Source organism: Opisthocomus hoazin, chromosome 7, assembly GCF_030867145.1.
Source record: "Opisthocomus hoazin isolate bOpiHoa1 chromosome 7, bOpiHoa1.hap1, whole genome shotgun sequence".
Classification (NCBI taxonomy): Eukaryota; Metazoa; Chordata; class Aves; order Opisthocomiformes; family Opisthocomidae; genus Opisthocomus; species Opisthocomus hoazin.
In genome coordinates, this window is record NC_134420.1 from 5,062,342 (window position 1) to 5,350,699 (window position 288,358).

At 42.7% G+C, this 288,358-nt stretch overlaps 2 protein-coding genes across 5 annotated transcripts; one reads left to right on the plus strand and one right to left on the minus strand.

The window, feature by feature from the left end:
• Positions 1–4,987: 4,987 nt before the first annotated feature.
• Positions 4,988–240,812, plus strand: NAV2 (neuron navigator 2). 4 transcript variants are annotated; one of them, XM_075427329.1, is made up of 39 exons: positions 4,988–6,106; positions 72,598–72,715; positions 76,766–76,818; positions 92,896–92,968; positions 100,321–100,588; positions 102,114–102,182; positions 105,360–105,517; positions 123,762–124,860; positions 127,956–128,068; positions 131,189–131,297; positions 133,277–133,666; positions 149,245–149,367; positions 184,461–184,599; positions 189,873–190,164; positions 191,058–191,760; positions 195,592–196,059; positions 197,026–197,091; positions 198,329–198,373; positions 200,610–200,770; positions 202,897–203,085; positions 208,371–208,423; positions 210,489–210,512; positions 210,632–210,706; positions 215,370–215,453; positions 216,117–216,228; positions 216,713–216,858; positions 219,494–219,666; positions 222,413–222,566; positions 223,087–223,246; positions 223,742–223,842; positions 225,514–225,609; positions 225,767–225,935; positions 227,919–228,154; positions 229,356–229,510; positions 230,008–230,079; positions 230,558–230,754; positions 231,206–231,324; positions 235,781–235,984; positions 237,091–240,812. In XM_075427329.1, the coding sequence occupies exons 1-39, from the start codon at positions 5,849–5,851 to the stop codon at positions 237,214–237,216; spliced, it is 7,350 nt and encodes a 2,449-aa protein (XP_075283444.1). In that variant the 5' UTR covers positions 4,988–5,848; the 3' UTR covers positions 237,217–240,812. The 4 variants fall into 4 exon arrangements, with proteins under 4 accessions (XP_075283444.1, XP_075283445.1, XP_075283446.1 ...); XM_075427330.1 differs by lacking the exon at positions 102,114–102,182; XM_075427331.1 differs by lacking the exons at positions 102,114–102,182; positions 197,026–197,091; positions 198,329–198,373.
• A 10,191-nt stretch (positions 240,813–251,003) lies between these two features.
• Positions 251,004–254,250, minus strand: DBX1 (developing brain homeobox 1). The gene is made up of 4 exons (XM_075427494.1): positions 253,896–254,250; positions 253,434–253,535; positions 251,727–251,929; positions 251,004–251,378 (listed from the first exon to the last, which is right to left on the minus strand). Exons 1-4 carry the CDS (start codon positions 254,248–254,250, stop codon positions 251,004–251,006), a joined length of 1,035 nt encoding a protein of 344 aa, XP_075283609.1.
• Positions 254,251–288,358: the final 34,108 nt, after the last annotated feature.

Sequence of the window (288,358 nt, forward strand, 5' to 3'; positions counted from 1 at the left end):
GAGTGAAGCACTACCAGAGTTAGATTTGTGTAAAATGTCCATGTAGTCCAATGACAAATGCATTAGGAAATAAAAGAACACCAGCCTGGAACGAGGTGGGAGAAGTCTTTCAGTGCAGTCGTGATGCCAGCTCCTATTGCTCGTGCTTACATTACAAAACCATGAAGTGTCCTGGGACAGAAACGGGATTAAATACGAGCGTTGCTCAGAAGATGCACATTTAAAATGGTGCCATTTTGTGTCACCGTGCGAAAGTGCCTGCGTGCATCACTCGTGTGGCTAGCGAATGTTTCTGTGTGTCTGCTGAAAAGGAGTGCAACGGGTGTTCTGGTCCAGGTGGAACTTAGCTTGTGCATTTGTTAAAACATGGCACTGTTATAAATTGAGGTGGAATTAAACTCAGTGTGAATTAGAAATGTGTCAGGGGATTACAAAAGGGATTTTAGATCAGAATTAGTGTAATGCAGACAAGGTTTCTGTGAAAAGAACTGGGAACTGAACCAAGGTTTCCTCCTTTTCTCTCCACTCTATATAAAGAACTCACATGTACAGATTATGATTGCTGTGGCGAGAGGATGCCAAATTATATAATGCTTCTACTGGCATTCCTCTCTGCTAACCTCTACCATTCCTCTTGTGGGAACACAGCAAAGGAATCAGGAGCTTGATCCCATTGACACCTCTGGGTTCTTTCACGAAATGGTAATGTAAATCTGTAGACGGGATCAGGCTTTTCAATATTCAATACTCTGATGAGGGACGGAAGATGGATGTGAATGAGCAAAATGTCTGCAGTATCAAAAATAGGTCCATATTTATTCCTGTCATAACTTCTCCTAAGTTGATGGAGATGTGCCAAGGCTGAATCTGCCCACGTTCTATAGGACAGCCGGCCTGGCAGCAGTCAGGTTTGACGAGAAGACTTTAGTAAGAACCATGAAGCCTGCTGATATTGGCAGTACACAGTGACATTTTAGGAATATTCACCTCGGCTTGAAACGATTTTCTGGGAGATTTCAGATGCATCTGTAGTGCCTAAAAGACGAGGATAGAATTGATCAAGGGATTTTCAAGCCTTGAGTTTAGTTCCATCAGCAGTTCTGATTCACCAGATCAGTTAATGAGGTGTCCTAATTGATATAGTAATTCTGCATAGTTTTTCCACTTACACTAATGTAACATTTGGCTTCACTGAGGATGAGTATTAACCATAAGTTGAAAGGAAGATCTGATTCTCTGATCCTTTGCTACGTTTCATAAAGCTTTTAATTTTACTTGCAGTCCCCCCATGCAATCCATATAGGCATTTTCTTTCCACTTGGGTCTAGAGGCCCCGTTTAGTTGTTAATTAATAGTGTATGAGCAACAAAGGCGACTTCAATAGTTGTACTGTTCCAGAAACACTCATCTCGTGCATAAAGCTCATCTGTTCAAGAGCAGTCAACCCTGGTTTTTGTTCTGTTTACTGGCTTTGTTTTGGGCAATGTGCTGACTTGCCTACAAGCTCTTCAGCTGCAGAGTATTCAAATAGTTTCCACTGATATGTTAAGGCCTCTGGTTCACATCAGTCTGCTCGCTAAAATTTTGAGAATATGAAGCCAGTTCTCGATACCGGAGTCTTGGCAGTTGAGATGATGCTACGTGGTGCTACGTAGCCACAGCTTGAATCCTGAGCAGTGGCGTTTCTTGAGCTTAAACATCAGTCCTATAAGCCAAGTCACCGGGGTTTTTTGCGTGTTTGTTTTTTTCCTAACAGGGAAGTAAAGTGTGTGTTTACAGTGCTTTTCCCTCCGTATTCCCCCAGTGGGCGGATGATCGCTGAGCTCCAGGCAGATGAGGGGGGGATGTTGGGGTTATTCAGGCAAAGATACTCATCAAATGTAAAGCTGCAAGGGGGTGTTCTGCGGGTTAGTAGCTTATCTGACATTTGTGGCAGGAAGGGATGAAGCTCTTGCTTTTTGTTTGGATAATTTGCCTGCTTTTTGGTAATACTTACTCATAGCTTAGGTCCAGAAACTGGGTGGATTCAAAACAGGGAAAGGGAAAACCGATTGGGCTTTTCAAGGAAGATAGGGAAGACAGGTTCCCAGATCCCATTGCCTGTCCAAGAGAAGTAGTTTCTTTTAAAAATCCTAGCCTTAAAAACAGGTGAAATCAGCTATTTAAAAAAAAACAAAACAAAACAAAAAAAACCCAACACCAACACTAGTCACTTCCAAAGACAGGCCAAAATTAGTGTTGCCCATCTTCACAGATACAGCCTGTAATGTGGCGTGGTAACAAGTTATGACCTTGTGGTATGGCTGCACTGCCACTGGGTATGGTGTGTTGCATTTTAGTGGCATTACGCTGTAGTGTTTGGGTCTATAAAGCAAAATTATGCATGACATTAAAAAACTCCAGGTATTAGACGACAATGGATGATTGTTAATGCCAACTTTTCTCTTAAATAGCTGGTTTTTACTGCGGTAGTTCTAGGCCACTCTTCACGTGTTATCAGGAATTCACATTAAGCTTTAGTAAAGAAGGGGGTCCATGTTGTTGATATGGCAAAATGACAGTCGGGAGCATAGACTGAGTGTGTCGAGGAGGGACCATCTTCACTTCAGCAGGCAGGGCTGCACACCGAGAAATGAAGTTGTTTTCTCTCGCTGTGGAGTACTCAATCCACCATCGTCAAAGGATCAGATTCACTACTTGTTAAAGGAGCAATGAAAGGAATCCTTTTCTTTTGCTCAAATTAACTTTGTGTCTGTTTTGGTGTCCTGTAACCTAGCCAGTTTTCCAAGATGAAAACAGAACAACAAAAACTGGCAAGTTCTGAGCGTCTGGGATTGGCGGCCTGGACCTCATAAAACGTGTAAGTGAAGAACAGGACATAAAGCTGTCAATTAGATCTTCTAATAGCTTTTAAACATCACTATATTTTATTACAGACCTAAAATTAGCCCTGTTTTCAGACTTGGATCTTTTTCAAGTTTTTCATACTGCAGCCCAACCTTCTTTTAGCGAGCGAGGCTGAGAGCAGCACTGAACAGTGGAAATGGGATGGGAGCGTTGGACACGTTTCTGCTCCCGTAACTGCCGGTCCTTTTATATGGCAAATCTGACTTCCTTCATCAGGTGGTTGGGCTTTAAAATGTTCTCGATAGTTGTGTTTAAGCTGACGCTGTGCGTGGTGTTCTGACAGGGGGGTGTCTTAGTGAGATGTGCAGTTTCCAGTCTGAGATTAGTGGATAAAGAGACTAGGGTGAAAGCGGTTACTCGTAAAAACGACGACAACAAAAAAATTTCCCGCTTCCAGTTAATACAGAGAGGCCTGCACAGCTGGTGTGTGTGAAAGCAGCTGTGCTGAAAAATCCCAGCAACAACCAGAGCTCCCGTTAGCAACGTGAGCTTCACGTGTGCTGTGGGAACTCGAATTACGCCATCAGGGGTCAGTGCTAAGCGCAAGAGGTGGCAGACTGCAGTGACAGAGTGTCCAGGCTTTGCTTTTGGGTTTAAATGATCCAGTTAATGTGAGATATCTCAACAAACAAAACAAAATAAAAACTAGCAACAACACCCCCACACACACAGTACAGCTAATATCTTGTGGCACTGTGTTCTGTTCATGGACAGAGACCTTTCCACGTTGCAATGCTGACAAAGGGTTGATGATGAACGGCAAACACATTCTGACTTTAATTTCCAGTTCTGCCATTTACTCACTACGTAACCTTGGATAAGTCATTTAAGATGCTATCCTAAGCCTGCTGCCTAACCCTGGAGGCACCTACAATCCAGAAAGGCCTCATTTTCCTATCGGGAAGAGCCTCATTTGTAAAATCCTGGGTTTTGCACGTTCAAAACTTTCCAGAGAGTCGGGGTGTCAAAGAGGCAGGACCCAGCTCTGCTTGGAGTGGGTCGCGGAGCCATGCTTCAGCCTTCCTCCTCAGAGCACTCCTCACAGCCTAGATGGGGCAGGGCGGTGGGGCTGCGTGTCCTCTGTCCTGCCGAGGAGCTCCGTGGGCTGGACGCTCACCCAGCCTGGATTTCAGATGTTTCAAGGGTACGTTCATTGCTTCTCCCTGCTTGCTGGGAGCGCTCCTGTCCCTGCCACCCGGGCGGTGATGGAGGGATTCGGTCTTTGGGCGCTGGGCAAGGTGAGAACAAGGAGCTGAAAGAAGTGCCCCTGTGTGGGAAATAATGTGATACCTGGGGCTGTGATTTTAAAACGCACCGTGTCTCGTGTTGGCTTTGTGAATATTATTCTGAGGCACCCTCCCCTCCCTGTATATACTGTAAGGAGCCTATGTGGTAACTCAAAGCCTTTGGCCATGTGAAAAGTAGGTGCCGTGGCACCGTATGTTCTGGTGCCAAGACCCCCTTCCGAGTCCGAAGGTGTCCCTCGGTGCCTGGAATTTCCACGCCGTGGGAAGGGCGGCCAGGACGGTGCTGTGCGGCAGCAGGGAATGAGGGGTCTGGGGGCTGTCAGGGCCCGAGACACCCGCGCCCCTGGCAGGAGGGCTCCCGGCAGCCGAGCGCGGCGGGACGGGGCGGGATCGCTCCCGGCGCTGACTCAGGTTCCTGGCGGCGCGGGCAGCGGCCGTTTTCCCGAGCGGCAACGACCAGTGAGTCATCTCCAGGTGGTTTGAGCTGAAAGCGCTTTTTTTTTTGTTGTTTGGTTTCGTTCGGGTTTTTTTTTGAATTTCACAAAGCACCTACCTCCTCGCAGCATCTCGCCGCCGCCCGGGGCCGAGCAGCGGGGTCCCCGGCCCCCGCGGGAGCTGGAGCCGCCCCCCCCCCCCCCGCGGAGGGAGGGCTTTTCTGAATTCATTTTTTAAAAATTTTTAATTTTTTTTTCCCGTTCGTGCCCCGAGCGGGCAGGGCCAATCCCGGGGCCGCCCCGCCCCGCCCGGGCCGAGCCGGTCCCACCCCCCCGCGCAGGCTGCGCGGGGGATGCGCGGGGCGCGCGGGATGCGCGGAGCAGCAGCGGCAGCGCCGGGCGCGAACCCGGTGGGCTGCGGGAGGGGAGAGTGAGGTGGCGGCTGCTTTCCCTGCCGTCTGACAGCGGAGTGATCGCTTATTTATTCCCCACCCCCCCTCCAGATTTTGATGCTCGGCACTGGGGCAGCCGGGAAATTTCGTGGCCACTGGCGGGTTTTGATCATTTCAGCTTGCCGGCAGTGGACGTTTCTCCTCCTGCTCCAGCATCGTAGTCCTGCTCACAGCTATTAAGGCTTAAGAAGCTTGATTCTCTAAGGCTGGTATCCAAGGGCATCAGTCATTAACACACTGAGCTGCATCTGCTTCTTGGCTAAGACTGGAGAAAGACCTCTTAAGCTGGAAATCCTGCTCGCTCTCTGCTGCGTACGGGAGGGGAAGCGTACGCAGCAGCAGGTTCCTTTTTTATTTTATTCCGAAAGGCTGCCGCGCTTCGGAGATGCAGTGACAAGAGAAGGGAGTGAAAGTCTCTCGTTTCCAGGGAAGAAAATTACAGGAGTGAGCCAGAGAAAGGAAGAAGCTTGTTAAATAACAGCAGAAACAGGAAGGAGGACACTGGTGAAGAACTGAATATAAAATCAGAGGAAACAGGTGGAAGGCTGGCAGAAAGCTGGGAGATATTTTAGGCTCAAAGTGGTTTAGGTTTTTTTTTTTCCTTTTTTTTCCTCCCTTTTTTTTTGTTGGTTCATTAGTTTTATTGTTGGTTTTAAATTCTAAGCTGGTTTTGGAGATCCCTGCAGTAAACCGGTCTGCTTTAGTGTAGAGCAGCTTCCCCAGCGTGTCCTTTTCTCTCTCCCTGCCTGCTGTCTCTGCTCTTGCTGCTGCTGCTGACAGAAACGTGTTAGGAAAGCAGAAAGAGAAAATGCCAGCCATCCTGGTAGCCTCCAAAATGAAATCAGGACTACCTAAACCCGTACACAGCGCTGCTCCAATCCTGCATGTCCCGACGGCCAGGACCATCCCACAGCCCTGTTACCTGAAGTTTGGGAGCAAGGTGGAGGTGACAAAGCCATTGTATTCCAGCCAGATTCCTCTCAAATCTCCTAATGGACAAGAAAACGCAGGAGACGGACTGCCACCAAGGAAGAGTAGCTCGGTAGAAAATGGATTTGACACACAGGTTAGAAAGCACCAAATGCTGGGGAGGTGTATCTGAGAACGTATTTCTGTACTGAATGTGTGCAGCAGGTTTTCTGAGGTGGAGAGCAGTGGTGCAAACAGCCCTGAGAGAAGGGATGTGTGTGTGTGTGTGTAGTAACATCTGCCTGCAGTGGTGGGATGTTTTATATTCCGCATAGTGGCATGCCTTACCCACGGCTGGCTTTGTAATTTTGTCGGCGTGGGGGAGCTGCTGGGGTGGGGTGGTGAGGGATGGAGCCGTGCATGCTCTTTGCCTGCGTTGCCTTCTCTGTTGCTTTTGCTTCAACTTGTGGGATTTGTGGAAGGGAGATGGTGGAGATGGTGTTTGCGGGGTGTGTTCTTTGTGTGCTCTCTGTAGGTGCGGGTTGCAACGGCTGAGTTGCGTGCCTGGGCTGGGGAATGACTGCTGGGTGTCAGGAGGGTGTTTGGTGCCCTGTGTTGGAGCAGCAGTGGTGTGAACGTGCCGTGTTTGTAGGTGTGTGGGGAGTGAATGGGAGGCAGTGCTTGGTGTGAAATTGCGATGTGCATGTCAGTCTCGGTGCTGCTACGTTAAACAGAAGATGTGGGAAATGAATACTCAGGTGGAATTGTCTGTTTTAGCGCTATATGTGCATGATATCATAGATGCAGCACATTATGAATATGCATTTTTTTAGATTTCCCTTTACTGTGTATCAGTTTTCCAACGTATTTTTTTTACATACTGCTTCCTGTGTAGGGAGGAGAAGGGTACGTTCTTCAGCTACCTGAATTCTTGTCAGCAGAGTAGTGTTTTCAGCACGGCTCAGCTTGCCTTGTACTGTGATGCCCCAGTGTGCTCAGCAGCAGTGGAAGCAGATAGTAGGTGTTAGCGTACTACGGTGTGAGCGAAGCAGATGGTCTGCTGCAGCGAGCAGAATTGATTAACGTTGTACAGAGATTGCTGCACAGCAGCGTGATGTATTTCAGCAACAGCCATAGACGTTACAAGCTGCTTCTACTGATATCTGAGCCCAGTAGAAGGTGATGCCATTATACTGCGATAGCGAAATGATGACAGATACTTATCTTTGGGGTTTTTTTTTTCCTTTTCCTTCCTCTGGGAATAATGGGTCACCCCTACCATCTGCATTTTGAAATCTGTGGCCTCGAAACCCTATTCTCTGAAGACAAGCGCGACTACTGACGGGGCGTGTTTGGCCCCGTGCCCTGCATTTTAGGATATGCTGCACTCTCGTTGCTGGTAGACAGGGTGACGTATCGGGCTGCTCAGGCCAGACGAATGTGACTGTAGCAGTTCCTGAGGGACTGCGAGCAGGAAAAGGAGGCAGACAAGTGCTGGTGGCAGGGTGGTGGCAGCAGGCAGACCGACCTGTGCATCACTTCTGCTTCTTCAGAGAGAAACAAGTACTCTTCCCCTCCCCTCCTTGTGCTAGACTCTGTCCTTGTGATTATGAAACGTCAGCAAAATCTCATTATGTGCCGCTCTTTCTCTCAGACATGCCTTGGTTTCTGCATAGAAATTTACATTCCTGCAAAAGTGATCGTTATTCATAAATACTTTCTCATCTTATAATAGATTATAGTCAGAGAGGTCCTGCCAGTGGTAGCCGTTTGAAGCAGAAAGGGGAATGCTATGGTGGCTTTAACCCTTAGACAGATGTGAAACAAACTCCATTTTTTTTTAATATCCTGATGGTGAAAGGGTCTTCATGCTAATTTGTTATGTTTAAACAGGGAGGGATTTTGGCCAATGGAATTTCAGAGATTTCTGAGTTTTGAGTAGCTTTGTCATTCTCAGTAACCTCGTTTGGGTACCAGTCGTAGCAGATGACCAGCACCTTTTAAGGTGTGAACCAGTGAGGTCGGTTTTACTGCCCATTATCTTGAATAAACACAGCTCTTTCTTTTTTGTTATTCTTATTGATCCAACTCTGATCCCTCTGCCCACAGTAGCATGCGGGTTTTTGCCATTCAGGGTAGTAATTTGGAACGTTGGGCTGTACCTAAAGGGAGATTTTTCCAGATGGGTTGCGTCAAGGGCAGTGTTCTTTTCTTTTCTCCCGTCCCTCCCTCCCAAGAGGATGGACGGAGGGAGGGAGGAAGGGAGGGAGGGATGGATGGATGGACAGCTGCCAGATGGGGTGTCAGCAGCTGAAGCATTTTTATATTGGGAAACCCTCAGCTACATTCAGGTGTAGAAGTGCTTTCTGATAGTAAGCCCAGTAAGGTTTGGTCTTAAACACCGCCGTAGGACTAAATATCTCGAGTCATAGACATGTCCTGTGAGGGTGATCACTTGCTTCTCTGCAAATTTTATCTTAAGCACCAGTGTGGCCCTCACCATTTTACTGTGCAGGTACCTGGCATCCCCTGTGAGGGAGAGATTCTTATCATGGCATTTTGAGTGTAGATCCACAAGTTGGACTGATACCAAATGTTCTGACACCTATCTTTTATAGATTACAGTGCCCGCATGGAGTTTGCAGCCCACGAGGAAGGACAGAATATCCTCCTGTGTGGGTACAGAGAGAACTAAAAAGAGATCGTGACACTTGGATCAAAAAAAAAAAACAGAGAAGAAACAAAACTGACCAAAATCTATTTCACTTGTGCTGTATTCCTTGCTGAGGCTGAACTTGGAATTTGCAGCCCCAAACTCTCTCTTGGACTTAGGGACATAAGCTATTTCCATCAAAACCGAAGGTGATTTTAGGCCACTTCCAACACCGGTGGCAGGGAAGCATTGCTTTTGTGCAGCTGCTGAACGGTTGGAGCCTTTGCTCAGAGAGTGGGATGCCCGAGTTCAGTTTCTGTTTCAACACAAGGGAATTCAAACTCCTATTGCATCTCTGGAGGTTTTTGTAATCAACAAGCCACAGGATGTTCTGAGAGTATTTTAGGGAGTTTCTGTTAATCCTGTATGAAGTTGGTCCTCTTTGCACTATGCAATACAAAATTCAGTTGCATGTACAGGATAAGGACAGAGAGCAACTTGACTTCACAGAATCACAGAATGTTTGGGGTTGGAAGGGGCCTCTGGGGTCATCTAGTCCAACCCCCCTGCCGAAGCAGGGTCACCTACAGCAGGCTGCACAGGACCTTGTCCAGGCGGGTCTTGAATATCTCCAGAGAAGGAGACTCCACAACCTCCCTGGGCAGCCTGTTCCAGGGCTCCGTCACCCTCAGAGGGAAGAAGTTCTTCCTCATGTTCAGCTGGAACTTCCTCTGCTTCAGTTTGTGCCCATTGCCCCTTGTCCTGTCGCTGGGCACCACTGAAAAGAGTCTGGCCTCATCCTCCTGACACCCACCCTTCAGATATTTATAAGCATTTCTAAGGTTCCCTCTCAGCCTTCTCTTCTTCAGGCTGAACAAGCCCAGCTCCCTCAGCCTCTCCTCATAGGCGAGATGCTCCAACCCTCTCACCACCCTCGTAGCCCTCCGCTGGACTCTCTCCAGTAGCTCCTCATCTTTCTTGAAGTGGGGAGCCCAGAACTGGACACAGTACTCTAGATGGGGCCTCACCAGGGCAGAGCAGAGGGGGAGGAGAACCTCCCTCGATCTGCTGGCCTTCATGTTTAGGACATCTGCTTACAGGGAAAGAGGTGATGGGCGGGGTGAAACAGATAGATGGGCTACCTTTAGTTATTTGTATATGTGAATTTTTCTCTTCCATCATGGTGTATATATACTTCCACTTTGAATTTGTATCTGCCTTTTCCCCTGCACTTAGTTTACTGATTATTCTGGAGTAGAGGCTGTGTCTAGTGCAGAGACCAGAAGTCACGATGTGAAGCGACTAGACCATGCTTTAATGCTGGTTTAGCATGTTTCAAGCCACTTGCACACCAGTGGTAGGTTCGTGAGCTTTTTTTGGTGCTGGGTGGTATTTATCTTGAGCCTGGTTCTTCAGAGAACAAGGGCACTGCAGGTGGTATTCATTAAAGTACTTATTAAAAAAAAAATGCTGAAAATGAAGGTGTCCCACTTGAGAAACATGGTATCAGTGAAAACTTCTCAGTATTTTGATTTTTTTTGTTGTTGTTGTTCTTCTTGATATGGTTTCACATGTGTAAGCTGGATTTTATAGTGACTGGAAGTTTTGTGCTTTAAGGCCATATAAGGGCAATGTGTTATTTAAAATGCTGTGCAATTTATAAAAAGCATTCTTCAGAGTATTTCAGAGGCACTTTCTGCAGAAAGGTCTGAAGGTTTTAGCATCAGGCCCATTGTAAATGCGAGTCGAAAATCTTCAGTCGATGAATCATGGCAGTATCATTCCTGTTTTATTGTTACTGATATACACACTCCATTCAGTTTTCCGTATTAAATTCCCCGTGTTGTGCACAACAGTATCCTGCTCTTGCACTGCTGCTTATTTTGTCTAATTTGAACACACCGCCAGTAAACTGTACCCATATTGAGAGAGCATTGTTTTGGAAATATTTAACTTTGTTACCAGAGAAACTTCCGTCAAGTAGATAGCAAGATAGTGATCTCTTGTATACAAAATGGTATTTATTAGTTATTCTGAAAAAGTCATGTGTATTTGGCTACTAATTTTGCATTAGTTATTGAAGACAGAAGTCACTGCCAAGTAGAAGTCCAGGGGCACGGTAAAATTGTTCATGGAGGGTGCAAGAGGGAAGATGCTGTTCCAGGAATACAGTCTGTTGCCATGATGTTGTGAAAGCCACCAGAGGAGATCGTGGATTTAATTACTGTGTTGGTTGCTGCTATGTTGTGTGCTCTAGCTTCTTGATTTTCATTCTCTGGAGAACCTAAAAAAAAAGACTTGCTGTTTGTATCTAAAGTAACTGCAGCAGTCCTAAAAGCACTGGGACCTTACTAAGTCACTGGTCCCACCCTTCCACTAAAACGCTTCAGGCTGACAGGCATCTGTTTAACCTGGTATTGAAGTCTGTGTGTTCAGCAGTTACCTACACCTGCCCTTCACCTTGGGCAGGGAGGGCTGGGGTGGGGTTTGTGATTTCTTTGCAAAATTCATGTCCTGGAAGTTAGGCAGTTGTCCTCTCTCGGTGGATGCAGAAGGCAGATGCTCGCTAGGTGTTACCGAGTTCTCCCTCACTTGTCCTCCACACTAGGCAAACCTAATTCTTTTAACCTTTTCCCTCAGGAGTTCTAGAACTCTTACAGCTCTTCGTGCTAGCTGCTGAATTCTTTTCGGTTTTCTTAGACCTTTTTTTAAGAATTCAGGTCAAAACTGGACAGATATTGCATGCAATAAAACTACCTTGCTCAGCTAGATTTGTTTTCACGTTGCTTTCCCAACTTGTGAAGATCATGGTGGTGGTGGTGGTGGATGTCTTAGATGTGGGGTGTCCTAGATCTCTCCGTTCCTAGTCTTACACTAGATTTTTCTTTTAGTGATATAGTTCTTCTTCCCCAGTTTGTGAAGGTCATCTAGATCTGGGACATTCTAGATCTGAGGTGTTCTCCAAAAACATTTGCAATACCCATCGAGATTAGAAACATCCCTGTATTTTTCTCATTAGCCCTTCTGTAGCCCAAATCAATGACAGTGGTACGGAATGGAATTGGTAGAGAAGCTTCATTACAGGTCCCTGCAAAAATCTAGTGGATAGCCGTTCCCAGGTTGATAGCACACTACTGAAAAAACCTTAGGGAGTTTTTCAGTTTGTTGTGCTCTGCCTTGGAGTACTCTAGCTGCTCATAAATTTATTATTTAATAGGTCGCTCCAGTATTTTTCCACACTTCTAATTTAGGCTCGCATCAACTGTTTCATGAGCCACGTGTGACTTGGAATCTGTTGGCTGTGGTTAGCCTGCTCTGCCTCACTATCCCCATTCCCATGTCATTAGCAATCCAAATGAATCCATATAGTTCAGATATTAGTAATTACTTTTCTATATTTTAATTAACTTTATCAGAAGCTGTTTATACCTCCGTATCACTGTCTTGCTAATGTGAAGCTTCATAGGGAGAAAGATTAAATGAAGCATATTGCAGAGAAATTATGCCTTCCTTTCTCGCCTGCATTAGCCATTTTTATGCGTGATACTGGGCTTCGCAGTTTCACTACAGAGCCATCTTGCAGAGGGGATAGGAATCAAGCAAACGTTTATCTGGACCCAGTTTAAAGTCACATGTACGCCGACTGGTTTCTGTGCCATTAGGTGAGCTGCCCAGTGGTGTCAGATTTGGTCTTGCTACCACTGCTGAGCTAATTATGAAAGAAATTAGAAGAAAAGTGGTCAGTAATACTGATAACCATGAAAAACAGCTTTTTGCAATGTCTGAAGAAACCAAAGAAGGTCACGTTTAGGATGCGTACGAAGAAATTTTACTGAAGAGTTAGGAACTCAGGAAGACTATAGATTCAGGCTATCAAAATATATAATCACAAAAATAATTTAAAATTAGTATCAGTGAGCTTGCTTATATAATTATAGTTATGTACTTAAGTAAAATCCTATGGAAAAAAAACCTTGCTATATCTTGCTTTGTGATGGATTTTTTTCAGCACACTGTAAGCAATCTGAGGCTATTAAATAGCCAAATTCTTGTTCTATTTATGATTACAATGGTTTTGATAATAAGTTTATAGATACATACGGCCAAATATTAAATTGTTGTTCCAAATGAAATGTCACCTGATAAAAACCAATTCATTAATTGTTTTATTGTGATTATTAACATGGAGTTTTCAGTGATCTTTCTTCTGATATAAAGAGCTGCCCTGTTTTAATGCCCTGCGTTTGAAGGAAAGATGTAAGATTACACCATAAATTCAGGAGGCTCTTTCGTCCTTGGGTTTTCATTTAGAATATGCGAAGGTTCACTTGGCATTCAAACGTCCATTCAGTTTTTAATTGTAGTGGACAATGAGTGAAAATGGTTTTTTGCTCTGGTTTCAGTTTAATTGTGATGGTTCTTGAGTAAAAGAGCGTTTGGCCATCATGTAGTGTTCCTTTCCAAATTCAGTACCTTCCCTGTCAAATTGCCTGCGATGGGATTTCCAGAGATCTTTATTGCTGAGCTAAGAATGCTGCTGTTGAATTCACTCACGTTTTTATGGTCCATTGTAGTGTTTTTGAAACACTCATTTCATATGACCTTTTTTCCCTGCTTCCGATTTATTTATTTTTTTAATGCTATTTCTCTGAGCTCTGCTGATAGGCTGTATCTAAGGGGCTTCTGAATTTTAATATACTTGACCTAAGAGCACTCCTTAGAGGTAGGGGTATTGTTCTTATTTTTTAAATGAATGGCTAAGGCACAATGAAACTTACCCAAGGTCATGAAGTCTGCAGTGCTTCAGAAAATTACTGGCTAGTCCCCTGACTATTACATTATCTTTCTCCCTTGCTGCTACTTGTTAATCAGTTCAAAATGCTTACGCATATGGTGTCCATGTGGTCTCCCGCTGTCCTTGAAACTGTTAGCGTACTCCCTAAAAATATATTTCTTCAGTGAACGCTCTCTCTTTCTTTGTCCCTGTTTTAGCAAGTCATTTTTTTCACCTTCAGCTCTGACACTTGATGTATGGCAGCAACCAAGCAGGAGACTTTGGTCCAGCTGTCCTCTAACAAGAAATGGGTTAATTAATTTTTAATTATTTTTTTTCTTGCTTTCTTTCTCCCTGCCTGCCTTTGCGCCCCGGCTGCACTGGTGAATTTCTCGGAGAACTTTTGGAGTTTTGCTTCTTACTTTTCCTAGATTGTTTGTCCACCGCGTGTTCCACGAACTTCTCTTCCTTGATGTATGTGTTGTGTTTCGGTTCTGTTAGCCACTCAGCCTCTGCTGGAGGCTTGTTTGACCTGAAATTGGCTTCAACATTAAGTCCTTCTACCTATCCAACTGCTAGCTGATAAGTCTAATTTGTGAATGTTCAAATATGGATAAAGTAATTTTAATTTGAGAAGCAAATGTAACGTGAGGAAACGGAAAGACGGAAGCACCCAGGCACCACTTGAACTGTGCAAGCGTTCTTGGTGGTTGAAAACCATGCTGGCGCGCTGTATGGAGTTCATCATAAAGCAACATTCTCTAGTCTGCTGCAAAATACTCTCGTCAATAATCAGGCGGTATGAAATACCAAACCTACCCTAAAGGAATCTCCTGGAGATGCAGAGAGGTACAAGGACATTAGTAGAGGAGAACAACAGATACTGATTTTTAAAACTCCTGGCACTAAACCAGAGCTTTGCTTCTCAGAAAGAAAAAAGAAGGAAAAAAATCAAATTGTAAAGAAGGGGTCTGGTAAGCAAAACATGAACCTGTCCCAAGTTTCAAGTATGTGAGGAGTACCAAAAAGAAAGTAAAGTATGACACCACCACCACCAGTGCTCTTTTTTCTTATCCAGAGGCTATCAAAAAATGAAGCCTTTATTTTGTTGAGATAGGAAGGGTGGATTCAGTTCTTGGTTTTGGAAATTCAGGGCTGGTTTTGGCTATCTTTTATTTCCTTTGAAGAGTCCTTTGAGAAACATTGTCTAGTCTGTAATTTCAGCTTCCAGATTATCTCACTACTAGATTTAAATATCTGTTTAATTTGTATTTTAGTGCTTTTAGCCTACAAGTCCATTTTTCCTACCAATGTGGAAGAAGTTAAGGAGGGATTTAAGTCAGTAATTATTTTGTTTGAGCTTCCCAAACTTGCAACATAGAATAAATATTATAACTGCTGTGTAAGGAGACAGAGTTTTGAATCAATCATAGCTGGGCCTTTAATAGAAGGATGTGTTTTCTGTTTTTCCCTTTTTTTTTTTTTCCCATTTGCTTTCTGCTTATTTAAGCTTTAGGGCTAAACTTTCTACTTTTATTCTGGTATAAATCAAGAGATGCCCTTAAAATTTAACCCATTCATTTATTTTTTCCTTGCAGCAAACTGTAGGATCTCCTTCTCCTGAGAAGTTCACCTGGCTAAAAATACCCGGCTTGAATATTATTTTTAGAAACATCTATATTTGAAGTAAATAAATGGTCAGATTTTATGTGTATTATTAGACATGAACTGTTGGTACATTTTGTAACAGGAAGCTGCTGGTTTTCCATTCACCAAGAACTGGAATTCAGTCAGACACTTGGCAATTGCTTGTATGCCTCTAATTTTATCTGTAAATTGTTCTTTCTGAAATAGTTTGTGGAAACAGTCTCAATTTCTTCAGTTTTGCAAAGCATAGGCATGGAAATAACTGCTAAAACGTAAAACAAATAAACCATTTATTAAAATAAATAATTGAGAAAACAGGTCACTCCTTGTTTTGAAACAGGCTGAGATCTGAAGCTTTACTTCGATTCCACCTTTTTTTTTCCCCTCTTGAAAGTATTTTTAGGTGTGTTATCCTTGGATTATTTTTCATTTTATTTTTTGGGTTATTTTAGAATTGGAAGCAATGTGTGGGAAAACAATACATGTAAGGAAAAAATATCTAACTTCTGGAGTTCAAAATACGCTTTTACCAGGACTTTTGCCCCTGTGCCTGTTCAGTTTTGGACTGTAATATCATTGTATTTTGATCATGTCTTGTTTACTCCCATGGCCTCTTCTTAAATTTTACCCTGTGTCCATCCCTTCTCTTGAATGTTGCCATAAGTTCTCTTCCTATTCTCAGCTTGTGTGGGTTTTTTCTCTACAGCTATGGCTCCAAGTTGCCATATCCTCTCTCTCATAGTTGGAAGGGGTCCCTTAATTGCCTTATTTTACCTGTCCTGTCACTAATATTGGTCCATTTCTTCTGTCTTGTCCTTCTGTCTTGTTCATGTCTGTAATGACCACCATGGTGTAATCCAAAGGTGCGTGGTGGTGAGTTCCTGTTTATGGTGCAGACTTCAGAATTGCCTGTAGGTAGCAGACAGTAGCAAGGCTGTACTGGAGGAACTAGCAGTTGTAAAGAGAGTCCGTGGGCTACTTTCCAGTAGTTGTTGCTGAGGTTTTATTGTATACAAGCAAGAAGGAAAAGTTATGGACTGTAGAGAGTAAGGAACTAGGGGTTGGCAGGTGTTGGTTTGGTAACAACAGTGCTATGCTTGACAAGAAAACATGGTCAGGTCTCTGAAACATGAATTCTTGGACAATAAGTTGATGGATTCATCGGCATTTTCTTTGAAAGTAGAAACTGGTCTATTCGTAAAATTATTAAATACTGTTAGTCCTTCCTTCAAGCCCTGGGAGCTCCCAGGAGTGGCGGCCAAGGTACTTTCTGCTCCCTCCATGTCCTGGGTGGAGGGAGGGCGGGTTCTTAGACGTGGTCCCAGTGGCGTGGGGGCCTCGGCTGTAAAACCTTCTAGGAGAAACCCAGAGATGTTTGTCTCACCTGCCTGATGACAGAGTGATCTAGTTATACACAACCAGGCTTTCTCATGTTACATAAATAAACAAAACACCCAAAACAGCCCTGCAGAGGCTGGCTGACTTACACGGCTGCAGAAGTAGCTGTTCTCAGTGCTGGGATCTGGTTGGTTTGGTTCTGTTTTCTCCAACCAGAAGGACTCAACTAACTTCCTCCACATTTCCGTGTTCCTCCTCCTCTCCCTAACAACACTGTAGAAGCTGACAAGGCCTTTTTGCTAACAGGCAACCACATTTTTCAGAGTTGTATAGGAAGAAAATGTTCTAGGATGGCTGTCTGAAGACACCTGTATTTGGTTTTGGGGAGAAGTGGAAGGCACATATGACAGACTGGAATAACTTTACATATTTTTTGTCTGTCATAGAGCTCTTTAGAGGCTGTTCTTCAAACTAAAGGGATGTTGAGTGTGGTGGTCTTATTGACCCAACATACAAGGATCTGTAATCTTTCCTAGTGTCTCAGCCTCTTTGTAATCCATTTGGTGGATCTGCCATTTGGACAACTGAGAGACATTCTCAGTTGTAAAGATTTTAGTAGTAATACCTTTTTGTTTCACATATGAGGTCAATCTTCCCTGATAGGATCACCAATCTTCTACTAATAGTGCTGGCCAGAAATTACTTTTATATTGTATTTTTCTGCCATCTACTAATTCTGTGTACTTGGTAAAACGTTGGTAGAACAAAATGAACACCCTGGTGGGATTTCATGTTGTTGATCTAGCTTATGTGCCAACATTTAATGGTGAACATGGGTACTGAGACTTTGTTACATGCGTATGTCTTGAAACAAATATTTAGGAGCAGATTACTTTTTCTTTAGCCATGACCACTTGAACCATGTCCACTGTTGGAAACTACAGGTAATTTTCATACTGAGAAGCTAAATACTGGTTTTGTACAAGTATTTTTAGAAGACTTTAACAGCTGCCTTTCCATGTCATATCTATTTTGGCTCTTTCGCGGATTATGACATTAATTGCAAGGAAGTCATTTCTAATCAACTTGTACAAGGGGTCTAGCAAATTTGCTTTCTCTGGCAGGCAGACAGCTATCGGGCACAGCGTTGTAAGATCAAGCAGATACAAAGATTCATGTCATGTCTTCTGGAGTCAGAAGTCCTCCTTAGCCAATGTAGCATGATGCAAAGTTATATTTTATTACAGAAATGTAATGCGAGAGCAGTATCTGTGTGTGTGTGTAGGAGGTTAAAGGCCTGGAACAGATGTAGAGGACACATTTGCACCCTCAAAGATCAGTGTGCAATCTTTGAATATAGCTGGTGGAAACGGTAATTAATGGATTAGTCTGGTAAGGCAAATTTGATTCAGTGACAAATTGTTCTTCATTTCAAAGAGTCTTACGGATATTTAAGTCTTCAGAACAGTTTCAAGATCAAACGGCCAATGACCATTTGAAGCAATACCTTAGAAACGGGTTTCTCTTTTCTTGCTGGATAACCAGGGGTCAGTCTGCTTCTCAGGACAGCCATACGTATTCCAGACTTGCTGTGGCTTAACTGGGACGGATTATTTTGGGAAGGAGTATTTTCAGCATTGCTACGTCTTACTCCTCGGAGATGGGCTCTGGAGCACACAGGGGCCTGATCCCCCGGGGTAATGTGCCAAGCGAGCGCTGCCAAGGAAAGCTGGCAAAAAGGTGCCTGTCCTCCAGCGTGGAGCTGGAAAGGGGAGGCAGCAGCGTCCCGTTTATCCCAACACAACCTCGCCAGGGGAATTCTAATGAATTTGCTGTAATTTACAAAACAAAACCACTTTCTGCTTTTCAAGAGGAAAGAGCAGCGGTTGCCTAGGATCCCGTTTCCAAGCAGTCAGATACAAACTTCCCTCGCTGCAGCAACGGAGATTTTCCTTTTGGCTGCCTCCAAGAGTTAGTCCTTCAGCCTTTTACCTGGTAGGGTTTGGACCACATGGAGTGATCTGTGGTGCATACGCACTATTGAGCGATGGGATATAACGCCTGTGGGTCATACCCGCCGGTGGTTTGCTGTATCAGGTTGGAGAAAAGGCAGCGATACTTTATTTTTAACACAAGAATCAATTCCATCTTCCCCTTGTTCAGCAGGTTGCTTGCTGCAGTAGGCACTTGAAAAAGGATTAAAAATGAAGGGGGAGAGGGGGCAAAAAAAGAACCTGGAATCAGAAAGCCAGTCTACGAAGCTCATAGACTGCTCAACAGCAGATCCTTCACTCTCCTATACACAGTTTCAGATTTGTGCTGGGACGTAATCTCTTGGCCACAACAATGTGAACTAGATAAGATTTAGTCCTCTTTATTGCCTCCTGAGCTCTCTGAGATTCAGCAGAAAAGGAGTTTGCATTGAACAAACACAAATTTTTATCTGTTACTTTTTCATAGCCTGAGAAATGTCCGTCGGCGTGAGACGTTATGGTGGGGACCGATGCCACCTCGGCTCCCCGGGGGCTGCTGTGTCAGCATTTCTGAGCCGATGGCCCGTCAGATCCACTCAGTGTTTATTATGCAGCATTAAGCAAAGGGAGACTCGAAAGTTCAGTGTTCTACTGGCAAATCATTTCATTTTAGATAATTTTTGAGAAGTTCTTAGCAGCTGACATAGATGGATTTTCAACAAATAAAAGCCTCGGGCTTTCCGTGCACGTGTGCACATTTTGGTCGTGTGAACAATACCTGTGGCAGAAGGAGTCTCTTGTAAACCATCTTGTGAATAGCTGCAGCATCACTCAGTGCCATTACCCTCCCTCCTCCTTTCTTCTCTGACAGCAGCTGAAATGGCAGGGCTCGGTTTGGCCGGTACTTTGCATCATTTATAGCAATGCTGTTAAACGCTGGGCTGAAATGGATGGTAGTTTGGATAATTTGCATGATTTAAAATGCCAGCTCGGTTTAATGTAGAGCAGCTGGTATATACTTAACTCCTTCAGGAGAAAACTTAATACCAGCAGATCGCATTATCCAGGGCTGCACTGCATTTATTTATTTATTTAGTCCATCTCTTCGCTGCTTCCCAGAACATTCGTAGAGATCATTTAGACATCGCTGGGGAAGGGCTTTGCTCTCTCTCGATATTTCTGTATCTCGCAGAGTTCACAAAGGAAGAAATTGGTCCTGCTGTGTGACATACACTTGTTTCGACTCCCTCAGCATCCACTCACACTGACCTTAGCAGATAGGACTCTAAATTAAGATGTGACATGATGAAGGGTGGCGAGATTAGTTGTAAGAGGGACAGGTGTAGAGGCCTGGATTACGTGGATTACTGCATACTCAATTTCTTAGGGTTGAATTTCAAGGTTGAAAATGGCTAATTCCACAATTATGGAATTAGGACATGCCATGCTGCTCCTCTGGGTGCTGTGCTGGCAGCCGGAGTCACCTTGTGAGGGAAGGAAGAGTTGGAGGATCAATGAATTCCTCTGCTCCCCTGAAATAATTAGCACAGCCTCAGAGAGAGGATGGAGGGAGCATAATCTTTTAATGCCAACCCTTCTCAAAATTGACCTTGTCACAGGCAGATTCAGCTTCTCGCAGAGGAACAGATGTGTGATAGAGTCACTCTTACTGCATCAGAAATGCTGGCACGGGGTTTCATCCTCTGCCCAAACTCTCTCGCCTTGCCACAGGCGATGGGCCTCTCGTGCTAAAGAGCGTTCAATGTGCCTTTGGCCAGACAGCGAGGTGTTGTGCGCTGAAGATGGGCTGTACAAAGTCAGGGCTTTCTTAAGGCAGTTATGATGGAGCTTTCTCTTCCTCTGGAAATTTTTTATTCTCTGGAGTCACGACTTGAGCCGAGGCTCCTCATGGAACAGCAGTTTCAAATGGTCAGTTCTGAAGACCCTGCTTAGTTTGAAGGACAAGTCTTTATGCTAGAGAGAAAACATACCTGTTAGGTTCTTTTGACATGCGTAAAATCTTCAGTGTCGCATCTGAAGTTTAAGCATTTCTATTGCCCTTTATAAACCTTTGTGTTAAAAGATACCACGTAGTTACTCAGTTGACACCAGTGCTGTGTTTGGTGCATGGGACGTGAAAGTCGCGTTGGTACAACAGAAAAGGACAAGTCTTCCCTAATGAACACTGATTATTGCCTTTTTTGTTGTGAAAGGGAAACCACTAAGAAGATGATGTCCTATAATCTTCTTCCGTGAGTGCAGACAAGATAAATTGCCCTCATGATGAAATATTTCATTATTTCATCTCATGTTGTCCATGCGTAAGGTCATTAGCATGCCTGCATGATGTGGAAGATTATAGCCCTGTATTACATAGTCAAATTATTTATGTTGTAGTGTATTTATACCATATCTCGGTTGAATATATGAATGTTTTTGTTTTATATATGATAATATGCATATAATGTCAGCCATTTGAGGAAAAGGCTTGTTAATGCTTACTCTTAAAGGCAGTGAATTTAGTTAAGCAACATGTATCCGTCCTTTAAATAGAACAAAACCATTTTGAGAGACAGTTTAGAAGGTGCTGTTGTAGCTGAGGTAGAATAGTGTGGAATAGTAATTGGCTGTCAGACACCAGGCCAAAACTTCAAACAAATAGTGCTGTTTGTGTTTGTCAAGTCTGACTCTGGGCTTCTGGAACGGGAGAAAATTAGCCAAGTTTTCATTTACACTGTGTGAGAGAGCTGACTGCGAGTTCGTAAATCCTCCTCAGCCATGTTGTCTGGGTGTTTTAAAGTATTGCTTGTTTTCTTTTTATAACTAAGGGATAAGCTTGTTTCTTTTATTGCTTTTCCATCGATTAATACAGACTTTTCAGGGATCCAGGCTTGACTGCTAATGCTGACTGTTTCATTCCTTACTATGTTTCACCACAGATATTTTTAACTCACTGTTCTTAGGACTTTTCCAACCGGTCAAAAGGTTAGGAAAGCCAGTTCCACCAGACTGGACATGCTGTGAAAAAGCTTGATAAGACTGGTTTCTATGGCACTTTCATTTCAAGGTGTTCCTTTCTGCGGGGCAGGGAGGATGCAGTGGTGAGCGGGTGAGCCCTGCAGACCCCCAGGCCATAAGTGTAGCTTCAGAGGAGTCCCCTCCTTGCTGCCTGCTGCGGTTTGCCAGCAGCAACTCCCTTATCTCACAGGTGTTCTGCAGAGATAAATCCATTATAACTCCAAGCAGCTCAGGTGAAGTGATACCTGGAGCCATGAAACTGCCTTCAGTAGCTAACTGTGTGGCTCTTAAGCCTTCATGCTTCAGTGTGATCTGTTTTTTCCCTGTTGTTTTTTTTTTTTCTTAAGGTAATACGTGAATCAAAGCAAGAGATACTTGATTTAAAATCCTTTCCGCTAATGATTTATGGATTTTAATAAAACATTTGAAGATAGAAGGCACATCGTTACCTGTTTGTTAAGAGAAGGTTCACAACTGTAAACAGATACCATTACTTTTGGCTGTGCCTTCTGAAAACAGCAGTTTGTCCTTTAAGGCTGAAAATGTTTTAAAGAGAAGAGAAGAACTGAAGAGCTGCATGTGCTATTTCAAATTCTAATGAGGAGTTTGTGGGCTGTGGGTTACCATCTGCACTCCACTTCGATGCCATCTGCCCACAAGGAGAAAATCACCAGCGGAGAAAATAGTCGGATGTCCTGCAATTACGAAGCCACATAACCACCAGTTACACACGAAGACCTTGTGAGATTTGTAATGAAACCCAAGCCTTTGATAGTACTGCTCTGAAAGGGAAAAGAGGAGCGGAAAAAAGGCCGCCGAGATTTTGGAGGACTGGCAAAGGGGATTTTAAGCCCCGTGAATTGCATGATTGACCGCGTCAGTAGAAGCGAGGAATCTGCAGAGTGTTAATTCGTAGCGTGTAACACAGTCGACGGAGAACTATCTGTGAAGGCTGAAATTATGCTAATTTATGCAGTTCACATTGCTACTGCAGTTTAAAAATAGCTTCGTTTCTAGAGAACCAGAGCTACCGTACTGCTGCGTGCGGCAGGCTGACTTTGTGTTTAGCTCTACAGATTTTACCAGTTTGAACACAGAGCAAAACCCTACTTATGGGATCTTTGTATGTGGACGTCCGGCCAGTCGTACCGCATTGCATCGCGTCCAGTCAAGAGACTGAAAGGCAAATGTTAGTCCTCTGGCTAGAAGTATTGGAGGATGCTGTGAGTAGCTGCAGTGTTCGGCCTGAGGCTGAATGCCCAGCAGAATAGTTCAGATTAAAGTGTGTTTTGGATTTCTTGGTATCTGGTTTGGTTTTGCAGAGCTGGACACCTGTCGCTCAGGTGTGTGGTGCTTTGGCGTGCGCCTTCCGGAGGTATTGGACGCTCCTTCTGCCGCTCTACACATCATTGTTTTCGGTGCTTATGGGATGTAAGGAACAAAAAGAGAGGGGGGGAAAAAACCTTCCGTGTATTAGTTGCGATTAAAACCAATTTTCAAGTTGTCGTACTGGAACTGAATTCCCAATGAGTGTGGGTGACAGTGTGAAATAACAAGCGTATCGCAGCTGGAGTCAGTGGGTAATTTCATATTCTGCTTTCTTATTTTAAATGCTGAAGGAGCTAGAATGTATTTTGCAGTTCAAGTCATAATTTAGCTCTATGAATAAAACTGAACTGGTTTTGAAGACCAAAGCAACTTATGACAAAAAGTCCTGGTGTGTAACTTGCATTTGAACAGCTGTTCCTCTGACAAGAAGGTGGCAATGGGTTTTGCTTACCAGAGGATAAATCCTTTGCATCCTAAGGATGAATGCGCTCAGCTTGAGAAGTCTACAGTGGTGGGTGGAAGCCAAGAAAATGTAATTCTCTTTCCTCCTTGTCTTCCACCACCTTCCGTTGTCTTCAGTCACATTTCCCTTCCTAGTCTTGGGATAAGACTTTTGATAAAGTGTTAATGCTTCGAGCCCTCCCCCAGTTAGTGAACATGCCGTAACAGTTTGCAGCTGGTTGCTTCTCCTTCCCTCCCAGTCAGCTAACTCAGCTCTTCCTGATTACACTGGGTGGGACTGGCTGCTGTTGCTTATCAGCCTTAAGAAGCTGCACATGGGAACTGGGTGCCTTCCTTCTGCTTCCCAGTGCATCTCCCTAGCAGGGAAGGTCAGTGTAGAGTATGGGCTTGTGCTGGAAGAAGTGGGAGGCTTCGGGCAGGCATTCCTTCCAGAGCAGGACCGAGGTCTGGTTTCTCTTCTACCTCATTGCATTGTATAGAACTGGTAGGGTTTTGTGGTTGACCATGTGCGTCTAAATTGGTTATTATCTTGTAAGTGAAACAGCACTCAGGAGAGAGATTGTCTGTGTCAGGTAGATGGTTTAAAATAATTAGTTGTTCATGTTTTGTTAAAACCCTTTCTCTAATTCAGCTCGGGGATGACTGCTGACCTCTAATGGGGACCAATAGCTGGTGTGGAAAGAGATGTGTGTGTTAATCCAGCTCATTTAACAGGCGTGGTGGTGTTGGGCTGACGGCTGGACTTGATGGTCTTGGAGGTCTTTTCCAACCTTAATGATTCTATGAAAAATCGTAGTGGAGAACTGTGGTTACAACGTAAGTTATTCAGGGTCTGCTTTAGGGTTGTATAAAAAGTTTTCTGACTTGGTGGGTGAGTTGGTCCATGCAGGCCAGAAGCGGGGCTGCTAGGGAGAGAGTGCGCTGCTGGTTTTTGGGGGCTGCAGTTGGGAGTTGCTGGCAGCCTGCAGTCACTCGGCACTCGGGAACAGCCTGTAGGTAAGTCTGAAAAGCAGATGTAGAACGTAGATCAGCGACTGTGATTTTTACCTGCCTTACTGTAATTCCAAATGGGGTACTGGTGAGGTCGGATCAGAGATGTAGCTTTATATGTGAATTTACCTAGGAATAGCTTCTTCCTACATCTTAGTTTAAAAAACCTGACAGATTTGTTTACTAAACTGCCCAAGAAGTTTCGAAACTGCAGTACTGGGATACAGGCTGAGGAGAGATTGCTTTTTGATTTACAGCGTCACAATCCAGTGTGATGCCTGCAACTAAACTTGTGTTTGTGGTGGGAATTATTTTCCACACGCCAAACCACTTCTGCCTCTTGATCAGACTTGAACAAAATAATTGGTGAAATAAGACCTTCAAGTCCTAACTCAGTTATAGAGAAAACTAATTAAAAGCTGGGGAATATAAGCACCATTTTTGATCTAGCTTTCTGTCCAGGTACAGGCCTGGTGTGTTTCTGTCGCTCTCAGGTCATCCGAAAGCATCTTCTTTTTCGCTTTTCCAGATGTCATGTGGTTTGGGGCATATACGTGGTGTTTGGATAGCAAGTTAGCAGTGTGCTGTGTGGGTGGTGAGGGTGTATAACGTCGTTTCATAAGGAAGTTCCACAAAGTTGCAAAATCGAAGTAGTGGTGTCCTATTGTAGAAGAAAATGAAGTGGCTTAAAGGTAATGGGAGATTCAGGGCCGCATTGCTCCCCCTCGGAATCCAAATACACTGAAGGGGGCTCGGTTTGCAGAAGTAAGGGAATGTAAAGGATAGCCTGCATGAGGCAGCTGTGCCTCAGGTGCAGAAAGAGCGGGGTTTGCAAGGTTGGAAGCGATCAGTGGTGGATTCTTGGGAGCTACCTAGGTTTGAGCAGATCTTTGGACTCTCTCATTAAACAGTAATAGCTGTGAGGGTTCTTTTTATTATATCTGTTTAGTCTGACACTCAATTTAACTGCCAGCAAATTAAAAAAAACTCGGGATAGGGCCGAGTGAAAGGAACAAGGGTAATGAGCAGTTCTTCCAGCTGGCTGGCGTTGGGCGGGTTGGGTGGGCTGCTATTGCCACCTGGTGGTGGCCAGCAAAGCCCAGCAAGACCGTGGTTTTCTTCAGCGTCCTCAGGTGAGTGGCATGGGATTAGGTAGCTATTGGATTATAGCTACACACAGATAATTCTGTCAGTGAATAAAAAAAAAAATCCCATTGTATTTTATAGCCGACATTTATTTTTGGCATAGACAATTCTGTAAAAAAAAAAAATTGAGCCTTTCTTTGAGCATCATCAGATTCTGAATTAGCAGCAAGCTTTGAGGGAGCTGGCTGCAGTGTGTGAGAGGCAGTTGGTGCAGGCAGCCCTCCACAGCCCTGTGGAGAAGGAGAAAAAATAGCAGCCAGGATCCGAGGGGGGAGAGTGTCTGCTCCTGGTAGGACCTGAGCTGCCCAAGCGGCGGTTTGATGGGGGAAGCTCTGTCTGGTTTGGGTGGAGATGCTCTGCTCCGAGCAGGGTGGGCAGTAGCTGCAAGTCCGTAGGTTTTCCGTGTGGGTTGGGTAACGTATGGTGTGTGGAGCTGTGTGGAGCTGAGGCAGCGGTAGCCTGGTGGTGAGCATTTTAATTTCTCTTAACTGATCCTCAAACTGAATTGTATCGGGTTCAGTACCGGTGATTAGCTTCAGCAAGCACCCCATTTCCGTTGGGTTGCCAGACACAAGTACTTGCCTGGCTGGAAACCCATAAAGTAAGTATGATTTGTGAATGCAGAATCCGCCTTCCCTGGCACAGAAATGGAACAGGAGGTAACGTGATGTTCTCCCGGCCTCAGCGCGTCTCGTCGGAATCACGCTGGGCTTTGGTGGAATATGGAAGCGGAGTTAATGAGTACCTCTGAATTGCTGCAGCATGGTCCAGTCTCTGCATTACCAGTGCAAATGTGATTTCCCTAAGTGAATAGTGTCTTACCTTGCTGAAATTAGTGGATCATTATCAAATTATGACTTTTTGCACTTAATGGAAATTACTTAATTGTCCTTTCATTATATAGAGTTTTACTGTGATCCTTTTAGTAGGGGAATACAGATTAAGTTGTAGTTCCCAAGAAAAAAGGAGATCCCTGTTCAGTCCCTCCTGTTCGGTGACAAAGCCATGCTCTGTAGCTTAATCTGTAGATTCTGTGTTTCTACAAAACATCTGCGTCTGCTGGAGCATTTCAGAGCTGCATAGCATTTTCCAGTAAAGTGCTGGCATAAGTTAGTTGCTGTGAAGCTTTCGGGCAGCACTTAGGAGTTAAGGTCATCTTTGTCATGTATGGAAATTTGTTCTGACCTGTGGTAGGGGTCTGACCTAAATCTCTTTCCCTCTGTTGTAGCTGCCATGTACTATGCTCCAAAAATCTTTATTTCAGGGAAAAATGTAAATCCATTAAAGTCGCAAGCACTTCCTCAGGATTTTGGCTGAGAAAGTCAATGCATTGTTAGATCTCTCAGAACGAAAGAAAATCATTTTAATGGGCGGAAAAAACGCATTTGAAGCAGCTGTACTGTCCTAGTATCGTCTTTGGGCTTCCAAAGAAGCATCCCAGGACTCTCCATGTTTTAGAGGCATCGGGTCCCCTGACGCTGTCAGAATTGAGAGCTCCAGCCGCACAGCCCATGGCACCCCAGCAGCGATGGAGCGACTCTCCTCTGGCAGCAGAGCAGATATAAGGACTTGGACTTGATGTAGAGACTCCTAAGACAGTTGCATGGGCCACTTGTAGTAATTTTGACTTTTCTTCTCCCGTTAGCCAAGTGCTTTCCCCGTTTGTTTTTACCAGTACAGTTAATAAGGCGGAGGGAGCTGAGTTTACAGAGCTGGAACATGTCTAAATGGTTCGCCTCGTGTGCAGAGCCACTTCCCTCACAAACAGCCGATGCGGATTTCACTCGGCCCTTTCAAGCGCCCTTCCCGCTGGATTTTCGGCTGCAGGAGACCATTCTGACTAGAAAGCGTGGTTATTTTGTAACTTGCTGTTCTGTATTGTTACTAAGGCTTATTTGATTTCTAGGCTTATTAGCAGTGATCATGTTTCGCCCAGAAGCAGTTAAACCAGCAGGAAGCAGAGCGGTCTTTTTGTCCGTCAGTTGTTCACAATTTCATTTATTAATATTCCCTGAAATGGAAGTCAGACGTTATTACTCGTGTGTGATGATTCGTTTGTGTGGTGTGTGTTTTTTATTTCTGGTTCATATGTACCTAATCCCTGCAATATTTGGAAAATGAATTGGATCACAGCAGTACAACGCACGCTGCTGACAGCGAAACTAGAAACGTACAGTAATAATGGACAAAAGCGAATAAATTGAATATGAGGCATCTTTTCTTGAACAAAGGTTTGTGCTGGTGACTGAACAACTGTAGTTTTTTAGGTGTAACACTTCTAGTGCTTCATATGGTTCGGAGAGCTCACCAGAGGCCCTTTGAGGGGCATCGTCCTTCCCGTGAACACCTTCTCACTCTCCTTCATCCCACGTTCTGCTCCCGCTGGATGCAGCAGGTGAAAGGTGGTGGCACGAAGGTGGCCGCTGGAGCTGGGTGCAGCGTGGGTTTGTGGGTGGCTGTTCCTGGCTCCTCAGCTGAAAGTTGGGCAGCGGGTGGAGTACAGGCACCCCCAGGGCAAGTAAGAGTTGTCCTGGTGCTCTGAGGCCATGCTTGGAGGATGCTGAGAGCCCAAGATGAAGTGTTTAGCTGAGCCATCTGTTAGTAACAGGTAGCAGCAGATTGAAATGAACTTATTTAAAGGATCCTTTTGTTGTGCTTGCCCTTTAGATTTAAAACTACTCAACGAAACCTTCTTAAGAGAGCACTGTCTGGCCAAAGTGATTCAGACGTAGACTGGAGGTAGCATGATGACAAAGCCTTGATTCCCTAACCTGTGTTTTGGTAGAGGGGTTGAAGTAGCTGACCCACAGAGGTCCCTTCCAACCCCCAACATTGTGTGATTCTGTGTAATCTTACCTGCATGTTTCAGTTTAGCCAGAGAGGACCCTCACTATTTATTGTCCAGGAATGCTCTGTGTCTATGAGAGAAGAACAACGCATTTTCAAACCGTATGAGTAGAACGCTTAATTTTTGGAAGGCATCCTGAGGCAGATGGCCCTTTTTTGCTAGCTCTCTTTACTCCTCTCCTGCCATTTCTTGGACTTTGATGAACCAGAACTGGAGGTTTCTAAATCCTTGGCAGTGCTGCGGTGCAGTTTGCAAGAACAGTTCCCGCGTAGCTGTGGGTTTGGGAGAGCTGTGCTGTATCCTGCCGGAGAAGGTCTCTACGCTGGTGGTTTGTGATGCGGAGTAAGGGACAGTGGAATGCTGCTTCTTTTGGGCTAAGTACTTGGAGAGTAAACCAAGCAACACTAATAATATTTATCTGCAGAGGAAAACTAATAATAGCTTGTTCTCAGGTTTGTTTGTTTTTACTAGTCACCCTAGTGAAGTGCTGTAACAGTAGCAGTAGCAAATCTTCCTGTTTTTTCTTGGTCCGTAATTTGAACTCTGTGTAGCTAGACTAAGGGTTGGAAACTAATCTTGTTTTCAGAGGCTGGTTGCCTGCTACTAGCGTGTGTAAAGGAGGCATGCTAACTTCCAGCACGATGAGAGGTACGTGTGCATGTGGTTTGTCTTAGAGATGTTAACACACAAATGGGAAATACTTCTGCCCAGTTTGCGAACGAACTTGCTGGGTCTTGGGAGTGGGCCACTTGGCATCTTCCCACCAGAATTTTCAGGGTGAAAAGTCTGCTGTCTCTCCAACCTCTAGCCTTCGTCCCAAGCACAGAAGGTGTTCCTGTAGCTTTGATGGGAAGAAAGACAGAGGAAAAGCCTTTTCTCGAGCATGAGTGGGATAAAGGATGAGGGATAAAGCAGGTACAAAAAAAGTATTTCAAACCTCACTCCTAAAATCAGACTCATGACTAGCTTAGTATTGTCTAATATTTTAGGTGCTGTTGTACAGCAGTGGAAAACTCCAGAGCTTCAGTTTATTGCTGCCTTGTTACACGGTCACTTAGGACAGTCTGGTCCCTGTGAATCACAGGCTCAAGGTCACAAGCGCACAGTGCTTTGGGAGGCTCTTTCTGGCCAGGTTAATACTCCCCTCTGAAGTCAACCTGAAAGGAAAATATGTTTCCAGCCCTTCTGGTAATAAAGACAGCTTGTAGTGCCAACTCCTGGAGTCATATTTTTACTGGAATGAGGAATGTGCAATTCAGGACATATCCTACAGGACTGGGTAAAATATTTGCTTTGTTTTATTTCTGTAGATGATATTTTCAAAGAGAGAGGTACGGAATGTGAGTGCTGGCTTGGGCGTTGTGGTGGGCTTTTGTTAAAAAGCAAACAAAACGGACAAATCGTGAGCCTGGTTTGTACCTCATGAGCAGCCTGATTCTGTACCATCACTTCGAATGGGTTTATTGACAAGAGGTGCAGCAGAGAAGAGGAACGTGTCTGAGCGCTTTATGAAGGTAGATTTTTATCAGCAACATTCAGTAAATGATGAGCAGCACTGTAATGTAATGTACAGTGTAAACCCTGTCTTATAGTCAGACTCGGGCAACTGATTTCAGTGGGAATATTCCTGTTAAGCCGTCAGATTTCATCGGGGTTATTTGCATTTAGACAGTTGTGTTGAAACCCCTCAAAGTTATCATGTTTGATGTCAACAGAAAAAAAGAAAACTTGGAGCCCAAAGATAATGTTGAGATCTCTTCAAAAAGCTATGTTTCCTTCAGTTTGGGAGCTAGAGTTTTTTTTATTTTTAATATTGTAACAGGGAGCTAGCCTATTGGCTCAGTCACAGGAAGCCACCTCCTGTTGGAAATACAAAACACTGCCGATGAGGCATTGGGTTTTTGTCTTGGCAGGAACAAATTTCATGCCATAATTTGTAGTGTGCTTACTGGGTTCCTTGCGTACCATTCCATCCTTGTGATGATCTGTTCAAGAGGGCCCAGCAGTAAAAGCAGGCTTGAGGCGTGGAGAACCTGAGCTCATCTCGTGATTTCTACAGAGCGTTTATACATATCTCTGCTTAGTCCCTTGGGAAGGTGAAAGATTCAAGTCGTATGGAAAACAGCTTGGCTGGCTGAAAAATTTTGGAAAAAGAACCCCACGGAGTCAGAGAAACACCTTCTAACTGAGGCAGAGGTCACTACGGCAATTGGCTCCAACTTGGCGTTGGAGTCTGCAGGCACTGCGCTTGTTTTGCCAAGTCTTTCGCTGGCGTAACACAGTGTGTTTTGGACAGATGCATTTGCTCAGTGTCTACCTTGAGATCTGTTTCTTGCTTCCTCTCACAATAAATACCGCTGTAGCATACAAGGCCTACCAGGGAATGAGCCTAAGGTTTATTATGTATCTAACTTCTAAAATAACTTTGAAAAAATAACATTGTGGTCAGCCTGTTTTAGGGTATTCAAAGCATAGTCTGAATCTGGCTTAAAATCTGTTAAATAGCTGAAAAGTAGCATTAGAATCTCCTCCTTAGGGCATGGCCTGACATCAGTGAAAGAAAGTTTAATAAAAATATGAAATGGTTGATTTTATGTAAAAAAACAGGTCTGAATCTTTTCTGCCTTGCAACTTATATTATTTCTAGTTACACAAGCTGAATATGAAGATGAAATGCTAAGTTACGTGGTCAAACTTCAAGACAAAGAAGAGTCAGATCCAATATATCTTGTCTTTTTTTCTTTTTTTATCATCATATTAAGGTACATTCTGAACAGACCAGTAATTTATTACTAAGGTATTATAACTAAGTAGACACCCAAGCAATTTAAAATGGTGCAATTAGGGGGGAAATTTGCTATATATTTTAATATAACTTTGTAAATACAAACCTATTTAACTGGTTAAATGAAACCCAGACAAAAAGCTGATGTTCCTGGAGAGGCATCTCAGATTGGTGTTGATAAATAAGTTATCTTAGTAAATGCTAATTACTTTGTTCAAATCAGACTAGGCTGCCAGTCGTATTCAAGATTTGGCCAATTTGGGGAGGGAATCAAAGCAATTAGTGCTTTCTTTGCCACTGTCATGTAAATATAGTCTGACTCCTTTTAGAGTGATTTGAGGTAGGCTGAAAACAGTAATAAAACTCCTTTTGACGTTGCTGGGGTCAGGATGTGCTCTGTTCACTGGTGCAATGCAAAGTGAACTCAGCAAAGTGCTTCTGGTTGCTTACAGTAGGGCGTGCTGTAGCTTCTTTCTATTTATTCACTGTATCATATTTTGAGATACAGAAAAATAACAATGCCAGGAAGATGTGGGAGTAATCCTTAATAATGATAGTATATGGGAAAATTAGATTAAATTTAAACCTATATTCATAGCTCTGTGCTATTTTAATAATCCACCAAAAACATAAACCAAGTTGATTAACTTTTGCAGTAGAATTTTTGTGTTTATTTTCAAGCAAGCGATGATAGCTTTAGAAGACTGGAAGCATTAATTCAGCATCAGCTTCAGTGGGTAGAAAAGCCTTGCTTAGATATCAGTTGTTTTCAGGACCCCCGCCTAGGCAGCTCGTCATTTGTGTACCCATTAGAGAAATCTCCCTCTGTTAAAGCAGTAGGAATGTGTTGAGATGTGGATGTATGTATCCAGCGTCGTGAATTACAATTTGCATTTCTATTTGATATAGCCTAGAGCACTCTTTTGTGATAATAAGAATCATCTTCATTTCTTTCTTTGTCATTAGCATTTCTGCTTCTGTCCTCAATGCCGTTCCTCCAATGGATGCCTTTCAGCCTATGGAGACAGAGCAGCTAACCAATGGCTTGAGTTGATTTGTAGTCAGCTGCAAACCCTCTTGAGCTGGCAGCTATCTTGATGTTTTCTTATTTGACAAGATTGATGATATGGCGGGATGAAGATTGAGACAGAAGTTGAAAGCAAGTGGCAAGGATGAATTTCAAATATTCTCAAAAAAAGAGAGAAGTGTGGCACTTGTTAAGAAAAACTTGTATTCCTGTCATTGGACTTAATCTATGACATATAAAAAAATAATCTCAAAAAATGAACTTGAGGAGTAGGTGGAAAACGTCTGGTAAGTACTAATCCCTTGTTACTTCTGCTGTTGTCAAGCTGCCCCTCCGCGTGAGCAGTACTACAGCAAGGAAGGTTCCAGCTACCCAGAAGTGCAGTGAGCCACGGGGAGGCTGGCAGAGGTGGCGAGAGGAGAGCACCTGGAAGGGAGATGTGAAAGAGCAGAAGTAGCCCGGACAACTAGAGAGACGTTTTTGCTTGAACAGCCTAATCTTTTAAGATGCTGACATGCTATGGAACTGTAATGTGTTTCACTACGCTTTGAAGCTTTCAGTTGCTGCACATCTTGTATGCAGGTTTCAACACCACTTTTATCTTCAGAGTTCAAGAGATTATCAAAGATGACATGCATTGTGCTGTGTCGTTAAGGCTCTAATTATTCTTTGTATCTTTGTTTTGTAATGTCAAATTAGTCCTCTTCTGACTGCAGCCTGCCATACCACCATGGCGTGCACAGCTAGTATTTCTCTGTGTAAAGAGAAAGAATTAGTGCACTCAACTCTGAATGCTCTGGATACGCAGAGGAAGAAGAAATCATTCCTGCTATGTATGATTATATCAAGTAATTGTGTGTTTCGCAACAGTAGTCCTTGTATTCAAAAAACCGACGGTTTCTGAGTTTCTGACTACGGTCTAATTTCTTGGTTCATGTAAAAGGTTCACTGAGGGTACAGAAAGCTTGTGTGAACTTCTTAGAATCCTTTTTGGTTGGGAAGTGTAGAAGTGTAAATTTATTGAGGAGAGGGAGGAGGACCTTAGCATCCTTGTTTCCAATTTAAGCACCATAGCACAGGACCAGGGTTCTTCCTGGATTTCCGTGTGTCCAGTTATTTATGATGTGTGGGCTTTCAAAACCAGATGTTGCTGTGCAGCAGCTGGGAATGTGACTTTTTCCAGTTACAGACCTGCAATGAGAGCTTTCCCTCGTGATACAACTCAATATTTCAGGTAAAGGGATGAGATCTACCCAACTCTGCTGTCCTTGGCAGTGTTGGTCCTTGACCAGCACTCTTCCAGAGTAAGAAGTATTTTTCATGAAAAGTATCTCGAAATGGTCATCTTCAGGGGACTGTCTATGGCTAATGACTGAAATGGAGATGATGCATCCCTGAAGAAGTCATCTGTGCCTTAGAGACTGGGGAAGGGGACAAACAGAGGGCAATTTTGTGGGGCTGACAGCGGCTCTGCCCCATCTCTCGGTGAGTGGGGGAGGCAAGGGGATCTGTCCAAGGCTGCCTATGCTCATGGCAGCCACTGACATCGAGTCACACAGTGAGGAAAGCAGCGCGTCGCTGAATGCTTTCAAAGATGATGCTCAAATAAACAGCCAAAAATTAATGAGATGGCCCTGTTGATCCATTAACGATGTTCTGTGCCATCGTCAGCAAGCCTGGGCGTTGTGCGTTCTTGTTTAGTGTTGAAGATGCAGGTTCAGAAGGCAGAGATGGAAGCTTAAGCGTGAGGCGTACAGCCCCACCCAGCAACTTCTGTGGACATCAGGAATACTTCTTTGGGATCAAATTATTTGGAAAGACTGTGATTATGGCACTTCCATCAATAGTAAACTGGCTGCAATATTTACAGGCAGACAACTCTGTGGATTCAAGTCTAAATGCAGCCCTTTAGTTAGTACAAGGTTCTGAGTCCCTATGTATCTATTTAAATACGTATGCATGCATAATTCAGAATATACATTTCTGCTCAAATCTACCATATAAGTCATTTAGTTCACAGATTTTTCTTCTCTTGAGTTAGCAACTGCTTCATTTAAGTTAGTGAAGAGTATGAAGGGAAAGATTTTGGCAAGAGGAACTGGTAGATGTCAGTTATTATCAAGTGTTCCAGGTAGCTAATCAAGGTTTGGAGTAACACCTATTTTTAAATTAAATCTTGGTGTGTGTTCTCTCATGGGGCAGGTTTCAGAAGTTTTGGTGAGGTATCCTTTGTTAATTCTGAGCAGTTTTATCTACAGACTGTAATTTAAACACTTGTTCGTACTGTTCTGCATCCGCTCGAGCAGGATTGCTTAGTTAATTTGAATTATTGTTTGCGTTAAGGACACTTGGCAAAAACTCAGCAGAAACAGAGCAAATAACCTTTTTTTGGCTGTATTTTAATCCTTTTATTAAAATAGCTTGACTCAAGAATTAGTCTCAAATATAGTAAGTCGATCTATTTTTGTTTGATATCATTATTAAGGTTTTTTTTTTTACTACCAATAGTTTTTTAGACTTTAAAAGAGGATGCCTTAGTGCAAGTTTTACTGAGTGTTAACTCCTGGGGAAAAAAAGCTGGATTGAAGGAAGTGCTTAGTCACTAAATGACTCTGTGCACTGTAGCGCTTTATGGTATGTGTAGCTTTTGATTGTATATAGAATGAGCTCTTATGGATGTGACTGCATAAGCAGATGGTAGCTCTGTTTTATGCAGCTGGGCAAGCTTCTCTTCACAAATGCTGTCAGTATCTTTAAGAATATCTTCTTGTCCTCTGTCTTGACTGATGTGAGAAGCAGAGGTTTCATTGCACTTGTGAAATGACAAAAAGTTTAATAAGCACTATGCTTCACTAGTACTCTGATTTCCCACTCGTATTTTTTAGAGTAGATGATAGTTATGTCTTTCCGTCTTCTTTCATAAATAGGTTCGCTGATGATTTTTAGTTCTGTGTCTCAGTTAGTTCAGGTGGCCACACAAAATACTTGTATTTTTTTAATCCTGTGTAACTAACCCATCCTTTTACAGCCACGTTTCTTGGGAGGCAACTACAGAGAGTTGCCAGAGGAGGAGGAAGAGGAGAGCTCCTTGGCCTCTTTCTTTTGGCCAGTGGAATAGGGCTGTATGCACGGCTGTGTGGTGCATACGGCTCAGGAAAAGTCGTGAGAAATTAGGAGATCTAAGCATCTTTGGTGCATTATATCGCCAGTAGAATAATGTCTTTGGGAGGAGCTGCCTGTTGCTACCATTCCTCAGCATCCTATTCTTCGATTGTTGAAACCTCACTAAATCTGTACAACTTGCTAATTGTTCTGTGCTTTTACATGTTGGGAAACTGGGTACAGGGCATACTGGGTCACAGAGCTGGGAGCGTGAGCTGGGATTACATGCCAAAAGTCATGATCCAAAGATAACACTGCCCGAAGGATTTTTTTGGAGTAGGATCTGTAGAAAGTTTCTTTGGCAAAGCTGACCCCTGGATTATTGTCCTCTTCAAACCCTTATCATAGCGATTTCTAATGATTTTATTTTTCGGTTGCTATGCTTCTCGAGCAGTGTTGTGTTATGGCAAAAGCTAGCAAGAAAGCTACCCTTTTTCATTTCTCACTTTTTTTAACTTTGACTGTAGTGAGGAAACAAATACCTGCCTCGATTAAAGGGAATAACCTGTATAGGATGGATAGTGAGTGGTCTTAACTTTTGTAGAACCCCATAACGTGTTTGGTGATACTAGTGCGCAAGTAAGAGGCTTTCTCCTTTGCTCTCATGTACCTGACCACAGTGAGCAAAACCGAATTGCTTATTTATCTCACCAGTTCAATGGCTGGGCCCCGCGGGATGCTCACCAGGACAGAACTGCACGAGTGATATTGCAGACAGTGAGTGTATCCTGTGAGCAGAATATCCTGCCTGGAAACTCCTACAAGTAGTCAAATACTGTTGTAAACCATTTGTTCACTTGTGCCTTTGGGTAGTGGGCGGAAGAGAAGGGAATGTGGAGAGGCAGGGCTGGAAGAGGCTTCTTTTGGTCCTTGACCCCTTTGTGGTGGCTGCAGCACGCAGCTCCCTCAGACCGCACTGGGAATTGACTGCTCTCCATCACTGGGCAGCCGAGTTAATGTCGTCAGCATTGCTTCACCAGTGGCTATTCAGTGTACTGTTGTTTTTGTTACTTTATTTAGCAGCTTTCTCCATCGCACCGTCTACTGGATCAAGAAATTAATATTAAAAAAAACCCCAACCCACACAAACCCCACATGTTTCTTGGTGCACTGATGAGCTGTTGAGTACAATCTGGCTGGAGCTTGGGATGGAGCACGAGAAGCTTTCCACTACTTTTGCGTTCTTTGTAATCCGTGAAGGCTGCTGGATGTCACACTGGGTTGCTGGCAGGAACCAGGCAATAGTAGAGATTCTAGCAGTGTTTGTTTATGCTGCTTTAACTGGTGTTGGCACGTGCATGGGAGGAAGACAGGCCAAAGTGCATTAAAAACATACAGTGATCTGGCCCTAATAGTGTAGAATTATCAAGCAGATGTCAAAAGATGACTAAATTGGTGGTGCCTAATTTTAAAAATACTTTTCTTTGTATGGAGGGTGGTTCTGATTTATTCCCAAGTTTGTTCAAAGAGTACAGAGGAGTGCGTCCTTTTGTCCAGCTTCCCTTCTTTCTTCCCAAGAGTTCCAGCTGTAGCAGTGCTTGCTTTATGAACCTCCTATTCCTTAAGAGGCTTAAAAATTACGTTGAAACATATTCTTATAATGGAGATTGGGCTCCAAGGTAGGTGACTGCATTGTGTGCTCCCTCTTGGGAGAGATCTCAGTCTGAATGAATTGTGGGGTCAGTGGTTGATTTTGCCAGTAAGACTTATTGCTGTATTGCCATTTTTGCTTAGACCTCCTTGGGTCTTTCTGAAACTGGTGAGTTACAAATATGTGTAAAGGTTGGCAGGAACTGATCTGTCGCTAGCTGATTCACGGGGAATTTAGGAATAGCCTTTGATGATAAAGTGAGATGACAAGAAGTGATAATTCACTCTTGACTTCCTCCATAAAACAGTCCACATGACTTCTCCTGAATTATTTTCGTTTTTTAATTAATTCATGTTATGATCTCATATTTGCCTTTCCTCTTTTCTGATAAATGAAATAGAGCTTTTGGAATCTTGTCCTGTGATGTGCATTTTCCAGTCCTGGAGTCATTCTTGCGGGTCTTCTCTGAAGACTCTCCAAAGGTTAATAAATCTGTTGAACTATTGCACACAAGCCAGCATTAAAACCAACAGGTGATAAAGCCTGTTCTTATGTGATAACCACCCGTTCTGATGCACAAGAGTTGCATTACCCCTATAACCACGGTACAAACCCCAGCATCGCGATGGCGCATCAAGTCCGTGATGCTCTGTCGAGATCCCCAAGTCTTTCAGATTCGCCAAATCCGTGGCGTCCTTTGCTCTGTGACGTTCTTAGGTTCTCCTTGTTACAAGATTATGTTTGCTGTATTGAAACACCATGTGGTGCCTCTGGTCAGCATATATGAGCTGCTTTAACTTTGATCTTACTCTTTTTTGTATCATTTACTACTCACATTACTTATGTGCCACCTGCAAGCTTCACAACTGTTTCATGCCCCCTTCTAGGGCTTGCTCAGAAAAGTATGGCTGAAAGTGATTCCAGTGAAGCTTCTTATTTTCTTAATGATAATTTCTTGTTAGCTCGTTTTTAGTCCAGCTGACGCATGCCAGGTTGAGTTGTTATTTTTCTGGTTTTTGATGTGTCAGGAGACACAAAGGCGAGAGCCTCCTTGCAGAGTCACATCTGCATTATCGCTTTTGTAAGCTTCTGTGAACTCAGCAGAAAATACCGGTTTAACAAGACACGTTTCCCAGAGAGAGGGATGATCCTTTGCCAGTAAGAATACTATCTGCTTTAGCTGTTGATTAATTGAGTTTCTAGCCTTGGTTTTATACTTCTGTCTGGGACCTGTGGGAGGCTGATAGGCCTGTGACTATCAAGGCCATCTCATTCTCGCTCTTTGAACGCTGGTGCGCAGCACGAGCTGTCTCTCCGTCCTCCAGAACCTCCCACCAACTGCTGAAAATCAAGATTAACTATTTGGGTAGCTCCTTTGTTGGGTCCCCTAACACCACTCAATACGAGGTATCTTATCTGCTGGCTTGAAAATGTTGAATTCGGAGGCTGCTGTTCAACAGAACTTTTTTCGAATAAAAATTATTGTGTATTATCTGTATGATTCTGTGATCTAGTCTCCCCTTCTCTCCCACATCATGCACAGCAAAATATTTCACAAGGGTGTGTAGTGACAGGACAAGGGGGAATGGCTGTACACTAGAAGAGGGCAGATTTAGATTAGATATTAGGAAGAAATTCTTCACCATGAGGGTGGTGACACGCTGGCACAGGTTGCCCAGAGAAGCTGTGGCTGCCCCCTCCCTGGCAGTGTTCAAGGCCAGGCTGGATGGAGCTCTGAGCAACCTGGTCTGGTGGAAGGTGTCCCTGCTCATGGCAGGGGGATTGGAACCAGATGATCTTTAAGGTCCCTTCCAACCCAAACCATTCTATGACTCTATGATTGTTATTGACAACTTCAAGATTTTTAACCAGTATTTTAATTCTGTAGCTATTTCCATTTTGTAAAGCATGAAAAGAAAACCTAAGTAGTTCTTGCCATTTCATAAAAAGAAATAAAAATCCAGCTTTCGGTGGATAGAAAATTTTCATATTTTTGACCAAAATGTGTTGAAGAGCAGTAAGAAGAAATTCTGATAGTATGCTCTCTTTTCTAAGTAACGCCCATGACCAAGTGTTATGTGATTAAAAAGCAAAAGTAAAGGTAAGCACATGAGTGTGACCTTAATGACTGCTGTTAGCACACATATTTTTCATAGGCAAACAATGGATTATTAGTGAACGGATTTCCCCGAGCTTTCTTTATAGTAAATGCTGCACAGGCAATGACTGTGTGCACGGAGATCATTCATAATGTCTCCAACACCTGTTTCCTCCTGTTTTTCCAACGGTTTTATTTGGAAGGTGTTGGGAACTGGAATGATGTCTCATTAGTGAGGGGTATGCTGGGGACACGCGTGTTTCTCTGTCATTGAAGACTCGTTAGTGAATAGCAAGCGTATTGTTTAGCACTTAAATAGGGATGTTTAGATACCCATTAGAGCTGTAAATAATGTTTTTTTCTGAAGGTTCAACTTAATAGCGTCTCCACGTACAGGTTGTCAAAGTTCACAATAAAGCTTTCTGGAGACCCCTAATGCTTTTTGCTTAGAGAATTCAAGTGGAAGGAAATATCCCCTCGTTGTTCTCTAGAAACTGGGCATTGTACGTGAAAGGCATCTCCCAGGTCTGTCAGCAAAGCCCGGGGTGCAGCAATCGGGGAAGAACTCCCGCTGCGGCACTGCCAGGGGGCAAGAGGTCATGCACGGATTTTACCAACTTCAATCCCAATCTTATCTCTTTCAGTCTGTCAGGGGAGCCTAAAAGAGAGATAGGAGGATGAAAGGCAGCTCCAAAGTCTTGCTTTTTCATGGAAGAAATAAATTCCGGTTACACCTGGCAACCCTATCAGAACTCTGGGGATCTTCATCCCAAATCAAGGCTGGCTTAGGAAAATCTATTAAATAAAAGCTTCTAAAAGCAACACAGATTTTAATTAAGGATAGTAATTAATTTGAAAAGTGATTGGGAGGCACAGATCTTACACTTTAACCTCAGGAGCTTTGCTTCATTAATATTTCAGACTGATTACGTGCGAGCATCGCTGTCCGTGTTCAGCACGCTCAGTTGGCCCGTGAGGGACAAGAGGAGAAAATACTCCAAACCCGAGCCACGCTTCAGCTAACGTAAAAACAGACGGCAAACTGGATTCAAAGAAACAAAACTGGTCGGCTGAAGAGTAATTAAAGCCTATGTCCTTCCATCCATATCTGGCCTTTTAATCTGCCTGTTTGTAGCTGGGCCCGTCTTTGAGGGGCAGATTTGGCTCTGCCCTGTTCCCTGGGCAGCGTGAAAAGTTCCCAAAGAAGGAGTTTTCCCCAGCGATGGTAGACAAGAACGTGCCATTTTCTGAGACCTCTCCTTTGCTTCTTGCAGTCCCTGTTTTCGGCGCCAGGTTCGGGGTTGAATGAAAGCATTTGGCTGCTCAAGCTGGCAGAGCAGATTGTCAGCAACCTTGTAAGAGGCTGAGGAGATGTCTGAGGCTACCCTGACTTGTGCTGTGGGTTGTCTTGGCCTTTTGTATGGGCCGTAATCCTGCAAGTGTGAAGTTCCTTGTGTCTCAGCCCCCTTGTTTGTTTTTGTCTGAAGTTGGTGTGTTTTTTGGAAGCGGAGTGCAATCCTTGACTCGTGGTATTTAGCCAGGTGCCAGCACGGCGATGGGAAGGCCTTGGGATGTTTCCACTGTGTCAGCAGCGGGGAAGGGACAAATTGAAGCTCGGTGAGGAGCATGTGCTGCAGGCACCGGCAGCTCCTCCGAGGTGCTGGTGAGATGCTCTCACAAACTCCTTTTGGTGTCACACGCAGGCTTCTCCCTCCAAGGGCATTCATTCATTCGTGCGTGGGCCTGTCAGCAGGTTATTGTGTCTGGCTGTGACCCTCCTGAAGACCGTACATCTGAAGTTCAAGCCCTCAAATGGGCAATGACCTTCTCTCTTGAACGTTGTCGGAATGACCTTTCAGCAGGGTGCTTGCTTACGTGGAGGGCGGGCTGGGAAGATTTGGCTGTGCTAGGGCTTTGGTCCACGTTGGCGTGAAGTGAAAGAACGAGAGTTCTTTATTCTCAGGAAGGGATTCAAATTTTACTTCTATGGTTCCAATGTAAGCTGTATAAAGTCTTAAATGCTTTCAACGTGCAGCTCTTCCTCTGTGCATAGCTACTTAAGCTACCAGAATTGGTAGGGGAATTCTTTTTACAGTGAAGGAAAATTATTATTATTTGTTTCAATAATTATACCTTTTTCCTTATCACTTAATAATAATAAATTAGAACAGGATAACAATTACAGACTTAAGGACTGAAATCTAGGTCATAGAAGCGTAACTGTTAGGGAAAAGATTTATGGAGATGCAAGCATTTTTTTCTTACGGATATGTGTATATGCAGAATTTCAAGTGCTTATTTATTGTATTATTTCTTCAGCAATATACTAATGCGTGCATGAAACAGCCTAGCCAGTACAATCATACAGCAGGGGAATTTTTAGCTGAGAAAGTAACCAGTTTGGGTACAATTTGGTCCTTTTTCTTTTCATGTCTTAGCTGTACAGTGAGAACCAGTTTGTTATATTGAGTCCTGTTGGCTCCTGAAGCTGGCTGTGGGCCCGAAGAAGGGCCGTTACGAGTACCGGAGCATGGATTCAAGTTTTGCAGGCGTAAGCCACATCCTGAAAAAGACACTCAGCGCTTTAGCGAAGAAGCAGCCACTTAAGGCTGAAACCTCCGATGCTTCAGTGGCAGGAAGAGTGCTGGGTGCTTTGTGTAAGGACTGTGTCTTTTTGCAGGACTATTGAAGCTGTTAACGCTTAGCAGATGACAGCAGGCTGGCGGAAGCCGCTCGTGGGCTCCCAGTCCGTTAGCCACGGGTTATGGCGGTGGTCATTTCTTGCCTCCGCTCCTGCGGCCAGCAGTTATCTCGTGTGACTCACAACTTATATTTGTGGAGAGGGTGGGAAAAGAGGCAGCCTGGGGAGTTGTTTCAAAGGCTTTTTTTTTCCCCCCATATTTCCCTCTCATTCTATTTGTGGCCTGATAAAACCACAACCACCAAAAAAAAACACCTCCCAACCCTGGCTTGGAGAGCGCTGGACAGGGACGCAGCCGTGGTGGGAGCTGCTGGGTGCATGGAGCTGTGGTGGGAGCTGCTGTGGTCTCCTGTCCCACCATGGGCCCCTCTTTACCGGATACAGCACCTTCTCCAGAGCAGAAGGGTGAGGAGCAACAGCCGAGTGCGTGGTGTGAGGCTCCTTTCCCACTGGTGAGTTCATAGGACCTTGGGCAAGACCAGACATGAAGTGGAGTGTCTGGTCTGGACTGCTGCGCAGGGCAGGGTGCTGCAGGGGAACGGGCGAGAGATTGCACAAGGCTGCAGGAGAGCGGCTGTGGAACAGTCTGGCGTTTACGTCGATTTTAATAGCTGTATCTTCAATACATATCACAGAATCACAGAATGTTCGGGGTTGGAAGGGACCTCTGTGGGTCATCTAGTCCAACCCTTCTGCCGAAGCAGGGTCACCTACAGTAGGTTGTAGAGGACCTTGTCCAGGCGGGTCTTTAATATCTCCAGAGATAATGTGGTAAGCTGTGATATTTATTGCCATTAAATACAGTTATTCTGGATATTCTAAATACTCTTACTAATCTGTAAAAATACCAAGTCTGTGTTCCTGAAGCTGCTCTGTGCTGTCCCACGTGTGGAATCGGTTCTGAGGCAGTAGAGTCTGCTCTGTTTTCCCCTTGGACTCAGGGAGAGTTTCATCCTTTCCCGTCCAGCACCTTGCAGTCCGAGTGGAAGGAGCCTCGGCGGCCCTTGCAGCTGGCCTGTTTCACCCTCAGAAGCCGAGCTCCGAGCAGCGCCGGGTTGTCAGGCGGGGGAGAAATGCACCGCTTGGCTGCGAACCGCGCCCGGGACCCCCGGTGTCTCCCCGAGCCGCTGGGCGCTCTGGTGGGGGCTGTTCCCCAGTGCTTCCTCGCAAAGCATCCCCTGCCCCTGCGCTCCTGGGTGCCTGCTGGCTGGGCTCCCCGAAGGGGTTAAGGGCGGTGGAGCTCCCGGGGGCGGGGACGGACCGCCCGGCCGCTGCCTCCCGGCTCCCGGGGCCGCCGGGCCGCCCCCCGCCCGGCCGCTCCGCCCGGGGATGGGGTGAGCGGCGGGGACGGCGGGCGCGGTGCTGCGGCGCTGGGAGCAGCACCCCCCGCCGCCGGCCGGCTGGTAAGGACCGCGGCACCGGCGCCTTGCAGAGCCCGCCCGCATGGGGGGCCGGGGGGGGTCCCCCTCGTCTCTGGGTGAGGTAAATACATCCCTAGTAAATAGCGAAGTGGGGGGATGCTGAAACGGGGCGCGCTCCCAGCTGGAATGCCGGCTGGCGATCGAGCTGCAGCCGGGTTGTTGCTCCTCAGCTCATCCTTTGGGTTGGTTTCCGTGCGGTTTCAGCTCCGTAGTGAAGCTCGTTTACAAAGTAGGAGTAGGAACGAAGGGTATGGGAGTCGCTCTCCCCTTACCCGCCTTTACTGATTGCCTCGCTGTTTCTGCTTGGGAGCGGTTTTCTCTCAGCCTTGCTGGAATAATTGTGTCAGCTGGGAGCTTTTGGGGGTTTGGTTTGCTCTGCAGTTGGTTTTAAATCCCCTTTCGATTTGCCTTCCCATGAAAGTAAAAAAAAAAAACAAACCCCACTGTTCCTCGTAAGTAGAAAGTGTGTGGCTGCTTCGTTCCTGCAGCAGAAGGGAGCTCGGGAGAGCCCTGTGTCTGCCTGTCTGCCTGCATTACTGTCCCTGCCGAGGCACGGACTCTGGGCAAAACTCGGAGAGACTTCGCCTGAGCAGCTTTTTTATTTTAAAGCTGTTTGATGTAAAGAATAGGAAGGCAGTGGCTGGCAGAGATAGCTTTAAATTTGTTTTCTCTGTCTCTCTGGCAGATTATTTGAACAAAGAAAACTACATTTCTATGCAGTTTTTGTATGAAAGATTTATTTTCCTGAGAAATTTATAATCAAACCCAAGGATTGCTACAGGTCTAATCCTTTAGCCTTTATATGTGAAAACTCTGTTGAAATCCGTGTGGGAGTCAGGCACCCAGCACCTCTGCGTATCGGGCTCTGTGATCACAGGAATTGAGAAGGTGTCCGGTAACTGAACAGTCCCTGGTTTTACGCGCTTTCCTCGCGAGGAATGAGGGGATGAACGCGTGCTGTTGAAGGAGTGTTCTGTTCGGGACAGAAAAGCAGCTCTGCAGGTGGGATCGGATCCTTTGGGGTATTTCACGCGTGAATAGCCCCTGGAATGATGAATTTGGGAGCTGGCAGTGAGAAGGTGCCGCTTGGCGTGGGGGCTGCCCGAGCTTGGTTCCAGCTGAAGCCGAGGATTGTGGAAAGGGGGGTTAAAGCGAGCCCTCTCTCTCCCTTTTCATATGCAGAGATCTCTTTGGGAAGCAGAAAGAGCTGTGTACACAGGTGTGTTAACAAGTCTTTGCATATACATTGGCTTTTAAACTAGCTGGGAATGGACTTTACAAACAGGATAAGCACCTGTAAGGACTGAGCACATTAAATCAAGCAGAGAAAAGCAGATGGGAGCTGAGAAATACCCCCCAGTATTCAAGGCGCACCGAAATCTAACCAAGTAATGCCCAAACTGCTAGAAAAAGGCTGGGTTTACCAACGCCTTTGGCAGGAGGGGGAAGAGTGCAGAAACTTTCACCCCGTGCCTTACTCCCAACTCTCTCTGCCCATAAACCGGCAGAAATTAATTGCCCCTGTAAGTAGGGAATGGCAGAGATTGCCGCTGTGGGGCTGACTCCGGCGTGGCGGTGGTTTGCGGGGTGCTGGGGCAGGGAGAGCTGTGGGTGCTCCGCAGTCCCGGGAGGCCTGGCAAGGCTCAGCCGAAGGCGCTCGGAGGAGCGCAGCTTTGTGCCGAGCTCTTCGATAGGCCTTTCCTGGGCTGTAGTGACAGACTGGAGCGAAGAACATTGGCTGTATGATAATAATAATTAACAAAAAGAATCCTCAGCCAAGTGAGTATGAGAGTAAATAGACTAGACGATGCCCAGTGAAAATGTCTTAGGCATGTGAAAATACAAAAAAAAGGGTTTTCATTTGCAACAACTAAAAAGAGGAATGGAAGACCAGAATAAAAACTTTAAAATAAATAAAACATAAAATAAATAACTGCATATCTTTAGTGGGCATGGTGGTGATGGGTTGACAGTTGGACTTGATGATCTTGGAGGTCTTCCAACCTTAATGATCCTATGATCTTGCAGGAAATAAGATGGAATGAGATGTCCTCAGCTGTTTGTCGTGGTACTTAGCTGCAAATGAAAATTCACCTTTTATAACAAGCAGTGAAGCTGTTCGTTTCTGCTCCTTCTCTAGCCGTGAAAGTTTACGTGACATAAATTTGTTGAATACGAAATTTCTTACAGTTGTCCCTGTTTCTTTGGCGTCACTCTTCCAAGGATTTCAAAGCACTTCACCAGCAGTTCAGACTTTTTAAAAAATAATTTTCACTGGATCCCTTGACTCCTTACCTTACTACAGAAAGGCAGGCACGGCCTCTGGCAACACTGAGGAGCGGGCAGCAGGGCTTTTGCAATAGCTGAGGGCAGGAACTAAATCAACAATGTGCTGGGTTGGAGTCAGAGATGGAGGGTGCTGGTGTTACCGGAGGAGCTGGTGAGGACTTAAAGGGCCCGAAGGATGCTCGCAGAGCACCGTGCCCTACAGATTCCCTCGCTCTTCTCCCCAGTGCTTTCTCTCCCTCCTCCTCCCTTTGGTCCAGTGAAGTTTCTGTGGAAGAAAGAAAGAGAAGATGCTGGTCAGCGTTTGCTTAGGGTGAGCTGATTGTGGCTAGTGTATCAAAAACAACCACGTACGTAATGCTGAGAGATTTGGGTGGTGTTAGCAAGAATCACTTTGTGGTTGGAAGCGTAAGATTGAGTGTGGAGGCTTACGTTTTTTCTAGTTTGTAATATAGGGCTTTTTAGGTGGCCAGGGATAAATCCCTTTGCCTGCTGTCATCACAGACTCCCCAAATATCAGATCCTGCAAGACTTACTCCGATAAGTTTGTAAAAATTGGGATGTTGCCGTAAGAGTGCAATGCAAAGTAAATGTCTAACGTTGCGTGCAATTCAGTGTTGGTATCTCCTCCAAAATATTGCCTTTGAGGAATTTTGAGGGCTGGTAGCCTAATTTCTGTTATGTACCACCGTGTGACCCATTTAGCATCCATTTCACTTGGGGGTTTGCTTTCCTTTATGAAAAATATGTTAGGGGGATTCTGACATTTAAGGCACATCTTTATTACGTGAAGTCAAGAGGACTTAAGCTACTTGGAAATACAGTTTTAGAGGACTAGCAAGTCCACTGCAGGTCGAACTCTGATTAGGTGGTTAAAAAATGGGGCTTGCTACTTCTGTGGATGTAGAAATAGATTATAAATACAGTGGCTAAAAAATAGAGTGAAGAGGGTATGGACGACTTCTTGAAGAGTCCTTTGTCGAGCTACTGACACAAGTCTTTGACCCTTTTTATTTCTGGGGGCTTGGTTTGCATAATACAACACTGTACTGCAGCTTGTGTAGGCGTGCTTTTCAGTTTTGTTCCAGAGCAATGCCATTTGTTTCGTATACTTGTCTTGAGAGTTGGCAGTTTGGTTGTTTATGGCTGTGTTAGACTTTCCACCACTTCACTGCTTTTCTGTTGGATATTTAGCATGCCACTTTTTAACATTTGAGAAAATAATTTTAAATATTTGGAAACAATTTGTTTCAGGAATATCTGAAAATCACCGCTATTTTGGATATACTGCTGTACACTACTGAGTTGAGAGTACCAACCAGACATAAGCTGTATGTGAGTAGTGTCACTTTCACAGCCAGCATTTCATTTTAGACAGTGTATGTGTTAATTTAGCTTGGAAACCAAGTTGATGTCATCTTCTGAAAAGTCAGACATAGATGGCAAATAGTGTTTTTGTGAAGGAAAAGAAGTGTAACCAAGATCTGGAGATTACTGTCTGATCCTCACATAGTCCTTAAGAGTAACTATCCCAACTATTTTTACAAATAGCACCACAGAGTAATTTAGGTTGGAAAGGATCTCTGGATGTGACCTAGGCCAACCCCTTGCTCAGAGTAGACCTCACTTCAAAGAAACATCATGTTGCTGTGGGCCAGTTGATTTTGCCAAGCTCCAAAAACGCACAGCTTCTGTCCCAGTGTTTCACCACTTCCATTGGGAGTGTTTTTTTTGCCTTAAATCTACCCAGGATTTCCCTTGGTACAACCTGTGATGCTTGCTTGTCCCTTGCTGTGCAACTGTCTTCTCTGAGCAGAGGTCCTCACCTTGGCCTCCTGTGTTTCGGAGGCGGATCAGCCCCGGCTCCCTCTCCTTCTGGAGGTTTCCCTCGCTTGCCTGCATTACAGAATCACAGAATGTTCGGGGTTGGAAGGGCCCTCTGTGGGTCATCTAGTCCAACCCCCCTGCCAAAGCAGGATCACCTACAGCAGGCTGCTCAGGACCTTGTCCAGGAGGGTCTTGAATATCTCCAGAGAAGGAGACTCCACAACCTCCCTGGGCAGCCTGTTCCAGGGCTCTGTCACCCTCAGAGGGAAGAAGTTCTTCCTCATGTTCAGACAGAGCTTCCTGTGCCTCAGTTTGTGCCCATTGCCCCTTGTCCTGTCACTGGGCACCACTGAAAAGAGTCTGGCCCCATCCTCCTGACACCCACCCTTCAGATATTTGTAGGCATTTATAAGGTCTCCTCTCAGCCTTCTCTTCTTCAGGCTGAACAAGCCCAGCTCCCTCAGCCTTTCCTCATAGGAGAGATGCTCCAGTCCCCTCATCATTCTCGTAGCCCTACGCTCACCGGAACTGGCATCTAGTTTCTGAAAGGTTCCAGGCTTGATTGTGGAAGACTTCAAAAAATCTTGGGGTTTTTTGTTAAGGGTCTGTTTGGGAGGGTGGGAAGAACCCTGACAAAATGTTTGTACCGACCTGTTTGTCATCTGGCATTACCTGCATAATCCCAGGGTTGCATTTATTGCTGGATGTGTTTCCTCGGCAACCGTGGCAGGCGTAGTGAGGTTATTCCTGGGCATGCAGAGGAGTGGCCAGACAGTAACCAAGATACCTTTTCTTTTTTCTGAATAGACTGTGTCTGCTTTCTAAGGTACCCTCAGGAGGCAGAGACTGGTTTGGGGTAGCTTGCTCCTTTTCGTGGCGAGTGACTTGTGCAAGGCTGTTAACCTACCTAGTTCAACACCAGAGTTCCTTATTCCTGGGCTTTTAAAAACAAATGTTTAATTCTGTTTTTCTTTCTGTTTTCCATCTGAGAGCAGAAGAACAAAATTTCAACATGTAGTGTAAAATTCTCCTCAGTTTTTGTTTAACTGTTATGAGTCAGCTACACACCTTACGCAAACACCTTTTCTAGCGCAGTCAAAACAAGGAGTTTTCCCACTCACTGTTTTATGGCTTTGAGAATTTGCAAGGGGCAATATATTGTTTTTGTGATGATTGAAGGTTGTTGTGAAAAGCATGTGATCCTCTTTCTTTATGCAAGATTTCAGTTGTCCTGGTTTTAAGCAGCCCTCAGCCTTGTAGCATGTGTATACAACTGTGAAATCTGAGGAAGTTCCAGCCTTTTACAAGATTTCCCCTGCTATTAGATCAGTAGCAACATGGTAACTAACCTATCGGGGTATAACTAGCAGTAGGTAACCTTTTCAGGGTTTGTTGGGGGTTGTTTGAACCTACAAACAACTAATGAATGAAAAGGGTGTGTACGCCTTGTCTAGTGACAAGAACTATTCTGGGCTTGATGTGGAATAATAAATGACCCCAGGATAAGCCCTTGCAAAAAGTTCTGTGTCTTTAGATGGAATAGAATAAACTTGAGCGAAGAGCCACATGAGTGTCAGCAGGAACTTGCATTTTATTGTGAAATGAATGTACCATGAACAACAGCGTTTCAAAAACCGGTTTCAGGTGCACAAACATTTGAGCTCGTGAGGATTTTATTTCATATAGGAGAAGGGAGTAGATTTGTTTTTTCTTGGTTGGGATTAGGCTGATGGAGAGAAAACAGCAGGAGAAAACTGAGCAGAAGGCTGCTCAGCTTCCCCTGTTCACCTCTGTTCTTTCTGTTTTCACTTTATAAAACTTGAATGGAACTCACTATTAAGCCGGCTTCTGTTTTGATTTTTCTCTACTCATAATTCTTTCTGTTTAGATTTTAACATAGTGAATAACAAGAGGAAAGAAACGTGCGTGTCTTCACATAAACGCTTTATATATAGACATCTGTAACTTATGAAGAGGACCAGGTTCTCATTTTCACAGCAGCGAACAGACTCTTGGTGTGGACAAACCTTAGCGTACACCCAGCCAGAATCTCATCCTTATTACGCCGGTAACGATGCGAGGACTATTTGCTCTTGCATTTGTCCAAGCACAAAGGCTGAGGGAGAGGGAGGTGTCAGGCAAGGGTGGTTTTCCCATGGAGTGGGAAGAGTTGCTCCTGCTGAGATCACTGCTGAGGGTCGGGAGGTGCAGGAAGGACTTGGGCCGTCTCTTCGTCCCATTATCCCATGGCTGGTGGAAAATGCTGCTCCATATGGGCTAGGTGAGAAGGAATGATGTGTCCTGCTCATACGATGTAGCTCAGCACCATTCTGGATGTGTGCCAGGAGGTGAATGGTGCCAGCTAGACCAGTACTTGAGTTTTGCCGAAGTTAATTGGCCTTAAGTTAGGTAAACCACTAGATTACAAAAAAAAAATTTAAAAAAAAGTTTTAAAAAAAAAAGTTTCTGTAAAATTGTGAGTTAATTCAAAATTTTCCCTGTGAAGAGAGTGTTAAAAGATTTATCACTATGTATAAAATTTCTGTCCTGGTTTACCCATGGCTTCCCCTTCTATTAAATATTTCCTTTTAATGCTCTTATCTCAATGTGCCTTCTGGACTGACGTGTTGCATACAGCAAAGAAAACATACTTATTTGGAAGAAACACTTCATTCTGGAGGAGATTTTCAAGTGCTTAACTTAAAAACTGCAACAGATAAGAGGTTTGGAAAGTTGTGGTTTGATAGACCTATTTTTGCTAGCTGACTTAGCTGTACTTTTCATTAAGTGAGGGAGAGAATCACTGCAGTTCCCTAAGCTTTTGCTGTCTATATTAGTGTCTATATTAGACTTATAAGCAGTTTATTTGAATCGCCATAGCATTATCTTGCAGCTGATAATTGACTTGATGTTGGAATCGGATCACAGCCTATTACAGAGCTTTTCCAAGCTGAAAAGTTTGGAAACTCAGCCAGCTGAGAGATCTCTAGATCGAAGGCTTAGTCGCTGGCACTCTGCGAAGATTAAAGAGCAAAGTACGGTTCTGTGCTTCATAGGTCAGGATTTTTCTGAAAGGTGCTATTGCATCTAATCATACATTTCTCACCCTTCTATTTAATCACCGTTAAGGAAATGTTCTTTTGATGTAGAAGCCTGTGAGCGTACAGTGTGGTAAAAGGACACGTGCATCTTTTTTCTGAGGAGGATCAGTCAAGGAACGACAAAACAACTGTGAACTGCAGCATCATAAGACTGGGAAAAAGGCAGATTTGTTCCTAAAAGGCATCAGGAAAAGTACTTTTGGTAGAGATAGGGAAGCATGAATGCAGTGAAGCTATCAGAAAGTAGGAGAAACCTCGTACAGAATATTGTACACAGTTGTGGTATCGTTCATGAAGGATCAGCTCAAAGGAAACGAGCGCTGTTGGGCTGACCAAGAGAAAGAAAAATCTGTTTCCCTGACACTCATAACCAGGAAAACAAGGGTAATGGGGGTGTATGAGTAGTCTCTGTACAGACACCAAGCGCAGCAGAGCGTTTCTAATCACCGCGGGCAGGTACTGGAACAGGCTCCCTTCCAGAGAGGTAGACTTCAGCGTAGCTCTTAGGAGAGACTTTGATCGATCTGTGAGGGCAGGTGTATCCTATAGTTAGGTAAACTGCTGGAGACAGGTACTTTCCAGCCTGGGTTCCTCTTTAACTCCAGGAGCTCTGGATGCGGTAACTGGAGTGTGTGTGTGTACTGGGACTGGCTGGGATAGAGGTAACATTCTTCATAGCAACCCATGTGCTTAGCTGCTGGCCAGGGTCAGCCCACCTCAGTGTGTATTTGTTCTATGCAATGCATAGATATTTAAATATTATAAAAATATTAAATATCTACAATTGTATTAAGCAGAGTTCTTTAAGTAAGAACTTGACGTCATTACAGAAATGAAAGAAGCTAGAAAACATTTTTAATAACATGTAAATACTTTAATGTGTGTACTCAATTTATATCTCAATGTAAGTACATATTGTATTATAATTGTTTTGTTACTAGCTGTATGTGTCACATTTCAGTGCAGAAGTCAGTGAAAAAATATTTAGGGAGCTTCAGAAGTGCAAATCTAAAAATGTATGTAGGTGCTATATGTTGCTTGGTTTAGGCTTTCTGAAATGTTCCAGATTAATCTGTTTGTCTGCCTTAATTCAGAATTCAGGTGCAGAGATTTGGACCTCATTTACTTCGGTTCTATGATTATGGCAATAAACAGACTGGAAAGGGATTTGAGATCGACTGTCCTTCAAAAAACATTGCTGGTCTGGTACAGGCTGCCTTTTGGGAGTGTAACTTTAGTTTATTTACTTCTGTTCCTCACAGGACACTGAGGGAAGATTCAAAATTATATACACCGTTCTAAAACCCTTATTTTTTTTTTTTTATTTTCTTCTCAATGACGTGGTTTTGTGCTAACTCTCTGTGGAAGGCTGCTCCAAATTTCTCCTCCAGCCTCCTCTGCTTGGACATACACATTTAGGAGGTTTTTGCCAGCCTGTGTTGGCTGTTCTGCTCCTCTTCCCTCAAGTTCCCGGGCAAAGATGATCTTACGCTGTGAAGCTGCAATAAACCAAATGCTTAGAGTTTTCTTTCACAAGACAGCTTCTTAATTTCCCAAGTCCTTTTCTGTATCTTTTCTAATTTGAATTTGTGCTCCTTGAACACGGGTGATGAGAACTGCACGAGATTTTTCAGGTGAAGTCTTACGAAGGCATTATACAAGGTCTTTAATATGCCTTAATTTCATAAAAATGTTACATGTGAGTAAGCGTTGAGTCTCTCAGCCAACCAGTACTTGCATTTTTTATTAGCAGGTAGTTGGGTCACAAATGAGGATCATTATGGTGAGGCTGTGACTGCTCAGATACTTTCTGTCTGAGAAGTATTTACTTCAGATATTCACCATTCACTTTCGATATGCTTGTTTATTGTCATAATGGATCCGCTTTTTCATTTTGAAATGTGCACAGTTTTATTTTACAATCATGAATTCCTTGTAGATTATCTGGGCAGTTACTGGATGTCATTATAATGATCCTAATCTTCCTGTCCAAGGAAAATGACCCTATATAGCTTCTGTTAAATACTTCTTCAGGGTGATTACTGTGAAGGTGAAGGAGGGGAGATAATTTTGGTGCGGAAGGGCATTGTACTTCAAAGAGGCTTCTGAACTGAGAAGTACTTGTGTATCTTTTTAATATCAGTATCATTTTAAAGGAAGTACTGGAGAACTTCAAGAGCACTCCAGAGTATCTGATTTCAGCTAGTTGGGTGAGTATGGTTGTTGTAGCATCTTATACCATCATGCCGACGTTGTCGTGTGTTTGCCAGTGAGCTGTGAAATATTGGGCATTATAAAGCAAGTTGGATTTCTGCTCTGTGCTTCGCATGGCAGCTGTTCAGAGATCTGCCAAACTCTTTTTAAGGGCTGTTTCTGTTCATTAAAAAAATAATAAAAAAAAAATCTTTAGAAGTCTCTTTTTAACACCCAAAGTGCACATAAATAATCTGTGCTCCGAATTAGACTACGACTGAATTCAACACGGGGTATAAGAAAAGATGAGCGCTTTCAAAGAATTACGCAAAGTCTGGGTGGGTTCTGGCAGAGGCTTCCGAAACCACGCAGGGTCTTACCCTGTTCTCCTGAGCTCTGCGATACACGTGTTAGAATTTAGAAGGTAGAAATCTTTGTTGTTTGATTTTGGTTTAAGATGTTCTAGTGGAAAACTTGCATTAGGAGAGGATCCGCGATATAGGAGACCAGGCCTTCTAAGAGTGAGATGTCTGGGGAAGAACTAGTCTGTTCCGCCCTTCTGTAAAAACACTTTATTTTCATGACTAAGTGTGGGTTTAGGAGGTAAATTTTTGACCTTTTGAAAAACATTATTTAAATCTTGAGATTGCCTAGATTTATTTACTGAGATTGCAACTGTCTTGTATGAGGTGCTACTGAAACACCAAGTGGCAGCTGTTGTCCCGGAGGCGTGTGGTATAAATATGTCTAAGAAGTACTATCGAAATAAGACAGACAAGCAGTGGGAGGGGTGACAGGCGTATAGAGAAGTGAGGAGATTTACTCAGGGCTGAAAACTTTATTTTCAAGGAATAAGAAGAGGAAATAGACCCTCCATTCTGGGCACCTTAGTCTCAGGTTCTTCTCCTGTCACTTCAACAACTTATGTTTAAAATATTGAAAATATTGCTTGGTTGGATTTTTGCTCTGTTGAGAGAGAATGAACGTATGTAATGAGGTACCCTGCCCCCACATCAACATGCAACTGTATCTCTCTGTCCCCAGATAACCTCTCGTTAACCGATTAACAGCTACAGCACTGAATGGCCTTTGCTGCCAGGAGAGAAAGCCATGAGGCTTCTTGGTTTCTTTAATGCATTGGTATTGCATGGTACTTGATTTTTCTGCTCTGGAGTCATCAGTTGCTGGGCCCAGTCCTGTTTCCACTGAGGTCCACGGCAAGGCTGAAAAATGCTTGTGCCCTTGAGGGAGGTGTATGTTGACATGGGTATTGATGGGACAATCTGAAACTTTTGATTTGGAAGAAGCAAGCTTAGAGATGCTTTTAAGCCTGGCGTCATTTAGTCATTTTGGGACCCACCTGTACTGTAAGCCCAGCTAACGTTCACACGAGAGTGGTGGGATCTCGGGAGAGTTGTTGTTATCTTGCACCGGAGATCTCATCTTCCCTTGGGCTCTCCAAGGTGTACGGGCAAGGTGTGTGCTGTGGCTCTCAGCCATTTGCTGCTTTTGAACTCTAGCTCTTCAGGTGAGGAACAATGGCCACTTCAAGGTTAGGAGATCTGTTGAAGATATTGCCTTCAATCTTTGTTCATTAGACACGTATACAAATAATCTATTTTGAAGACTGGAATTAATGAGCGGATAACACTGTACCCCTGTAAACAGAAGGTATTTTCTCATTGAGGGAACCAACCTGACTCTACAAAGCAAGCAGGAGATTTAACACAGATTGGAGTGGGTGCTTGGGAGGCCTTCCTGTAAGACTATACATCTTGTGCACAAATAGAAGCATGTAGAAATGTATTCAAGGTCACTTTGAGCTAAAGAGAAAATGCTTAATATTTTTAGTTTGTACTCAGAGGTAAAACAGCATCTTGAATCCAAACGCATAAGAGCCATAGCTTATTTTTTTTGTTGGTACTTAATATTAGGCTTACTATTAATTCGTAAACAAATTTTTAGTTTTATAAAATAAAGATCCTTTAATGTCATTTTGAAGATGGAGCAGTTGGAGGATTGGCTATGTCTGTTTAACAATAATGTGAATGGGGCCATGTGCTGGGTTCAGTTTGGTGTCAGCTGTTCATTGCTGATCTTCGACTGGTTAATTTAATGTTCTCTGACATTTGCTCAACAGGCTTTGTTGTTGTGTGGTTTTTTTGCTGACAAGTGATTGCTGATGAATTGACTGATTAGAGAAGAAGGGAGTCTCCAGGCAGCATAAAGCAATATGAAGTGCTTTTCAGGGCCCATGGATCCTTTGCTAAATACTAGAAAGAAGAGGGAAATTTTTAACCCCACGTAAAAATTATAGGTTTATTACTTTGTTAGACATCTGCTTTACTGGTTAGACACAACTGATGCTAATTGTGTTTAATCCTTCTGTGGGGGTGGAGGCTGGTCCCAGGGCTAGTAAGGACTGTTATCAGGCCTGCCAGTCTTAGCTGTGCCCGTGGAAATGTCAGTCTGCTAATCTGATCTTTGGGTTATTTGCTTTTTGAGACAAGCATCTGCAGAGGGTTGGGAAAATAAAATGTTAGCAGCGTGAAGCAGGTGTCCCTGAAACATTTGCAAAGCCCTCCCTTATACTTATGCTGTACTTAGCGTCATCACGTCGTAGTTTATAAAGTGTAAAGAACCATACGAAGTAGACATGAGTGCTAAAAACGCTGCAAAGGCTAACTCAGAGATTGTCAGAATGCTTTAATGTGCTATCTACTAGTAGTTACACTAAGAAAGGAAAAATTGATAACATAGCAATACAGAAACAGATGTGCTAAATGCAATTATATCATACGTAAAAGTTTAATTCACAATTGTATTGCTAATTTTCTGCTTTATTGGTTTGCAGAACACTGGGCTTGTCAGCATTGAGAACTGCACAGACTTTGCCCCCTGTACGGCAGGCGAGCGCTAACAACTTCTGCTTCAGACTGTGGCTTGGCTCCGCTAGCTAATGAGTTGCTGGGGAGCAGTTAATTACCATTTAGGACACCAAGCATCAGCTTTGTTCCATGCTGTGTTTTATACCACGTGCACTCCTGGATGTTTTTATTTTCTGGCTACAATCTCAATATTGCTTGATTTTAAAGTAGTCCCATTTCTTACCAGTTACTGCCTAAGATAGTTCACGTTCAATAATTATTTCTTAGGTCAACTGTGTTGTAGCAGTAGTCAATTTTTTGCCTTATGCAGTACTAAAATGAGGTTTGAGGACTTATGCCGTATGCCCAAACATTCATCCATCCTTCCAAACTTCTGGGAACTTCTGACCAGTGCCTTTACAACCACAGTAGAGAGATCTGTTTCTTCTGTAGGCACTGCTGTACCAGCTGACCAGTATTCCTTACTGTGTGCATCGGGAAATGTTAGCTTCTGCTCTTTCTGCTTGCTCTTCCGAACTATCTCGGCATGACTCTTCTGCACATGTCTATAGACTGAAACGTGAACATACTGAAGTGCAATAAAATAGTCCTTCAGGGGTAGCATTTGGCACGGTCATCACCACGGCAAATGAGCTGTTGAGTGTACCTTTTAAATGGGAATGGCAGGGGCTGATTTTCCTGGTCAGCCTGTAGAAGACAACAGTTTCACCAGGGTTCTAGAACATCTCGTGAGCTTGAAGTTGCGCTTCAGCTGCTCCTGGTGTTAGGACATTAAACTGAAAGGTTGGCGGTTTCATGAAATTTTGAGAGCACTTCACATGAAACATGTATTGATTTGCTGCTTCATATCTTAAATGGAATTATCACTAAAGCTGATAAGATGCTCATGAGTTTTGAGTGGCTTTCATACTGAAATCTGATTTTTTAAAAATTTTTTTCCCCATGGCCATGGTCACTTCATGATGACCTCGTGGTGTGAAGAGTCCTTACAACGTAACTTTAAAAAAAAAAATTGGCCAATGTATTTTTCAGGGCATATAATAGAAATTGGTGAGAATGCTGTTGAATTTAGATGCTTCTCGTGTTTTGAAAATGAGATTGTGCTCTGATTTCCTTAGTTTCTTCTGGAATCTTTGGGTCTCCTACATAACTTTGGGGCCAGAGTGGATGAACTGAAACTAATTTCTGCAAGGATCCATTTTTCCCAACTTCTGCTCTAAATAGAAATTTGCCCTGTGGAGCAGAGCAGCTGCTGCCTTTGTCAGCTCTTATACAGTTCAGTAGGAATTTTTTTCTTTATTGGTCTTTGTGTCAGAATGGCTCTGATGGGGACAAGCGTGTGCTCCTTTAATGCATCTCCATAAGTGTCACTCACCTCTGTGAGGTCCTTAAAATGATGTCCATGCCGGAGCTGCGATGGAGCTGGCCCAGAACCACGCACCAATTGTCAGCTGCCTGGATTGATCCTTCTGACTCTCACCGGGTGTCACCAGCTTACCTTCTCTGAGATGTTTGTCGTTTTGCTGAGGCTGCCGTACGTGGTACAGTGGTAAACACAATCACCAGTCAAAATCTGATGCCGAGCAGTCTTGCTCTTGGAGAATCCAACGGCGGTGATTCAGGAGAAATCCTGGAGGAGATACCTGCGAGGTTGTTTGCAGGGATGAACATGGCTCAGCCGTAGCATCCCGGTGATTAAGAGACTGCACAAACAAAACTCGCAACAAAAGCGTTGCCAAAGGTGTTAAACACAACGCTGTAAAAATGATAGGACTGGGGAGATCTGCCCTAGAATTGTCACGGGTTTTAAAACCAACAAACAAAAAAAACCACAACAAAACCAAACCAAAAAACCCCTGACAATAACCTGCCCTTTTCTTTTAGGTTGTTTGAATAGTAATTGTACATTTCATTCACGACTCGGCTATCTGCCTGGTTTAATTCATTTGCTACAATTCCAAGTTTTAGACACTGCTCTCAGCCTGCCTTTTTCAAAAAAAGTGGCTTCTAAGCTAAAATCTCCACGTTGCGCTACAACAGCTATTGCAACTCCTTGTTTCTCTTTTTTTTTTTTTTTTTGGCTTATTTCTAAAGCTTGAAGGTTATGCAGATCGAACTGTAGTTGACCAAGAACTGGAGAAAGTAATTCTATAACTATCAGTCATGTTTGGACAGGAAAATAGACAACCAGTCCTGATAGCTCTTTTTTTTATTTCCCCCTCCTAATCTTGGTATCTCTCTAGTTAACTTCTGAATTAAGATTTTAGGTTATATGTATGCATATGCCTTTTTTTTTTTTTTTTTAATTAGCAGCATGCTTTTTGTTCTGCATTCCTCCAACCCTTGCTTCAGGCAAAAAAGCAGAACTGATTTTGCTGCTGTCCAGAAGCCTTGTTTCTATGCCCGTAGGCTCTGTCCTCCCAGAGGATGACCGGTAAATTGCTCTGATTTTATCTGCAGCTAAGCCAGTATTCTGGTCTGATGTTACTTTAAACCTTACTCGGTTTCATACGTAGATGTGCTTTCACCTACAGGCTCTGGTGAAAATTTGAGCACATCTATAGCAAGAACCAAAGCGAATGTTCTTGTCTGAAGGAAAATGAAGAGTTTGCAAAGTTTGTTGTTTTGTTTTTTTTTAACGTCAAATGTTTACTAACTATGGACCCCAGTAAAATGACTGTAATGGATTACAGGGGTTTATTCCCTGTAAATTCCTTATTATTTTTCTTCTCATTAAACCTGTTACTCAGCTAATTTTAAGAACATGAGTTTGCTGGAGTAACACTTTCCTAGGTGTAGGTGTTGGGGCAGAAGCAGGACTTGCTGTGGGAGACTAAACGCAGGATCTCACCCCAAGAAGGGGATTAGGTAGGTGTGCAGAAACTCCCCAGGACCTGGAGTGCTGGAGGCCCCTGTGAGCAGAGTCCGCTGCCGTCCTGCTGTGCTTCCGGAATTTGCCAGAGCTTGCAGGACTTTTTACTCAAGCTGCTTGCTGCCATAGAATTGTTAGAATAGTGTTAATAATAATAGAAGAATTTCAGCCACCCACGTTTTGAAAAGGTGTGTATCAGCAGAGGTCGTAAGGAACTAAAATCATAAAGCCTGAGCCTAGAAGGTGATGCTGTTCAAGACTTAGCAATTCCCATTACTTATCTTTATGTAAAAACCCCTTGTGCTGGAAATAGATGAAATCTGCCATTGATCTGCCTCGTGACAGTACCATTAGAGGACTGTTCTATATATATTTCTGAATAAAGCTTCCGGAGCGGTGCAGAAATTTATTTCCTTTGCTTGAATGATTTTTTCAGGAAGGTGCAGAAGGCCTTTAAGTGGCCGCTAGCGATGCAAGGAAGCGCTCAAGAGATCCCTGAACCTCCTCTGCTTGTGGGAATTGTGCCTGTACTTTCATTTCTTCATCAACCGTAAAATATTGTTTTAAATTATTCATCACTAGCCTGCAATAGATTTTAATTTACTGGAGATTTTTTTTTTCTGTTGTAGAAGGCCATGTTAGAGGTTGGGTATCAGAAATGTTAGCAAAACCCTGCAGCACTGATTTTAATCGCCAGATCAATGAAAGCATAGGCTGGTGCCACTTCGGTGAACCTGTCTAATTAGGAGCGTAGGATCTGCCAGTGCAGATGAGGCCGATGGTCTACTGAGTGCAGGAGTCCAGCACCCTGCCTCCAGCAGCGCCCGTGCTGGCTGGCTGGGATGGAAGCGAGCCTCCCCCCTCCCTCCTTCCCCAGCAGTGCCTAAGGTCAGCGGGGAATGAAGGAGCAGAATTTTCCTCTTATCATGCAGAGGATCGTTCTTCACCCCAAACGCAGTGAATTGGTAACTGGGGTCCTGGCCAGCATGTCTGTAAATGGCCTTTAGGGATAGAAATACTCATCCTGTTATATAGCCATAAACTCTAATTACTTACAGAGGCTAGCTGTTTCCTGTTAGGAGGGATGTTTCTTAAATTCTTCATAAATATATGAATACATCTGTCTGAAAAGGTCTCTTTTTATGACACAGACCATAGTGGAGAAGGGGGAACTAAGTTGTTTTTGCTGTAATCTGAGTTTCAGAACTTCTTTTTCCTGTATTCTCTTAATCTGTGTTATAGATGGGGACGCTGCCCTCCTCTGCGCTTTGGAGTTTGAGCTGGTGCCAAAAGCGCGGCTTTAACCCTTACCAGTTCTCTTCTAACTATATAATTGGCATATAGATCATTGCACAGAAGACACTCCAAACCCTTTCAATGGGAGCAGGAGGAGCTAAGCTGAAAGCAGGGTCATCACAGGCAATTTAATTTCGAAAGTTACCGGTCAGTAGAAGCTTCAGATAGATTCGTATCTGTGAAGCAGATGGCCAACTGCAAGGTGATTAGATTAGGTTGGTTATGTTTGTGGAAATTAATTCAGCACTTTATTTTTTTTGTTTTGGAAAAAAACCAAGCAACTTGTATGATTTGGTAACTGCTTAGCAGGAACAATTTATGAAGAACACCTTATTCTTTTGTGTAAAATGTGGCAAAACCCTGGTGATCCCTGGGTGTGCAGAAAGCTTTTTGCCTGATTTCTAGGATGTGCAGCAAAATAGTAAATAACAGAACTAAACCATAAATGCTGCCACCTGTAGATAAACGGTTGTTAGTATTTTCAAAGGCAAGAGTTTTATCTCAAGATCTCATTAGCAAAACATTTCGGCCTTGACACCTGTGTGGGCTATGCGTCCCCCCCATCTGTCCATCGATGCAAATATATACCTGTATATATTCCTTTTTCCCTCTTCCTCATCGAAAAGTGAAGGTCAGATTTTAAAGTGCTGGAAATGTGCTGTTTGAGGTTTTGGAGAAATGTCTGAAAATGTGTCTCTTTATTTTGATGGCTACGTGGAAGTTGAGCTCTGGTGATAATCTGGCTCTGACTGGGATGCTGAACCCTGCTGAGATTCTTAGTCTTTTTCTGCAGCTTTGGGATCGAGTCTTTGCCACACAAATGAATGCTCAGCTGTCGCAAAGTATTTTTCACTATCTTAGAAATGCAGCTTAAAATAAAAATAGATCTTAAAAAGTAGGTCACACCTAGGATTTGTCTAGCCAACTGTCCCACTTCTGACAGTGCCCAAGAGCAGGAGGGGCAATAGAAATAGAAGTGTGGTTGGAATATACAAAAAGTTTTTAGAAAGATCATTGGCCCTTTCTCATTCTTACTCTTGCCGCCAATAATCTTTAGAAACGATGGAATTACAATGCAATTCTCCAACAACCAACTACAGTACATCATTCTGTTCAGAAGAGTTAATGTGTGCTAAGTAATCAAGACTTGAGTACATGCTTGAAGCAAGCGTGTGGTCAAGTGCTTCCTAGAGTCGTTTCCTCCTCTTGTTCCTCCTGTCCCCAGATTTTGCATTCATCTTGCTTGGCAGATGAAACGATGAATAGGTTGTTGGCCGTGGTAACGCACTGATTTTTCATCTGTGTCTTGGTAACTTCTTGCTTGATGTCCTTCCAAGTGTTAACACTACCTCTCGCCAGCTTTTGGCAACTTCAGAAGCATTGCCTGTCATGAAAAATGTTGGACACTGAACTAAATTACATTTTACAGAGTGAGAAAGGCAGTGCAGATGATTCATTGCTTTTTGAGTGGCATTAGACATCCCATTCACGGGAGCGGAGGATAGTTTGCTGGTGACTTCAGAGTGTTGGTATGGGCTGAACCTACCCAGCCCTTGGTTTTAAAGACTTGATTTTTTTCAATCGAGCACTAAGCAGACCCGAAAAATAATGCTGTCTTGTTCTTGTTGGCTGGAAGAGGGCTAGTATTTGGTCTCTCGGGTGAGACCAAGGCCAATTTCTGTAATTCCTTAATCCCCACGGCAAATTGCTTTTGTTAAAAATTAAGAAAAGCCTTTGTAATGTTTCTGGCCTCGCTGTTTGGATCAGATAACTTCCATCTTCGCACATCACTAGAAGCTGAAATGTTTGAGAGTCATGTGCCTTTGAGACCAATTTTACTTTTGTTTGGAGCTGCCTCAAAACTGTGAAAGCTGTTTCGGTGAATTAATCTTCTAAGCAATCAAGGAAAAAATTGAATAGAGGAATGAGTTTGTGCATTAAGATGCTACGTGGCAAGTCAGGTTTTGTTTCCAGACCTCTTCAGATTGTTGTTGTCTCTTGGAGTGTTTTCCTTACCCTTTCTTTCTCAGAGTCCAATACCGCAGTGATCGTTCGGCTGTTTTGATCCTGCTCGTGGCCATCTGCCCAGAGGAGATGATACTGAAGCCGTACAAATTTGTGACCCCAGGTGAAAAATACCGATGGAATTACAGCAGCTGTTTGGAACAGTCTGGTACACCTTTCCCAAATAGAGAAGAGTCTGTCTCAATTGGAGAAGTTCAGAAGACTTCTTTGTCGTCACAGGCCAAGTGTGCCAAAATTACATTGGGTTTTGGGAACTGCCCGCGTTGAGTGCTGGACGCTTGTAGCAGAAAGCTATATTTAAGCCTGTAGCTGCCTGACATTGATCTCTCCCTTCCTTAAGGGTCAGGGTTTTTAGGGGGGAACAAGTGCAAACCTCCCCCCTTCTCCCACTCATTGGTGCCTGCCTTTGCTTTAGCAGAGTTGCTGCTCCTAGCACAGTCGAGCATTCCATTTTTTTCTGTTGACATGCAAATTCGTGAAGCTTTCCATATTTTTGAGGCAGTGGCCTCAAGTTGCATCAGGGGAGGTTTAGATTGGGTATTAGGAAGAATTTCTTTACTGAAAGAGCGGTCGGGCATTGGAACAGGCTGCCCAGGGGAGTGGTGGAGTCCCCAGCCTTGGAGGGGTTCAAAAGACGTGTGGATGTGGCGCTTCGGGACATGGTTTAGCAGGCATAGTGGTGTTGGGTTGACGTTTGAACTGGAAGATCTTAGACATCTTTTCCAGCCTTAATGATTCTATGATTCTGTGATGCCTGGGCACGCCAGAGGTGCAGCAGCCAGGGCTGTGTAGGTGAAGCAGCTGCTTCATGGCTTTGATAGTCACGGTGCGTTATCTTCTCTCCAAACTCTGCCAAAGCCCTGTTCGTCCCCCGCCTCCCCAAAACAAACACACACCTCGGCCGGCAGCGAGTGGGCTTTGCTGGAGGCGAGAGCTGGTGTGGAGACAGTGTGGCTACCAAGTTATTTACTTTTCACTGAAAAGACCCGTATAGGTTCTACTCTGGCAGAAGCGCGCCTTTTGAAAAATAAACAGTTAAAATGTCAGACATCTGTCCTTCAGCTTGGCAAGAGGGGAGGTGAAGCAGTCATCACTTCTCCCCTTGTCAATGTTTGCAATGTAGGTTTTTGGGGTTTTTTTTAAATATAAAAAGATTCAAGCAAAGCACGGGTCAATTCTCTGTGTTTTGAAGGAATCTCAGCAGTGTGGGCAGAACGTGGGATTTGGGGTGACTTGCATGTGGTGGGGTCCCACCAGCAGGCAGGCAGCCCTTGCCGCCTGTACCAGGCTCTGCTCAGGAAGACAGGCAGGTTGTGCAGGTGTCTGCTTGAGGACGAATTCAGCCTGATGCTTTTTAACTTGCATTTGTGATGGATACAACCTGCAAATGCGTGATTGATATTGTCAATACTCCAAATTTCAAAAAAAGGATATTTCTGGATTTTTGTGGCATGCACAGTTTTGGATTTCTCTTCAGACCATAAATCTCTGTGGATATTGGGAGCATTTAGATGAAGGGGGGCTGTCTTTACAGTGGGTAGAAAGTCTTCTGATTGTGGGAAAAAAAACCCAAATACACACAAAACCAAAAAACAAACCAACAGCAACAAAACAACAAACAAAAAATGGCAACAATTTTGTAGTAATTGTCTTTTAACGCCTACAGTGCCTGACACAAAAGACCTGCCAGACTTGATGCTTGCCGTGAATAGCTTCATTATTGAAGAGTGTGTGTATAAAATATATCGATCCTGTTTGACATTGATGTCAAACACTGAAACTCTGTGTTAGAGACAGGAGTATGAGAAGGGAGCAGTGGGGGCGTGAGGGAAGAGCTGCAGAGGAGGAGTGGGAGTTGTAAAATGTGACAGCGTAAGAAACCTGAGCGCTGTGCATGCGTGACTTCAGCTAAAATTAACCGTCCAAGCTTCACATGCCAGCATACGTATCGTCATTTAGCTGTGGGTGCCTCGAGAAGGAAGAGCAAGCTGGGCTGGAGCAGCGTACGTTCGTGTTAAATATGCCAATAAGCAGCACGACCTTCCAGGTCCCTGCTCGTGGGAGAAGTAAACTTTCCTGTGACCAGTATAAAGCAGTAAGCGGCTCTTGGCTCCTTGATGGTGGCAGCGGTGCTGTTGAACAGTAACTAACCTCAGCTTCAGTAGTGATTATTTGGGTTTGATTTCTGTTCCCCACCCCCCCCCCCCCCTTTTCCGCAGCTTGCAGCTTCTTAAGATTTTCGGTGGCTCCTCGTCAGAGTAGAAATGTGTCACCTTTTCAGATAAGCCCTTTTCTGTTGCTATTTGTGTGTGATAGTAGATGTAAATAGGTTTATTTTGTGGATGAGAACTGTGATATTTGGAAATAATTTGGTGTGTGCTTTTAGGTGACTTTTTAGAAAGCGCTGAAAAAAATGGTTCATTTGCTTCTCTTGTTTCCTGAGGTCAGCGATATTTTGCTGGCGTGAAATCAAATCAGTTGATTGACTGTGGCCAGATATGACTTGGAATGGGCTTTGCTGCTCAGCTCAGCACACTAAACGCTATTCTGCTTTGGGATATGCAAAGGAATTGATGCAGGTGTGCAAGTAATCTCATTTCTATTCAGGACTGAAAACGTTTTGCAAGGGGGAAGAAGAGGGTGGCCACCTGCTTGGCTCAGTGCGTGGTTCCCGCTTGAAGGGGATTTGGATATGGGGAATGTGTCTGATGGGAGCATTGAGCGCAGAGCTTGCCGGATGCCAGAGCGGTTGTCGGCCTTGCTTCACTTTCTAGCTGGCACATAGAAAAATGTTGCTTTGGTATAAAATATTTATCCCTCTGTACACGTGATGCCTGTCAGTAATGGGGTTCAGAAACTGTGCAATTGGGGGGGAGGGGGAAGAAAACAACTTTTTTCTCCTCTTTTGTATTAAATGTAGTAAAACATTCAGTAGGGTAAGAGTAAGGTGCCAGCTAGGCAATTTAAAGCGTGTGACTTGTTTAGCATCCACCAAAGATTTGCTTTACACAGACTCGGAGGCAGCAGTGCCTGCTCTGAAGCGTGGACAGTCGGAGGCTCTCTTACTGGAAAGGCTTGTGAGCGTGCTAAAATTTACACGCGTGCTTGGCCTTGGCTCTGCGTGCTGTGAGTCAGCCCGTTGCTTTTGAATGGTAGTCATATGCATGAGAATAGCTCTCCCCAGTCGGGAATAAGGCTTTAAAGAGAGAGAAATATAGTCCCGGTGGTGTTTGTTTGAATTACCCTTTTCTTTATTTAGCTTCCAAAGTGCAGTTAATGTATGTAAGTGTCCAGTAAAATGTAATATTCAGCAGAATACCTCCCACCGACTGAGTAATAACTTAAAGCTGTTCCAACAAACACTTGCACGTGTGAGTAGAATAAATCATTTAGTTTCGTTCCACTTAATAAATGAAAAAAAGAAGCGGAGTTACCTCTGTCTCCCCAGAGAAGCAGGAACCAAGACCTCTGTTTGTTACAGCTACATTCCCATTCCCAGTAGTTGACAATAACTGGCAAGTTCCAGCACTTTAGATAATTGATAGCATTTTACTGGCATCATAGTAGATCCTAATTATTGGGACAACTATTTTTAGGGAATTGCAAATGTGTGCATTCCTTTTAGGAAGGTCATTTGATCACCTGATGAAATGCAACACGGGCAAGTGCAGGATCCTGCACCTGAGGAGGAACAACCCCATGCATCAGTACAGGCTGGGGCTGACCTGCTGGAGAGCAGATCTGTGGAGAGGGACCTGGGAGTGCTAGTGGATAACAGGTTAACCATGAGCCAGCAGTGTGCCCTGGCTGCCAAGAAGGCCGGTGGGATCTTGGGGTACATCAAGAGGAGTGTAGCCAGCAGGTCGAGGGAGGTTCTCCTCCCCCTCTACTCAGCCCTCGTGAGGCCCCATCTGGAGTACTGTGTCCAGTTCTGGGCTCCCCACTTTAAGAAAGATGAAGAGCTACGGGAGAGAGTCCAGCGGAGGGCTGCGAGGATGATGAGGAGACTGGAGCATCTCTCCTATGAGGAAAGGCTGAGGGAGCTGGGCTTGTTTAGCCTGGAGAAGGCTGAGAGGGGACCTTATGCTTATTATATTTTAAGTGTGGGTGTCAGGAGGATGGGGTCAGACTCTTTTCAGTGGTGCCCAGCGACAGGCCAAGGGGCAATGGGCACAAACTTAAGCAGAGGAAGTTCCGTCTGAACATGAGGAAGAACTTCTTCCCTCTGAGGGTGACGGAGCCCTGGAACAGGCTGCCCAGGGAGGTTGTGGAGTCTCCTTCTCTGGAGATATTCAAGACCTGCCTGGATGCGGTCCTGTGCAGCCTGCTCTGTGTGACCCTGCTTTGGCAGGGGGGTTGGACTAGATGACCCACAGAGGTCCCTTCCAACCCTGAACATTCTGTGATGCTGTGATTTTACCGTCTCACCTGCCTATCAGAAGAGGTCCACCTGCAATCCAGCCCATCATCACCTCCGACTTGGAGTTTCTGGTGGTTTCCTCCGTTTTTGCTAGCAGTGGTGCCACGGTGCTGGTAGGACAGAGTAAACACGTCCCCAGGCTCCTGTCCTGACTTTCAGGGGGGTTCCAGTGTCTCCGTCCTGACTTTCAGGGGGGTTCCAGTGTCTCCGAGCAGAGAGGAGACAGATGGAGCCTAAGGCTGATGTGTCCATGCCAACTTAACCATTTGCTTATGTCCACGTCTCCCTCTGAGCTGGGCATCGCTGGGGTCTCATGGGCATCCCTAAGGGCAGTGGATTTTTATTTTTGCTTCCTATTCTGCTCTCTGTATAGCTTTAGCGGTATTCTTAAAGAAAGGGAGCAGACAGAGCTCTTTCCTCAAAGCCCACTAATACCTTTTATTTAATATGGAGAAATACAAGCATGCATGAGATGGTGTTCTGTACCCTGCTTTTCCAGCTTTTTTCCTCTTGCAAGAGCTTACATTGGGGGGAAAACCCCCAAATATTAATTTGGATAGCAGCACAAAGCGTTACTCATTCTAGAAGAGCCAGTACTGTCTTTTTCGTGGGGTTTGTGTCGTGGTACAGATGTACGGACACAGACTATGGGATTTAAGAAGCTCGTGGGGGCAAGGAAGGCCACAAATTGTAAGAAATCTTTGATAAAAAGTCTGTGACAAATGCTGTTAGACTTCTTTTGGGTTTTGGGGTGGTTTTTTTGTTTACCATGTGCTGCTTAGTTGTCCTTTTGCCAGTAACTCAGCAAAATATCAGTCATGTTATTGTCAGGGCCATAATCTCTATGCTCCTTCAAAATAGCTGTTAACCTCGGGTGCTCCCTTGGGGCCAGAGATGCTTCCGAGGGCGGAGTTTTTCAGCTAAGCCTTTGGCTTTAGCGCTTTACCTCTGGGCTTTGCAGTGTGGTATCTATGAATGAGATCATTGTATTGGGATGTAGCATGGATCAGCACGAGTCTGCAAGTACCGGTACCAAACGCTGTGATTTCATGACTCTGCGTGTGTTAAACCCTGTTACGCTGGGCAGCAAGGAGGGGGTGATGGGCTTCCCTCCCCCTGTATAGCATTGTAACAACTGCAGGCGGTCCCATTGGGATCATCTCAATATCTTGTGTCTATTTTTAGGTTTTGGGGTTGTTTGTTGTTTTTTTTTCTTCCCTGTGAACTTTAGCAGGCTGTGTGGTTTGGTCAGCAGCAACACAGGCATTGCGTTGTCACGGGTGTTCTGAGGGAGTTCATCTGCGTGACTAACCCTGCTGTTCTGTTCAATCATGAGAAGAGCCTTGCTCCGCTCCAATTATGCTACGTGATGTCAAAAAGATAACTCTTCAGCTGTTACCAAATTCATGAGATCCTGATTCATGATAATTCTTGGAAGAAAACAATCGGAGTCTGATTAGTTGGGAACTGAGATGGTGAGGGAGGGGAAAGAAAGGTTTGAAAATGTACTTGGGCATTTATTCTAATTAGATTTTTTGTGGAAGTGAGTAATAAGGGAGAGGTTCAGGCACATTTTCTGCTTACTTGCATAAAATTGGGAAATTCTTTTCAAGTAGTTTTGTGTGAACCCTTTTCCTGCCATAATGAGCGTATTTCAGAATATCAATGGGGAGGCAAAAAAAAACATTGGGTAGTTCTTGGGTTCCCATTTGGGACTGAATTCCATTTAAAGGAGACCTTGGAGTACGTGATACTACCTGGCACCTTAATCTAATTGCAGCTCCATGGATATAGTGGGTCTCTTATGATCTCTAAAGGGTCTTCCTGGAGTCATTGCTCTCATGGCTTTATTCACACTGTGTTCCCTGGATTCGACTGACGATGGGACCAGAGGAATATGATCCTATGGATGCTGGGTTTGGCCCTGCATCCCAGCTGATCAAGAGGAACCTGCCTGTGAGCGTGTCTGAGCACCCAGGTATCGGCCTATTGCCTCCAAAATGGTATCTGCAGAAGGGAATGCTGTGGTTTGAGATGCCAACTTCAGACTGTTATGGCTAGCTAGGCAAGCTGGAGTTTATTTGGCTTTTTGGTTGATTTTTCCACGGCTGAAAAGACTGTAAGAATGACTGTTAAGTGGACAGAAGCGTTGGGGATTTTTTTTTTTTTTTTTTTTTTTTACAGGTCAGTATGTTTCCCAGCCCTCCCCAAGTGCATGTTGGTGTGGTCCCAAAGTAACAACCTGTTCTGCAAATGGCATCTTTTCTGCAGATTCAGTATTGAAGCGTGGTGCAGGGGGTCTGAGGTGTGCTCTGGGCGCGATAGGTGTAGTCTCCTACTATGGTCAGAAATCTTACTCGAGACTTGAAGTGGCGAGAAGGCATAGAGGTCTCCTGGCTGGAAACCAAGACTTCTCTGCCCTGCAGACCCCTCTCTCTCATCTGAAACATGCTTTAAGCAAGCAGGTATAATGTAAAGGAACGCGGAGGGGGAAGAAACCGCACGAAATTGCAAAATGCAGTCTTCTCACTGATCGAAGACTTATGGATCTTCGGGACTTTTTCTTTACAGATAGCTTTCAAATGTTTTAGAATTTGGGGTTTTTGGTCAAAACCTTGCTACTTTGTGCAATAGTGTTTTAGCTATGACTCATAATGTACTGAGTATTTCCAAAATCAATATTTACCTATAGCACTCTTAATTTTCAAACCTGATGGATTGAAGGGAGGGGGGAGAGAAGAAAAATGTTTCACATTTGTTTTTCAGTTGTTTCCAGATAATTGGATTCCTAAGGAGGAAAAAAACTACCAAACAGCTGAGTCCACCTTTAAAAAAAAGCCAGCACTTAGACCCGGGTTAAACATTACCCTGAGTGGTCTCCGGCACAAAGACCTGCTTATGGTGATAACACCCAAATCACGTTGTTTGCTGGGTTTTGATAACTAAGATAATGAAGCTGTCTCCAATGCTTTTCATACTGTGTGAAATACTAAGAAGTTTTAAAAGCCCAAGCGGGTTTGTATAATAAGGCAGTACCTGGTTGGTTGTAGTGGGTCAAATATTTCATATCGCAAGATTTTGTATTTTTGAATTAGACGACTGTACAGGTAGTTTTCATGTGAGTGTTCAAACATGTGGCTTTGTAACCAGTTTGCTGGAAATACCTGAGGAACACTCAAAACTCGTGTGGAGATGGGCATATATGAATGGAAAGTTTCTCAGCAGGGTTTTCCTCGTTCTTTTATTATTGTTTTCCCAATTATTTGCCTGGTTTTGAACATTTGAAAACACTATGTGCTTTGAATCATTTTTTCATGTGTCTAGAAATAGCAGCCATTGTACACTTATATTTTTTTCACTTGTTTGTATGGAAAAGGAAAAGAAACATTAGGAATCGTGTTTGTGCAGTACATTACAAAGACTTGCAACAAACAGGTTTTGAAAACATCCTGGAAAGTTTCCATAATGAGCTTAATATATGCCATAAAAATGAGCTGTGAGCATGAAGAGCTAGTACAATAAGCCTGGATAATACTCCAGCCATAAGAATGCTTCAGAGCTCGTAAACATACAGCCCAGTCAGTTTAAAAACAATTCTTTGCGTGTTATGCATATTGCAAAATAATGTGGTGTAAGAAAGTGTTTAAGAGAAGCACAGATTTATTATATCTGTGTTTTCTGGCAAAAGGCTCTCCTAATCAACTAGTTGAATGAAATGATTTTCCACACCCCGAAATACCCCAGAAACAAGCATTTTCTCTGTACTGGTGTGCATTATTGATGCATTTAATGGAACATTTTGTAGTGAGCAGAAAAGCTCGGCTTGCAGTTCAGATACCAAACCCAGACACTGACTTCAGCACACGAAGCAGGAGTTACAAGAATAATTTGCCAACAGAGGGAGTTTCCTTACGTGTTCTTGGAGGCAGGGAATCGGACAGCAGGTATTTGGGGGTGTTTCGAGTTGTCTCCTTTTCCAGGAGGATATTTAAGGGAGTCAGGGATTTCTTTGGTGCAGTTGCGTTGATTTCCAGGGTATGAATACAAGGTCTGGGGTTCCTGGATGCAGCAGGAATTAGGGCAGCAGGAAACAGCTGCGAAATAGCAGTTTTGCAATGCCAGCCATGCGTTCCTACGCTGTTATTTGACTTAAAAATCAACCCTAACTAGCTCTCAAGGTCTTGCTAATGCTGTAATTTCAGGCTCTGCCAAGAGGGGTCTGTTCCTGTGCTGTCTTAGCTCTAGGGCTGATCCGAGCGTTTCTTTGATTCGACATCGTGGAAATGATCCGAACTGGAACTGATGTGTCAAAATATAACCATATATTTACTGAAAGTCCTTCTGTGATTAACTAGGACATTCATCACAGCCCTCCCATTAAAAGAAACTTAGCTCTCATGTTTGGCAAGTGGCTTGTCAGCTCAGTCGCAGTAAGGGTGGAGGGGGATATGTGGATGTGTGCTTGTGGAGCGAGTAGCTTTCAGCCTGTGTCCCGATATGTCTTTGCTTGTAGATAAGCAAGCTGGAGCCGTGTGGCAGAACAAGGAACTAGGATTGACTTCACCTCTTCAAGTCATTGGATCTTTAAAAATATCTTCCTGTTATGGAAAATGTTTCCTTGGAAAACGAGGCTGCACAATGTCTGGTTTGTGCAAAGTGTGGGGTTTTATTTTCCCTTTCCTTTTTTTGGTCAGCTAAGGAAATTGCTCGTGTACTCTGCTTTTATTTTTGTTGGGATGTTTTTCATAGAGATGTTTTTCAGCTCTGTGTTTTTTCATGGAGGTGTTCCAGCGGGTTTTTCTGGTCAAGTCCACGACCCTGTTGGCAGAGCAAATGCACATCCCACTGCTCTGAAGGTGGAAGTAGAGGATAAATGGTAGAAATATGGACATATGTTTCAGATTTTGAGCGATTTGTTCGTTGCTGCTACCAGCAGTGTTTTACAGGTTAAAAAAAAAAAAAAGTGAAGACTTTATAACCATAATAACTCCACTTAGAGTATCTGTTCTTCATTTTATGGCATTAACATTGAATCAGCAAGTGCAAGAGGAGTGTGAAATTACAGTCCTTGTATTATTTCCAGATTGCTGTCCCATGTAGGAAATACTTGACTCAGACTTGGGAGTTGGCTTTTGACTCCTGTGATGGAGGACATAAACCTTGCGTTTTCAATGCAATGCTGAAGATGTTTCTGAAATTAGTAGCCATGGCAATGCTTGGTGATAGTAGTCAGTAATGTAAAGGATCTGCGCTGATATGCAATGATACGGGGGGCTGCATAGCTCAGAGAGCATTAGCTCGGAGTGCGTAGCATTTCTCTGCAGGTCTGTGGCTCAGCCGCTCGCGTGAGGCGTTGGTCACCACCGCAGTGCTTGAATTTAAAAAGCAACAACAAAAAACCTCCCCAGTACGTGGTGGTTTAGGAACTACGGAGGGCTGGCATGGGTCGTGCTCTGGAAAGCGCATGGACTATACTCCTGCTGAACTGGGATAACTGTATTTCAAATATGCTGCACACTCCTGAGAGCAGGGGTGAATCTTAGTATTTATCAAGGTATTATCTGGTTATTATCTGGTATTTCATAAAATCATGGAATTATAGAATGGTAAGGGTTGGAAGGGACCTTAACGATCACAGAATCACACCATCACAGAATGTTCAGGGTTGGAAGGGACCTCTGTGGGTCATCTAGTCCAACCACCTGCCAAAGCAGGGTCGCCTACAGCAGGCTGCACAGCACCTTGTCCAGGTGGGTCTTGAATATCTCCAGAGAAGGAGACTCCACAGCCTCCCTGGGCAGCCTGTTCCAGGGCTCCGTCACCCTCAGAGTGAAAAGGATCATCTGGTTCCAGCCCCTCTGCCATGAGCAAATATGACATCTTCCACTAATCCTGATATTTTGTTGGTTTTACTTTATTTCTTTGGAATACAAATAGATCGTATAAGAAAAGTCTTCCTCTAAATGTTGTCCTATACAAAGAACAAGAAATGTCATTTAATTCATAAGCAGAAATTCCTAATCAAGTGTTTTACCTTCTTTTTCATAACCTAGCATGAAAAGATTTTACAAGTTTTCTGATATCTTGCAGAAGTTGTACTAGCATGTGGTGAGCAGTACTTAATGCAAATTGAGGAGGGATTTTGACTGCTTTGCTTAGTTTTCAGATAATATGTTTTAAAGTAAATCCCACAGCTAGAAGTTTGCATGAGAGATTAAAATCAACTTAATGGGCCTATTTAACCTGTGAGATGGAATTTGTTAGAATTGGTATATTTAAGATATTTAAAGGGTTATTGGGTAATATAACAAAGGAGTTTCCTCAAAATGAAATCGCTATATAGTGAATACCTACCAGAAGTGGTTCTTGGAAAAGAATCTGCAAAATTTCTCGATAACAGATGTAAAGAAGAAATGTTAAAGGGAAAAAAGGAAAAAATACTTGGGTGGAAATGGACATCTCTTCTACACGCCTGTTAGTGCCGTAGAGCATGGAGTTTGCTGCCTGATGATCCGTTCAAGCTGTAACATGTTCAGGAGCTTACTATCGCCTGCTGTAAGCTTTGATGTCAAATTTCTGAATGGGAGAAGCCGTACTGTAGTGAGCTGATGACTTGATCTGCACAGTGCCTTGAATTTCAGCGTTGTTGGCTTTGTTTCAAAGAGCAAAAAAGCAGTGATCTTTTTGCTCTTGGATACTCAGAAGGACAAAGGACTCTCGTTTTTAAGGTTAATGTTATGAGTAACAATTTATTTTTGTTTATCTTTCTCCAAACAGATTTATACGGATTGGGCCAATCACTATCTAGCAAAATCTGGTCACAAGAGATTGATAAAGGATCTACAGCAAGATGTGACTGATGGAGTCTTATTAGCTGAAATCATCCAAGTTGTAGGTGAGTGACTTTCTCTTTTTGTACCAGGTATCCACCAACTTGCTTAGAAATTCACTGTCTTTGTCTTCTACATAAATACAGATGGGGAAATCCATCAAACTGCGTGGAATTATATAGATAATTTTCCTTAGGAGACTCTGCTAATTAATTCCGTAAAGCCTTGCCCTAAAGCATAGTGGAAAAATATTTGACGCTGCTGTTTGCCTGCACTGTCTCGATTTCTCATACCTTTTGGGGACTGGCCTGAACATAACTCACAGTGATGGTGGCCTGCTGTGTCGCACCTCCTGCCTCCAGCTGGATGTGGAAAATCCATGTATGCAGCTGGGAAAGGAGAAGGGGTACGATTTTTGTGTGGCGGAAGAAATAAGTTTATAGTGAGTTTTCAAATGAGGAAAATCATTTATCGTTAGCACAAATCTCAAATATAGGCTGAGTTCTACAAAGACTTTAGCTCCCTTAGTTTGCACTAATATTCATGGATAATGAAGATTCTAAACAATTTTTTGTTGACCCCATGTAAAGCTACACATTCTCCCTCTTGCCTTGGGCCTGGAGCCTTCATTAGTTCCTTCAGAGGCTCATCCATCTGGTACTTGGGATGACACAAAACACAGGCATGGGCTGATGGAGCTTGATGGAATCGGAAAGCCTGCTAATGGAAATTAGGACAACTGCTGTTCGAAGCAAACTGACAGATTTGAGATGCAAATTAAGAAGACAGCAGTGAAGTAACAAGACATCAGCGCATGCATACTTATGTGTTTGAGATGCTGCAAATGAGCTAGTTCCTTGATTTAAGGTACAAAGCTGCAAGCCCTGTTGTCAGATGAAATTGCGAGGCATCGTTCCAAAGCCTCTGCTAGAGCTGCGCTGGAATACATCAAAAAAGATTCTGTGTCTGTGTTGTAGAGCAACGTTATATCTCAGCAGCTTTCTACAGACCTGCCGTGCAGCTACAGAGGTACAAAAACAGGCCAAGAACTGATTCTGTGTGTTCACTATGAGCAACGCTTCATCCCATGCCTGTTTTGTTTAATAGGGAAAATTTTTGGAAACCGAGGAACAGTTAGGTGTTGATTCCTTTCACACATACCTAGCTACCCTACATTAACTCTCTTGTAGAAAACTTCTGTGTGAGAACACGTGTGTGAGAATACCACCAGCAAAATGTGAACCCGGTTGTACCAAATATTTAAATGTAGCTGTTTGAGTATTGACTTGTGAAAACTCTTATGAAATTTAAATTACTCTGTCTAGAATCCACAGAAATAATACTGCTTACTGTATTTTGCTTTGAGTCACCGTTGCATTTTTTGCAGCCGTTCTTAGAGCTGCCTTTTGGCCAATATTTAAGATTAGGTCTGCGAGCTTTCGAGAGTTAAAGTACAAGGTGAAGGATTTCCTTTTCAGAGAATGTTTTCAGTGTGAAAGGAAGTTCATGTTTAAACATTCTCAGTTCAATCCTCGAAATTAGCAGTGAAGAGCAAGTCGTTTTTATCTGCTGTGTGTGGCCTTAGGCACGCTGCATCTCATTGTCACAACAACGGTGATAACTTTCACGCCGAGAAGCAGCTTCAACTGCAGCCTGACAAGTGCAAGCTTGGTTTCTAACAAGCAAGACTGCGTACCAAGGAGGTTTCTATGTGCAGTGCAGGAGAGGTTTTTCTTTTTTATGTTACCGTGTGCTATGTGTGAAAGCAGCCACGAAGATCCTTCCTTTTCTTTGTCACGTGCCTGGAGTATCTGGAGATTATCCAAAGTCATCAAAATTTATTTGGGTTTAATTATTAGCAATACAATTTTTTTTGTATTCACTGTCTGAGATTTACATCACGGGTGTTGAATCTTGAAGTACAACTTAATATCCAAAGCTGGAAGAAGAATGAATGTGATTTTTAAATTTTTTTTTTTTTTTTACAGTCTCCCATAAGAGTTATGGAAGAGACAGTGATTGCAATCCTTTCTTAAGTTAAATAGCTGCATATTTAGGAAATAAAATTTTAAAATTGGTAATAACTAGGTAGTTCTTCTACCCTAGCAGCCAAACAAGAACAAAATCTGATAAGACATGACACCAAACATCACTGCATTTGACTTCAGAGGAGATAATCTTCAGACTTCGACACTGCTAATGATAATACAGAAGTGTGACGTGATGACAGTTTTGTTTTCTATTTGCAAGTCAATTAAAATGCATCGATAGCATGCTGGTTTATTTCGGTTCAAATTTTATGAGTCTGTAAAAGAATACGTAAGTAATATATGCCTTAGTGATGCCATCTAAACATAGTAGCTCTGCTTGAAGTCATGAATGTAGATATACTGCGTCTGTGCACGCTCTGAAATTGGTAGTGTATCAAATTGTCAGTTGGTTCCCTATGACAACCTTCAGTTTTTAAGACTTAAAATTGATGCTGAAATTAAACTTTATCCCAGGCCAACAGGATTTTTCCTACTGATGCCTAGGATATTTTGTGGATTATTTCAATTGATCAAGTACAACCAAAGTCGGATTAGATACAAAAGCTGTGGCTATATAAATAGGGATGCAGATGTTGCGTTAGTGTTAAATACTTATTTAGCTAACTAAAAGTAGTTACAATAAGAAGTAGAATGTGCACATCGGTGTTGTGCTGGGCAATCAGTACGCCGTTGTAGGAGGCGATGGGCACATTGTTTAGGCGCTTTGGACATGCCAAGATAGCCTGTCTTACAGGTATATCGAAATATTCTGGGTAATGTGTGTTCTGACTGAGATTAATTGCATTGACTTAAATGGAATAGATCTTTGCTCTAATTTTAGAAGGCATTTGCAATTATGCCAGATAACTGTTCCAGTTCAAATTCGTACCGTGACTTATCTCAGTATAGTTTTTGTCTGCTGTCATGAAAATTCCTTGCAGGGCAAGGTTACAGGTTTATATCTCAAACCAGAATCTTGGGATCAAGCCTAGCAGTACTGTCTAGTGATAACTTTTTATTGTATTTTGGGTGGGACATTACACAAAGGTTCTTTTTACTTACATGTGAGTGGCTTTCAGTTAAAAGCTGCAGGTGACAGTTTCTGCGCAGGTGAAGCGATCCTCTGCAGATCTGTTTGACTCATCAGATGGGTTGTGAATGCCTGCCTGGCTTTAAACTAAGAGGACAGATTTAGATTAGATATGAGGAAGAAATTCTTCACCATGAGGGTGGTGACACACTGGCATAGGTTGCCCAGAGAAGCTGTGGCTGCCCCCTCCCTGGCAGTGTTCAAGGCCAGGTTGGATGGAGCTCTGGGCAACCTGGTCTGGTGGAAGGTGTCCCTGCTCATGGCAGGGGGGCTGGAACCAGATGATCTTTAAGGTCCCTTCCAACCCAAACCATTCTATGATTCTATGAAACCAAACTTCGATTATAGCTGGTCTAGCACACAAGTCATTTCAGGGTCCAAGACCGAAACATGAAACTGAGTAAACTAAGACTCTAAAGCAAATGTTTAACCACCTTAACAACTGAAGTGTGTCACTTGGGACTTTAAAGACTGAAGCTATGTATCTTTTTCTGCAAGTTGTGTTGCGTGTAAGCCATGGACAAGAAGCTTGGAAAGTAGTCTTCTGTTTTGTGCTTTAAGAAAAAAAGGAATAAAATCATATTAGAGTTATTGATCGTAAATTCCTCATCTAGGTTTAAAACATATATTCACTCTACAAGCGAATCAATTGGCATGCAACCATCTACATGTGTGAGCATTCACTTTTCCACCCAGGAGCAATTCAATTTCCAGAGTTGAAATCTTTGTTGTAGCTTAAAGGAGTTCCCGTCACTGTACAAGACGTGGTCAGACCAGTTGTTTTCTGCCCCAGCTGTCTCTGGAGGCATGACCCGCTAGAGAACTCCAGCTGCTTGTTGCTGATGGGTCTCAGCGTTTCCCACATTCACTTTGACTGGACAACTACAATCTGCAACCCCTTTATTTAGCCAGCAGCAAGTGCTTTGGAAATAATTGGAATAAACATCCTTGGTATCATTTTTTTTTTGCTTTATCGCCTCTTTTTTGCTTTTCAGCAAATGAAAAGATTGAAGACATCAATGGCTGCCCAAAAAATAGATCTCAAATGGTAAGTGGTAAAGTGACTTGTTGGTGTGTCCGCGGTTGGGTATTGAGTGAGCATGTGTCACTTCAATGTCTGAGACTTTCAATAAGGATTTAAAAAATAGTTTTTTACAGTAGTGAGGAGGTATAACCTGAAGAACACTAATATTACAGTTCTTGCCCCGTTATACTCCACAGTAATTGAATTAGGCCGTATCATTTATCACATACTTGCAATCAATATTATTCTTACATTGGTATTTTACATTTCTGAAATTGTTACAGGAATGTATAAAAATAAAATTTTGTTCCTCTGTGTAGATAGTAGTATTGTAAAAGCAGAATTAGTTATTTTAAAGTTGGATGAAAAGTTCTATATCCTTTGAAAATAAACAAATGAGTATAAGGCACTAAATGCAAAAATATCAAATTGCAAACTTCAAGATGTTTTATGCGTGCAACTTGTTTTTGACTGACAAGTTTTCATTTGTAAAAGAAGGTGGGGTTTTTTTGTATCTTGCTTGTACATAGTATTTAAAACTGAAGAACCAGAAATTAGTGCAGTAAAACTAAAAGCATATAGTACCTCAAGAGGATGTCTGCTGTGAGTATTGGTGAAACTAAAATTATAGGCAGAACCGTACTGAGAGCGCAGATAATAAGAAACTGATTTTTAAAATGCATCCTAGGAGTATTTGAAATTTATGATCTTTAGGAAGGTTATTTCCTTCTGTATTTTGAGAAAGAACTCATTTTATAGTGTAAATTCTAAAATCTCTGCTTTGCATTGCAAACGCTGACTTTGGGATACGTGAATATCTGTTCTGTCTGTGAAGCCATTTTCATGTTTTTCATTTTTATGACTTGGTTCCCAGCTGCCCCTACCTCCACAACTGCAACTTGAGCACCACCCCTCACGTGTTTAAAGGAAAGATTAAAGATTTGATGAGAGTTTGCCATCTCGAGTCGGAAACCACACTGCGTTCTGCTCTTCTGTTTTGGCTTTTTGTTGTTGGTTGGAAGTCAGCAATCTTGCTTAAGCCCGTGGAGTAAGCGCTCCGTGGAAAGCAAGCCAGCTACAAGATTTATCATTGCTACTTTTGACTGCTTTGAAGAGGTCGGTTGCTGTTCTTGCTGTAACCACAGCAGCTGTCAAGAGTATAAATAATTGAGGAGATTATGACAATTACTATAATTTAATGTTCCGCGAGTGTATCCTAAGAACTGAATTTCATTCAGGACTGGAGTCTAAAACAAATTCCAGGACTTTGTAGCTAGAAGTCACGTTAAGTCATTATTCTCCATGAAGGAACAGCGTTGTGCTGGGGGATAGTCGGATGCACGCTGTAGGCTGCTGTTAGAAGCCAGATCTGGTTATAACGGAGGCAAGCAGAGGGCACGTGCTGCGTCAGGACCTGTGAAGAGTGCTGGGGAGAAGCGTTTGCTCAGCGCTTCACCCTCCGAAGCTCTGATGTGAATCCAGTTGCTCATTCAGGAGGGTGGAGTGAGCGGGACTGTGTCCCCTGCTCAGGAGACATTGTGCGTCAGTCATAGCTGGGCGTCCCCAGGGGTTTTCCTCGCATGAGAAGGGGGAGGATTATGCTTACAACTCGCTTTTATTAAGCGTGCATGCTTACAGAGCGCTTTGTCATCTTACAGTAGAGATACTAAGGCGAGAACACAAGTATCTTCATAGAGGTGGTGTTCACACAGTTGCTTGCAGGTTTTAAGGAGATGACCCTTCGCCAGATCTCCTGTGTTCTAGGAAAAATGCGTATGTTGCAGTGTTTTCGTTTGTGGAAGTTTTTTCTTTCTATTTTTTTTTTTTTTAAATACGTCAGTCTTCATCCTTTGCATTTTAATGCACTTTCCTCTTAATATAGCTTACAGCCGTTCTCCAGAGTGTGGGAACTGGTGTTTGTGTTGGGTACCTCTGGTTCAGAGAGGTGGCAGAGGCAAGGCTGTCCAGTCAGTTCAAACACTCAGCCAGGTGACATCTAGTCATTTTTCCAAATGAATCTTTCAGTTACAGGTGCCCATATCAATATGGTAGTGCCTGTAAGGTGAGCATCACAGATGAGTAGATTTGAAAAAGGAGGAAAAAAAAAAACCAAGAGGCCCCATAAATGAAGATTTAACTTTGCTCATTAAATGGAAATACAGCAGAGCTTAGAGGGAAGCCTTCTACCATCATCTTTCCCCCTGTGGGTAGTTACCTCATTTGTAGACTCACGATGCCACGAGCAGAGACACGTGTGAGCTGAACTGTGAAGAGCCAGATCGCATCCAGCCAGATGTATCAGCTCAGAAAGCTGGAGCAAGTCTGTCTGCCAAGCCTATTAAAGTGGGTGTGAAAGCAAGTGTGCTTGCTTCCATGTGGCACAGTCCTAAGGCAGTAAAGCCCGCCAAAGCTTGGAGAGCTCAACGCAGAGCCAGATCAGGTCTCTTGGCATTGTTGTTCCCATTGCTACGGTGTTGGAGAGCATCACACAAATTTGCCCGAATCGAACAGGAGACACAGCTTGGGTCTGTCAGGCTCAAAGCCAGTGTTAATAAGCCTTGTCAAATCAAATTTAGTACCGCAGAACCATTTGGGACCATGAGTGCTTATCAAACGAGTCCCAGTGCCAGAAATGACATCTTGGGGAACCCCACTGGCTCCATGAAAAATGACCTAGGTGAGAACCTATCCCTGCTCGTCATCTTGTCTGGGTTTCTGTGCTGTGGGGAGTATCCCTGTCTTCCTTTGCTCCAGAGAAGAGTTGGCTGGCTTTCACATAACCTATCATAGACTATTTTATATCTTGCCCTCTACATAAAAACACCCTGAAACAGTTCTTTTTCCCAAACCTCTATGTTTTTGTTCTGTAGATATACCTCTATCAAAAGCCCGTAATTGTGATGGTTAGTTCCAGCTCGCATGCAGAAAATCCCCTGGTTAGTAGAGGAGGTAGTGGAGTGGAGCATAGGCTCTGGGACCAAGAAGATTTGGAGACTGTCACCGCAACTGCATTTGGGTTTTTAGAATGAAGCACAAGAAAATATTGGCATGGTTCTGGAGAACAGGGCAAAGCAGGGTGAAAGAAGACCATTTTCCTTACCTGCACACTTCTGAAAAAAAAAAACTGGGGTCAGTAAACCCAAGTAGGGTGCTCTCTGCTATTATTGTTTGATTACAGAAAAACAGAGATCTCTGTCTGTCTTGTTTTCTTGCAATTTGCCTGTTGTTTTGAGGATGATATTAGAGCTCAGCATTTGGCATCCTTCAGAACCTGGGCTGTGTAGGAGGTGCTGTGGTCCCGTCCCTTCTAAGCAGAGTAGATTATTCTTGCTGATGCGAGTGCCTTTGAGTGCTGAATGTTACCTATTGTAAAAGGGTCCCTATCACTTATATTTATAAAATGATAAAGTAAACAAACAAAAAATAGAATACATGAGTGAGCTGTGATGTGCAGCTATCGAGTCTGGCTGTGGTGGCAGCCCGCAGAAGTCTTGTTCTGTCTGTGAGGAAATACCTTGTGTAGAACGGTTGCAGTTTTTGAAGGAAGTTTCACAGCAACATTTTAGCACAGTGTAGCAGCCGAGCTTTTTATTGTCTTGTGTATTAATATATCCTTCTTGCATAGCGTGGCAAGGAGAGAGAGGGGTAGATTGTTGTGTTGCCTATTACACGCAAGCGATAAATCGTAACAGATGAGACAGTGGTAGCGATCAGATGATATAAGGAAAAGGCAAAGGACAAGACGTTTGACAAATTAAAGCATTAATGTGAAGAGCAAAGTGAAGGAGAGAGAAGATTCATGTCAGCTAGAACAGGGGAGAGAGACGAGTAAAGAAAGTTAAGTTTGAAAGCATGAACTTGAAGACAAAGAAGAGAGGGAGATACTTGCCGGTGAAGGGATGCATTAGCAGACAGACGACTGTTGAAACACAACTGAAGATGGGACTGGAAGAAGGGACAGAAATGCAGCAAAGTGTCTTATAGGAGAGGTGGAAGGGTTTTGCCACCTTAAAGAGGTGGTAAAGGTAAGAAATACTGAATGTTGCAGTTGGAAAGAGATGTCTCTCTGTATGTATCTAAGGAAAAGGTATGAGAAGAGACTAATGAGAAAAAAATGGGGTTTGTTCCAAGGTTCAAAATAAATAAAAAAAATAAATCACAGATTGATACTCTAGAAAGAACGAAAATGTGAGGTGTGAAATTCTGAGAAGCGATAGTGTGTTACCCCTGTTACTGGAGCCTGAAGGAGCGGAGCGGTAGCAAAGCTGTCAGTGCTGGGGGGAGGCGGGGGGAAGCTGTAGGTGGGTAAAGCAGACGCTCATCTGCCCGTGCTAAGCCCGGGGAAGTTGTGGGACACCCAAGACAAGAATTTGGAGCAACAGAAAGGAATGTAGGCTGAACCAACCCCACAGTTCCCTCCTATAAATAGAGCAGGAAATAACTGTGGTTCTCATGTGGGCCTGTGGTTGGTGTTGATTATTTTTAAGGAAGATCACTTTGTGTGTACAAGTGTTATCAAATAACAAAGCGGAGATGTATCTTTTTTTATGTGTTGACCAGAAGTTTTTCAAGAATGGTCCCCTTCTGATGCAAATATCAAGCTGTACTGGTAAAATGATGCTGTTCAGTCCTCCTACTACTGTTTGTCTTGCAGATGTAAAGAATCTTGTAGTGCAGCGTGGGTCAGAGCTTGCAGTTCTTCCCAAGGGCTTTATGAAAGTCGAGCTGAAGGCTGTGTTTTCAAAGTGATGACTTCACTTGCAGGGAAACCTTACTCCAGGGATGGCAATTTGACTATTATTTTAATATTCGACTGATTTCTTGTATTCTGAAAACAAGCTGTTCTGTAATGTGTACAACACCCAAAGTCGAAGAACAGTTTGTACAGAAATTCTCCAGCCTGGTAAGGAGCCTAGTTTTGAAGCGAGCAGCACTGGGAGTTGTAATTCAGTTGTTGGAGCCAGGTGTCCACTTTCCTCCTCAGCGTGACCCTTGCCAGCTCCATCTCCTGCTCTATGAATCTGATTTTATTGGAGAAAAGAGCATGAGGTGTTAAAATCTTCATCGTTCTTTGTGCGTGTGGCACATGCTGTACGTATTTCTGTGTTCTTTTTCTCGAAGAATTGAGATAATAAATGTGAAGGCTGGTGTGATAAGGCCTGTAATGAAAGAGTATAGCTGGGTACACATCAAAGACTTGGTTGGCAGGAATAGCATGACCTGAAACCATCTGCATCACCTGAGCAGCTAACTGTGTGGGTGTAATACCCACAAAGTGGATGAGCTGATGTGTTTTGTGCAAATAACTGAAAATGACTGGTGGAAAAAAAAGAAATTCCTAGTCGCTTGTGTTTTTCTCACGGGAAATAATTCTACCTTTGCTCTTCAAGAGCAGGCATCTGCTTTATCCTGCTCCTTTCGACATTTTGAGCATTTTTATACAGCTGGCGTTGCCTAAGCGTTGCCATAGGTAGCTGCAATGTATCTGCAGGGCTGGGGCTCCAAAGCCCTCAGGGTTGGTGGGGCTGCAGGCTGGTCGGTCGCCCGGCTGTTTCCCAAAGCCGAGAGGACTCTGCTGCCTGGGCATGTGCTGCTAATTCAGGAGAGCAGCTCCGCCGGGAAGATCAAAAGCATCACAAGCATGTTTTTCCTCTGCAAATTCCTAGCGTAGGATTTTTGGAAGCATGTCCCAGTGGTTAAATATAGGCATATATTTTCAAGTAATCCTACTCTGAGGTTGTTTTGAGCGGTATAGTAAAGGGGACTTTTCTGTCTTCTGGTAAGCCTTCATCCTGCGTTGTTTGGGGAGTTCTTACTGTCCGAATACGTTTAGAAATTGAATCTGTTTTAATGTTAGTACAGTAACAAATGGGTATCTTTTGGCCTTGACCCGTGGGATGTTTCCTCACAGCTGAAGGTTGGCTGGGGGGGACGATGTTACCCGGAGCCGTGCCAGGCTCTGGGCAGTGGCAGACACCAGCTTCGCTCCTCCACCTGCCTGTGGAGGCACTTGGCCAAATACTGAGTTTAGGAATGTTTAAAGCGGTTTCTCTAAGCATCTTGTGTTTGATGATCATGTATGAGCCCGTGTTGTCATGTAGACAAGAATGATTTACTACAGAGGTGGTCTACTAGGTTGCTTGTACATGGATGGCCTTCTTCCTCACCGTATAACGACTGTTGCTCCTAGATGAGATTCATTTTACTGCCTCTATTTTTTTCCAGAGATCCAGACCGTTGTTATGCTATTGTGTTTACCACTTGTGTGTTGCTGGCAGTGAGACATGCGTGGTTGGATCATAGGTTTCTGTGTTGCAGAGCTTGCAGTCTAAATGAAACCACAAGCCGCCCCCTCACCCCCAGCATCACCCTCCATAGAAAACAACGTAATAAACAGAGCTAGACTGGACTGGGAGAGGCCAATGTCTCCCTGCCATAAGGCATGATAAAGTGTCGCTAAACAGGTATTTGTTTAATTTTGGGAGTGAAAGGCTTCCAAAGCTCTTCTGCGTGTGGAGGTGAGAGATAAGGCCGTGTACACATGGGTCTGTCTGTGGGGTGGATGTATGTGGCACCTCTGGAGACATTGCTGATGACGGTCTGTCACTCCCATACGGGATTGATCCTCTTCGTGGTCCCCGATGGTGTGCTCTAATTCTTTGCCCTGTACAGTGACAGGGTTCAGAAAAACAATTAATTTCCCAGAAAGGAGAAAAATAACTGAATATACTTCCACCTGTCCTCAGCTCAACTTAACCTTTCTTCCTTAGTTAGGAAAAGGCTCAGGGAGAGGTGGGAGGTGGGAGATAAGACAGTAAGTACACATGGTTCTGTGCGTTGGGTGGATGTATGTGGCACCTCTGGAGACACTGCTGATGACGGTCTGTCATTCCCATAAGGGATCGATCTCTTCGTGGTCCCCGATCGTGTGCTCTAATTCTTTGCCCTGTACAGTGGTGCAAGAGCTTGGATATCGTCTGTCTCTGAAACAGTGTGAGGCTCAATAAAGAGCAACAGAGAAAAAGTCATTTTTGTGGAAAAAATAGAAGGCGTGAGCTTAATTACAAAGACAGAATTCGATTCTATTTGATCATTTATTTCACTGTTAAATGGAATTATCACTTTTTGAATATGTATGGTTCTACCCCCTGTGTGGACTAAATGCATGAAACAGCAAATGCACTAAGGGGCTGGGGTCATTCCACGTGCATGTGTGGAGATCTCTCTATCCTTCACTTATGTATTTACACCTGCACCAAAGTCTAGGGAAACAATTCTTTTTGACCATGCCTATTACTGATGTAAATTTATTACAGAAGTGTGCTTTTTGTGTGGTACTCTGCAAACACACAGCTTCTTGCTGTGTTTAGCATAAATGGGGAAAAATGGGGAATTATAGATGACAGTCTTTAACTTCCCACGCCTGTGCCTTGGGACACGTGCGACGTATGAAACTGCGGTCTTGGTGAGACGGCATTAGACGCAGAGGATTTTAGTAACATCACCCTGACTCTGGTACCATGAGCAAAAACTGTGCGCAGACTAAATTTGGTGTGGAGTCTGCCAGGGATAAATTATGGTTTTTCTTCAGGATTAACTTCATCTGAGCCTTTTCCTAACTAAGGAAAAAAAGGTTGAGTTGAGGACAGGTGGAAGTAAATTCAGTTATTTTTCTCCTTCCTGGGAAATTAATTAATTGTTTTCCTGAACCCTGGCTGTGAAGCAAACTTCGTAGTCTTCCAAAACGGCAGCAAAATCATAGCAGCCCGAGTTTAAAGCTTAGGTGGATAACAAAAGGTATCTGCTTATGTTTCCATTAGTTCAATTCTGGTTTCCAAGTTGTGTGTCGTTTCTCAGCAGAAGCCCCGTTGTCTGCCGCACTGTTTAAAAGCAGTAGAGTGAAACTGTCGATGAAACAAGAATGTGATGGATTTCTCTGTCAGGTTTATGCTGTAAGAATTGAAGCTGTTGGTATGGCAGTTTCTTCTGGTGCCTAGGGCTTTGCTGCTGCTTAGAGGATATGTAGAACCAAGCTCTTCGCTCTTGAATGTTGGGAGCAGATCATAGCTTTTACAAAGTGTTATACATCCCAGAGACATAAAGTTTTTGTCCATGTGTCTTGTCATAAGTCTTTGATTTCCAGCTATTGCTTATACACTGTGTGATAATGGTTATTTTAATTGATTAGTCTGTGAAGGTAAAACATATCCAGAAAAGTTCATTCTTTTACTTCTTATGTGGAATTATTTTTATGTATTCAATGTCTGAGCTAAACAGTACTACTGCGCTTGTTCTAAGCAATTACGCAGGAGAATTTCAGTAGGAGATGTTATCCAGGATCCAGGTGCAAGGAAGGAGGGGGCACATATGTGCCGGTGCCCCTCCAGCCACCAGAATAAACCAGTTGGGAACAGGTGAAGCTGTGACCCTCGAGCCACGAGACCGAAGTATGTACGTGGGCCGAGAAGGAGAGAGTGCCTGCGCCTGGGAGCGGGCTGCGGCGGTGGCTCCCTGCCCGTGGGCCTTTTTTAGAAAGGAACAACTGTCGCCGACTGCATCGCAAGAGCTGCTGCTCGGGACGCAGCCGGGAGATGAGCGTTACCGCTGCTTTAGCTGCGTGTGTTGGACTAAACGAAACCAGGTCGTCTGCTGGCGTACTGTCGTCCTGCTCGCCGTAATGCAGACTCTGTGATTTACTTGCATTGCTGAAAATTAATTTTTGATGGGTAGGTTATTTTATTTTTGTAATTAATCATTTCATACCGCAGTATTAATACAAAACTTTTTTCCTGAGGTATAAGCTCTGTGATAAAACGTTCCGTGTAGATCTTTCTACATGAGTTTTGTTAAATTCTGGATTACTGCTTCAGATTCAAGTTAATGATCTACAGAGCCTTCAACACTTGAGCCAGTATTTGAGCAAATACAACCGTGTGCAAGAGCCAGCGCTTACTGCACGGAGTGGTTTTAGTGCCAGTCCTTCCTTTTAAGCACTTCTGCTCTTTTAACGAGATTGTTTTATGTAGAATTCAACGATGTTTTAGGAAGAAGTCCAGGTTCACTAGATATTGACCATATTTTACATTTAATCCCGAAAGCACAGCACTAGAAACAGAACTTCCAGTCTGGAAGCCCCAGGTAGAAGGAGGTTTCCTGCAGGCAGCTAGGGAGGGTGGAAACGAAGCGTTCATGGGACCTGCTGCCACCCTCGTTATGTATTTACTGAGCACAGCCATGGCTTGTCCCCGTCTGTTCCTGTCTTTAGTTATACATGAGCAGAGATTTAGTGCCAATGATGTACAGTTAGTTGGTATGTGCTAAAATCTAGTCAAGTATGTGTTGAGACCAGCAAAGAGTTTCATCTGTGTCCTAAATTAAGGATTCTCCAGAGGCAGGATACTCTGTGCATATTTGTTTTGCAAAGTTGAACTTGTTGCTGAACAAACTGTTGTTCAGGACGTCTCAAGATTTCAGATTATGCACAAATTATCCACTTGAACTTTTCAAATGTATTTAAGGCCTGATCATGAAAAGCTGATCCAAAAATAACATTTCCAGGAATATTTTTCAAAGAAATTACCCTTTACTTTTTTTTTCCCCTCGCAGGAAAGTTTCAATTTAGAATAAACAAACCTGAAAAAAAACCAACCTGAAAAGCTGAATTTCAAAATAAGCTAGGCAAATTTCTGCAGCCCTTCCATCTGCCTCTCCCAGACCAGTTTAGCTTTGTCAAGCCTTGTGGGTCCCACAGGATTCCCCGAAACCATTCGAAATGCAAGAATGCCCTTTGGATGCTCTGTGATGTGATGAGGAATCTTGGCCATTGTGAACGGCATCTTTCTCTGTGGTGCTTACTGCCCCCATTTCTATTTATATTAGGCATGTTGTGAGTGAATTTTGAATATTAACAGCATCTTTTGAAGTAGAGGAATGCTATTTGTCCCATTATTTCCAGAGGAAGAGCTAAGGCGCAGGAAAGCTAAGGTTTTACCCAGGGTCACCAAGAAGGGGATGCAAGAGATGAGGCTTAGGCTAGTTCTGTTGCCTGAGGTTAGTGCCCAAACTGTCCTTTGCTTTAAAACCCCAAAATAGTGCAATTATAGCAAAGAGAGTCAAGTCTTCACATGCATGTGAAAGCAGTGGACCCACGAGAACAGATTTTTATTTCTCTGGCTGGCTCTGTTACAACCTGGCTTTAAAATGTGGATTAGCTTCATCTGCCCTTATGTCACATCTGGTATTTTGTTTCTAAGACATCCACCAAATTCTGTCAAAATCCTGAAACTTTACTTAGAGAGGCATTTTCATCCAAACCATCACGAGCAGCATATGAACACTTGGAACAACATATTATTTTCTTTAAAAAAGAATAGATGTTGATTGGGATGACTACAAATGAAGATGTATTTTAAACAAAGCAGTAATGCTTAGTATTTATATCCTTCTGGGGAAAATGGAATTTGCAATTTTGCCTTGGTCTTTCTTATGTATGTAATTATGTTTAGGAAATAGTACAAATGAGACATTATTTGAGGGGAGAACCCTCCCTCCCCCCAGACTCTAGGGTTTTAAGGATCGTCAGTGTAATGACTGAAGATTTTAAGGCTTTTTCTACACCTCAGTATAAAAATAATGAGCGAAAAGCTTGGTCTGAAAATACAAACAAGGAATACACCTTGCCTTAAACGGCTTGCTGCAAACAGCTTGTGTTAGGCTTTTTCCTTGTTTCTACACTGTATGTGAAGTCTGCTGGAATATTGCAGAAGGGTTCTTGAAACTGCAAAAATTTTCACATGAAATCCATCTTCTTTTTCCTCCTTTGAAAACAAATATACTGGACATAACATGAAACCTCAAGTTAAATGGAAAGCACTGGTTTCAATATAAGCAGTGGTTTTTCTGGATAAGCTCATGAAACGCCACATCTATCACTGTAAAAGTTGGGAGCAGAGGTCTGGCCTCATAACAGGAGAAGCTTCCCATGGTTTCTAAGTGAAGGAACCTACAGTAAGTTTAATTTTGACTTTCGTTTGAGAAAAGCATCTGTATTTGCCACAAGGGCAGCGCTAGTTATAATTTACCCTGTGTTTTTGACTTGACAGAACTGGATGGACAGCTTTGGCTGTGGACAGCTTCCTTATTCAAATCTTGGTCTATTATAGTCAATGTTCAACATACATTGGTGCCCTCAGATGGGTTTCCATTTACAGGCGGGAGGCTGAGGATGTTTGTTTTGATGATGTTTTTTTTTTCCTGACATGCCCTACAGGCCAGTGCATGTTTCCTAGCTCCTCTTCTTTCTCACACTGACAAGAATAGAAATTGAAATTGCTATTATGACAAGCATGAAAACTCGTGTGGGTCTGGTGGCCAGTGTTGTCGGAAATGCGTAATTACTGTAAGGTATGTTTGAGAACAGAGGGAAATCTGAGTAATATACCTGGGAAAGTAATCATGGAATAAGAATTAAATAAACGTATTCTGGTCGACATACAGGAATTCAGTGAAGATGTTCAATTTGTTTGTACTTGAGCTTCGTATGTGTAGGAGCTGGGAAGGAACAAGGAGCGTGCAGGTCTGATGGGAAGGAGATGATGATGTACAGTGATGCCCTGTGCCCTTTTAATCCTGCTTTTCCAGCAAGATGCTGATGGCTTTACTGGTGTAACAAGGCAACTGCTGCTGGTCTGGTGCTTGGAAGTTATTCACGTGCGATGCTTCTTAGCCGTGATGCCTTCTGCTCCTGTTTTGCCAGGTTGCAAGTGCCACCCGGAGGGTCATGTTGAGGGGAAGTTTTCAGGTAGCTGAGTGAAGAAAGACGCATTTTGCTTCTGCAAATATGAGAATGGGAGCTGTGGCACTTGATATGTTATGTCTGAGCAGAAGTTTAATTCTATGGGGTTTTATTTTTTTGTATTATCTTCTAATTGGGAGAAACGAGGAGGGGCCCCTGGAGAGGCAGGCAGCCCCTCGGGTGAGGGCTCAGCCATCCTCGGCTGGCGTTTGGGACCATTTCAGAATAAATACCTGTTGTGTAGGGTGGGGGACTGACAGCGTGCTGTGATAGCTGCCTATACCTGAACAGTTCATATGTAATGATTCAAAACTGCAAACTCATCTGATGCTCTTGGCCAGGAAGAGTAACAAGGCAAGGCTTGGTGTTGGACGCTCCCAGTAATGTGTTCGAGTGAGATAATCACTGTGGACGTCTGTCTTTGGTTTTTCTTCTCCTTTTGCAGAGCTTTCCCCTATTTTGGGCAGGTGGGAAATGAGAGCATCCAACTGCCATCATTCCTGCTTTGCTTCTACTGTGTTAAATGTTGCTGGCAAAGCAAATGGGAGATCAGAATTGTTCGCCCAAGAAACAATTGTAGTTCACAGTGAAAATGAAAAATACACACTCCCCTTTGGCAAATCCCGTCTTTTCACCTTTGCTTAAAGGGTAGAAGCAGTGTGTGGACTCGGCCAAGAAAGGGCCCGCAGAGTCTCGGTGACGATTTGCTGCTGAACACGGTCATTTCAGGGAGGCAGCTGTACTTTGTGTCAGACGTCACGACACGGGGTCGTTAGGTCTTTCCTTAGTGGAGATCAATTCAGGGACTCCACTTCTAGCCTAGGTACACACATCTAAATAGTCCAACTACTATGCTGCTATCTTCAGCCCTTTAAGCGCTGGGGCATCTTTCTCCATAAAACAGTATTTGCAGGTTATTAGTAGTTCTTCTGTTAATGCAGCAGGGATAGAGGCAGAATCCTTCCTTAGAGCTTTTATAGGTGAAATTCATTAAATGCTGCGTTGTTGGAAATACTGCTCTTGAAACAAGTGACGTGATTGCTGATGCATTAGACTATTTCATAAGATAAAGGGGAAAAACAAGCTTAGGGTTCCTCACTCAGGCCACTGGCCACAAAATGGTGTTCACACCTGAAGCTGTTTGACATAGGAAGATTTCAGTAGCTTTCTTGTCTTCGGTTTTTAAGATAGGAAAAATCAATGATTGCATCCCTCGCACATCCCAACATCCCTGTTCTCATTCTCAGCCCCTCAGGGGAGGGTCAAAGATGGCTCCCTGGTCCAGCACTCAGGGCTTTTGCCTCTTGGGAGCCCCCAGAGTCCCCAGAGTGTGAGCCCTTTGCTGCTGGGGCTGGCTGACACTCACAAATCGCTTTTGTGTGGGCCACCAGCCAGTCGCTGTGTGGGAAGCACCCTGAATTCCTGCCAAGGCTGAATTTTAGTCATTCCAGCTATAGACCTGCATTCTGCATTTCACTTTCTTCGTGAATTTCCCCAAATTTCTTTTTTTCTGTTTCATTTTTGGGGCTCGATCTTTTCTTCAAAATCGCTCCCATTCCTGTCATTCTGCAGTGCAGCGTTGTTGTATCGCAGCTCATACTGCGTAAATGTTAACAGAATCAGTGATGGTTTTGTCTTTAAGTTGCATTTTTTATTTAATTCCTTGTACATGCAACGCTGTACATCCCCATGGGAACTTATCATAGTACTTTATTTTCTGAATATAAGAGGTTTGCTTTTCCAAGCCTCTTACTACCATTTTATTTCATCGTGCCTGGTTTTAAGTACTGAAACAGGATATTTTCCTATTTCTATGATGTTTTGATTCTGATGAGTCCTTGACTATAATGCACCTTAGATTTTGAACAGTCTATGTCCTGTAATCTTTTTTTCTGTGTTTTGTATTACTCTATATTTTTTTTCTTCATTCTTTTTCCATATCAATGTTGCACCAAAAAGCCCCTGTCTCTCACTGCCTTTAGCCAGGCGTGACAACCTGTGTGGCAAAGTAGCCTGTCTGTCCTGTTATATGGCACTGAGGTCCAGGTCACTCGGCCTCAAGTATTAGTGCTTCGATGAGGATCAGCTGTCCGGGGACGGGAGCCGTATATCTTAATGAAGTGGCTACAATGCTCAGTGGTAACTGTGCAGTTGGAGCTGCAGTGCTCGCTGATAACTGTGCAGTTGGAGCTGCAGTGAGCATGGGATCAGGAATGCAGCAAGGACTACTCTGTAGCACCAAGAACAAGGGCACGGATGAGGAACTTGCTACCCAGAAGTAAATCTTAATCCTGTGGTCACTCTGTCCCGAAGGACAGTTTGGATAAAGATGAAGGACCTGGAAAGAGAAGAAAAGCAGGACTGAAAGCTGTTTTGAATTTCTACAACTGCAAATCTGGAGTGGAGAAGAGATACTGCTTATCTTTACTCACTAACCTAAGGAATCCCTCCTATTAAGAGAGGAGAAATCTACCCACAGCTGTAAAGGCTGGAAATGTTCTTGAAATGATAAAGACTTGTTCAGTGCAGGTGGTAGAAATGGGTTGATGCTGTTGTGTGGTGTTTATTCTGGCAAAGGTGAACTTTGGCTTTCCGGCAAAGTTCCAGATCACCTCGATAAAAGAGCAGTGCTGGAAACTTGAAAGGGTTGTGGAGCACGGAGGAAGCAGAGAGGTAGAGGCTGACTCTCGTGTCGTACTGAACTGTGGGTAAATGAACCTTTGAACTGCTCTCTGCTACAAGCTTGAAGGTCAGCACATTGCAGGAAATGTATTCTTTGGTACCTATCTGGGATTGGAATGATATCGTATACTCAAAGTATACTGTATACCTCCCTATAGTATGTCTGAAAGGGTAAGGAGGTGGATACAAGTTATGAGTAAGTCAATGTTTAGAATTGCTGACATCACAGTGAGGCAATGCCAATAATTCCCCTCCCCCCCCCGATAGAAGAGAGTGTTTTTATTGTTGTTTTTATACATAATAAATGAAAGTACCTGGAGAGAAATCTATGCTAGAGGTTTTCTGGCAGCTTCCCTTGTACGTTTTTATTACTTTGAGAAGGACGGGAAGCGCAGGTCAGGTGCTGGGAGCTCAGCCTCCGGAATGACATACAGCCCTCACTTGGATGTTTTTTCAAGGGCAGGCAGGAACTGACAGGGAAGCTGGATCTTTCACGTTCCTTTTTGACGTCTCCAAACTTCACAGAAGAAAGGTAGTTCCTTGAGGGCAAATGTGGGGATTGGTGTCTGTCTACTTGGATTGTCTATGAAATGGAAGCAGGGGTTGGTTGCAATGTTGTGGGACCCTGTTTTATCACTTACTGATTACCATGATCGAATAAAAAATTGCTCAATGGTATGATCCGAAAGTCTTCTGTGTAACCACACATGAAAGGTGCTATTTTCATAAATTTCCAGCTTCTCGGGGTGTCCAAGCTTAGGCTTCTGCATAGGAGTGCTGTAGTCTAGGGGGGGGGCTGGCATCTCTCTGCATCTTCTGAGTATGGCTGCAGAGCTTTGATGGGAAACCAGGTGTGAAGCTACTGCAAGATCTCTGTTGTGGTGTTGAGATACAGGGGACAAAATGCCCAACTCGTCCAACCCTTCTGGAGTTCGCTTTGTTAGGTAGTATTTGAGACCAGTCTGCATATAGCAGCTGTAGTCGCTAACAGTCAGACCTGTGCAGAAGACCTTACGTTGTCAAAATGAGGTTTATCCCGTGCGATTTAGCACTGTTGTGCCATCTCTCTGAAGGGCAGGGTTTGCCCCACAGTGAGCGACCGGTCGCCTGTCATTTCTGACACACGGAGGATGTCGCGAGTGAGCATTTTTTGGATTCCGACTCAGGTTTCCTGTTACAGTTTTTATATTTGACTGCTGTTGTGGCTGGAAACTTTTGCCAGCTGTCAACCGAAGAGCAAGTGGCAATCTGCCTTCTCAAGCAAATGTGGCCTCCGTGTTTATTTTTGGTTTCATGTTTGTTATACTTACTGTAGGTTAAAAATCCTGGCATAACATCCTTGACCCTTTAGTAAGCTATGTCGTGGTCCTCTTTCATGGTTAGAGTATTAAATAACTTGCTTTATGCAAGAACAAATAACACAAAGTCCTGACCCACGTAATACTCGGTCAGTTTAGGACCTTAGTAACTGTGGAAGTTTCGTCTTACGGTTTCCACATAATGAGCGAAGGGGCTTTGTATGCAATACAAAGACTGAGTGCGATAAAGAGTGGTGGAAGATGAAAGTAAACAATTATTACAATGCATTTTCTTTTTGTGTGTCTCTCTTGTTTGCCCTTGAACAGATTGAAAACATAGACGCATGCCTGAGCTTCTTGGCTGCTAAGGGAATTAACATACAGGGGCTGTCAGCAGAAGGTGAGTCAGTCGGTTGTTTAAAATGTCATTTTCAATGAGGAACCTGAATTACTGTTTGCGATTGTAACCAGCACGTGGAGTGTAATGGGCAATTAATAGGGATGATTTCAACTTTTGACTGTATTTACTTTTTTTTTCCCATCTCAGTATGAAAGGTAAGTGAAATATATATCTAATCTCCACACAGCTGACTTGTAAAAACAATCAATGAGACCAAATTAGAATTCAATTACTTCTTTGTGTCCTGTTAAAAACCAGGGATTGCTCATCTAAGTTCTATAACTGGCACATTGATCAGAGTGTGGGTTTTACAGATATTTCAAGTGAACTGCTGGCTGTTGTTTGCCTTTTGAGAAAGAAATATATTTTCTCATTTTTCAATTATTCTCTTACCTGAAGAAGTATCCTGCTTTCTTTTCTTTTTAAAAAGAAAGATTTTTTTTTAAAGTTTGTTTCCAAATTCACGGAACAATAAAATCCAAATGTTTTGAATGGGGAAAAAAAGGACATTTTAAGCTCTAATTAATCACTCTACTTTTGAAGAGCACCAGAATTTTTCTGAAACCCAAACGTGACTCAGCATGCTTTATGCCAGTGCATGGTATGTGTCGGGATGTATGGTACCTTTTGGCTCAGAAGCTGTTTAGCTGCTGTCTTACGAAGTGATCAGACAGATTTCTGTCATCCTCAGCACCAACTTTCACTTTTAGTTTTGTTTAAATACGCCAGGAAAGCAATTGGGTTCAGTAGCTGCTATGGCAAACTTTGTGTTAGATGGCATCTCCTTCAGTGCTTCACAGGACAAATTGGAGAAGTGGCATCAGGTGAGACTTTGAGTTAGATTTGGTGATGAAGCCTCTTTGCAAATGTAGTTTTGAGGAGGAGGTTGTATCATCGAATCACGCTTTGTACATTTACTTCTGTGTGAATAACTTAATTCCCTCTGTGTTTAAAGCTGTGTTTCCTTCCGCTGGAATAATCCTATGGCTCAAACAAGGAAGGCAAGAACGGGTGTGTAGGTGTGGTGGGCTGCCCCCGGCCGGCAGCTAAGCACTGGAGAGAATAGGAAGAGCGAAAGTTAGAAAACACGTAGGTCAAGATACAGATAGTCTAACGAGCGAAGGACAGAGAAAATTAAAACCAAACCAAGAGATTCAAAGGCAATCACTCGCCACCTCCCACAAGCAGGCAGATGCCCAGCCGGTTTCTGAGCAATGGCTGCCTCCCCAACAGCCTCCCGCCACCCACCTCGGGTTTTATTACTGAGCACGACGTCATATGGCACGGGATGTTGTGTAGGTTGGTTGGGGTCAGCTGTCCCGGCCGTGTCCCCTCCCAGCTGCTTGCCCACTCACAAGCTGCACACTGGGAGAAGGCAGGGTGGGGAAAAAGAGAGAGCCTTGATGCCATGCAAGTATTGCTCAGCAGTAGCCAAAAGACTGGCACCTTGTGGGTACTGTTTCAGTCACAAATCCCAAACCCAGCACCATAGACTACATCACGATTTGAAGTCTTAGCTGAAACACACTTTCCCTTATGGGGATGGTAAGTGATGTTTGTGAAATGTATTCCATATAACCACTGTGGATGAACTTTGTGGTGAAACCATCATGTACGCAAGTGTTCTATATGTATATTACATTAAAAAACCCTACAAAAATATAAAAGCTTTCGTACAATTACAATAAAATTGAAGCTATTGTTTTTTAAAACCTGTTATTAAAAATTACAATTTAAATTTACATTTTGACAGTTTGGAAAATCGCTTAAAGAATTCCTTGCGCTCCTCAAAAGGAAGCCCTCTACCTCATCCTAGTCTGTGGCATCTTGGAAGCCAGCTGAAAATGTGTATTTGAAATGTCATTTCACCAAGTTTGAGGTGGTTTGTAAGTGTGGGAAGCAAAGCAGCAGATGTTGAGTACATGTTTTTCTAACCTGCTGTTACCACAGCTGGTAGGAGAAGGGGCTGAAGGTGAGCTGTCTTTTTCTGTGGGGTATCCTTTAGCTAGATTAGAACACCAGTAAGAGAGATTTTCCTCCAAAGAGAAGCTTGAATATGGTCAGCTGAAGTACTGCCTGCATTACGTGCCTCGATAGCTCGGTTATAATCAGGAGGATGCTCATGTCAAGAAAAGAAAAGTGTGAACTACAACATCTAACAGCAGAAAGTTTGTTTGCCAGGAAATGGTTAAAAAAAAATGCAACTGAGTCCCCTGTTGTAAAAGCCAATTTTGACCTTGACGTGATATGTAAATATTGTAAAAATATAATGAATTTCACATTCTTTACCTGTCTTGATACAATGCAGAGTCTAAGGAAAACAGCAGATCAGTTGATGAGAAAACTGGCTGGGTGCGCAAAGCTGGCAGCGTAGTGTTGTTCACCCTTGGGAAGGGTCAACGTGATTAGTGGTCGTTGCTCTCCTGCCAAATCACAAGGCAGACTCAGCAGGATATAGGTTATCCTGTGCCTGATTTTGTATTTTTTCCTTTCTCTTACACTGTCGAGGAATTAACGTATTATACGGAGGCTAAGAAGAGACCAGTAATGTTTGTTGGCAACATGAATCAGAACATTTTCTGGCTCCACCACTAATATTGAAGGAGAAGCATGAGAGCTAGAGAAGGGGAGGGCAGGAACATTTTTTACAAAATGAAGTTGCAAGACTTGAATTCAACAGTAAATTCAATTTCTGTTCTGAGTCACTCCTTAGCTCTGCTGAGGAAGGAGGGGGAAACTGAACAAGAGAGAACACAGAATCACTTAAAACGAAGAGTGCCGTAAACAGACACGCCAGTGTTTCTGCGCGAGTTGCCAAGACCTGCTGGGTCAACTGCAAATAACTTTGTTGACTTCACTGGCAGGTCCTCATCTAGGAGGAAGTAGATTGTGATTGCTTTCAAATGGGATAAACATTGAAGTCTCTCCTGGGTTGCCTGGGAACGTATATTTTTCAATAGTGCAATTTCAGTGCGGAGGGAAGTTAATGATTCAAAACTGGAATTTGGGTGACTCCTAAATGTTGAAGTAATGTGGGACTCCGTGTGTTGTATACTTCCAGTATTAAAAAATCCTGCTTTGATATGCACGTGCCACTTAGGCATAGTCTTTTTTCTATGGATTTATGCAGTGAAGATGCTAAGGATCTGCAGTCACTGATGATGACCACGCTATGCTAGAGGCAGGGCTTCCCCAGCAATGTGGAGCCAAAAAGGCATTCCCTCCTCAAAGATTCGTGAATCTGAAAATCTCCATTCATAGTTACTAAAGAAAATTATGGGGGATGCTCTCCCATGCTCTTAAGCTTGTTTCCACACTGATCTGCATTTTAGACTCCTGGAATTGCAGCTGCCCAGTTAAGCTTGCTCTCCTTCAGGCAATACGTACTCGCTGCCAAGATTTTGAAGATCATGGAGAACATAAATGTGCAGTAGAAACTCAAATTGATGTCATAGGTAGCAGCTGCACCCCTTCTGGATGACAGATGGGCTGGGTAACAATCAGCTGAGCAAATCATAACACCATAAAGTGACGAAAGAAAAGGTCTTGCTAGACTTTGGAACAACCATGGTTTAGCTTAGACTTTTGCCTCCGAAATGACGTTCCCGCTTCTGTAGGTAAATGAATCTCAGTGTGCACACGGCAGTACTGCAGTTCACCCATTTTAGGTCCTCTCCAGTGTCAAGGTGGATTTTTTAATTTCTGCAGCATAAATACCCTGCAGCACTACTTTAAGCATACCTGCGTAGGGCACTTACTATGCTGCCAGACTTTGATGGTACCACAGTGAGTACAGTTATGTACGCTTGACAAAATCACTCTTTAATTATCAAAAAGTGCCTGCAGATCTAGTGTGTGTGGTGGGACTCAATTCCTTCTTGCATTTCCCTGCATCATTTCTAGGAAATTCCAAGGTATTGTTCCTACTCAGATCCCATTCTTCGGCAGAGCCTACAGAGTTCATCCCAGAGCTGTTTGGGTAGCTTTGGATCCCGAAAGTCAGCTCGGAGGCCAGCCAGCCTAGCGCATGCGCTGGCTGAGGTGGAGTCTGTCTGTACTTCGGGATGTGTCCTGGATTGACCGTGAAGCATATCTAAAGCTCAACATTTTGTCTTAAATTCAAACCTGCTTGTAGTTACCTTGGCCCTTTCTCTCCTCTCCCATCATTCGCTGTGGACAGACTTTCTTGCCTCTTTTTTTTTTTTTTTCTCCATTTTGTTCTGTTGAGCAGACCGTCTTGTCTCGCCTCTTAAACCGAACGAAGAAGGGTTGCTGGGGACTGCCTGCAGAACCCCTCGGTGCCCGTCCCGTAGGAGGCTATGCGAGGCGACAGAGGCAGACACCCGCTGCCTTTAGGGGTGAATAGTCAGGAACACAACAGCCCAATTTTCTGGCAGGATTGATGCAGGCTAAGAAGTGTGCAGTGATTCTCAGTTTGTACTCCTGCTAGCCAGTCTGACTGACCAGTCTAGGCCATGGAAGCTAGTTCTGTTTTTTCTAATCCCACGCACTTTACAGAATCAGATACAAAAGAAGCTTTACAGAAGCAGATGCAAGCAGGCTGGACTAAACAGCGATAGCCATTTTTCTTCTTCTTCGTTGGTTGGCTTTGATCTGTATTCTGTACACAGTGAGTAGTTTATGATGTGCAGAAACTTCATTTTAGGTGTTAGAGGAATCGCATAATGACATTTCCTTAGTAATCTGTCCAGCAGTCATTTCTTTACCTTTTCTTTGTCCTGAACAGATCTTTTTTTTTGTTTTCTGCAAAGCCTAGCGTATTTTTCTTTTTGAAGACAGAGAAAGACGATTGGCAAGCTGCAGTGGTGAAAATTCCAGCTGTAGGTGAAACAAGCAGCAACAGAGATACTCCAGGGTGGAAATTTCCAAAGGATAGATTTGTGTGGATTCTGTAAAAGCCACATTCCAGTTTCCTCTCAAATGTCTACAGTGTTTGCTTCAAATATACAAGACGAGTCACTTTGAGCTCCAAATTGAAAATGGGTGGGTGATGTGCCTGTCCTTATTGAAGTTAATATGCGTATTTAAGCGTGGACTGGAGGGCACTCGAAGCAGGAAGCAGCTGAGACTGCGCCGATGGGCAGAGCGCAGCGAGGTTGAAGTACTCTCTGAAATACTCTTTTTGTACAAAGTGCAGGGGCAAACTGCCAGGTGAATTCCCTCGGTCTATCTTTAAGATAAGAGAAACAGAACTATCTCTGAAAGTCCGGTTTGAAATATTTTGCGTAAAATCTAGAGGGAGAGAGACTGCTTCTTTTGAAACTAATTGAAGGTGTTTCTCTTTTGATTATCGTTTTTTGGTCACCTTAGAAAAATGTCGAGAGCAGGTTGTTCTGATAAATCCAGCAGAAGACAGCCAGCCAGAGAAATCAGCAGGTTTTAGGTGGGGTTATTCTAGTCGCCTCTGACTTCACATTGAAGTCAAGTCCTCGTTTCCGACTGCGTCTAGCTTGGCTAAGTTTCAGCATGCAGACCTCTGGTCATTTCTTTGATCATCTGGCCCGTATTTGTGCAGTTAAGCTTCCCAGTGCCTCTGGCTCTGTTTAGTTATGCTTCAGCCTGTGATTAAGTGCTACTTTCCTTATGATTCCCATGAGTAATTCGAGTTCTTTACTGAAGATCAGGAGATCCTTTTTGCTGTCTTTTGTGTCCGCTTTACTTTATTGTCTCCTTCCATCCGTGTCCTCCCTAGCTAAACACAGGCATTTGGGAGAAGGAACCTGCCTGCTGGAGATGCTGGTGGCAGTGGGAGGAGGCTGGGTCTGTGGCATGACACCGCATGGGAGCAGCAGTGGTCTGGGAAAAGGGGGAAGAGGCAGGATTCAGTGGGACCCAGCTGTCTGGGGAGAGACTAAAATTGGCTAAGAAAACAAAGGAAGACAGAATGTGGCTGCTCAAGGTCCTTGGGATTGATAATCATTTAATCAAGGGAACAGGGGCAGTGATGAGACGGAGCACTGGTGGAGGGACCAGACTACAGGGAGGAAACAATGGGGGAGGAAATTTGTCAAGAAATAGGAGAGAAAAGGACTATTGTGGGTCTGGGTGATGACCAGGACTGCTTAGATAAGGTCTAGGAGTCGCTGAGGAGATGGGCATGTGCCAAAACAAGATCAAGAAAGAAAGTAAATTAAAGGAGTGGCAAGGAAGAACAGATAGGTTGAGGCACAGGTAGACAAGGAGACCAAAGCTGGAAGCTGGTGTAGAAAGGGGAGAAAATTTTTAAGCTGTGAGCCTGAGATTTGCTGAGTAAAGGTTTTGGGGTTAAAAACAAGAAGCTTGTTACCAGCAAAGGTGAGCAACGTGAGCAAAAATGTGGCTGGGAGAGGGAATAAAGGATAGAGCAGGGCGCACTGCAAACTTGGAGCAACCTTTCAGCCAGAACTGGGATCAGAAATTTGAATTCTGATTCTCACTTTTGTGCTAGGCCACTGGGATTTAAAAGCATAGGGCAACAGCAAGTTTTATTAGTTCAAGTGGTCTATGTTGTGCATGCAAAAGCTCAGCTGTTTGATGTAGCTTTGTAAATTCACTTTTTTTAATTTAGGAAATTAAATAATATGCTAAATAATTAAGTTGCAGCACATTATTAAGGTTGCCTGCAAGACTGAATCAGCCTTCTTGTATATTAATCATGATACAGTTGTTAACTGCATGTTTTGGTACATGTCTTCATCTTTGTATTTCTATTTGTTTTTACGTTGTCACGTTTCATATCGCATAGAACAACAGGGCAGCTTTTAGGAATTGAAATGGTTTTTTCATTCGCTGTCAAGCTGTCTTTAGGTATCTTGGGTATCCGTTCTTAATCTGTTTGTGGTAGTGTCAAACTGGTAATTATCTGTTTTAATACAACTATTTCACCCAGTAATCTTATTTTCTAGTGCAAAACTTGCATCAGATTTTCTTAGTGGAAACAATTAGTCTGATATTCTAGAAGTTCTATAATACTGTGTGATAGCTGAGTAGTTTCTCTTCCTCATGCAAATTTAGGACTGAGAAATCCTTTACAGCGTGCTGCTGTTAATACACTTCTTGTTGTGGGGTTTTTGTTTTGGTGACTTCAGCTTAAAGGGACTAATTAAAGGAACTGTCCTTCTAAGTACATTGGTGTTAAGATATGGATTGCAGCAGAAATGCAGGACATGGTGCAGTCACCGCAGGGGAGAAATGAGTTACTTGTTTGTAGTTGGTGCTCACCGGTAATGAGCTGTAATGCCGGCGAGATGTGCCGAAAGCCTGTCGTGTCCTGGAGGAGCCGAGTTCAGACGGCGTTAGGAGAGAAACCAGGGCTGGTGGCTGATGAGTGACTTCTGAATGTTGCCTTACAGAAATCAGGAATGGGAATCTAAAGGCCATCTTGGGCCTTTTCTTCAGTTTGTCTCGATACAAGCAGCAGCAACAGCAGCCACAGAAACAGCAACCACAACACCATCCGTCCCAGCAACCCATTCCAGCATCCCAGCAAGCAGGGCCTCCATCCCAGTGCCAGGTCGGGGTACCGCAGCAGCAGGTGCCGGCTTCGCTCCAGACTCCGTGCCAACAGCCCCCGCAAGCTGCGCAGCATCAGTTCAAAGCACAACCAGAAATGCAATCAAGGTGGGGAAATTTCCTTTACGTTGTTTTTTCATTGTTTATTTCTTTTTTTCTTCTTGTTAAAGGTCTTCAAAAGCCAAAGGAACTTCTTTCTCTAGTTCTGCTCCAGCATAGAGAGTGTGTTGGAAATTGAATGCTGGGTGGCAGCTGACTTGACACCTTTGGAAATCAAAACAGATGTGCTTAAATATGTTCTCAGTGCTGAAAATGTGCAGTCTAATGGGTGTAAAATACCTGCTAGACCAAGTAACCATAGTATTTTATAAGGATGTTTTTCTTGGTATTCCTTTTGCTTCTTTCTACTTGCAGAGCATGTGTATTGTTGCCATTATAGACCATATACTTTGGACATGTGAAAACCAACTTCAGTTCTCAGTTCGCAAGAACTTCAGTCCTAAGAAGTGGAAGGCTCTTACAGTGGTAAAGAAATAGAGCTCAGCACGGCTGGTGGCAGTCAAAATCAAATCTAGGCTTACTGGTGAAAAATAATAAAGTGCTGGTTTACATGAAAAATAATTTTCACAACTGGTGTTTGTTGGCACTCCTAGATGAGAGTACAGATAAACGAGGGTGTCTTTGTCCCTTGAGTGTCTTCAACCCTATGGATGCTCTTCCCAGGTTAGAATAAAAGCACTTTATGAAGACCGTACCACCGTGAATACGTGTACAGCTTTCTGCTTGTCTGACCTTAACACTACGAGGAGTGTGAGGGGTTTAGTGGGGGTAAGTGGGCAGGGTTCAAGGCTGAAGCCATATTTGCGCAATTACTAAAGTATCAAGGCTTTTTAATATCTCAAATGAAGTTAAGGCATATTTGTGTTAAAGTAACACATATTAAGGTGAACACTAGCTTAAGTGCTACTTTATGAGGGATATAAACAGTTCAGCTGAGGCCTTTGAAGAGAGACTTCTCAGAGCTTATTTGGTTTTTGCCTATGTCTTTCTTCATGAACCATGCTCATTTTTGGTGTGAACAATATTTTCGTATATTGAAAAACATAGTGTTGCTACAGCATGTATAAACCTGTACAGGAAATAATTACTGTAAAGCAAAGATATATTTAAATGTATTTCTGTGGCTTTTCTGTCAAAAATATGCAGATACGCGTGAGACCATTTGAATATTGCTTTGATATTTCCAGTCCATTGTGCGGCTTGTGCTGGGTTTCAAATAATTTAAAAATATCTGATCTGAAAGTCTTAAATGTCATGTTGTTTTAGTGTATACTAAAGTGAAATTGCTCAGATTCTGCGGAATGATACATATAGTAAAAGTTGAGTAAAGAGAAGAGTACTAAAGTTGAGTTTGCATGCAGAATTGCATGTTCATTACTCAAGAAAAATGAATTCATTTCTGAATTAAGGAGTTTTGTCATGAAGTTATATTTAGATGAGAAGCTTTTTTTCCCTGTGAAATTCATAAAACTCTCTTTCCTCCCTAAAACTAGTTACTAAGTTCAGTGGCATAAAATAAAAAAAAAAGTTGGTGTTCAATGTTGTCTTCCGCTTTCTCTTTCCTGTCATGCAGTGCATCTCCCAGGGACTCATCTCAAAGCAAAATCATCCGATTCACTCTTGGTCAGAAAAAGTCTTCTAGGTTAGCATTTCTTCATCTTCTGCAAAGCATGAGTAATCCTTTTGCAATATTTCTGGGTGCATGTTTAGGGTTCCGGTTGAAAATAGTTTGTAACTAGGCATTTTGCAAACAAATGAAACCTGGAAGTGTTAGATGGGATTTTTTTTTTTTTCTTTTTTTGCAAGGTGTGGAATGCATTCTGGCCAGCAAGAAAATAATGTGGGTTTCTTGTCCTTATGAGCTTTTGCTTTTGAGAACAGAACATGGTTCTGGGAGTTCTCTCCCCGCTGTACGCACCTGTATGAGCTGTGTTTAGGTCTGCACTATTGAAACGACTAGCATCAGGCTGTTGCCTTAAGGCTAGCAAATGGGGCATCACGTCAACCTCGCGAGCCCAAACGGCACTGTGTGGGTCTGTCTCATCAGAGCTCCTGCACTCCCCAGTGCTCTGAAACTGAGTACATCTGATCTCCCTAAAAATGATGAATAGGTATTTCAGTCTACTTTTTTTCTGAATCCCAGCAGGACTTGCATGCCAGCTCGTATGATTATCTCATCTCAGTCGTCAATAGGGTTGCTGTGTTATTAGTGTGGTTATTAGTCACATTTACTTTCACTGCTATTATATATTAAAATATTTTACTGGGAGTTTTTGTATAGTTATACATTAGTAAACTATACTGCACCATTTTTGCTAAGCTTGTGAACTATTACTTACGATTTTTATTCAGCTTGGCAGGTTTCTATAAATTGTTAGTTCTGCTGTATAGCCTGCATTTATTTCCCCCATCTTATTTCTTTTCTGACAACAGTGAAGGTCTGCAGTATAACCCCTGTTAAAATGTCCCATGTTTCCTTTTCATGTTCTCTCTTGATAATTATTATGGCTTGACAGTTCATGTTTGTCCAGAAGAGGTGCTGAAGTGCAGTGATGGTGAGCATTCTCCCAGCTCAGCACCTTGTCTCTAATAGTAAGAAGCTGGAAACATCTCCCTAAACCTATTTTTTTTTCCCCTAGATTTCACAGGCACTGCTGTGAAATAGCTTGGCCTGATACCAAAAGCAGAGGCTTAAAATCAGTCAGTTAAATTAAAAGGGGGGGGAAAGTCTAAGAGAAATGATGTCTTCATGAGTGGTTTTAGCATATATGTATTTTTATTCTGGGTATGTTTTCATTGGCAGTGACAACACTGACTTGAAAACTTGTCACTTCTTGAGTGGTCACATGGTTTGAGTAGCTTTATTTACTTCAAAATGTGACAGATTTGCAAAACCTGTGTGGGTGTGTGGGCAGCCTTTTCTTACCCATCGGTACAAGGACATTATTCCTTCCCTCCTGCCAAGCCCTGCTAGAAGACTCCTCTCCCAGTACTGGGGGCTCTGGTAGCCTACCTTCAGAGGCTGACCCATGCTCACAACGTTTTATCACTGGGTCAAAACTTCCAGCTGACATATCTTGTGTGTCCTTCCTACCTGTAGGAAAGCTAGCTCATTTCCTATTAAGCAAAACAGACTCTTAATGAATGTTCTTGTCTCGGTGACTTCCAAGTTCTTAAGAACAGCGTTTGTCCCTGGTTTGCCTCTGCTTCTTCCCCTGTAGTTTTCTGTACAGTAGATGAAGCATTTCTGGGATGTTCCTATTTACACCTTGCTGCAATGATGAGTATGTACAACTTTCTAGCACCCCCAAGCGTTGAAAAAGGCTGGATAAATTGAGGGGCTCGTCTAAAAGGCTTCAGCAAAGTCAACCTCAGAACCATGATGTGCTGTGCCAGATCTGTGGTGGTTTGAGTTTGTCAATTGATTTTTGGTTTTGTATTGGAATGATGCCCTTAAGTCTTACCGTCTTTTGAGCTTTGAAAGCATGTGCATGCAGCTGCTGACATTTTTGCTCTTTTCCTTCATGTTTCTTTTCATATTTCCTGCTTTTTCACTGGTCTTGGAGAAGTCAATTTATTTAGGAAGCAGTGCCAGACTCCTGCCTGGCTTCTCTTCCTTCCCATAGCCATGGTGGTGATTTGGTTGGTTGCATCCCGGGTGACAACTGGGACTTCTTCATTTTAGCCTACTGTAAGCAAAAGTTATTTAAGACAATTAGGTTTTTGTCTTTTCTGTAGAGCAGTTTCAAAGAGATTCTATCACACAGTAAATACAAAGGCGGCAAAGAGTGGTGGATGTGACATGAACTGGTTCTCTCTTTTAGTCTATAGTATGATGTCCTTGCTTTTCAGAAGAGCTGTTTCACTAACTCTTTGGTATGCATTTTGAGCAACTACCAAATCTTACAATTTTTACTATTTCATCTGTTTGGAGTGTAGAAATTTATACTTGTTAGTGCATAAAATACAGTACAAATGTGGAAACTTTATGTGTAAACTTTGGCTTTGAAGGACTCAGACACACATATTGTTCTGAGATGAGATGCCAGTGGCTTTCCTGATTCTGTGAGGCATTGTGGAAAAGTCTTCCCCCTGCGCTTTTGCCTGAAAAGCATGAAAGTAGTATCCCTCCCTGCCTGCTTACTCCAGAATCCTAACTACGTTTTTTTTCCTAGGTAAACAGCTAAATCTTGTAAATACGGGCTACGATAAGGAAATGCTGGTGGAGGTTGACCCAGTTTAAACCAGAGGCTTATGTGAGCTCGCTGATGATGTGGTTGCCCTAAGAGAAGCACTTTGTGTGATTTTTGTAGGTGCAAATTAAACCAAGTTAAAGTTCTGCTGGGTTTGGCTGCTAGGCTTTGTAGCGTTCAGAGCAGAGGTGTGATGCCCTTCTCTGCAAGGGGACAGGCAGCCATGTTCTGTCTCACTGTTATTTCGGAAAGAAGGGTAGCCCTGACTTGTCAGCAATGTGGTTTAAGAACAGTAGTGTCTCACTTAGTCTTAACCTTGTGCTGGTGGTATTGCTCCGCTGAATTTACTTCTATTTCTGGTTCACCAGATTTAAGGCAAGTGACCATTAATTTTGGTTCAGGGTTTTGGTTCTTTTATTCTGATGTAAAACAATTCAGACTGTAGCTTGTTTGCCATATAATTTTCATCTAGGGTGACTTTTTGATCTGGTAGAAGAACAAGGACCCTTAAGAGTATATATTTGTGGTACTGATTGTTTTCATTTCAGCTTAAGCATGGTATTCCATAGTTTCTTTCCCAGAGTGATTTTAAATATGTTTAATCCTATTGTAATTTTTTTCATCAGGCTTCCAGGCCCCACCACGAGGGTGTCCGCTGCAGGCAGTGAGGCCAAGGCTCGTGGTTCTATCAGTGCCAACAATCGACGCAGCCAGAGCTTTAACAATTACGACAAAACGAAGCCTGGACTTCCCCCTCCAACACCAGCAAGTAGCAATGACAGAGGTAAGCACCGGAGATTTTGGCATCATCCGATTTGTCATAATAGTGGCTTCATTCGGGGGAAGTTGAATTTTTCGTTAAGCTCCAGAAGTTGTAAGACTATCTTAAAGCTGTATGTTGTAAACGGGACATTTGCAATCCCAAAACCAGCTGGCTTTTCTTGAAAAATGTATAGCCTTGCTTTACTGTAACTGAAGTTGAGACTTGCTGTCCTGAAGGTACATACGAGAAATAGCTTCAAGAAAAACTGGCACTGGTGAAACACGTTTTTTTTTTCGTTTTGCTTCAAACACAGATAAGGGGGAGTGAATTAATCAAAAAATAAGATATTTTGATTAGTAGTTTGACAGGAATGAGAAACGACCATTAAGATTTCTGCAATATTTTTATATGACAAACAGTACCATTTGCTTTCCTTTCTCCACTGTTCTGGAAGGCTCTTTAAGCTACGAAAGTGTGAGATTTAAATCTAACTTTGAAAATCACATAGCGTAGGGTTTGAAGGCAGGAACATGTTATGGTTTTATAAACCTTGCAGTGAAACCATGTCTGTGGCAGTGCGTCAGAAGCACGAAGTACCCTGAGCCGTCAGGAAGAGCTGCTTTTTTGAATGACGTTTGCTGACTTTGTGTCCACTCACTAAGCTAGTAATCCGACAGCATTCGTTAGCTGGAGGCTGTAGCTCTGAGCTCTGTGACACAGCGTTTACCAGCAGAGCGTTGGGGGATGTGGCTGGTGGGAAATGAGCAAGTCACTCTAGTCTGATGCGGTAAAATTGGCGTAGACTGGCAGCTAATTCTGTATCCTTAACGAAGTCATTGCGCTTACAAAGATAGGTCAGCGTTGGATTTGGGTATGATCTTCTTGCAGTGACTTGGCAGTCACGCCCTTTAGACTCAAATCTCCTTGTTGTATGTGCCTAACTTCTGTTAACGATAATGAGGATTTTGCTTGAGGGAAAAATACTGGTCTGGTTCAGTGTCCTGTGGTTCTCATGCATGTTTCACAGAATCACACAATGGTAGGGGTTGGAAGGGACCTCTGTGGGTCAAGTAGTCCAACCCCCCTGCCAAACCAGGGTCACCCAGAGCAGGCTGCAGAGGACCTTGTCCAGGTGGGTCTTGAATATCTCCAGAGAAGGAGACTCCACAGCCTCCCTGGGCAGCCTGTTCCAGTGCTCCATCACCCTCAGAGTGAAGAAGTTCTTTTCAGGAACTTGTATTTTTCCTTCTCTAAAAACTGTTGTCCTATGACTGCATATCATTAGATTTTGGAGTATTGCCCCACCTAGCCATTACAGCCCCAAACCTCATCTTGGGTTGGTGGGAATGGAGGGTCCTCAGCATCCTCCAGTGACATTCTGAATCAGAATCACAGAATGGTGGTAGGGGGGTTTGGAAGGGACCTCTGTGGGTCATCCAGTCCAACCCTCCTGCAGAAGCAGGGTCACCTACAGCAGGCTGCACAGGACCTTGTCCAGGTGGGTCTTGAATATCTCCAGAGAAGGAGAATCCACAGTCACCCTGGGCAGACCTTGTGCAAGAAGAAAATTACATTCACAGCTGAATAATATAATAATTATAATTATATTATAATGTAACAGCATAATATACTAATAAATTGGTAACATACTACCTTGGTAAATCCATGCTTACTATTTTAGAAGGTTCGCTGTGTAAACAGTAATGATTTAACTGTAACATCAGCACGTAATAGTCATCTCTCAATCTGAATTAGAGCTGGCTTTCAGTTAAAACAAAAAGCTGACGAGTTACAGCATGAGTAGTAGAACTGATGAAACCTTGTTTTCCTGTGTAATATCTCCCCAGCCTCCCTCTGTCTCCTCCTTGTCAGTACTCTCCTCTTCTGCTCATGTCCCCGAGCTACTGGGCTGGGGAGACGCAGTCTGGGCTGTGTCTCATCCTGATGTGTGGTCGTTGGCTAGATGTTTCCTACCTGCGTCTGGGTGGTGTGCTGTTTGGCTGCATTGAAGAGAGAATTTGAAATATCCTGGCTTTTTCTCAATTTACCAAGATTACTAAATAAGGAAAGTAAAGTACTGGCTTCAGTCTTAAAAACAAAAAAAAAGAAAGGAAAAAAAAGTCCTCACGCATACAAGAAATAATAATTTGTCAACTGAGTAACTTAAATATCAGCTGCTTTTAGGCAGACAGTTCTGTGAACCCTCATTCCTCATTGTAATCCGTCTCTTCAGAAAGATAAACTGGTTGCTGAAGAAGCATACAAGGTCATCTGCTTGTTATGAATATTACAAATGACTGAAAGAAACAAAGTGGGTTTTTAGGTTGACAGCCTACAGAAGTTGCATTAAACACTCAGAATTTTGCTCTGGTCAAAATTTCCAGTCATAAATTGTGGTCTTAAAAAAAAAAAAAAGGGAGAGGGGGGCTTATGCAAGTTGAACTTAACTGAAAAATAAAATCATGACACAAAATTGGTCTGCATCCATGAGAAACAAGCGCAGTTGGTCTGACAAATTTTTGGCTTATTTTAAATTAATTGTAACGTTGCCAGGCAAAGTTCATTGTTAACGTGCTAAGACAATTCAAGTTGTCTGACCCATATCCTGTGTTTTGGCTAAGGAAATGAGACTTACATGACCATGTTGTGTGCCAGTCTTGGTCAATTTTCATCTCTTTACCGAGTGCTAGCTCCGCTCCATTGCGTGGTTTTGGAGAAGGAAATGGGAGGAAGAGAAATCTGCCTGTTTTGGCATGAGTGGTCACTTTGTGATAGAAGGTGGCTTTTGGTGTGTTACATTTGAATCGCTCCTTACAAATTAGGTTGTAATTTTTAGCTTGTATTAATCTGTGGCCTTTCCCTACACATGTGAGTTGTCTTGTTAGTCAATGGTCTGTGTCTTGTGGCAATTAAGTGCATTAACTGAAAGAGAATACATCAGAAATGAAAAGGATAGGAAATGGAGCATGGAGGAATAGCGAGCTACTGGAAAATAAATAACCTAGATTTTTTGAAAGATTCCATTAATCAGTTAATGGTGAGACCACTGGTTTTCTAGAAATTTTGGGGAAAGGATTTAGGTAACATTGAAAACAATTACACCGTTGCATAAAAAGAAGAGATTCTTGGAAGCATGCAGATGTTTGTGAGATACATATGTACTCCTAGTGAAGGAGCATGCGTAAAGAGATGCCAGTCTCACTTCCCCACAGCTGGCGTTGTGTCTTCAGTATTTTGTTTTGCTTTCTCAGTCTTCACATGGTGTCTGAAACCAGTTTCGAGATGTGGAGAAGAGAGAAGTTATGGATGCTCCTTCTCTGGAAGTGTTCTATGATGCGACTTCTCTAGTAGGTATTACTTGGACACCTAGTTCAGTCCCATGGACACCTTCTTTATGGTTAGGGCATGATAGGTTTAACTTGCTTTTTGGAGTTAGCCCCACAGTTTATATGTGAAACTCCCTTTGAACTTAAAGGGATTTATTTCAAGTGTTTTGCTTAGCTGCACGCAATGGAGAGTCTTTTGAGACATACTTTGAAAGCAGTCTGCAGTTCTGCAAAACCGGGGGGTATTTTTGACTAGCTCTGAACACCCTGATATATCCACTGCCTCCACTGACCCGCAGGCACTCAGTTTTCCTTTTGTACTCTCAGAAGTCTGCTAACGTTGTGCGGTAACGTTCTGCTTATCACTTCCTGATTTGATCCACAGTCTAGAAAATCCCTGAACTTATGAAGCTGTAGGAAACATCAACTTAAAATGCCATCCTCAGTATGTTTGTGGAGTGATACAGTAATAGGACAGACTTAGGTGCTTTTCTTTTAATTTTTTCTTCTACTTTGTTCCTAATATTTTATTTAAAATAATCCTACAGAGGGCAGTAGCAGTCTGTGGGAAAAAGGACACTGGACTGAATGTTAGGTAAAATGTCAGTAGAAAAAAGCACTACCAGACTTTGAGCATTGCTGCATGAGATCAAAGGAAATGTTTGTTTTTCAGATTTATTGAGAAGGCAGTGCTAATAATGTCAGGTTTCTCTTAAATCATATTAGAAAAAAAGAAGAAAAAAGAATACGTGCATGCAGATTCATGCACTCAGATTAAATAAATGACTTTTAATAGCAGTGTTCTCGTGAATTTATTGATAAAAGTCTCACCAGAGGGTTCTGAAACCAGATCCTGCTGACTCAGCTATAATCTGAGTTCTGCATGTCTCGATTTTCAGGTGTGGATTTACTGTATGGGCAGAACAGCAAAAGAAGCGTGCGCTCCTCTGGTTGATGCTCCTTTTATTTCTTTCAGATTGTGGGTAGTCCCTTTCGAATGCAGTACGTGTTTAATCACTGTCTTTTCTTCTGTAAAGGTTTGTCACTGTACTCACAAGGATGCATCGTGACAGGACAAGAGGCAATGGGCACGTTTCTTAAGGGGAAATTCTGTCTAGCGATAGGAATAAAATTCTTCCCTGTGAGAAGAATTAAACATTGGAGAAGTTTGTCCAGACAAGTTGTGGGATCTGCCGTGCTGGAGATGTTCAGGACTGGCCTTGACGGAGCCCTGGATAACCTTGTCTAAGGCCCTGCTTTCAGCTGAAGGTTGGAAGGAATGATCTCCAGAGGTTTCTTCCAGCCTAGACTGTTCTGTGATATCTACAATTTAAATGTACAGTTAGTTTCTTATGAGTGTTAGAAGTATTAAATACTGGACATTGACTAAACAGTTAGCAGGGATTCGTTTAAGGGTCTCTGGGCAGGGGGTGGAAGAGGCAAAGCAAAACTGAAGTGTGCTTCAGGACTGATAGTTCTACCTGTTAAGGAAAGTCTCTGATGTTTTGTAAGTGTCCTACATGCCTGCCTTATTTAAATGTTCCATGTTTTCCCTCCTTCCGTGCTCAGTTCTGATCTGTTGTTGCACAAAGCTGTGTGTATTGCGATGTGATGCAGGGACACTCAAACCAGTCCGCGTTGTACCTGTCACCCTGCTGGCACAGCTGAAACGCTTCAGTGCCGAGGGTGGCACAGAGACTGAGGGAAGTACAGGGACCTGCAGATCCCGAAGAGACAGGGTCTCGTTGCAGTGGCATTGCATGGATCAGACCTGTGTGGAGCCAGCAGTAAGGGGCGAGTATTACCTGAGTCCAGCTCTGAGCTCTGGCACATACAAAATTACCGTGTTTTTATGCCTTTAAATACTATTTCCTTTTAAATTTTTTATGAAGTATAAACTAGTTAAATAGGAAGAGATATTAAGGTATTTCAAAAGACAGTTAAGGATTTTTTCCTATGACTTTCAAACTTTGTGTTATCAAAACAGGACTGACTACCAAGGTAGTAAAATGTTAGCAAGGAAATGTAACCTCCACTCCAGTGAGCAAATCGGTCTTACTGGTGTGTGGTTACATATGCCAAATGTGTGCTATAAATGTGTGTGCTTTATATGTAGGCAGTTATATTTATCGGTACAGTTCCAGAGGACATGGCATGTCTCGTCATAGCTTTAGTAGGAACGACTCTTCAAAGTTAAATCTGTGTAGCTGCAATGCGAGTTTCACAGCTGGACGTATGAGAATCCGCGTGGTACTGAACTCCTGGCGCTGCACTGCTCAGGCAGCCACCGAGAGATGCTCTAGGGTGCCTGTATGTTCCTGTTCTCTGAATTAGCAGGCATCGATTTAAAATAAAAAAGAGTTTATTTACAAGGTAATCTTTTATTTTTATTTTATTTTTATTTTTATTGATGTTCATGCAAACCATGGTTTTTCATGTCGACTTTACTGTGAAATCCATATTTATTTATTAAGTCTTCTCTTGTATAAACAGTAGAAAATCCTAAATCTGGAACTGAACCACTTGAAATTTCTCCTCCTAATGTATTGTTTCATATTAAATCCGGCTTTGACACAAAAAGTGGGAATGCACTCTTAAGGCTTAGTTCTGTGTGATACTGAGCTTGTCTTGAACTCAGCGTTGCTTAAGGTCATTAAAAGTGGCAGATTTGGATTATGTCAAACTCTCAAATTCACTTTGAAAGTGCTGCTTTAGAAACAGAGAGAAAAACTCTCGTCCTTATGAGGTGCAGGGTGAGAAATGAGCATAATGAAATCAGAACTCTGAGTTCTTGTGGGAAATATCTTGAAGGCAAAAATTTTCGGTAGTATTCGAATGGGCTTTGAAAAAGAGGAATGCTGATAAAACAGAGTAGAACACTGCAGAATTAGGGGTTTGGAAAAGATCCTTTGCAGTTCGGTATTGAAAAGGTTAATTTATGTTCTTTGTCTGAAAGAAAGGTTAATTCCTGGTTATCTACAAGATACCTGTAGATAGTGATAGTTGTAGTAATAAGGATTCTTTATTACCCCTATAGATAGCGTATGAGTACCCATTTGTTTGGAATTTGAAATTAGCTCAAATCAGACCACAAACTGGATCAAAATGTTAAGAATGAGGATGATTAGCCATGGAAAGAGATTAAATCAGACATAATGAGTCAATATTTAATATTTGCCCAGAGCTGATGTTCAGACAGAGGTTGCATTTTTGGCTCAGAAATTACCCAGTGAAGTTCTTTGAACCCTATTATCTTTAAGATCAACTCAGATGATCCTAGTAGTTTTCTTCAATGAAAAATCTTTCATTTAAGCGCATAAAAATGGAGGACAAGCCGTCTTCTGTAGCTGCACATAAAATCAGATGAAATATTTGATGTTCTGAATGACTGGGTTTGGCTCCTGTACGAAGTGCAGGGATGGTCAAGTGATGTTGCACAAGCTTCCTCACTGGAACCCTTATGTTCTGGTTAACCTCATGCAGTTTTTCCACTCCAGTTAAATTAATAATGATGAACAGAGACAAAATCCAGGCTTTTGCCTTTGTGCCAAATAATAGTATAAGAATTTTTAAAAAAAAGCGGTGAAGAAATTGCTCTGAGACTTGTAAAGCGTGGTAGAAATTCCTTTTAGAGAGTTAACGTTTTATTTCTTTTTACCCATTTATAGTAGCATCCTTGTAGAAGCTTGAATGTGAAAGCGGAGGCTTTTTCTGGCCCCAGGTCCAGGGGTAGTTATCACCACAGCTACGGCAGAGGAGCTGGCGGCTTCAGCCCCTGTGGCGTTGAGCCAGCTTGACTCAGGGCTGGCAGAAGGCTGCGGGGACGGCTGAACAGTCAGTCTCTTGCGAGCGGAAGCTGTGGATGTGGCCAGCTTGTTCCAGTGCTGCCTCATCTCCCCCTTCTCCTCGCCGAAGGAAAAGCCATTCCTTTTGATATTTAATGCTTGAGACGATCAGGATAACAAGCATTACATTTAAAGCAAACAAACCTACTGGCTGTTTTCTATTCGGTGGTGGTCAAGATGTCAGCTACGGTGTGAACGTTTGGGTGCTGGGCATGTTAATGACCAGCCTGGACTGATGTGAACTCATTGCAAAGGACAGTTGTCCTCTGGAAGAAAAAACTTTAAATAAATTTTATTGTCCCTAATTCATACCAGCTCTATTTGTAGCTACCTTATAAAATTTTTCTTCCTGTAGGAGAAAATGATAACATTCCACTGTTGGTAAATCAATCTTTTTGTGCCTGAAATAGCAGTTGTCCTCTATGGTTTTGTCCATTTTAGTAATCAGGCAAGAGGAGTTATTAGGCAGGATTGTTTGGCTGAATAAGAAGAGTTAAAATAAAAGCAGGACCTCTAGCTGTGGTCTTGCAGGTGGCTTACTGCAGAGCCTGTGCTCTTCAACTGCTTGGTTTTTAAGCATTGCGGGAAGTTCTTTTACTAGCGTCGCACTGAGTAACTCCAGTTTTTGAGGTTCATCAGGGTCTGTGGTGGATCACTCTCATGTTCAGAAACTATCTTGAAGCAACAAAGGGCGCTTTTCGGAGAGCCCAGTGGGTGCTCTTTCTGGAAACCAATCTGAAAACCACTTGTGATGTCATTCCGATCCATTTAAAATGTCATTGTAATGTTGGTAGCTCACAGAAGCTACCAACAACATAATATAACAGTTGTTATAGTATATAATAATTAATATATATAACTGTGTATCTATAACAGTCGTTATAATCAGTCTTAGCATTTTCAGTGACTGACATCTTTTACTAATCGAAGACTGAATAGTCCTGAAGCAGACAGGTACGTGGTATCTTACAGAAGAGAATTAATGCAAACCCACAAAGCACTCCCGTTTTTTTACAGTGCTCCCAGTGGAGTTGGTCACTGCAACAGCTGGTGGCACGCAGGCGTGTTGCTAAGCAAGACAGAAATGTGAAATAAGGCCTGGTATCTCCAGCTGTGTCCTTCATAGGCAGTGTGCTGCTCTGGCTTCCGAGTGAGGATGCTGACAAACTTCAGTTGATGGTGAAAAGGCATTGACTCTCTTGGTACAGACTGCCAGATCATCACTGAAATCGGCTTTAACCGTGCCACTGGACTAGCGCTGAGCCCAGCTCTGCAGGGAGAGGGTGGGGGAGAGGTGGAGTGAGGAAGGCTTTTGAAATCAGGAGCAGCAGAAAGATTTAACAGTTCTCTAGCGACTAGAGGAAAAAAAGCAGAGCTCTTGAGATGGAAAGATTCCTCTCCCTATCGATGGACAGTGTATGGATGTCAGAAAGCTGGGAAGTGACTTTATAGAATGAAACAGTTGGCTCATGCAACACATGGAAGTAAGCTAAAGATTTTTTTTTTTTAATTTTTTTTGGCAGTTATAACTTTATTCGTGACTGAAAATTGTGCCCATATAGATTTAGAAAAAATTCCTTTGTCTGACTTCTTGGAGCGGTTCATTTTACTCCTGTTCTGTATCTATCTCGTCTTTAGTTTTCTATTTAGATTTCTCTTTCTTTAGAAAATTAAATTAATCTAATGTTTACTTTTGAAGTGTTGACTTGGTAAGACTCTGCTAAAGTCACTAAGATTAAAAGGAATGAAAAAATGGAAAAGGTGTGGTTTTTTTTTTATTTTGAAGAGGCGTAAGTCCATAAAGTTTGAAACCAGTTTACCCACACCTTCATATTTTCCCTGGGAAATAGATGTGATTGGCTTCACAAAGTGAGAATATGATAATTTAACAAATCTCAGGCATTCCACTCTTTAAAAATGTCCAAATGTTTCATCTAGGTCAGGTATGAAGCAAACAGCAAATTCTGCTTAGTGCTTAGGATGCTGCCTCTGTGCTCGTCTGTGCTGGCAGTCGAGAGATGCTCTCTGTTTTTACAGACTGGGGTTTTCCCTGTAAGTCAGACTGATGATAAAACAAGTTTACATAATTTATCTCCACAACTTCATAATGAGAGTATTTGGTATTTTCTATCATTCTGCTGTATGCACTACCAAAAAGTGAATGCTGGAATAACCCAGTCCATTTTCTAAATCTGGTTTACATTGAAGGCATTTACCAAATGTTCAGTACGATTTATTTTGCCTTGGCTATAGTACAGTGATCGTGAATTTGATGTGGCAAGAGAAAAAACAGAGAGAGAAATGAAGGAGTTGGGGATAATCTGAAAGATACCTGGTGGTTTGGTTTCTGTTTTCTTCCTGGGAGAACCTCTAGGTTTTTGGTTGTTCCTTAGTCTAAAACTACTATATCCGTACACAAATTTGAGTCATAACTTTGCCATGTGCATATGCCTTCTGACTTTAACTCCGTTTGAAGAACTGTGTTTAAAATTGCGACGTTTGCAGCATACATTATATATTTATAGAATTGCATCTGTAAGTAACCAGGGGAGTCTGTGCTCCAACTCTGAAGCAAAATCAACTGTACCTGTACCCAAAAGGTGTTTGCTAGTCTGTTCTGAAATGTCTCATGACAGGGACTTGATGATTGCCTTAAGTGTATCCCTTCCAGTGTCCATTTGGTCTTAAAGCTAGCTTTTTTTAAAAAATATATAAAACTTGAATTCTGCTTAGCTAAAAATTAAGCATATGGTTGCTCTTCCTGGATCTCTGTCCTGTTTATAACGGTCTTCATAGATCTGAAGGCTTGAAATGTCTTCTCCCCTCGGTCTTCTCTCTTCTAGACTAAACAGTCTCCGCTATTTCAGCCTTCTTCTCATAGGTTCTTTGTGATAGATCTTTTATATGTCTTGATGGTCTCTTCTGGCCTCTTTCCAGTCTGTCAGTCTCTTTTAGGGGGGTGCTGGAGCTGGACACAGCACTTTGCCTGATGCATTACTCTAGTGCTGATTAGGATGGAATAATTATGTTCTGTCTTATATATGATACTCGTAATGTGTTCCTGAATGATGTTTGTTTTTTCCTAAGTGTCACATTATAGAGGCGTGTGGCTACGCTCTACTGTGACTCCTATTTCTTTTCTGTAGTACAGTTGCATATCTGATTATTTGACCTTTTGTATTTGAGCATTCAATTTCTCCTTTCTAAGCACAGAACTTTTCAGTCAACTTCAGTGAATGTAATCTTACTGACTCAGTCTACTTCTCCAATTTACCAAATGTATTAATGCCTCTACATTCCCCAAACATAAGGTTTACTGGCTTATGTCGTAAGGTGACCCTCATGGGAGTCGTCAGTGTCAAACAAAATACTCATCTTCAGGCAATTGATTGAGATATATAGATATATAGATATATATATATATATATCTCCTGGGATATTGCTTGCATCCTTTCACTTTTTTAATCAAATAAGTTTTATTGAAAGTTGGCTCGTCTTAGTGAATCTTTAGTGACATATTTATGTTGGGTGCGTGCCCATAAAACAGCTTAAAGACTGTCAGAATATAACAAGTAGTATGGCACGTTTATGGGACGAGATACGAGTATGCAGTAAATCATATTCGTGCTTAATTTTACAGCTGCTCAGCTGGCTGAATTGGGCATTAAAGAATATGTCCTCTGTTGCCTAAACAAAAGCTGGCTGAAGGCTTAATCACAGCTGAAGTGGAGCTTTGCAAGACTGCAGAACTTTGCCATAGTTGGTATAAGCTTTAGGAGTATCTAAAACAAGCCAAAAATTTATGTAAATAAAAAAAACCCTAAAAAAATTAGCCAGTGACTTGTTCTTAACTGTATAGTTCATGAGGATCAAAATCTTGAGCTTTGAAGTAAAATGTAACCTTGAGAAGCTTGCCCAGTGTACATCTGCATAGCTATATTGGAGATAATGGAACCACGTTAATTTATGCCAGCTGAAGAGCTGGCCTAGCATTTCATGCCCTTTACAGTTCCTTGATGTTTCCTTTTAAAATAAATATTTGTAGTTTCTAGTAAATTTATTGCTGAGTGAATTGTGCCAGGAGAACAGCCATGGAAATAAAAGTTCGCTGTTAAATCATAGGAAAACAAAGAGCAGTGGTGCGATGTCCCAGACTTCTGTAAGTGCCAGCATGTTTCTGCCACACCTGTAGAAGCCTCCTCTCCCTGGGTAAGAGCATCGTTCAGCCTCTCTGGTCCCTTCCATTTGTGGCTTCTCTGCTGAGCCTTTTGCCTGTTCCTTGTCCATAACCAAATACACCTAAAGAATCCGTGACTGGTGCCAGAGAACTGCCACCAATTCTGAAGTGGCTGATGAGCAGAAAGCCATGGCCCAACCCTTAATTACTGTCATGAGTAGTAGATCGTTACCTGCGTGTTGGCTTGGTTTGAAAGATCTGGTGCTACCAATTGTAACGTAGTTTCAATGACTGGAGAGGAAGTGAAGACGACCCCAGTATAAATAGTACTATGTGTCTGTCATCTGGTTCTGGTATAAAAATGTAATGATTTCTGCATATTTATGTATTTACACATGTAAGTGTAAATGTAGATGATGGTAAGGCACTGGTATTTCTGTACGGTTTGGTTCAACTCCTCTGTTTAAACACAGAGTATCCATGTTTTGGAGTGCGTTGGTATCCGCCAGTTTGCTGCGTACAGCTGGGCAGTTGTATGACTTCTCACTGAGTAGAATAAGGCATTTCTGAGTTTAGAAAGTACTTTAGCTTGGCGTATTGACTGATCAATGGGAGCTTTCTTAAATACTTTTTTCTATTGCCTTTCCATTCTCTGTTAAAAATCTGCTTCCAGTTCTGCCTCCGAGGTCATTCCAAGCCCCGGCTGGAGCCGCTACTAATAGTCAGAATAGACCAGTGGGCAGTATGTTCCCTAAGTGCAATTCTCAGACCGCTGATGTGTCGATGGCCCATTTCATATTACCTGCCCATAGGAGAGATGTGTCAAGTCAAGGCTGCTAAGTGTACATATCGTCCACGCCAGCTATGTATAAAATCTAACGAAAGACTCTGTAACAGCTCCCTGCCTGGAATTCATTAATGCTTTTGAATAACTCTGTTACGAGAAGTCTTGGGGGGTTTGATTGTAGAAATAACGAGAAGAAAATGGAGAGTAATGAACAAGAATGCTATTTGTCTAGTTTTGAATGGAGAGCGTGACTTGTTTTGAATGGCACGGCAAACTTGGTTTCATTATTTTTATGATCATTAACTGGTATGTGGTCGATAGAGGTCCCTCCAACCTCTTTCTTATGGAAATGTGGACAGCATTTTGAATTTTACAGTAACTAAACAAAAACAACAAGGAATTCAAGTGTCTTAGTCGGTTATGTCAAGACAATGAGGAAAGCATCGCCTGTGCTCCAGTTTTATTTCCCTTCACCTCAGCACATACACTGAGTCTCGACGATGTAAACCAGTAAACAGCAGAACTGTTGTTTCAGCTACTGGAGCTCCATGTGAATGAAGGGGACTTTACAGAAATGTGACAGTTTAGTTACTGACCAATCCGTGGTTTTCAGTAAGGGGTTTCAGAGGTGCAACACATTTCTGTGAATACACGGAATTGCTATTGAAGATACAGAGGTTACAACACTGAGCTTGAAGAAGTAGATATGATGGAAGGAAAGAAAAATATCAAGGAGTAAAGGTAACTTTTGTCTCGTGTTACAGTAATTTAAAACACCCCAAAACGGAAAGCCAGTAGACAGAAGCTGCAGGAACCAATTCTGCTCAGCTTGGTGAAGTTTTTGTCCTCAGCACAGCAAAACGTTTCCTATCCGGGCTTCTCTCAAGTTATGCAGAACTTCCCAATCTGGCAATCTCCGCTTGAAGAAAATGTTTTTGTTGCTATTTGTTGTGGTCCAGAGTAGAAGAGACAGCACAAAGCTTCAGTCACCTTGTGGGTGGAGGCCATGCCTCTTGCCCACTCAGAGCTGGTAAATCAGGCAGTCCCTTCCACCCAGCTGTAGTTCTCTCCAGCCAACAGCGCTACAATCGAAATAGAAACTTCTGTGGGCCAGAAGAGTTGTACTTCTGTTGAGGAAGGGCTGCGTGCCAGGTTGCTCTTGTTGGGAACGTTCTGCTCTACCTGCTTGTGGTTTGGATTATGGAAAAATTGTGATTTTTATAGTCAGCTCCTGGCAGAAGTGCAGGCATTTCCATCCTGCAGGGGTTTGCTGAGCATGATAAATTATTGCTGAAGAGAATAGCTCAGCTAAAAAGCTTTTCTCTGTAGGACTCTTTTTTGTAGTACTTTGAAGGAGAGTCTTCTGGTCGGTGGATGGGGAAGGGTCAAGACTTGCCAGTTATTCCTCTAGATGGAAAATTATGAAACTACCACAGTGGTTTCTGCAGTTCTGACACTATAAAGTCATAGAGCAGATCTGCTTTTACTTCCTAAATGAGAATTTAGTTGTGGATTTGCTTTTAAACTCGGTTATCTAATCTGTGGGCTGGACTAAAAGATGTTTCTCTTCATGAGAACTTCTTGTTTTTCCCATAGCTGTGAAATAAAAAATGACAGCTCATTCCTTCTAAAATGGATAAAAACACTGTTAAGTTCTTGACCCTCCTAAGGAGAAGTAATGTAAGAGTATCCTTTGTCTTTGTGTTGCCTTTCATGCTTAGAATGATTGGGTTTGAAAGTTTTCAGCTATAGTGAACAAAATCCACTTGCTTAGAGTGAACATGACAAATGATGGGAAATTGCATATATTTTGACCTTATTATAACGTAAGCTCTCAAAGACTTCAGTGGAAGAATGAAATTATAAGCCTTCAGACTCTTGTTTTGTTTTGGTTTTTTTCCATGACAAATGGGTAGGTTTGCAGACACAGTGAAGACTTTGCAGGAGCAGCTGAAATCAGATTTACCCATGCTACAGTGCGTATTGGCATTGGAACTAGACCACCAACATCTTTTTTAACGGGAACGTTAGGAACAAAATAGATTTCAGGCCAAGATTTGACTTTGAAAAGAGGAAGGCGATCGTTATTTATTGTAGACTGTAGCTTGGGTTTGAAAACATTTCTTTTATGGTCAGTTTTAGTTAATGCAGGTTGCTGAAAAAAGAAAATATCTCCCTCACAAAGGAACACATGGGAAATAATAAGCTTATTAATCGAAGGCATGAAACCTGCTCTCCTTTTCATGAAAGAAGGGCCTATGCGACGCTGAATAAAACTTTCCCCTTTGCATGCTGATGTGTTACCCACGTATTGATGTTACTGCTTCATTAGGAAACCTAGCGTTTGAATCCACAGTCTGGCAGCAGAGCCCTTTTCGTTTACCAAGACTGGTCTGAGGAGTAGAAGAGCCAGCAGACCTGTTTGTAAGAAAGAAACAGAGAATCTTAAAAAGACAGTTGTTTTCTGAAGCTGAGGCCATTTTTCAGGAGTGTGTTTTATGATGACCTTTTTATTTCTTGCATTAACTTTGCATGGTGCAATGTAACAAAAACTTGAGGACTTTGAATTTCAAGTTTCACTGTGTGTGGACCTGAGTATGAATCAAAATCCACTGTACTTGTGTAAGAAAATATCTTCTTTCCTTTCCCAAAGCTTAACGTGTATGTTTAAGGGTTTCTGAATGTTTTTCATTGGTATCGGATGTGTAGCATCCAATATTCACAGAATTCACTTCCTGGAAAATCTTAGGTAGAAACTCTGTAAATTCCATTAACATCCCCACATATTCATTTTTTTAAATGTTACAGTCATGGCATTGTTGTCCTAATTCTGATTTCTCTGACATGTCTGTAAATGAGGAGCAACTGCGTAAATGGCGTTGCATTGTACTCATCCTACGCCGCTGGCAACGGAAGCACAATGAAGTTCCAAACAGGAGGGTGTATGTGGGCGAGCTGGGGACAAAGCGAGCGCTGTGTTTAAAAACAAACAAACAAACAAAAGTGTAGTTTGGTCAGTGGCCAAACAGAATGTAAAAAAAAAAAAAAAAAAAACAAAAAAAAAACCAAACTGAAAACGTTCAGAGAAAGCAGAAATGAAAAGATTCTGGATTTTTGCGGGGAAATAAATTTTGAGAAATACTTTTGGATTTGGAAAAAAATCCATTTCACTTGATCCAAGCAAAGCCTTTTCCCAATAACTCCGTGGGCTGGAGCACTCACCTGGGCTGTTAGGATGAAGTTGATGCCCCAGATGACCCGACACCTTCCATTCACTTCCAGGAAAACGCTGTAGAGCTCATCGGAGGCCTGTTTGGAGGTGGGTTGTCTCCAGTTTCCGCTCCCACAGCTGATCTGGAGTGTGTTAGCAGCGAGCTCGGGTTTTGAGGTGGAGCTGGACTTTACGGCTGGGTTATGGACCACAGCCTGTACTCGGGTGACTCTTACCTCGGGGGTGAGCCTCTGCCCACGGGTCCCAGCTCACGCCAGGGCTCTGTGTAGGCTCAGAGTTCTGCTGAATGCAGGATGGCTTTGTTCATACCGATACACGCCTTGCCTGTATTTTCCTCAAACTGTTGTTGAGGATCTTTTTGAGAATGCAGTTTTCTTTTCCAAGCCTGTTCCGTTGGCTGCGTGCTCAGACTGAACGCCGGGTCACCCCGAGCTGGGTCTGTGTTGCTGCATATGTTGTACTACCCGAGGGGGCAACCAGCGCTTCCCCCACTTTGTGCTGCTTTCTCTATATGTACGTAAAGCAATAAGCACTACTCTGTAGATGTGGGTCCCTTACCTTATATTGTCCCCGTCCCATTACACCTTGTGACTCAGTTTTTTTGTGAAAATAAAAGGTTCCCTGCCCATATGGATTAGTGCATTAGGTTCATCCCTGGACCCAGTTGTAAATTCGTCCTAGGCGTGTTCGTGAATCGCAGACAGCTCTGATGATTTATGAGCATGGGTATGCTTTGTGCTGAGATTTTTTTTTTTTTTTAGCGTGATTAGGCCAGAGTGCATTTGGTTTAGGAATTTAGTGTTGGAAGTGCTGTGAATCTCCAGTTGCTGTAGAAGTATCCCGATACTGAGATAGGTAATGATTAGTTTTTTAAAAGAAGCTAAACAAAATAATTATAAATGATGCACAGTTGGGAGTTTTTTGAAGCTTGGGCATCTTCTGTGGAAGGCAGGCTGAGACAAAGGCTCGCCTGTTCTGAGCTTACAAAAGGAGCGTGGTGCAGCGTGGCAATGGGAAGTTGGTTTTGATGGGTAGGAGGACTTCAGGAAATAAAAATAACAACAAAGCAGCGGTGTATGGTAAGAGGCGTGAAGGCAAAAGCAATGGTGCAAAGCTTTTGGAAGCAGAGGGAGTAATGTTTCAAACAGCTTCTGAAGCTGTTGTGACCTTCCTTGCGCTCGCCAGTCACGGGCATTGCGCTGGGATGGCGAGTCCCTGCTTCCCCGTGTCCTGGGAGTCACTGTGGCTCCTCCGCCGTCGCTTCTTCAGTCCTCCTTAACCCAGCAGATGGAACCTAGCGGGCTTGAGCACAGCACTAGAGGACCAGGAGGCGTTGCTGCTCGGGATGTTCAGTGGCTTGGTTTTCCTCCTGTGCTGGAGTAAAGCAGGAGTAATGCCCTGGAAGTCAGCAGGCTGGCACCAGTTGAAAAGAAGTACGGTTCCTTTCTGTGGCTGTAATCCGGCTCTTGCTTCCTTCCAGCTCCGCGTGGGTATTTTGCCACAGGAAAAGGACTAGCAAAGCCAGCCAATATAATAGTTATTGGTTAATAACAGAGTTCTGAAGATCTTCTGACTTCAGTAATATTTTTTAAAGTATTATTCATTCCTGCTATCCCACTTTGTCCGTAACCGCGTGAAATGAGTGAGTTTATTATTAAGGAGTCTCTAATACTCTTAGAAACCCGATTCTGCGCGAAGTCAGGAAGATTTATGTGCTTTAAATCTTCCATAGATCTGGTCTGGATCAGAGGAGGGAGGGTGACAGAGCCGTATCTTCACTGAGCAGCTGAAAGTGAAGTAAAACAGCCCCTGTGTGGTTGCAGCGGCTCGTGATTTACAGGGCTGAATTCAGAGGGCTGCTTCTGCTGCCGAAAACGCACGCTCTCAACCGCTGTTGATTTTTGAATTAAAAAAATGCAGCTCTGTACACAGTTTACTTTATTGCTGGAGGGCAGGGAAATATAGGTAAGAGCCGTTAATCCCCAGCAGGCTGCTGGGCAGGCGAACAGACACAGATGACAAAAGTTAATTGGAAACATGAGCAGTTTAACAGAAAACATATTTGTGATAATTGAGAGAGTAACGTCTCCAGAAAGGAAACTGCAAAGAGAAACTTCAGAGGAGAAGTGGCCACTGGTAGGTGAGTGTGATTTTTCAAGCTCTCTCTAAGCTCCGAACTAATTTCTTAACAAGAACAAATAACACTAAAAGGAACTAAATAAAGAAAAGATTTGCTTTCGCTGAGGGAGGAGGGCTGCACAGTTACTGCCATTAGTTTCTCTTACAGCTGGATTAAGATATGTGGGAATACTTAATTGCAGGTTTGTTGCATGAGGACACAATTGGTTTTATTTTTGCATATGGAGGTTTTTTTCTGCCTTTTGCATATGAAGATCTCACACACACCCCCCAATAACTGAAAGGACTTCAGTATTAATTTTTCCCTTACTGTTGCATTTTTTTTTAATATGCTTGAGGCTTTTCTAAGAATCGAACTTGGACAGCAAATGTTTTGCCAAAAGCAGAGGGAACCCTTTAGTTAAAAATAAGTGTTGTGTTTTTGCTAATGAAAAACTATTATGAATTTAATAAGGAAGAACACATTGCAAAACACGTTTTGGTTTGAATTGGAGGAGATTTTTTTTTTTTCTACTTGAAACAACAAGTAAATGTAAATTACAGAGTAGGAGCTCGTTGCTGTTCAGCTGAGTAGGAAAAGAAAACTGGCTTTTATTTTCTGTGAGTGATACTGATGTTGAAAATAGGGATACGTGTCTATCTTTTTAATGGTGTTAGTGTAAAGTTCCTACTGTTTCATAACAGAAAGAATCTCAGACTAGCTATAACATCAGGTACTACTGTGTTATTTTTTGGGGTTGTTTTTTGGTTTTTTTCCAGAGCCTGCAGACAGTGCAGCCTCCCAGCCCACAGGAATGAATGAAAATGTCTCATCCTCCGTTCAAAGCTGCAGCAGTACTGTTAGCTGCAATAACTCATCAGCCATCCCTCAGCCCAGCTCTGCTATTAAGCCTTGGCGCAGCAAGTCCCTTAGTGCTAAGCACACAGCTACGTCTTCCATGTTATCCGTGAAGCAGCCCGTATCGGAGCCTCCAAAGCCACCCTCGGAAATCGCCAAAACAACTCCCAACGGTCAAAAATCCATGCTTGAAAAATTAAAACTCTTCAATAGCAAGGGAGGCTCCAAAGCAGGAGGGACAACACTGGAGTGTCCGGGGTCTCGGGACAACAGTTGTGAAAAGTTAGAGATGCTGCTCAGCTTTGAGGAAAGCGAAGAAATTGATGCCGCGAACCAGAACGGGAACAATCCGGGATCGGTGTCCAGTAGTCCCAAAATTGCACTCAAGGGAATTGCACAAAGGACTTTTAGCCGGGCACTGACTAATAAGAAAAGTTCTCCAAAGGGTAATGAGAAGGATAAAGAGAAACAGAAAGAGAAAGAAAAGGATAAAAGTAAAGACATTGCAAAGAGAACATCTATCACGGAAAAGCTGGACGTGAAAGAGGAACCAAAAGAAGAACAGACAGCACTAGCAACAGCAGAGATGCCAAAAAAGTCCTCCAAGATTGCAAGCTTTATCCCTAAAGGAGGAAAGCTGAATAGTGCCAAGAAGGAGGCCAGTGCCCCTTCGCACAGTGGAATACCAAAACCAGGAATGAAAAACACCACAGGGAAATCCTCAAGTGCCCCCGTTGCTGCAAAGGAAGGCGAGAGAAGCCGCAGCGGGAAAGCCAGCTCGGGGCTCTCTCATCAGAAGTCTCAGCTGGACAGCAGGCATTCCAGCTCCTCGTCCAGCCTAGCCTCTTCTGAAGGAAAAGGCGTAGGAGGCCTCAACAGCAGCAGCAGCAGCCAAGCTGTCAACGGACCCGCCGCCACGACACACACCACAGGGAGCAACACTGTGAGTGTTCAGCTACCTCATCCCCAACAGCAATACAGCCACCCGAACACTGCCACGGTAGCTCCCTTCATGTACAGGTACGGTGAACTTCTCCAGCCGACTGGTTTGAACGTGATGCTCAGATAGGAAGATTCATTTTGGGTACGCTTTCGGGGGGTGAGGCAGCAAGGTGAATGCCACATCATGTAGAACTTTCTTGCTTTAAGAGAGTAGACAGTATATACATTTACACAAAAACTGTTGGTGAAGGCCATCAGACTAAGAGGTATAAGAAGGTGTGATAGATAAGAGCATGAATAATTGTTATATCACAGAATGTTTGGGGTTGGAAGGGACCTCTGTGTGTCATCTAGTCCAACCCCCTGCTGAAGCAGGGTCACCTACAGCAGGCTGCACAGGACCACGTCCAGGCAGGTCTTGAACATCTCCAGAGAAGGAGACTCCACAGCCTCCCTGGGCAGCCTGTTCCAGGGCTCCGTCACCCTCAGAGGGAAGAAGTTCTTCCTCATGTTCAGCTGGAACTTCCTCTGCTTCAGGTTGTGCCCGTTGCCCCTTGTCCTGTCACTGGGCACCACTGAAAAGAGTCTGACCCCATCCTCCTGACACCCACCCTGCAGATATTTATAGGCATTTATAAGGGCCCTGTTGTATCCGACACTACTAACAGTTAAGATGAGAATGTTAATACCTTTTTGACCAGGTACTGCTCTCACCTGTTTTTGTGCTGTGTGGATTAGGTTTGGTTTATGCATCATAGCTTTAAAAGTTGTAGCAACACCAATTTGTGATGTAGATACACACATTCTCTTTGGTGTGGCTGGCAGTGGTGGTGCAGCCTCACTATAAGGAATAACAGGAAAACTTAAAAAGTAAAATAAAAATAAAAAACCCTTAGTATAGGTAAGGCCAGACACAAAGTCTGCTGTTCTGTGCATCAACCCTGAACGCGGTAAGCAAAAGAGCAGCCATACGGGGTCACAACTAACCTCCGCCTAGTCCAGCATCTTCTGTCTGACAATGGCAGTAGAGGATGCATGGAGAAGAGTAACAAGAGAGAAATCAATAACAAAGCTTCCTAAGGATACATTCCCCAGCCTGACCATGATGCAAGAAATTCCTCGGTCGGATGGTGGGATTTTTGGCTTTGACAGCCATCTCCTAGTTTTCTTTGATACTGTTGAATGCTTTCATAGGAAGAGAACACAAGCGGTTGTTCTGGCTTCATCATCTTCCTGCTGCTCATGATTTGAGAGATCTCTGTCATATCCTTCCCTCCCTTAAGATACGATGTTTCTAGGCTAAGGTGTCCTAGCCTGTTTAGGTTTCACTTGTAGAGATGCTGTTCATCACCTTTGGTCATCTTTATTGCCCTTTCCTATCATTTTTTCAGTTCTACTGTACGCATTTTTGCCTTTGATCACTTGGCAGAAGTAGAGTAAGAAATGGTTGGCCTCGTTTTTTAAATAAAAGTGAATGTAAGTGGAATGAACCTGAAGGAGAGAGATCCCAGAGGCCTATGCAGGAATACAAAATGCGAAGAGCGACCCTTGAGTCTTCAGACCCCTTGAGTGTTGTCCCTGCGTGTATGGAATAAAATGCCAGGTGTCCTTCTGGGAGGCAGTCACGTGAAAAGGAACCGGTTGGGGAAGTTCAGCTGTCTAAAACTTACGTTAATAGTACATGCTCTTGATTTTCCTTGCTCTTGCGTTCGTCTAGGTACATCAGCGTTATTGCTGCATCTTTGGATGAAGGTGGGATCTACTACTAGTAATTTTTGGAGATTTTTTTATGGTTAAAAATTGCCAGTGTAGTTTGCATTGTTTTAATCCATAATTAAATAGTAAATTGTGACAGCAAACAGATTGCTTTATTGTTTATCCCTCATAACCTCCAAAAATGTGTTCATGATGGTTTGGGTGGTTAAGTTTATCCCTACAATGTCCTATCACAAGAGAGGTATAAAGCACTCTCCTTGGTGTTCGTCTTAGTTTGGACACCGGTATCATCATCTAAAGTGTAAAAGCAGATGCAATGCATATATTTTCTATGATCTAAACATACTGATAAACTCTAGGCAGTATTTGTTTGAGTTTTTACAAAAAGCAGTAATGAAACTACCTACTGGCAGCTGGAGAAAATGCTGAGAAATTGAAAAAATTATGTTTGCTTTCAGCATTGAAGGAAAAAAGGCCAAACTGTCTAATCTTGCTGGCTTTAAAAGAAAACAGAAAAGCTGAATTGTATTGATTTGCAAGGCAAACATACAGCATTGTTACAAATTTGCTATCCAGACACTTCTTAAATCTGCAAAATGCACTTATTAATGCATTGCAGTAGTAGTCTCAGGATTTTTCTGCTATCAGTTAATGTTACTTTAATCTAAAGCTTTTATCTGCCTGTCAACTTTTTGTTTGTTTGGGGTTGGTTTTGGTTTTAGTTTTTGTGGGTTTTTAAGTAAAAGACATGAGAAATTGTTCTACATTTCATGTAGGGTCAACCGAAATGAAGAACATTGCAATAGTAATTCCCAGCTGCGTCTTCACTTTTGTACAGCACTTTACGCTTTGGACAGGAGAACATTCAGCCGCTTGTTGATGTGGCTCTGAGCAAAACACAGTACAATTAGTAAAATAAAGTGGGTCAAGGTATCTTACTCAAATCTGACAAGAGATTCTTATGAGATCACCTTTCATTATCTGACAGCCACAATGTCAGGCAATAAATTTGAGTTTGGTTTTCACCTAGTCACTTACTTTAGAATACGTGACACTGCTAGTTATTGAAGGGAAACGAGTAGGAGTGTAACGTGCCATCATGCACTACCTGCTTTATGTTCATGCAGTACAGACTTTGTAAGAGGATCAGATTAGCTGCAACAACTGATGTTATTGATAATGAAAATCTAGCTGGAAACCCAAGTGTCGTCAGACCCTGTCTGACGAGCTCTGAAGCTTTTCTTTGACTATGAATTTTTTATTTTTCACAGCTGAGTGCTTGTTTCCATTTCTAGGACATAATTCAACATGGGACTAATGAATTATGTAAAATCAGTCTGCTGGTCTGTTCTGGAGAGGGGGACGGAGCGGCTGATGGCGGATGCAGTTGTCTTGTTAGACGTGAGATACTTCTGATGGAGAGCGACTGCTCATCTCTATTTTGTTTTACCTTCCAGATCGCAGACAGACAATGAAGGGAACGTAACAGCCGAGGCCAGCACAGGAGGGGTCAGCATGGATTCTGCTCTTTATGTCAAAACTGGACAGCCTGCTCTCGAAGACCTCTCAGGTACGTCTTGCAGCATGACTTGCTGACTGTGGTCTGGTTGAATAAGAATAGGCTAAAGCAAGTTTGAAGTCAGGAGCTCCCTCTTTAGGAGGGATTTAATCTGGTTTTATTCCTAATGTTATAGTAGTTAAAGTACTTCTTTCAGCTCTTTGGCAGTGGAATCCAGGTGTCAATAATCTGGGCACTACATGCTCAAGTCCTACATGATTGTCTGCCCCCCAGATTTCTTGAAATCATTAGGAATTCTGAGTACTTGATCTTTTTCTAGATGTGCAGTACCTTTTAGGATTAAGCTGTTATAAGAATCCTAAGTATTCCCAAACATTTGATATTTATTTTTCACTTTTTAAAACTGTGCTTCAGAACTTACAGAAGAGATTAATTTCCTTGATGTTTTGGTTTGTTTATAGGTTTAGAGGAATCTCAGTATTCACTCGCATGAATCTGATCGATTTGAGAAGTGATCTTTGCAGCAGTAGCAGACCAAAATCCAACTATAGTTTACCATGTCCAGCATACAGCAGCTGAAACTGATTGTGATTAGAATACTAGCAGTCTAAATTAGAAAGTACTTTCTATGTTTATCTAGAATTCCTACTACTATAAGAAAAATAGGATAAGTAGCAATAATTTTTAAGCTTATCAATATAACAAAGCAATTTTTAGCAACCATATTCTTCTAAAGATCTCAAATGTGTTTTTCATGTCACAGTCAAATCTCCTCCTATTCCAATTCCAGTAATGACTATGGCTCTGCTTATTGCATACTATTGCAGTATATCTCACCAGTAGAATATCTAAGTTTTTTTCATCTATTTAGTCTTGGTATCCTGAAGTTTAATCTGAGTTTTGAAGCTGATGTCCTGCTTGGTAAAATCATGTGGCCTGTAAACTGAGAAGTGTTAATTGATCACAAAAAGTCTGCAATGAGAGGTGTTGTGTAAATACAAACTTATTATTCAAGTAGAATACGTAAGTTTGGGGATCCAAAAATGGAAGGCAGCTGACAACCTCAAACAATGGACATGCAAAGCCCAGCTGTGTGCAGCCAGACCCCACAGACAGCAGCAGTCCGTAAAGGAGTCTTAGGGGAAAAGGAGCAAACAAAACAATATGGTCCCTCAAGCCAAATAAATTAGAAGAAATATGGGACAGATTTCTGCTCTCCCTACATAGCAGCTGTTAATGTTTTTAATTTAAAAGCACATATAAAACACAAGAGAGTATAGGTAGAGAAAACTGGAAGCTGAATAGTTTAATGATACTGCCTGTTTATGAAGAGCTAAGTGATTTAATAATTGAGTTCTTGTGGCACTATCCAATGTCTTTCTTATAATTTAAGCAGTGGAAGGTCATTTAAATAAAAATTTTATATCAGTTTAGGTGTAGGAGTGATCTCAGTAGAAATTGGTTTACGTAGTCTCATGTTCTCTTAAGTAGTTCTCTACTGTTTGCCTTCACATCTATGAGAAATGGTCTGTAAAAGAGCACTGTGACCTTTGTTAGCCTAAAGGCCTATAAATATTTTATGTTCTTTACTGCAAAAATTTGTAGATCCATGAGTGCAGAAAATGTTTAATGTCCCAGAGACCCATTGGCTAAAGGAATCGGTCTTGTTAGGCAGCCATTTCCAGTCCAGCCGTATCATCGTTGTTTGACCGTTTGGCCTAAGCGAATTGTGTCTCAGGGAGATTATTTCCTAGGGAGCAGAGACCCATTAAAAACAAATTGCTACTGTGGAAACTACCTGAGCCATTGTTGTTTGTCTTGGAAAGGCTGAGGATTGTAGAAACATTGAAGTCCATCTTCCCCTCCCTAGATAGTTCCCCATAGTCGGGGCTCCAGCACTTTGCTAAGTAGTTTCTGCTACTGCTGCTTTGCAGGCAAGAGTGTGGGACTTGGTTTTTCTGTGCCACCAACCTGGCATCTTTCAGAAACACGATGTTTAAAACAAAGAATGTGGAAAGTTCCAGCAGTAGCTTATTTATCTGGTCCTTAACACTTGATAGCCATCTAAACCAGGAACCGCTTGGATGACCGGTATCCTGGCAGCTTAAGAATGCATCACTTGTGTGGAGAGGGCGGATACAGAATTTGAAAAGTTTGGAGTTTGCTGCAGTATTTTCTTTAGTCATGAGCTGTAAACCCTCTAGAATGAAATCATTTCCTTCTGTGCCCAACAGGAGTTTTGTGACGGCTTTTCGGAGGTTTTCTGTTTCAGCATTGAGCTTCCAAAGAACATGTTGGCACTGCTAGAAGTGCACTTCAACCCCTTAGAAGTTTTAACTATATAAAGCTCAGCTGAGTTAGCAATCAAGGCATTTCTTAATTGACAGCTGAAAGCAAGTAAATAAATTATGCTGAGGCACTAATTAAATTATTAATTTTATAAAAGCTAATTATGCTGAGGCATTAGGAGGATTTCTTTTTTGTGTATATAAACTCTACTTTTAGACTTCAAGAACAGGACATAAATGTGTTTTAGAACAGAGCATTTAAAGAACAGGATTTCTAAATGCCAGGGAAACTAGAAGTCATCCCTCAACTTTGTGTCATGTAGCACGTTTTGAGTAATGATAACTGTATTGTGCTGTGGATGAGCAAAAACTTTAGCTGTTTTACCCAAAGCATCACTCACCGTGGAGCACCCAGTCGACACAATTCAGTTTACTGGAAAGCTGCTGTTGTAGAATGAGATTATTTAAAATGGGAAAAAGAAGGTCGAGTGAAAATACGGCGCTGGAGAAATTGGCTGTGTCGGGTTGATGTTAATTGTGTCAATATACGAGATGGAAAGGGCGGTATTGATGGAGTATATCTTCTAATGAGGTTGAAAGTTAACCAGGATTTAAATTGGGTCATATGGGGAAATGACAATACAGAAACATCTGGTGCAAAGGCAGCCTGTGAAATAACATTAACAGTACGGAGCTCGTTCTCAGTCCGGCTGCGGCAGCGGCAGGTGCCTGCCGTAGGGGAGTGGTATCTCCGTTGTAAGCAGTTTAGAGTGTGAAGTCAGGAAAAAAGAAAAAGTGTTAGAGTCAGATTCAGGCTGAGGTAACGGCTCAGTTCTGTGCTGTTTCCTGCCTGATCCTTTCTCGTGGTTGATTTTCCCTGTAGGAGAGGATCCAGAAACTCGGCGGTTACGAACTGTGAAAAACATTGCCGATCTTCGACAGAACTTAGAGGAAACCATGTCCAGTTTACGGGGAACCCAGGTCACTCACAGGTAATGGCATGGCTTTGTTTATAAGAAAATGAAAATCATTGTGCTCTTTACATCTCTTACATCTGACTGGGATGCATCCTTGAAAAATAATTAATGCTCACAGTGGAAGATACTGATCTTGTACTTTTTGTCTTTAAAACACAGATTCTGGATAATGTTCAGAGCTTATTGAGATGTATGATGAGTAGTTGATGGTGGCAGGTTGTATATAGAATCAAAGGTGGAGAACAATCAGTGCCTGTTAGATTAATTGGGTGGTGTTTGAATATAGGTTACAGTTCAAAATGTTTCTTCATCTTACGCTTGAACAGCTTCAGTGCATTACACCCCTATCCCTCTGTGTGTAATATTTTGTTTAAATGAGCAGGTGAATTGTGCTTGACCCACTTTATCAAGTGCATAACTTGAATTCCTGACCAATCTTTGGGCAAGCAAATTTTTGTAATATTGTTAGTCATCCATGTATATAACTGCTTTTTCTTTGTAAAGCAGTGTTTGGAAATCTTCAGCAATATTTAAAATATGCTCTAAATAAACAAAGACTGTTATTACATTTAAACATTCTGCAGCTTGGATCTTTTCAGTGTCGAACAGGAGGCTTGGGAGAAGAAGCTGTTTGGCCCCTAATGAGGTTGGGGTCCTGCTTAGAGCTCAGAGCCCTGTGGACTCCAGCCCTAAATGAGTTCGCTGGGAGAAGAACACTTTGTGTTTTGGCTTTGTATCTAAAACTGAGGCAGAGGTTGCAAAGATGAACTCCCAGTGCGGGTTTTCTTTTCAAATTTCAATTCATGTGACAGCTCAGTTGATTTAATTACTGTAACTGGAGAATACGTAGGTTTTTGCAGCTTATATGTGGAACATTATACTGCAGATAGTTATATTGCATAAAATAAATGCTGTTTATTTTAAAAAATGTCCACAACAAAAAACAAATTAACACTGTGTTGAGCAGGAAAGGAAAAGAGCAGTTCATGTGGGTAAGAAAAGTTGCAGCTATGGATTAGCTGCAAATAAATTAGCTGCAATTAAGTTGTGAGTGGTGAGGATGTAGTCTTGTGGTCTGTACACATCGCCTGAAATCTCACGGTGCAGCGGTCCCATCTTTAAGGTTCCGTGTAGTAGTCTGTGTTTAATGGAATGCATTTATTTTTAAGCACATCAGAGACTACTTTTAACGCTAACATCACTGCTGAGAGAAGTGGTTGCAGCATTCTCAGACTATATACAGTCCGTTCTAGCGTTAGTGTCGGAAGGGATGCGACATATTCACCTACTCAGATGCGGAGAAGTAAAGATTTCAGATAGCTGACGCTTGTTAAAAGCTGTATTTACAGGCTGTGACCTAAAATGCATTTTTAACCAGGGCTTTGTATAAATGTTACCAATATTTTGAAAAATATATTCAATTCATGAATATATAAAATATATTTTGAAATATAAATTTGTTTTGCCTTTCTTCTTAATTTATTTAATCCTTTCCTCAGTGCAGAAATAGCTACCATCTTGGTGCTGGACACATCTCCAGAGTATTAGGACTTTGATGTATGCAACCAAAAAAAAAGAAAATATATCAGAAAAATAGTACTTCAGCTGGTTTTCCTTTAGTCACCTTAATATCCCACTCCCTTGCCTAGAGTGGCAAAACAATGGTATAATAGAGTTATAGATGATTGAAGATGAAAAAGTTATGCTGTGATACTGTGGATAATCCCTTTAAAAGTTCCATCTTAGGTCTTGTTACATATAGATACGTTATATATCTATGTTATATGGTATATATTTAAGAACAGTGTTGGAGGAATGGACCTAACTCTATCAAGGCGTTGTAGCAGGTAACTTCTGTGATGCTGTTACTTAAATCTGTAACTTGGTGAGTGTTCAGGGTGTAGGGTCTTGGAATCACCCGGAATCTCACGGCGCTCTGCGTAGCAGGCCACATTTAATCAAATGTCTGTCTGTTTGTTTTTTTTTTTTTTAAGCACATTGGAAACTACATTTGACACTAACGTCACTACTGAGATAAGTGGCCGCAGTATCCTCAGCTTGACGGGACGGCCGACCCCCTTATCGTGGAGACTGGGGCAGTCCAGCCCTCGCCTGCAGGCAGGCGACGCGCCGTCGATGGGAAATGGGTATCCTCCGCGGGGGAACGCCAGCCGCTTCATCAACACCGAGTCGGGCCGTTACATGTATTCGGCACCTCTGCGGAGGCAGCTGGCGTCTCGTGGTAGCAGTGTCTGCCACGTGGACATCTCGGACAAGGGAGGTGACGAAATCGATCTGGAAGGCATCTCCATGGATGCCACCGGCTACATGAGCGATGGGGACGTGCTGGGCAAGAATATCAGAGCTGATGACATCACGAGTGGGTAAGTGCCTTTACTTTTCTTCTTCAATATCATATGTGATTCTTGCATTGTGTTTGAAAATGACATATTCCTGTGATTATTTGGAGAAAAAAAAAAAAAAAACCCAAGGATATTCTACTAGTTTTAATAAACGTTTGAAGGGACAGCTCACTATCACAGTTAATTTATTCAGTGGGATTTAAGCACGTTATTTAAGTGCATATTAAGAAAATATTCCTATAGACGAACATAGTCATGCACACGATTAAATGTTTTCCTGAATCAGGGTTCGTTGTGGTCGCCGAACACATGCTGCAACATTCCTTTATACCCACCAGATGGAGAGGGTGAGACACGCTCTGTGCCTTCCCTGGTCCCTTCAGCTGGCTGAGCTGCTAGGGGACAGGTCACTGCAAGGAAAGGAGTTTACCTCTCTCTGTAGGGGAAAACAGTTGTACACACAAAAAGCTGGAGGACAAGTTAGTGTGCAGAAATATGAACTGATGGACAGTTATTAACAAGGTTTTACATCAACATTTTACCTCTGCCTTGACTGGAACAAGCATCTGAAGTCAGTATTGAATTCAGGATGTCTGTTTTCAGTTCCTTCTCGAAAGTACAGTTGTTTTTTCTTAGCTCAAGTACATCGGGGTTAGACTGATGTTAGAACTGATCTTTGAGCTGTAAATGGCATATTTATCTTTGTGGCAGCCTTTTCCCTGTCTGGCCATCTTACATCCTTTGGTTTTCTGTAATTTCTTTATAAGTGACATTTCTTGTAGCATTGGTTTGTTTGGAAGATTTAGTGTCTCCTACCGAAATAGAAAGCTGCAATCCAGCTGCTGCTGCTTCGTCACCAACTTAACTGGTGAAGTTACGCAGTCTCGAAGCCTCCCTTAACTCTGTCCGTGGTGAATATTTGGATGTTTTCACACTGTCCTTTTTGAAAAGCCACACACTTTATTTTTAATTCTTTGTTAGGGAAGCATATAGATAGAAGCTGATGGAAAAAACAGTATAAAATTCTATTTCGCATAAAGCACCAGTAGCTGTCGCTGCATGAATAATGCGTCGTATTGCTGAAGCGCCTTGTGTTTTCCTTGAATAAATCAACTTACACCTGAGTTTTGCAATGTTTATTTTAGTAACAGTTATTGCTTTTCCTCTGAACTATGACTTTTATTCAAGCTTGTGGCTATAACTTTGGTTTAGAGGTAAGGAAAATAAATTCTGAGTAGCACCGTGGTTTCTATAAAACACCTAGAGTGTGAGCTGAGAAGTGTCCCTGGCAGAATTGCGTCAGTTCAGGCTCCTAGAGGAGCCCCAGTCTTTGCAGATCTTTATTTACTGTATAAAGTTCAGATTCCAGGTTGAGGAACAGGAAATAATAAGAAATCTGTTGAGTTTGAGTGATATTTCCAGAGAAATCTGTGCCTTCAGTCATTTCTGTGTGTCATTTTCTGTGTCTATCTGGTCGTCCTGTAGGGTAAAAAATGGAAGTCATCTTGGTCTGAAAATAAAAGAGCAGTCTTTAGGTTCTGAGTCGGAGGTAGTAAAATATTTTTGCCTCTTGGTATCTTTGTCACCAAAGCAGTGAGTTATATACCAAGAATGGTGAATATAACATTTAGCACAGGAGTCACATGCTCCACAACAGCTCACTGCTAGCCTTGAGCGTTGGAACATCTTGAAGTGAGTACCTCATTCTTGTTTCCCACTAGTTTTTACAGGAGCAAGAGAACTTTCCATTTCTGCTCATATAACCAGCCACAGATTGATAAGTGAGATCTCATCTTAAAGTTCTTAGGACAAGAAGAGTTATGTGTACCAATGTCTTTTTCCACATCTTTTGCCTTTAGCTACAAAAGCCTATTTCGCTAAATAATGTGGGTTGGTTTATTGATTTACGTAGCACTGTTGTGTTCGTTGACTGAGTTCCAAGGACGGAACCTGTACTGTAGGTCAGTCCATCATCAGGAAGATCCAGCTCCATTTCCAGGTTGTGGGCAGGGTTTGGAGATCGGGCAGTTTGGAGGTCCTCTCGTTGCTGCAGCGGTGGCCACTTGAAGTGAACGTTCCTGAAAGCAGCCCCACAGTGTTGGGGTTACGTAGTCTGTGGAGAATAATCATGTCTGCGGATTCCCCAAGATGGGAGTATTGCGGTATTGAATTGCAAGAACAGCATTGGATAAAATCCCAGTATCAATGGAGAGAGATTAAAAAAAATGAGGGTGTTACCTTTGGTGAATCTCACTGACACCTGATGATGCTGGATTGTCATCTCCAGTATGAACAGATGTTCTGGTAGCCTGGTTCATGAGTTATCTTCCCCAATGTCGGTTTATTCCCAATTAAAAAAAAAAGGTAGGATAGCGTTGTGTGTTTGTGGGAGAGGAATGATACACCGCTTAGGAATCAGAGAGGGTGCTTGTAAAGAAAGCGTCCGTGTGACTTGCTGCAGAACAAATCTCCGAGATCAATGTTAGGACGAACAGGCCCAGTATTTCCAGAAGCTGAGTTAACAGTCAGCACAAGAGGGCATTTATAGCATGAATAGCTCTTTATTAGCTGGTATGTGTTTCACTTTGTCATTTTTCAGAATTGCTACAGTCCTGCAGTCTGAAAACCTTGGATCTGTGTTTTCATTGGCAAACTGATAGGGAAGGAAGCCAAAATATTTGTTACAGCCAAAATAAATCCAATAGCCAAGATAAACTATTTCAGCCTTGTGATCCTGATGCTTTCTCTGAAATGTACTGGGTCATGGGAAGTTTCGTTTGGCCTCCTGTATGAAGTCTGCTCCAGCAGAGCTCTGCCAGACACCAGGATTGCTTTCATAGGGTTAGAAAGAGCATCTTTTCCAAATGGGCACAAAATATCTCTTAAACTAAGAAGGTCTCCAGGGGGTGGATCAAAGGTAAGAAGTGGTCCTACTCTGGGAGCTAAAACATAACCGAATGACAAAGCAACTTGGGCAGTGAGGTGGGTAAGCTCGGGGTTTCAGAGCCTGAGCAGAAATCGGCACCTCAAAGCCCAGGATTCTGTCACCTGCCCACTCCCAAGGTTGTTCCAGGTCAGGACATTAACTCTCATGGCTTTTTGGGGTTTGTTCAGAAAGTTTTGTGTGCTTCAGTCTCCCTTTAGCTACTAACATGCACGTTGCTACGTCTTGGTGTCATTTTTTTCCCAGTTCTCTCTAATGAGATGTACAGTTAATTTCCTTTTTATCTGTCCTTGGAATGGAGCAACAGAGCTGTTGCTCAGAAAGGACTTTTGAAATTATTTTCTTTTAATTATTTCTCTGCCCCTGTTTTCATTACCCTAGTGTGCTGCTTTCTGTGCAGAGTTAACAGCATGGATATGCTGCTTACTGCTGGTCACAGGTTTTCTCAGGAAATTGCTTGGCGTCCACAAACGCAGCCCATCAAAATAATTTTTTTCAGAAACATGGCAGTTCCAGCTACGTTCCAACAAAATGTAGATTTGATGATTTGACAGCTCGGCCGCCCTAGAACCTGAACTTGGAGGCAGGGCAGATGTGAGCAGCCCCGTGCGTGGACCGTGGATCTCCTGCGTGCCCGGCTGGGCTTTGGGGCATGCGCAGCTCCCTCTTCTGAGCATACCTCATTCCGAAACGTTGCCTAGTGACTCTCTGCTACCTCACCCAGCCTAGCAGTCAGCTGCTACCTCAGCTATTAGATGAGGACAGAAGGGCTCAGCCTGCGTACAACGTTCAGGCGCCCTATGCTGAAGTTCTCCCTGCAGCGACCTCCTGCGAGCACTGGAACAGGCTGCCCAGGGAGGTTGTGGAGTCTCCTTCTCTGGAGATATTCAAGACCCGCCTGGACAAGGTCCTGTGCAGCCTGCTGTAGGTGACCCTGCTTCGGCAGGGGGGTTGGACTAGATGACCCACAGAGGTCCCTTCCAACCCCGAACATTCTGTGATTCTGTGAGTGCAGTGGCTGTTGGGGGGGAGGAGGGGGACTTTTTACCATTGTATTAACGTTCCCCTTTTTTTGATGCTTTGGGGCTGACACATTCCCATTCCAGATCTCTATTTTCACAACCTCTTAATGCGTATGTGCGTGATGCTCATGGGGTTATGGTTCCTTCTTGTTTATTCACGCCTTCATGCTCCCTGGGGATCTTTCTACGAGCAAGGGAATTGGGAACATCAATGAAAGGATGCTAAAAGGGAGAGCAGGGCACTCTGGGCTGGGGAATCAGGCTTTATTCCTTGCTTTTCTGCTCAGGTCAGTCACACCCTCGCAGAAGTGTTGTGCCCCAGGTAGAAATCACATTTGTGGTGCAGAGGCCTGTCTGCCCTGGAGTAACACGAACCAAAACCACCACTGAAAAGAGTTCTGTTGCAGGCTGAAATTTAGGCATTATATCTATTAGGAGGCAAAGAGGAGCTCGATATGATGAGCTGAAAAGGAGGTCTGATTTCATTGAATGTTGAAGTGTGATTGATATTTGTAAGGTTCTTGCAGCTCAGTTGCTTGATTTTGTACTTTTTATCAGTCAGACAGAAATACATCTTTTTCAGATGTCCGGCTCATATGTGGCGTAACAGCCCTTTGCTTGGCGAAGGTTTTAGAGAAAGAAAATGAGAATCTGTTGTTGATAACAGCAGTTAAGAGAAACCATTTCCTTCTAAGCTGCCTGCAACAGGAATGGTTGCTGGTGCAGGTAGCGTGTGGCTGGCTGGGAGTCGAGAGTGGCTGAGCTAATCATGGTCTGAACGAGAACTTGTTCCCGTGTACATCAATTCAATGTTAGCTATAGTCTTTTCTGATCCATTTTTTGCCATGGTGATTACCACTGTATTTTTTCTGTATGCTTCCAGTTACAGTGGGTTAGTTGTTTTACTGGACATTGCACTTTAAATGGTATGAAATTAGTGATAAGATTTTGTCTAAATACAGTCGATGGGTAAAACTGCATTCCTTACATGGCTATAACACTTCAACACGACTAAGAATCAGTAGGAGGTTTATTTTATTTTTCTTCTCTGTTTGAGCAGAGTGTTTATTTGAACTGCCTTCTGTCTTGCTAGGACTGGCTTCTTACAATTAGATCTTCTCAACATTGCAGAACAGTAGCTATATATGGTAAATAGATAATTAACACAAATAATGAAGGGCTTGGGCAAACAAACTCAAAATTTTTACTTTTATGAAATGGTATGAGGAAACCTTCATTTCTAACTTGGTACACTATGGTGAAACTAGTTCAGAATTATGTTTTGGATTTAAAGTCATAGATCATAGAATCATAGAATCATAGAAAGTTTTGGGTTGGAAGGGACCCCTAGAGGTCATCTAGTCCAACCCCCCGCAGCGAGCAGGGACACCACTAACTAGATCAGGTTGCTCAGAGCCCTGTCCAACCTGGTCTTGAATGTTTCCAGGGATGGGGCCTCCACCACCTCTCTGGGCAACCCGTTCCAGTGTTTCACAACCCTCATTGTAATGAATTTCTTCCTTATATCCAGCCTAAACCTACCCTGTTTTAGTTTAAAACCATTACCCCTCGTCCTGTCACTGCTGTCTCTACTAAAAAGATTGTCCCCGTCTTTCCTATAGGCTCCCTTTAAGTACTGAAATGCTGCAATCAGGTCTCCCCGCAGCCTTCTCTTCTCCAGGCTGAACAAGCCCAACTCTCTCAGCCTGTCCTCATAGGAGAGGTGCTCCAGCCCTCGGATCGTTTTTGTAGCCCTCCTTTGGACCCGCTCCAACAGTTCTATGTCCTTCTTGTGCTGAGGGCTCCAGAGCTGAACGCAGTACTCCGGGTGAGGTCTCACCAGAGCAGAGTAGAGGGCCAGAATCACCTCTCTCGACCTGCTGGCCACGCTTCTCCCGATGCAGCCCAGGACACGGTTGGCCCTCTGGGCTGCCAGCGCACTTTGCTGGCTCATGTCCAGCCTTTCGTCTATCAGTACCCCCAAGTCCCTCTCAGCAGGGCTGCTCTCGATCCTTTCATCCCCCAGCCTGTATTGATACCGGGGATTACCCCGACCCAGGTGTAGGACCTTGCACTCGGCCGTGTTGAACCTCATGAGGTTCACACAGGCCCACCTCTCCAGCTTGTCCAGGTCCCTCTGGATGGCATCCCGTCCTTCTGGTGTCTCGACCGTACCACTCAGCTTCGTGTCATCTGCAAACTTACTGAGGGTACACTCGATGTCGCTGTCCATGTCATTGATGAATATATTGAACAGCACCGGTCCCAGTACGGACCCCTGAGGGACTCCACTCGTCACTGGTCTCCATCTGGACATTGAGCCGTTACATTGAGATGTCCTGGTGCTGTGAGAATGAAAAGAAAAAAATTATAGCAGTGTTTAAATCAAAATAATATTTCTATTTCAAGAACTGTACTTAAAGATCTTTATAGGAGATATGGCTAGAATATTTTGTAAGCATTTTCAATATCATTAGTGTATATTATTTTAAATATTCTGAAATATCGCACTCAGTTCAGAAATAGTTCTGGTGTCTACTTCATCAATAAACCAGTCTTTCATCGTTTATCACAAACTGTCTCCCTGATAACAGGGTCTCATAGAACTTTTCTTGCAGTGTAGGGTTCAGCTTAGGAGTACATCACATGCCTAGAAGTCATAAACTTAGAGATGATCTGGAATCAAGCTTTTTATTCAGTATGCTGCTAAAAAGGGCCGTGTTAGGTCATACGTGGTGTTTGTCAGTAAAACGGACTCACAAGTTGTGGTGAGTTGTATTTTTTGCTAACTTGCACGTGCTGTCTTATTGTCAATGACTATCAAAATAGCTGTTATTAGCCACTGTCCCACTCGGGGCTTGTTTCTCTAGCAGATACCTCAGCAGTGTTTGAAACGCTGCTTCAGTCCCAACAGGTTTTTGTAATTTGAGCGAAAGCACAGCTTCTGAAGGACAGAATACGGTCCCACTCTGGGGCTAGCCAGCAGAGGGAGATGCAGCCATACACACTCTGTGGACATGGATCATCTGCAGCGAAGGAGTAGGCACCACAGAGTCGAAAGTCTCTGTGGAGTAACTCTTCCTCTGCTGCTGTCCCTACCGAGAACCTGCAGAGAAGGAGCACTCCCCCGTTACTTCTCTTTGGTCACACATCGTTCCTGTCCCTAGCAAAATTGAAGAGGACAGTGCAAAATGGATCGCTTATTTAATAGCTTTTTTCTAGGATTTCCATGGAAATGAATTCTGAGAAAGGATATAGGCATTTAAGTTAAAACTGGCGTATGGAAAACCCCATTGAACAGCTGCCTGATTCTGGTGGTTCTTCGGCATGCTCCAGGCTAGCAGCCTATGCTTTGTGGGTGTGATTGTTGTCCTCTCTGAAGTAATGGGTTTCCAGCTATGTTTCACTGGGGTCCAGAGTGGCGTTTGCTCACCTGAAAGGATTTGACCGCATGGGTGTTTTCTAGTCTTGTCCACCTCATTTTGACAAGTTACCATCACTGGACTCCGCTCCCAGGGTGGGGTCATTCATTTTATGCTAGCGAATGACTGGGTGAGTCTCAGAAACCATGTAGGAACTGGAACCCCAGGGCTTAGTCCTTCCTCTTTCTAAATGCCGTAATGGCTGTCCTGTGATTTACTCTCCTTCGTAGTGGTGAACCTTCCAGTGCAGTGAACCATTTGGGCTTCACTGGCCCAGCTCCAGTAAGGTGGATGGCTGACGCACTGTTCCATCCTCCGGAGAGCAGTTAGTTGGGTGTTAGTGTCAGGTTAGTCTGGTTGTCAGATGAATTCTTCTGTGAGATGAGTAATGTGGATTTTAATCCCCTCAGACAGGGAAGGAAGCAATTTTTTTTTAATTACCCTTTTGTGCTGCTCACCTTTAATCAGGGTATGCTGGGCGTAGATTTGGGCTGGAGAGGCTTTGCTGTAGACCCAGTGGACCTGCTGCAGAGCAGATCTGCGGAGAGAGACCTGGGTGTCCTGGTGGACGACAAGTTGACCATGAGCCAGCAGTGTGCCCTGGCTGCCAAGAAGGCCAATGGGATCCTGGGGTGCATCAAGAGGAGTGTGGCCAGCAGGTCTAGGGAGGTTCTCCTTCCCCTCTACTCAGCCTTCGTGAGGCCCCATCTGGAGTACTCTGTCCAGTTCTGGGCTCCCCAGTTCAAGAAAGATGAAGATCTACGGGAGAGAGTCCAGCGGAGGGCTACGAGGATGATGAGGAGACTGGAGCATCTCTCCTAGGAGGAGAGGCTGAGGGAGCTGGGCTCGTTCAGCCTGAAGAAGAGAAGGCTGCAAGGGGACCTAATATATACTTACAAATATCTGAAGGGTGGGTGTCAGGAGGATGGGGCCAGACTCTTTTCAGTAGTGCCCAGCAACAGGACAAGGGGCAATGGGCACAAACTGAGGCACAGGAAGTTCCATCTGAGCATCTTCCCTCTGAGGGTGATGGAGCCCTGGAACAGGCTGCCCAGGGAGGTTTTGGAGTCTCCTTCTCTGGAGATATTCAAGACCTGCCTGGACGCAGTCCTGGGCAGCCTGCTGTAGGTGACCCTGCTTCAGCAGGGGGGTTGGACTAGATGACCCACAGAGGTCCCTTCCAACCCCTACCATTCTGTGATCTGCTGTGGCCTAGCCCCTGTATACAGGCAGCACTTGCAGCTCGGAGCCAAGGCCTCAAAGTGGCAGAATTTAAGATTAACTCAATGTTCTCACTGGATTGAATTAATCCTGCTCAGAATTAAAGACATATTTTGGGAAAAATGTGGTAAACAGTAATAAATATGTTTAAGCAAGACTGCATCTTAATAATAATTAGGCTTTTAGTGGTCATTTGATTACAAGGGGAAAAATTCTTCTAATTCGTGTGAAGTTCTAATGCTCTAATGAACCCCTCATGTCTCCTAGCAAAGTCATTGCAGAGTCACTGCCCAAATTCCTCTGTGCAACCTGGGGAGGAGCTGTCCTAGTCTCTTCCCAGGCGTTTTCTCAGCTCTTGCTATCTTCGTGTACATATTTTAATCACCTGGCTTCTTTGAAGCCTGCTTTGGCAGCAGTTAATAGTTAATATTGACATGTGAAGCTTCTCATTGCCACAGCCAGAGTTCTCCTTCAAGATACAGTGTTCCATTCATTTCTGAAGAGCCATTCAACTCCAAGGTGGACAAAGAGGAATAAGTAAAACTTTAACCAGTCCTTTCTTTTCATCAACAGCCTAAAGAAAGGGGGAGAAATTGATGCAAGCAAGGAGAGCATAAAATACAGTAAATAGAATATTTATAGTTAATATAAAAATATATGTCAGTAATCCTATTCTACTATAGCTTTTGAAAGTCCAGTTACCTTAAATGGATGCTTTTTAGTGCCTAATCCCTGTTGTCATCTTGAATGGGCTGACTAGATTTGTAAAAGGATTTTACAAATGGCAGTGGAGCAAGTCTCTTCCTTGAGGGGAAGGTGAGTTTAAGCTTAAGGTGCGTTGGGCAGACAGGTTGTGAGTGAGTGTTGGAAAGAGGATCATATTCTAGAAGAGTCTCCTCTGAAACAGGAACGGATGCAGTGATGTAAGATGCTTTCTTTCAGTCTAAAATTCTTCTTCTATATACTGACAGTTTCTCTTAAACTATATCTATCAAAGACTCCTAATTCCCCAGGAAACTGGTTTCTTCAGAAGCTCAATGAGAAGTCAGTGCCCTGGAGGGAACAGATGTGGGGGCATATATGAGATTTGACCCGTAGCAACAGCCAGCAGCCACCGAAGTCCTCAGAGGCTATACTCTCCTTGGAATTCCTTCCCTTAGCAAATGCAGGTTTTGTAGTAACAAGCCTGCAGGCTTCTTTAAAGGGAGACCCAGCTGAGAAGACATGTAGAAATAAATTTAACCCTGAGCAGCAGTGCCCAAAAATTGTTATCTGATGGTTGCTGAATGGCACATGTACCAGGCAGTCTCAATACCTCTCCAAACAGGAAAGTATTGATTTCACAAAGCCACTCTTTCTGTAGATTTTTTCTTTTTTTTTCCCCAGAAAAAGGTCTGAGGATTAAGTAGTTAACAGGGGTGAACTTTTTTTGCTACTAGACTGCTTTAGACAGTGTGAATGAGCAGCTACAGTTCCTATTATGAGTGATTTACAGGTGAGAGTTTTCGCCAAGTAAACTATGAAACTAAAATAGACTTCCTAAGTTTTTGCATAATCTCATTTTTCCTGCCTTACCAATTAGTGGAATAGGTCTCTCCTGCTTCCCAGAAGGATTTTTGAGACTGCAAGTCATTTATTGTTTTTGCTGGGTTTACTCCATATATAGGTTTGAGCATCTTCAAAACAATTCGTAGTTCATTCATTGGTTTGTTAATTGCAAATAATACAGATCATTTGTAAAAGTCTGTTTATTTGCAAATTATAGGTTGCCTTAAATGTAAAATTAATATTTTAGCTTAAATGAGCAATAGGTTTGTGCTTCTAGGAACCTGAAAGGTAATATTTGAGTCTAAAGTTGGGGATTTGGGCGTTGCATTAGCAATCCCAACCTGAAAGATATGCTGCACCCTTTGGTCAGAGAGATGAAGCACCGTGCCGATGTGGTGGGCATTGTAACGGAGAGTCGTCAGGCCAGAAGAATGGATGGAAAGACTTTTGGGGCAAACATGGGGAAAGATCATGTGGGATAATTCCAATGTTTCGGTGGAAAACGCAGACCAAATTCGTGCTAACCTGAGAAGTTTTGGGTTGTCCCCATCCTGCTGTTGGGCTAACACTGCTTTTTTAAGTCAGGTTGGTTGCAATAACAGAGCCGTTGTGGTCACATTTATCATATTTCAGAAACGGCAGGGGAGAATTTTCTGCTGTTGGCACTTTTTAGCGATTGGCAAGGTTAGACGCCTTCTTTGATACTCAAAGCTTGTTAAGCCTCTTGATCTTGTTTAATTGCCTGTAATGATGAGACAGGTGAAGCCTGGTGAAAGTAAACATACAGAGGAAAACATGAAGGGGAACAGTGTTATTGCTGTGGCTAAAAGAGAAGACTTTTGAGTGTCAAAGCGGATGTTGATCCATGGGATAATCCAAAAGCTGTGATTCCTACAAGCTTTTTGTTTCTTCACGTTTCAAGCATTGGGTTGCTGGGCAAGTCTTCTGCCAGGAGGCACCTGGGCAGCTATTTTCAAAGTAACCTTGAGTCAAAAGCAGCAAGAGGAAGGCAGGAGCACCTGGGCTGCCAGAATCAGCTCCAGTTTCAGGGCACGTTGCTGCTTTTCTGCTTGTGGGTTTGGGATTACGGAGCCACATGCTGAGGAGATCTGGGTGGGCTTGCCCAGTCTGTTGTGTGCTGCTGACTTATCTGCGACTCCTTCTTCTCCTAATACTTGAGTAGAGAATGCTTGTTGTTTGGTTATCTATTTTCAAAATTGGAAAATTCATATTCTTACATCAAGGAGTGAAATGAATATATATGAAGTGGTAGAGTTGTCAGACCATGAAAGTGGGTGTGCTGTTGGCTGTATCCGTGGTAAGTAGGGAGTGCGGACAGAAGTCAAGTGACTCGGGCCGCTGTGTTTTACTGATCCCTGGCATAACCCATTCCTGTTTCCTCAGCGTGCCTTTCAGGAAAGGGAAATAAATCACTTCGGCATCAGAAGTACCCTAAAAATATTGCACTTGGAAGGACTTATTACAGCATGCAATATTTCAGAGGCTCAGAAAGGGTGTATTTGGCTAAAGAAAAGAGAAGTTTAAAGGTCCAGGTTGTCCAGGGAACTCCAAAGCAAATTACTTTATGCCTGTAATACAGGGCAGGGAGCCACTTTCTTATAGGAAAAAAGCGTCACCTGGAAAGTGGGCTGTAAATTCCAATTGTGTGCGAGAAGGGCATAATACCGCTCTTGTTTAACCTGAGTCTTTTCATATTCAGAGAAGTTTGGTTAATTTTGTTTCTTTTCTGATGAAGAGTGAAACTATGGAGATGAGTATTAAGCATGAATTCCTGAAAAGATTAGTACCTTCTTTTAACCAGCATCGTCACCATCTCGTTGTCTGTTCGTTAACTATTGTTGTATTCATCTTCATTAAAGGCAGTCATTCCCCAGAGGCTGTTGGTACCATCCCTAAAGCATCTGGGCTATTAATTTTTTTGAACATGTAGAATTTACCTGTCAGTATAAAAGCCGCAGAGTCTGGATACTACGCTTTTTCCCAGATCATATGTTTAAACTTTTTCTTATTTTGGGGCAGGTAGAAAGATACTTTGAAGCGCTTATTTTTGCACTGAATGTGCTTGCAGAGTCCTTACGATTCATGAATCTAGCAAGGCACCTGGTACAAATTTGTCATGTTTTTGAATAATGAAAGTCAAAGAAATGGCACTTAACCGCTGACTGGCCGAATACAATTGTTTGGACTTGCAAGGGGGTGGTTGTAGAGGAGGGGATGGTATCCTGGCATTCCGTATTGCATAGGACAGGGCAAGAAATTCAGATACCACTGAGTACTGTTAGAATTACATGCGTGCAGGATAATATTTCGTGGTTTTATTTCTCCCCGAGTAAAACCTTGTAAGATTGCCTTTAGAAAAGTATACCTGCATTATAGTCTTCTTTCTCATAAAGCAAAAATCTGCAGCAATACTAACATAGTATTCATAAAGGCAAGATGGTTTCTGAGAGCCAAGAGAGTTTTAAGTTTGGAAGGATGGAGAGGAAGGAAAAGAAAGCAATGGCTGGGTGTTTGTGGCACCAGTAACTTTTAATCTCCTCTGTGCTAACCAACGGACAGTAGAATTTTTTTTTTCATGTATTTTAAAGTGTATTTATTGTAAATGCGTTTTTCACAGAATTTAGAAACTAGTACCTTCCTTCTTTCACCTCACTGTTGCATGCAGGACTTTCGGCATCATTGGTTTTGGCATCTTTTTGGAATTAAACATTCCGGGGTAGAGGACATTGTGTGTAATAAAAAGATCTAAAACTTTCAATCTGTGATTACACAAACCTGTTGCAAAATACAAAAAATCCATCTTGTGTTGTTCTGGCGTGTAAGAAACTTGTTCCATTGGTATAGTGGGTAGAAGTTGTCATCTACGTCTGTGCTTTTTACAGGGTCTTGGTTAGAAGAACTCGCAATCTGGTTGTCAAAGATGCCAAAGGCATCCAGCTTCCGTTGACTTATGTAAGATTTACGAGTGCTTAAAACCAGTGGGAATCTGACTGTTAGTTTTCAGTTTGATGCAACTGCAGAATTATTCTAATCTATCCGCTTGCTGAGCTTCTACATAGAGGATGAAATCTGTTGATGCTGGTGAAAAGGCTTTCCATTGATTTCAGCATGGCTAACCCTTTTAAGAGTGATACATTTCATTTCACGTATTCTGAGTAAGAAGTACGGAGAAGAACCTGTTTCAGCTGTGGTTGATCGTTTTTATCAGAGGACTAATCATATGCCAGAAATCTGACAGCAAAGCCAAAAGCTGCTTTTTCCAGTACGTGTACAACAGATATTCATACAGAAACAGGTTTCGTGTGCAGACAAGTATCTGCAATAAACCAATTAGCGTATGTATGTTAGAAGTTTTTCTAAAATGCTGTTTGTGTGTTTGTATAATACGGTCTTAAGCTCCACTGTGCTTTTCTTTCCCTTTCTTTTATTTTACTAGCTTAAGGAAAAAAATATTCTTCCATGATAAAATATTTATAAACTATGTCAAACACAAGTTAGAATGCAAGACCTAAGGCGAATTCCACATGGGTTACAGTGCAACTGCTCCGCTTGCTTTTTAATGTCTTTGTTTATGAGTTTGGAGAATCGTGTCCCTGCAGATGTGCTGAACGGAGAATACTCTTGGGTCTGGCGTCACGGGCTTAGCAACCTCTTAGTTAGATGCCCTGCAGAGACTCCTCTGTTGTTCCCAGGAAGGCCCCGTACAGATTTATACATCTAACTGAAACGCTAACCAGCAGAGCCTGTGCAAGGCTTCTTGACTCTTTACCACCCCATTTTTATAAATGTAATAATTGAGTTTGACTTGGGTGAAGTACCTCTGTTGCAGTAAGATCTCACCAGCAGAGGCATGGCTGGCTGCAGCTAGGAGCATCTGTTCTTTCTTGCTGCGTGTGAGGGTGTCTCACAGCAAGAAGCTCTGTGCCTTGTTAAGGAGAGGAAGGTGTCCTGTGTATCTGGATATTATTCTGTGGACTGCGGTCAATTTGCTAAGAGTAGCTAAAGGATTAAGAAGATACAATCCCAACTCAGTAAGGTATGTTACGTGTCCAGTGGAATGTCGGAGACAGTGGCCATGTTACTGGAGTCGTTAGAGTTATTTCAGTCTCAGGTGTGTGAAAATCTTCACGGTGTGTTTACACAACTGTCGGTGCTGCTCACGTAGGTGTAACCGGGCTGATGAACCGATGGTGGTAGCACAGAGCTCACTTCATGCCAGGTTCTTGAGAGGCAAATGGGACTTGGCTTGCTAGTTTAAAGCTAGCTTGTATGTATCTGTAGTCAGAAATATTTTAAGAAATAAAGCTAAACCAAGAGAAAAATCCTCCTGTTTTATTTTGACACTTGGAACTTGTTTACTGACTACTGTCGTGAAACGCCACGGCATGGTTTAAAACATTACTGAGATACTGATGTAGGGCAGCTCCACTGAGAAGCTATTCAAGAAGGGAAGACTGGGGTAACTTCTTAATTTCTGTATTAATGTATTAAAATATTCATAAGCTAAACTGCTGGGTAGTTGTACAGTTTTTAAAACTTTCTTTTCTTGTTTGCCACCACATCCTGAGGTTACATTACGTGATGGCTATTGCCGTCCGCGTCGGTACAGATTTCATCAAAAATGCTGGATGACAGAGCCTGCATTATTGTGAGGAACTGTGCTTGGTGGTCAGCAACACCTAGCTATTCTTGTCCACTGTGTGTCATCTCTGTTCAATTGAAGATTCGTTTTTCATTAGCCTAAACTAGAACGTGAGAAATGTGCTATCTTAGCAGTTTGTAAAGTACCTGGCACTGCTTAATATATAAGAATAGTAACGCTGAAGTGTGTATGTCTTTAGGTCACATTGCAGACAGAGTACAAAGTAGGAGCCAAAATAAAGTTGAAAAAAACTTTTCGTTCATGCTGCTACTTTGATTTCTCACAATAAATCTTGGGATACTCATTGTTCATGGATCATTGACAAAATCTAGAATGAGTTCAATGTGATTTTTGCAGTTAATTTGTAAAAGGGTTGAGATTTCCATCGTGTTCTTTTAGCTCACACAAAATAGTTCAGGACCGTACAAACCGTGCATTATTTGGACAGGAAAGGATCATTAGTGATAGCATTCACAAATATTAAATTGCTTCCATCTAGGCATCCTTGATAAAAGTTAAGTATTCCTCCTTTGTCACAGTTCTGTTGAAATTCAATTCTTATTGATGAGAGAGTGTGCAAGATGTAACGGAGGACGATTAGATCTCTCTGATCTAATCAAGAATAGTTTTCCTTGCTTCATCTTCCAAGTAACACTCTTAACTTAAAAGTGGGGAAATTGCAATGTACAGATAAAAGTATGCAGAAGACAGGAGCTACAACAGTATCTAGAAGTTTTACTTTTTTACTAAACCTGATGTTTTGTTTTGCTGTTTTAAAGGTATATGACCGATGGTGGTCTCGGCCTCTATACTCGACGGCTAAACCGGCTGCCTGATGGCATGGCTGCGGTGCGGGAGACGATGCAGCGTAATACTTCCCTGGGACTTGGAGATGCTGACAGGTAAGGTCTCATCCAGCAAATGCTCGCCTGTAATGGCGCATTTGATTTACGCTCTGTCTAATGCATATCAGATCTCCAAAATTAAATGGCTTTGGGAATGCAGATACTGAACATGTGGATATAAGCTTCTCCAGAGTATTTTAGGCTATATGTTCACAGAGGTGTCAGGATAAATACTGACTTTATGTCTTCTGGTTGCTTTGCTGAAATCTCATCTGGGTTTTTGTGGATGGGACACAACACAAGAAAATGTAAAATTTCTATTTCAATAGTGTTTGAAATAAAAAAGACCTGATTCTCTTCTCATTTCCACTGATTCTTACAAGTCCAGTGATTCAGTGTGAACAGTCAAGGCCAAAGATCAAGAATTAGGAGACTAAAAATCCATAATTTATGGGAGTGTGGCGATAAAGGAAGCGGGATGGACAGTAATTAGACCTATATTCTGTTAGCGTTGAGATAAATGGGTTAAATACTTTTGCTTTTAATGGCATCAGCCTATAGCTGCCTCTTTCCCTTCCAAACCCAAAGCCTGATGAGTGTTACTGTTGATGTAGGAAGTGAACCATATCCTTTTTCTTCCATGAGGGGCTTCTAAGTGCAAAACATGGATTTTGAGTTACAAGTTTGAACCAATTTCTGAACTAAAAGTTTCTTCTTAATTTGTTTTGTTATCGACAAGTCTTTCCTGTGACAGAATGTAGTTGAGTTTGATGTGACTGATACTTTTTTGAGAGTGATGTCTGGGTTACTCAGGAAATGCAAGCGATGGAGAATCTAGCCTTGTTTCCAAAGAAAGCCATGCTAAATTTGCTTTAGTGGTCTCTTGATATTGGTAAAAAGCAGGATGGTAAATCTCAACAAAAGAACCAAAACCTGTTAGATAATCTCAGCTCAGTTTCAATTACTAAGTCAACATGTGCTTTCCAGTTGTAAAATATGCCTGAATTTTTCAGGAGCTCGTATCTGTTTCTGACATTTGCAGCTTGAAACCCATACTCAGCCAACAGCACTCGCTCCTGGTTGACCGTGGGTGAAGGCGTTGCCACCTGGTGATGCAACTGAAGACTAATCAAGTATCATCTTCGTCTGTGGCTTCTGAACATTGCCACATTAAGAGAAGCTGTCTGTTTACAACACAGAATTGGTCTAATATAAATTATATTATTGTTGAAGTAACAGTCAGCCTTCAGGAGAGCTAGTCATACGTTCCTCCTCGTCAGCTCCTTCCCCCGTCCAATATTTTCCGTGCTTACAACACTTTTTCTTGGCATGTGACTTACTCTCACATTTTATTTGCTAAACTCCTTCCGTGAAGACACCGCACTTGAGGACCGATTACATGCGCTCAACAAGAGAGATTATTGGTGTGTTTAAATATATTCCACTTAGAATGGGATTGTGACACAATGAAATGCAATCCCTGGTTGATGTCAGTTGTTTCAAGCTTTGATAATCCTTCTTTCAGTTCACATGGAGGGGACGGACTTTGCACACAGTAGTGACTCTGGCTGTCAATTTAGCTGCAACATGGGATCTCAGAATAAATACCCTTGGTCCCAGGGTTGGTGACATTATAATGTGTTGTTTTTGTTTAGTCTTTTCTGTTAATAATGCAAGCCTACTCACCTTATGGAGGAGATCTGAATTTTCTTACAATATGGCAGCAGTTTTGAAATAGCTCCTCTGGTTGCTGGGTGATCGTGATGGGCAGTTTAAATAAAAAATTCATCTTGGTTTGAGCAGCAGTTTTCCAGGGTGAGAACTGGCATAAGGGAAAGCAGTTGAATGGAATGGTGCAGTAATGAATCACCTTCTTCGTTCCGTGGATGGAGGCAGCAAGCAGGAGTGCTGAGTTGCTTTATTGGTACACCTAGAAAACGTATGAAGATTAAATTTAACTTGTTCAAAGCAGATGTTAATTGAATGCATGGGAGAATGAGTGTGAAAGGCTGTGAACCTTTGAGTATAAGGTTAATCATTAAAAAGTTATCAGAGGAATTTTTGCAATTTGCTTACTTGTTTAGTTTCTCGTGTTATTGATTGTAGAAGTTTAGTTGTGAAGCTTTTACTCGTTGGCTCTGGTAACATAAAGCACAGACTTTAGAAGGTACATTTTCCCCTGCCGCAGGGATATCCAAACAAGGCAATTTAATTTAATGCTTGATTGCAAGGTTAATGGAATCATTGCACAACACAGCTGAGCTTATTTATTCACTTCAACACAATTTGTGTTTGCATAGAACAAAGGTATTTTTAATGAAAAAAGGCATTAAAAATCCCTTTTTATTTAGTTTGTGATTATTTTTTTTTTAAGGTTGCAAATTAGCCACCTATGGTTTTGTCTGTCTTATGTATGTGAACATGGTGTGTACCATCTGGTTATTTAAATTGATTTCACATTGTCAGGTGCAGCTGCTTCGTCTGAGACTTAATTCTGCCCGTACTTTCATAGATGTAACTTGCGTTTATGAATACATATAGATAAGAGGGGAGATACTTGAAACTTAGATTTGAGTAAATCTTTCTGTAAGTGCTTACTTCTAAACCTGTTATTTAGATAATTGACCTGTGCTGACTTATCATATGCTTGTGAAAAGGAATCACACAGAATGTTAGGGCTTGGAAGGGACCTCTGTGGGTCATCTAGTCCAACCCCCCAAGGACGGGAGACCGTGTTAATGAATGTGAGCTTATCAAGAGTGACTTTGATGCTGTTATTGGGGAAATATCAGTAGGACTTTTTTTAAATCATCAGTGATGAAGTACTTAAATAACTACTTCCTAGCATGATTAACTTGGATTGTTTCACTTTTACAATTTATTTTGAGGTGGCATGAATTACAGGTCTTTGCATAAAAAGGCATAAAAAGGTCTTTCCAGCTTCCAACTGTAAGGACCTATCTCATCAGATAGATTACATTGTCTTGGTACTTCCAACAGCTACAACATTGGTGGACTGTAGGTAAAACACAGCTCCAGCATTGAACCTGTTGTTCAGGAGTGTTTCTGTATCGTGGTTTGGATCTATGATTACTACAATGACAGTCTTGTCACACTCTAGTTAAAAACAAGACCGTATTCAGTTTAACTCTCAGAAGGACTTGGAACTGAAGCTGGCTTCTGGCAGTTGGTAGCATTTCAGAAGCGTTTTCTGCTTTTGGCAAGATTTGTGGCTAATCCCAGAGGAGAATGTGGAACCAGGAGAGGAGATAGACAGGAAGAAAGAATTGGAAATGAAGGAGAAACTGAGCAGAAAGCCAGAGTATGTTCTGTGGAGAGCACGGATATATCACTATTAATAAGAATGTCATTGAGAGCAGATTTTTTCAGATGCTATGCTTTATAGTGATTCTACAAATGGTGAAAATTATGGCTTTCAAAAATAGCTGAAGAGTAGCATTTTGCTGTTATTTTGCATTTTATAAAAAGTGATTAAGGTTATTTGTATGTCTCTTGGCTCAAGTAGTAGACAATGCTTCACATTCATTTGTGGAGTAAAAGTCTTAGACTGGAGTATGTTTAAATTCACTAACTGCAATTTAGTTTCTTGAATCCTGCTACGGTGATGAGATTACTAAAAAGACAGGTTAGTGTTCCATGCTGCAGGGGGATTGTTGGTCTGCCCTCATGACCATGGGAACCTGGATTGCACTTCAGATGAGCTGAAAAGCAAGTTGAAGCAAGTGTTCAAGTTGGGGACAATATTGGCCTGTTCTGAAAAGCGGGGAGAGGAGGACATGTCACTGCTTTTGGAAGGAGGCAAATTCCACTGAAAACAGAATTATAGCCATGGTCCTGATGGGTATCGCATAAGAAGCTGCATCAGATTTTCTTCTTTTTAGGTGCTACCTTATTGTAGACAAAGGAAAAACGTTACAATATGGGGGGGGGGGGGTGTGTGTGAAATTTTTGTTAAGATATTCTTTTATATAGTTTTGTAGTAGCATAAAACAGCTTTAGGTCCTGAGCATGTATTTTCAGTTTTTCCTCTTAACTGAGACAGTGCAGCTAAAATTAAATGAAGATATCTGCAATTCCTGGCTTTGCAGATGAGAAGTTAAGTCCTCCATTCACAGAAACTATGCGTTGCAACACTACCCCGTTACTACCCAGCTCATCATTACTGTAGTTTTGCTACTCTAGCATTGGTAGCATGATGCATAAGAAAAGGAGAAAACCGGAGAAAATTTATCTAGAGTAGACACGTAGAGAAACATAGACTACTGGATAGTCTTTGTCTTAGAATGTTAAAACATGACTGGGTTATATCTTAAACTTCAGATGAACCCAACTGTTGTAAAAATACGTAGAAGTAGATTCTCCTATATTGTAATGGCAGTGGAATTCCCATCATCTCCTTTCCTGACAGCATCTTCTGCTTCCGGAAACGCTCCCTCGGGAGTGTTGACATAAGTGTTTGTGGAGTTTCACAGTAAATGAACTTGCAGGGAGATTCATCTGGTATTTTATGTGAATAGTTTTGTGGAGGGAGGATGTCCTTTCTGTCAGGAGAAAGAGTGACTATATCCATTGAAGTCATCCGCAGACCTCAGGAGATCTCAGCTGAGGAAGAGCCAAGCACTCTACCAGGAAGATTTCATGCTGTCAGTTCACAGTTCCTTCACTTCCAGAAAGCCCTGGCAATTGTACTTGCATTCAGCTGTTGCAATTAAAATAACTTATAAGTTCTACTTCTCCCGTTTTTTTTCTTTGCTAGGATGGTGAACCACTACTATGTAAGGATCCTATATACTAACTAAGCATAATTTTCTAGCAAATAATTTAAAAGTCTCTAAATTGTTTAAAGATAAAGTAGATGATAAAGTAAATAAAGTGCCATCATGGGAGCATTCATTGCTGTCTGTAATCTGTGCTGTGAGTCACTGCAGTTTGTAAATATAAGCCCATGGGTAGTTGCTTAACAGCAAAGTCCCAGGACTGATGAGGTTATTCATGCCTAACAGATCTTCTCCTCTGCTTGACCATCTGTTTGGATTTTATGATGAAGTGATTAAAAATACTGCTGCTTCGAAGTATGCAAGTTGTACCTTGGTACCCTGAGATACCTATCTCTGCCTTTGAAAGATCCCACATTTATCTTGAAAATGGAGTCACAGAAACAGGGAAATTCACATTGCAAAGATTCTTTCAAGTTTATGGCCTTGGGATCTGCTGATTAAAATCACAATACCATATACTTTTATTTTCCAAGGAATCTTTGTACAAGCTGTAATCCAAAGTGGTTTTAGGTTACATAAAGCAATTGTAAAGTTAAGCAACAAATAGTAGTTGAAAGCAAAGGTATAGCAGCTACACCTGAGGGCTGAAATTAGCAGTACCAAAAGGAAAAAACAAGATATTCTACTTTCAAACAAGCAAGGTTAGTCAAGGGAAGCCATGTCTTTTAGCAGATCTGTTTTGGTGGGCTAAAAATGACAAACTTCTGGACATGTAAGCTGTTCTTCAGGTCTAAAACAGAAGCAGGAATTTTCATTACTAAATACAAGCTGAAGAACAGTTGCTCTAAATTTACCAGGCTGTATTAGTAGTTTAGACTGTTAGAGACAGACAACGCCTACAAAGCAGAGGAAGGTTTAGCAAGGAATGGCGTGATGTGATGTTTGTGTGCTGCAGAAGAGAGGGAGATGGGTGATTTATCACCCACGTAATGTGGAGGGGTTAACTGGGGAGGGGGAGCGAACTATTACAGGCTGTAAAGTCTGGCTCTTTGTTGAATCTATGTTTTTTAATATCCACCAGAGTTATAATTTTAATACACTGGTTTATTCTTTGAAGATCCTGTATAGAACTCCCTTGAAGATGAGGAGGAGGAGGTCAGAGGTGGAGTGGAGGTGTGAGAATTGCCCCCTTGGGTGACCAGGTTCTTCTCAACTTTTTGTGGCGTGCATGTGAAATCCTTTAGTGGGCACAGTAATACTTTTTTTTTTTTTTTTACTTTATTCCACGCACATACTTGGTCTAATTCTACTTAGTGCATGATGGTCAGCTAAGTGTTTGCTTACAACAGTCAATTTAGTGAGGCTGGGGGTCGTTTGAGGGCTAGAAAGAGTTTTGAGGAGGGGGTGACTTAAGGAAGTAGATAATTTTTCAGCAGAGATTGTGTTTGTGTAAAAATTTCTGTCCAGGCCCTAGATTATCACGTCATGTGGCAATGGCAGATGTATGGTTGATGGAGGGGTGTTTGGTGCTGAAGCAGTTTTGTGCCTATAATTTAACTGACTTGTAAAAATTTAGTTTGCTTTCCTATGGGATAACATTTTTTCCATGTATCCATGGCAAAAAAGAATAAAAGAAGGGCAGATTTTACTGCAGTTAGGACCTAGCCAAGAAGCCAAGAGTTATCCTGTTCTTCCCTTTTAACTAATCCTTGTTTTAGTAGCCCCACAGGCTGACAAGACAGTTAAGAGCAGTTCTTTTGCCTTTTCAAGAACTTTCTTCCTGTGAGGAGGTAGAGCTCTACCACTTCACACTGAAAGTAAGCCAACCAACAGACCAAAACACCCTGCAAACGCAAGCTGTTCCTTCCAAAATGCATAGATTAGGTAGTCTTTATGTGCTTGACTGTGGCTGTAGTAGGAACCAGATGACCTTTAAGGTCTCTTCCAACCGAAACCATTCTATAAGTCTATGATTCCTTTATATTTTGGGGAGTATTTCCACCTCTACTCCAGCAACTAATTAAAATGCTGAAGTCAGGAGCTGAAGTTCACTACAAAGCTAATGGAAGGTGGCAGGTGCCTGAAGGGAGCAACTTACCATGACTAGGTTAGGACCTTCTTTTTGCCCATGTGTTCCGCTGTGGGCAGCTTGTCATGTCCCCGAGAAGGTTGCACTGCACTGTGTGTACAGGTGAAGGGACCTTACCTACTACTAACTCTGTGGCAGTAGGAAAAACTGCCTAATATAAGCAGCTGGGTGATTTGCATCTAGGGATGGCAAAATCATGATCTGATCCTACACCACTAGAACTAGATTGTCCTGAAGTGACGTTTCCTTTCATACACCCCCACTTTATGTGTATAAGTACAAAGTTGATCTTGCTCCCGGTTTGGAGGCTCTTCTGAAACCCTCGATATTTCTGGTTCCCTTGCCAGAGATTAGCACTGTCTTTTCTGTTGTATGAAGCGGCTTTTAAAACACTTTAGGCATGTGGGAGATGAAGCTTGTATTCCAAGGGTAAACAAGATTGTAGATACAAAGACCATTTTGAACTGTATCAGGGTCTTTGTGCTTTGCATGACAAACGGAAGAATGTGAAATGCTTGCTGACATAGTGCAGACTTTGTTATTTGGTTTTCCATGTCGAATGGCAAGAGAGTCAACACAGTCTCACAACTGACCTACACCAGTAACCTCTGAGTTTGGGATTTGGAGATTGAATAGATAAACCTAATAGCAGACAGCTGTCAGACTCCAAAAGAAGAATCCCAGTTTTGAGCTGTTTGACGAGCGTGGAAGCTCATTGTGGCTGTAAAGCAAATTTTAAGACAGATGTTTTTTTCAAAAAATCATCTGTTTTTCTGAACGTTTCACTACTCAAAAAACCTAAAAATTCTCCCTTTGTTTTTTTCTTTGCCCTTAGATAGTTTGTTGGGGCTTTGGAGTTGCCCATAATTGTACATTTCATTAGAATTTTTCATTAGTTTTCTTTGCTTCTGTTTTACAGCTGTGTATTCTCTTGTGATTATAATAATATTCTATTAGTATTAGCTTACATGTTAACAGAAATATTAATGTTAATAGCCAGGATCTAAGCTTTCTGTTTCATGGCTCAATGTTTCCTGTAATTTAATTGTTTGGAAAATGATATCAAAATTCTGAGTCCAAATGTCAGATGCACGTGTCTTCCTGCATGCTCTTCTGAGCTTTGCTAGGGTTTTTTGTGTCTTTTTCTTTACTCTCTTGATTATGTTTATTGAATATTCAGTCATTTATTCCTAGTCTTCCCCCCTCTGGTGAAGAGCTTTCAAACATGGTACTGCAGATGGGGTGAGGGTCCACCCTCAGTATCATCAGTGAGAAGCCTCCCAAGGAGTTCAGGATATCCAGATGCTTCGAAGGATCCATTGCCTGTACAGGGAAATGAGACTCCTGATTTGAACAGCTAACTAACATGTTTAAAGTTGATGGTACTTGTAGGCCTGTATGGCCAATACACATCCACATCTGCAGCGTAGCGAGAGAACTTGTAAGGTATGCACAACTTTGACTCATATTTAAAATGCTGCATATTTCATAAGCAATCATCTCCTTCAGCTGTCCTGAATGGCAGCTCCTGTGTTAAACAGGTAATGAAGTAAGAGGAATACTTTTGGCTGACGTCAAAAGAAACGGCAGTGTCCCTGACCTAGTACTCATCGAGGCAGAAGATATCTTCAGATAAAATTAAGATTCGCTCCCTATTTCCATGGCACCTCAGCAAGAGGTGCACTCACTTTCCTCCTCTCACAGACCTTATCTGCCAGCTATACCTGGGTTTTCATAAGGAAAGGAATCTCTCGTTTCCCATGTATGTCTACACAGACGAAAGTGCAGAAATCAGGGTGTATGGACCATGTAGCATGAACGTCTGTCCTCACTGGAAGGACTTCCCAGCTCTGGAGAGCAGCTCTTCTGCAGTTTGCAGTAGGGGTGCTGAGGGAGTGGGTGGCAGGGACAAAAGTGCCTAACTATATTTTTGGTGTCCCAGGATTCTTGGAGCTACTGCATTTATATCAGGCTATTCCTTGGTGTCATGATAACTTCATTGGTGGCCAGCAAGCCATTCCATACAGGGGGTTCCTACCCTTCTTATCTGTAAGTCCTCTTCTGGTCTTCTCCATTCCTCAGCTTCCTCCTGGTATAGGAAGTTTCCAGCAGTATGATAAGGTGACTTTGTGACCTTTTTATGACAGTTAGTAGAATTCATGGTGAAGTTGAGGCTCTGCAGAACAAGTAGTCACTTTGCTCCTGATCTGAGTTGAGCCCCAACATCCTGAGGCTTAAATGGCCCAGTGTTAACACAGCTCCATGGGGCTTAAAAACACTTTGCTATTATATAAATGGGCATTAAGGCTTTCACGTGATAGTCTTATGTTGCTTAAGTATATACAGTTAAATATACATTTGGTCAGGATAAATAATTGCATACTCTACAGTTGAAACTCTTGGAGCTAGATTGTGCTGTTACAGCAGTATTATAAGAATGTGTGTAATTTGTTTTCATTAGTAAAAGTTTTTTATATTCTCACTAAAAATAAAACATCTAATTTTATGAATGCTGATTGCTGCAATTTGAGACTAATTAATTTGACGTAAGTGGCATTGGAACAGTGTGAAACCTGTGTGCAGAGTTAGCATAGGAGCCTGAGTAACTACCGCATTGCTAGAGGCTGTGTTTATGTGTGTCCAGGTATATGTGGTCAATAAGTAGCCAGAGGATCAGCGCTAAATGTTGTAAGTCTGATTAGTGCCTGAGCAAAGTCCAAGGGCTGAGGTCAGCTCTTTTTAACTATATGATATTTTTTCGTGTTGTTTCTTAACTGACAAAGGCTCAGCTCAGCAGCTACTGTGGAGTTACCATGTGCTCTCATCAGCCCCAAGTAATATTTTTATCTTTGTAATCTAATTTTAACTTTAAAGTTTATCTTCTCTGATTATGTTGTTAGTTTAAGTTAATTTTCATATATATCAATTAATTCATTCGTTTTGGTTGGGGGGAATGAGCAAACCACCTTGAGTGTTCAAAAAGGTTTTACTCCCTCTTTCCTGTTCGTTATCAAGACTGATTTATTCTTGTTATGAAACTTGCAGCCAGAAATACTCTTCGTAACATACCTTAATGCTTTAAACATCTCTTTGAAACTACTGATGTTACTTGATACTATCTGATATGCACATGCATAGTTTTGTGTTTCATTTGTATTTTTCTGCACAGATTTACTTTTTGTTTTCTGAGATGGCTGAAAGAGTGTTGCGTTTGCAAGACTGGAACTGTTTTGAATGCAGAAGGGATGAACGCAGTATGATCAGGAAATAGCTAGAGATGTATTTGTAGACAATTGTATATCTCTATGGAAAAACAGGAGAGGGAAAAGGAGAAGGAAGAATCACCACCATGAGCTGTGGGAAAGAAATATGAGTATCCTGTGCCAACTGAAGTTCACAGAGGTTATGTTCATCCAGGAAAGCCTTTTACTCCACTTAATCCATATTTTGGGACTGTGTGGATTCTCTGTCTACTAGATAGAGAATTTATACATCTGTTTGTGCTTTGAGAGCATTTCTGAACCAAAGGGCTCATGAGATTGATCAGGTGGTGGCAAGAAAGCTGCATTTATATGCATCTAATGTCTTAGATGTGCATGCAAAAGACACATTTTTCTGAAATCAGAAGATTGTGATTTCAAGCTGAAGGCAGAATATGTGTTCTGTGCTATAATTGCTGTTGAAATTCTTTGTTGGCTTCTGACGATAACCACTGAGCCATTTTTTTGTTAATAGAGACTAAAAGTAAGTGTGCCATATGGCAACGTGAAGTTGCTTGTGACTGCTTTTGGTCAAAGCATGCCGGTGGTATGGCCTCCAACACCAACATCCAGAAGGTAGAAACAGAGGTGTCTTCCGCGCTCTGTCTTAGAGTTTGGGTCTCTTTCTGCAATAGCTTCTGACCATTTCTCAATTTAGTGACAGTCTGCTTCTCTCTCTTACCGTGTTTTGATGGGCTGACCTTGTTAGCTGTAATGATCTAAACATGTGACTGATAATCATTCTTTCCTGTGAGTCATAGCATATGTTTTCCCTATCTCCACCACCACAATTCCAGTCATACTTGACCCAGTTATTTTACCTTGCCTACATCATCCCCTCTATGCTACCAAATTGTTTTCTCTTGCAGCCGTTTATCTCTTTCCAAGCAATGCGTTATGCTTTCAACAGTGGGTGTTCATCATGTCTACCTTTGTCCTCAGTGAGTTACTGAAACCCAACTTTGTCCATGAAACATGTTTGAATCTTAAAGTCGCTCTCCACCTTGGATACATTCTCTTCTTAATGGCATTAGTCTCTGATTTCACTTTTAGATTTTAACACCATTGGAATGAGGGAGCTTGCAATACATGGTGATGTGGTGAAGTTTGTTATGGCAATGTATATGTTTTCAAATCATTTAGGAACAAGGGATTATTTTAGAAACAAAAAAATGAGAGCCAAAGGTAAATTACAACTTGGCTAAGCAAGACTGGGTGAGATCATGGGAGGAGAACAAAACTTTCTCTGGACATTTTCAGGAATAGTAGTGAATTGTAGCTATAATTTAAGTAGAATGGATTCAAGGGAGACAAGGAAAACATAGAGTGATTATAAGCAAAACCTCTCTGGCACTTACTGACTTGTAAACTAGTCTCTGGGAAGTCTGTCCTTTGGGGCTTTAAAAATCTGTACGAACCAAGCACAATCACACATTACAGGGAAAGTGGTGTGAATAACCAAAGAGAGGTTTTCCGGATGAATCTTTGTTTCGTTCTTAACACTGAAGGCAAGGACTTTCCTTGTAGTTTGTTAGGTGTCCCTGTTACAATGCAAAATACGAATGCTTGCATTAACCTAACTAGTAATCTGTTGGGGTTTTTTTCTCTTTTTTGCATGCATGTGTGATTTTTATCCTTGCATTCTGTCATCCCTTGCGCGGTTCACTTTGTTAAAGTCTCTAAACAAAGATATCCAGTGACTGCTGCTTAATTCTAGAGGAATTCACTGAACTGGAGCTGCCTGTATCAATACTAGTTTACGTGGCGTCTCTGATAGCAAAGTGAGACACCATTTCACAGCTCAGCCTTAACAAGATGGCCACAGTCTGCTAATGCTGAAATAGGACAGATTGATGAGAGGCTGGTTTAAAATTATTTTCATTTTATTATTGCACTGGGATAAAACAGAAAATAAGAGTTTGGGTTTTGTTCTTGTTTTCCCCATAGACAGAGTAGTGATGCATTGATTAAGGTTCTAATGTAAAAAGTCAAGTTGAGGTCTCTGCTGTGCCTGGCTAGAGCAGGGATCTCAGTTTGGCCTCCTCTGAGTTGTTTCTTTAAGAATATTTCCCTCTGTCTCTCCTGCCAAATTATTTGCTGGAAATAGTATCAACACAAGATACTGAAAGGTGTTAACTGGACTCTTGGCTAGTGTAGAGCTATCAGGTCACTGAAGTGGGATGGAAAGAATTAAGGTTGAAGTCCTTGAACTCCCACATCCCCCTTAGATGATTTAAGTATGAAAATTAACAAAGGGTCCAAGGGAGTCGTCTTAGTGTTGTGAAGAGTTACATTTTTTAATAAACCAACAGGATATTTAAGGACATTTAATCTAAAAATTCCAAACCATCTCTAAAATATTGCTGTAGCAGTAGCAGAACCGGTGGTTTGAGAGTTTTGTTTAAAGCTTGCCAAAGTAGAGGAGGGGAGAGAGTGCATTTTCCCAGGGAGGTGGTTGAGTCACCATCCATGGAGGTGTTTAAAAAATGTGTGTAGATGTGGCAGTCCAGGATATGGTTTAGTAGGAATGGTGGTGTTGGGTGGGTGGTTGCAGTTGATGATCCTAGAGGTCTTTTCCAGCCTATGATTCTAAAACCTGTTTTTAACAAACTAAATTCCCCACTGGATTCCAGTTACTGCTTCTGAGCTGCTTTTGTGTCATCACTGTGGTGTGAAGGTGTTGTGTTTGGTTAGAAGATAGGCCAGACCTACAGTTCTCAGGATTTCGAAGAAAGGAGGAGTGGTAGGGAATGATTTGGGCCTACATATGTACTGCATGTGAAAAATTGCATTAGCAGCAAATTGAGGCTGTGCATAGACCGTCTGCGGCAACAAGCAGCCGGGGTTCCCCAGATAACAGCCGTCGTCACGGCAGAGCGGTGATGCACCTCTGCAGCTGATCCGTCTCCTGCAGTCAAACAGGAATCGTTAAAAAAAAAAAAAAAAAAAAAATGCATCCCATCATGAAAGGGGATATCAAAACGTGTGTTTACAGGCAATTTCAGTTCTGATATTTCCCTTCCAATTTGTCCCACAGCTATTCTTTCCTTCTCCAGGTCCACCTGAGGCTTCTTGCCTCAGTTCTGTTGCTTTTGTGCAGCAGATCCCAGCCTTCCACTTGGGAGTTCCCATCTAAATTTGTTTTCCCTTTCCTTTTCCTTTTTCCACGTGTTCTCCACATACAGTCTCAGCTTCACTTCTGGACTTACTGTCCCTGTTCTCCGGGGCCCTCCAGAACCAAATAAAAAATTTATATCACAAGACAAAGTTTCTCAGGGAAGATCAGTATAACTTAATAGTAAAATCATATATACCATCTAACGATACTCCGAAATTGTGCTATTTTTAACTGAGACTAAAGTCTACCCTTAGGTTGACATGCAGTTTGGAAAACTTCAGGCCAAACAGCTCAATTTTGGCAAAAGGATAAAGAATTGCAATCATTCCCCCCCGGTAATTATTTCATTACTGTAACATGGCCATCTCTGAAGCAGAGGGCGTAGCCTCAGAGAGAACAAACATGCGATGCAAAACCCTGCAGGGCTGGGGCTGGGGAAGGAATTACTGGGCAGGGAACAGTTTTGCAAGCTTTTGCTCTTGGAGAAATGCTAGGGAAGGTTAAAGGGTCCTGCGGAGACCCTGGGACCTCGGGACCTGGGCAAGGAGTGGAGGGAGCGGACGGTGCCAGCATCAGGGACACAGACCTCTCGGCAGGCAGGGCCTGGTGCGGCGAGAAAGCTTTGCTCAGACCTATGAGAAAAAACGTAAAATTGTGCTTTTCTGGTACATTTCATGGCTGGAATGGTTAAAAGGTTCAATTCACCTGAAGTAAGGTATGAGAAGGGTGGCACAACATAAAAAGGGTTGAGTTTGCATGGTTGAGCTTTCGTTTTCTCCCACTTCCCCATTTTGTCCCTTTTTTAAAAGAAAATAAGGAAAAGAAACCGAACTGCTTTTAACTTTTTATCAGTGAAGAATTGGAGATAATGTAGGTGAAGTTGCCTATATGAACGGATTGCTGAAAGAGCCTGCAGCCCGGTGATGATGGGGGCGGGAGGGGAATGCAGCACCAGAGGAGAGGCTCCGCTGAGCTTTGAACTGGATCAGATGCTCGAGGGCAATTAAAGACACAAGATTTCCCCCTTTAAACAAAGGCACAGAAGGGAGCCGCCCTGTTTTCTGTGCTGCTAATCTCAGGAGGAGAGAAGAATGTGTAAACGAAGGAAGAAAAGATGGTGCTGTTTAAAGGAAGGATGTTAGACCCCAGCAGGATGCCTGCTGGAGTTGCATCTCAATAAATAATAAGCACTTGTTATGCTAATAGTCGCTATTTTCAATAAGATGATTTGCATACAGATCATCTGCATGTTAATTACACTGTGCACATAGCCAATAATGAACATCTTAGGTTTTGTCCTCCCCATTTTCATTTGTAAAATGCTGCATCCCGTTAATGAATATTGCAAAGTCTGCGAGTGCAGATGAGTAGCTGCTACACTGCAGCCTTGTACTGAGCTAGATACACCCTGGAGATAACCATGCATACCAGAGACGTTTATGGGCGAAGCCCAGGATTAGTGGCACCTCTGGCACTGACAACATCTGTCCTTGCACCTGATGATAATGAAAATAAAATGAAAGAAAAGGGTGTGTGAATGCATGATAATGCAATGGTGCATGATAATGATTAACCCCATGCTGGCTAATTACTGGGTGCATGCTTGGGTATATTGCTGTGCCTTTTTACCAGAGCACAAAGTTTAGTAGTTTTATACTGACTTTATGCTACCTGGGGGAGGACAGGTGAGACCTGGCTCTGTGGAGAATCATAGAATCATTAAGGTTGGAAAAGACCTCGAAGACTATCAAGTCCAACCATCAACCCAACACCACCATACCAGCTAAACCATGTCCTGAAGTGCCATATCTACATGTTTTTTGAACACCTCCAGGGATGGTGACTCAACCACATCCCTGGGCAGCCTGTTACAATGTCTGAGCCCTCTTTTGGTAAAGAAATTTTTCATAATATCCAATCTAAACCTCCCCTGACACAACTTGAAGCCATTGCCTCTCGTCCTGTCGCTAGTTACTTGGGAGAAGAGAGAGAGATAGAATAGCGTGGACAGACCTACCCCTTGAAAAATTTTTGAACGTGTGAATCAGAGCCATGTTTATATTCGATCAGTGCTTTGCATCTTGTGACCGTAGTATTTCTGACCATTAGGAAGACCGGACTTTTGGTGAGCTGTGTCTGAAGGGCAGCTCCATGTATTCTTTCTTCTCTTCCCTCCTTTCTCCCACATCTTCCGGATGCCTAGTATTTCTCATTTCATCATCTCTAATTGAAAGTTCCCACGTGTCCTACTGACTGGAATGAATAAGATGCGTAGAAATTGGCTCGTAGGTCGAGAGTGCCTAGCGGTAGAAATGAATGACACTATAAAACGTGATGATGTGTCAGCTGAGGTCGAGTGGCATGCTGAACCTGCATTGCATCCAGACCCGCTTCAGCATCTTCAGATGTGCTTCTGTAGAGCACAATGCAGCACCAGTTCAGGAATGTCTGAACCGTGTTTCATAACACCATGTAGCTATGCCTTCTGTTTCTGTAGCTGTACTCTTTTATTCTGACAGTATTTTGACACCACCGAGCTCTCCTTTCAGCTTATTGCTTGCAGTGAAATAAATAAAAAAAAAAACCAACCCAAATCTGTAGTATCTTCGGAAAAGATCAAAGAGCTATCATCTGTCGTTCCACACTAAATATTTAACATAGTTCATAAGGTATATAATAGAAATATTTACCTGTTAGGAAACGGTAAGAGTATAATTTACAAGTTATTACCAGATTAATTTTTCAGCTATCAGATAACTTTATTGGGTACCAGATAATCTGGGCCCTGTAAGGCACAGAAGTTTGGAATTAGTAGTTCAGTTTCAAGAGAAAATAATTGTTAAATGCAATAGCTCACCACATCGATATCCCATTGTCACTGCCGTTGGTGTTCCCACATCCCATTGCAGCTCACTCTGCGTGTTTTATAGTTATCGTAGTATCTATAGCAATGAAAAGGATTTACTCTTCCAGAGAAAAATTAATGGGTGTAGTAATTTCGAAGGAAGAGGTGCAACACTCTCAAGTTCCCTCAGCATAGCCAGCGTATGCTGGGAGAGCGTGTGAGGCCACGCTCCCTTTCTGAAGCCTGGCAGCACGAGCTGGAGCTGCTCTGCAGGGAGCAATGAGGGGGTGATGCCCCCATCCATCCGCAGAAGCTCGTGGGAAGTTGCGTGCCAGAGGCCTGTGGCTGGTTCCACACTCGCTCTGTTGCGTGCAGTCCTTACGCCGAGCTGTCACCGCCGCAGCTGAGCACTCAGGTGGGATCTGAAGGAAGTGTTGTTACACCAGCCCGGTTATGCACCCGTTAAACTTTGCTGTTCCTGCTGCAGATCCTCTGCTTCCCAAGCCCCACACTTTTCTGCACTGCTGTTGCGGTAGCCCACTGTGTCTGCATTGACCTTCATCCCTGGAATGGAAACCACGAACTGAATTTGCCTGGTTGAGTACTAGTTGTACTCTCTGCTCCGAGCAGCTCGCCGTGGGGAGGTAACCTTATGTCCCTCAGCAGTAGGCGCGTGGTCACTACCATTATGCTGAGGTAGCTCCCGTTGAGCATCTGTGGAAGGAGGGAGATTTAGGTAGCATTGAGCTGGCGGAGCTGTCACTGTTCAGGATCACAGGCAAGCATGGCAAAGCCAATTGGTACACCGCAGAGTCTAGATGACATGTCAACTGTCATCTTGTCCTGTTGGTGCAATAAAAGGCAGAACATGTCACCCTCAGGGGCTTTCTGCGTTTGCAAGGAGAAGAGTGTTTTCTAAGTGAATAATTTTTGAGCAATGGAAAAGAAGTTTTCGCTTTGCTTACACTGCAGCTACATGTTGACCTTTTGGTAAGAGCAAGTCTACCAGCTGAAATTTCCTCCAGTCAAGCTTCCATGAAACTGATATGTATAGCTAACCTGAAATACATGCTGCAATACTCGAATCTGTAGGACCCTCAGTCTTCTCAGGTGATCTGCAGCTATGATTTTATTAGGGGTTAGTGAAGGTCAGAAGTTCAGGTGGGCACGTTGTGATTGCCACAGGTGTTTATGAGATAATGAAGGAGTTTCATGGAGGACTTCTCAGCAGCTGTTATTTTCAAACACTAGTTTAAATTCAGTGTTTTATCTGACAGGCTTGGGGTTTTCTTACTGCTTAATTAAAAATATCCATCTCTGAGTGAGCAAAAATATTGAGTCCATGAGAGTTGATGGTACTATTCACAAAACCATAAAACGTAGAGCTAGAAAAGGCTTTTGTTTAAAAGTGTACACTAGTTAGAGCTGCTGTCTTGTAGTTAAGTGGTTTGATTCAGTTACCTTTTGCATTAGGAATATTATAAATTTAAAGAAAATCTAATGGCTTTCTTAACCAGGCATAGATAACAGTGGTGGGGGGGAAATAACTGAAATTCTACATTACATTAATAGTCTGTTCTGAATTTGGAAATGTCGAGTTAGTCTGTTAGACAGATAGTACTGGTAAGAATAAGAAAAAAGCAATTCACATGGGAAACCATGTTCAAAAATGAGTGAAAAGCTTTTGCAGGGTAATCTGAAAGAGGCATGTCTTTTGGCTCAGATACAGTCTTTGGAACATCCTCGTGTTGTATGGGTGAAATAGATCCCTTTGTTTTATTAGAAAAATTTAGTTGGACTCTCAAAGGAAAAATAATTTTTGTTGAAGTAAAGAGTGTATCTTTGTTCTTTGCTCATTACTCAGTCAAAGCGTTTATGTGGTTTGAATGTTTATGGACTCAGTAATACAGAGGATTTGCGAACATTTAAGATCAAGCTATAATGATGTTAACTTGATTTAATAGTTCTACTTTAATTAGGATAAATGAGTTTACTTTTCTAGTGGGATGTATTAGCTTTTTAACAGCCACAGCAGCAATAAACAACTGTAAATGCAGAGATATATCCAATTAGGGGGAGGCCGAAGGAATTAAGATGGGCAGACTCTATTGATCGTGCCTGATCTGGTTTTGACTGAGACACGTACAGTTGGCAGCAGTGCTCTTAGTGGATGGCATGAGGTGGTTAAGGACTGCTATTGATTAAGCAGTAATGATTTTAGTATTTTGTTGGGGGTGTGTGAGAGGGAGGGTAAATAAAATTTTACAGGATATTTCAAAACCCTGCGACAAGTACTTGGAGAGCTGCTTATTGAATCGGAAGTATCCAAGTTCTCTAGATATTACGCCCGGCATATTTTTCTTGGGCCTGAACGATCCTCTGATGTAGTCACCTGGTCCTGCTGGCTGAAACAGAACCTGTCATTCAAATTTTACTTCCCTCAGAGCTGTTTTCTACTTCACTGGCCATAAAAAATATTGCTCCTAAATTACGGAGTTGTATAGCTCCTTGCATATCTGGTATTTCTGCTCTCTACTATGTTGCTTGTTGACAAAGACATTATGTTAGAAAGCTCAGAAAACAATCCGAAAATCTTATGTGGACATCTGTCATATATTCATCCCAAAGCATTTTTTTTCAGAGTTGTGAGAAGAAAGTACTCGTGCCAACTGCACTATTTTTATAACTTCATGTGTTAGGGATCAAGATGAATATCTTCATGGTTGCAGAGGGCAATGAAATCTTATAACAGTGTAGAAGTAAACTTACTCTGTTCAGCAAACTAGATTGGAAAAACTGGGGTTTTTTTCTCCTTGGTCAATGGCTTGTATGTTAAAATCTGTGATTGGCAGTGTTATGCTCTTTGGAAAGAGGACTGATTTTTTATGGTTTGGAGAAGGACGCAAAGAAAACTGCATTTTAAAACAATTGGAATGATACTTGATTATTGAGTTTCACTACATCAGCTGTTTGCATTTTAAGATGAAATTTTTTTCCATTTTATATGGACTGTTGTTACTAATGAGCTGTTTGCCCTGTTGTATATTTTTTGTTTGCTCTGATTATTTGTTGTATCTGAAAAAAATTAGATAGCACTGAAAACATAGATAGAAAAGCATATACTTGTGTATGTAGTAAATATGTTAATGACATTTCTTGCTCAAGGAGTTTGAGACTTGGTAATGTCTTTAAATTTAGAAAGAAACATTTGGATCATCTGAGTATAACCGTTGGATTCAGCGTTCATTTGGAATTCCTCTTGGATAATAGCATGCAAGCTGCATCGCGGCTCAGCATCCTCCGGTTTTATTGGATTATCTCCAGTTGCCTGCCTTTTTCTTTCTCTGCTGCCACTAGAAAGTAGCCATTTGTGTTTGTTCACTCTGGTGTGCTTCTTCGTTTGAAGGGTGGGCATAGTGAAAAGCATGCCTCACACTTGTGTCAGCACAGGTGCTCCGTGTAGGCTACTGGCATTTTTTAAACAAGCTTTTAAGCAAATATTATATAAACCCATTTTTTATCATGTATTACATTACAGAACTAGTCTTTTCTTCTCCATCAGGCATGCATATCACCTTGTCAGAGGAAGCTGTGGTTTTCTTAACAGTTGGTCAGTGAAAAGAGATTCCTAGGAGTTAGATGCTGAGTCTGTCTTACGCTATTTTCATGGTGCGTTATCAATGTAGTAATCATTGATCTTATTCCAAATCATTAATCTTACTCTGTATTTGGCTTTTCTGTGTATGCAGTGTCTTTTCAGGGCTGAAATCCCTACTCTTGAAGTCAAATGAAGTTTTGCCATTGACTTCGGTGGCAAGGGACTTGTTTTAGGACTAGAAAAATCTCACCATCTTTCCCTAAATACGTGACTGGCCGGTTCCTATGCATTGCATACGTACCCATGCAGAAGCGGACACTGATGATTCGATTCCTTTTTACTCTTCTGTATGATGCTACCTATATGAGTCATTTTAACAAGATCCTAAAATATGCTACGCTTCGTGTGTTCAATTAGATATAAATAAATACATCCAGTCAGTACCACCTTAGTATAATTGTCTGCTCTCAGGAAAGTCTCTAAGGCAAGAGAGGACTCTTACTGGTGGAGTTTAAGAATGTGAAGTAGAGTGTTTCATAGCATATATCCTTCATCAGTCTGCAAACTTAGTGCCTCCTTCATTCAGCAGAATGAGAGGAAATAAAAAATGGGTCTTCATTTTTCCAGACCTGCTTCTCCTGGCTCCCAAGCTCCCTTTGGAACCACAATGAAAAGCCACCATTTCACAGGGCTGTGGCAGCTAGGATCTCTTTGCTCCCGTTTCTCGTACTGTGCGTTTATGGTTATTGCAGTGTTCCTCTGGATTTAACTAGAAACACCTTCCCAGGACCGACAATTGCATAGGAGTACAACAAGTTGGGTTTTTTTTTAAATTTGCTTTAACACAAAACATAGTTTAAGCTGATACATTGAATTTTAGCCCTATATTGAGATGCATAATAGTTTTAATGGTGCAACAGTGTTGCTGTGTTCCTGCTTTTATTTCCTCATGCCTATATTTAATGCATGAAAGTACTCCAAAAATGTGTATGTTTGTTTAATTTGCTCAAGTTAAAAGGATAGAAGTGTGTTCTAAAGCATGTTTGAGTCTGTTCAGTATGTTTTGGCTTTACAGATACATTTTTTCCTCATTTAACTAATCTGAATGTTCTTTAGGAAGAAAGAAAGAAAAAGCAGGCTTTAAAAGTTACTGTTGAGGGTATTTTAAGTCCTGAGTTTACCCAGTTGCAGTGGAGTCTCTTCCAGGCTGAAATGTGAGAGACACGTCGTACCATGCGTTACAAAACAGCTTACAAAGACTGTGAAGTGCAAGGTCTTTACGGTCTATGCTGCTGGCATTACTTTTATAATCATTGCAGTCGTCAAATGCAGACATTTTATAAGCTCCTAACTGGTACATCTCAGCTAACGAGAAAACAATATAAAGGAAATTAACACATTGCAGTACACCCCCAACTTGCAGGCATGATGGAGTTCTCTAAGGGAGAGTTTGAAATGCAGCAAGATTCGTGCTGCTTCAACCTAGAAAGCAAACCTGTAATTATGGTTTTGGGCCTTTTCAAATAAGAATCAAATCATACATTTCTTTGATAAGTCTTTTTTTTTGTTGGCTGCAGTTTTAGCTCAGTTCAGACCACGAGCTGTGATTCTGACTAAGGTTAATGGGAATAGCACATGGGTGTGGGGAGAAAGAACAAGCAATTGGAGGTGCAATGATTTTATTACACTGAGTATTAGGACGCTTTGCAGCCTTTTCTAAGCAGCTGTTCTTTAGGTAAATTAATACCTGGGGTCTTTTTACTTCTCTCCGACTTTGACTACTATAAAGGAACTTAATGTAAAGCTGTTTGCAGTTTATCTCACCCGATCGCTATGTGAAACTTCTAACACAAACGCTTTTATAAACTGCAGCCATAACACACTAATCTTCTGAACTTCCTGACCCATAAAACTATGATTATTGCTACATGTAAAATTCATCTGGAAATATCCCTCTGTATTTAGGGTTATGGCTATTACGTTGCAAAATCCTTCCTCCTTTGCAGCACAAGGGCTGCCAGGAAGGCGAAGGACAATGGGGCTGTCGATCGGTGTAGAGAGTAACGCTCTACCTTAGTCTTGTGATTTGGGTTTTATTTGGAGCTGGTGATTCAACAGATGGGATGTTCTGATTCTTTTTTTTTTTTTCCCTAGGTTACGATTTCAGATTTGATTATTTTTGGAATTAGAATATTTCTGGCTGTTCTCATTTGTTGTTAGCTACAGGTCAGTTATTAATTTCCTGTGCAACTCTGTGAGCAGATAATTAAGAAATATCACATTTGTGGGAGCTGTTTTGGTGAAGACAGGAAGGATGTCAGAGATGAGAAGAAAGCTTTTCTATTCCAGTTGTGATTCTTTTAAGTATCTGTAATATCTGAGAGTTATCTCTAGTAACTATTCTGTGATTATAGTAATGAATGAGGAACAGTTTATGGGATTTGTTAGTAAAGGATGCCAGTTAAACTCAGCAGAGGCAAGAAATTATTAATAATATTTCATGAGTATCTTGACACTTTCATTATGGAGAATACATACTTTTAAAAAGCTACGTGATTCTTGTCTAATCTTCAGCAAAGATAATGACATCTGCAGCTTTGCATTTATACGCGTATGCATTGCGAAGAGGGTGGGTTGACTGCACCCTAGGGTGCAAGCATACCACAAAGCGGAAGAGTTGTGTTTCTGTCTTGTATTTACCATCAGACTAACTTAATATAGATTGAAAAAAAAAAAAAAAAACCAAACAACAAAAAAACCCCAACCTTTTTTCATTTTAAAACACAAACATTTGTGTTAAAATGATGGTTTTCCAAAGCTGCTTTTATTAGTAGTATTGTTCTAAATTGCAAGTTGTCACATCCACCAGCCTCTAAATTACCGGTCCTCTGTGTTGCTATAGTAACACCGTGGCCACTAAAATATAGACTCCGACGCAGAAAGGCAAGCTCAGACTGCGACTCACTTATTTGAAGGTTTTGGCAGCAGAATATCTCCACAAAGTCTTTATATTATAACCTATTTGAATACTTGCATTTTAACTCTTTCAACCAGAAGTACAGCTCTGTGCTAAAAGATGCATTTTATTTAAGATAGGGTGCCCAAGCTGAACAGAGTTAGTAAGTGCATGTGTCTAGTTGACTTCTGACTACTCTTTCCCTCTCCTCTTCTTGATTTCGGGCTGTATGATTGATGGTTTTCTTGAGGTGAGGCTAAGAGGACAGCGCGGTATCGTCTTCTCCACTTCCTCCATGTGAAAGGCTGCCCACCTCCTTTTCATGAACACGATCCCTCATCGGTAACCTGGACAACGGAAATCTACCCTGGTTGGCTTAGAAATGGAGTTTCTCATTTAGTGAACAAGTCTTTCTGTAAGAAATGGAATGGACTTGTGTATTCCTATTTGGCTGAAAGTCAAGGTGTTGGTTGGTGCTAGTAACTGTAAGAGTCAGTGTTTTGTGTGTGTCCCCATTTAAATAACAAAATATGATAAAAGCTGTAGGCTCTATCTTGAATTTAAGCCCTTCTCCTTGCACATACTACTGTAATACACTCTTAATTTACTGAGCTCAGACCTTCTTTCCCTAATCTGTTCTCTCCATTTTGCAATTCCCTGACTATCAGCTGTTTGTCGAGTTCATCTTACCTCCTCACCGTGGCTTTACATCTGATAGAGGTCTCTTTCCAGCCTCAGACCACCTTCCCAGACCTCACCCCTAACCTCAGTTTCCCTATTCCAACTCCTTATCCCCAGACTCCTCACGCATCTACTTGTAGCCTTTTTCTTGCTGATTCCATTCTGCTTGCAGTGACCTTGAACCTGTCCCTTGGTTCTTCATCCACCTGTGGGCTCTCTGGCCCCTCACAATAGTCTCCTACTCCAGGCTCCAGTGCTGCCTTCTGTGCCCAACTCTAGTCGTGGTTATCCAACACCACTGCGTTTTACATCATCTATGTTGTTATCACCATTCCTCTTGTGTTTCTAGTATTTCTCTTTTTTGGGGGATGTATATCATTTCCTGCTCTGTGCCCATTAGCACGTGGGAGCCTCCATGAGTGATGAGTCCACATGGGCTATAAGTGACCAGATTTCCAGTTCTCACTGGCTTACAGTGTTATGTTTAAAGGTTACGTTCATCCAGCATTAGTGTAAGGGTAATTAGTGCTTCTGAGCATGACTACCCACTGTAAATAGAGCTGCTGTAATTTCCCATATTAGAATTAAAAACTCCCACGTGTGTGGCAGAAGGCAGAGATCTGGGAAGAATCCTGTCAGAAAGTATTTATGTTAGGCTAAAGTCAGAGTTTTGGATGCTAACCGCCATAAATTTTTATCAACCAGATACATATAAATACCCGTCTCTATTCTACTCAAAATAAAGGGAAGTAATAAGCCCCTTACTTTACAACTGTAAATAAGGATTAGTTTGTTTAATCCCTACTCGGATAAATCTTACATATCTTGTCCCAGTTTCATTAAGGTCTTTGCTAGGGATTCCAGTGGAGAAGTTGGTATTTTCAGTACCATTGGTATTGAAAATGTTTTTTCTACCTCCCCCCCCAAAAAAAATTTGTGTTTTACCAGTATTCCAAATATTTTATGTTAAAACATTTAGGATGTATTTTCAGTCACATTGTTGAATCCCTCTATAAAAGCAGAGTAGGAAAATATGCTTTTAGAGATAGTTGTCTTTTAGCTGAGATCAAATGCTGTCATTTAGTACCTTCAAGGACAGGGTTGCTGACACAATCTTTTACCTCATCCGATCCGGTCCGTGATCTGGAGGCCCCCAGTCTGCCGGCTTCGCTGCCGTCAGGTTACAGCTCCTCACAGATGACCTAGTCCCAGCAGAACGTCCTGACCTCTCGCTTTTTCAGCACTTCAGAGGTTAATTTTGTTGAGGGATCAGATTTCTTTCTGGGGGAAGTTTCTGATGATCACCTTCCAGCCAGGCTTTACTTTCCAGTGTCTTTCGGAGCTGCTGAATGTTGAGGGCTCTGTTGGAAAACAACGTTGCTTCCAACTTTTTTCCAAGTCTCTTCCTAGACAGTGAAGTTAGAAGCTGTTTTATTTAGGGGGGTGCTGGATGGTAGCCTAATGAAGGTATCAACCTGCAAAATAAATCTAAGCCCATTTCCTGGAATTCTTCATGGGCAGCAAGGTGGAGAAGTGCTTTGGCCTGGGCATATTGCAAGGTAAGAGATTTTCTGCACTTTTGAAAGCGTGCAAGTGCGTTGTGGTACACTTTTGTGTAAGCGGGTTTAGCTTTCTAAATGCTGGCAGCAGTGGAAACGTGTTAGATGATGGACTGAATCTGAGCTGGGTTCTCCCTGCACTGTCTGTTTCACTTGACTCGCTGTATGCTACCTGAAATCAATGCATTTTTAGTAGATTAGAAATATTTGAATAACCTAATAGGAAATTCCCCGTGTGAGAACTGACAGCTGTTACTGTGTTTGGGGTGTTTTTCTGGCTTGACTTTTTCAGGCTTCTGTGAGGTTTCCCGACTAATCGTGAGCGTCTCGCAGGTTGCAATCTAACCGGCTGTCTTTCCACCAGCGTTACAGGCTTTTAGCCTCCGACAACTGTGGGGCTTTGTTAGATCTCAGCACTGTGAGTTTGCTTTCTGTGCAGAGGAGGAACTTCTGTGGGAATGAGCTCACTGCAGGGAGACAAAGGCGTGTGTGAGGCTCTTTCAGGCCAGATCACAGCCCAGAGTGCACTTGCCTTTTAGGACCTAATATGCAGTTTTTATTGTCACTCCTGTGGAAATTTCTGTCGGCTTCCTGATGAAACTGTTGGTCTGAGTAAGGTTAGAAAATCGTCTTTCTTTTTGCAGTTTCCTTCAAATAAATCTAGTTTTAAAGGCTGACATACACCAGGATTTATTGGTACTACTTAGGAAAAAACACCCTGCTTTCAGAATTGGTAGTAGCTGACATCTTCCACATATCTCCATATGACCAAGAAGAAACTATTTCACTTGATTATGTGTGTGTCTGTTCTATGTAAATCACTGGCGCGATAACGGTGGTTGTTTTTCAGTGGTTTGGCTTCCTGAGGGACGGTGCTGTGCCCTGTGATCAAATTATCACCTTTTATTGCCAAGTTCAGCTTTATTTTAAGACAGATGTCAGCAGGCTGTAATGCGTTCAGAAAGGCAAATTTTGTCTCTCTTGCTTTTTTCCCTGATGGGAGGCGAGTGTGCAAACGTACGCGTTATCTTTGTCTCCGTGTGCTGAGCTGCAGCTGATGCTGCTGTGTGAGGGAGGAGCGGTGCTCATGTGTGAAATCTGTGTCTTGCTGTGTGCAGGTTTTTGCCTTGATCAAGTTATGTAGAAGCTTTACGGTGTATTCTGAGTAAGGAAGAACTTTAGCAGCGACTGGGAATTGCTGCAAGTCTTCATGCATATATATTGCTTCTTCATTTCATGCCTGCGTGTTTCTTGCTCGGGATTACAGCCTGCAGACTTTAAGAGATTGGTGTTGGTGTCATGAGTGGAGTTACAGCATCAGGAGGGATTAAAACAAGACTGGGAAGCGAAGGAACCGTATTCTGCCTGCCAGCTGCTGGAGCTTTTGGCTCTGTGGGTGTGTTTAGGAGCCGCCTTTCCCTCGGTGAGGCTGCCTGGTGGTCCCAGTTGGCCATTTGTGCTGGGAGAGCAGGTGGGCGAACAGCCCTGGCCAGGGGATAAGTGGGTCCAGCCCCGTGAGTCTCTCTAGAGCACGCTCAGCAGCAGGGAATTTAAATGCCCGTTGCGTATTTTTTCCATACTACCCTTCATTCCTTTCCTTCCACGTTTTAGTTATGTCAGTCCTGTAAGAATTTAACTAATCTATTCTTTTTCTGCTTGGTGTTTAAGCCCGTTTTTGTTGTGTTTTGGAGCCTTTGACAAAGCAGGTTGCCAGGGACCAGTAACTGCTGGTGAGCTGCTGAGCTCTCACCAGCTCGGTGCAGTGCTGAGGGACCGTGCAGGTGGGAGATGGGTGTCAGAAACCGTGTCAGTGTTTTCATTAAGTGCCGCCCCTCCTTTAGTCGTAACTTAAATAGTACCTTTGTACGAGGAGGTGATGTGATCCTGCAGGTACCTGCTTTTGGGGGAGAAGAAAGTATAAACCATGAAGTAAGGCAGGGGAAAGAAACAGGCACAATCCGGGGTTTGGTTATCAGGACCCTCCAGCCCCCGCGCAGGGCACCTTCTCTGCCTGCCTGGAGGAGGGAGGTGTTGGGGCTGGGGCCTCGCCGAGAGCCAGGGGAAGGCACAGTGCAGCCGTGATCCACAGCCAGGTCTTTGCTGGGGAACTCCTCTCCATTCCCTCACTGCAGGAGTGCAGGGAGCTGGGGCGGTCCATCTCTCCACATCCCCATGGTGGCATCCCCATCGCAGCATCACCAGCTGCTTTGGCTTGGGCTTGTGGATTTGTTCAGGCCGTCGCTGTCGCGTGCAGGCTGTATGCTTCACTGGGATTTATTTTCTGGAGAGCACCAGGAGCTTTATATGTAAACAAGGATTTCTGACTTTGCTTAGAAGGCTTTTCTCAGCACTTCTTACTGTCTTGGAAACAAAGGCATAACAAAGAAAATGTATTTTTGTATGTAAAACCAACTAAAATTTAGCACTGATTTTATTGTGATACAAAGACAATGATTTTTCTTTCCAGCTTTCACTGGTGCAAATCAGTTGGAGTCACTGGAGTCATCCAGGAATGACCAGGGGATGAGTATCAGTCACGGGGGTGCTTGGGGCACCCAGTGTAGGGCTGGTCTATAAACTGCTTTGTAAAGGCGGTAAGTACTCAGACAAAACACTATAACAGGGACACACCAAAAATGTAGTTTATAGGTGCAGCAGCAAAGGAATTAGTAGCTGGTTGACGCTTTTTACATTGAATGTTTCAGATCTAGCAGGGATTTGTGTTCCTCCAGCAGCTGGGTGAAAGGCAGTGCTTTGCTTTGGCTTCTCACCTTCCCCCCAGGCCGTGTAGTGCCAGAGGAACCATTGTTGGGAGCAGTGGCCAAAAAAAACAAGTTCCACCAGTCAAGTATTTTACAACTGAATACAGTTGTGCTGGCGGCTGCCTTTAGTGACTCTAGACAGTGAACAAAGCGACGGCTGAAGGGTCTCCCAGCAAAATGTGTGCAGGTGAAGTTGCCATTGGAATTTCTGCTTTAGAGCAGGAGATGGTGGGCTTGGGTGGAGAGTCAGATTGCTTTCATGAATCACAGGACCACAGAATGTTAGGGGTTGGAAGGGCCCTCTGTGGGTCATCTAGTCCAACCCCCTGCCGAAGCAGGGTCACCTACAGCAGGCTGCACAGGACCTTGTCCAGGCAGGTCTTGAATATCTCCAGAGAAGGAGACTCCACAATCTCCCTGGGCAGCCTGTTCCAGGGCTCCGTCACCCTCAGAGGGAAGAAGTTCTTCCTCATGTTCAGACGGAACTTCCTCTGCTCCAGTTTGTGCCCATTGCCCCTTGAACTGTCGCTGGGCACCACTGAAAAGAGTCTGGCCCCATCCTCCTGAAGCTTTAGGGTGTTTCAGATGGTGGACTCCCTGAGATCAGATGGGTTTAGCAGCTCCTGTGTCTGTGTGCTCAGCTGTGTTCACTTGAAGTTTGACGATGGTTTGGTCAAGTTCCTGGTCAGACTTGTAAGGGACAGAATTAAAATCCTGTGTAATTTTTATAAGGTTATTAACACTAATATAAAAGGATTAAATGAGAAGAGCACATGCAGTTTAGAATTCTAGCTTCTACAAATCTTTTCTTACCCAATCTTTTTTGACACCAATTGATAATTTTGTGAGTTATTCTCTTTTACAAATAGATATTTTAAATGTGAATCCTGAAACGTAATCTTGGATGAATTCTGAACAGAGGTTGACAGAGAGCTGAATTTCAGCTTGTTGGCGGTAAACCGAACAGGCACTAAACATGAAAATGGTTAGAGTAGCTCACAGCACCCTCACGGCAGTTTAACATTGCACCAAAAAATGTCGTTAAAAGGATTAGATTCTGCTCCAGAAATAACAGCTGGAAATGGTCTGTATTCATTTTGCCTGGTTTACTTTTCATGGCATGGCTTTACGACATGTTTCAAGGTCACGCTGCTGTCCCTGGGCTCTCCCTTTGGTTAGAAACAAAGTGGTTTATTTAAAATACCTGTAATGAGATGGAACAAGAAGAGAGTAACTGGAGACGTGGAGGAGGTGGGTGATTAATATCTATGTAAGACACATTGATTAAATTCACTTCTCTTGAAGTAGATGTCCACCCATTCTTTTGCAGTTATTTGTCACCTTTTATAACATCTTGAGAGGAAATCCATGCAAGGGTCTGTATATGGTTTTTGTATTTCTGACACAGTGATGTCAGTATTGTGGGAAATCCCAGAAGAAAACAGTGGGAATTGCAGTATTTAGTATCTCACTTAATAGCACATTTACATTTTTCTCTTTTTTTTATTTTTCCGTTTAATTCTTTGAAGATGCTGCAAAGTTTCAATCATTTTACACCTTGACCTTTTTTTCTTGTTGTTTGTTTTTTTTTTTTGTTCTCTTACCAACTCATAAATAGTTAAATTTTTAGGTAGAAGAGGATAATTACCATGTTTCCATTTGAAATATTGTAGAGCCCCAAGGCCCCATCTTGGACAAATGTATTTTTCAGCAGCTCATTGTAATTTTGGTTTTGACTGAAGATCCAACAAAGTTAAAATCCACACCCATCCGTGGAGAAGGGTGCATTTTCAGCCTTGAACAATAGCTTTATTTAGTAGGATTTTAATGACTCCTTTGCTTTGGACTTGCAAATAGCGAAGGTTTCTGCAGTGATAGGGGCTGTCCTGAGGATTGCAGGATGGTTTCGTGTGCCGTCCAAGTTGACAAAGAAGAGCCAATTCCATGGATGATGATTATGCAAGATGGAAAAGTGCTGATAGACTGTGGAAAAATACAAGTCTGAGCCTAACTGCTTTGCAAACCTGCTTCAAAAAGCAGCTTTGAGTTGACCTGGTGCCGTAGGTGGGCGACCTATAGCAGCAATGTTGTTACTCGCACTACGAAGAGCCGGCTGAGATGGGGAGGGAGAGGAGGGTGCTTGGTTTCATAGAGAGCAGGAGGCAGCTTTGTGGGAGTTTTTAAGTGGTGATGGTGATGGTTTTTAAGTGGGTGGTTGTATAATTTTCATATGTAACACACTTTTAAGATTTTTTCAGTAATTTTCAGTAATCAAAGTAAAGTTTCAGGTGATTGATCAAATAGAGAAAGGAAAGCCCAAACATTTCAGCTTCAGGTTATGGCTGAGTAGACTTTTGCTGACATCAGAAATTATTAATTGCACCAGCTAAATTACAAAGATGTTATCATAGCTCTGGGAGCCAAGAACACCATAATTAGGAGGGCTGTTAGATTCCCCATGCTGCTTTTGACTTTAACCATCAAGGCACTGATCGAGGTAAAAGTGAACAAATTTATGTGGCGGGCTTGGGGTAGTTTCAAGAACAATATGAAGTAGAGCTATGTCAGTTTGTTACCAGATGCTGTCCTCTCAGGAAGCTGCACTCTTCACCCACGTTCAGATACGGACATGGAGCGGCGTGTCCTATACTGTTGTATAATAAACCAAGTACAGCGTGATGGGCTTCTTGGGGTGAAGAGCTTTTAGTGTAATGGATTGCTGACAGCGGGTTAAACAGTACATGCGCTTTAATTGCATTACTTTTTAACAGTCTATGTTGTATGCTCATAAACTTTCTTGCACTGGCATCTAATTTACAGAGTTCAGTGAATTCTGCATGCTTCTCACTTGCATTAAAACTGTCTACAGTGTTCCTTGAAAGGACAGCATCAATAGGTGCAGCATTCAGGTGACCCACCCAGTGAATGAGGGAAAGGCTGTGGGTGTTGTCTACCTGGACTTTAGTAAGGCCTTTGACACTGTTCCCCACAGCATCTTCCTGGAGGAACTAGCTGCCCGTGGTTTGGATGGGTGTACTTATCGCTGGATAAAGAACTGGCTGAATGGCTGAGCACATAGAGTGGTGGTGAATAGAGTTAAATCCAGCTGGTGGCCGGTCACAAGTGGTGTTCCCCAGGACTCCGTTTTAGGTCCAGTCTTCTTTAACATCTTTATCAATGATTCGGATGAGGGGACTGAGTGCTCCCTCAGTAAGCTTGCAGTTGACATGAGCTGGGTGGGAGTGTCGATCTGGTTGAGGGTAGGAAGGCTCTGCAGAGGGATCAGGACAGGCTGGATCAGTGGGCCAAGGTCAATTGTATGAGGTTCAACAAGGCCAAATGCCGGGTCATGCACTTGGGTCACAACAACCCCATGCAACGCTACAGGCTTGGGGAGGAGTGGCTGGAAAGCTGCCTGGCAGAAAAGGATTTTAGGGTGTTGGTCAACAGCCAGCTGAACATGAGCCAGCAGTGTGCCCAGGTGGCCAAGAAGGCCAACAGCATTCTGGCTTGTATCAGGAATAGTGTGGCCAGCAGAAGTACGGGGGTGATCGCCCCCCTGTACTCGGCACTGGTGAGGCCGCACCTCAAATACTGTGTTCAGTTTTGGGCCCCTCGCTACAAGAAGGACATTGAGGTGCTGTAGCGTATCCAGAGAAGGACAATGACACTGATGTTGGGTCTGGAGAACGACTCTTATGAGGAGCAGTTGAGGGAGCTGGGGCTGTTTATCCTGGAGGAGACTGAGGGGGGGACCTTATTGCTCTCTACAGCTACCTGAAAGGAGGTTGTAGTGAGGCAGGTATTGGTCTCTTCTCCCAGGTAACTAGCGATAGGATGAGAGGCAATGGCCTCAAGTTGCGCCAGGAGAGATTTAGATTGGATATTAGGAAAAATTTCTTTACTGAAAGAGTGGTCAGGCATTGGAACAGGCTGCCCAGGGAGGTGGTTGAGTCACCATCCCTGGAGGTGTTTAAAAAACATGTAGATGTGGCACTTCGGGATATGGTTTAGTAGGCATGGTGGTGTTGGGCAGATGGTTGGACCTGATGATCTTAGAGGTCCATTCTATGATTCTATGATAATAATTTCTTATATAGGCTTTAAAAATTATTTCAAGTTTTTTAAGATGCTGTATTTTTCATCTTGTTTCATATCCTGTTGTTGTTCTAGCTAGAGACTGACCTCTCCCACCCCCCTGCTGAAGTGGTTTATTTTTTTAAAATGAACCTAAACCTGAGATTTCTGGGTTTAGCTGACACAGCATCTTCCCTTGTCAGAGCAGCCGTGTGCATCGGTATAATTTCTTGATGTCATCAGCATGCCTGCAAGAGCTGTGTTGCTTAGCTTCTGGCAGTCAAAGTACTAGACATCTACCTTTGGACCTCAGAATGGCTAATCAATTTTAATTTATTAAACTTGAAAATATAGAGTTTGAGTTGTTCGTAGTTTCCATCAGAACGTAAAAAACTTCAAGCCCAAGATGTGCTTCAGGGGAAGCCAGAACCATCGATGCGTTCAAGTACATGTTTCTACCTTTGTCCTTAGGCACATGTCCCTGTTCAGAAGGGCACTGAAGTATTTCCATAATGCCTTAGGTTGCCCAACTGAAGTCAGCAGGACTGGTTGATGCCAGTAAAACAACTTATGATTAACATGAGACACGTTCTTGGGATGCTGATGAACTGGGGCCTGTGATAGTTTAAGAATGGCGAATGATTGGAAATGTGATGTTTCTGTACGTTCAGGATGGAACTATGAGTCATGCAGAAGGACATTTTTTTATTTTGCCGTTGCCCTTATCTCCATTAGAAGGAAATTAAACATGGAAAATATTGGCATTGCGGATGTTGTTATTAGTAGGATTTTATTATGCCTTTAGAAATAAAAAAGAAAATGTTAGCTGCTGCACAGAACTTTGGAAAATAAGGAGCCTATTCTTTTAGGCGGTTATTTTAGTAACTGTTTTGTAACCTTATTTGTTGACTTACGAAATCTAGGAATTTTAAATGCTTTGTGTTATAGGCTTTGAAATAGAACTAAATATCAGCTAAGTGGCCTGTTGTTAAAAACTGAAATTTAGAAGTAATATCATATAATTTTCAGTATTCTGCATTACAATATTTGATTGTCTACTCTAAAAAAAAGGTGCTGTAGAGAAGTCTTTCATTTCTTTTCCAAGTTTTCTATTTTTCCATACTAGGCACTGGGGAGGGGGGGCGGGGAATTAATTTCCTCTCCCCCTCCCCCCTCCCCTTCACATTCTATGGATTTCTTTGTATGATCATCACATCTTTCATTCGGTTGTGATAATGAAGATTTTGGAAGATAACAACAGCAAATAAAACTGTTGTGCAGAATCTGGCTGGCTGGCTTTCTCAGGCTGAGCAGGTCTTACATTTTGTATGGAGTTTTATTTTAACGTGTACTTCTATTTTGCATTACAGTGGATTCCTGTTTAAAAATACTCAGGTGAAGGCAAATCTAGAAAAAAAAAATGTATCTTTCCTTCAAATTGTAGCATCACCAACACTGTAAATTACAGCGTTTCTTTCCGAATGGGAGGGCTGGAGTGTCTGCGGATTTATCAGATGATAGTGTTTGGAAAATCTTTCTGCAAAGCCAGGACCTTGTCTGTAAGTGGGGTGCTTTAGAAGTCAAGCAGAACTGGCAGGAGCGTGTTTCTAGAAGTTGAAGGACACCAGATGAAGGGCCACCTCAAGGCTCCATGAAATGGAGCCTATAGCAGGGGTTGGCAATTGGTCCCAGGGCCTGTCCCCGTCCGTCCCTGTCCCTCCCTGTCCTCGGCCAGCAGAACAGCCTGGCTGACACTCCCAGATTTCCTGAAGGCAAAAATCAGTGCGGCTTGCTGCAACTGTTGATCGGAGCTTCCCAGCTGGCCTTGTCCGCAGTGATACAGGGAGAACTGGCAGGGAGGAGGGTGCTGGCAGATTGACAGGGATGGTAACTGGGAACAAAGCAGCAGCAAAGAGCAGCTGCGAGCAGTAACCCTTTCAGCAGGCACCCAGAGGAGCGGGTCCCCGAGGCCACTGCTGTTCAGCAAATTGTGCTGCTGGTTAAGCTGTGCTCGGGTCCCTGAGAAGGTCTTACATAGATGTGGGTGAACAAAATACTCCCAAGTAAAGAGCAATTAAAAATTATTAAAACATCATTAATACCCATACAGATAGCTGTTTTGTAGCACTGAGAAGAATGAAATGCCTTTCATTTCAAGGTTGCCAAAGGTTATATAGTAAGGCTATAGAATAAATCGCTGGTGAAGCAGTGAATGAAATTCAAGAAACCAGACCTAGATTGCCTTTCTTTATGTAGTTCAATTGCACAACACACAATTCAATTTTAAATGCATATATTAAATGTCCAGTATGTCAATGTGTGAATGAGTTTCAGTCTATGGTCAAAAACCTCCCTGCACTCTCTTTGTTACAAGTTTGTAAAGCAAACAGAAATGCAATAGGGATGAGAGTCTGGAGCTCCCAAAAACCTGAGGCTGTGGTGATAAATAGCTGGAGATCTGCCAGGAGATGAGCTCTTACTGCTAGATTTCGCAAATGTTCTATGAAATATGTATTTATGCATTTCCAGCAGTAGTTACCCATCAGTGGACTGAAATGTCTTCGCAGAGCTACTTACAGGAGAGTGTTTCAATCCCAGCTTTATTGTTCTTGGGAGTGGACCGCTTCTAAGCCAGTTTAGAAATCTCTTCTTAAGCAGCTTGTTTCTAAGGGCTTTTTAGGAGTGGAGCATCTGGCTTGACTTTTAAGATCATTTGGATTCTGTCTGTTCTAACTCTCAGATCACTTCAGACATGGATGTTTTTTGTTGGTGCTTTCTGTGTCCTAACCTTCCAGTTGCACATTTCTCATTTACTAGAAAATATGGAAGCTGTTGCACGCTGGAAGAAGGTAGTCCTGAAGAGTAAGCTGTTAATTGATCTCCTTGAAAAGGACGTGTGGTAGAGCTCAGGAGGGTTCTGTGCCATCTGAACAACTAAACTTTCAATTACTAAAATTTTCTGATACCGGTGACGCTGTCAATGGTAGATCCAGGTTGTTGTTCAGGTCTATGTAATAACCAGATACAAAAGATTGCTTCAGGATGAATTTTTTCCTTGCAATTTAAGTTCCATCTCTGCATAAAGGCTTAGCAAGTCAGTGCTATGCCTGCCTGGAGATGCCTTGTTACCACCACCTTCCCCTGCTCTGGGACTGCAGGCATAAATTTCGAGAGTCCCTGTAAAGTCTATTTACTCATACAAACTTTCAGCTGAGTCAGTAAGAGATGCATCGCTGGTGCTACCAGCTTAATGATGGGATACGTTAGGCTTTGTGGCAACCATATAGTCAATGAGCTGCAGGAATTTAGACTTCAAGTGCAAAGAAGGCAACTTAGGAAAATGAACAGTCCGTTTTCTTTTGGCAGCCGCAAGTAGGATAAGGTTTGCAGAAATAATACCTTTCCTTTTCAATGATGTTTTGTCTTTTGACTCTCGTTTTCTACCTTTGTTGTGCTTTTTTTCCAGCTGGGATGACAGCAGCTCTGTCAGCAGTGGGATCAGTGACACCATAGATAATCTCAGTACTGATGACATTAACACTAGCTCCTCTATCAGCTCCTATGCCAACACACCTGCCTCCTCCCGCAAAAACCTAGATGCACAGGTAAGGTTTCTGGTTTAGACAAGTAACATTGATATTTCTTATATTCTCTGTGCAGTAGGTGTAATGGTTTTAAGGTGGGTGAACTTGGAACACACAGCCAGCCTTCGCTACGGATGGTATCACTGGCAAGGCAATGTCAAGCAATAGTAATTGCCTTATCATACATGGCATTTATGAATATTTCCTCTGTGCATGGAATCCGTGGCATCTCTGCTGTGGTGGTGTGGCCACACATGGATTCTGCTTTCCTAGTGACGCTGCTGTACAGAAAACATGCATCTGTAGGTAGGATTTTTTTATTTTTTTTTTAGCTCTAGAAAAGGTATTACCTTTTTGTCTTGAAGAATAGAATTTAATTAAGTCAACATGAAGGTTTAAAGACTATTTGCACTTCCGTCGGAAACGTAAGCATGCTAGGCAAATGAATTAGATTATTTTAAACTTCCAGGGCTGTGTGTTACTGCAGGCTTTCTATTTTTGGCAGCATTTCATAGGTGGATAAGTTTACATCCATCAGCAGCATACAGGTACATTCTGTGCTCAGACACCATACATCCAAAGAGAGCAAAACAAGTGAAGGTATCCAGCAGGTTTTCATTCATCAATTAGATGCATAGTACAGAGATATGCGGTAATATAAACCACTTTTTTTCCCTAATTGAATAGAATTTTGTCTGGAAAAGCACAGGACTAAGAAGTCCAGCTTTGGTCTTTGTACACCCCCCTGCTCGAGGGACTCAGGAGTCGTGTGTCGGAGCAGCCGGGGTGCAGTGACCTGGCACTGCAGCAGGTAGAGGAGAGGGATGTTTCTGTTTCTTTCCTCTTTTATTCTTCTCCAATCCTTTTCATGACTGGACCCTAAATCTGTTTTTAAGATGAGTTTTAAAGTAGACATGTGGCTGCTGTGAAGTGTTACTCTGCCTACAGGACTGTGGTGCAAGCATGTATTAGTCTTTGTTCCCTTGCCACAAAGTGCATATTTGAGCCTACATTAAAGATTTCCAGGTAGCCTCCGGTTGTGTATCAGCGATTGCATGTGTGCTGGAAAGTGCTAATACAAGTCCCATACAGGCTGAGAGGAGTTAAGGTCTATGAAGTGTGTTTTTCGGTACATAGCAGAGAGAGTAGCGTAGACAACTAGAAGTACTTTTTGACAATTGTTACTGTCTCAACATAGTAATGCTGTTGGGGGAAGAAAAAGGAAGGAAAAGGGAGACGTGACTAAACATTCACCTAAGGGAAAAAAATAGAAGCTCATTTGACTTCTATCTTCTGATGGATCAGATTCTTGGAATCACATCTAAGAGATCAAAATCTGTGTTGACAAACTCCTCTTCCTCCTCCACAACTATGACAGCATCCAAGCGACTACAGACACACACCAGGAGAAAAGCAGCTGAAGCTTGTACAGGCAGTAGAGCGCGGTCGTTAGGAGAGGAAGCTGGGAGCTAAGACGTACAAGTTGTGTTGGCAGATTTTTAATCTGTGTCTGTGACCTGCTTCCCTCCTCATTTTCATGGCTGACAATATTTATTCTAGGTATTACCGTTTTCTGCAAATTATTATGCATAGAATACTTTGTATTCATTTGAGCAGAATATCCTAACCTTGTCAACCAAGGGAATGAAAAGAGCTTGGACTGATGGAACCATGCATAGCTTGCAGGGTTGATGTTTTGCTGCCTGAAATAGCCCTCACAGCTCAGGACTTGGCAAATGCTGCATATGTGCCTTTTCTGCCTTACCTGGAGCACTGCATGGTGACCAGTGCCCGGGTTTGCCTTCCCCGGGTAGTGAGCTGCGAAGGGCCGGCAGGCGTCTGCAGAGGGATGTGGAGTTTTCTTCTCAGTGTATCCATTGCTTTGGTTCTCCTAAATAGTAGCGCTTCACTTTTAAGCTGCTGTGATTCTGCCACGTCTTTTTGAGGTGTTTCAGAGTTGGATTTCAGGTAAAGAGGGAACTTGAAGCTAATACGTGTGCAACTGGGAGTCCAGAACAACGTCAAAGGGAGAGAGCTCTGACGTGTCAGTGTCTGCTGATAGAATCAGTAACTTATGCAGAATCATCTCTGCAAAGGAGGGAGACATGCTTGCAGTGGAGAAAAAAAGTCTGTGAGAAGAAATTGATTTTCAGAGCCGCTGAGTACCTGTACTCCAGAAGCTGTAGTTTCTCCATCTTTGAGAAGCAGGACTTAAATATGATATGAACTCCATCTTCATAGATATTCACAATTGTAGCCCCATTTTGTAACAACACTGTGAAGATGTTCACAAGTTGGTTCTGAAGAGGCTGGTGATTGGAACCAGAATCTGCCTTACTGAGTTCCCTTGTCTTGCTCCCATTATGCCAAGTACCAAACCACTTGGAGTAGCTACACCGCTTTGGGGCCCTAATATTTTTCCCTTATGTTGCACAGACTTAGAGAAGTCACATTTTAACACAGCAGTGCATGTAATATGCCTTTAAAGTCATGTCGTGCACATATTTTAAGGAGAAATTAAGACATGGTGGGCATTTGAAAATATTTAATGGACATAAGATGAAAGAGAGGAAGAGATGAACCAATAGTCTTGTTCAATAATGCTAAAAAGGTCAGAAAATGGAAAGGAAAGGGAACAATTCCTTTAAATAGAAAACAGCAGCATCTTTAAGATGCTGGATCGAGATGACTTTTCGGTTTCATTGGAGCAAGGGTGGGTTTGGGCTGTTCGCAGCTGCGTGAATAAATTTGCAAAGCTGTGGGAGTAAATGGAGAAACCCTGGTGGTTACTGCTACTCCCAGCTCGATCGGATGGCGGGCTTTGCTCCCCGCTCACGCTCGCTCTGTCTTGCCATGACCTCCAGCAGACAGTATTTCCACTTTCACCCACTCCACCCCTTTCAGGCAGGTGGAGTTTCAGCTGCAGTCCCGAAGCTGGGTTTCGCCGTGTTTTGGTTTTGATTCCTCAGCGATGTTGCTGTGCTGTTCTCAGTGTTTACCGTTAAACAGAAACATCTCTGGCCAGAGGGCTTCAAGTGTAGTTGTGCAGCATTTCAAAGGCTGTGGAAAAACTTTGGCCGTGGGTGTAGTAGTGGAATGAAAATGAAGAGAGCAAAGATAGAGGACTTCTTGTAATGCCGTTCTCTCTGTTGAGACTGTACTGTTCTCTCAGATGTAAAGGGGGGAAAAAGAAGGTACGGGAATATTTCGTAGTAAACCAAAACTAGAATAAGCCCTTTACCAGCAAGTCAGTGTATTTCTTCCTCTTGAACTCTAACTGTAAATATGCAATTCCAGACAAGGTGTTTGAAGCAAGATACTAACAAGAGCACATCAGGGATGATTATTTGTTACTTCTTGCCTGTGCTCTCTCCCAAGATCTGTAAACTTAGGAGATGTTTGCATGACTTGATGATTTTAGGGAAACACAGAGTGTAGAAAGAGTCCTACCAATGGTCAGAAATAGGAAGATAACCGTCCCCAAACCTCACAGCCATACACAGAAGGAAGTCAGAAAGCAATCACAGAATCACAGCATGGTAGGGGTTGGAAGGGACCTCTGTGGGTCATCTAGTCCAACCCCCCTGCCGAAGCAGGGTCACCTACAGCAGGCTGTAGAGGACCTTGTCCAGGTGGGTCTCGAATATCTCCAGAGAAGAAGACTCAAGCCTATGCCAAGTTGATCTCTTTGAATGGAGAGGCAGGGAAACAACATTTGCATAGCACGAGATAAATACAGCAAGAAAATAATATCTAAATCCCTAATTCAGCAACTGCTTGTTAGTCTGATGGCTCAGTATACAGACAGATAACCCAGGCCCGAACTGTTTCAGGGGACTGGAGAAAGGCGGTTATGATGCATGGTGTCAGCTTTCACATACTGATTGCTTCAACTAGTTTTTCAGGCTTTAAAAAAAAAGAAAAGGCAGTTACAGTAAAAAGCAGAGGACATTTAACTACAACCCCCCTAGATTCTTTAATATTAATGGTGTGATATGGTAAGAAAAGCAAAGTCATAAACTCAAAACATACTGTAGGAACCTAAAAATAAAATACAGGGTTTTGCTGAAAGCATGGTAAATGAGCATGCATACTTTCCTGTGCTGTGCTCTTCTGATTATCCAGCGGAAATAAAAGGTTGTGGGCTTTATAATGCTTTGAGATATTTAAAGTAATTTCCTTTTATGTGAGATAGCGATTCAACTGCTGCACAGTGCTGAGAACACTCATCTTCCACTGCAGCTGCAGGGAAGAGATGGCACTCAGCATCCTGCCAAAATTTGCCAGCTCTTACTCGGGAGCTTCATGATCAGGTGTTGACTTGGTGGTCTCTTTCATCGTACTGTGATGGTTGGAGAACCCTTCAGCTACGAATTTTTTATCCAGATCAGGGTCAAGTGTGTGGATATTTGTTGTTTGTGCCTGATCACAAAGTAGTTCGTTGTGGTGTTACAAAATTTGCCCAAATTAATCAACAGCATTTGACAGAAGTAAAATTCTGCAAGAGCAATCATTAGCAATAGAAAATGCTAATGCGTGGGGAACATACTATATATGGAGGTTAATAGACTTAATGATTTCTGAGAATTTGGCAAAGGCTTGCTAATGAGAAAACTATATTTGACGTTGATCTTTGCAAAATTCTCTGTGAAAAAGTGGCAGCACAATCAGTTTGTGGAAAGAATAGGGAAGAGCTGTTTGTAGGAGTTGAATATAAATTGGAAACTGATGTAATTTGTGTATTTAAGTTAGACTTGAGTGTTGTTAGAAACTTCTTGGGGATTCATTTTTCTTCAGTTCTTGGGTGTTCTTCCGAGATGTTAGATTGGAATGAAGAGCATTCCACATCTTCAGATCTGTTCAGAAAGCTGCCTCCTCATGCTCTGGAGATCAGATTGCCAGACAAGAGGTAGAAAAGCAGCAAGAACAAAGGCAAGCTGGCTGCACAGGTCTGAAGCGGTTTTTTGGCATTGCAGTAAACGGGTTCGTCAGAAATTCGAGAGGGAGGATTAGAAGTGTCATGGAGCTGAATATGTCCTTTATAAATCCAGTGCTTTTTTTTTTTCTTTCTTTCTTCTAAGGGGCATGGCTGTTAAGTTTTTTGTATTTTTCCCTAGAGTATTAAAAAGAGATATCATTGCTGGGGTTCGTTTCTTGCTGTGACATTTCTTTGTCAAAGGCATGTTGTGTTTGTTGGTACTTAGAGCTGACTGCTGAGTTTATTAATCAGTTTGACGGTTCTTAAAAGAAAGGCTTGCTCTGAAGGTTGTGTTACAATTCCTTATCTGTCCTAGACTGATGCAGAAAAGCATTCCCAGGTTGAGCGTAATTCCTTATGGTCCAGTGATGAAGTCAAGAAATCAGACGGAGGATCCGATAGCGGCGTAAAAATGGAGCCAGGATCTAAGTGGAGGCGGAATCCCTCTGATGTGTCGGATGAATCTGATAAAAGCACTTCTGGTAGGAAGAACACTGTTATTTCGCAGACGGGCTCCTGGCGACGGGGCATGTCAGCTCAGGTTGGCATTACCACACCAAGGACTAAACCTTCAACCACCTCAGGCACGTTAAAGACACCTGGAACAGGTGAGAAAAGGTGTAAGATACAAACATGCCAAAGAGTGTGTTCGGTATGAAAAGAGTTTAAATATTTTTCAGAGGCAGAACCTGAACTTCAGGTAATCCTGTCTTTATTTTTAGGTATTGTTTTAACCTATGCAGCATCTCGTATGTCCACATTTCTATTTCTGTTCGTCTGAAAATGCATTTTTTTGGATTAGCATACCGTGAAAGTTGTTTTCATGACAACTCTAGTCTTAAGCCAAGCTATTTATTGGGCATAGTATTGCCATATGAAGAATAAATACTTTAATTTCAGCTTTTGAACTCATGATTAACTTTAAGAACATACAGTATGTGTGGTTGAGAAGATTTCCCCCCCCATACTAAACCAGCATGCTGATTTGGTTCTGAATTTTTTTTACATGTACTAGTGATTTTAGCACTTGCAGATGTGTGAATGAAAATTGATTGAATTTGCATAATCAAGTAATATAACTTAATAGCTCTCCTCTTATTTGATCGCGTACACAATTGTATGTGAAAAAGTTGAAGTTAGATGCTTGAACAATGCCTTTTAGGAAAATTATACTAATGGCCTAACACTTCTGTCTAATGATAAAAAAGGATCAATCTGTGGTAGCTACAGAGGGAAACATTTTGTTTTCTTCTCTGTCACTATTACGTAAGACTGTTCTGCTTTTCATATTCTCGAGGGCAAACACACCACATACTTTCCCTGGCAAGTCTGCATGCATATCTCACTAGAGTGGCATGTAAGCGCTGTGCAGACTAGTTCATAAGTTTTAACCACACTCTGGTGGCTAACACGCTTTTGCTTTTCATGCTGCTTTGAGTTGCATCATTTGCTTGATGTTTTCAAGTCATTAAATATTAGAATTCTTTTTCTATTTTTGTAGGGAAAACTGATGACGCCAAGGTATCAGAAAAGGGTAGACTATCTCCTAAACCCGGACATGTTAAACGTTCCCCATCAGATGCAGGACGCAGCAGTGGTGATGAATCCAAAAAGCTTCCCACAAGTAACTCTAGAACAACTGCTGCTAATGCTAATACATTTGGATTTAAGAAACAGAGTGGGTCAGCCGTAGGCATGACTATAATCACTGCCAGTGGGGCAACTATCACCAGTAGATCGGCTACCCTGGGAAAAATCCCCAAGTCATCTGGACTCATAGGTAGGACCACTGGTCGGAAGACTAGTGTTGATGGCTCGCAGAACCAGGATGATGGCTACTTAGCACTTAGTGCCCGAACTAATCTTCAGTATCGTAGTTTACCCCGGCCCAGTAAATCCAGTAGCAGAAGTGGAGCTGGGAATAGATCTAGCACGAGTAGCATAGACTCCAACATAAGCAGCAAGTCAGCCGGGTTGCCTGTCCCTAAAATGAGAGAGCCTGCCAAGGTAATCCTTGGAAACTCTCTGCCAGGATTAGTCAATCAGACTGATAAAGAGAAAGGGATTTCGTCTGACAACGAAAGCGTGGCCTCATGTAATTCTGTTAAAGTGAACCCTGCGTCACAGACTGCTTCTAGTGGAGCTCAAAGTACTCATCAGCAAGGAGCCAAGTACCCTGATGTGGCCTCTCCCACTTTGCGCAGGTAGGCAATACATTCGTTGCTTGTACGATGGTGTTAGTTGGAGCTGAATGACCAGGACTCCTCGAGCCAGGCCTGGCTGTGTTTTGTGGAGCACTTACTATTTAGTGTCCTACATCAAGGTCTTTGTATTTACGTTTAATTGCACATAAACAGCTTGGCCAGTGTTGTAAATACTCAGTACATCACATGACAGCAGCAAAAATTTAACATTTGGGGAAAAAAACCTGTCTGGCAGAAAGTCTGGCAATTGTGATGTGAATCTCTTTGTTACAAAAATCATACCTACAGGCTTTATCCATGCAGATTTCGCAGAATAAGAGTCGTCTTATGTGACAGTTACTGAAGAGTTCTTGCACCGATGTACATGTAACAAGCCTGGAAGTATTCCAGTGGTGGATCAAATTATAAATTGATGACAGGAGAGTTGTTTCAGAATTTCATGAGGACGACAGCATGATTTTGACCTGCCACACTTAGATTCACGTGCCTAACCCGGACCGATCTTTCCGATGTGTGGATTAGGCGAGCGTGCAAGACTCAACATCAGGTTGCTCTGCTGTGTAGAAAAACCCTAAATAAGTTACTGTCTAAGCTGGGTAGAATTTTCATATTTTAATAACTTTTTTAAAACAAAAATCTTATCTGTCTTCTGTTTCTCCAGCACTACCCCACAAATTATTTTAACGCGAACATTGAGTTGGTCAGGAATTAATTTGTTGAAGCAGTGTGCATCAAAGCCTTGATATTGGTGAAAGGTTCCGTTAATATTATTTTTCAATTTAATTTGGCATTGAGTAGCTTGTCTGTTTCAAGTTGCAGTGTTTTGCATTTCATTTTGTCTTGACGCCCATAATACCCATACAGTTGTGCTACGTCATCCTGCTTCCAGTGATGTGAGAAAGCCACATTCCATCTGAAGCACCAGTGCAAGCATAATGGCTGTGATGGCAGCTTAGGCTAACGCTGTCAGGAGTTGTAAACTGTTTCTTTTTAAATGGGTGGTTTTATTTGAAGAGCCCATGCCAGGACAATTTAAGATACTGCATTTATTTTAATCCCAGTTATCATTAGATAAGCCATGTCCTTTAGAAAATTTGATTTTCATCAATAGTTACTGAAAAAGAAAAATTCAATGTACCTTTGATTTCTGTAGCGTACCCCATGAGAAATGCAGATTTTCAATGTTGCGAGCCTCAGGCACATGAATCTTGAAAAGTGGTTGGAATTTTTTTTTTATTACTAGAAAGCCATGTAATCGAACTACTATGTTACAAATATATGAAACTTCAAAGAGAAGGCACGGAGGCTCAGTTGAACTCTTCCTTTATTTCATTTACAATTTCACTCTTGAATTTTCACTAGACTGTTTAAATAGTCACACATTGAAATGCATCAGAGTTGAATTTGGCCTCGGCTCTTATTACTGATTTCTAGAATGACAGTTGACAAGATTTTGAGCTTATTTTTCATAGTCAGTTGAGATACGTTGTTTTTTGCATATTGCCTCTCAGCCCTGTAATGTTTTAATATTATACAATAAATTAGAATCTATACCTTTCTAATGATATAGATGTACTTGCAAGCATATGTGATTTCTGTGCTGTCACAAACAGTGAAATTCTGTAATTCTGCAGTGAGGGCCACCCCTTTCTCTTCTCTCGGTATTCCCTTTAGCTCTAGTGTTATGTATCCAGTCTGTCCCTTAAGTGAAACCATCATTTATCTTGATACATTTTGTCATTAAATTGGGCCTTCATGCCTTGCAGTGTATAATACACTGCTTTTCTGTTGATGGGAGACATGCACGACCCAAGAGCCAGCTCAGATACGTCAATCTCTTGTCAATTATGGTAGATAGGAGTACACAGAAGTCCTTCCATGCAGGGTATGTCCTTCCAGAATTAAATCTCTGTGTTGATGTGACTGTCTTGCTGGGTTGGATTTTCTCTGGACTGAAAGGAATGCTCTCTAGACCGCATCCTCTTTGGAAGGCATTTGTTAGGAGGCTGTGGTCTGACCAGACACTGCCTTTAGCAGCAACGTGTTTCTGATTGTGCCGCAGTGCGGCATCCTTTCAGTTGTATTAGAGGTGCTGTGGCACAGTCTGGGGAAGACTGTAGCTTAAAAACAGCTTGTAAAACTGTAGTGTGAGTGGTTGGGGTTTTTTAAGCTCTAGGATCTTATCTCGAAGAGCCCAGTTCCCCCAGTACAACTGAAGACGTGGCATGCAATGACATAGGAGCAGGAATACCCTAAGCTGGTATCGCTGCTGAAGGCCGTGTGTCATTCTGGTATGGTTTGACACTTTTCTTCATACTCACTCTAATAACATTAACTCTAAGTTAAACTTAGGCTCTAAAAGTCTCTAAATCGCTGTGGGAATGGGTTTTATCATTCATACTGACTTGGCTAGGTCAGTGTCTCCTCATCAATGAGGTGTGGTGTCCAGGTGAACAGAATTTGCCAGAACTGTGCTAGTTTGCAATTGTCTGCATCAGATGCCAAGAGGAGCAGTGCTGGATTATGAGATGGAGGTAGATGAGCGTCGTAGCCTGATCCAGCTGTGTTGTCCAGGTGCTTTGTGGCAAGTATGCAACAGCAACAATGCAGTTGAGATGTGTCCCAGGCATCTTGCACAGGTATGCTGGAGCTGCGAGTAGCACCCGTGCAGCAAGTACAGTGCTTCTGGGCATCGCTGGCCTCACTGCACGTGTGCCGCAGGGCGCCCAGCTGTATTACACAGCTGGTGTTTCTGGGAAGTGCTGGACAACGTGTCTTCGTGTGCATGTGTTGCACAGACAACCTGGGCATCTTCAAAAGCAGAGAAGGTCCTGCTCGGTGCATACCCACCCATAAGTCTTTAGGAGCTCCTGTATAAAAGTGCTGTAGTCCTCTATTCTGAGGACTGCAGTCCAATAGATACCTGCATTGAAATATTTAATCTCCAATACTCCACACTGTTCATAAGAAAAGAGCAAATCTGTGTAGGTATGTGTGAGGAAAACTCCTCTCCAAGGAGCTAAGTGGAAGAAACAGAAGCAACATTTTGGGGTGGAAGTTTGAAGCTAGAGTCAAAAGATACACTTCCTTCATAATTTTGAGGATCAGTTTTAGAATGATTGATAATCTGGTCTTAAGCACGTTCACTGCTAAGACACTTTTGGTGAAAGTGATGCAAATTGGAGAAGTTGCAGTCATCCTCCTCCAACCGCGCTTTTAGATCCCCTCCCTTGCGCTGGTTCTGGCTCTCAGCTAGTCCTCTACTGAGCCAGTTCCACGTGCCAGACCAGGTAAAATCTCATTCTATGGTTCAAAAAAAGTAGTTTATAGCTAGCCTGGCTCCTGAAATGAGACATACCTACGTTTGATAACTGTAAATACTTTCCCTGTTACATCCCAGCAAATGCTGCTTCTGTGCAGATCATTCAGTGGTTTGCACAGACTTTACCTGGACAACAAGTTTTCAACCTCTTAATATTCGGATTTATCAATGCAGTGTTTCTCTGGTATCCCTTTTCCTTATGGAGCAGAAGACGATGTGGCTGTATTTTAGTTCTGTGAAGCTGTATTTTAGCTTTATGAAAGTGGTATTTGATGATTCAGAGAAGACACACCTAAGACATATTTGAAGCTATCGTAATTGTCTCTGGGCTTTATTGAAGGTGGCGTGAACACAACAAGATTCATAAATTTATAGTTGCGGATGTTCAGTCTAGGATCATTTACTTAATGTTGTTTCTCTGAAGCTAAGAAGATATATGGTGTAGGTATAAAATATCCTTACGTTTAGTATTCCATTTTGTGTATTTTTCATGTTGTCTTTTTTTACAGACTTTTCGGTGGCAAGCCTAGTAAACAAGTTCCCATCACCACAGCTGAAAATATGAAAAATTCAGTAGTCATCTCCAATCCGCACGCTACTATGAACCAGCAGGGTAATCTGGATTCCCCATCTGGCAGCGGTGTGCTGAGCAGTGGGGGCAGCAGTCCTCTGTATGGTAAAAACACAGATACGAACCAATCCCCACTAGCTTCTAGTCCCAGTTCAGCACATTCAGCTCCTTCCAACAGTTTAACGTGGGGTACCAACGCAAGTAGCTCTTCTGCTGTTAGCAAGGATGGCCTTGGATATCAGTCTGTGAGCAGTCTTCATACCAGCTGCGAGTCCATTGATATCTCTCTGAGCAGTGGAGGTGGGCTGAGCCATAACTCCTCCAGTGGCTTGATTCCAGGCTCTAAAGATGATTCTCTGACTCCCTTTGTCCGAACCAACAGTGTTAAGACTACATTGTCTGAAAGGTTAGTAGTTCTTTCTCTCGCTTCCATTAAGCTTGTATGTGTCTCAAATGTGAGTGAAGTCCTGGCAGCAGCAGCCAATACTGCAGACACAAATCAAGTTGTGCTCCTTGCGAGATAAAACTGGATGGTATTACTAGAACATACAAAGAAGCCATTCCAGGCAAGGAGCCCAGTTCAGAGCAAGGGGATGGGTTCAGGTGAGGTTTTTAATTTGCTGTGATAGCCAGCGTGGCAACTTTTCTTGCTACCATATTATACCTAATATTTGAATTTTGCATCATATATTATCCTTCCCAAGTCAACCTGATAGTGATATTCAGATAAGCCTCCGGTGTTGTTACGATTTTGATTTGAGAAGCCAAGTGTTTCTTGTTAAACTTCTTGTTTGTAACATTTGGCAGGCTTTTAAGCTGGAGGTCATGCTGCAAAGAGAAGTCCCTGTCTCCCCAGTCACTTGATCCCTTCTTAGCCTCTCCCTGCTGCCCTGTCCCATCCCCAGCTGCTCGCCGTGGTGTTTTAGTACAGCCGTTCGTGAGAATGCTTGGTGAACTCGACTGGGAGATGGATCCAACTGAAAAATGATCACCTGAATCGTATTTCAGACTGGTCAGTTCCCCAGCTCGTTACAGGATGGGATTCATCGGTATCTGTGTGGACACAGAGCAGGAGCTGGGAGCAGACTGAGCAGGGAGGAGGGAACGGGACTGCTGTTTCAGCATCAGAGCTCTGTGGAAGGCAGCAGTAGCCCTGCAAGCACTGGAAATCAGTTATATCCTGAAGTGTTAATTACTTCGTCAAGTAGCGATGTTTTTGTAGCTGCGTCTCTGGGAGAAATTACTGCTGAGTATCATGTTCTGACAGCTTGGGTTTCTGTTTGTGTTTGATTATGACTCCTTTCTGTTCTCTCCTCTTTCCATTCTAATATCTCTTCTCTTGTTTTCTGTCTTGTTGGACTGATTCTTCTAGCCCTCTTTCTTCCCCTGCTGCTAGCCCCAAATTCTGCCGAAATACTTTGCCCAGGAGACAGGACAGGTAATGCTGTCTCAGGACAGGAGTACGCACAAGGCTGTAGGTTTTGTTGCCCATCTCGCTGAAGCAAATTGTTTTGTGACAGACTGTGCTCAGTGGAGTCCTCTGCTGTGTTCATTGTTCAGGTGTGAGCTGACACAAAGACATGCCAGTGAGAGTCCCCTCAAACACCCCATCTGTCTGCCTAAAGCAAGCTGGAGAACGGCATACGGCAGAGTTGGCATGTTTTTGGCGTTGCTCCTGTTACTGGGACCATCTTTTGGTTTGTGGGGGTGTTTGGGTTTGGGTTTTTTTCCCCTCATTTCTTTGCCAAAGGCAATTTGAAAAGCTTGCCATTTTTTTTTCTACCGATCTGAACTCTCACTAGCATTTCAGCATTCCTCTGGCATGCTGCTTTTCCCACTGCCGTTCCGGCCTGTCCTTTTTGTCGTGAAGTCCCTGTGTCATTCAGTGTCGTCAGTCTTTTATTGCAATTTGGCTCATGAGTGTTTTGCAGGGACCTGGGTACATCCATCCTTGTAAAGATGAATGTTCATGTTAGGAAAAGATGACCCGAATCTAAACATTCTAGCTCACTTTTGCTCACCGTTGTGATTTAGCTAGAAGGATTGTCATTAAAGTAATTAATTTAAGCACATGGATATTTTCTTTAAAAACAAATTAACAAGACTCTTAGTTACAAGTTCATCAGTTGTCAAAACATAAACTTGAATATTTGGGGTTTGGATGACTAATAGAGTCATTTTACTTCACTAATGGAATTTAAGCGAAGGTTTGAAAATTTAAACAGTCTGGGCTTGATACTTTTACTGCCGTACTTTGCAGCTGCGTAACAGTAATTAGCTGCATTGTCTAAATGGTGTCTGCTGAAAGAAATGAAGGAAAGGTGGCTTGGACTTGAAGATTCTCAGCAGCTTTCACAAATAGTGTGCCTCACACCTGCTGAAAAGCATATTTTTCAGCATCCATTTGACGTTTAAAGAGCCATTTTTGTTCATTGTGAGTAGGAGAAATAGCAAAACCACGTTGTGAACAGATGCGATTCATTGGCATGGTACCAGATGCATGTTTGTGCAAATCCACACCTGGGTGAGGAGGTTTTTGCATGTTTCTGTAGGAAGGCCCCAGCACCTTTTCTTCTGAGAAGGTGGTGCAGATATTTGTCCGTCCTTCTTCGTCCTGATCTTACTCCTTCCCTTTTGTTCTTCTCTGAAGTTCTTCTCTTTTAACTTTTCTGCAGCGACCCACATCTTGATAGGAACACTTTGCCTAAGAAGGGACTCAGGTATTGGTGTTTCCACATGGATTAACAGCTTCTCTTGTGGCTTTGGAGTTTGCTTTGTGTTTCTGTTGTGGCTGGTGGTGATGGTCGCAGTTTGCAAGAGGTGGCAACAATATTGTTCTTTCTTTCCTTCTTTCTTTCTTTAATCCTCAAAGAAGGCCATTGACCACGGTGCTTTTTTTCATCCAGTGACTTTTCCGCTTGAGCAAGAACTGTGGCTTTTGCTGGCTGAATTGCTGAAAAGCAGCTTGTAAACTGTCACTGGGCTTGACTTGAAAACAATAATTTTGCAGCTTCTGTGGCTTAGTACGTGGAATGACTTGAAATCATTGTCACCCCGGGAACCTTGGTGTTGATACACACATAGGAAAGATTTTCAATTTCACGCCAAACCTTTTAGGATGAGATTGGACATATTAATTTAAAAGAATATTTGCTTCAGAATACCTAAAAGTATAGTGTTTATGGAAATAATTTATGCTCTTCAAGAAAAGAACAAAAAAAACCCCAAACAGACTTTTGGCAATTGTCTTCTAATAGATTTTGTACATCTGTAAGGTTATAATTTTTGTAACATTAAAAAAATGCACCAAATACCTGCTTAATAGCCTTCTGACTATTGAGTCTTCAACTCTGGCTTTTCATGGCATCGCAAGCAATCCTAGCAAGCCAATCAACATTAGGCATATTAATTACATGCTTTAAGTGTTACAGAATTTATAGAAGCTGTCTTAGACAATTTAGAAAATTGCAGCTTCAGAACTGCTTAATGCGGCTTCTGGGCTCACTGAGCTGCTGCCCTGAAACTGCAGCTGCAGTTTATCCTCTGCTCTACACATGGTTCTTCACAGCAGCTTTGTCCCATGACGCCATGAAGCCTTTCTCAAAATGGCATTTTGGTTTAAAATGTTTCTCTGGTTCTCCAGTATGCCTCTAATAAATAAAGACTCTCTTTTAAGACCGAAACATATGAGTGCTGAAGAGGTAGGTATTAAAGCTGCAAAAAAAAAACAACCCTTAGTGTGTTCAAGTAAAATGACTGTTTAAAGCCCCTTTCTTAATAACTGATATATGTGCAAAGTTGAAGAGCTGCAGATAGTCAGGGAGGGTTGCGTAAGTGTTGAGGGACAAGCAGAAGGATGAATGTAATTTTTTGAAAGTAGTTTGAGTTTTTGCAATGTTAATTATTGTAGTTTTCACATTGATTTAAAGTAGTCTTAATAAGTGATAATTTATTGTAGAGTAGTTGGATGGATTCTAATTAATTAAATAGATAGTATCGACTAATAATAGGCTCCAAGTGTCTGGGTTTTGGAAGGAGAGTTGGTAACTCATAAATATTTCACAAAAGCAGATGGCATAGCGTAAGACATGGAAATCCATCAGCAGAGTGTTTCCATGATGCTGTTTCTGTTGATAGCTGTACCCTATCACATATTTCATATGACACCTGTAGTAACATACCTATTTTTCAGGCATCTACAGAAACATATTTTGAATTTTGCTTCAGCTGAAGCCGGTGGGTGTTGTACCATTGATGTTGGCATAGACAACGTTTCCTCTATTTTCTTTGCCTTCAGAAAAGGCTAAGCATAGTCTCCTCTATGATGATTTAATGCTAGTAGTAGTTTTTTACTTTAGTAGTTTTGAACTAAATGGGATACACCTCCACAGGCCTTTATTTTAATGTCTCTGGAATATGAATTGTTGGGTCACAACTTGTTTAAAAATCTGATAATGGCTTTGTTGACTTGAATTTAGCTGTAATATGATAAAAAGCCAGCTAAGCTTAGCAATGCACCAAAATATTAAAATAGCGATAGAATTTTGGCATAACCTAAGAAAAGGGTTTCCAAATTATGGTTTTGTTTTTCAGTCATACATGCGTAACACACATTATATTTTATTCTACAGTACACAACTTTTATCTGCAGCTTTTTGTTTACTGCTAGCTTGGTTACTAGCAAAGCCTTAGGAAAGGAGATTTGGGGTTTTTTTTTCCCAAACAGAAGTGGAATGAATTGGGAACAGCTTAGAACAGCTTGGAACAGCTCTTTAATTCAGAATTGTAATGGGTTTATATCATTTTAATCCTTACATTTTATGTGAGACTTCTTCCATCTTTCTTTCCCTCTCTCTCTCCCAAAGTCTTGTGACATTTCATGGTTGTTTTTTTTAAAAAAAGGAAATTTAAATAAATGTCAAAGTTCATTTTGGAAAAAACTCTTTGTTTTTGCAGGTATACTCCGTCCTCCCAGCTCCGTAATCAAGAAGATGCCAAAGAATGGCTGCGGTCCCATTCAGCAGGAGGACTTCAGGATACTGCTGGCAATTCTCCATTTTCGTCTGGATCCAGCATAACATCACCCTCTGGAACTAGATTTAACTTCTCGCAGCTTGGTGAATAATTATCTGTTTGGATAGTCATAGCAATACATTGTGTCTCTTGAAAACAGCACATTACACAATACAATTTTGTTTCAGCAGTGCCGAGTCCCACATTCAACCTGAGGAAGCACTTTCATTGAAATGAGTAGTGTGACTAATTAGCGTTGTTATCTGGTATGCCCAAAGGTGGCATACTTGCAGTAACTCCTTGAAAATACTTCTCCGGGCATAATCAGATGCCTTAATATAAATTGTGAGCTATTCAGTAGAGCTATTTGTTAATATCACACGTTGGTGTGCTTAAAGCACATAAGACATTGTCTACCTGTTTAGTAATACTGCTTTAAAATTCGAACATATGACTGACTACATGTGCCAGTCTCATTGGTCAAAGAGATTTGATCTTCGTATGTGTTTTTCAATTGTTTCGTTGGAAAATTGCACAAAGCTCAGTCTGAAATAATAGATAAAAGTCAGAAGAGGTTTAAGTCAGAAAAAAAGCTGTTCCTTCACTTTATTACGTTGATGAAAGTAAACACTTTTTAAACGAAGGAGACAGTAAAAATTGATTGGCAGGATCCATAAAGCAGTGCAGATTTTAGTTGACCATATCAGCAGTTGAAATAAACTCATTTAAATTGCTAGAAGTGCTTGTCTCTGGTGCGAAGAGTAAATATTCCTTAGTTGCCTTTGCAATTTGTTTAGGTATGTACATCAATCCTAACAGTATATCTGTAGTCTGTAAGTTAAATGACATTTGGAAAGTATATGTTGAACAGACGTTTTCTGTTTCTTTTTGACCTTTAGAAGCTCCTCCATCTCTAATGGAATCATAAATAATATGCAAAATAGTTAAGCCTATACCTGTGAACTTGTTGTATTGTGTGAATTTGCAGCAGCTTACATGGCCACTTATTCCCAGTGCAGTTTTGAGTTGCAGCAGTGATGTTTTAGAGCTTCTCTTTGAGTGCGCTGAAAAGAAACAGATTAAATAAACAGCTTTAAATAAACTGACACTAAATAAAATTTCTGCTGAATATACACCCAGTGTAATTATATTGCCAACAGCTAACAAACTGTCATGAAAGTTCATGAAAAGTACTGTAATGGTCGAAAAAAAAGTGTAGTCATAGGCCCAGAAAGTTAACTCTTTATGAAGAACATTTAAGATTATTTACATTAATAAACTTCAGAAGCTATTTGGCTGCAAGCAGTTACCAAAGCAAAAAGAGAAGATATTTTTCTGTGTTCTTACGAAAAGAGCTTGGAGATACTGGAGTCAAGAGAGGTCACTGCGTTTAATTTAATAGCAAATGTTGATATGCAAGTTGAGCACCTTGAAACGGAATTATTTGATCTTCTACAATAGTCTGTATCGGTTGATGGTGTCTATGGAAACAGGCAATGACAGCACACAAAGAGGAACCTGCCAGTTCAACAGCAATTTTGTTGTTCTCTTCTTTTCCACAAATTAACTAGTTCTTAGTAAATAGCAGGAATAATTTTAGCACAACGGTTCTTTAAAAAAATGTGAAACTGGAGTAGATGTTTTGCACTCTAAACACTGGCTGGGAGACCGTTGGCTTTTGAAGCAAAATTGATATTTTTATAGTTCTTGGGACCTCATAGTGGAAAGAAACAGTTCTGAAATATGCAACTGTTAGGAAACTAAAGCTCTTAAAATTTGTGACTTAAAGACATGGACAAATGTCATTTTCTGAGAACTTGAAGGCTTTGAAGGAGGTAGTTCATAAGGCCTGTTCTGTATAGCCACAATACTACTTTAAACCCCTTCAGTTATTTTGGTCCTTTTTGAGAAAGGACTGTTCCAAATTATAGGAGGGTTAATTAATTCATGCCTACAAGGTGTTAGTGAGTTGACTGAGCTTGTCTGTGGAAGCATAGACATATCACCCAGTGTTTAAAATGACTTATTTATTTGAGTTTTCCTATTCACTAGCTTGATTTATATATCTCTTACTTTATTTCAGTGAATTTAGAAAAATAATGAGGCCTGGAGAGAATGAGATAAAAAAATTTGTGCCTTAAAAAAAAAGGGGGTTTGGTAGTTGCAGAAAAATTAGGTATGAAAATTGGTGGTTGGGGACATAAATTGGTGTTTATTCTTTACTTTACAGCAAGTCCAACCACTGCAGCCCAGATGAGCCTGTCCAATCCAACCATGCTACGGACCCACAGCCTCTCCAATGCAGATGGTCCTTATGACCCCTATAGCGATACGCGCTTCAGGAACAGCTCGATGTCCCTGGACGAGAAAAGCAGAACCATGAGCCGGTCTGGCTCTTTCCGCGATGGCTTTGAAGAAGGTCAGTAAAACGTGTGATGGTGCTGGAAATGATCAGAAGATGGCTTTCTCGCATAAGCCAAGTATAAATTTGTTGCCTTTCAGTTCAGCGTAGGGGTCATTTCAGAGCACAGTTCTCTCTGTGTCTGTCTCTCCGTGTTAGATAAATCTTTAGTCCTAGTCATCACTTTTCTGATGATACTCATTCAGCGATCCTTCTGGCCAGGCATAGGAAAGCATGTAAGTGTTGGACCTAGACCATCGCTGTTCAGGAAATTGTTTAAACGCAGTCTGTGCTTCATTTGTAGTGATCTCCTAGTGACTGTAGTTCATGCTTAGAGTTAGCATATTAAAGTGTTTCCTTGAATAGGACTATTCTCCTGAACCTGGGCCTCCACACTTCTGTTTGTAGTATAAATAATTGATATCAGCCAGGCTGTTGTTTCTATCCCAGTTAATTTTTCCAGTGTTTAATCTGTATTCAAATTGTCTTTGCTTTTTAATTCTGCTGAATGTCCTGGGTTGATGTCACACAGCTTCCACAGAAGGGACCTGAGTAGTTCTTCAAAACATGCAGGCTCTTCTTTTTCATTCTTCATCGTCTTTTCAAATATGTAATCATACCTGATAAAAGAAGCCCGTGTAGATATAAGAAGAAAAAGCCATTTGCCTATAAATAAATATTTAGTTTGGTTGCTGCTGATCAAGAAACCCTGTGCCTGTAGCAGGAGTAGCTATGAGCACATGTTAAAACCCTGAAGTGTTGCACTTTGAGAAGTCAAGCTTGGGGTGAGCTCTGGGAGTGGTTCATAGGAAGCTCTTTCACCATTAGCTCTTTGACTCTTGAATGTCCTTTCTGGTGAGGACTGGGGGCTTGGTTGTCTATGAAGTACTTTACAGGTCACGCAAGCCTTTGCTGGCTTGCTTGTTCCGCTGCTGAAGACCTGCACTTACTCAGCAGTGTTAATCGCAGTACCCCTAGAGCCAGGCATGCATGGGAGTCACGCTTAAGTGCTTGTAGGAGCCTTTAGAGGCGACAGCATGCCTTCCTGGAGATACTGGGTATCCCATCAGTTTTCTGCCTTTGGAAGAGGTAGAAAATGCGTATTGGATATGGCTCCGGAAAGATTCAGGGCTAATTCATTATTGAATTTAGCCCGTCTAACTTCATAACATTTAATAGTATTTGAGAGGCCCGTGGCTGAGGATCTTCATTAGGGGTTGAAAATTATTAGAATAACGCTGTAGGGCTGAAAACTGTGTCATTGCAGGAATTAAACTTTATTTGTGCCGTGCTCTCGGAAAGCCAGATGATCGTGAACAGTCAAAGATTGCTGGATACTTAGTTGAATTCTGTTCTGCAATGAACAGTCCTGCTCTTACGAAAGAGTTCCTTAATAGAATCTGTGAAGGAATTTAAATCATTGCATCTGTGTTATTAGATGATTTACTAAAAAAGCTGCTAGGGCAAAACTTACTCAGGTTTTATTGGCGACATGCTAAAAAAAAAATGTAACTCTGGTCTTTTAAGTGTGCTCTGAGATTGCAGCAAATCCATTTTGGGATGTGGGAGGTTAAACTATCTCTTACAATCCAGAAATTCTTGTCCAGGAGAGGCTAGCTTGGAAGAATATTTAGCAAGTATTACAAGTTTGAGGACAAACCATTAGAGGGGAAGAAAAAAAAGGAAAAGGGAAGAGTTAGGCAAATGTTCCACAAAGTGCTTTTCATTCATTTAAAAAAGTAATGAAAATGAAGTCCAAGAAAACTCTACTAAGTTATGGACTTGAAAGCAAGGGAAAAAGATCACTTTAGTTTACGAGGAAGGAATTTGACCCCACAGTGGACATGCTGAAGGAGTCTCTTTCAGGTTTTCCTAAATTTTTGGCACCTAAAAGGATAGAATACTTCACCAGATGGGATGAATGTTTAGGTACAGGCTCCGTATTTTTGTCTTTGGGTTAAAGGTCTACAGTCGCTCCTCTGGCCATGCAGAAGGCAGGGATAGCCTGCTTATTAGCTCCAGCTTATTTCTCAGGGAATCACAAGTTACAAGTGAGCAACTGATTTGAATAGGTCATATATGTTGTCATGTGCTTTCAAACCTCTGGATCTATTTCACCTTCACCTGGAGAGAATAGATCAAAAGAGTATTATAGAAACTAAATTTGTGGTTAATGAACAAATTGATTTTATAGAATCAGCCAGTGTCAATGAAGCATAAATCCAGGTCTTAAATAAAGCTTACAAACCTACTTCTTAATTATTTATTAGCACATAAGATTATAAGACGCGTTTCTTGCCAACTTCAGCAGGGCTAGGATTTATTCTTAAAAGCCTTTTTTTCTTTTCTCTCCGTGGTGTGAAGTACAGCCGTGTGCTCTCACAGCGCAGCATGTAGGTCGCAGTGTTAGTCGGCCTCGCAGTGCAGAACTCTTTCGATAGGAAGGGTTTCAGGACTGGGCAGGTGCCGGCAGGAACAGCTGGAACTATCCGGAACATCGGGGGAAAAACCACAGCCTAAAACTGAAGCAGTCTCTTGGCTCTCCAGTTGCGCCGCTTCCCTGGCCAGAAGTCTTCTCCAGGAGCTGTGCTGCCTAGAGAGAAAGGAATTGAATTCGTTGTCTTTGGGATATAAATTTTTATTCCTTTTTATATGCTACTGGCTGCAATACCTGTTGTTCTTTCTGCTCTTTGGACTGTGGATCCTGGCTGGACTGTTTCTTTTCTAACATGAAAAAGTGATACATGCTTTCATATGCATTTAGAGTCCTTTAAAATAATAGCTCCAAAACAATTTGGGTTTGTAGCCTGCATGCAGATGCATGTTAACTGCAAAAAAACAGAAATCACATCAAGAGCATAGCTGCCTTCAGGCTCCTCATTAAATAGCCTTAAAGTAGCCGTCTGCAGAGACTTTAAAAAGAAATTGCGCAAAAATATTAACTCCTTGGTTCTACTTGAAACTAGAAGTCTGGAATTATGTACACATTCGAATGATGCAGTGGCGATGTTTTACAAGGCTGGAGTATCATTCCCAGTGTTCTCTCCCTTTTTTTGTTTGAAGTCTTCTTTTCTCCTTGAAAGTCCCATTGTGATCTTAAAAATTCCAGTTGATGCTAACTCGGAAATGTGGGTGTCCCAATCCATTGTAAGGAGATCTGTTTCTTCTCTGGCCAGTTGGCATGGTTGCTTTTTTGAATACATCTCTATTAGTAAAAACTGCACAAAGGAAGAACGTAGAGAGGCAAACCAGCAAATACTGTGTTCTCTGTAGGAGTCCACTGGTGCCTTGTGCAATATTGCCTGCGCTTTGGGCTTTCCATCTTGAAAAGGCGATCCTAAGGGTAAAATGCAGCTGAAAAGTGACAAGGAGAACTTAAGGGCATAGTATCTATGATATGGGAAGAGTTAAAATAGATTAGGAATTTTCAGATTGGAAAAATGATGACGGAAGGGAGGCAATAATATATAATTTAGTGCATTGTAAAGAGAGTGGTTATCCATTACTCCTCATATCACGGGGATGTGGAGACACTCAAGGAACTTACTGAAGGACTCAGCGACAGGTCTGAAACTGCAAAGAATTACATTTCTAAACACAAGAAGAGCTTTTTGTTGCAGACAAAATGTGTCAGTGAATTCAGAAGCGGTTAAGAGAGCTAGTGGTAGCTAAGTCGCAGTGACTATGAAGAATAATGGTCTGAGCAACGTTTCCATCTCAGGAATTTCCATCTCTGCTGATTCCCAGAAGATGCAAAGGTCTACCTGGGGAAAAATCGCTGGGTATCTGCCTCCTGCTTGCATTCTTTTCCCTAGACATGTGCTGCGGTTGCAGCCAGAGATGGAGCACACGATTAGACAGAACCTGGGTCTGACTCTCACTAGTTATTTTTATGATTCTTAATGCAGTGCAGTCCTTAACATCAAACTATAAAGATCATTTTAATTGAAAAAATGATTAACCAGAAAAAGCAAATGGGTGTGAGGGGTTTTTTTTTTTAACTTTCTTGTGGGTATTTTAAATTGTCTTAAATTCCTCCAGAAGCCAATTTAGACTTTGTTTACTTCTCTTTCCAGGCTTGCCGTAGGATATAATGTCAATGGGAAAGCAGAATCCATTTATTATGAATATAGGAGAATTGCAGTGGGTAATTAGAGCAAAATAGCAGCTTTTCTAAACTTTTTTTTTGGCTGGAGGATTTAGATAAAAGAAAAAGTGACTTAACATGATTTCTTTTGATTTGTATGAAATTGTCTGAAGTTTGAATGAAAGTTTCAGTGAAATGTGTTTTGTTTCTAAAAATAAAAAAAAAAAGGAAATGTAATTTTGCGTATTTTGGTAACAGAAAGAACAGCTTCGGGTAGTTTTTTTTCAATAGCATGATCAAAAAGAAAATGAAGTTATATGTAATGCCTAACACTGAGGTGATGGTAACAACCTTGATAATCAATGTGTATGTGTGTCTTTGAATGTGTCTTTAAATGCAAAAGCTGCTGGAAACAGTTTCTCTTCCAGAAAAGGTTTTGTAGCCGTGTTTTCACTCTGGTAATTTTTCTATGAGAGAACGAACTTTGCCTTGTTAAATAAATGTCATTCTTTTAAAGAAAGACCGAAAAACCCTGCAGGAGTAGGGAATGTTCAGCTCATCGATGCCCGTGATGCAGCTCGCTTGTAGTCAGTGGAAGGAAGATGCAGCTGCATGTGGAGAACAGTGCAGAGCCCCAGAATTAGACAATGGCTTTTGCCCTGGGTGCTCCACATCATCTCCTGGAGCATCTGGTTACACGCTGGAGCTGGGTATCATGATCTTCACGGGACAGCTCCATCTTGGTCTGCCGCTTAAAGAAAACACCACCACCCCTCCCCAGTCTTATCTAAAACTGAAGACCAAGCAGTTAGATTTATTTCTGTAATCTCTCCTGCATTTCAGTTAATTCGTTGCTTTTTTTTATCCTGAGTAAGCCCTTTTGCAAGACTCTAGAGATAAGCTGTCCAAAGAAATATTTATATCTGCACAAATCTTCATCAAAACTTTTCTTCTTAATCTTGACCTCATTCCCACCCTCCCCCCAAAAAGTGTTATTAAATTGTTAAAACAGCTTTACCAAATCAAGGTTTATGGATTCTGTTACTTGGCCATGCATTTTTCAAACTGTACACTATTGATGCAATAGTATTATTCAGTTTATGATGGATGATGAAATTTGTGAAAGTATTTCTTCAGTAGGCTGTGGATGATCTGCGATGATTCCACTGTGTGGTTGCTGTATTTATAGTCATTGTGTTTATTTTCTTTCCTTTAGTGCATGGTTCTTCTCTCTCTTTGGTATCCAGTACGTCATCGATTTATTCAACAGTGAGTATAATGAAATGAACAATTTGGGTTTACTAATCAAAATTATTGAATTGACTGGTCTTATTGTGCTAATTGCTTTTGCCATTCAAGGAGGGGGAAAAAGCGCTTTTCAGTTGGTTGTGTATGTTCATGAAGATGTTTGTGGATATGGATATTTAGCAGTATCCTCATTAAACACAGACCTTAATAGCCTAAAAGCAGCAGTTTATTTTTTGAGTCAGTATTTTACAAGTATGCTAAATAAGTTTTGCTACAAAGGACCTAACTAGATCTGAGGAGGTTTGAACTTCATTACCTAAAGCACCCCAAAATTTGCTGAATAAAGTCATTTCAGCCTTGTATTAGTGATTTGCTACTAAAGAAGTTTGAGAGAGTTTTTTAATGCACAGATCTTAATAATTCTAAAGAAGCCATTTGTTCACTATGCCAGTAAGATTTTCTCCAAAAGCATGTATTCATTTAGGTTATCTGATCCTAAAATAAGGCTTACTGGAGTTTGAAAATACAGGGCTTTTTTAGATGCATGTTGCAATTGCTTATTTTCTTCTGAAAGTCTCATGAAGATTTTTGCATTTAAACCTGTACTACTGAAGACCTTGTAAGCCAAGACTATGCCTGTGCAGTAACGGGGAGGTGAGGCTGCAACATGCAGACCCCACCTGGCCTAGCTTTTCTCTAGCTAGTCGGGGTCTTAACTGCAGCAACCCAGCCCACACAGAACTGCACAGAGGTATGTGGCACTGATGGTTAATTCCCAGTGGCTTTGCTGCTGTCAATATCCAAGCCAGCCAGGTTAAAAGTGGCTCATGTGTTCCTGGCATGCTATGATCGCAGTTTTGGAGGGTTCTTAAAGCAAGACCCTTTTAAAAAATAATGGAGAAGAATTACTTCTGAAATACATATTAATTGAGCAGGATCTTCAATTTCCAATTCTTATGCAAGTAGGATTCATCTTCGTGCCTGCCACACATCCGCATCTGAAACAAGCGTATGTGGTACAAGAGCACGTGGAAGAACTTGCTCTGGGAAGATCGTGTATAACTGTCTGTGAAGCCTGTCAAGCCAGCATGGTGTTATTTAGCCTTGTTTCGCGTACATGTTTCACTGTTAGGAAGCTACATGCCTAACATGGCCTTAAGATCTTGATAATAAATTGAAAATACTGCCTTTCGTTATTGACCTTGCCTCAAGCAAGGTCCCTGTGAAGCCAAAACAGATAACGTGTTGGGAGGATGGAAAACAGACCTTTTCCTCTGGGCTGTTGTTTATAACCGTGAGAGGCCCAAGGAGAGTGCTCGGCAGCTGCTGTCTAAGCTTCTGGTCCATGTGCTTGCTGCCCAGGCACAAGTGGCTCTTAATAGTGTGGTTTGATGGGTATAATTTTCACGGTGGCTGGTAGTGGACGTGTTTACATAAGGACAGCGGAGTGTGTAACTTCCTCCCATCTCTTAGCAGATAAGTTTGGTTAAAAACAAGCCATCATAGCCACAATTTTATCATGCAGACCACAACGGAAGGTCAGGACATCTGCTTTGCATCCTCGGATAACTAGTTGTACGTCCTCGGTTTTTCATCACCACAATGCCTAGGCAGCACCCAAATGGGAGCAATCCCACCCCCACCCCCCCCATACTTGGAATGCACGAACATGGTCTCCATCCCATGGAGAAATGGGGATGGGAGGAAGGGAATTGCCTAGGATCAGCCATCTTCTGTGACGGTCCTGGGTCTTCAGAGCCTGGTGCAGTCCCTCATGCACGGAGCCAGGACCTCACCCTTCCACAGTTCAGACTCGGAGGTGCACTGGTTGGCAGGCTGGGAAGTGGAGCCCAGATTCCTTCCTGCAGGAAGAATTACTGTGCAAGCAGCCTGTTTTATTTACTCTTCAGGAAAAAGAAATTAGGAGATTAGCTTAGTTTGAGTAGGGATGTGGAAATCCAAAATAAGGCCATTCGCATTAGAGTTTTTGAAATGTGGAAAAAAACAAGTCGAAAAAATGGATAAATTTGTCAGGCTGGTTATGTTGTAACATCCTCATGTATTTTCCTCTGTTTTTATTTTATAGCCTGAAGAGAAGTGCCAGTCAGAGGTAAGAGCACATCGTGTTTGACAAGCAGAAATGTTCTGTCAAGACACGCTGCGTTTTGTGTCTTGCTATCTTGTTTCTCCGTATTACGGTGCAGTAAAGCGCTCTCTTAAAATATATAGATCCGCAAGCTACGAAGAGAGTTGGATGCATCCCAAGAAAAAGTGTCAGCTCTGACAACTCAGTTGACTGCCAATGTGAGTACAACTCTGAGAACAAACGCTAACAGGGAGTGCATTTAATGCACCGATTACCACCCCCATTTTTCTAAGTGACAAAAAGATTTTGTGTGTACAACGTTCGGTTCGCATTACCTATGTGTTTATAAAAATAACTGCATGCATGTGGGACCTTTCCAAAAATATCCTCTGTCCTACTGAATTGTCTTACGTCTTTCTTTAAATACTGAACTATAATATTCATTTGGCTTTATATATATGTAAACCATCTTCAGATTTTGAGAAAATCATTTAAGACAGGGTTTTTTTTATAAAAAGTGTCTTACTTTGACGTTTGGGTGGGATGAGATGCAGAAGAAGGTTATAACTGGTAGGAATAAGAACTGGTAGAAACATGGGTTGATGTGCATTATATTTTGCTATTGCATAAAGATGTGTGGGCTAATGGCATGGTAGGTAACAGTGGCATGAGGGGCTCTGAGAACTAATTTAAAGTTATGCCTAAAGAATATCTGATTTTTAACTAGTGTAGACAATACTTCTGTTTGTTTCCTCTGAGGAATTTGATGAATAAGTAGTGTGAGACACTTGGAAAAAAAAGATTTGGAAGCCAGGAGATGTCGAGGCAACACTGTGTATGACCCTGAGCAAGCTTATTTGTGTGTTCTATGCTGTAGTCGCAGATAGCAGAAATCTGCAGAACAGAAGCTTGCTAGAAAAATAAGCAATTCTAGACTAAATAAGCTACAGATGAATAGTCATCAGATCGGATCACATTGACATCCTGGTTTGTGGGAATGAATAAACATCAGAACACATGCTACTGAAGAGGGCATTCCTGTCCATCCGCTCTCTGAATAGGTGGAATACAAACTTGGCAGAGTGAAGGACAGCTCTCATCTGAGCAGGAGCACCTATCATGAGAAGAATTCAACGGGAAATCGACTGTGGTGGTCACTGCAGTCATGGCAGTGCTTCATCCAGCTTGCAAAATGGAAAAGGAAAACCAAGAGCACAGTTAATAAAGTCAAATTAAAGGACTTTGGCTGCATGTAACCACTCAGTCACTTTTCCAAGAGGAAAGGAAAATATTTTTAAAATCTTCCAAAAATTAAATCTTATATTTGCCTCCCAAATACAAAGGGGACTGGACACACAAGTGGGTTTTCATCCAGAAGCTGCTTTTACACGTGAGAAAGGAAGGACCACATTCTCTTGTGTGCATTTTTTTTTGATCATGCTGTTAAATAACCCAGCTTGTGCCCTTCAAACAAAGAACTTCTGAGCTGTGCAGCTCATCCAGCTCTGCCGTAGTTTTGTCGCATTCTTCTGGTGTTCGGATTCCGTCAGCTGTACTCAACACAGGAGTTAGTAGCCTGTCTCCAAGAGCAGTGAGTAGCACAGTCTACTCCATGCAGCCCCAGCTGCCATTAATTTGCCCAAGAACTTGTGTGTGGTTACTCCCACTTTCTTTGTGGAGAATAGTTGTTGACATGCGCTGCTGCTGCTGCATGTTTCTGTTCATCTGGGGGTCATATGGGTTTTGGGGGGTTTTCTGGGTTGCTTTTTTTTTCCCAAAAAAGATGTTAGCATCATTTTTGCTTCATTCACTTTGCTAAGATTTTGGAGTTTTTTATTCGTGCTGTTTAAATGTCTTAGACTTGGAGCTGCCCCTTATTTGTCCGTTCATCAGCTGCAGTCTGCTGCAGAGATGTTGCTACAACTCTCCTGGTAATACATTTCACTCTCTAGCCACCTCTTTTCAGACCAACATACTCTTTTTTCCATGTAAAAGCCCAAGTCTGTTCCTAAAAATGTTAAGACTAATAGCTGTTTTTTGTTAAGATGCTGCTTTATGGACATTTCCTCTGCACAGCAGTTAAAGAAAAAAATGCTTTTAACTTAGGCAGTTTGAATTCATGTGTTTGTTTAATTTTGGGTTTTTTTCCCTGAATTTTGCTGTATACGTAGTGCAGTGTTTAATGCTTCTCAGGCTGTCACAGGCAAGAATTTGAGAAGGTTTCACTCGAACTAGGGAGTGAAGATAACTCTTTTCCATAGCTCACAGAACAATTTCCAGATAGGAATAATTTCAAGGTGCCTGATCCAGTTTTGAAAGAGCAACTTTTTCTGAAGCTTCAGGTCAAAGCACTACGGGTTTGTATCCCATTATCAATCCGTGCGGTCCTGCTTGCCTATTTATTTTTTTCTTTTGCAAAGTATTGCTGAGGATTCCTGGATATCAGTTTTGTTGTTCCCTGTTCATCCTCCCCAACAGAAACGTTGCAGTCTGTGTTTTTAAAGTAAATATTTAGATTTTCAAACATGTGTAGCATGAGGGTTTAAATTACTTTTTGCTATTTTCTCACAGACTCAGCTCTGCTTATTTTCATAGGGGCTGATGGGAACGAGGGATGCACATCCCTGTGTTATTGTACTGCTCGTGTTTGTTTTCATTACGAATGTGAGAACAGTTATTTATGATAAGTCAGCTCTGTGCTGATGATAAGTCTGGAATAGCTCAGTGAAAGCTTTTGCTGTTCTGTATATATTTAGGTGAGAGAATCTCCTTTTCCGCTTGGAAAGATTTTGCACAATATTACTTGTCATTGTGTGTATAGAATTTTTTTTAATAGAGAAATCAAATATTATTATGGTTAGTGTAGATTATTATGGCCAATAAGACAAATATATATACGGAACTATGCATGTGTTCAGTTGCATATGCAACTGCATGTAGATGTATATTTAAATATCTATCTATAGATATCTATGTGTCTGTAGATAGATATCTATCTATAAACAGATATATAGATAGATATACATGTCTATCTATAAATCAGTGCCATATCATGACAGGAGAAACATAGTTACTTTGTATCAAGTTCCTTTCAGTGTTCTCAATCTATTTTCCCTTCCTTTTACTTCTCAGTCATTTTCAGTTCTTAGCTGATGTCCTGAACATAATCGACATTGGGTTCTCGGTGCTTCATGGGAAAAGAAAAAAGGGGAATTGGCTAGCCACCGGGAAGTTCTGGATGATATTTAGCATGTGGAACTTGGTTGCAAGCAAGATGTGCTCCAATACTGGAGATTTCTTTTCATTAGATGCGGGTCTGTCAGCTGATAAAGCATCTGGCAGATGCTGCAGTGGCCCTGGCTCCATCCTTACCCCTCTCTGCAGAGGAGGCATCTCTGGGCTGAACTGACTGACTTGGCTTTCAGAGTTCTCCCATTGGGTAGCCCAGTGAGAATCTCCACCTCTGTGACTTCCAGCATCTTTTGCCCTTAAATATCATAGAATGGTGAGGGTTGGAAGGGACCTTAAAGATCATCTGGTTCCAACACCCCTGCCATGAGCAGGAACATCTTCCACTAGAATAGCCACAAGGAAAATAGTGATCTAGTTGGAGGAAAGCTTCTGCCTAGCTTTCCTTTTCTAAAAACTTGCTTTATATTTTATTTGCTGTTTTCAGCTTTATTTTACTTTTTAGGGCATCCTCCTAAAACTTGGGAGTGGCATTTTGTGTTTTTTTATGTTCTCTGGGAGAAGATTTAAACTTTTTGCAAAAAGCTCTGTGGCAGAAGTTACTTTATCTGTGTGAGGGTACCTGAAAACTATCACCAAGTAATATTATGCATACTAGTAGTGGCGCACATAAAAAGTCAAAGATTAATTCAGATTTCAGAAATGAACAGCAGGAGATGTTTAGAAATATGGATCGATTTGTCTCTTTTTCCTCCATGCGTTTTGTGATAGGAGGTCTTTTCATGTCACTGCTTGCAATAGTTTGGGGACATGGCTAGATAGCCAAGGATGTCCTTCCATGCCTTTTTGGTATCAGGAATACGTTCGGGTGACAAGATGTATTCCCAAAAGCATCCTTTAAAAGCCTCAGTTACTTAATCTGTGAGATCTTTTAGAAAAATACTGTATCTAATGTGTCTTTCTATTTCAACAAAGTGGCAAAATGCGTTTTCCATTCATCACAAAACCCAAGCAGCTTTAAAGTACATGAACTGGATTAGTCTGAGATGTGGCTCCTCAAAGGACCTTAACTTGTAGGGACCCAAGAGATGTTTTTGTTCTCGGTGTGTTCTGGACGTAGGATTGCCCATTTTACAGAATAAATGAGAATTGCTAAACAGAAAAATATCCTGCTTTGCTGCTCTGTTAGAGTATGCCAGAGGTACCTGTCCTGGCTATCGCAAGGGTGGTACCAAAGAAGTGGGTGTCGCAGCTGACGGAGGACCTGCCTCCAGGACATCTCCTGCTGATGTGCCAGGTCACCGTGTTACTCCTGCGTCTGTGTTTTCTAAAGCGTTTGGTAGCAGCTGCTGCCAAGCAGGGTGTGGGTTATAGCCTAAAATTGCATCATTTCATAGTGTGCTGCTAGTAGTAGCTGTATGTGAAAGAGCTGTGATTGTCTAAGATTTTGAAATTGGTCTGTTACCTTTGGCATTTTGAATTTTCCACAAGTAAATTGTTCCTGGTAGTTTGTTTGCAAGCATTTTCACAACATATGCTCTGCTCACTTGACCTTTTCTAATCAGTGTTATTTTCTCCATATCATTTACACGGCAAGCCATGCAGTGCCCTAGGTGGGCCATTTCAATACCTGCAGAAATGTTCTTGTTTGGGGGGAGAGGACAACTTACTCCTGTGTGGTTTAACTTGCAGGCTCACCTGGTGGCAGCATTTGAGCAGAGCCTGGGGAACATGACGATCCGACTGCAGAGCCTGACGATGACAGCGGAGCAAAAGGCAAGCTTGAAAACCATTTGGGGAAGTCTTGACTTCTCTTTCCAGCATTATTGCCCGTGCTCCTTCTGTAGCTGTGGGGAAAAAAAAAAAATCACATAAGCCATTCGCCTTAGTTTGCTCGATTGTGGCGATAAAGTAAAACATACGAAAAATTTTGTGTAAAATACTCATTTTCCTCACTGGGATGTTGTGGCAGCTAATCAGGTTATAAATTGTTATGTATTGTTAATTGTTATATATTGCATATTGTTAATTGTTATATATTGTTAATAATTGTTAATATAAATTGTTGCTTTGGACACAAGTCTTCAGTATTCCATATTTTCATAATATATTTCTTCCCAATGCATCCACACATGTGCACGTTCAAGAGAAATACGAAGAGAAATCATTACAAGACAGGCAATGTGGGATTTTTGGACAGTGTACTTGAATATACATTTTTCTGTATTACAAAGCATGTACATTTTTTGTCTCATAATCACCAAGCTATTTGAGGGTGTGCTTCCCCAGGTACACCAAAGCTCATTTTCGTCTCCTTGTACATACATATTCCATAAATTCTCTATCAGCAACCAACGCGTAGATTGAAATGTGGCTCCTTTGGAGCAGTTAGATACCATCGGTGGTTTCTGATTTATCACCATTTTTTTCTTATTCAAGGACTCAGAACTGAACGAGTTAAGGAAGACGATTGAACTGCTGAAGAAGCAAAATGCTGCTGCGCAGGCTGCCATCAATGGAGTCATCAACACACCAGAGCTCAACTGCAAAGGTGCGAACCAAGCACCACATATAGCAACAGTGCAGTGCTCATGAGACTTTCGTCCTCGTGGTAACAGCTGGTGTAACCGTCAGACATCAGCTTTGTCTCGCAACCGTGCTCTAATTACTGGTTTGGTATCATGTGCGGGTTCGAAACGGGTATCTGTATGAATAGTGCAGTAAATTCTGCGGAAGTAAATGGATGTCTTGGACATATGAGAAAGCATTTTACCAAAGCTTTTCCACCTGCAGTGTGAGCTCACTGAATTTGCTGTAAGCATTTAGTAATTCACCCATCTAGACACTGATGTGAAGCAGCAGGGAGCAAAGAACCCAGTTTCGGAGCTGTCAGACACTTGTCTTTATTTTCTTTGGTGTCCAATGTAAAGTCTGGACGCAGTCCTGTCTTATCACGCTTCTCTTACTTATCCCCATAAAGTACACTTATATCAAATTTCCTACACAATTTTGACACCACCTCCATTCATATTCAGGACCTGGAGCTGCTCAACCCACAGACCTGCGGATCCGGAGGCAGCACTCGTCGGACAGCGTCTCCAGTATTAACAGCGCTACCAGTCACTCCAGTGTGGGAAGCAACATCGAGAGTGATTCAAAGAAAAAGAAGAGGAAGAACTGGGTGAGTCCATTTTAACAAATTGCGTGAGGTTTATATAAAATTGTCAGAACACGCATGGTGAAATCTAGCTACTCGGCTCCTCCTTCCTCCCCTCCTGCTACAGGTCAGCACAAGGACTGTGCGCCGTTTAAATCCTGTGTAAACTCTCTTTTGAAGGCTTAATTGAGTCGTAAGTGATGTATATGCTTGTGTTGACTCAGCCTAGGATTGAATTTTAGCTTAACAGCCAAAAGGCCAGTCTTAAATTAGAAATAGCTGTCAAAGATCAGTTCTGGCTAAAAGTAATATGATGTCCAGCCCCTTAGGGGAAACTTGACGTCTGTCATTAAAGTAAAACAAACCCCCAATGAGAGATCATTCTTACTGTTTTCTTTCTTATTGGCTTGTAGGGCTTTCTTTTAAGTGAGCACGTTAAACACTGTAAGAACTCTGCTTTGAACGTTACCGTGGAGTTCTACAAAAATTTACCAATTTTAAAAAATTTACTGTGATGGACATTTATTTTGCAAGATTTTGCAATACTTACCTTTGATTTCCAATTTTTCCTTCTTTGCTCATCATGTACTGTGTACAAGGTACCGTGTACTGGAGGAAAGGTACATTATATTAAACTCCATTTTCAATTAGACCATAACTGCCTTAGTGACCTAGTCTGATTGTAGTTTGGCCTAAAGTCCCTAGATCCTTGCTTGTAGCCAGTAAAGCAATCCACCCCTTCCTTCCCACTGAACTTCAATCTCCCTGGATCTTCTGGGTGTACAGAGAACTCCGTGTAGCTACAAAATGTGGTCTGAGCTGGTAAAAGCTTGATTTGTGTTTGCACGATATCCTCTCCAAAATGTTTGTGAAAATCCTGAACTGTAAGAAACAGCTTCCTGAGCAGGTGCTTGTTTCTGTTTCTCTCTTATCCCAGTGGTTTTATTTTGATATCTTGCCAGCTCCTTCATAACAGCAGTATTTCCACTCTGCCCCTTAAATAATTGGCTGAATGGAAACAGCGTCATTTCCAAATCCTTCTTGTGCTGGGTTATACATTAGTTATAGACAAAGTAAATTGCTCTATTTTTTAAATTGCTAGAGACTCTTAATTTGTGACACAAACCTTTTGTAATGATTAAGCCTTAGTGAAGAGAAACACTTTTTACATTTTTGCTTTAGCTTCTATTCTTCGTTATTGTAACCTAGTAGATACAATCCTACAGCACCCTACACTTCTCATTCATCAAATGACTGTTTTTAAGCACAGTTAAGGAAACATCTTCTTATAAAGAGAAATAAGTAAAGCTTCCATGAAGTAGAAGAAACAGGACATTATTTTTATGTTGTTCTTAAAAGTTAGTACATCATTTCTGTAAAATGAAGATTGAAAGTTAAATCAGTAGTTTACTGAGAAAATATATAAGTTGAATCTGATTCACACATTGTTTATTCCACAAATACTGAGGAAGTTATCAGCCAAGATCTTTCTGTTATATATCGACAGAACACAGCTGTCCATTCAGAGCTGAAACACCAGATTTTCAACATTTCTCACCGTAGGAGTCTTTATTTAGTTTAAAAATAACTTTCAGCTCGTATTAAGCCAGCCTGTGTACAACATGTAATTTGTGATCGCGTTAAATGGTGTTCGCAGAGTTAGGAGACCCGTGAGGATCATCAAGTCCAAACCCTGACTCTACACAGGGCAGCCTAAAAGTTAAACCGTAGATCAAAGAGCGTTGTCCAGACGCTTCTGGAACGCTAACTGTTGATCTGTAACTTCATGATAGCATCAGTTTAATGACATGAATATTCATTCTTTTTGTTGTTTGGAATATGACAGTACATTAAAAAGAGGTTCTTTTAGTTGCATGTAGGTAGAAAGGATTCAGCCTTTTCACCTGGTGAAATATGTGATCCTGCAAGGAAAAACACAATATTAACTTGGCTGTCAGCCAAAATATTCTGTCTGAGCTAAGGAGAAAATATAATTTAAATAGTTAAGAGATTTGGGTCTGGTGTCTCCCTCAAGCCATACAAAAAATGACTGCACTTTGTTTGAAACACCTGGTTTTGGAAAACACAGGGTTCCAGTTTGAAGGTAACTGTTGGTCTTTGCTGATCATTGGTCATGTTTGTGTTGGAAATCCAAAGCTTTCCTTATCGCTGGCTTTATCTGTTAAAACATGTCTTTTTTCCTTCCCCCACTTCCTTTTGCTTCCGCTCCTTCCGGCAGGTCAATGAGGTAAGGAAGACCTACTTTAAACTATGAGATACAAAGCTAACCGACCCGTTTACATCACTAACCCTTTCAGCATCATTAACCTTGTCTGAGCCATGTTACATTCTAGCAGCAAGTTGCTACAACATTGCTGTAAAGCTTGTTGCACTGAACACAATTTGCTATAAACCAGTAATCTTAAAAATAAGAAGCATCCATATCCAGTCCTATTGACCTTATTAATCTCACAAAATAGCTAAGGAAAAAAAAAGTCTTTTTTGTTCTTTTTTTACCTCTGTCAAAATACATGTGAGTATGGCTGTATCGTTTGGAGTATTTGCATGTTTGAGTTTTTGCTCTGTGGCCTTTTTTTGCCTGGTTTCATTCTTAAGGACTCTCAGTGATGCCTACTGTTGTGATCTTATTTTTTTCCAGTTACGCAGCTCCTTCAAGCAAGCTTTTGGCAAAAAGAAATCTCCCAAGTCAGCATCTTCTCATTCAGATATTGAGGAGATGACTGATTCTTCATTACCTTCTTCACCAAAGCTACCACACCATAACTCTACAGTTTCAACACCATTGCTGAGAGCTTCCCATTCCAATTCTCTGTAAGTGATTTTGTAATTTTTAAATAGAAAATGGAGTGGAAGGCATCTTGCTGTGTTAGTAGAGGAAGAGAGAAATACCATGCTTTGGAGAGATCCAGTGTTTTCCGTGCTAGCTTTCCAGGACATCTCTAGGCCACTTTCCAGAAACAAACAGTGGCAAAATGTGCCTCGCACCACCTTGTCCCCCTTGGTTCCTCTGCCTAAGAGTCTGCACAGCTGTGTAAGCACTGTCTGACAGCTGTTCAGCTCCATGCACTGCTCGAACCAGCTGTTCACCATGAGGCCACAGCAGAAGACGCATTGGGCCAGACTGGATTGTCCTGTACATCGGGGCTGGTGTGTTGCCGCTGGTCGGTCCTTCTCCTGAGTGTCACTCAGGTTATCTCCCAGACGGGGACCATGGTTTGCGAAGTGTTTGGGGTAAAATCCTTAACCCTGTTATACTGGCAGAAGACTGAGGGAGGAGCACACTTTCAGCTACTGCCTGTTTTGGAAGTTCTGTAGTCGAAGGAAACTACAGGCAGAGGACAGAAAAGTGGAATTTATATATACAGAGAATTATAATCGGGAACACGTAAGCTGACTCCCAACCCGGTACCTTTGCATTAGTGTCCGGGAAGCTAAAAATCATTGCATTGTTACTGTAGTACAGTTTAATATTTCATTGGGGTGCACTCTCAGGAGAACATAGTGAGTGTGAAGAGTATTTGTAACCAGGGTGACCTTGGAGTACAGAATTAATTGGATCTGTTGCTGTTGATGAAACAAGCCAAGCCAAGTGTGGGATTTTGTTTTCTCTGTTGGCTAAAGACAGCACGTATTGTACTAATCTGCAATGATGAATTCCTAATTAAGTTGACAAATTCAGATAAAGGTAAGGATTTACTGGAAATCAGACAGCGTGGTTTAGCCATGCAGCTGAACTCATCTAACAGCTTGTGCCTGATGAACAGGGATGATCCTCTCCTCTATTCTTCTGTACCTCCCCAGCCACCTGTGCCTGGTCCTTCCCTTGCACTAGCTCTGCTACTTCGCAAACAAAACAGCTCCACTGAGCCCATGCAATGTGCTAAATGAAGTGAGAAATAGTTTGTCAGAAACGTGAAAAGTTGTTTTTTCCCCAGGTTGCTGGGTTGGATCTGCTCAGGGGGCTGCTCAGACTCTGTTGAGGGCCAGAGCTGGTGTAAGCATGGGGACATGACAGCAGCACAGCCGGGAGCAGGCTGGGGAAGAAGAGTGAGAAACCAATGTCTTCCTTTGGGTAGCAGCAAGCTATCATACAGGCTCATCTGTAGGACCAAGCCATACCCTTCTGCCTGTGTTTATATGAGAATGAGGTGTAGGCATTAAAGTCAGGACTTGTGCTCTGCTGCTTCACTCATTTTACGTTCATGGGAAGGTCGTAGGCAGTCTCGAGGCTTCATTTTGGCCACGTGTGAAATAAAGTTAAATAATTGCCTTACCCCGCACAGTTTTGAGTCTAAACTCGCATTTTAGAATGTGCTTGGAAAACTTTGTAAAACAGATTTTCAGTGAATTCTGTCAGTAGCTTCATCACTTGAGTAGGATAAATAAATACAGAAGGTTGTAAGAGGCAATGATGTGAAACATATAATTACCAGAGAGCCTTACGACCTTGTAGATGGTCATGCGAAGCTTCCAGCCTGATTTCGGATCAAATGCATTGGAGTAAGTACCCAGACTCGAAGTTTTGCCCATCGCTTGTTTTCATGTGAAGAGGTGAAAACATTAGCAATAGTTTCCAGCCGTGTAATAACGATGAAATGTCAGTAGGAGAAGTTAATCCCTTGTGAATTTGTTTCAAAGCTTCTCCAGTCTCTCAGCCTAGCTGAGGGAGTTTCTGGTGAGTGCAGCAAATTGTGGTTTAGAAATCTAAGGCCAGAAAATTGTCAAATGATCATCTCGTCTGTCGTCAGTCAAAAAGCTGCGTGCGTACGTCTCATCTTGACATGAAAGCCAGAAGGCTAAGCAAGAGAAAAGACTAAATACGGGAACAGAGGGAAGGCTAGAGCACAAGTAAAACTTGTGGGTATTGGCTTTTTGGTGGGGAAAACATCTCTCATTAATCTGATTTAGGGAAAAACATTTTAAATGAAATCTCCCTCAAAGCATGCAGCTGTGTAGTTGATCTTCGTATAGAAACATTTACGAATGTTACTCGCCCAGAATCTTTTTTTTTTTGTGGGAGGAGGGAAGAAAAAGGCCACCAAAAATTTTTGAGGCATGAGCGCTTTAAAGCGAGCAGGAATTTATCACGCTTGAATAGGTGTAGAGTTCCCAAGCCCTCCAGAACAGTTCAGGGAAACCCAGCTGTGCACACCTGGTGAGCTTTAAATCTGTCTGTAAACTCATCAATCTCCATCCAACTGCTGTTACTGCCAGCACCCCCTTAATTTATTTAGATTTTGGCTTTAGAAGTTTTCCTTTATGGCAACTGCCATGAATTAATTAAGACTATCCAATAGTAGGTGACTTCCAGAATTCTGTTTCAGATGCTGATTAAAGAAAAATAACCCTCAGACATATTTATTTCACTAGTCTCTAATGTTTCCATGACCTATTTAATATCTGATTTATGGTATCACTAATCCAATAAGCCGAAACTGTTGCCTGCTTCTTGCTGAATAAAAGAGGTTTTTCTCCTTTACTTACAAATGATGGAGAAGCACCATCTGAAAAGTGCCGAATGGTCTTGTTCAATGTCTGTTTTTTCAATCTTTTCCAGTATTTCTGAATGCACTGACAGCGAAGCTGAAACAGTCATGCAATTACGAAATGAGCTAAGAGACAAGGAGATGAAGTTGACTGATATTCGTCTGGAAGCTCTTAGCTCCGCCCATCAGCTTGACCAGCTTCGGGAGGCGATGAACAGAATGCAGGTAAGAAATAACAACCCCAAACATTGCAATCCATGTCGAGGTGTTGAAGATTGGCCAACGTGCCACACAGTAAAGATCTGGAAGAAGGTATATTTGAAGTTTTTGAATGCTTACTACAAGTTTTTCTAGCTTTGTGCTGGTGTTCAACCTTGTACCTTCATTGAAAGTCAGCTTGAAGACATGAATTCTGCTGCCCTCGACGGTTTCAACCCTGGAAACCTATGGGGAGATGATTTTGTTGACTGTCAGCAACCTCTTAAAATGTTCCCATGCTCTCTGCTTTACAGTAGCTGCATTTCAGTGTTTAGTGAATTGCCACAGATTGATGTTTTCTGGAATACTTTGAAAAGTTTCATGGAAGGGACATGATAATTAAAATCATTAATTTATTAAAATAAATTAAAATATTATGAAAATTGCATTTCTGCTAAACTAGCATTTATTCTTAAGTTACTTTTGTTGCTCTCTTTTAAGTGTACGTTTTCACTGTGCCTGCTAACTCCTGACTTGTCTTTTCAAGAGTGAGATTGAAAAATTAAAAGCAGAAAACGATCGGCTGAAATCTGAAAACCACGGGAGCTGTAGCAGGGCTCAGTCTCAGGTTTCCATTTCATCCTCTCCGAGACATTCAGTGGGTCTCTCTCAGCACAGTTTGAACCTCACGGAGTCAACCAGTCTCGGTGAGTTTAATGGGAAGGGCGGTGGGCAGGTTTTATCCTGCACTTGGAAGATTTGGTTTGGTTAGCCACGGAAAAATGAAAGCATGAAAATTATTAGCAGTTGAGGTGTGGAAATGTGTCAGGAGCTGGCATAAAGCCTTCTTTTAAAATGTCGTCGTAGGTCTGCTACGCCCTAGATCGGAGATGTCCAATTATGACCTCAGCTGCAAAGAGTCACGTTTAAAGCCATTTAATGGTGTAGATTTGCCAGGGGATATATCGTAGGAAGGAAAATACAGAGTAACTGACTAATAATTTTCAATGACCTTCACTTTTTAAGAGTGATAATGATGTTTGGTAGGAAAGTCAGTACACCTGGTTCTGGTGTTTTGCCTCGGGGTGTATGAAGCCCAACTGTGTTGAGTTTGACTACAATAAACGTGCTGGCGTAAACCAGAATAGTCTTCGTTGTTATTAAGATACAGCTGTGAAGCTGTCGATGTTTTCTGTTCACAGACATGCTGTTAGATGACACTGGAGACGGCTCTGCCAGGAAAGAGGGAGGCAGGCATGTCAAAATAGTCGTCAGCTTTCAGGATGAGATGAAGTGGAAGGAGGTGAGTTGTGTTTCATCCCCAGCTTTGAAATACAAGTGACTTTGGAATGTGGCAGAGAATTTGAATCCCATTTGTTTCGGAGGTTTTTATTTGCAAAAGATTTTTTTAAATTTTCTCTGCAAAATAGTTCATTGGTGTATGACTAGTGGCAGCCAGGGCTCTAAACCCCCACTTCCTTGGAACTGCTGAGAGCCAACACCATCAGTTCATGGTGTCTCATCAACTCACCTGCAGTAATCTTTTATTTGACAGCTTCTTGTTAGTGCCATCAGCACTGGCCGTGGAGCGTGTTGGTAACACAGGGTTGCTGGACCAGAGCTTGTGTCAGTGGTGTAGGTGAGAACGCTACAATTTAAGCCTGTCAGTAGTATCTCTGAAAACCAGGCCGCTCTTTCAGCATCAAGGAGGTTAGCAGACTAATCCACACCTTGGGACAGCATCTGTTTAAGACTGATGTGTTAAAACCTGCACAAAGCTCTTGGGCCTTTCTGTTAAACTTCAATAAAATTTTAACGAATAATGAAAATGATCCAATGTGTCGATAGAAGGTGCACCAAAATGCTAGAAACACCGGTATTCTGGAAGAACTTAATGGATCCTAACTGGGGGATCTGTAGCTTATAGTTCTAGTTCAAGTTGTCCTCTCTGGCACAAGTATCCCATTCTGAATGACATCTTTCAGATGTTCTCTATTCATGAGTAGTTGAAAGAATCCTAAATACCCAAATACATTTCAGATATTGTAAAATCGCAGCCCACCTCATGTGTAACGTATGCATGGATCTGCTACACAGTCCAAGCACTGACCTTGCTATCACAGTATGAATAATCAGAAAGAAAGTTGACTCAGCAGATATTTCCATTAAATACCATTTTTGCATTAACAATTACAGCCCTGGGTAAGCAAATTAACAGTAAAACTGTATTGCTAGTTTTCCTAGAGTCCACTGTGCTCCCAGTCAGTGAAGTTACCACATGGCAATGATTCCTAAAGTTTTAGCTGAAGTCTTTGACAGAAATTAGTTTTTCTTCAATGAATGTTTCACACTGAATGCAGCTATAGAATAATAGAAAAATGGGGTGCATTTGTTTTTTATCTGCCTTAGAAATCAGAAACAAAATTATCAACTAAAATGCTGTGATACACCAAACAGAACACAGAAGTTGTTATATATAAATATGTGTATATAAATATCTATCTAGATATGTAACTGTTTATGCATATAATCATGTATAATTTCTATAGATATATCTTTACATTTCTATGTCCACAGCAGCATTTCTAGAAGTCAATAGGATAAACTTTGCAAATGCAACACAGTTGATTGTGAAGTTATGGAGAAATTAATGTGCTGTGAACTTTTTTGCCTAGATTTTTCCTAAGTTGTAATCCTCTCAGAGGTTTTTGAATTGTTCATGGATTGATTACTACTTAAGTATCCTTTAGATGTGTGACTCCAACACTTCAGAAAACATTTAGTAGAAAAGAAGGATTCCATGAAGTGTTCAGAATTCACCGTATAGAGTGGTAAAGATGCACCATAATTTAAGAAAAAAATAGAACAAAAAAAAGGAGGGGATAAAACCCAGCATTTTAATTACATTAAACAGACTTGTCTGATACAATTAGGATTTATTTACTAACTTAAGTTCACATTTCTGTGCATTTAGGATTCGAGGCCTCGCACCTTCCTCATCGGCTGTATCGGAGTCAGTGGCAAGACCAAATGGGATGTTCTGGACGGGGTTGTAAGACGGTTGTTTAAGGTCAGTGAGTATAACCTGCTGTCTGCTTGAATTCTCCTGTTAGATTTTGACAGTGCCAAGCAATGTTGAGCTTGCTGTGATTATTGCTGTTATAGCACAGAATAAAGTCGCCGAGATTTCAGTGCTGCCTAACTTTTCGTGTCCCTTTTTCACCTAGGAGTATATCATTCATGTGGATCCCGTGAGCCAGCTGGGACTGAATTCAGACAGTGTTCTGGGCTACAGCATTGGAGAAATCAAACGCACCAATAGCACAGAGACACCCGAGCTGTTGCCCTGTGGCTATCTAGTTGGAGAAAACAACACGATTTCAGTTACCATCAAAGGTGATTGTGCTTGACCTGTCTGTTGTAGTTCTCACTAATTGCAGTTTTATCAAAGCTGGATGTGTCAAGAAACTCAGAGGAGTAGAAACTTTTTATTGTGCTGCTTTTTCCTGGCCGTGCCTTTTATTTACTGGTACTTCCATTTTCATTTGATGAAGACAGCACTCCGAGTATGCAAAGTCTATAAATTCAGCAAATTTTCAGCCTGTAGCAGTAGGAATAATAACACACACAGCAGTTTTCTCCACATATCTTGAACTGATGCTTGGAGTTGTGCTGGAGAAGACCTCACACCACAAGGGACGTAATGGAGTTGTCTGAGCAGCAAAGTGCCTTCCAAATGAATAAAGTCTCAGAATTTCATTGCCTCTTTGTAACAGTTACAGTTTCCTTCAAGCAGAGTAAAAAAATTCTTGATTTCACTTGCTTATCTCGCTGAAGAGTCCCTCCTTGGGCACCAGTAAGGAGGGATCCCAGAATTCATGGGACACCTTAAACTCCCCATTTTCAAAATGTATGCTTTTCAAAAGTCTCATCTGTTTCATTATATCATATGGATAAGAATTTAATGCTTATATTTCCCGTATGGTTTTTCATTTGGTTTCTCGGGGAACCGTTTTTATGACAACAACGAAGAAAAGAGATTTGAGGGAAAAATACTCACTCGCTGCATTTTGAATGCACGTCAGTTTGCTCGAAGTAACACCAGTGAAATCGAGCATAGATCTGTGTACAGCAGTGGAGTGTGTGACAGCATTGCCAAACACCCTGCAGCTCACATTCAGAGTTTGGCTGTGGCATTTGACTTAAAGTAGTTGGATTTTTTTGAATATTGCTGTAAAAAATCAATTACCTTGGGTAGCAAATCAGTGGGCAGGAAGACAAAATAAGCCATGAAATATCTCAATTTACTGAGGTTTGATGTGAACCCAGGGTATTCTGCTTACTTAAAGACATTGTCCAGTAGTAAATGCCAATTGAAATATTGCCTAAGATCTAGCTGTATCTGTAATGCTGCGATCCGATTTTATATTCAACTTGCATAGACTTGACTTGTATTTTGAAGGTTCATATGTAATAACAGTTTTCAATGAGATAGAAATGTATTTAATCAGTTTATGGAAAATCGCTTCCATATACCTTTGAGATATAAAGCTGCCTGTATAAATATTTAATATTCCAAGTAGCCATTGAGGTGCAAACATTTCTCTGTGTGATCTGCCAACTTCCCTTCCTGCTGTTTGTTTTGAAGCACTATTTTCCCTGAGCCAATTCTGCCGAAAGTGACTGCTGATGTTGCGTAAATGCTTATCAGTAGGAGTTTTATGTTAGGCGAGATAACTATCAGCATACAGAGGAGTTTAATTACAAGCGTTTGGGAAAGCAGGGGGAGTTGATGATAGCTGGGGTTTTTTTCTCTAGTGATTCAAAAGTAAACAGGTACATTGTGGCTGAATGCATGCCGTACATGGTGAAATAATGCAAAATGGATGGTATGTGTGTGAAAAATGTGGCCTGGAATCATGTGGTATGGCAGCTTTCATGGGGCCTTAGACACCGTAGGATGCAGATGAGCGCTTGGAAAACTGGGAGAGCTGAAGGAGGATCCCGGCTAAGCCCACAGGTCACTCCTACACTTGTTTTACCAGCTTTATATGTGCTCCTCTCAACCACGGAGGATACCAGAGTGGGAGAGGGATTTATCTCTGCACTGAGAAACAATCAGCTGTTTCGAAGTGTCATTTCGGGGTTTTCTCCAGCTATTACTGGGCCCAGGGACATTCACAAAATGACATTTTTCAGTTCTCTGGTTTGACTGTCTAGTAATTTCAACTAATCTTGATTTGTTCGAACTCCACTAACGGGATTGCTTTGCAGCATTACATCTACTTAGTAAAAAAAAGAAGAGAAACTTTTAAAAATGCAGGTAATTTGAATAAAAATTGGGAATCCCTCTGAATGAGGAATCTTTTCCTGTTGCAGGTATCTGTGAGAACAGTTTGGACAGTCTGGTGTTTGAATCGCTGATCCCAAAGCCTATACTGCAGCGTTATGTCTCCCTCCTGATGGAACATAGACGGATTATCTTATCTGGCCCCAGTGGCACCGGTAAAACATACCTGGCAAACCGCCTCTCGGAGTATATGGTCCTCAGAGAGGGCAGGGAGCTGGCCGATGGCATTATTGCAACCTTCAATGTGGACCATAAATCGAGTAAGGTGAGGAAAGGGAAGCCATCCTTGCACAATTAATGCTACCGTGTATCAAAAATGAGAGTCTCCTCCTTTATTAATCCCTCAAAAGCCGATTTTAAACTGATCTTTAAAGCGTTGTGTTAATCCTAAAAGGAATAATATTAAAGATTTTCAGAACTGCAGATTCACCTGATTATGGACCTGAAACAGTAGGCTTCCAGGTGTGTATTTAAACACCTTAAGGTGTCACGATTTTCAAGTGGTTAGGAGCCTGAGAATTGCTGAGGAAGTTTAAACACCTGCATGAAATTCCCGGCAGCTTAAGCAATCCCCCTTGCACGTGGGCCTTTTGCCAGTAACCCTCAAATGCATCTCAAGGCTGTCAAGAGGTCCTGCAGCTGCGGGTATCAGCAGTTGTAATCTGTATAGGCTGGGTTTGGAGCGGCTGTTGTCCAGGCACATTCCTGCCCTGGTAAGGCATGCCTCTGCTTTTTCATGTGCTGCTGGTTTTGCTGAATAGACCTCCAGTGAACGTCTAGATTAAAGAAAGAAGAAAAGAAAAGAAAAAAAAAAAAAGCTGTATATTTGATGGCCTTAGGCACATTTTTCTCTGGAGGAAAGAGATGGTTGAAAGTGTGGTTATAGACCACTGGTATAATTTGAGACATGTTAGGGAATAAATGCTTTAAAGCCGGCAGCAGCCCCCCGAGCTCATCCTTCTTCCACGGCGTTGCTGAAGGCATCCGAATTTGGCCTCTGTCGAGGGATGCTTTGTTCCAGATTAATTTGGTCGGCTCTGTCTTGATACACATGCGCTTGCAAGAAAATACAGCAAGCCTAGCTGGGATGCAAGGTTTGGTTTGCTGTCTGGAGAGCTGAACAAGTTCCTGAAAAGAAAGAAAAATACATTTCCGACCTCTGGATGTGAGGTTAGGACAGCACGAATGAAAAAACACGAAGCGAAGGACAAAATCTTACTCCCCCTTTAGGCCCATGTCTCACTCAGGATTTCTGATACAGTCTTTGAATCTTCAGCATAACCTACAAAAGAGAAAGAAACCCATATTCTGGTTTTTCATGGAAAATGTGTGCATTTGTGAGAGGTCAGGCTCTTTTGCTCTAGATTTCATTACACAGCCAGTAGCTTATTTATCTTAACTGGATTTTCAAGGAATATGAAGAAAACTGTCTTTATTGGTTTTTTTTCTTTATATATGCTTTGCAGGAACTCCGCCAATACCTGTCCAACCTAGCAGATCAGTGTAACAGTGAAAACAACGCTGTGGATATGCCTCTTGTAATCATTTTGGATAATTTGCATCATGTTAGCTCCCTAGGAGAGATCTTTAATGGACTTCTGAACTGCAAGTACCACAAATGGTAAAGAAATTATATCAGAACGCATTCCAAATTTCAGTCCTGCGGTCAGACCACCACTGTTGCAAAATATGGTCACAAAACCGAACTTTAGATAAATTTGGTCAAGTGGACTGAGACGGCCAGACCGTCCATATTATGGACCGGCACGTCAGAGGTTTCTTTTCTTCATAAAATGATCAATTCCTCTGAAATCAGTAATAAAAGAGTAGTAGAGGGTTTGGGTCATTTGCATTCACTTCATGTGGTAGATCTTCAATACTAAAACCCTGTTTTTAGTAGAGGTTCCTGCTTGGAGATTTCTGCTTTGCTTTCAGAATTTGATGTTCTTAGAAGTCAGATTTTCAGTAAAGAACTTGGTTATTAGTAACTATGAAAACCTTCTGTGACAAAAGAAGTTTGAATAACCATTTTCAATATTGAGAGCTTACTCAAAGGTCGTTTTTCAAAGTTTAAAAGTTTGACTTGCTTGGTTGTGGGTTTTTTTTTCCCTTCAATAGTCCATATATTATTGGCACGATGAACCAAGCCACCTCCTCAACACCTAATCTTCAGCTTCACCATAACTTCAGGTACTGTTTATTCATGTTTCTCATTCGTGTTTGTGGGCTGGCAAAGGAGTAATGGCTACTGAGTCATCTGAAATTGTTCTTATCAGCTGAAACAGCAAACTGAGAGAGAAATACCATTCGCTACTAGTTGCTGCCCTGACATGTGCAGCTTTGTTGTGATGCTGTTAGTAAAGTAGCTGGGATTCATCAAACTTTTCAGAGAAGTGTTAAGGTATTTGGTCCTCTAACAAATTTTAAGTAAGATACTAGGCAAAGCAGATACTGAATGAGAAATAAGCTGAAACAATGCACAAAACAAATTGTTTAATTTAGTGAATTCATCATTTCCAAATAACTTTTGCTAAGAAACATACATGACTGGGATAACCCATGTTGATCATGATGATAATCCAGAAATAATAAAAGAAATTTCGCCCAGAATAGTTCTGTTCAGTAGCGTGAAAGAGAAATAATGGCCATTTCTGCTGTTCTGCCACAGATGGGTGCTATGTGCTAACCACACTGAGCCGGTCAAAGGCTTTCTCGGCCGTTTCTTGAGAAGAAAACTAATAGAAACAGAGATCAGCGGCAGGATGAGAAATGCAGAGCTCGTTAAAATTATTGACTGGATTCCCAAGGTCTGGCAACATCTGAACAAATTCTTGGAGGCTCATAGCTCCTCTGATGTTACTATTGGTAAGTGCTCTGCCCATATGCCCAAGCATATGCAAATATATGTATTTCATTTGCTTGTGTATCGGGCGCATCCTTGTACCTTTCCTTGTGCTATATCAGGTAAATAAGGTTTCTTCAAAACCCTACTTTTAGATGCCAGTGTACGCTCAGGCAAACTGTACAAGAAGTTTCTAAACTGTTTTTTTTCTTTTCCTAAGAAAAAATTACCTCTTTCTAAGTCCTGGATACAAACCGTATTAGGAAATCTGGTTAACTTTTTTGCACCTTGAGGGCTGTGGTTTGTTGATTCAGAGGATTTTTGAGCTCTCAGGAAGAGCAATTCGCCAGCTAGCTACTTACGTTCTCTCATCCTTGGCTTCTTTCTCCAGAGAACTGGAAGTCGTTGTTTGATCCTATTTTGATGCATATCATGATAGTGATTTGAGCGTGATATCTGAATTTCCCTTTCCAGGTCCACGGCTCTTCCTCTCCTGTCCTATAGATGTAGATGGTTCTCGAGTTTGGTTTACTGACTTATGGAACTACTCCATCATCCCATATCTTCTGGAGGCAGTTAGAGAAGGGCTACAGGTGAGCAGGCAAAAGTGAAAAATCATAGGTCTTGAATGGTATCTATTCAAAAGGCAACACGGCTTCGAACAAAACTCAGTAAGAGCAGCGTTTTCTGTAGGTACAACTTTGCACGCTGAATACCTGCATGTCTGTAAAAATATAACCTTAATTGTTGTTAATTTTGGGCAGAATTACTTCTTCAACCAATTTTGGAATGTGGAGTGGAAGCACTAAAAGTCTGGATTAGATTTTTTGAAAAGTGTTTAGATGCCCAACTACTGATGTGTTCAGTGGAGGGAGTTAGACACCCAAATATCTTCCAATAATCTGTTCCACAAGCACACCTTAAAATCACACTGTGCCTCTAAAAAATATGTTTGTGGCCATTAACTTAATTATGCTGGATTTTCCTGTGTAAACCACATCTTTCAACAGAGGAGGAACAAAGCTGTTTATGGAGAGAAACGTATTACTGAGTGACAGGATCAGTATCAGTGACGTTTTGATTACTTCTCGGTCTGCAGGATGAATTTTTTAGCAGAATCCTTCATAATTCTTTCAGAGGCTGTAGTGAAATCATCATTGATTGCCTGTACTTAGTAATTGATTCATACTCTAGCCATTTGGATAGTTTTAAGCATTACCACACAGTCCTTAGCGTCTCTATGACAATAAAGCTTGTTGGAATCAGGAGGGTTTAACAGAGGGTTGCTATGGACTTGTCATGCAACCATGGAATAAATGACTCTTTTTTTATTCTTCAGTCTGTTCACAGAATATTTATTCTGTTCACAGAATAAGCATGGTAGCGCAACATTTAACAGTTCTGGAGATATCATCAAATATCAGTAAATTCTGGGCATTCCATACATGAAAGCTAAACACGAGATCACACATACAGAGATGAAAAAGTGGATCAGGGAGAGTCTAGAAGATTGAAAAAGGGCTAAAGGTGGTTGGAGAATAGGAGATTATGGCAATGCATTGGGAGCTTGTATTTTGGTAAGAGGACAAATGCCATTTTAAGGGCATAAGCTATAATTAGGTCTGATAGAGGTAGGAAGAGGGTAGTACTTCTCCATGTAAAAAGGCTCATTGGAAAGACAAAAACATGGAAAGGATTCAGAAAAGAGCAATAGGTATCATTAAGGTACATGAAGCCTTATTCAATGAGAGAGATGAGAAGCTCAAACTATTCAGTTTATTCAAGAGGAAGCTAAAATATTACTTGGTCTATGGGAGTCTTCTGCTTTAGTCTTTCCGGGAATAAAAGCTAGTGGATGTTTGACAAGTTTGGACTAGACAAATTCTAACTATAAGCAAGATATGGCTTGCTATTAGTAAGAATAATTAACAGTTATGAAATTTTACTTATAGAAGTAACAGGTTCTCCATCACATATGTCTCTGTGTCTGAAGACTTTCTGAAACATGAAATAACTCCAAGTACGAGTTCCGTGAAGAACCAGTTATGTGGCAGAATGGTTCCTTCATGTTTGTGAAAGATAGTTCTCTCCATTCTGCTGCTGCTTAGGGCTCACTGTTGCAGTGTTTGTCAGGATTCGTTGCCATTAAGATATGTGAAAAAAAAAGTATGAAATATTTCTTTTGGAAAATACTAGGATTTTGTTTCGATCTGCTTGTTTGTTATGTTGCTTTTCTGTGCAGTAACCTTTCCGTATTAGAGGTGCAGCTCTTGTCTGCATGGGAGTGCTCTGCGGAGAATAGAGAACCTGTGAAGATGCACCAGTCTGAGTACTTGAAGTACTAAAAAAAAAAAATAATAATGGGATTTTACATTGTCCAGTAAAAATCACCTCGTGTTTCATTTGCTGTCTATACAGCAGAGATTTATAGACATTAACAGAGAGAGAGAGAGAGACAGAAGACAACCCCGTCCTAGAAAACAGCTTTTACTAGTGGCTCCTTACAATTTTATGAAATACATGAATTCTTCAACAAGTTTGGTCAGAATTTGTGCAAACTGTGTTTGCCATTTGACAATTGTCAGTGCCTGGAGACCTCCTTTTCTTTGAAACGGTTGTGTTAAGCTCCTAGAGGTGGAGAACATGATAGTTCCTAAAGTACAACACCCACAGAGGAACCTTGCTAGAAATACGAGAACAATTTTACATAAAACTTCCTGTAAAAGAAGGTAACGGGAGCCAATAATCTTTTTGATCTGAAACAAGTGACAGGAGAGCGTGTGACTTTGTTTCCTCCTGGAAAGGAGAAAACCGATACCCACGGTGGTGCTTGGGCGCCTTGTACTGTGTTTTGAAGCTTTCCTATCGGCTGATCAGCAGGTGTGGAAAGGGTTGAAAAACTAGTGACAGAAATGAAGAGAAAGCGCAACAATGAATAAAACTGTCTTTTTGCTTGCTTGTTTTGCCTGATACCGGCATCTTTCCTTAGGCTGTTTGAATGGCTTGTGTTCCAAGTCCAGGGATTTCAGTTTCTCACTTTGTGCTGTAGATTCGTTTCCCCAAATTCCACTAATTCATTTCTTTTTAAATAATTTCTCAGTGTACTCTAGATTTTCTCTTTTGTTGAGTCTGTGCATAAAAATAAGACTTCAGTACTTGAGGCATAGCCAGAGTTGTGCTGATGAACAAGTGAATGCTAGAAATGTGTTTCATTTTGGGATGTTTTCTGTCCCCCATGCCCACAAATGCTCCTCTGAGAGCACATCATCTCTCATTAAATTGCCTGCCAGAAAGGAAGGGTGGACCACTGATTTCACTCTGATCTCTGTGGATCTACACTGAACTATTTTTGTATATCTGTTTCTCGTTTAGAGGACTATTTTGGGTCAAAGACAAGGGAGCCAACTGGATCCTTACAATAATTGCTCCCATTGGAGCTGAGTGGTTTTGTTCATCAAAACAGGGATGTGAAAATTAGAGGGTGATGTAAAACCCCAGTTCTTCCTGCCTGGTGTATCAATATAGAATGCAGCACCAGCAAAAAGGGGACCCCAAACCCCTGCGGCTTCCTGCCACCGTCACTGGTGCTCCGGTCATTTCTCTGCGGTGCTTTGTGAAACAACCCGTTAGATTCTTGCCCTCTTAATTGCTCTCCAGAAAACGTGCAAGTGAAGGAGATGGACAGGACTGGTGGCTGTGGAAAGGAATAGCAAGTTAGTCATTCAGCTTCTCATCTCCTGAAGATACGTGATGATTTCATATATTGAAATGGGAATTTTACTTATTAGTTAATTTTTAGAAACGAGCTGGGATCCACGCAGACCTTCTAGGTAGCAAGCACATGTGAAGAATATAAAATCCTCTCCACTTAGCAACTGATGTGTATTGCTGTCAATCCAAGAAGAAGATTAAAATAGGAGATTTGGTTTACCACAGCTTGCAGGCGTTATGCTGAGAAAATAACACAGTAGAGCTCAAGGCTGAAGAGCGGCTGGGTGGTGGCAGCGGCTGGGTTTGAGACCACCGAGCTCCATCTGCTGGGCACCTCTGCTCTGGGCTGGGGCTCGCTGGGTCTGCTGCGGAATAGCGCAGGTGTTGGTATTTAGAGCAGTTTCATACTTTCTGCATGCAAAAAATAAAACCACAAAAAACCCAAGAAGAAATAGAGATGAGGAAAGTGAGATGGCTTCGGATCCGGCAGCGAGCTGATGAATTTCTTTGAGACCACTGCTTTTCCCCCTGTGCGTTGTGCAGGGAAGGGAGCCTTCTCGCAATTCAGGTGATGAAATGCCAGTGACAAACTCCAGCTCCTGAAGGATGTTTAGGCTGAAATTTATAAAGCAGAAGTAAACATTTTAAAGTCACTTGGAGTTGTATTTATGCTTCTGAAAGTCATGTGGCGTTAAAATGAATTTATTATCTGCTTAAGGCAAGCTTAACGGAATATAACAAGAATATGTTGGCATTCAGTAACATGACTTCAAGACAGAAAAAGGCTTTGAAACAGAGTGTGCTTACTTGAAATAGGAACATGACCATAGACAAATCCTGCTGGCACCTTTTCTTGGTTGAATACAAAGAAATTCCCGACTCGAAAACCTTTTTCTGTGACATCCATCATCACTGCCTGATGACAGGGCTCACGTCTCCTCCTACGCATTCCACCGACAGCGGTTTCACCGCAACAGCAAACGTAGATAAGGCGGCTGCTGGTGCGATCCAGGTGTCAACACTGACGGCCTCTTTCGTGTGTTGACTTTATTTAAGTTAATCTTGCTGAAGTGAGGTTATTCTCAGGTCTCCCTTTCTTCAACCGGTGCCGACAGAAGGGCACTGCAGTCTCAGCGGAGTTGGCTGTCGGATCAGTTGCCATGAGAAATAGCTAAAACTGTGCGTGTCACTGGGGTAAGGGAAATCTCACTTGTTTGTGTTCGGCCCTTCCTTCTTGCAAGCGTTTTCTACAATCAAAGACTCGTGGCACGTTCATTTTGGTTAAGTAGGCACTGGCTGAAGGGGCAGACTAATAGGAATGTTTTCATGCTTTTCCAGTTGTATGGGAGGAGAGCGCCCTGGGAGGATCCTGCCAAATGGGTGATGGACACCTACCCCTGGGCAGCCACCCCCCAGCACCACGAGTGGCCTCCTCTGCTACAGCTGCGGCCTGAAGACGTGGGCTTTGATGGCTACTCCATGTCGCGGGAGGGCTCCACCAGCAAGCAAGTCCCCGTGAGTGATGCTGAAGGAGATCCTTTGGTAAGCTCTCGTTTTTGAAATGGCAGAGCCGCTTTGTTGCCCTTGTTTCTAGGGATTAGAAACAGGAATAAAAAAGTAAAGGACAGTTGAGGAGCATTTAAAGGTTCTGGAATGAGAAGGCAATGTCTCTGGGGAAGGCGTCAAGTCAGCTCAGGGAATGCATTCGCACAGAAAGCCTGTGCAGTTTTGCAAGAAACAGAGGCAAAAGCTTTTCAAATGCATTTCTTGAGGATATATGGAGGAGTCATTTTCTGAAGAGCGACTGAGGATGTGTCTAATAAGCTTAATTTCTACACTGTGGAATTAAATATATGATCTTGTTACGTGTACTTGAATAACACAATGGAACTGCTTCATTTAGCCTGTTTTGCCAGTCACAAAATAGGCTCGCTGCTTAACTTCACGGGGCTTTTAGAGCTGTCTTCTTGACACCAAATGAAAATGGAGATTTTCAAAGAATGTATGAACTAATAATCTCCATGACTGGTGTCTAATTTATGAATCAGAAAAACCACCGGAAGCATAGAGGGAAATGTTAACATGTATTTCTGTAGAATACGTAAACTGAGCTTGAACACTAAATACACATTTTATTTCAATGGGAAACAGTTATTGAAGCAGCTGTGCAAACTGAATGCCCTGAAGCTGTTCTGTTGGGTGTACATTTTTCCGGATAGCTGGGAGTATAGAATGCGTGTTACAGTTTCTGGTAGTGCATACATACATATACAAATACCAGGCTAGATATTAGGATGTTCAGGTTTGCCTCTTTTCACTGAGCTGTCCTTATTTCCCTGGGTCAGAGGAAGAGAAGGGGGTAGGGTGGGTGCAGAATCCTGTCGAGTACAGCTGCGGGCTAATCCCTTCAATCCTCTCATTTTCACCTTTACTGGAAAAGCAGACTTTTCGTGACTAACTTGCATGCTGCTATGACGTGTTCTACAGTCGATATCTCTTTTCAGAGACCCAGTATTAATTACCCCAGTTGTCTCTTCCTTTCCTTTGTTACCCACCAGCAAAGTGAATGCCACCGTAGCTTTTGTATGGAGTTGATTTTTTTTTTTACCTCAAATTATGAATAATCGTGAACTCCTATGCCTTTGCAGATGAACATGCTAATGAGACTGCAAGAAGCAGCCAACTACTCAAGTCCCCAGAGTTACGACAGCGACTCTAACAGCAACAGCCATCACGATGACATCCTCGATTCGTCTCTGGAGTCGACGCTGTGATCTTCCTCAGATAGAAATAGGTTGTTTCCATTATTGCTCTCCCGTTTGGCAAGAACCCTGATTCACAGACTCATGAAACGAGCACGTTCCTGGGCTGGGATCTCAGTATTAGAGCTGCAAGAACAAGACACTTGGAGTCAGTCTTGAACCTGGGTGCAGGCAACCCAAGCAACCTTTGTATTGTTTTTCTTTTGACGATGATGAGAACTGCACTATTCCTTTGTTTTCTTCTGTTTAGTTGCTGTAAGCTCTCATGCCTAAGATACTGAAGATGTTAAAAAAAAAAAATCATCATTATTAAAAGTTAAAGGGAACGGGGGGAACTTCACAGCTATGAAGCAAACGCTTTGTGCCATGTACTGTCCGGAAGGAGAGGGGAGAGGAAATTTTTACCTATGCTGCTTCTGACCAAACACATTTAGGTGAGGGCTGGACTTTTACCAATCAGCTTTGCAGATTAAACTCAGCTTCGTATAGTTCTGGTGCTATAACAATATCACTTGCCTTGGTAATAAGACTCAATAAAGGCAAAGCTGCGAAACAGGGAAGTTTGAATAAATATTAGAAAAGAAAAAAAAAAAAGAGAAAAGAAAAAGCGCTGCTCTCCTTGCCAGTCTGAGACCTGGGCTTTTTTTCATTGTGTGTTTGTAAAGAGATATATATAAATAGGAATATATAAAAATATATATACGGTCTGAACAAATCAGGTTTTTTCAAACACTGTGTAACAATCAGTCCTACTCCAAGTGAAAGATCAGGAGGCCCTTTGCTAGTCGGGGCCTGATTCTCTTCCCGCTTACATCCACCCAGCCAACTCGGTTGACTTCAGTGGCGTTACCCCCGTGTTTACACTGAGGGGAGCGAGTTGCCCTCCTCCGCGAAGTCGGCGGGAGAGCTGTGCCCCATGCGGTCCCACGGCTCCGCCGGACCTTCGGCAGCGCGCAGGCGTGGTGAGCCCTGCCCGCGGAGGTGAGCTACACCCCGGGAAAGGGATTAATCGGAATTTCAGTTTGTAATTCTTGCCATGAAATGTTACAGCTGTTTTTTAGAAACTTTGGGGTTTGTTCAGAGTTTTTTGTTCCAATCAGCACAACCATAAATGGGTTAATTAAACCTCAGCTCTGTGACGGTTCCAGTGCTACTCCGATGACAACATTTACTTCCATGACTTATCTTTTTTAATTGCATAACAAATTAGTACTTTAGCAGTATTCGGGTCTGGGGAAAAAAAGGAGGGAAGGTACTGCGTCTTTTCAGTCTAGCAGGGCCATGCTTTTGAGCTTTGGCAGAGCCATGAACCTGGTTTTGTTTCTCCTCCCCTCTGAACGCACACACCTACGCTGTCAGTGTTGAGGCTGGTACTTCTGCTGGGGAGCAAGAACACCTCCCAGAGCATTGCACCGTCCTTTGTATGGACGCAAACGCTCCCACCACCGTCACCACAACGGCAGCGGTACCTCCGCGAAAGCGTCACTCCTCAGTGTCGGTTCGTACGAGCCTTTCCAGCTATCTTTTGGTGCTGACTTTTGAAGCGATGCCTTATTTTGTACTAATTGTGTTTGATTAAATTAGTGCTGTATATTACGGGATTTTATTTAAAGAAACAGGGCTAAAGTCATCTCTTGGAATATCAGAAGTTGCTGTGAATGTTGTTTGTGTGAGATACTAGAATTTGTTTAAATGTGACAGAAACGGAGGGAAATGAGATAACTTTTCGGGTTCATATCCATCTGCAGCTAAGAAATCACTGAAGAGCTGTTTTATCCATGCAGGAGGAAAAAATAAAGCTTTTCGACTATAAGAAGTGCTGGCATTAATAAACTACAGGAATATGCTGTTTTTTCAATGTACAGAAAAAACTTGCTACGTACACTTTTTTCAGAGCTTGTGGGTTTAAAGTACCAGCACAGACAAGTTGATGCTTCTGTGACTCAGCTTGAGAGGATCGTTTTATTATACCTCATGACTTTCTGTAACAGAACTGTACTTTGTCTTACTGAGCTGGTCTTGAATCTGCTCCTGTTACAACTTTTAAGTGCTGATGACTTTTTTTTTTTTTAAAGAAAAATATTGTAAAAGAATAATTTAAATATTTTAATGATGGGGGGAAGAGCTTGGTGGTGTTACTGTTTTGACCTTATGAACTCTATTTCATTATTTCACTGAATGAAATACCAAGGGTTACTCAGCCAATGTTCCTAATCCAGTTCTTGGTACTGTAAAAATGGGATAAATCTGTATGGGATCAACTACATAGCATGCTGATGGTGAGTTTGAGAGAGGTTCATTTTTCCGGTAGTCCTGACAATTCTGCTTCCCAGCACTGACTTCACCTGCTACTACTGTGAATTTTGGTACCTAATCCCCCAGCTGAATCCATGCAGAATAGAGCGTGTGCCTGTAAAAAAATCCAGTTGCAGGGCTAGGGCTTTAAAAGGACGTAATATGCGAGAAAATGTCTCGGTTGACCTTTAACGGAGTGCTGTAAGATGTGTTTAAAATGGTGGTTTATTTGTGGGGAACGGGTATATTTTTTTTTTTCTTCTCATTTTTAATCCTGTGCTTAAGCTCAGGAAGGATTTTCTGTTATCTGTTACTTTTTATTGACACTAGCTTGGGTTACAGTGAGCGAGGCAACTTAGAGTAGGCTAAGCATTCTAAGCATCACCATATTCGGTGTCTTTTCGGAAACTTCGGGAAGCAGGGTCACCTGTTGTGCAAACGTCTTAGTTTTTATCAAGACTTCTCATAGATTAAGTCTTTCTTCAAGTGACTTTGTTCTCATTTAAGGCTTTTTCAAAATGCTTCCTCTTTTTTTTTTTTTGGCCTTTTTTTTCCTAACAAAGTTGGCTTGTTTAAAAAAATAAAAAAAAAAAATCAACAAGAAAGAAATGCAAGATTCTATGCAACATTCGTGTTGAGTTATAAATTGAAAGTAGAAACCATTTTCTTTCCTTCAGAACTGCCAAGAATGATACAGGCCATAAAGGAGACGTGGTTTACTGGGGGAAGGGGAGGGGGAGGGGGTTGGTTAGCCTTTTTGTACATTTTGGAAGAAGCAAACTGGTATTTCGTTGTTGATGCTTAACTTCGATATTATGTGTATGAAAACTCGTCTAAATGTGGCAATTTTCTTTCAAGAAAAAAAATACAAAAACAAAGCAAAAAAAAAAAATCTTTCTTTGTCGATATTAAATGGAAGGTTGCTGTTTTGATCTAGTTGTTTCCAGTGGAACAGTTTATGAAATATGTTCTATAAGATGTACATTTTTTCATTGTAACATAGAAATGTAAATATTTGATTAAAAGTGCTGCATTTTGATGAATTTTTTCTAGCCATTTTTAAAGAGAAAAACTAGGAATTGAGTATTTTGTGTACGTTTATGATGTTTTTCCATTTGCTCCTCTCCCTATTTAATTTTCAGTTCTCATTTAGGATTGGAATTTGTGAATGGTCTGTTTGAGATCATGCCTTCCCTTTCTCACCATCCCCGTTTCTCCTCCTCCCCACCCCTGTGTCATGGAGAATAAAGCTGATGATTGTACCAGTCTTAAATTATTCATGATTCAATAAAATTGATGCTTATTTATTCAGATTTGTGGCGTCCCAGAACTTCTTGTCCCTTCTTAGTCAAAATTGTCTATTTTTTATTTGAAGACAGTGGAGTTAATTTCTTGGCTTTACTGGCTTCTTATAAGTATTGTGAAAAGATGCCAACAGCCCTTACCCACATCCAAGAGGAGAATTAGCAGAGGGACTACACTGGTACGATTCTCTCCCATAGCTAATGTTTGCCTAGGGCGTCTGTCAAGATCTCCTCAGGACAAGACCAGTCTATCCATTTAGTGTCTCTGCCTAGAGCTCGTGGCCAGCAGGCTGGACACATCCCAACACCAGCTAGGGCCAGCTTTGTTTTCAGGAGAAGTCCCTGTTGGTCACAAGGGCCGTGGGTGGCCATGTATGTTAGGCTTATTCTGAGCATTCTTTGCAGAATGAACTTCGTAGAATCATAGAATGGTTTGGGTTGGAAGGGACCTGTAGAGGTCATCTTGTCCAGTCCCCCCTGCAGTGAGCAGGGACATCTCCCAACTCAATCAGGCTCAGAGCCCCATCCAACCTGGCCTTGAAGGTTTCCAGGGATGGGGCATCGACCACCGCTCGGGGCAACTTACACATTCCATGCACTGTTACAATTCCCTTTTCACCTATTTGATAGAAACACTATGATTATACAAGGTTAAATTTACATTGGTCAGTAAGAACATGTAGGAAACTGTTCTCCTTCCTTTCAAATAAATACTCTGCTCTAACTCAAAAAAAAAGTACTCTTTTGAGAAAGGATAAATCCAAAAACCTCTGTACTTGAAGTGTAAGGGATAATTCTCAGCAGTAGTAATTTTTTTCCTGCAGTCTGTTTTCTATTCGTATTTCTGCTTTTTTTGACAGTTCCTTGTAGTTACCTTGTCCTCTACTCACTGATTTGAACTATTAATGTTGGTAGAACAGATTCGCCTATATCGAAGAAAAAGAATTGAAAGAGAAGAAATGCCACTGAAAAGCTGATCTGCATTCAAGTTAGTTTAATCTAAAAATACTCTTCCCTTTCCTTTTACAAACGTAGCAGTGCGAACTGTAACTCAGAGCTGGGCTTCTGTAATGTGTGCTTCAGCTGTCCCTCCACAGCAGTTTTCCAGAGGCAGAAGAGTTTTGGACACGCTCAAGCAGATTGTTCTGTGTTCTGTGAACTTCCTTTGATTCACAGGATGGAGTGTTCTAGAACGGGCCCTGGAAAACGCTCCAGCCCTGTGCTTGGGCAATGTGTGAATCAGTACCAAAATGCTTAGAGTCTCTCGGGAACTCTTCTTCCCTTTCTTGGCCTCCCTGTCCCTTCCCTGTGTTGTTCCTTGCTCTGTGAACGCTTTCTTGTACACTCACCTTCACATTTTTTTTCCTTTACCTCATCGTCTCTTTGACCTTTATTGCCTTGCTTTTCTGTTTCCAACATCCTATTTCATTCTTATTTTATATCCTTCCTGGATCCACCTCATTATTTGTCAGTGCCGTCGGATCAGCGCTGCCTTCCTTTCTGCAGCTGAAGGGGAAATTCACTGGAGTCATTTTATGAACTCAGCCTGCATCCTGTGACATGTGCTTACACCCTTTGCTTTCCACTGACCTTTTCCACTGGTATCTTGAAGCAGTCACCTCAAGATCCAGAGAGGAAATGCCTCCTGGTAGCCTCCAGGCTCCCACCCTCTCTTCTGCACTTTCTGTGCACGGCCTGATTTTGCCGCTTTACTGATGCTGAAGATTCCGACGTTAATCTCCGTGCTACGTGCGATAAGCAAAGGCTCGTGGTGTGGAGACACCTACTCTCTATTGGTTTCTAGCTTTTAATGTGGGCAATCAGCTTCTGTCTTCTCCACACTTTATAGCCCCTGCTTGGCACAGGGAGGACCCATGTGAGGTTGCTTTTCATAACACACGTTTCCATTGTGTCGACAGGCGAGGAGCAGCTGCCCATGGACCCTGAAAGCCCACGGTCATTCCCACTCCCTCCTTCTTTATCAGGAGAAGGCTTCTGAGTGTCAGAGCAGAGCACAGCAACTGAGGTTAACTCCATTCTCTGCCAATAGCAATGGGATTGACCGTTGGCAAATACTTCCCCATGGACCTCTCCATTTGCTTAGCCACACAAAGAAATACATGTTACCCTCTCCTTCCTTGATCGTAGAATCACAGAATGGTTTGGGTTGGAAGGGACCTTTAAAGGTCATCTAGTCCAACCCCCCTGCAATGAGCAGGGACATCTTCAACTTGATCAGGTTGCTCAGATACACAGATACTTTTGATTTGCTCCTTTGCTGGAGACTCAAGGAGACTGAGCTAGTTGCAAGGGATGGAGAGAGACTGTGCTCTGGCTAAGCACAGGTAATTCCTTCTGTAAGAAGTTGACCCATGTGGGGCTGGGCAATTAGGAGGTCTGAAGGACCTTAACATCAGGTGTGATTCACAGGCACATGGGAAGAGGTTCTGCTTCCCATGAGATCTTGTAGTTGTCCTAGCTGAAAGACCGTTGTACATCAAGCAGCTGACGATCCACGTAACGGTTAATCTGAGTGTGCCCAGGCCTGTGCTGAGCTGTGCTGCCCTATGCTGCAAGACCAGCCTGGCCTTCAGATCTGTGTTGTGCTGTGCAGATCCCTTCTCTATAGCATCAAGTCAGCTGGCCCATTCTATCGGAGGAGCCTGCAGGCAGCTCCTGCTGGGTACTGGGGATGAAGCCACCTCTGCGTGCCTGTCTTTATCTAACCATGCAGCAAGAAATTCGCATGAGTACATCCTTTCTGTATGACAGCAGAACTGATGAATATAGTAGTTTTCTTGTAAGAAAAAATTCCTATGTGGAGTGACATATAGCTCAAATGACCACACCTGTGGATGCGGTGCAACCAGCACTCTGTGGGTGGATTAGAGACCCTTTGATGCTCCACCACTCAGAGTTCCTACCACCTGGAGACACATAAGATTATCTATGCTATTCTCATTTTAAAGTGTTTGCTCTAATAAATAGCACTTTGATTCGTCACTGAGTCCAAGCGCCTGTCTTACTGGGATCATGATGAACCAGCACCACCCAGTGCAAAACAGACGTTAGGACACAAAGCACCAGCCCAGAGAGGGAGCTCAGACCTGTGTGAGCCACTAAACCTCATTCACAACTATTTCTAGCAACATTATTCCACCGTTTTCAGCTTCCCTCTCTCTGCCTGCCCCCCACCCCCCCACCCATGAGTCTTGCCTGTTAAGTCCATCTGTTTCTGCATGGCGGTGCACAAGTCGTCCATCAGGTTTCTGGAAGGCACGGACTACTGCTTCCTGCTGCAGAGGCTGGGCATGCCGACTAGGAACAGCACATTGCTAGACTTACTGCTCACAACCCAGTAAGACTTACTTTGCAGTGTAGCTATCAGTGGTAGCCTTGGGTACAGCAACCGTAACATTGTGGAGTTGAAGACCCTGCTAAGCATGCTGAAGAGCGGTAGTAGCACAAAGAGCCTGGATTTCAGAAGGGCCAGCTTCCGTGTCCTCAGAGCCCAGCTGTGAGGGAGTCCATGGGAGGCATCCACGGAGGGCAAAGGAGCTTGTGAGTGCTGGGAGTTACTCCAGAACAGCCTCCTGGAAGCACAAGAACAGCCCATCCCCTGCAAAGGCAAAACGAGAGACCACCCTGGCTTGGCAATGAGCTCTTGGGTGTGCTTAAATACACACACAAAAAAGTCACATGCTGGCTATGGAAAGGTGACCAAACACCCATCAAGAACTACAAGAAGCTTGCTGGGGGCATGCAGAGCTGCAGTCAGAAAGCCTTAGCTCAGCTAAAACTGACTGTCAAATGAATCGTGACTAAGATGTCAAGAACGGGTTCTTCAGCTAGACGAGCAGGAAGCAGAAGCACAGGGAAGGCACAGGTTCGTTGCTGAACAGGGCAGGGAAACCCGTTAGAAATAATGCTGACAAGGCAGATGTTCTCAAGACTGTCTTTGCCTCTGTCTTTACTTGCGCAGCTGGACCCCAGAACACAGCCTCAAGCAGCTACAAAAACATTGTGTGTTGACCCACCAGTAATGGAGGGAGAACTGGTCTGTATCTTCTTGCAAGGGCTCAGCTGACATAAATCTATAGGTCAATGCAGAATCCACTCCAGGGTGCTAAGAGAAGTGGCTGACATTGCTGCAAGACCACTGTCTATAATCTTTGAAAAGTTGTGGTGATCGGGGAATAGCCTTGATGACTGGAAGAGGGTAAATGTCAAGCCCATCTCCAGGAAGGGTCCAAAAGAGGACCCAGGAAACTGCAGGTCCGTTTGTCTTACTTCAGTCCCTGGGAAAGTAATGGAACAAGTCCTCCTAGAAACTATTATAGACCAAGTAAAGCAGGCGAGTGGGAAAAACCAGCCTGGATTTACCAAAGGCAAATCATGCCAGACCTCCATGATCACCTTGTACAACAAAATGACATTTTCTGTCTACGTGGGGAGCAGAGCTGATGTTGTTTACCTGGACTTCAGCAAAGCGTTTGACACTGTTTCCCATAGCCCTCTTCTGGACAAACTGGCAAAGTACAGCTTGGTTGCGGGATCGGTTAGGAAATCGGCTAACAGGCAGCGCTCAGAGGGTGGTGGTCGAGAGGTTTTACTCAGGCTGGCAGCCTGTCACAAGTGGGGTCCTCCAGGGATCAATACTGGGCCCCATGACGTTCAACACCTTCATAAAAGTTGTGCGTGATGGGGTTGAAAGCACTGTCACCAAGTGATGACACTGAACCAGGGGGTGAGGTGGACACATCAGAAAAGAGGGTCGTCTTATGGAGAGACCTGGACAGGCTGGAAAAGTGGGATAGCAAGAGCAGCGTGAAGTTTAACCAAGTGCAAGGTCCTGCAGCTGGGACGCCATAACCGAAGAGCCCAGTACAGGCTGGGAGCTGTGTGGCTGGGAAACAACCTTGCTGAAAGGGACGTGGAGGTCCTGGACAACGAGCTGAACATCAATCAACAGCACAACAGAGGCAAACCGGATCCTGGGCTGCATCCACAGCAGAGGGGTGAGCGAGTGGCTGTCTAGTGCTAGTTGCCAGCTGCTGGGTTAAACCACAACATCATCCCACTTTACTCAGCACTTGTCAAGCCACGCCTGGAGTACTGTGTCCAGTTCTGGTCCTCACTGTTAAACAATACTGTGGAGAGACTGGAAAGGGTCCATAGGAGGGCCACGAGAAAGATCAAAGGGCTAGAGAACCTGCCCTATGTGGAAAGACTGAAGCAGTTAGGTCTTCTCTCACAGAGCAGAGAAGGCTTGGAGAGGACCTCATGACAGTATTCTGGTACTTAAAGGGCAGCTGCAAAGAGGGTGGAGGCTCTGTTTTCACGAGAAACCACATGGATAAGACAAGGGGCAAATGGGTACAAGTTTTATCTCAATATAAGAAAGATATTTTTTACAGTGAGAACGATCGTTCACCGGAACAGCCTCCGCAGGGATGTGGGTGAGTCCCCATCGCTGGAGGTTTCTCAAGATGTGATTGAATAGGTGATAATTCCCACCTAGGCTCCCTTTCCCACAAAAGGTTGGATCAGTGGATCTTTCCAGATCCCTTCCAACCTGGGCTGTTCTATGATGCTGCGAAGTATTTTAACCCTTTGCTGGTTACAAGGGAGGTAAAACTAGGTAAAAGCAGCACACCTAGCTCTTGTGCATGCTCAGTGAAGGGACTCCTGTGAGGTCCTGGCTACTCTGCTGGGCTTTCCCTGGTGTTATATCCCCGTCATGTGAGTTGGGAAAGTGATGCCGATATGTTTTTTGGAGTTTGAAGTATTTTATTTATTTAGATCAGGTTCAGTCCTGGTTGAAAAACACAACAGCCCTAAAAATGTACGTACGTTGAAGATTATTTAATAACAAGACCTGGCAGAAGGGATGAACTTCCACACCTCTTCCCATCCTCACTGAGCATTTCTGCCACGTGCACTTCTGACACACTGGTGAGGCAGTTACAGGTGCTACACCAGCTGAAATCAAAGCAAATCAAGCAAACTGATCACTTTTCTGCTCGTCAAACTGACTGCTTTTGGCCTGGCAGAGTGCCAATGCCTGTGCATGGGTTGGGAAGGACATGAGGAAACACGGCCAGGAGTGAGACTCTGCCTTGTTCCTCTTGGCAATGGTAGAGTCCACAGCTGTTGTGTCAAACTCAAACTTCCCAGGCAAAGATTTTTAAGTGCCCTCAGTGGTTTTGAGGACAGAGCTTGGGTCTCTTCAGAGGAGTCTGGTTTTCCTTGGGATGGGGTGTAGCCTTTCATGACCCTCAGCCTGCAATGTTTGCTTCTGAAATGAAGTGAAAATGCTTCCAGTTCCCCCAGCTTGTGTGGGGTGCTGGCTGAGCACCTTCCAGGCGGGGAGGGGGACTGGAGGGTTGCCACTGCGGGGCCCCACACCTCCTGGGCACACTCCGGGGCTGCCGGCGAAGGTTGCTGTCACACAGCTCTGCAGGTAACAACAGCACAAAGTGATTTATTTTCTTCTCTTTCCCTGTCCGAAAGCTGCTCTCCCACACTGGGGGCCATCAGAGTTACAGCAGGCACAGATGTTGAACCAGCTGGTTTCTTAAGGGATAAAATAATTGAGAATTTGCTGCCCTGAGCTCACAGTCACCGAAGATAAATCCCCTTCTCTGCCTTTCCCATTCCCCAGTGTCAGATATTTCCATCCTGGCCGTGAGAAGGAAGAACAGACATACAAGAGCACTCCAGGCCACTGGGTCCTTAAAAGGAGCACTTCAATACCACGAAGCAGCAGTTGTTACAGGAGTGCATTACATACAGGATTACTTTGTTCCAGAGTTTCAAAAACAGTGGATGCTACTAGGGAATATGGAAAGTTTTCCATCTCCATGAAGGCAGGAAAGGCTGCTTATCACCTTCGCTCCTTTCCCAAAGCATACAGAAAGTTGTATTAAAAAATAAATAAATTAAAAGAAAACAGCCAGGGCCAGCAGTTTTGCATTAGCCTCGCCAAGATTAGGTGGCTTCAGGCAACGGGGGGGTGGCCTCTGACACTCTTTATGTTACCAGCAAATTCTGAAGCATTTTGCTCTTAGAAATACACCCAAGCTGAACTCCCAGTGTCACGCAGACCAGGAACAAGCCCAGCTGTCCGGAGATACTCCTAAAGCAACTGGAAAGGGCAGCTACTGCTGCAGAGCTTCCCCTCGCACAGGTGTCCTGCAGGAGCTGTCGCATGGCAGCTGTGAGCTGGCTTCACCATCCAGGGTATAAAATGGAGGCCTTTAAGAGGGACACTCTTTTCCTGCGAGCTACAGATGCAGTCAGGCAGCTACCAGTAAGTAAAATAAAAAGTAGCTATTTCATTTCATGTTAAGGTATCCTTGAATCTCATTTGGTTGTGCTTGGTGGTTGTACAATGTTCTTTTTGCTGTAAGAAAAGACCCTTGAAAGGAAAAAAAAAAAATTAGGAAGATTGATAAACGTTGCATTTCAGCTGAGCGTTTTTCCCTTGTTAAATGGCAGTTCCAGGTTACTTTTCCTTTAGTAATGGTATCTGCATAGCAGAATAAGATGTAATAGCATTCACACTGAAAGAAGTATTCTGAAATAATGATTTTTGGCAACATCCAAAGTGCAGACAAGCCATAAAGAGCAGAGGGTGTAAGGTGATGAGTAGCTTCTGTTGAACACTGAATCAGAAGGGATTAAGTGTAAGCGATACCTGTTCTTATTTTAAACACACTTCTTTCTCAAGTGTTGTGGTAAGCATGATGGTACCTTGGTCTCCAGAGTAGCCTATGAATTTTAAAATACAATATGTGTTTTGAATTAGATCTGTCTTTATAGGTTACTTAATCTTGGTCTTATGCTTCCTGGACTAGTAAAATTGAAATTATAACAGCTTTTTTTTATTCAACCCTGGGTGAGCGCCTGGGTAGATTGTGCCAGTTGCTGTTTAATGTGCGTCTGTGTGACCTTTCAGGTCTGCTTGGGAGATGTGCTGCTTTTTTAGAAAAGGTTTGTTTTTTTAAAAAAAATCCAAAACCAAACCTGACAAACCCTTATGCTGTTCTGTGTTCTGATGTGTTTTGTGGGGTAAATACTGCCCTGTCTCAGGGGCATGTTATCAACTGCTAATGGCTGCAAGGTGTCAGAGGTAGAAGATGATGAAAGTGGCAGTGTGTCCAATTACCGAACTGGGAAGTAGCTAAAGCCCTGCAACAGGCTCTGAGAGGGCTGGTTGATACCCCAGGCCTGGCGGTTTTTAGGAGGCTTTTGGACAACGCCTGTAAAAACATGCTTTGACTTCTGGTCAGCCCTGGATCATCTGGATGATTTCTGTAGCCCCCTTCTCCCTGGGATCATTTTCTTCTCCCTTCCGTGCCTTTCCTCGTGGCTGTGGCAGCGTGGCCAAGTGGAGCAGACAGGGATAGTTGTGTTCAGGTGACGTCTGCGGCATTGATATCTTTTGTTTCGGAGTGTCGTGAGTGGTGGGCATTAGTCAAAGCCCATGGAGCAGAAAATAAGTGAACTTTGTAATGAAATCTCTGTTTCAGCAGAACTCTGCTACCTGTATGCTCGCTAGAAAACGCTGACACTTCCCTGGTGTGTATTTGTAACTAAAAAAAGCACGTGGGTGGTTATGGATTCGCTTTGTGTTGTAGAAGTGATCCTTGACTGGACGTCAGGCTGAAGAGTTGCCTTAAGTCTAGCTCTTTCCTTCTGTTTCTGTACCCCATAATATTGTAGTACACTCTCCCAGTCTACAGACCGTAGCATCTTAGCAGGGTGATGCAGGGCTGGTGTCAGCACCCTGAACTACTTGGGCAGTAACTGGAAGCAAGGGGCAGAGTCAGAAGGGCTTTAGAGGGGAGCACAGGGTAACATCAGCAGACATTAAGTCACTTTTAAATGCGAGGAGGTAGAACTTTTATTCATTTTAACTGCGGAAAATATTTAATCCTTTGATCAAGTCGCTCCCTTGTTAAAAGGCAGGTAGGTATTCTTGTACGGTGATTTAATTTGAAGCTAGCAAATTCTTATCCAACCACTACGCTGTAGATAATAGGTAGTTTCATTTTCTTTCCCTGTTTGGCCTTGGACACAAGCTATGACCTGTAAACCAGAACCAAGTATTACTGAATGATTAAACTGGAAAATCTTCTTTTTTATTTGGCAATCATTCACTTTATTTTATATACACATATTTAAAGTCTGTACAAGGTAAAATACAAAATAAGTGTTTCTTTATAAGTTACACAATTAAACAGCTACATTTATCTGTAGTTTAGCTGTCATTTAATTACAAAAGGAGAGAAATCTTGTTGAGTCATTGTTATATTCATTCACAATAACCTTGGTATAAAACATCCATACAGAGTAAGTGTACAAAATAGTGTACAGTTCATAAAAGCTGTGCAAAGACAGCAAAGTTCAGTCAAAAATCAAAGAGGCATATCCACTTTCCTCTGTCCACATCATGGGTAGCAGAAGCCAAGTGGAAAATAAGCACGGGCCTGGGGGCAAAAAGGTGGGCTAGACAGTGCTTCCAGTGTAACGCTGATGTATAAATTAAAATGAAAAACATATAAATACATAAGGTCTCCATTACACAAGGCACGCTTACATGATACCTTAGAAGCCATTCCAAGGGTGTCAGTGGGTCTGTTGTCCATGTATTGTGCTATCTGGGGGGAGGAGGGAGGCAGAGTGTGGTCTGTGTCCCTCAGTAAAAAGTTGGTTTATTTTTAGAGGAGAGAGTTGCTGGATCAGACCGGGTCTTCAGGGTTCGGAAATCTTAATAGTAGCTGGAAATTCACTTGAAAGGTAGTGAAAATGGCCACAGGATCTATTTTGTAATTTTTGTATTTTCTTATCTGAGTTGAGAAAGTTTCCTTCTCAACAGGCAATAATTTCCTCCCTGCTATAAAGCAAGGAGCTGCCTGTTGCTGGCATTCAGGAGCAGGTAGCTAAGTGAGCCAGTGCTGGTGGTTAAGCAGAGAGTGTTACGAGAAGTTTGGTAGGTGCTATGAATGTGAAAACCTCCACATGGGGGGGGAAGAATACCTAGAAATAGAAAGTCTTGCAGCTATGTGATAAAGAACCTGCACAGGAGAAGTGTGTGGACATGTGGGTGGGACATCACCTCTTCAATTTATAGCACTCTGTTTTATTTACATCTTTGCAATGTCCCCATGGGATGGTAGGGGCAGGCAGGGTGATCTAAGAGACTGTTATCTCCTCCTCTTCTTCTTCCCCTTCATCGTCCTCTTCCTCAGAGTCTGAGAAGTCTGAAGGTTTGCTGGGGCTGCTAGAATGGGACGGAGAAGGAGACATCTGGGAGTCCAGTCTGTCCCTCAAGTGTAAATGCTCTGGGGACTGGTGGTAGGTTAAGGGATGCCGGGGGCTGGGTGGGCACGCAGGGGGAACTTCCTCCTCCTCCTCCTCTGCTGAACACTTCTTGCCTACGTCACTGAGGTCTGGGTGAGGGTTGAACTTGGTGGGTAGGGTCTGCTCTCTGCAGCCACCAGAAGAGAGGAGCTCTCGTTCTTTGGAGTTTCTCCACTTCATCCTCCTGTTCTGGAACCAGATCTTCACCTGGGGGGGCAAAGCAACACAGAAATGAAATGGTTCAGTAAAATGGGGACCGGGAAAGGCCTTTCGGTTGCACCCTTGAAATGGGCTCATGCCCATACTGAAGCTAACGGGAACCACACAACCTGGCCTTTGGGGACCCTAGAAGAGGGGCCAGGGACAATAAGGCTGTGGTTTCTCCTGTCCTACTCGCCCAGCTGGGAATCGTGTGGCTCCCTTGGCTCTATTAATGCTCACAGCCCTGCAGCTCCCTCTGGTCCCCTTTTCCTCCCCGGTCTTTGAGCTGCTCCGGAGATGGGGGACGTGGCTCCCCGCACCCCCTCTGCTCTCCCCACCTGGTGCCCCCCTCACCTGCGAGTCCTTGAGGCCCAGCTTGGCTGCCAACTTCTTCCTGTCAGGTTTGCTGATGTACTTCTGCTTCTGGAACATCTTCTCCAGTGCCTTGCGCTGCACGTCGGAGAAGACGGCGCGGCGCAGCATGCCACGACGGGGCTTGCCACGGGCGGCCAGCGGCCAGGAGAAGGTGCCAGGGATGGGGACCACAGCGGAGGCGGCTGCAGGGGGGACACAGATCTGAGCAGAGAGGGACTGGCCCCCACTACCCCCTCGCCGCCCTTTGGGTGGGCACCCATCGACCTGGGGATGTGCAAAGGAGCTTTAGGCTTAACCAAGCACCCCCCCTTTCAGGCAGTGATCACTGGGATTAGATCTATCAACTCAAACGTGTAAAATGGATCAATAGTGGTCGGTTTTGTTGGGAGATTCAAAGGTCTCCGGCCTGAAAAGGCAAAGCGAGGCGTACCGGCTAAGACAGAGGTATAAGAAAAAAGCTCAGATGCATTTGATTTTTTTTTCAGATGCTTTTATGGTTTCAGACGCTTTATTATGCTCGAGATGAAAATGAGGACTTTTCTGATTCTGAACAAAACCGCTCCTCTTTAGATGCAGTTTTGATCAATCAGTATTCATCTTTTTATATTAATCTCTCTCCCCCCCCCCCCCAAGTTGGAGAATTCAAGCCGAAGACATGAAAAGTATCAGCTAATTAGCACATTGCCTGGTTCCCCGTGGCATTGGTATGATAAAAAGGGCAGAGTTTCGCCTTAAAAAAAAAAAGGGGGGGGGGAACCTCCCCAAGAGAGACACAGATGCTAATGAAGCGTGAATGGTAATTGTGTAGTAATGAACTAACAGAAAAAGACTGAGGACAAGCAGCTAACGCCATATATTACTGGAACAAAAGAGATTTACACTTTCAAACTAAACACAACGGCATGCCAGGCTCCTCGGGAGAATACTGATGGCACAATCGTCTCCTTCCCCAAATCATTTTCATTAAATGGACATGAAAAGCTATTTATAAAGCTCAAGTTGTTTTTGTTAGGCTATTCACGCGCTGGAGAAAGGGAGCAAATTCCATTATCCGGAGGATGAATGGAAGAGCTCGGGTTATTTTTTTTTTTCTTCCTCTCTCCCTTTCCCTGTTTTCTATTTAAATTAATAGCTTGTTTGTGTAATTAGATTTCTTTTTAATTGTTCTCTCGGCATCGTAAAGCTGCGGGGCTGGAAGCACCGCGCCCCCGGGGGCCGCTTTCTCGCTGGGACCGTGTTGTTCTGGGGGGGGGGGGGGGGGGGGGGGGGGCGGGAAGACGACACCCTCGGTCCGCCTGCAAACGGCAGCATCCCGGCGGGGGGGGGATATGGGGGGGGGGGGGGGGGGGGCTCTGCCTCCCTGCGCGTGCCGGGCGGGGGGCGCGCGGGCGGGAGCTGACCGCTCCCCTCGTGGTGCTGAAAGCGGCGGCGCGGCCCCAGCTTGGGGGGGGGCGGGCGGGGAACCACCCGCCTCCCTTCTGGGGACCGTGACAGTCCCCGTCAATTCGCTGACGGGCGGTGGGGGGGAGCGGGGCAGGGGGTGTCAAGCGGTAGCTGCCGGTGGTAAATCGGGCGTCAAATTATCGCGATGGATATCGTGCTCCCGCCAAGCTCTGGACCGGAGCGTCGGGGGACGCGGGGAAGCCTCACCGGGCTGTGCCGGGGGAGGGGCGGTTAAAGACCTACCTGGGAAATAGGAAGATCTGATAAAGGGCTGGAAGGATCCTTCAAAGTACGGGAAGGAGAAAGTCTTTGGCGGGACGCTCTGAAGCAGCGCGGGGGAGGTTTCTGGCAAATCAATGACACGAAGTTAGGCAGAGGGTTAAGCACCGGGGGGACTCGGCCGACGGCACGGCTGGCTCTGCCGCTCGGTCCGGGGACGAGCGCGGCTCTGCTCCCCGGAACAGCGCTAGAATGAGCTCGGATACTTTTTTTTCCTGGGGTGGTTTGGCAGCTGGGAGACCTGGCCCACCCCACCCCCACCCCTAGCTCCCTGGGGCCGCTGCGGAGCGGGACCGGCAGCCGGCGGCACTGGCCCTGCTGTCGGAGGGCTCTGCGGCTCGGCATCAGGTCCTCACACCCCCAACCCCCCCTCCCACCCCCCCAAGCCCCGCCGGCGGTGGGTCCCGCGGAGGCCGGGCAGCTTACCGGCGCGGGGGGCAGAGGAGAGGATGGCGTTGACCCCAAACTTGAGGAAAGTGGAGTCGGTGCTGGAAGCCTGAGGCGAGCGGATCCTCCGGGAGCCGGCGGCGGGGGGAGGGCTGGCGAGCTCCGGCGTCCCCGAGTCCGTCCGGGCCGCCGAGGTGGGGGGAGAGATGCTGGGCGGGGGGCCGGTCCCGGGCAGGTAACTGGTGGGCCGGCTGATCCGGATCAGATCTTCCACCAGGAAGCTGGAATGGCTGGAAAAAGCCGACTGGAGCGACTGAGGCAAGGTGAGGGTGGGGGTCGGCCGCAGGAGGCTGGGGTAGACGGCCGGCGGGGCGAGGAGGCTGGGGAACATCATGGCGGGGGCCGTCGGCGGGGCAGGGCTGGCTCGGTTCGCTTCGCTTTTCGGTAAAGATCCGGCTGGGCGAGCCCGGCGGGGTCCTCTCTGCCCCTTCCTCCTGGCCGGGGGGTTTTATAGCGGTCAGCCCCGCCGAGGCTCTTTCAAAAGTGACAGCCCCGACAATGGGGTTCAACAAAGTTCTCCACTTGAGCTTCATTCAGGGCGAGCCACGGGCTCCTCCATTGGTCCGGGGCTGCAATTTATGATTGGATTAGACTTCATAAGCACCGGGGCACAATGGCCCCGCCACAAAGAAAGTGTAGTCATCAATTTTGCATATTGACCGCCTCTTTGGAATACAGCCCTCCAAAGGCTCCCAGCGGGGTTTTGTTCCGAGGCAACACACACACACACACACACGGGCTAATTAAATGCCTATTAAAAAAGTTTGGAATGACATCTCGCCTCGTAGAAAGGGAATTATTTCAAGAAAGCACTAAATTTATTTGCCGCTCCCCCGCGGAGTTCAGGAAATCAATCGATAAATATTCATCTGAACTTATCTGCGGGCTCTGGGAAGCGCAGGGGTTTTGCGGAGTGGAAAACATAGATTGGAAAACGCGTGGCTGAGCCCTGTCGGGGGGGTGGGAGGGTGGGATGTGCGGGAAGCGGATCCCGTCGCGGTCCCAGTGCGTCCCGCACCCCGCGGTTGGCAGCGTGCGGTAGCGCGGGTGCGTGTAATTGCGGTTATTTTTCTATTTTAAGTCAAAGGTCCGGTGTAAGGCGAATCTGCGGTGTTAACGCGGGCTTGCCAGAGCCTGGCGTGCGTGTGCCCGGGCGGGGGGCTTGCCCGCAGCCAAACCAAACGCAAAGCTGCCCGGAGCCGGGCGGGACTCGGCTCCCGCAAAACCCTACCGCCGGAGACGGGAGAGACCCCGACAGCTCGGTGGGGCCGGAGCAGCCCCCTCGGGTTCCCCGTCCCTTGGCCCTCTGACGCTCGTCTGCGTTAAAAACGTTGGAAGTAGCTGCCCTCCGACCGTGGAAACGAAGGCGAAGCCGGAGCGTTCGGAGCGATTCGGCCAAAGCAGTCTGAGCTTTTCTCGGGTTGATCGCAGCCTCCTCGACGCCGCCAAATTCACCTGAACTCGGGTTTTTTCGTTATCTGCGGGGTTTCTGGAGGTGCGTCCAGGTCGGTGCCGCAGAGCCCCAGGTCCCTTCACTTCGGTGCGAGGGACAAGTGACATCGTCTAACGGCAAAGTAGAAAATAGGGATTATTTTTTTTTTTCGTCCTGGCAGAGCGCTTTATTTTGTGGAGGCAAATCTGGAAATAGGCGCGAGTGTAGTGAATTTCCTTTGGAGCTGGGTGATGAAAGCGGCTATTGAGAGGGGTTTTACCTGATTTCTCTGTTAAAGGCTATAACAGATGTGTTAAATGTCCTATGTTTTAAAAGCACCCTATTCAGCCCTTTGGTGTGGCTGAACCTTTGCAAGCAGAAGTGTGCAGCTCAGCCATGCAGCCTTTATCCTATTAACCATGAACTAACTGTCACCTTCAGCTGTTTTCCCTTTTTACTTTTTAACACAAAAGCTTTCTCAAAAATCTTATTAACCAGCTTTATTTCTTTCGGTGGTTTTTTTGTCCGGACGTTTTGTGTTGATTATCTCCATGTCGATGCTTTAACCATTCAATAAAAGTGCATCTGCGATTTATATCACATTAGCGAAGAAAGAAAGTCTGTTAAACCTCTCCCTCGATTCAAATCAAAAAGTTATTTATCAGAGAGGGCGGAATCAGCCCTCGAAACTGTATGATCCTGACAAGCTCCCGGTCCGCCAGCCTCCAGCAGACGAGCATCTGCAGAAGGGCTGACCGGGGCCATCGGCATCGCTTCGAAATAAAACCCCGCTGGGGTTCCTCCCCCCCCCCCCAAGTTTTGTTAATCTTGACGCTTAGCAGGTAAAGGGGAAAAAGGGAAGGAAGGCTCAGGCGGAGGCCGGAGGGCTCGGGGGGTGCTGCCGTGGGTGTCGGGGGGCTGCCCCGTCCTGCTCAGGGTTGAGCTTTGCTCCCACCCCCCCCGCAGTTCTCCCAAGCCCCCTCCACGCCCGGCTGCTCTCAAGGTGTGCTGGCGAGGGGGGCGGCGGCGGATGGGAAAAGCAAACGGGGATTTCTCGGTAAAATCATTGACTGGCACACACTCCCCCAGACCCCCCGTCCCGCTCCCCGGCTCCTCTCGCTGCCGCGCTGCACCCCTCCCCCCCACCCCCATCCCAGCCCCCTCAATTCCCATCACTGCTCCGCCCGGGCTGCTCCGAGAACACTTAGGGGTGTTTTTTTTTTTTACAGTCATTATACGTTTCCTTTGAGATGATTTACTCCTTTCTTTCCGTAGACATCGGGGGCATTTTGCCTGACTATAGACCAACTGCTGCTAATTTCTCTGGTTGAAAAAAGGGGGTCTGACACTTTCTGGCAGGTTGGGTCAGGCGCACGCTGGGGCACGCGTGGACCCGGTTCCTTGCGATGCGTCTGAGCACACTCGTAAAGAATTCCTTAAGCACCAAGGCAAAAGGGACTAGACATCTATTGAAAGGGAAGATAGACCATAAGAAACCAAGAAATCGGACGAAATGATCTTATTTTAAGTGATCTCCTTTGGAAGTTCCTTTTCAAAGGCCGTGATCATTTAAGAGAAAGGGAATTCTAATGTCTCGGGATAAAACCTGTGACTAATGCCGTTTGACCTATGCTCATGCCGTTTTGTGCTTTCTGCCATTCATTTTAATGTCGTTATCTTCGAATTTATTTCTTAAAAGTCACTCACTTGCTTTGTCGCTTAAAAAAAAAAAAGGGGGGGAACAACCCCAAAATCTCCGGGGGGGGGGAGGGGGAGGGCGGTGGGCTTGAAGCCTGCGTGTGTCCCGGTCCGCGGCTGGTAATCCGCATGAAATTGGGAGAGCCAGCGCTCCAAATCCGGAGAGCAAAGCGCTCGCCGGGGCCGGGCCAGCGCCCGCCCGGAGCCGCTCCGTCCCGCTCCCCCCCCTGCCCCCGGCCCCGGGGCACGGACGTCTCAATCACCGCCGCCCCCCGAGGGCACGGCCCCGCGCTGCCGGCCCCGCTGCCCTCCCCTGCCCTTCCCGCAGCCGGCCAAGAGCCAAAAGCCACCCCCCTGGCTTCCCAAACCGGGACAGACTCCGCCGCCCACCACACCCACACCCCCCCCCCCCCCCCGGTGTGGGTACCGGACCCCCGGCCCGCCGCAGCCCCGCGGCTCCTCGGTCTCCAAAGAAGCGGGGGGTGCGGGTGGGTGTGCGTTTACACGTTTTCCTTCCCTTTTTCCCCCCTCCTTTTCTCCCCGGGCGGCGGGAGGGATGCTCCGCGCCCGAGCTCCTCAAGGATGCTCACCGACACCGGCGGGAGCCGGAGCGGGGGCGAAGCCCTGTCAGGCACCTAAGGCTTCACCTTTAGAATTCAAGCGCAAGGAACAGTAGCTGTTGGTCCGTTCAAAGCTCTTCTAGATCCCCCCTCCCTCCCCTTTTCTTGAAAATCCTTCTATTGTGCCAATCAAGCAGATGGTTTGCAGGAAATATAGCTTGGCCCCAGTGACCGAAACTAATTTTAACTAGCTTTCCAAGCCTGGCACGTTTGTTTTGCTCTTACAAAATAGCTAAAAAAACAGCTGGCAAGGGTGAATTAAACCCATTAAAGACACATTTATAAGAAATTATATTCACATAGGTTGCTTGAAACCCCCCTAAGAGGGGAGAGATGAGCGTATTGAAATGAAAATGTCCCCGAACACACTACCCTCCTTAACATCGCCTGAGAGTCTCAAAACATTTTACTAAATAGATTAACTTGACTATTGTTTCGCATCACATTTATCAGCTTCATTAAGTGAATAGCTGAACAAATATATTACGCATGCATGAAAAGCTCTTTTGGGGGCTGCCTTATTGTGTCCTCAGCCCTGACAGGTGGTTAACTGTGTTTCTCTCTCCTCTCCCCCCCTCTCTCTCTGCGCAAAGAAAGAGGGATCTCGGACAGAGCGCGCAGCCCAGACTTGGCAGAGGGACCTAGAGGGGAGAGTTACTTTCTTTTCCCTTGCCATTCATGTTGGCCAGCCTGGAGTGCACGCAGCCTGAAACGCAACCAGATGATCTGATCGTGTCAAAAGTAATTAACTTGAGTTTGCTCTCTGTGTCTTGCTTGCGCTGTACAAACTCCTTCCAAGCCTGTTTAATTTGCATCCTTTCTTCCAAACTTGATTATTTTTGTCCACTTCGTACTTTTATCCTTTCCCCAACCTCCACCTTTGTTTACAAAAAATAATCTGGGATCGAACAGTCCTCCTTCTTTCTTCTCCACTGATCGGTCTAATAAACAACCAACCCACCACACAACCTTCCTCAAAACATCTCCTTTGCACGTTTTGGAGAGCTAGGATTTGCAAGATGCAATATGGTGCTTTATTTGTTGTCTTAATTTCATTATTTAGTATGGTGGAAGCCAGCTGGGAACTGCAGGCATCCTGATTCTCCGGTGCTGGAGGCCACGGTCCTGCTTGTTTCAGTTGTGGTCTCTGCCCCAGCAGTTTCCAAGTTAGACTGTGTGGGTGAAGCATGGAGGATGAGAGAACATGATGCTTTCCCGTTTATTTTCTCTAATATGTATTTCTTTCATCTTACTCAAGTAGGTAAGAAGAATTAAAAATCCTTTTGTCTTTCAAATCAGGTCTTAAATCTCCTCCTACCACCTCACTGCAAACCAAAGTGGAGATCCTTTGCTGATAATGGTGGCAATGCTCACCGATTCACTGAAGTCTCTAGGCAATGGATGACTTTAAATGCTGGGAGCTGAGGATCCTGTTACTTTTCCGCTCATAAAGGCCCAGTTGTCTTCCCCGTTCTCCAGGCTATGACAGGAAGGACAAGCTTCCCTGGAGGAAAGGACTCTGTCAGGGCAATTCATCAGGAGAATGAATGTGTCCGGGGGTGGATTTCAGCAAACCTGATGGTTTGCTGACACCTTAAACTGAGGGTCCCTGAGCCCATGTGCTCCCTTGGTGCCAGCTGCAAGAGTGGACACGGTCTTTTTGAGCCTGCTTTCCATCCCTCTGCCTCCTGGAGCAGCACGGAGGGACTACCATCTCTCACAGAAAGAGCAATAGGATTAGTATTTGACTACCCTGTAAGATTAAACCAGGACCTTCTCTTATTTCTACACCTTTTCTTAAAAGGGCCAGACCATCAGCCCCCAATCCCTCAAATTGTACCGTGCCAACCAACTGATACTATGCTTCCTCTGGGCTTAAGCCTCCCTGGAAAGGTTTAAGAGGCCGAGAAGAGCCCATAGGATGCTGGTGAGAGCCCGAGTACTTGGAAATACTGTCCCTAAGGGAAAGTCTTCCTTGATGTCTGTGCTGGTGGTGAGCAGCCAGAAAGATGATGACGGCCTGGGAGGCTCGCTTTGCTCCTGCTAGGTGAAAACATCTTCAGATGCTGTGATCCAGTGGGGCAAAAGGCTGTTGTGTGGGGGTTTCCAGGTAGGTGGCAGAGAGGTTTTAATGAATTGGTCACCTGCGCTGTGGTGCATCACCCTGTCTGGACAGTCATATTGACCCTCCTGGTGCAAATGGTTTGACCACGCAGGTATCAACTTCTTGGCACAAACTCGTTGTTGCAAGACTATTCCTTATTTGAAGGTGTGGAGATATCTTCAAAACCCAGCATTTTTCTCTCTTTGAGTCCTATGTGAAGGTGCTAGAGTTTCTGCTCAGAAGGATTAACCTATACCTCTTTTGGTGGGACCAAAAGCAACGTGGCAAGGAAAGAAGAGAAACTCAAACACTCTGTAACAGTTACTTAGCAAGAAAAAAAGTGCAAAATTTCCTTGCTGGGATACTGCAATTCTCCTACAATTGAAACAGGGGAATCTCTTCAAAGAAGATAGTCATTGTGAGTTCTGGGTTTTTTTGATGATTGAATTCCCTGGGCAGGCAGTGATTTCATTCCGGAGGCATTACACCAGTGACCTTGTCTGTTGAGGCAATAGATTCACAGTTCAAATGGTTCTGCTCCAGCCCATGCCCTAACCATAGCTGTATTCATGTCTACAGGTCCCTGACAAACTGTACTGCATCCATGGAGTAGAAGAGACAATATGTGCAGGCCTCTTTGGAGAAGATGCAACGCTTGGTGTTTCCAGAAATACAAAGTTATTTTGTGGCTGTTGGTACGGAGCATGTGTGATTTCTGGAGCTCTGACAGAACAAGAGGGCTGGCAAACTTTGTCCCGCAGGGTTTACTATCACGGAGCCCGTGAGAGAGCAGTTAGCATTTGTGTGAATGAGAAAATGAAATGAAGGAAGGTATTTCTGCTGTCCTTAAGGGTTGCTTTTTATCATGTGAAGTGCTTCAGGTAGAGAAACCCAAGCAGAATGGATCAGTAATGTCCAAGGAATAAATAGCTTCGTAGTCTTATGTGTCATGGACATCTCTGTAGGTTTCCGAATTCAGGATGACTGGCTCCCTGCAGAGCCTATAGATTTTTGCACTGGATCTCCACTTGAGAGAAAGAATTGTTCTCTTTAGAAAACATTTGGCTCGTTGTGGAGACTAGAGCAGGGATGCCCTTCTTCTGGGCTTTGCTTTGCAAGCTGCACAGCTTAATGGAAGAGCCCTTCATCTTTGAACACCATGTTGTCTCTGGAAAAAGTTGATGAGGTTCCAGTTTCACTTGCACAACTTTCTTGAAATAGTGAATACCAGACCCTTTCTCATGGGAGCTTCCTCAACCTGGAGAAAGTACGTTCCTTCTCAGGGAACTGCGTTTCTGACAAACAGAAAAAAAATGCCTAAAGTGTTGTCCACCAGCCATGAGATTGGACAGATACATGGTGGAATGCATTGCCCATTTATGCCTTCCGCTTTCCGAAAGCAAATGGAAATCTCTAGGACTAAGGAGAGTGCAAGCGTGTAAAGAAGGTTGTAGAAAAGCTTTTCCCCGTGGCTTTGGCCTGAGAATGTTGCTTGTTCTGTCAGGGCTGAAGTCAGGGGCAAAACTCACGCTAATCTCAATGCGGTGGGGTCAAGCCCTAGCAGAATTTGAATGTACTTGTCTCTTTTCAGTACTTTGTCAAGAGCGTTTTGATACTGCAGTGGAAATATCAAAGACAACTGAAGTTTAGAATTAGACAGCTGGGATGTTTGAATGGGATCTTCATAGTCTGAAACAGGTTTTCTCAGGTTTCTCGTCCTGCCTGTAGAAATGAGAACTACTTAACGAAAACCATGCTTTAATGGTTGCAGTCACATATTCGGCTCTCATTGTGACATGAGTTTTGTCTTTTTTCCCCTCTCTTTTTCCTTTTCCATGGAAAATGTAAGAGGATGGAGAGCATCTACTCATGAGGCTGCTACTCGTCAGACCCACACAGGTCAGGAGAGAGGAGGTTAATGTAGCTTTAAGGCACATTTGCATCCTCCAGATTCGTGGATGTTCTGGGATAAGGGGTAGTTCTCGAGTGTCTTCTAAACAGCTCTGGCTTAGCTCTTCGGTGGAAGTCTATTCCCTCACCTGTCAACCTGTACCATGTTTTCCCTAATGGTATCACAGCAAAAAATTGTCTGTTCTTTTTTTTTTTTTTTGTGCTGGAAGTTTACTGCTCCTACAGGAAAATAAGAGAATGAGCAGAGGGGAATGCATAGAGACAGGACTGAATTGCTGCCGTGGGTCAGACCCTCTCTCCAGTGGCACTTTCAGCCAAGAGGCTGGATTTCTGCTGGAGCAGTGAACATCCAGGCCCTTTCCCTGCTCCCGAGCTTACAGCAGAAGCAGGATGGGGTAGGACACTTACTGAAGCATGGGAAAGCTTTCATTCACTGCTGTCTGTGACAGCTGTGTGTACAGCAAGTGTCTCCTGGCTGGTGAAAGAAAGAATGGAGGATGTTCTCTTTCTGTCTTCTGCTATTTCTGTGGTGTCCTTTAGCCAAAGAGAAGGCTTTTTGATCTCAGTTCCGATGCTGCAGTCCTAATATTTAAAAGACTGTTTTGAGAAGGATGAAATAACCATGGGATTTGTGAGGTGTACTGTTCTGAGCAGAAGGATCCGGCAATCTGATATCTGTCTTTGGAAAAATGGATTACTACAAGGGTTTGCATCTGGTTTTGGGCCCCACAGTACAAAATGGGACTGACACTGCTCTGGACTGGGCTAAGATCAAAATTCGAAACTGGGGTATTTGCACTCTGGGCAGATGGAGCAGGACTGTGAAACAGCCTCACTATTTCCAAGAAAAATATATAGGCTTTTTACGAAAGCTTTGTGAAGAACCTTGTCTTGGCTTATGTTACTTTACCATCTGCCTTCCTCAAAGGAGCAGGTAGGGCTGATGTGCTCTGACGTACTGCCTGGCTTTCGGCATCTCCAGGCAGCCAGTACATTTCAAACTTGCTCTTTACGCTGGGAAACCAACTCCAGTACACAGATAAATTGCCTGGCCACATGGCAAAATCCCTGAAGACAGACAACTGAGGTCATCCTCCTGGGCTGGGGACTTCTCAGCTCTCATGCCAGGGATCCGGGATGCTCCCTGGAGCTGGGGCCATGTGGCCAAGAGGACTGTCTTCCTCCTCCTCCCCCAGCTAGCCTATGGTGAGGGGTATGTCCTTAAGGCAAAAATGACATCTTTAACTCTTTAGCTTAGGCGTGTTTTAAACGGTGCTCTCCTGAAGAGCTGCCGTTAAATCATAGGGTTTGTTTTACGACTTACATTTTCAAATAAGGCTTTGTTTAAGCAAGACAGCCAAGTAATTAATTATAATTTTTAAGAATGTGCACTTTGTTGTCTTTTCCTCTTCATTTAAATCCCAGAGTGCACAGGGCTCCCATTTTTAAGTAGATTTTAACCATGACTAGTGAAGCTTAGTTATTGGTTATGCACCATAAACAATATAGTGGGGAGGAGATGTTTTGATCAGAGCTATTCAGTCCTTGCTTGCTAATCTAATTACAAAGTGTAGGTTTCCTGATACAGAGCCGCTTGCATAGAAAAGGCTTTTCTCACACCTGGTGGATTGTTTAGCTGAGCTTTTTAAATGCTTACAGTTTTAAAGAAAAAAAAAAAAAATCTTTTTAAAAAAGAAGTTCCTGCGCAGGGGAATAGAAAGAATTTAGTGGTTGTCAACATGAGTTTAGTATAAGGGTGCTGTGTAAAATGTGCGTTCACTTTACATTGACCTTTGGACGTAGTAGCCCAAAACATTGTTTTGCTTTTTTTATGAAGGTTTAAGGAGCGTATGGAAGATAACAGATGTTGGTGACTGTATTAAATTAAATGTGTGCATACTTGTGTATATATCTATGGACGGGCACGACGCTCCTATATTTTTGGATGTTTATTGTTAGTGCCTCAAGTGCTCTGAAAGGGCAGCTTTGAATTGCAGCCCCGGCAAAACAGTATTTTTGTGCTGTTTAGTCCCCCCCTCGATTCCTACAAACAAAATAAAGTACCTTGTCGAATAAGGGCCATTGAGCAGGGATGATGGGTTAAGAGCGGGGGTCCGAGGTGGCGGCGTGGGTGCTTGTTTATCAGGGAGGAGTTGTCAGTTGTTGGCTGTGCTGGTGAAAGGAGGGACGCTGGAGTCTGATGGCTGGGAGAGCATTGATGTGAGGTAACGGGGTAATCGGATTGAAAGTTAGCCATGGTATTTATGTCAGTTCACATTTCGTCAAATGAATAATATGAGGTTGCTACCTAGCCCAGGCCTTGGCCCGGGTGTTGGGTTATAAAGAATCTAAGGCCTCATTTGATTAAAATATAAATTAATTCTCACTGGAGCGTTGGCTGATTAATCTATTTGCATAATAGTAGAAAAACTGCAGTGTGGTTACTTTTGCGGGGATTTGGACAAGAAAAGCTTTAAATTCATTTGAAAGAATAGTGTGTGAGAAGTCAGGGGAGCAAAAGCACCTCTATAGGGCTCCTGAAGCCATTTCTTTTTCTCCCGACCCCGATGTGCAAAACTGAAGGCTAAACTTGTTCACATGGAAGTCTGACACCCTCCTGAACGAAAATTGTGTTCTGATGTCTAGTTACTTTTTTGTATTTGATGTAAATAGCGATGCTGTCAGGAGTTAGAGCAATGGCCTCCTTTATAATTTTTGATATTTAATAAAAATGAAACCTAAATAAAAAAAGGCATGCTGTATAGGCAGAGCAAATGTTGAACTGCAGTGAGGCAACGTGGAGAGTTAAAGAACGAGGAGAACCAAATTCACCTGATAAGTAAATATTATTTGTGTGTACGCTGGGTTATCCTTTGCTACAGGGGAATGAAGGCTCATGGTTCTGCTGGCCGTGTGCCTCTGAACAGCGCAGCGAGGGAAGGAGGGCGAGTGGGTCTTGGTGCTCTCGCCATGCAGAGGCTTGAAGAGAAAAAGGGCTTACCCCCCCCCCCCCCACCCCCCCAAGTCCATCCAGCATCTTACTTTTGGAGATATTACCCAAAGCCCACCCTTACGGAGGAGAATATACAGGCGGAGGATGTGTGGGAGGGGGGTGAGTGCACCCACACACATGCAGTCACACAAAAATGTTGTGCTATCACATCCAATTTTTTGCCTAAACTTTCAGGTGAAATACTGTGCGTCTCTATTGCTTGTATAAAATGTTATGTAGGGTGTGTTTTGGTTTATTTTCCTTGCAGTAGTGTTTGACTCTTTGGCAAAGTATTTTATGTTTGCACACAGATATTGAGACTGTTTGTGAACCACATTTGAGTCCACTGAGTGGACAGAATTCCGTCAAATTCACAAAACGTAGCAGTGAGCAGTTTAAAAAAAATAATCCAAATCCTTCTCTCATTGAAGTCTCTAGCTGTTTTGCCAGTGAGGAAAAAAACCCTGTGCTTTGAGCAAAATGTAAATCTTCCAGCAAGGATGTGAGGATGCAGTTACAGGGCATCAGCTGCATATGTATGCTGGAAATCTCCAGGTCTGTATTCTCTAGAGTTAGTTGAGTACTTGCAACAAAGTTGGGCTGTTACTTGGATGGATTGGATTTTTAAAGTATCCACTACGTTTAAAGATGTCAGGGTTTTGTAGTGAGCATGCCACTAACTGCAGCCTACCAGAGTTTTCATTCTGAGTTTTGTTGCTTCTGCTGAGACCTGCTGACTTCAGGCAGAGGCAGAGGGGATGGGAGATGTCCCACCTACTTTCTCCAGCCAAGGGCTGAGAAAGCTCCAGATGGCTATTTCCAAGGAAACTTTCCAATTCAGACACTTGGAAAGAAGCAAATTGATGTTGCGGATTGTAGTTACGCTAAAGCACGTGTAAAAAAAATTGTTCATGTCCTAGGCAGGAATCTTGTGATTTGTAGATCATTTATAAATATGTGTACGCAGGAGAAACAGGATTTTGTAAGAGTGTTGCCAGCTGCACCTGAACTTTAGTATTTGTGGATGTCTTGGGCACGCACATTTCGGGTGAGATCTTGCGCTGAGGCTTCCTTGCTTTTTTTTCCTTTTCTTTCCTTAGTTTATCCCACCAATACTATGCTTCTAGTGTAATTATTGTTTTGACCTGGCCTTTCACCTTGTTGATTACTTTTCAGAGCAATTTGGGAAGGATGCGCTGTTCCTTAGTTGAATGTTGTCTTTTTTCTGAGCTGGGAATTAAGCAAAAGATCTTGACAAACTGCCATTGAAAAAGGAAAGATGGTGGTCAAACCCTCTTATTTATGTAAAAAAAGCTGCTATAGTGTCTGCACGTTCACTGTTGCAAGATCGGTGTCTGAAAGCACAAAACAAATTGATCCTAGCCATGGTCATAAAGCAGCTACACTGCAGTATTTTTGTGGTTAATTCTTGTGGAAGGGGAATGTCTGGGATCTGCAGAAGGTTGGGCCATACAAGCAAATGACATGCCTGATTAAGAGAATGTTGTTAGGAGATAATAGTGACTCTGCTGTCTTGCTCTGGTATTTATGAAGAATAAACAAGACCAAGAAAAAGCCAAGACATCTGCTTCCTGAACAGAAGCCCTCAGTCTGTTGACAACCTTCTAGTCCAATTACCCCATGTCTTTTACACCCAATGATTGATGTAGGTCTGATCATTTAATCTGGTGGAAGTTGAAGGCAAATGAAACGGAGCCTCTGTTCTAGTCTGCCCGACCTGGGTAAAGTACCCATTTGAATTAGCCGTGAGTGCTTAAGGCAAATACAAGACTTCTATTTACCTTGATGCAGTGGAAAGAAGAGATGCCAAATGCACTGAAGGCAGTACAAGGCAGCAAGTCTCCCGCGTTCTTTTCATGGTCCGATCTGCAGAGTAAAATGATGTAAATTGATTAACTTCACCAAGCCTCTCTTAGGCCATCCCTCAGGCCTGACAATGCTGTTCATAGTACTTAGTGCAAGAAATTTTACTGAGACTTAATTAAGACATAGATTTACTTCTTTTTTTCCATTGTTTTCCAGAAATATACATTAAATTACTTACATTTTCAGCTGAAAGGAAAGCTTTATCTTTTAATTTTTCTTGTTTCCCCATTGTACCTTTGGTACTTGCTATATAACTCTTGCAGTTTAGATATTAGCTGATTTTACTTCCAGTAACTTGCATTGTGTTAATGGGGAGTGGCAGAAAATAAAAAAAAGGGGTCTTTCTTTCATCCCCTGCTGTCATGTCAAAATTGTGAAATAGTATTACATGTGACAACAAGGGCAAAAAAAATCTGTTGGATGGGCACTGCTGATTTGTCAAAGTTGTTTCATGTGTTTACCATAAACCTATCTGTGCCGGTTGCAGAGCTGAAGTTGAAAGTAATGCTCAGAGGGTGCTGTTAGCCAAAGAGGCTGAGCACTGCCTAGCAGCTTGTGGGTGCTGGAAGGTGGAGTTGCTCCCCTATCTGTTTTGACCATGTGAGGCTGTGGTTTCACTTGTGTGAGTTCTGGTGTTCATTTGACCTCTTTGTGAAATGCTTTGGTTCACCAACTCAATGGCAAGTTCCCCAAGAAAAAAAAAAAGCAATTTTTTAAAACTGAGATTTATGGTTAAACAAAAGGATTATGGTTGAACAAAAGGAATTAGTCCAGCTAGGAACATACATATTTTCAGTTTGATTCCTCTTCTTAGTTCAAACTACAGTGTGAGAGAGATGTATGCCAGGAGATTAAAGGAAAGAATCCCTCTCCAAAGTCAGAATGGGGTGCACCTGACCTTCAGCCAGACTGAGGCACAAATATTTGGTCCAGGGTAAGTTTGAAAGCAATGACTTTTGCACACTTTTTTGTTTTTCTCATCCTTTATTCTTCTCTTCACGTCTTTCTACCCCAGAGCTGTCAGAGAGAGAGAGGCTAAGCGGAGTGTGATAAATCCAGAGCAAAGAGCCAGGCGGGCATTTCTGGACTGGAAAGCCACAAGTACAGACTGCATGAAAAGCCTATTGGTCGGCTGTACAAGCTGTTTGCTCACAGTTGCCTTTGGGGAGGGCTTAGGTTGGGTAAGCAGGCAGGTCAGCCTACGAAATGGCAGAAGAAAACATATCAGGTGGGTCTTCGTGCTGCGTTCTGGAGTTTTTTGAATGTAGAAATGCAATTACAAGCTGTTTTGTTCCAGTGCCAGTTACAAAGCCAAGCTTGTAGCCAGGCTTCCTCACTGGTCTCTGTCCACCCATACTTTTATGTTTCACATTGTTTGTTGGTCGGGGTTGAGCAAACCTGTGTTTGACATTTCTAGCACAGCTCATTACTGGTAGAAAGGAAACAAGGAGCTTTTCGTGCCTGCTGGGTGAGGCAGACATATGACACGGAGAGAAATGATCTTCCTCTCAGAGCTGTAGAAAGTTGAATGGCAGAAGTAAATAACCAACAAAGGGATATGCTAAGCAATATTTATGTGAGCTTTGTGTTCTCAGATACACTTGGATGGCAGTGAATTGTCAGTTACTATATCAATCTGCCAAGTATGAATAGCTCCCAAAGAGCTTGAACGTTCTCAGGTTAAGGCATCTGTAAAGCTGATGGAGATCACGCATGATATTGATATGACCTCATTCTGAGGGCATATAAATTAAATCTATTCCTAAGCAAGGGCATCGACTCACTCAGCAATGTTCACGTGGAAACCTGAGGCGTTTTGCAAACAGGCAGATACCCTGGTACTTGCCTGTCAGATCTGGCGTGGCTCAGTTTGTCTTTATCTGTTTTATACTGTGCTCATCACCATGGCTGACACACAGCTTTAGAGTCTTCACTGAATTGTCTTCATTTGACAGAGGATCTTTTTGGGAGGGAGTGGAATTTGTACCATGCCTGTGGTGTGGGGTGATCTTATCTAAAATATTTTGTGCGCACAAAATAGCGGAGTGCTGTTCATCACTGAAGGATGTAGAAACTAGAAAAGAGTAGAAGGGCTGTACTGATCACATCCAAAGAGGAGGTTTCAGCAGTGATTTTTAAATTGTGGCTAAATGGGAGTCTGAAGCCGTAGCTATAGATCACAGATTACTTACCTACAGATAATTACTTGAGTTCTAGGTGGATTACAGGCTTCTCAGTTGCACCATACCGTATTAATAGATGGTACTGATACTTTCCATCTTTTCTTGTTGCCTTCTCTGTTGGGTTGACAGCTATTCCATTATCCTCCTTCCAGAATCTTGGGGAGCTCTGATCAAGTCGAAGGTGCTCCTGAGTCTCTGTCTTCCTTCAGTAAAATAGCCAGAGCTGATCAAGCTCACTTCTGAGATCATGCAGTAGTTCAGGAAACAGTGTGCAAACCTTTCTTCCATGAACAGTATCCCATTTTCCTTGTTTTTCAGTGTTTTTCTTCTAGCTGACAAAATGAAGATCCTCCGTGCTCGTTATTGTCTAGGTATCCTCCATGCCCCACCTTCTGACATGTAGCACTCGTGTTGCTAACACATTCTGTGTTATTGTCCTGGTAAACATCTATTGGCGATTACTTGAATCTATTTTCAAGAAAATGCTACAGACGCTGCTCTCAGTTTGCATCTTTGTAGCGCATTAGAACTTTGTACCAGTGCAATTGAGCAGGTACATTATTTTTCCCGGTAGTCTTCATGTTCACAAGCATGAAGATGGATAATATGCATGAAGATACCATATATGCATAAACTAACTGCGTGGTGTGCTCATGGCTTGTGAGCCAGATGGGCTTCAGCAATAGGAATCTCCAGGATGGTGTATTCAGGGAAACGGGTCGGATGTTCCCTCCTCTGAGGTCCTGCCCTGTTTTTCTGTTGTGTGGTGGAGCTAGGCTGTTCTCCTTACACAGAAGAGTGTGCGTACCCCCTTGTGCTACCAGAAATTCACAAGTCTATCTGGATTTGCTGCTACACAGGATCATCTCCCCAGGACTCTCTGATCTCTCTGACTTTTAGACCTAAACTTCTGAAATTTCTGGGTTTGACCCTACATGGGAAACTTCTTATCCTGTGTAGGCAGGTGCTCAAAAGCCTTAGAAAAAAGAACTTACAGGAGTGATATTCAGAATACTACTGCTGAATCTAATCTTCATAGCGTGTTAGTTGACTAATTCTAGTTTTCTGTGGGTCAAAATTAATTGGGCAACATCTGTAATAACATTATATGGAGGTGTGGCTTTTTCACTGAGATCAAAAAATCTATTTAAATCAGGTAAAAGTGTTTATGTAGAGAGTTCTTGTGGCGTTTTTTTTGCCTGGCAGGATGTAAGGTCTGTTTTTAATGTAAGACATCTGTTAAAATCCTATGGTAGGGCCAGGTGAGTTGTAATTTTAGCTGTTGTAGCTCCTTTGCTAGGACATATCTCAACCATTCCAGCTCTGTTGAAACTCTGCCTTTCCTCCTAGGGTATCCATCGCCTGTATGGAGGTCTAGGTTTTGACTTAGCTATAGTGACCAATGACCCATTACAACTGTGTTTCCATCAAGTCTCCCAACTCGGTTAATTAGCAACTTTATTGTCAAAACAAGACCTAGAAAACCCTTGTGAATAAACAGACCCCTAAGGATATTTTTTTATATTCAGGTTAATGAATCTATGTTACACAGTTTGAAACTTGCTGATATAGGACAGCAAATTAAAACAAAGAGGATCACAATACACAACTTAGTACCCTGGGAATACTTATATCGGCTATTAAAGATAATTGCTGAATCTTAGTGATGTCTGATAAATTCAGGATCTGGAAAAGAGCTAGGATGGAAAGAGAAGCTGAAGTCATCTGTCCAAACTGAATAGAGAAACTTCCTGATTTGTTCTTATGAAGTTATACGAGATATGAAGAAAGAGAAAGCAAAAAAGGCTTTGTCTGTCTATGTCACTCTTTGACATAGACAGGCTCAAGACGTATCACCATACTGGGGGTATTCTGTCCACCATCTGTTAGCCACCAGTCTTGACCATAAAGGCAAATGCAGTGCATATGCGTGTTCCACACCCTCAATGCTGCTGTCTCCTCCGCTATGCAAAGAGCAAGTCGGAGGCAATGCCGCAGGCTGCGTGGCATTCAACCATGGGCTTCAGATGCTGTTAAAATACTCCCATTTCAATAGGAGTACACTTGGCCATGGCTGATAAGGACATTGTCAGAAAACACGCTGTATAAGGGTAGGTGAGAGAACAACCTTGGCCAAGTGTCAATGATCAAATGAATATGAACGAGGGTCCCCATTCAGCAGTATGCATAAACCCATCTGAACTTCTGCACACTAGTTCCTCCAGTCCATTAAATGCTTTCTCAGAGAGTATGGCACTGAAGTCAGTTGCTGGTACTTGCAAGAGTGAGGACCATTCAAGGGACTAAAATGCATGAGGCCGTGTGCTGCACTGCCTTATACCACGTCAAGTCCCACTCATTAGAGCTGCAATTCACAGGATAAATTTCAAAACAGAGTTGTTTTGGTATGGTTGCAGGGTATTAAACCAGTAACTGTGGCTCAGGCAAAGGGAAGGATAGCTCTGTGGCAACAGGAAGAACTGCAGGAGGAAGGAACCCACCTTTAACACAAGTCTGGAGAGAGGCCCATTTCACTGTATGCTGAAAATCGTGCTGTTTGCCAGAATACACTTACCTCTCTGGCTTAAAATCCTCCTGATTTGTCTGACTAGCGTAGTTCACTGCCAGGCACAAGCTGCAGTTCCTGAGGCTCTGTGGCTATTCCTCTAATGTTTGTGGGGAGTCCTGGCTCCCATGTGCAATTAACTCATCTTTTAAAAACTCCCCCAACTCCCATTTGTTATATACCTATACGGCATCTGACATTGAGGCCTTCAGACTCCTCTTTCTTTTCTTTCCCCCCCCACATTTATCTGTGCAATGGGAGTGAAAGGAGTTTAACTCCTTTGATTTTTGTGGTCTGGTGTTTACTGAATGTTTGACAGTTACTCTTGACTGGCAGTGATATTTCTGATTCCTATCCAGTGCTAACCAGGAAAAGGCTGCATAGCTTTCTAAATCAGCTAGAAGCAGCTGCATTTATTTGCCCTTATTTTTCAGATTAGATAGTACAATACTTTATTACTATGCAAAATAATATGACAAAATGACTATCTGTAGTAATTTTCACATTATTAAAAAGGATATTTTCATTGAAGGTATTGTTATTTAATTATATTCTTATTATTATTTTGATAGCATTAAAGGCAAAGGAAAGATGAAAAAGACTTTGCTATTATGTAGAACACAACTGCATTTGCTGTTGACCAATTTTCTAGTAAAATTATTTGGCAGTGATTATATCTAATAGAAAGCACATTGCCTTGGCCACCGGCAGAAAATGACTGCAACATGATAGACTCCTGCATTAAATGGTCCTACCTTGTTGCGTTCATTACAGTACGATTATAGCTGTGCTATTTCAGTGTCTTAACACAGTTGACACCTCTCAAGCTTAATCAAAGAATGAAAATCATCCATGGTGTTTATTTTCATTTTACACTGATGATGGTAATCTTTACATTACTTTTGCATTTTCCTTAAAACAAATTATACATTCTCACTAAATATGCAATAAAACCAATTCGTTGATCTTAGTGCTTGGCTTGCCAGGAACAAACCACACCCTTTGTCACATTATATGATCCTGTTCACTGAAGCAAGCTTTAAAATTAAAACTTTCTAGTGAAAGGTGGCCCATGTAATATTGGAGGATGGAAGGGGTATTTGGCGCGTATCTATTATAAATAAAGCGTGATGATAAAATGGAATGGAAAAATCTAATAGCTTTGCATTAACAGAAAATAAAATGGAAAGGAGACGGGAAGATGGGTGAAGTTCTGAGGGCGTTCAGTAAATAAATTTTTTGATTTTTTGTATTTTCCCCCCCTTTTTCATAGACTTTAATGCATAAAGGGCCATATTGCTGCTTTGGAATTTGATCCTGGTCAGTATGGCACAAATCTCAGGGCAAAAAGGTTGTTAACAGCCCATTAGGACCTTTTGAACTCTGTCTGCTCTGCAAAAAACTTCCTCTGAAAAGAGGTGAGCCACTGTCCGGAGTAGGGCAATACTAAATTAACACACTCGTGAAGTCTTGCTTGGCTAGTGATCTCTCTGCTAGCGGTGGTTCCAGTTACTGCAGGGTGAATAGGAGGTGTTATTTCCAAATCCTTAGTTGCCCTCTCATATTAAAAAAAAAAAGAAAAAAAAGCCCAAGTACATATCAGTTAATTAAAGATTGTTTTGTTTTTCCTCTCCAAGGAAGACGGGTGCTTTTCTCTCCTTCCAGGGCAACCAGCTAGTACAACTTAGCTACAAACAAAAAAATGAACAAACTGCGAAAAGAGACAAAGCCCTGAGACATTTTCGCTCCTTTTTCCCACCTCTCATTAACTGCTTGAATCTGTGCGGGGAAAGGGCTCCAAGCCCGAGCTTTGCACAAAACTCATCCAAGAGTGAAGAGGGCAAGGCGAGCCCTGAGCCTCTCCAGCTGCCTGGAGGTGAATGGCTCCGAGGGCTGTGAATGCTTGCCGTCTCTCCCCATACAATGTAGGTGTTACTGCTCACGAGGAGAAAAAACCAAAACAATAACAGCTCAAAGGAGAGAGCAGGCTGTCCTGGGCAGGGAGAGCGCTTGCTCTGAAGGATGTAAAATCGTGCCTCCTTCGTTTTCGTAAGAGGGACTGGGTGTGGAAGGTGAGGCAGAGTGGTGCTCTCGGAGGCTGGAGGTACTTGGGAAGAAACATTCTGTTCTGAGTAACAGGGAATAAAAAGTGTGTGTTGCGGTGAAATGGCAAAAAACCCTCCCAAACTCCAAAAGACGAGTGGCACATCTGAGGATGCGTACTCTTCCAGGCACATTTTCATAATCTGCTGCTTCTGGATTTCTGCACCTACCCGCACCGCTCATGTCTCTGCACATGGCCTAGAAATTAGATAATGAAATCATAGCTGACTATGAAATTCGATTGCTAGCCGCTTCTCTGTACGCAGCTCCAGCTTCTCTGGAGAGGAAAGCAGCTAGTGACCACTGGGACAGCGATGCTGCTGTGCTTTCCAACAGCACTTGTGTGGGTGGACATGCACCTGCACATGTGGGAGAGATCTCGATTGATCTGGAGAGAGGTGGAGATGCAGAGGACGAGGTGTAAGAGGGCTCTTCTATCTTCCAGCATTATTACACCTGGTCTCTTTTTTTTTTTTTAAAATGTTTGCTTTGCCCCGCTCATCTTCATATTTAATGTGCACCTTTGGGAACAAGAGAATAGAGCAAGCGAGGCAAGATGGGTGAGATGAGATGCCTGCACTTTTAACTCTGATCTTTTTCAGTTTGTATTTAGACCTTCTGAAGGCCTTTTGCATTAGTTACTTTTGGTCCAAGCAGACCTTTACTCTTATGTCAGCACAAAGGGGGTAGGTGCAGCGCTTTCTATGGCAAAAAGCCCTCGCTGGGGCTGAGCAAAATCTCCGCTTTTTCAGGAGCAGAGCAACACAAAAGATTTAAGGGGGGAAATTGTTAAAAGGGAAGCCCTTTTCTCTTTGGATTGAATGCAGTGGGGAGATTAAAACTTTCATTTGAGATTTTGCTGTATTCATAGTAGCGAGGCCATGAATAGGTCTAAGTCAGAGCCCACAGTGGTGGTGGTGTGCCCTTTTATTCTCTGGCACATCTTCAGACACAGGTTGCTTTGCACTTGAAAGAGGTGAAAGAGGGGAATGTGGGATTTTGACAGCTGATATTGGCCTCTGAGCTCTTGATGGGGATTTTCTAATTAACCCCAAGGGCCCATCAGGTGGTCAAAATGGAATGATTTCTGTCAGAAAGGGCAAAAAGTTGGAATTTTCTATTTTTTTTTTATTTTGGACAAATATACTGGGGATGATTTTCAGTGTCATATATAGGATGAAACCTGTTACAAGGAGGATTTTGGATATTTTTAGGGCCTGAATGCCCCTAAAGCTCAATGTTTCAAGGAAAACTTCCTTGCTTTTGAAGATTTTCTTCGGGCTTTATATAATAACAGCAATGCTAATTTAAGCAAATACCTTTTGATCCTGGCGTACTTCCCCCAAATCTGTAACATTGAGACTGTCGAAGGTGGCACGCTCCCACCCTGTCCTCTCCAATTTTGGGGCCTGGGAACAGGGAGTCCTAAGAAATCAGCGACGGGATCCTGACCGCACGTATGCAACTGGCAAAGCTGTTAGCAAAGCAGTTGTAACGCAGAACGGTTGGACTAGAAGTGGGGTATTTTTTACACTGCATAAAGCTTGCAAAACTTACTCAAGTTTTAAAAGGCAAAACCTGAGCAGATGTGCATGTGTGTGTTTGCAGTGTTTTTACAGTACTGCAGGTTGTACGATACAGAAGTGAATGAAGTTTAATGGCAGCCACCCTCGTTACCTAGTTGTCTTCTGAACCTGCCAAGCAGGATGCAGAATGAAGATGCTGGGGGGGGGGGAAATCTAGAGAGTTGATACCTGCGAGTTGGGGAAGCTAACAGAAAGGCATTTGATATTAATTTTGTATGCTAATGCTGCTGAAGGAAGAATGGGATTAAAGCTTCATAACACATGACTTTGTACAGATGTTTATATGGGATGGATGGATAGAATAGATCTAAGATCTAGCACAGAAACTTGAGTGACTTGTCCAAGACAATGTTAACCTACTCTTTTCTGTTTGGGGTATTTGAGAGTTGTAAGGGGAAAACTGTACAGTAAAGAAAAGGAGAAAAAAGCAGAAGGAACATGGCGGGTGAAAAGAATCCTACTGAATTAATTAATTTAGAAGTAATAAATCTAATTGGAACAGGAGACGTCTGTCTGGTCCTCTGCTTGTCCAAGGCAAGCCACAAATTTCTTTTATGAAATTGAGAGCCAAGAGCAAGAAGTTGCAATAGTTCCTCCTTTTAGTCATGGCAAAGGTGATATGGGACATCTCTACTTTGCCTGTTATTTCTTCAGACTAGAAGTATGCCTCATCCACTCTTCCATATCAGTCAAGTCCAAATTTCATATGATTTGAAACTCAATTGAAAGCAGCATCCTGGACCGATTTTAGGTTTGTGCTGGACAGGAAGATAGATGGACCATGGAAAGGAGTAAGATATTGAAGCTGAATGTACATAAACATTAAATTTATCAGAATAGTTCTAGCAAAGGGTAGGCATTGGGGTGAGAAAACAGAAAATTTAAGGACTGCAGAACCAGACTAAATGTTTCAAAACAAAATGTAAAATCAAGCAAAACTTGCTTTCACTCACATTTGGCCACAAGATGTTTGGTACTGGTCCAAAAATGATTTTTTTTCCTGGAATTCAGTGAGTGCGTTTTGAGTGAACAGAGCCAAAAGCTGTGGAAATTGAGCTGTTTCTGGTCTTATCTAATGCTTGGAGGCAAATAGAGGCACACATTAACTTCCATGAAGTAAAAGATAAGCCCTGTCTTCTGCTGTTACAGAACCGTGGTTACTTTAGCATGACGGGTGACACTTTAACGTGACACACAAGACAAGAACAATCTCATCTGGCATTTGAGACCCAAGATCGGTTTGTACAACTATGTAGGGCTAATACTTAGCAATTAAAATAGATGTTAAGTAACTGTAAGAAAATAAATATGAAACCCAAAAACATACTCAGTGAGCCCTTTGGGAAGTCCAATTCCTCTAATTACTTATGTTAGAAAGAGGTAGCCACCCCAACGGAGATTTGTGGGTGTTTGGAGAATGCCTGCCTAAATATTATTTAGTGGTCTTGAGAATATGAATGAATAGATTTGACTTGGGTCAGGAGTTTTATGCTTTACTTAGCCAGGGATTATTCTAAGAAACCTGATGAGACACAGACTTCTCCATATTCACTGAAGTTAAATTACTAGTATTTCTTCTTGCCTAACATATGCTGGAAATGGACTGATTTCCACCCCCAGTCCTGTTCAGCATTGCAGTGTGGATGAACAAGACATTCATCTTGCTGACACATCTTGTTTCAGCTGTTGCTGTGACAAATTGTTTTTGCTGTAGCTCAGCTGAAGCTCTGCAGAGCTGCTGGGAGTGACTACTGTATTCTGGGGGTTGTTCATAATGGATTTTAAATTGGTTTTTTGAGGACAGTGAGTGTTACAAAGCACTGTCGACCACGGATGTAGAGAGCGCTACTGCTACAGGGACAAAAAAGTGTGAGGTGGTTCTTGGTCCTCATGAACCTACAAAATCTGCCCAGTTTCTCAGCAGTGTTATGCACAGTAATTTTTGCCAGAACATGTAACAAAAGAATGTTTCCTCTTGTGGGGAGGATTTGGCTCCTGAAACAAAATCCCTCTTCCAGTGCCTATCAATAAAATGCATTGTTTGGGAACTGGCCTATATATTTTATGAACACTCCAGTGCTTCTCTACCAGTGATTGCTTCACATTCTGAGATCAAATTTCATGTCTTTTGGCAAAGGCGGAGAAAGTAATTCTACCCTGCTGCTGCTATGTGATATTAAAGACGTCCACATGCTCACTCTCAACTCACTGATTTTCTTCTCATGCCTAAGAAGAATGGATAGACCGTACCTCTACTTTGAATGATTTATTATGGTAGGTTTATCTTGAACCTACAAGAGCTCGCCAAGGTACTCCGTGTTTATCGTTGCTTTTTCGTTCCTGGTGACCCTTGGTTCTGCAGTATGGTCTTTCTCCAACTGAATTACCCTGTCATTTTTGGTAGTTTTAATCCAGTTTTTAACTAGTAATCCACGGGGAAGAACATCCATCAGCTCACAGAATAGCAGCACAGTACGGAAAAGGAAAGCTGGTTTTCTAGGGAGCAGTTGTTACAAGTCCTCTTTCAACTCCCAGTGAGTTTGGATAAGGCCATGGACTCCTGAGCCTGAACATTTGAGTATGTCATGGCCTGCCAATTAACTAGATTAATTTCCCCCCACAAAAATTCGTCAGCTGCTTTTGAAACAAACTGGGAAGACTTGACCCACAGAGGTCCCTTCCAACCCCTACTATTCTGTGATTCTATGATTCTGTGAGACACTTTCAAATTCCTCTTCTGTCCTTCTAGAACAGAGAGACTTCGTCCGGTTGACTGTCCATAGGCATCTGTTGGGTGTTTTCTCACGCATTCACAGAAGTGAGAGCTCTAAGAAATTACAGACTTTACAGGGGAAAAGTTTAAGAGGGAATTTTGAAGTGGAAACTCTTCCAGTTAACTTTCTGTGTCTTTCAAGTTTTAAGTAATGGTGGAATCAAAATGTAAATGTTGTCTACCTAGTGGCTTAAGAAGCTAAAGCAATGTTCAAGCTTTTACAGCTATATGAAGGTTTTCTTTGCCATGCATTAGCTTTGTGAGGGGATATAAATCAAGGCGCTTTCATACCAGCTTTCTATGTGCATTTTTTTCTTGGTGTCACATAGCACAGGATAATTGTGTGATTATTTGTGCACAGTGTTTACTTATTTTCTTTCTTTGTGTGTACAAAGAGAAATGCAACAGCATCTGCTCTAGAAACAATTGGGGAAAATAGTTTCAATACATCCTCAGGTCGCAAGACAGATGGAGAGTGTTTTTTGTCTAGTTCTGACAGTGTTATGGGTTTTTTTGGTGGCTCCTTTTCCTGGCACTCTGTCAGTTTAAAGCAATTATCAGTCTTTCTGAATTGACTTAAATGCAGTTTTGTTTGTGAGGGTTTTTAGTTCTTATTGAAAGCCATTTTTTTTTCCTGAGCACTACATCCTGATGCTCTTTTTGTTGCTGAAACTAAGTTTATTTTATTCTTGAATATAGTATCTATGCCTCATGTATATTAAGTGTTCTTCCTTACAACACCTTCTGATTATAGGAGCTTATCCACACTTTCTAGCTTAATCACCGAATCACCAGGAGATTAAGGCTCATCTCTAGAGTATTTAGTAAGCCAGCTAATTGCGGGTGAAATCAGTGGGCATTAGAGAAAGCTGTAAGGCTTTGAGGGCCTGGGCTTGAATGGCTGGGGACAAGGGAGAGCAGCAGTCGCTGTCTGACTACACCTCCTGGGGCCCCGGCTGCTACGGGCAGTTGTTATTTACTGGTCTTGTACGCTTACGGATCAGAAGTTCTTCTGACTTCAGAAGTCTTCGTTAACCGATCTGATGGTACTTTCAATCACTTTGCACTTGTACAGCAAAGAGGAACTCTAGCTGCGAATTTGTAGGTCTTCTGTGCTTGGACTTGATCTAAGGAAACTCACTGAGATCAGTAAGAGAAGCGTTCTAACTTCTCCCACTGAGACACAGCAGCGGAACAAAACCACAATATCTATGCAAATGTGTTTAATATGCTATATAACATGAGAATGACAGCACTGTGGGGGCTGGGGTGGGGGGAGATGCTGGGAAAGCACACGGTGTGGGGAGGGAAACCCTCCCTTGCTGTGAGCGGAGCAGGCAAATAGCGCTTTGGTGGCGCTTGGTCTGTGCTGGCGAGGACTGTGACAGCGCGAACAATTAATCTGGCCTTCGGCTTCCCCTCCTCCTCCTCCCCCATCAGAAAAGCGGGGCAGGCAGCAGAGCAAGGTTCAAATGTCACACGGGAGCCCGCAGGCTGCGAGCTGGACATGGCTGTTTTGGGCAGTGAGTTTGCTTGTCACCGCCTCCTCTGGTGTCGTTGGACTTTATGGTGATGAAGACTTAAATATGTAAAGGTGTTGGTAGAACTAACAGAATAAAAACCGTGCTATAATCGATCACCCTTAGGGATAAAACATGGGTCTTAAACTTGCAAAACCACATTTCTAATTGCAGATTAGTCCGGAGTTGGTTGAGGTAGGTCCTGCTTTTACACGAAAGCAGCCACGAGAGGGCAACATGAGCATGAGCACCACGAAGAGGTGATGTTCACGAAGACATCGCTGATGTAAAACGTAACTCACGATCCCTGCACAACTTGTGCACATCGCCTTGCCTTTAGCCTGTGCATAGGGAGGCTAGGCCAGGACTTCTCCCTGTTCAGCATTTACCTTGCGCTTTGTGGAGTTACTTAATGCCTGGGGGAGGTAATGCACAACTGTGTCAGGCGATAAAGTTTCACTCCTCCTTTCTCCAAGTTCAAAGATTGTGTGAGACTTTGGGATCTCGAGTGGCCTTTCTCCTTCTCCCAGTCTTATGGCAGAGCCTGAGATGTGAGGTACATCTTCTGGAGAATCTCAGCTTCTAAGAAACCAGCCCTGGTCCTCAGACTTGTGGAGAAAAACATTAAAAAGTGACATTAAAAAGCAAACAAAAAGGTTTTATGATTTTAAGAGTGGTAGTATGATGGCACCTGCCAGAAAATGAGCTCTGTGTTTTCTTGGCTAGGAAATTCAGGAAAATATTGCCAACGAGGAAACCTCAGGATGTGTCAGACTCGGGTGGCTGATTCTGGAGAGCGAATGAAAGCTGGGCCAGGAAAGAGCAGCTTTTGTTGCAGGGCCCACATCTACAGCCTGAACAAGAAGCTTGCTTGTGGCAACCTAGGTGCTGCCTTAACAGAAAACTGAATCCTAGGTTTGTGTCAGCCTGTAGCAGCTAAACCCATAAGGAAATTCAGTCATGCATTTACTTTCACATTATCGAATAGGGTCTTGAGCTCCAGTGACAGAAAGTCTTGCTTTCGAAGCCCAAAGACAAGCTTTCTAGGGTCTGGGAGAGAGGGCTGTTACTGCACTGCTCCTTCCTAAATACTTGTATGACTACTGCATGGATAGGACTCATAAAATATAAGAGCGTATTCTGTCTACCTGGGGAAAAAGAGGCTTTTGTAGAAGATCTGAAAGCTTGAAATTCATGTAAGATTGAAAAACTATGTATAAGTATCTACAAATTATTACTAGGATTTCAAGGAAACAGTTGGAATCATTTCCTGCCCTGATAAACTGGACTTAGAAGATAGTTGAAACTGTGTTAGTATCAGATTGCTTATATGTTTCCAGCATGGTCTTTGTGATTCTTTGCAGCTGTTTCTTTAATAACAGGGTGTGCCCTTACTGGAAACAATAATTTAAGAAAGCAAGCAGGAGAGAGCAGATATTTCCTGGGGTAGCCTTAGAGGAGGAGATCCCATCTCTGGAAGCATCAGAAATTACTGTGATAGACATCTTTACAGCAAAGCAATCCCACCCTTGAAGGAGCAGTACTTCTATTTATGACCAAGTGCTCTAGATCAGTGGTCTACACTGAAAGCTAGGTGCAGGCCAGAAGGTGACAGAGCAGTGGGCTTTGCTCTTTGAGAAATATCTAATCCCGGGGAGAGTATGCTGTAATGTTGGGATCTAACGTGTACTTGCACACAAATAAAGTGTATGCTCCTTCATTCACGTGAAGAAGAGCTCCTGTTGATAGGAGAGCTGGGCCTGGGGACTTAACCAAGGGGCTTTCCCTGATTTGAGATGATGCTGAGGAGCTTTTATACTAGGGTGTTCACCTGTGTTCATTCTCTCCAGTTTGCTGCTTTCTTCCGTTTAACCTTGTTTTTCTCTTATTTTTCTATTTTTAATTCTAGCTTTCCATTTTACTGATTAAATCCTGAAGATAATTTCCCCTACTGAGGAAAATGGCAGCTGCATTTTTCAAGCAATTCTTGATTCTTTCAAAAATTGACTAAGGTGATGTTCTATATGACCTTTGGGCTTTGTGTATTTGTTTGTTTATTCACCTGGCCACTATGTGGGAGCAAGGTGTGTGAAGACCCCACTATAGCTGCAGGGCCAAAGCTGGGACCTACCAGGAGCGCCTAGGAGATGGGGAACATGGGTTGGGAGGCTTCCAGATGGCCACTGCTAGCTCCTGGGGAGCTCTGGAAGAGGACTATCCTGTTATCCATAATCTGCCTTTCCTGGTTTTTGGCAAGCAGCAGCCCAGCTCAGTCATCTTCCATTTCTGTAGAGCTTTGCATATTCTGTCTTGTGTGAAGTTGAAAGGTAACACCTCAACAAAGACAGTAGAAAGCATTAATGAACTTTTTACATGGTGTCTTCATATCTTAATTATTTGCGTGACTATTTCCCTTTGACCTTTCTCCATGGGCATCTATTGGATGTATTCATGCAAAGAGATGTTTTGCACAGAGGGAGGAAAAAATGTTCACCTGTTCAAAAAGCTGCCACCAGGACGCAGCTACAAGCAGAGATTCTTTCTCTCATCACCGTATTATTTTCCTGAACACACTGTAATTTCATCAATTTTCCATGCTTATGGTCATGAATGCTTGACATTACCATGTCTTTGCGTTAACAAAAAAGAAATTTCATGGCTTAAGTTTTCACCAGAAGAATAGGGAAAGCGTGAAAAGCCAGCCAAATTACAGAGTGCTACAGTGTCCTTTGTTCCACAGCAAGATTTTCTTGCGGAGAAATTTGTATTGTGTGTCTTGGGTTGTTTTAGTTATGTGTGTACAACAAACTAGAACTTATACAGGTTTATTCTATTTTACCTGTTTGCCTGCTTGTGTCTGAGTGGCAGTTTATTAGATTTCAGGGTATTAGGATTAAATGTGAATGCATTCAGGGTATTAGGATTAAATGTGAATGCAATGTTTAAGGCTTTGGATATTTGGGAGGCATGTAAATATTTGCAGGGCTAGTTCTTCAGCCAGTTTGAATGTAGTGCTGTGCTGGTTGTAACTCCAAATATTTCTAGGTTATTTTTTTTTTCCAGGACTGTTTGCAAATACAATCCTAACAAGCAGGCAGGCAGGTTAGCATGGATATGATATCCTTTACTTTAAAATGTTGATTTCATGCACCAGACAGATGTGGCCATGACCTGAACCCAGAACAAGTAACAGGATGTTTCTGAGCAACCGTAGAAAACTTCTTGTAACCAAAGTTACAGTTTTCTTCTTTGTTGATCTCTGACACAGAGGTGATAATGATTCTATCACAGTTGTCATTGCGCTTGCCTGTGGCTCTGTGAAGGGAGTACATTGCTTTGCATTTCTACTTCATGAAATATCTGTCCTGGCTGGCTGACATGTCGAGGTAACTGAGCCGGGCTTGGAGAGCTTGCCTGTCTATTTACACAAAGAAGGTGGAAGCCACAGCAGAGCCTATGGAGCCTTGTTTGCCAGCGGGGATGTGACGATACATGATTTCCCAAGCCACCGGACTTTATTGTGTCAAAGGATAGCCAAGTCAAATTAAGATCTCGAGAAACCCTTTTTATAATGCTTTATAGTTTTTCTTTGCTAAATACTGATCTGTTTTATGTGTTTGATATGTCTTTGAGCGATGAGAAACATCAGTTAAAATATTGCAGACAGGCTTAGGAGTCTGTAGACATGATGATGTTCTCAAGTTCCAGCAGATGCTATAACTGCTGCACAAGTGTCCTCACTTGCACTATCCCATCAGCTTCACAGGTTGAACATCAAACATGTGAGAATGTTGAGTGCTCCTAGCAGAAATATTACTTAGTTAATGAGTTCAAGGTTGAAATGTGACATTCTTTTTGCTGTTGATTGAAAGCATTGGCTCCTCCAAGTAAGCAAGGAAGAAATGGCATCTGGCTTTTCTAAGGCAATGACATAGGACCAGCAAGTACGAGACAGAGACGTCGGCTCTGTTTGGTGGTAGATACTCACGTATTTCTTCCTATGGAGTGCTTTCAGCTGAAACTGGAATGAATGGAGTTGGCTGTCCATGCAGCTATGCCAGTGTGCATCAGGAGTAACCTCACTCAAGTCAGCAGTTGCTAAAGCATAAAGCTCGTGTAAGCAAAAGTATCGCAGGACCTAGCAGGTGTCTCCTAAGGGAAGAACTGAGCTACTAAATTCCATAGCAGTTTTACCATGAAAATGAAATTAAATCCGACTCCCATATTCGTTCCTCTAATCTGCCAGCCAGCCCTTGATTCATGTACTGTTTCTTCCCTTTCCCTCATCTCAGCACACTGCAAAAATGCTAATGGAAAACAGAAACTGCCCAGACAGCTACTCTTGTGCTTTACTACTAATAACGTCACAAAATACTATTAGGCACAGTAGGAAGAGTAAACTGTTACAGATGACTGCACATACCTTCACTGGCTATTTCCATATTTTGCTTCAAATTGTGCAGATACTACAGGAAGGATTTAATACTATTTCTTTAGACTTAAATCACTACTATTTCCATTTAGGCTGATATAACCAGATTTACCTTTGTCTTGTACATTTGCTTGGAATTGTTTCTTATTGGACTTACTGACTGCAAAGGAAGATGTGTAAGATCAACAGGTGGGAACATTTCTAGAAGTGTTTTGTAAATGTTTGTTGTAAAGGCATGACTTTGTTGTCAACCAGGTTTGATATGAGCATGAGGAATACTCGGTGCTTGGGAAAGCCGTGTTAGTGGCCTTTGAGAATGAAATATGTTGGCCTACAACAGCTCCGGGTGCTGGGTGGTGTGAGCGGTGGACGGCTCACCACCTGTCCCCTCTCTAGTGCGAGCAGCGAGGTAGGGGTTCGCTCTGTGCTGGGTTTCGAGCTGCAGAAACTAGGTGACGTGAAACTAGGCTGAGGTACAACTCTTCACAAAGACAATGAACAGGAGGTAACAACAGGTTTGTTCCTTCTAAAACAGGGTGACTTGAATTCGTAGACAGAGGTTAAAAAAACCACACCTTGTATCTCCCTAAACAATGCAGTGTCCTAGTAATTCAGGTTTTTCTTAATGTTTCTCAGCTCTCTAGTAACACCTATGAAAGTATGCAAGGTGCTGCTCAAAATTCATTGTAATGTAGTAAAGTACATTACAAAATAAGCAATTAGATAATGCTGGATGACAATGTGACATAACTACAAGGGTATCGAGGTACTTTTTGAAAGTCATAACTACCAGGAGAATTACGAGTCAGGGGTTAGTAAGTACTATGTGCTGCTTGTACAAGCTGAGACTTCAGCAGCGCAATCATATTCTGAACTGGCATGCATGTGAAAAGAAGCTGCCAGCAAAATGCAACCGAATAAAAAGTGCATCAATCAAGAAATGTCCTTGGATTTTACATTTCGGAGAGCAAATGGAAACTTCTTGCGAAAACAAGTCTCATCCATTAAGAAGCTGTATCAGCCAAATCTTTGGCATATTCTGATCAGCAGGGAATCGCAGCACTGCCGAGTTGTTCTTTGCTAGTGTAAATGCCCGTTCCACTCCCCGTGGTCACAGCAGAAGCCTTTTTAATCCAAATATTTGTCGGGTGAATTCTGCCTGATTTCTACTCTCATGTAATAAACATTAACGATGTAATTGTGCTTACCAATTTAATTATGAAGTTCACTCTGTTTCCTATTTTATCTAGTACCTTCCCTTATATTTCTTTCATTCTGTAGGAACGACTGAATCAATGCTTTACCATGTTTTCCTGTATGTTCCACTATGGAAAGATAATTGGTTTATTTTTTTCAAGGGCATTTACAATTTCTGCAGCTAAAACATGAGGTGAATTTTTTACCTTTATGTATATTATTCACACACTTCTATTTTGTGACCTTCACTTGAATTTCACAGCTCGTATGGACCTGATGGTCCATATGTTGTTGGTTTTATTATTATTATTCATTCCTGGTTATAATTATTCCTTACTTATTTCACAAAATTAAGAACTAGATTTGAAACAAACTTTGCATGTTGACAATTTCATACTGCATTGCACAGAATAACAGACCTATTGCTGATTATCAGCTTTGTCATCTATCTTTCCTTTTTCTTTGTTTTTGTGTAGTATCCCTGTACTTCGTAAAGTTCAGAACTTCAAAGCTGCAAAGAAGATGGTTCACTGCTGCCAAGTGACTTGGTCAGTCCTTTATCTCCTGATACGCAGAATTATATCAGCAGTGTTCGAGAAACATAAAGCTGTGCGAGTTTTGGTTTTTGTTGTTGCTTTTTTAAAATAATTTTAAATAATTGACCTTTCTGAGGTCAATTCATTTCTTCCCTTCTCCAAAGAAGCATGGAGAAAAGTCCACTAAAAGGTATTAAAACCCCTCAAGCCTAGAATAGTTAAAACGGGAGATTTTTATCAGGCTCTTCATGTTCTCATATTCTGTGACTTTCAGTATAAGACAGTTTGGTGGGTGTTTTTGTTTAATAAATTTAAGAAGTTAAATTTAATTTACTTTCATGAATTTAATTAGATTAACTTGGAACAAAAATTATAAACCTCAACGCTATAGAAAAAGGCTAAAGCCCACAGTCAAAGGAGACCGAAGAGGCTAATCAAACTGCAAGAGAAATGCAGGGAAGTCTGTCTGAATTACTTGGAAAAGACATTCTTATTTTACGTTGGTCTTGCGGTTTGGGGGAAGGGAGAACAACTAGTGGAATAGTCTCAAGTTCATTGTATTGCCTGGACACAGGGCTCTGAAGGGATGGTAACTACTCTGCTTGCACTGCATTTGGCAGCAACTCAGCCTTCTGGTGCTGAACTAATTTACTGCCGCCTCCGGAACGGTAACGACCGAATGGGGTGCTCATTATGGAAAATCATCCCTCTGTTCTCTGGCACCGCTGTGCCCTGGTCCGAAGGCTGTCCTTGACATCGACCAGCATTGTAACAAGACTTTCCAGAAATAAATGTTTGCAGAATCAACAATTCGTATATATTATCTCGGGCTATATAATTTTCAAAGCAGGCTCCCATCGTACCGACAGCCCCAGTAAGTGCTACAGCATGCTCATCTGAGTAGGAGTTTTCAGGGTATGGTCATTGTTTTACCTATTTGTAAAGGCTGTAGCATATCGTAGATTCTGTAATAATACATTTATTCTTCCTTTGATCCCTGTAGAATACCCTAGGTCGCGTAAGTAACGCTATAATAGTAGTTTGCATACTGATTATGCTATTCTTTTACTCTCAATTATAATGAGACCAGATGCAGAGTAGCAAAACCTGCCTCATGTTTTAAAGACGTTTGAAATACACTCTAATAAAGTAGAAGATAGGTAGAAATAGCACTAGATGCTGGTTCTCTACTGTACTCTAAATAGTGTCTTCGTATTTTTTTTTTTATCCCAAAGTGTTGTCATCTAGGCTGCGATGGTCTTGCTTTTCTGAGACATTAGACAGAACAACGTGAAGTTTCTGAAATTTATACATAGTAGCATCTCTCTGCATTTACAAGTACAGCCAGCATGAAGGATGATGGTCTATGTTGTGACGCTGGTAGGGAAAAACAAAACATGTTTGCACTCGTCTGCTGGCACTTCCTAATGATTCATTAGCAGTTGACAATTATCGTGGCCTGATATGATGCTTGTACTAGCAGGAATCAAATCGGCAGGACTGAGCTGCCTGTAATTTTAGCTGTAAGGCTGAGAAGTTCAGCTGCCTATGTTGGCATGAAATTAGCTCGGTCTACAGCTAGAAAATGATGAGACCGAGATGCAGGTTTATTGCATAATTAGTTAAACGATATTTCATCCGCGGCTCTTCTCAAGCTGTAAGACAGGCATATCTGTTGTAATTATATTTTACATCAGTAATGTGACACATTAATGAAATGTGTCACTACGCTAGCGTTAGGATACATTTCATTAATGCAAAACACTTTTGTTGTATGCTTCACATTTGGAAACAGATTTAAGTATTAAGTGGCTAATGTCTGCAGCCAGGGAATCCTTTCCGAATTTGTAACACTGACCAGAACAGACCGCATTACACTCTCCAAATGGTGCATTTTTGCATTTGAATGTCTGAATTATCCTGGTTTCTTAGAGACGACCACAACACCAACATCTTAAATCCTCAAAATATTGTCCGCTTCATTGAATGCTCGTGATCTAAGCATATGTGTAATTATTCTGTAATTCTCCCCAAAATGTGATTCCTTGGAAATGCATACTAGATTTCCCCTATTGTAGCTGCAATGACTATTTCTTTGTGCCCGCTTCTTTAAATACGGTCACAAGGAAGCCTGTGTGCCTTGGTGCACCGCATGTGTAATGATGATTTCTTTTTTTTTCCTCCCCCCCACTCCTAGTACGCCCATCAGGAGAAAAAAAAACCCAACCAAAAACCTGCTTCATTTGTTTCAGGGTGCTGAGTGAGGTCACAAAAAGACCATTTAAGATAATATACATACAACAGTAATCTTTCTGACAAGAAATGGGCCTAATACCATATACAATGGGCTTAGTTAGGCAAGTATACAAAATTAGAATTTGTAAGAGTTACCAAACCTGGCTCCGATAACGTATGCGTATGCACACTTTGGAAGAGGGCAAAGGGGAGTCCTGTGTATCTTAGGCAGATCCAACACACATTGCGCAACGGTGAAAATGATTTTTCAGAAAATGCTTCTGGTGCAAAATACAGAGTCTTTAAAAAACAGAAATACCATTTGTGGGTGAAATTCAGTTTTGTTAATATTAAAAATTACAGTTTAATCAGTAAGGTGAAGAAAATATGCATGTTTTACTGGACTTTTACTTGCTTTTCAATCGCACGAAGAAAGTTGTTTGGCAAGGTGAGTATTGCATACAGCAGTGGTGCAGAGGTTCAGACCTCATCTTGTTAATCGTTGTAGTTCACAGGTGTCTTTGCCAGCCCAGTTCTATGGGAGCTCTAGGGAAGGCTTGACTTGGAAGTCTTTTGCAGTAGTTTCTCTTAACATCCCACATCTAAAAAAAATGTTAGCCAGATCTTTAGTACTTATTTGATAAAACTTGATAGATAATTCTTTCAT

What these genes read in the sequence shown, in the direction of transcription:
- NAV2 (XM_075427329.1), top strand. Translation starts at nt 5,849, where the DNA reads ATGCCAGCCATCCTGGTAGCCTCCAAAATGAAATCAGGACTACCTAAA. An exon ending in AAAATGGATTTGACACACAG is followed by an intron (nt 6,107 to 72,597) that starts GTTAGAAAGCAC and finishes TTCTCCAAACAG; the next exon opens with ATTTATACGGATTGGGCCAA. An exon ending in ACCAGAGCTCAACTGCAAAG is followed by an intron (nt 216,229 to 216,712) that starts GTGCGAACCAAG and finishes ATTCATATTCAG; the next exon opens with GACCTGGAGCTGCTCAACCC.
- DBX1 (XM_075427494.1), bottom strand. Translation starts at nt 254,250, where the DNA reads ATGATGTTCCCCAGCCTCCTCGCCCCGCCGGCCGTCTACCCCAGCCTC. An exon ending in CTCCTCTGCCCCCCGCGCCG is followed by an intron (nt 253,536 to 253,895) that starts GTAAGCTGCCCG and finishes TTGATTTGCCAG; the next exon opens with AAACCTCCCCCGCGCTGCTT. An exon ending in TGGGCCTCAAGGACTCGCAG is followed by an intron (nt 251,379 to 251,726) that starts GTGAGGGGGGCA and finishes TTGCCCCCCCAG; the next exon opens with GTGAAGATCTGGTTCCAGAA.